This window comes from Molothrus ater, chromosome 5, assembly GCF_012460135.2.
Source record: "Molothrus ater isolate BHLD 08-10-18 breed brown headed cowbird chromosome 5, BPBGC_Mater_1.1, whole genome shotgun sequence".
Classification (NCBI taxonomy): domain Eukaryota; kingdom Metazoa; phylum Chordata; class Aves; order Passeriformes; family Icteridae; genus Molothrus; species Molothrus ater.
Window position 1 is genome coordinate 57,003,346 of NC_050482.2, and position 256,542 is coordinate 57,259,887.

The 256,542-nt window shown below is 47.3% G+C and overlaps 8 protein-coding genes across 19 annotated transcripts; 7 read left to right on the top strand and 1 right to left on the bottom strand.

The window, feature by feature from the left end:
- The first annotated feature begins 20,875 nt into the window (after positions 1–20,875).
- Positions 20,876–22,079, top strand: LOC118700446 (lactosylceramide 4-alpha-galactosyltransferase-like). Its single transcript, XM_036404914.2, has one exon. The coding sequence runs from the start codon at positions 20,912–20,914 to the stop codon at positions 22,001–22,003; it is 1,092 nt and encodes a 363-aa protein (XP_036260807.2). The 5' UTR covers positions 20,876–20,911; the 3' UTR covers positions 22,004–22,079.
- A 4,813-nt stretch (positions 22,080–26,892) lies between these two features.
- Positions 26,893–32,174, top strand: LOC118700461 (lactosylceramide 4-alpha-galactosyltransferase-like). The gene is made up of 2 exons (XM_036404934.2): positions 26,893–26,912; positions 28,599–32,174. The coding sequence occupies exon 2, from the start codon at positions 28,602–28,604 to the stop codon at positions 29,733–29,735; it is 1,134 nt and encodes a 377-aa protein (XP_036260827.1). The 5' UTR covers positions 26,893–26,912; positions 28,599–28,601; the 3' UTR covers positions 29,736–32,174.
- Positions 32,175–34,570: 2,396 nt separating this feature from the next.
- Positions 34,571–39,912, top strand: LOC118700460 (lactosylceramide 4-alpha-galactosyltransferase-like). The gene is made up of 2 exons (XM_036404933.2): positions 34,571–34,659; positions 36,346–39,912. Exon 2 carries the CDS (start codon positions 36,349–36,351, stop codon positions 37,480–37,482), a length of 1,134 nt encoding a protein of 377 aa, XP_036260826.1. The 5' UTR covers positions 34,571–34,659; positions 36,346–36,348; the 3' UTR covers positions 37,483–39,912.
- Positions 39,908–49,131, top strand: LOC118700487 (lactosylceramide 4-alpha-galactosyltransferase-like). The gene is made up of 3 exons (XM_036404994.2): positions 39,908–41,134; positions 42,298–42,408; positions 44,346–49,131. Exon 3 carries the CDS (start codon positions 44,349–44,351, stop codon positions 45,480–45,482), a length of 1,134 nt encoding a protein of 377 aa, XP_036260887.1. The 5' UTR covers positions 39,908–41,134; positions 42,298–42,408; positions 44,346–44,348; the 3' UTR covers positions 45,483–49,131.
- Positions 49,132–49,351: 220 nt separating this feature from the next.
- On the bottom strand, positions 49,352–55,646 carry LOC118700447 (poly(U)-specific endoribonuclease-A-like). The gene is given in 8 exon segments (XM_036404915.2): positions 49,352–49,754; positions 50,180–50,333; positions 50,748–50,828; positions 50,830–50,852; positions 50,936–51,057; positions 52,670–52,781; positions 54,351–54,450; positions 55,633–55,646. Coding segments are annotated over 8 exon segments (864 nt in total). The 3' UTR covers positions 49,352–49,496.
- A 7,694-nt stretch (positions 55,647–63,340) lies between these two features.
- LOC118700462 (NADH-cytochrome b5 reductase 3-like) lies at positions 63,341–79,734 on the top strand. Its single transcript, XM_036404935.2, has 9 exons — positions 63,341–63,400; positions 66,712–66,843; positions 69,856–69,928; positions 72,135–72,241; positions 73,027–73,156; positions 74,009–74,092; positions 74,217–74,302; positions 76,593–76,692; positions 77,716–79,734. Exons 1-9 carry the CDS (start codon positions 63,380–63,382, stop codon positions 77,886–77,888), a joined length of 906 nt encoding a protein of 301 aa, XP_036260828.1. The 5' UTR covers positions 63,341–63,379; the 3' UTR covers positions 77,889–79,734.
- Positions 79,735–99,992: 20,258 nt separating this feature from the next.
- PPFIBP1 (PPFIA binding protein 1) lies at positions 99,993–210,721 on the top strand. Of its 12 annotated transcripts, none has more exons than XM_036404945.2 (30): positions 99,993–100,010; positions 129,067–129,142; positions 163,281–163,441; positions 165,301–165,506; positions 176,237–176,323; positions 177,521–177,634; positions 178,178–178,309; positions 182,778–182,870; positions 183,355–183,447; positions 185,229–185,343; positions 186,533–186,565; positions 187,870–187,931; positions 188,654–188,738; positions 189,857–190,011; positions 190,945–191,075; positions 192,372–192,425; positions 193,045–193,105; positions 194,174–194,203; positions 195,955–196,129; positions 199,792–199,933; positions 200,211–200,339; positions 200,914–201,064; positions 202,308–202,419; positions 202,562–202,650; positions 204,414–204,536; positions 205,329–205,454; positions 206,246–206,434; positions 206,964–207,143; positions 207,766–207,831; positions 208,379–210,721. In XM_036404945.2, the coding sequence occupies exons 3-30, from the start codon at positions 163,378–163,380 to the stop codon at positions 208,463–208,465; spliced, it is 3,084 nt and encodes a 1,027-aa protein (XP_036260838.1). In that variant the 5' UTR covers positions 99,993–100,010; positions 129,067–129,142; positions 163,281–163,377; the 3' UTR covers positions 208,466–210,721. The 12 variants fall into 12 exon arrangements, with proteins under 12 accessions (XP_036260838.1, XP_036260839.1, XP_036260835.1 ...); XM_036404942.2 differs by lacking the exons at positions 99,993–100,010; positions 129,067–129,142 and adding exons at positions 159,206–159,456; positions 161,818–161,944; XM_036404947.2 differs by lacking the exons at positions 99,993–100,010; positions 129,067–129,142 and adding exons at positions 159,207–159,456; positions 161,818–161,944 and having other exon boundaries at positions 195,958–196,129.
- Positions 210,722–210,822: 101 nt separating this feature from the next.
- On the top strand, positions 210,823–213,311 carry REP15 (RAB15 effector protein). Its single transcript, XM_036404956.1, has one exon. It carries the CDS (start codon positions 211,490–211,492, stop codon positions 212,228–212,230), a length of 741 nt encoding a protein of 246 aa, XP_036260849.1. The 5' UTR covers positions 210,823–211,489; the 3' UTR covers positions 212,231–213,311.
- The last annotated feature ends 43,231 nt before the right edge of the window (positions 213,312–256,542 follow it).

Genomic DNA, 256,542 nt, shown 5'->3' on the forward strand with positions numbered 1-256,542 from the left:
ACCCTGCTGCTGTAGGCAAAGGTGTTTTCCCTCCTCCTGTGGGTTTAAGGCAGCCCTGCCTGCTGGCAGGTGAACACAGCAGTGCCTTACACGCTGGCCAGGGCCGAGAGCCCCACCGTGTTTACCGACTCCATGGCTACTACGGAAAACCTCTCTGGTTTCCCTGCCTGCTCCTCCTTCCTTATCAGTCCAGGGGTGGCTAAGGATGAATGATTAGAGGTAACGGCAAATATTACACCCGTGCTACCAATTCTGCTTTTCAAATGGAAATCAAACAACACTTAACCTGACACAATGCCCGGGAAGGACGTTAGGGCTGTTGAAAGACCATTAAGCTTTAAGGAGAGGATGAGCTGCAGAAAATGTTCCGTAACTAAAAGTCAGCCACCCACAGCCTGGTGGAAACCCGGAAAACCTCAGTAAACATCGGCAGTTCTGAGTGTGAACAAAAGGACTCTATTTCACCAGTTAAATACTCACTCTAAACTCGGTAAGTGCTGTGTGCTGGCATTGGTTGTCTCAGGGGGAGTGAAAATCTTCCGTGGACCTGTTTTTCCCTGGTGTTTTGGTGGATTTGTTGATCCTGCTCTCATGCCCCATCCCAGAGCAGAATAAATTTCCCTGGGGATGAGTAGTTTCTGCTTTGCATAAGTGTTGTGGGATTTTTGGCTCATAAAGCACCTCTAACACCTGGCAAGGTCAGTGCTTAAGCATCTGCTAATCCTTGAGATTTGGGCTCTGGCCTCTGGCCCCGCAGTCTGGAGCTCTGCCCAGCCAGATCAGTGCGGACCTAAGCAGGACTAAGGAGGGATGCCACCAGCAGGAAAACCAGACAGGTCTGGAATTCAGGCAAACACGAAACCTCTTGCAACACACAAAGTAAGAAAAAACCTCTGTTAAATGATTGCTGTGATGCGGCTGACGAGCACGCAATGTACCCAGGCCTATTCCTCTACCTGAGGATTTTTGCCTGTTTCACAAGCTCGTTTTGGTGGCTCAGAAATCTCAGACAGCCACACTGTCTTGGTTTGAAAAGATAGGTGAATGCTAGGGAAGGCAGGAGCCTCCCCTGAACTGGAAAATGCAAACCCCTCCCTCTGAATTGTTATAAATTTGAAATTAAGGGGGCTCTCAGGTAAAGATATGGGAGCAGGGATAACAGTTCTTTATTAGCGAAGAAAATAAAAATAAAATAAATAATGCAGCAATACAAAACAACACTGACAGAGTCAGAATAAAACCTGACACCCTGCTGGTCAGGGTGGTGATAGCAGTCCCAATAAATGGTGACTGCAGTCCTCCTGCAGTGACAGGTGTGGTTCTGTTGGAACAGGGTTCCTGTAGAAGGGTGTTATTTTCCTCTGAAGATCCAGTGGTGGTGTAAATGGGCCTGGTTTTCCTCTGAGAATCCAGTAGAAAAGGCTGTCCTGATGTCCCAAAATCTCAGGTTATATCCCGTTAGGAATGCTTGGCTCTTCTCTTTGGGCAGAGCATCTCCCAATGGGATGGTGTAATTTTATCAGTCATGCAGTTACACTCAATGGCCCAATAGCAGAAGATATCTCCTGGAGGGAGGATCGGTTTGTGGAAGAGGTAAAGAAAACTGCCCAGTTAACAGAAGATAACTGCCACATCTCTAACAGATTGCAATAGAATACACACATTGCCTTGCAATCTCAGACACACACACTGCTTTCAGACTGGTACAGGTTTCATATCAAAATAACTCACCTCCTTCAAGAGGAAACTTTTAAACATAAAATGTCCAACTCCACAAAGCTCCAGCACTCAGACTAGACCATGTTCTTTCTTGCATTAGCACCTTGGAAGAGCAACCCTGCATCAATAATGAGTCAGGCATGTTTTCTGAAAATGGACTTTCACATCTGTTTATAGTCCTAAATGTATTTTACTTCCAAATGGCCTCTGACTAAAGAGTGATTCACATTCGAAGAGTCATGAAGTACTGTAATATAGCAAATATCCTTAAGGACCAAGGGAGGCAAAAAAAGACTTAAAATGACCTTTATTTACATAGAATACAGTGTCCAGTTGGGTTTAGGGTGTCCTTGCTGCATTATTTACCTCCACACCCCACGGCAGGTTAAGCGTGAAGCACAGAGGATTTTTTTTTCTCATGCTGCACCAGATCTGGGAAATACTGCAGTTTCTTCCCTTCCTTCAGGAAAACTTCACTTTATAGCCGTGAATGGTAACATCAGGCTGACAAGAAACAAATGTTTACGAGTGAATATAAGCAGAGGGGTGGGGGCAGTCAAACGCTGGGCGTTTGTAACTTGATCTCAGTACCCGAATCAGAACCACCTGATTGATGGGAACTGGCAGCTCTGGCTGACCACAGCCTTACAGGGCTGGGTTCTTATTAATAGCTATGAAATTTGTCCATTGCTCTAACTGGTGGAGTTACTTTGGGATTTTTTCCAGTGATTCAGGGCTTTCTGGTATTTCTTTCAAACTGGGCTTCTGGCAGGAAGAAGTGACTTTTAATGAGTATTGAAACTAAAAGGAAATATGGTGAGGTGAATTAAAAATACACAAAAATTTTACAAAATTGACATTTTCTATGCAAACATTTTCCCTCCAACTCAAAGCAAATACTAATTTTGAAATGGCATTTGAATTCTGAATATGGCTAAATCTATTTAAATGTGATAGAAATTAAAATTATTTTGTACAATCAGCATGACACATTACAATATGATCCAACCAATTTGGCAGTGATGATTAATTCAGTACTCTCTAACTTTGGGCTTGGGCCAGGGAAAGCTTTTGCAATCTTAGGTTCCTACAGAAAGGGACAAACAAGTACTTCATTTCCATGTACTCAAATGTTTCCAGGTCTCCCTGCTGCCGGCTGTAGTTACAGGGGAGCTGCCCTTAGGGATTCTTGGAATGGGGAGAAAGCTGAAGCAGAGACCTGGTAGGCCATTATTGTGCAGAGCAGGGGCTGCTGGCCTTTTGTCTGTGGTAGAACACCTCACTTTGGGTCTAAATTATGTAACAGCCATCCTGCCTTCTCTCTGAAGGTACCACGCCATTCCAATTTCCCTCAGTGCTCCAATGTCTCTCACATCCCATCTCCATTATTAATCCACTTGCTGGACACGATGTTTATTATCACTCTTGACTCAACTGGCAAAATGTGTCAGAGTGCATAAACCAGGGTTGGTGCACACTGATCAATAAATGTTATAAGGTCCTAATGCCTCTAAAAGGATTTCTCTGTTTCTGCCAGCTTCATTTTTTTTTAAAAAGCTCTTATTTGAGGCTCAAGAACTTCATTCCAAGGTGTGAGTGTCTGTAAGCAAAGCCACTCACTCACTGGTTTTATTCTTCTTTCCTCTCACAGAAACTTGATCAAAAAAACTGGGAATGGGAACACACTCCAGTGTCAATCCCATTGAGGCTGATTGGGAATACCATGGCACAAAAAATGCAGGTGCTTTAAGGGTCTCAGTCTGCAATCTGGCTCCTGGCCAGACACTTCAGCCCAGCCACAGTCACCACCTGCAGCACCCCAGGATGAGCTGCTCCCTGACACGACCTGTAAGGAGCTGCTGGATGGAAAAGCAGGAGCAGTGTTGCACCAGACCCGCTGTGCCTGCAGGAGACTCCCCTCAGACAGGAACAAACAGCCCCAAGGACAAGATCGTGCCCTTGGTTATACCCATTTACCACACTGGTAATGTGCAGCTCTGTGACCCTCTGGGCTGAACCCGTTCTCCAAGGAAATGGTATGTAAAACATCTGGGAGACCCTGCTGGCTGCCTGCCTGCCTTCCATCCCCTGGGCTGTGTGCAGGCAGCCCTTGGCATGTCCCCCCTGCCTTGCCCTGCCCTGCCGTGTCCCCCTCTCTCCTGTAGCAGGATCGCTGGGTGCCAGCCAGGCCGCGCCCTTCTCCCTTCCCACGTCCCCCGAGCCCTCACTGGTGCCGGGCTGGGAGAGCCGTGCCGTGACTTCGCTGCTTTCACAGGAGTGAATCCTGTGGGAGCTCTTTCCAGCCGCAGGGCTCAGCCCTGGCCAGCAGTTCGCTGGCTGATTTGAGGCAGGGAGGAGGACGAGCCGCCTGTATTGTCACAGCAACCCCTCCCCAGCGGCTGACAGATGACATAGGAAATCGCTCATCAAACCAAAACCGGACCAAAAGCTTGGCAACTATTTCATGCAGGCGATTTGCAGCCGTCGAGCTAGCTCAGAGGTGATGATGCTACTGCTCTGCCGGGTGCTTTGGGAGGGTGATTTACACCTTGTTATGCTCTCCACGGGGACTTGGGGTAGATTATTTGCTTCCCACACCCCGACTTGGTTCCCTGAGACCCCGAATACCCCAGCCCAGACCCGTGAGTGGTGTGGATGGCATCCTTGGAGTACTGCCCCACTTCAAACTTCAGGAACTGATGGTGGAACAGCCCTGAGGCTCACGGGTGGTCTGAATTCTGCTGGTTGGATACATCTCCATGTCCAGAAACTTTTATCATCCCTGCTCTAGTAGCCTTGGGGGACATAAATGCTGGCTCAGGAACTCTTATGGAGAGAGGTCTAGCCTCCAGACCCTCCTTCCCTACTTTGTCACCTTCCCATGGGGTGTCTGTGTGTGGCAGTGCTGCAGATACTGTACTTGCCCTACGAGCCCCCACGATCCACCTGCCGGGTCCTGAATGCCCCATGGGCTTCACAAACCCCATCCTGCCTCCCTCTGCATCCGAGGGCTGCTCCCACCCAGGGATCAGGCAAGGAATGGCATCCAAGCAGGATGCTCCAAGGAGGATGAGCACTCACACCTTTAGGAGCAGCAACTCTCTCATTAATTTAAATTCTGCTCAGCCGCACAGACAAAAATATCTTGAAATCTCTTTTAACTTAAATTTTGATTAAGACCTGTTCTGATAAAAGAAATAACACATTATTGGTGGGGAGATGCAATTTCAGATTACTTATTTGTGGGGAAAGCGTTTTTGTTTGCAACAATGTTATTATTTCTGTGGTGGAAAGGTTTGTCAGAGGTACAACATTTGCAACACCTTAGTAACACATAAATATCGTGGGAATCAAAACACGGGGCTGGAAGGCATCTCTAAAGAACTGGTGTTCAACTCTTGCTCCAGGTAGGAATTATCTCTGTCTAAACCATTCTTGATTATATCACCTAACCTGCTTCGCAAAATCTCTGGTGACCTTCCAATGCAATTTAGTCCACCCTACAGCAGCCTAGCACTCAACAGTACTCTTCTAAATGAAAACCCAAATTTCCATTCTTTGTTCATGCTCATTAAGAACTTGTTAAGTAATCATTGCCAGGAATTTAATAGAAAAGTTCCTCCTGCTTGAGGGTACGTTAGAAACTTGCTTAGCAACAGGTCAGCAGCTCAGGTACGGGCTGCTTTTTTTTTTTTTTTTTTTTAACTACAATTTTCAGTTTCCCATCTTTAGTGACTCGCGTCCTCTTTGTATATGATCTCCTTCGGCGTCCACAGGTGTGGGAAGTTTCTGCCTTCCCCTGCTCCTCCTCCAGTCCGTAATTAGCAGCTTCTGATGTCGGGATGTCTCTGGCCAGGGTGGGTCACCCTGCCACGCATCGCCACTCGGGCGAGACAGCGCAGGTACAACTGCGCTGGGACGGCTCGGGTTACCTGCCTGCGGGGTAGAGCACAAACTCCTGCAAGTGAGAAAGAGAGACCGAGGTGGGGGGAAAAACTCCTTAGGACAATTTTAAGCGGTACACTGGGAATTAAAAGTCCCAGAGCGCCCGGCCGAAAGCGGCAGCGCCGGGGGTGGAGCCCTTCCGCGGGGCGCCGCCGCCGTTCCGGGGCTCGGGGAGGGGACGGGTCCCTCCGGAGGGGTCTCCCCGAGCCGACCTGAGCTGACCTGAGGGGCGGCCCCGGGAGGGACATCTCGGTCCCGTCCGGTGGGGGCGGCGCTGGCGGCGGGGCTGCGGGACGGAGCCGCGCTCTCGGCGAGGTGAGCCCGGGGCTGCGGGGCTCGGCTGGACCGGGCTGGGCAGCTCGGCCCTCGTGTCCCGCTCGGGAAAGGGGCGGTTTTGCTCGGGGGGAGGCGCGGATCAGAGCGGCAGCGGGACCCCGGCAGCGCCGGGCCGGCTCCGTGCGGCCGCCGGGGCTCTCGGGGCAGCCCCCAGCGCTCCCTCCGGAGCGGCGGCGGCGTTTCGGGCCTGGGCTGTGCAGGGCAGCCCCTCTCGGGTTCCCCACGCCGCTGTGAGGTTCGTGTGGCGGGGGCAGTGGCGAAGGGGCGAGCGAGGGCGGCAGCTCGCACGCCGTGCCCGCCTGTGCCGCAGGCTGCAAGGGCTCCGTCCCGCCCCAGCAGCACTGGTGGGACACTGGAAGGTCTGGGAGGATGAAGAGGAAGGGGTCAGCTGGGAGGAAGAAAAGCGGAATTCCGCTCTGCCAGCGGTGACTAAGAGGTCTGGCTTGGCTGAGAGGGTGGAAAGACATCAAACCTGGTGAGCGGGGAGGGTGCAGCTGGCTGCCGTGCTCCCGGGCAGACGTGCTCTGGAAAACGTCGGAGTCTGGACAGGGGTAAGGTCTGAGGAAGAAAGCCGGAGATTCACAATAGTACTGTAGGAGGGGGAGAACAGAGCACCTCCACCTTTTTATGCACTAAAGAGGCATAAAAAAAAATACAGAACTTTTGTAACTGTAGTAACCTAAAACTATTAATGATGCTGAAAGAAGACGAGTTTAGAAGCTTTGGCTAAAAATGAACCATCCTGGCAAAGTGAACACGTTGCCTTCTAATGCGTGAGAGGTTTCTCAGAATAGACTGGATGTTTCTTAACTCTGAAGAAACTGGTGGTTTTGCACGGTTATCCATGGGATTTGTTGCAATGGAAGCCAGAGAAGGAAATCTCAAGAAACTCTAATACCCCTGCATTTGGGTTTTGTAGCTATCCCAGCAGCATCTCGAGACAGTGGCTCTGTAGGAGGAAACACTGGCTGGTGAGGCACATGTGAATGCCCTTCTCCTGTTCATGTGCCCTGTTTGGCAACACACAAATGGCCATTACCCTTGAAGGCAGGAGTGTGTGGAGTTGAGTGAGAAGCAGTCTGCCTGCCAGATTTAGCTTTGGGTGTGCAGTTCAGGGAGCAGCTCTCCCTGTGACTCAAGGTTTCCTTCCTATGGGATTTCTACTGACTCCCAAGGCATTTGCTCTCTCTATCCAAGCTCTATGGTTCTAACTAAGTTTTTTGTTTGGTTTTTTTTTTTTTTTTAATGTGCCTCTAATGAAGTTTTTCCTGTTCAGAGGCATCATTGTGCCAAGTTACCATGCACTGAAGTTCAGTGACACCAGAAGGATGCAGCCTCCTGGATGCCTGCCATAGAATCTTTTTGTACCAATATTTGTGTCTGTGCCACAAGGAGGAACATTCAAACCTTCAGCAGCAGCAGCCTTTTGCTGCTTTAGCTTTAGCAAGACTGGTCACAGCAGATTCAGAGGAGCACCGAGGAAGAGCCTGAGGGGCCACTTCCTTTTGCAGCCATCAGCCCTCACCTTGGCTTTGTCATCAGCAGATATTTTGGCACAAGGTGCTTATGAGTAATTCTTCTATCTTGCTTTCATTTCATTTGGTCTCTGGTATGAAGAGAAGCCTTTGTGCCAGTCACAGTCCCCATGAGAAGCCAGGCAGGCGTGCCTGTTCCCTGTGTAGAGGTGAGACCAGAGGAGCAGGGCACCCATATGCTGGATGTGCCTTGCTGTCAGTGCCCCAGTGGTTTGGCCCAAGTTAGAGTATGTGATGGCAGGAGAGACCGGGTCACCCCTCTTGTATCCACTGGCAGCCCCTCAGTCAGTCACTGTAGCTGTGCTATTATTCAGCTTCCTAAGGATTGTGCTTTCCAGGTTTGTCAAAAACTTGGACCGTGTCTTCTGGATTTGTGGTTCCTTTCTCTGCTTTCATCAGGGGGGTGTGTTTTACTCCTGATCAAATTAACACTAAAACACCTCAAATTGCTGGGTTGTTCAGGTTCCAGAACAGACTCACAGATCTTCTTTCGGGTGGTGTTTTTACTGGGAAACAGGTGATAATGCTACCAACTCACTTTTTGTAATTCATTTTTTCCTGTCTTCACTGACTTTAATTATTAATCTTAAACTAGGGCTGAGAACACCACCCAACAGTTTAAATGAGGTCTAGTGGAACTTGAGATTATGGCATTGTGAACCAACCACTCCCCTGTCAGTGAAGGATTAAGTCATGTTGATTTAGATTTTTCTCATAGAAAGGAAAATGTTCACTCTTTTTTGTACAATTGCGTAACACCTCCTGTCTATACAATGTTAATTGTCTCCCAGTAGTTAATAAGTTCAACCTTGCAGTTGCGCTGTCACATAAGAAAGTACTTCCTCAATACTCATAGGAGGAAAGTTGTGAGACAAAAAAACAACCCCTGAGATCCTTGAGGGAATGTAGACATTGACTTCAGTATAATTTCAATTCAGAGGTGATACTTCCTGCTTCAGTTCTAAGTGACCTGCTCCTTGGTCTGTAAGAAACCTGTTCCAGAGCACCAAAATAAACAGAGGTCCCCTAAATCTATGTGTACTCTGCTGTTAGACCATCTTTCCTTGTAGTTAACAGTGTTTCTGTGAATTAACAGAATTTTCTCACTTCCTGATCAGGTGGAGTTCCGACTTCTGTGCTCTTATGGTCTCCTCAGACGTGCCACCAAAGGGCAGCTCCTTTTCCAGCCATGAAACCATGTGCCAGTATTCTCTTGAGCTGTGAGGGTTAAGACAGTATTTAGCCTTAAATTTTATACCCCAGCACACAAGAGCCTGCATGACTTCCTACAGAAGCACAGTAACACGAAACTACTGTTTGGTAGCTGTTGGTGGCATGGAGCTATATCAGTTTCTCAGCTCACCCACTGCTCACATCTGTCCTTTTGTCTCCTTGCCCTTTCCAGCAGCTTTACACAGCCAAATTCTGCCATCCCTTTCATTTTAAGTATTGATGAGGGGTTTATGTAGCTGCTTTCTGAAAACTAAAAGCTGTGAGGTACAAAGCTGCTCCTTTCAGTTAAAGAAGACCCAAAAAATGGTCTACAAAAAACAGTGTTGGGAAACTTTTCTTGACAGGGTGCTGAGAATTATTGTCCTGTGTTCTTTGGGTGGAAATCGAGATACCAGAGCTTCCTCTCCTGTTGTGCAATTCCATTTTCTGTCCTGCGTCCCAGCTCAGGGTTTGTGGGTTGGTGGTCACCTCTGATTCCTGAAGCCATCCCACAACAGCTGCTGTTCCCCAGTGTCCTGTGCTGGGCTCAAGGGCTCTGGCAGTGTGGGGGGAAGGTGTTGAGCAGAACAGTGTTGGGGAATTATGCAACTGCCATGAGGAAGTGAGGGGGCCACAGCCCATCCTGAAGGGGGCAGATGAAGGTACAGAAAAAAGAAAATGAAGGGGTGGGCTTCAGGTTGCTGCAGGCCTTTTTGAGCTGGGAGGCAGGTTACATCTCCCACATCACTGGCATGCTGTGTTCTGCAGCAGGGAGGCCCGGCCGGCTGTGCCTGCTGCTGGGGCTTTGCTGCTCTGCTGTTGTGTCTATCTGGTACAAGTAAATCTTACCTCTCCACTCATGAAATAGGCACAGAAGTCTGAGGAAGACATCAAGCCATGGTGTTTTGATTGTGTTTATGAGCCTTCATTTAAGAAACAATCAAGATCATATGAGATCCTTGCAAGGACCTGCAGAATCTTGCATTTCAACAAGTGGTCTTAAGACTAGCAATAACATTTTGTAAAGTTAAGAAAAATAATCGTCCTGAGGCTTTTTGGGTAATCCCAAGTATCCCTGAATAGTGAGGAGCAGATGTCACCAGAGGATCCTGCTGCCCCACACCTTGGTGGCCTGGCCCCAGAGGGGGCAGCTTATACCTGCACAGCTCCCTGGAGGGCTTTGGGAAAGCTGCAGGGCAGAAATGACACTTCCCTGCCAGCCCTCTGTTTGAGTAGAATTACAGAATAAGCTGAGTTGAAAGGAACACACAAGGATCGAGTCCAACCCCTGGGCCTGGACAGCACACCCCAACAATCCCACCCTGGGCTGAGATCGTTGTCCAAATGCTCCTTGAACTCTCTCAGGCTTGTGCTGTGACCAAATTCCTAAGCAGACTGTTCAGTGCACCAGCACCCTCTGGGTGAAGAACTTTTTCCCAAAATCCACTCTAACCCTGCCCTGGTACAGCTCCAGCTGTTCCCTCCAGTAGTTTAGCCCTGTGTTCATTTGAGCAGGCATTCACAATTTCCATGTTAGAAATGCCTGTTCTTGATCAGCAGGTGAATTCTCTGTGTAAGTGCCACATGAAGCATGAACAGTATGGAATTTTAAAAGGATGCATTCAGGGAGGTCACCAGTGATCCTGATATGCCCTGTTTGAGCTAAGTGCAAATGGGATATTCTTATGGAGTGTGGGGAAGTGAACAGAACCAATTTCATTAGCCCTTGATGTTCCTTATACTAGCATCAAGCTATCAATATTGGTATTCCATGTTCCATGTGTTTGGGTATTCCTCAATGAGCAGGAAACTGTAACTTAGGTACAGGCTGTGTAAAAATCAAGGCATTGCAAATGTGGCAAGGACAGTGTGTGGTGCAGCCTTGGGAAAGGCCCGGTGATTCCCCCTTAGGCTGTGATTGTGGCAATGGTTTCACACAGACTGACTTGCAGCCTCTCCCAGGTGGTCTGTAGCACCAGGACAGGAGCAGAAAAGCACAGATCCAAACACGAGTCCTGAGCCATCTCTCTGCTGTCTCATTCCAAGTATTCCTAGAGAACAGCCTGGACCACAGCTCTCCACAGCCTGGGGTAGCAATTCAGAGTTTCTGCTCATGGCAAACATGCTGGACTGGAAAGAGCAAAGGGGTAGAAGCAGAAGGTGCAGTGCAAGGCACTTTTGTCTGTGGTCTTTGGAAGGAAAGAACCCAGATGCTTTGCTTTGACAATCTGTGCAGTCTGTAGTTCTAGGAGGGTTTTTTCTAATTTGTTCTTGGTGAAAGCTTTGCAGTCTTGAATTTTCCATTGTGCTCGAAAGGAAGAAAATGCCTGTCTCTAGCTGCTCTGAAACACGGTAACTGGGAGCTGATTTATGTAAACTTTCAGCAGCCTTTTTTTTTTTTTAAATTTCGCTTAAGGGTGCCTTAACACCAAATGTATTTGTTGGGGATTACACCCACTGGTTATTTCTAAATTGCCTTAGCTCTACGTCCAAGATTAGTATGTTTAATTTTGGTGTACCAAACATTATTTAAAATTCTGCCTTGACAATTGTGCTTTGATTCTAGTTTGAGCTTTTAAGATTTTGTTTATTTTCTTGTGATTTAATGTTTTCATTGGCTTTTAAAGGAAAAGCTTAAAAAAGAAAAAATCTTGGCCTTCTGGGAAAAACAAAAGCAAGGGCGAAACCTCTTGGCAGGTAGGAATGGAATCATGGATTTGACATTCTCCATGAAGCAGCAGCAAAAAGACTCTGGATCTTTTCTAATGTTAATCTGGGAAAATACCCTGGACTCAATATAAGGACCATATTTAACAAAGCATTTAAACCCAGTGTTACACCTGACCTGTGTGGGAATGCTCTAAACTTGTCTTATATCACCTGGAGTGGGTTGCAGCCCTGTCTGCCTCTGGAAACTCTGGGATGGATGTTCTGTGCCTTGCTGAGCCAACAGCACATTGCTGCAGCTGTGGGTAACCAACCACTGGGGCTGGAGCGGGATGGGGCTCTGGCAGTGTGAGAGATGCTTTGTGCCTGTTGCGATTGCTGCTGGCATGTGGCACGCGGTCCTGCACAGCAAGTGCCACACGAAAGGGACTGTAAAAAACCAAACAGGTTTATTCCTTGCTCTGTGTGCCACAGGGAAAGCACTCAACAGGTCAGTCCCTGGCCCCATGGGAAGCACAGCCTGGTTTCAGTGAGGGAGGACCTGGCTCTTGTCTCTGGCTGCTGTGATACCTCTTTGTTCCCAAGTCCTCTCTGTGTTGTCCCAGCTAAGTTGTCCTAAAGCGCCTCTTTCTGACAGGACCAGGAAATTTATTAATGTTTGCTTTACTTTTTAGGCAGTCACAAAGCACTGCTAAGGTAAAAACAGGAGTGAATTTCAGGCAAACACAGCTGTGTGTTTGCATTGGTGTGGCAGTCATTCATGGCCTTGTGATCTTTCCTCTTGCTTTATTTCCTCCACTGAAACTGCTGGATGGAACCTCAGGGGTGCATCACCATCAGCTGTTTAGCTTCTGATGAGACTTCATCAGACATGGTGGGAAGAAATGGAGCTTTTCCTCTGGCTTCAGGGGTGTTTGCAGTGCCCCAGAGGACCCTGTGGTTTCCCTGCTGCTTTCACGGCTGTTGCTGAAACAGCTGTTGGAATCTGCTGCACCTCTTTACTGCCTGAGATACTTCTATCTTTCTTTCCTGTTAAGCTGTGGAGAGTCTTTTAAAAAAACCAAACCAGATCATTGCTATTTCCTTGCTGTTTGTGAGGGAGAAGTGCTGAAGGAGAGGTAGTGCTCTTAACTTCTCCCTCTCACAGCTGTGCTTCAGTCAAGCTGTTCTGTGGAAACAAATGCTCAGGAAAACTTCGTATTTATTCTGTAGGCAAAGTTTTTTGCCTCAGATTACTGAGGTAATCTCCTCTTCATTGGCAACTTCTCCTTAAGCTGGTTTAGTTGCGACACAAAGCTTTGCTTTCTGGGAAGTCTTCACAGGTGTGTGGCAGTGCTGGGATGTGTCTGTCTTCCTGTTTAACTGGTAGAGAGCCCTTTGGTACATGCTTAAGAGCTGCTTGGAATAAGCTCTTGACAGGTTTAAGCAAATAATAAAATATGGGATGGGAAGCCATCAATAAATTGTTGGCAAGTCCTTTGCATTCAAGTTGGTAAATGATGACGTGGCACTTGGGATCATTCATCTTCCTTCTTTAAAGAATTTCTCAAGAACTGGACAGGTAATTTTTGGAAATCGATGTTACCACAAAGGGAAGGGAAATAAATATATGAATAGTTCAGGAAGTCAGTAACCCTCACAATCTAATTTCTTTTTTAACCAGTTTTGTTTGCCCTAGGTAGTGAAGAGCAGCTCACCAGCTGGTAATCCAACATTCAAATCCAAGTTTCATCCTTACAAGAAGAAAAAAACCCTAGGGACTTCTCTGTATTTGAGCACTGCAAAGTACTCTGTATGAGGCAGAACTGGCAGGGTTTGGGGAGCCAGGGGCTGCAGGGCTCACCTGTGTGGAATGGGGCTGTGATTCCAGCTGGTTCCAACAAGCTCCAAACTAGACAAACACAGCCCATTGCACACCAAAACCACAGCTGGTCAGAGCAGCACACTGCCTCTGCTTGAATGTCTTTAAGAAAGGGTGGAAGCTGTTAGGGACAGGATGGTGAGGTCTTGCTGTTTCTTGCAGCTATATGGATAAAAAGTGTGTGTTACCCTTTCAGAGTCCCAAGGAAAGCAGAGGGTCTGGAGGGAAGGGCAGCTGGGAGGTGGCTGCTCCCTGGGCTGCTGGCCAGGTGATGTGTCAGGTAGTGTAGAAACATTCCAAAGTGGCCAGTCTGAGAGGCTGAAGGTGTCTTGGGAAATTCATAGAACAATAAGGCTTTTGTTCAATAGAGGGGGAAAGAAAATGAGAGAGAAAAAAAATTCAGCAGAGAGTTTTTGTCTTGTTTTCAACTGAAGAGCGATTAATCTGAAATGGAAAATTCTGTTATCAAGCTGACCCATAGCTTTCTTTAGGAGGCATAATATAGTTCTCCATTACATTATGCACATTTCTCGTTTGACAGAACTTCTGTTTTTACTGTTGAATTGTATTGATTTTATTTCTTTTAAATTATGCAAACTTTTACCAAAAGACAGATAGAGATTAAAGCAGAGGAGACACTAAAATGTTCTGCATCTTTCAGACAACTTTTTTCTTTCTTTCTTCAAAGAATATATTCCTTGTGAAATATTTCTGGGTTTTTAACTTAAGAGCCAGGCACCTCTGAGTAAAGCATTGCGACACTTGAAACACAAACACACACTTCAAAGAAACTGTGTTTATACAGCTTATTTCATGCCATGACTGCTGTCCTTGGGCTCATGGAGGTTAGCTGGGACATGGGTGCTCTACCTCAAGGGGGAAGCCAGGGGTGGGGCTGGAGATGCAGAACTGGCCAGTGTAGCAGATGAGGAGCATAGAAGGATCAGGAAGGTATTTCTGGATCCGGTTTCCTGGGCAGTGACTGAAGGATGATTATTTTCTCTGCTGCCTGAGAGCTCTCCTGTGCCAGGAGTTCTTGTGTTGGGGGCATCCAGGACACACAGTAAGGAGTAATGCTCCGTAGGGCTCTTTTCCCCTCTTTTTATTCTACTCTTTGTTTTATCTCCCTCCTCCCAAAATGTGCAGTCTTGGAAGGCCATAGTGCAAAGTAGATTCTTGTAAGAAAGTGCCGTTACCTGTCTTAATGTGATACATGCTGGGGACTGAGCTCTGCCTACTGGTGTGTCCTCAGCAGGAGAGAAGAGGGGAAGCAAAGCTCTCCCCATGCTCTGTTTGGATATGCCATTTATGAACATCACCCCGTTATTCTTTCATAGATACTTCACGGTTATCTCTCTCAAGTGATTATAACCATTCCCTTGTTCACTTGGCTCGTGGTCTCTGGTTTTTGCTGTATAACCATTCCTGGAAATCAAATGAACAGGCAGAGTCCAGAAGAGAGAACTGCAGAAGGAAGTCAGTCAGCTGCACCCTGCCATTACAGCCCAAGCTGAGATCTTGACATTTAAATTTGTGTATAATGATGAAGCCAAACAGCATCCTGTAATATGCTGGCAGAGGTACGAGAAGTATAAAGCACTCTTCAAAATGGCACCTATCACCAGAGGGAAAATGAAGTAGGCACATGAAGTCTGGCAAGTTAAATATGGCAACACCATGAGACTATAGGAAACACTGTTTGAAAACAAATTCCAAAAGATAGTAAAGCTACCAATATTATTAATCCTTTTATTTTCAAGTTGCAGAAGGAACATGAAGCCTGCTAGAGGGGCAGAAGGGTTGGTAGGGAAGGAGATTGGAAGGGAGTTCAGAGATCCCTTTGAAACAGCCCAGAATTAACTTCTGCATCTGGCTACAGGTAAGAGGAACTTGGGCATGCTGGGCCCTGCTGTTTGTGAACAGAGAAGGGCTGGTGGGAGATGTGGTGGTTGGAGTCTGTCTTGGGCATAGTTGTCTTGAAATGAGAGTTTTCAATTCTAGAAAAAGTATGGAATGGACTCACAAAACTTCTACCTTGGATTTCCAGACTTTGGCCTGCTCAGGGTTGAGGCAATCCCTTGGGAGGCAATCCCTTGGGACACTGGACATTCTCCAAGAACAACATCTGAAAGGCACAGGAACAGGCCAGCCCAATGTGCCATAAGACAAACCAGCAGGGAAGAAAACTGGCCTGGATGAACAGGCAGCTTTTGATTGAACTCAAGGGGAAAAAATACATTTACCAGCTTGGAAGAAGGGACAAGTGATTCAGGAAGATTAAAAGGGTGTCATTAGGTTATGCAGGGAGAAAGTCAGAAAGGCCAAAGGCCCAGATAGAATTTAATTTGGCATATGCCACAAGGGATAGCACTTTTTTTTTTTTTTTCCAAATACATTAATAACAGAGGGCCAAGGAGACTCTCCATCCTTTATTACATGTGAGGGGATTACATGTGACTCTCCATCCTTTATTACATTGCCACCAAGGATGAGGAAAAGGCTGAGGTACTTGATGCTTTCTTTGCTTCAGTCTTTAACTGAAAGACCAGTTATTATCAGGGTGTCAGGCCCCCTGAGCTGGGAGATAGGGACAGGATATCACCCCTGTAATCCAGGAGGAAACAGTGACCTGCTGTTCCAGTTAAAATTGCACAATCTGTGGGGCCAGGTGGGATCCACTCAAGGGAACTGAGGGAGCTGGTGGACAAGCTGATGGAGCTGCTCTCCATCATTTACTGGCAGCCCTGGTCAACTGGGGAAGTCCCAGAAGACTGATGGCTAGCCAGTGTGACACCCATCTACAAGAAGGCTGAAAGGAGGATCTGGAGAGCCACAAGCCCATGAGCCTGACCTTGATGCCAAGGAAGGCTGTGGAACAGATCAAACTGAGCGTGACCAGCCAGGGGGCCAGGCCCAGCCAGCACACGTCCATCAGAGGCAGATCCTGCTTAACAAACCTGATCCTGCAAATTTCTGACTGTCTAAACGTACTGACCATTTTCCTTTCATCTTGGGCTACTGCTTCTTGTATTCAGGGAGGCTGATTGAAAAGTAATGATGTTGCCGTGTCTGGCTATCTGATTTTCTGTTTGTGGCCTTTGCCTAGGTACATCATTGATACTCTCTGTTGCCAATAACAGACCCTGTAGATACTTTTTCTGGACAGCTTCAGTGAGATGCCATCATATCTGTGGCTGTTTTGTGTACAGTGATCTGGGAACCAGCAGCTATCAAAACTGCCATATCATTTCTTCCCACAATCTGGTTGTTTGGGGTTTTTTTTGGTAGAAAGTTGCTAATCTCATTCTCTGACTCTTTGTTCTGGCTTGCTTTTAATGCATCTTATCCCACAGAGTGTCTATCCAGCATTTCATTACAGCTATACAAGAGGGTGTGTAAACTTCTTTCTTTTACTTCAGGAGAAAACATAGTTCTAAACCCACCTTAAGAGAACTGGATATTGCAGGATGCATTCTGAAAAGGTGAAGTCATGATAAATACAGAAGATGCAGTTAAGAGACAGGTGCCTTAAATGTCCTCTGCCTTCAGCTGCAGTATTTTATTGGTCTAATATACTACATTTACAATATTTGCTCTCCTCCTACCTCAAATATTCACACGTGCTTGGTCTGCCATCCTCTCTGGGTTCATGAGGAGGAACTCTAAAGCTGTTGGTAAAATGCTAAATCTAATTCCCCTAAATACTAGGGGAATTTGCTGGTGGATGCATCCCTATTGGGCATCACTCTGTGTTTCCATGCCTAGCAGCTTGATTAGTTACCTACTGAATGCTGTTATTGTCAAATCTCACCTCTTCTACACTCATTAGTAATGTAAATCTGGAGAAAATTGAGATCTTCAGCTGTTTTCTGGTGGGTCCCCAAAATACTTCTATCAGGCTCCTTGTGATGGATGATATGTATTGTTCCAGACTCTTAGCAGCTATCTAGGTATGCAAAGGTTTGCTCGACCTTTTTCCCTCCTCTCTGTTTTTTCCAAGGCTAACGAAGCTGTGTTGCTCTGTGTGTGCTGGATGTACATTTAAATATAGCTTTTATAGTTTAATCTCATAAAGTAGTTGAAGTCTTGACAAAAATACACAAGAACAAGCAGTAATAAAACAAAGAAAGAAGTGAAGCTATACCACAGTGTACTTCCATTTAGCCCATGAAGACTGGCTGTTCATGACAAATTCTGGCTGATCTCTACCAGATCCTCCAACCAGCCCCAGGCTGGACTCCTCCAGTGCTGGGTCCCTTGCTGCAAGAGCTGCCACTCTCTGCTTTGCTACCCCAGCAGTACTTTGCCTAGGTCCAGAAGGATATTTTTAGTGCCCAGAACTGCAGGAATGACAGTTGACATGGCTACAAGAGGGCCCAGCTATTGCTTGAAAATGTTGGGATCAACCAAAGCATCTTGCCCAAGATGCAAAACCATCTCTAACCAGTTTCTCTGCACGTTCTGAGGTACAACAAAGAATTACACTGCAAATCCATTTTAGTTAATAGTATATTATGTAACTATAGATACGCATATATTTGCTACTAGTTAGATCATATCTTTACACCCTCTTTCCTTTAATTTTCTGTTAATTTGCAGGCCTATCCAGCTTCATAGGCTAAATCTCCTAATTATCTAGGTATAAGCTGTATTAATTAAATCCTAGATGAGAAACAATAGCAAAGTCCTTATTAGGATCCTGCATTTATACTCTGTTTTTGAAACAACACTTGCACTTCTGCAATATGGACAACTGTAGTTTTCCTGTAATCAGCTGATCACCTCTGGCTAAAACACTTGGTTTTACTTGGTATAGTAAGATTGAGGCCTGGAAGTTTTGAGAACTTCTGCAGAACTCATACTCTGAGAATTACACAGTTCTAATGTAATCGTGTAAAAACAATCCTAATTGCTTTCAGTGCAAAGTGAGAATGTAACATTTTGTTCTCTGACATCACAAATGCATGCCCTTAAACAATTTTCACAGTTCATTTCTTCCATTTGTTATGGAAGAATTTGTCTACTTCAACTGTCATGTAGATCATATGATGTTTTATAAGACTATCACTCAGTAATGAAGTTTTTATCTTATTAGGAATGATTTGCCAGGATTCAGGGACTTCTGAATATCTGCTGTTATGATTTTAAAAGTTGAGGATTACAGGAATGCAGGATGTTTTTTGGCTTCATGTAAGTTGGCTTCATGCACAATGCATGTTGTACCTTCAGTCAATCATTCAATTATCATCTAGTTTGGGTTGTTTTCCTTTTTTTGCTTACTGTGATTTTGCTGCCAAGGAAATATCAGTGAAGCACTGTTAGTCATATAGGGCAGGAAATCACTTTCCTCAGGGCAGGGTGGACTAAAAGTAGGCATGAGCATGTGCAGATCCATCACCAGCAGATTGGTGGCAGTCTTTGCATGGTGAAGTTACAAGAAAATCTGTGGTGGCAGCCCTGTGTCTGGTTCCTTTGTTCTATCCCTTTTGTGCTTGGAACAAGGGATCCTTGATGATTTTCTTATATCAGAGTTTACATTGTGCATTGAGATTTCTCTTGGCATTTTGAAATTTTTCTTTGGACACATTTTTGTTTGCATATTTCAAAACCGGTATTGGTTAACTTGGCTTTTAAATTTAATAAGCAAGGCAATGAAATTTATAGACAGCATTTTGATGGAAAGCACCTGGGCAGAAAAGGGTCTGGTCGTCCCCTGGACCACCAAGCTGACCAGAAGACAGAGGATGTCCTCACAGCCTGTGGAGCATGGCCTGCAAGGTCATGGGGAGTGATCCTTGCCCATCACTCAGCACTGGTGGGACACACCTGGAGGGCTGGTTCAGGAATCCCACCATGAGAGAGGCCCGTCCGTACTAGAGCAAATCCAGCAAAGGGCCACCAAGGGGAGAAGGGGACTGGAGCACACGGCGCATGAGGAGAGGCTGGGAGAGATCTGCTGACTTGTCTTGGACTAAAGCAGGCTGGGCTGTGTGTTCAGGGTGTGAAACACCTGGCTGAAGGTGGGTGGGGGGGGTGGGTGAAGGACACAAGTGAGACTCTCCTGTGTTCAATGCAGAGATGGCAGGAGACACAATGGGCACACCTTGAAGTGTGGCGAGTTAGAAATGAAAGGAAGGGTGGTGAAACACTGGATCAGGTAGCCCAGAGTGGTTGTGGAATCCCTGTGCTGGGACGAGAGTTGTCATGAGTCCATGGTGCTGCCATGCATGGAAGGATCTGGGGAGAGGAGAGAGGTCTGGGACACTACAGAGCAATATTTGTTTCAGGCAGCTGAGGAAGAACTGCAGCAGACCCTGAATTTAGTGGCTGTACTGATAAAGGAGGGATTTGATGAATGTGCCAGCAAGTCTCATGGAAGGGAAGGTGAGCCTCCCTTGATCACAGGGTCAAGGGGGAACTGCCACAGAATGAGGGACACCTGAATTTGGCAAAGTCCTTCGCTGAGGTCCCTGGCATATGAGGGAGCACTCCCTAATGAAGGAGTAAAGTATTTGGTGAAAAGAGTGTGTTTGCAAGGGGGCATCCTGTACTTAGGGCTTGGGGTGGGAGCAGGCAGCTCTGTGGAAGGCTCAGCTCAGCTATTGTGGCAGCTCCAGCAGCAGCGTGAGGGCTGGGAATTCTTAGCAAAGGAGGAGAAAACAAATCAAGCCATTTTCCCACCAGTCTAAAGCTCAAAGTGTTGCAACAGTGAGATTTCAATTTCACTCTTTTTCTTTAATTACTTTTTAACTAACTTGTTTGTTTATGGTGCATCTTTGTGACCTTTGTATCAGCTACTCATTACGGATGAATGATGTCACATCCTCCTCTTTTTTTCTCCATGTACTCACCATTCGTTTTCATAAAAAGGAAGTGACTATAGAGCAGTAGTCATACTTACAGACTTTAATTTTTTAAACATCCTTTCACCTGAGCAGGGAATTCTGTGGTATCTTGAAAGCAGGTACAGGTGAGTTTTGTGCCTTCTCTACAGCACCAGCTCTGTCCCACCAAGTTGGTGCCTTTTGTCTTCGACTGTTCAAAAAATTATTTACAGGGTTAACCCAGCTGTGGTGTGGAGGGTGGGGAATGTAGAGGGGTCTGTATAAGGCAGGGTGGGCTGGTTTTTGCTGCCTGTAGCACTGGCAGCACATGCTGGTATTTCTCTGCGGGAGGAGAAAACTTTCTGGGGATCCAGAGCTGATCATTTGTGTATTGGCTGCCTCTCCTCTGTCCCCCAAGTCCCAGTGCCTTACCTTAGGATAACAACCAGTGCGTCTAAGAAGCCATTTTCTGGGCACATGAGATGTTCCATGTGTGACCGAGGCCCAGAGATCAAGGGAGAAATGAGAAACGCAACTCTGCAACCTGAGTTCTCTGTCCTCTTTGCAGCTTGTTTGGTTTCTTCCGCCCAGAATTTTTTGCATACGTGTCTCATATTCAAAATGACTGGACGATCTAAACCGTGACAGATGAGTTTTCTTATAGTGTTCCCAGAGTTTGTTGTGCATTGCTATGAAGGTGGGACACACACATTTGTGAAGGAAGGCTCATACTCTGCTGCCTCGTCTGTCAGGTTGTTTTCTTTCCTTCCCTTCAGGCTGTCTCTGGAGAGCAGGCTCTGGCTGGAGAGAGAATGCTCAGGACGCCCAGCTGCCTCCTAAAGCTGACCAGGGTGGTGCTGAGCCACAAGCCCTGTGCCCTGTTTATCCTCATCTTTGTGTTCGTATCCTTTGCCTACCACAAGTTGTACTGGGGCATCGGGGAGGACCCAAAGAGCAGCGTCCCCACCTACGGCTTGTCTGCTGAGATCAGCTGTGCTCACTATGTGCCTTCTCCCCTCGACATTGCTGGTGGGCCCTCTCCTTCCACAGGAAATGTGTTTTTTGTGGAGACCTCGGAGCAAACTGCCCCAAGTTACCTGTTCTCCTGCTCCGTGGAGTCAGCGGCCAGGACACACCCTACATCAAGAGTCGTGGTGCTCATGAAAGGCTTGGCCAAAGGGAACGCCTCCTTGCCCAAGCACTGGGCTTTCTCCTTGCTCAGCTGCTTCCCCAACGTGGAAATCCGGCACCTGGACATCCAAGAGCTCTTTTCTGGAACACCCCTGAAAAGGTGGTACTTATGGCCTCTACGGCACTGGGAGCCTCATTTTTTACCCAACCTCTCTGACGCCTGCAGAATTGTCCTCATGTGGAAATTTGGTGGCATCTACCTGGATACAGACTTCATTGTGCTTAAGAACTTACAGAACCTCACCAATGCCCTCGGCATTCAGGGTGACAGTGTACTGAATGGAGCCTTTCTGTCCTTTGAGGCCAAGCACAAATTCATCGAGCTTTGCATGCAGGACTTTGTGGAGGATTACAATGGCTGGGTCTGGGGGCACCAGGGCCCAGAGCTCCTAACTCGTGTCTTCAAGAAGTGGTGCTCCCTCAGGACTATCACGAGCATGAGCTGCAAAGGTGTGAGTGCTCTTGCCCGAGAAGTTGTTTATCCTATTCCCTGGCAGGACTGGAAGAAGTTGTTTGAGGCAGTCAGTGCCTTGGAGCTTCAGAAACTCCTTAAGAACACCTATGCAGTGCACATATGGAACAAACTGAGCCACGGGACCAAGTTAGAGATCCCCTCCCAGGCTCTGCTGGCTCAGCTCTATTCCCAGTTCTGCCCTGCCACCTATGCAAAGATGAAGCAGGACTCTGAAGAGTTGTCAAGGCGTGCAGTGTGACCTGGGAGCCCTTGGCTGCAGGGACATTCCCCAGCCAGAAGCAAACTGGGTGCCTGTGACCTTCCCCAGAGTTGGATTCTACACCCCAGAGCAGCTGTGTCACAGCTCTGTGATTCTGTACCTGACATTCCTGATATCTGCCTTTGATCCCCTGTGTTTCATATTTATAGAAGAACCTGACTGCAGCGTCTCTTGCTGTGCTTCACGAGACCTGTTGCTGTCGGAAAGGTTGAACTCCTTCATCAGCATGTCTCAGCTGGTCCATTCTTGGTGTTCTCCAATGGCTCCTCCTGTGAATCCCAGCCTGAGCAGCCCCTTGTGATGTTTCAACAGCTGTAGGGAACCTTGGTGTCCTCTCTGTAGCATTTATGACTTTCTGAATCACTGCTGATAAGTAACAGAGGTCAAAGGTTGCTGGGACTCAGATGAGAATTCCCTGGTTGGCAAAGATCCTTAACATGTGGGGAAATAAATGAAGAGTATATGAAATTTGCTTTAAGAAGCTGAAAACTGTTTAGATCCTTGTGTCGCTCACTGTGAAGTTGTTCTAAACTTCTGAAGTGAGGGAAGTTCAAATAATGCTTCCGACAGTTTCTAAATCCACAGCAGTGAGATGATTTGTCTGGAACTCCTCAGGAAACAGAAGAGACAAAAGCAGTTCTTTGAGGAGCAGAAATTATGAATATCCTTGCTCTGCTGAAATAGTTCTTGTGGATACCAACATCTAAGCAGCCATTGTCACACTCTGAAGGGGCTCAGCATTTCCTCTTTCTGCAGTGCTGTGAGGAGGATTGCATCCCTTTCATTGGAATATTGAGCCCAATGTGGAAGTCCAGGGGACGACATGTCCCCATCAACAGAAGGACCAAGTGCAGGGCTCTGAGCAGTGTCCCCAGGGACAAAAATAAAAACTCAGAAGCACATGAAGGATGGAAAAGACCTCCAAGATCAGGGAGTCCAACCTTCAATTCACTATCACCATACCCACAAGCCTGTACCCCAAATGCCATGTGTTCTCATTTTTTGGAGCACTTCCAGGGATGCTGACTCCACCACTTCCCTGGGGAGCCTGTGGCACACAGGGCTTAAGCACTCTGAAATTTTTCCTCATAGCCAAGCTGAACCTACTGTGGTGCACAGAGTGCTGCATCCAGCCCTGGGCCCAGCACAGGAAGGACAGGGAGCTGCTCGAGCCAGTGCAGAGCAGGGACACCAAGGGGATCAGAGGGAGGGAACAGCTCTGCTGGGAGGAAAAGCTGAGGGAAGTGGGAATGTTCTGCCTGGACAAGAGAAGGCTTTGGGGTGACCTAATCATGGCCCTCCACTGCCTGAAGGGAGCTTAAAGGAAAGATGCAGACAGACTCTTTGCAAAGGCCTGCAGTGAGAGGACAAGGGGGAATGGCTTCACAGTGACAGAGAGAAGGTTTAGGTTGGATATGAGGGAGAAATTCTTCCCTGTGAGGGTGCTGAGGCCCTGGCACAGGTTGCCCAGAGCAGCTGTGGCTGCCCCTGGATCCCTGGAAGTGTCCAAGTCCAGGCTGAATGGGGCTCTGAGCAACCTGGGATAGTGGGAGGTGTCCCTGTCCGTGGCAGGAGGGGTGGAACAAGATGATCTTTAGCATCCCTTCCATTCCAGACCATTCTATTCATTTCCCCTCATCCTGTCCCTTGTTCCCAGGGAGCAGAGCCTGACCCCCAGCTGGCTGCACCCTCCTGTCAGGAAGGTGTGGAGAGCAGTAGAGCTCCCCTGAGCCTCCTTTTAAACACCCAGGTTAAACACCCCCAGCTCCCTCAGCCGCTCCTCATCAGACTTGTGCTCCAGCCCCTTGCCCAGCTCCATTCCCCCCTCTGGACACGCTCTGGCCCCTCAGTGTCCATCTTGCAGTGCCAGGCCCAGAACTGGACACAGCCCTTGGGGTGAGGCCTCCCCAGTGCCCACAGCAGGGGGACAGTCACTGCCCTGCTCCTGCTGGCCACACCATTGCTGGCCCAGCCCAGCAGCCATTGGCCTTCTCGCCCACCTGGGCATGCACTGTGGGCCAGCAGGCCCAGGCCCCTCCTTCCTTGCTGGGCTCTTCCCAGCCACTCTTCCCAGCCTGGAGCTGCTGGGGCTTCCTGTGACCCAGGGGCAGTACCTGGCCCTTCAGATCTTGTTCAGCCTCAAGGATATGAAAGCGGACTGGCTCTGACAGTGCGCCCTGGGACACAGCACAAGTGACCCACTGCCAGCTGGATAATTCCACCACCACCCTCTGGGCCCAGCCATCCAGGCACTTTATTCCCCGCCAACAGGGAACCTGTTAAATCCATGGGCTGCAAGGACAATGCTCTCCAGGAAAGCGCTGTCGGAGCAGTGGTCCAAGAAGGCCCAGGTACACAACATCCACAGCCTTTCCCCATCCATTGGCTGTTCATAGAAGGAGGTTGGGTCAGTCAAGCAGGACCTGCCTGAACTTGTGCTGGCTGGGCCTGATGCCACAGTGGTGCAGCACACATGGTGCCATTGCACTCCAGGTAATCTGGTCCATACCCTTCCCAGGCACCGAGGTCAGGCTGACAGGCCTCTGGTTCCCCCAGGTGTCCTTCCAAGCTTTCCCCTAGAGGGGTGTCACATTGGCCAACCTCCAGTCACCCAGGAGCTCTCCAGTTCACCGGGACTGCTGATAAACGATGGAGACTGGAGCTTTGTGGGCTGCTTCACCAGCTCCCAGCAGAAGGATGGCATCTGCCTAGACTTGTGCATGTCTGGGCAGCACAGCAGCTCCCTGACGACTTCCTCCTGCAGAGTGGGGACCTTGTTCTGCTCCCTGTTTCTGTCTTCTGGCTCAGGGGGCTGGATATGCGGAGGCTAACTGGGCTTTGGGTTAAAGGCTGAGGTCAAGAATGCATTGAGTGCCTCAGGCTTTTCCTCATCCCTGGAGGTCATGTTCCCACCCCAGCGTGCAATAAAGGATGGAGACTCTCCTTGGCCTCTTTTTGGTATTAATGCATTTGGAAAAGCATTTCTTCCTTAGCTTTTATGCTGGTGGCCAGATTGACTTCTAGCTGGACTTTTACCTTTCTAGTTTTCTCTCTGATTAACTTCCTGACATCTTTGTAGTCTTCCTGAGTTGCCTGACCCTTCTTCCAGAGCTGCCAAACTCTCTGTTCTTCCCTGAGTCCCAGTGGAAGCTTGCTGTTCATCCAAGCCAGCCTTCCCTGAACCAGCTTCCAGCACATTGCAATTGGCTCCTTCTCCACCTCTATGGAGGTTCCTTCCTGAGGAACCTCCACCTTCCTGGGCTCCCTGGCCCCTCAGGACTGCCTCCCAAGGGATTCTCTCAACCCATGGCCCAAACAGACCAAAGCCTGTCCTCCACAAATCCAAGGCAGTAGTTTTGCTGACCCCCTTCCTCTTTCTTCCCTCCCTTCACCGAGAACTGAAATCAAATCGTGTCACGGTCACTGTACCCAAGATGGCCTCAGGCAACCTCACCTCCCCCCAGTGCTCCTCTGTTTGCAAACAGCAGATCCCCTGGGACACCTCCCCTGGGGGCTCGCCTGCCACCTGTGTCAGCAAGTTCTCTTCCATGTGCTCCAGGAACCTCCTGGAGTGTCTGCTGGGTGGGATTCCAGCAGATGCCTGGTAAGTTGAAGATGGCTCTGAGGTTGTAGGCAGTCAACAATGTGGGGTCATCCATCTACCCCTAATGCAAATCCTTGCCCACCACTCGGCACTGGTGGGACACACCTGGAGGGCTGGTTCAGGAATCCCACCATGAGAGAGGCCCGTCCGTACTAGAGCAAATCCAGCAAAGGGCCACCAAGGGGAGAAGGGGACTGGAGCACACGGCGCATGAGGAGAGGCTGGGAGAGATCTGCTGACTTGTCTTGGACTAGAGCAGGCTGGGCTGTGTGTTCAGGGTGTGAAACACCTGGCTGAAGGTGGGTGGCTGGGTGAAGGACACAAGTGAGACTCTCCTGTGTTCAATGCAGAGATGGCAGGAGACACAATGGACACACCTTGAAGTGTGGCGAGTTAGAAATGAAAGGAAGGGTGGTGAAACACTGGATCAGGTAGCCCAGAGTGGCTGTGGAGTCCCTGTGCTGGGACGAGAGTTGTCATGAGTCCATCCATGGTGCTGCCGTGTATGGAAGGATCTGGGGAGAGGAGAGACGTCTGGGACACTACAGAGCAATATTTGTTTCAGGCAGCTGAGGAAGAACTGCAGCAGACCCTGAATTTAGTGGCTGTACTGATAAAGGAGGGATTTGATGAATGTGCCAGCAAGTCTCATGGAAGGGAAGGTGAGCCTCCCTTGATCACAGGGTCAAGGGGGAACTGCCACAGAATGAGGGACACCTGAATTTGGCAAAGTCCTTCGCTGAGGTCCCTGGCATATGAGGGAGCACTCCCTAATGAAGGAGTAAAGTATTTGGTGAAAAGAGTGTGTTTGCAAGGGGGCATCCTGTACTTAGGGCTTGGGGTGGGAGCTGGCAGCTCTGTGGATGGCTCAGCTCAGTTACTGTGGCAGCCCCAGCAGCAGCGTGAGGGCTGGGAATTCTTAGCAAAGGACGAGCAAACAAATCAAGCCATTTTCCCACCAGTCGAAAGCTCAAATGTTGCAACAGTGGGGTTGCAGTTTCCTCCTTTTTTTTTTTTTTTTTTTTTTTTTAATTCTTTTTAACTATCTGGTTTGTTCAAGTGATTCTGTATGAACTTAGCATCTGTTCCTGGTCACATAAATCGTGTTGCACCCTTCCCGGTTTCTTTCCCCTTATGTTTGGACTCCAAATGTCATCATTCCTTTTCCGAAGGAGAGGGAGCTGTCAGTCCATAGAGTTGTAGTCATCCTCTCAGTTTTTAATTTCATTAATATCTTTTCCAGCTGAAGAGGGATTTCTGTGGCATCCCTGAAAGCAGAGACAGGTGAGTTTTGTGCCTTTTCAACATCACAGGTTCTGTTCTAACCTAGTCTGTGCCTCTTTACTTTCTACAGCTTAAAAAATTATTTACAGGGCTATCCCAGCTGTGGTGTGTGGAGGGTGGGGAATGTAGAGGGATCTGTATAAGGCAGGGTGGGCTGGCTATGGCTGCCTGTAGCACTGGCAGCATATGGTGGCGTTTCTGTGCGGGAGGAGAAAACTTTCTGGGGATCCAGAGCTGATCATTTGTGTGTTGGCTGCCTCTCCTCTGTCCCCATGTGCCTGGTGAAGAGAGGTGGCTCCATGCTCTGACATTTGGATGCCTCCCAGTGTGGCTGACAAGTCCTTTCTGGCCACAGGGGAAGCTCCGTACGTGAGCCAGGCACAGTGATCAAGGAGCAATGACAAATGGGTCTGTGCCACCTGGGTGCTCTGTCGTGTTCCCTGCCACTTTGGTTACAGCTGCTGGATTAAAGCTTTTCCCGTTTCCTGAACCTTTCTGTCCTGGAGGGTAGGGCTTTGGAGATGGAGCTCAGGGAGGCAGGAGAAATGATGGAATCCTTTAGGATGGAAGAGATCTCTGAGTGCCTGCGTCCAACCCCAAAACCCGCTCTGCCAAGTCCACCACTAAACCCAGTCCCTAAGTGCCACACCAACATGTCTGTTAAATACCTCCAGAGACAGTGGCTCCACTGCTTTCTTGGGCAGCCTGTGCCAATGCCTGGTAACTCTTCCAGGGAGTAGAATTCTGAGTAATGTCCACTCTAACCTCCCTTGGCACCACTTGAGACCATTTCCAATGGTCCTAAAAGGCACAGCCTTCCTCACAGCTTCTTCATGTGCTCTTGCCCATTGACCTTTGGGGCCCAGTGGTGGGCACAGGAGGTGCTGCTTCTGCTGCCCCTCGATTTAAGGTGAGGCAAGGGCAGCAGTGATGATGCTAATGCTGAGGATGGAGCTAGACTGACTTATCTGTTTGTTGCTGCCTTCTTAAAAATCTCTTCCACTCCAAGCCTCCCTTTTGCTAGAAGGAGCAAGGACGGTAAGGGCAGGAGAGTAGAGGGAATGCCTGTCCACCAGCAGGATCCACTGGGACAACTGAGCAGGGCAGAGCCAGTGTGACCTGTGCAGGGTTGGGAAGCAGCCTTGGAACTCCCTTTACAAAGGCAGCTCTTGACCTTATTGTCTGCATCTGCCTCCTGAGCTGCCCTGCATCCATTCCTTTCCCACTCTCCATCCGTCCTGCCAGGCTACGCTGCCATGGACAATGGGCCAGGCTTTCTGCAGGGGCAGGTGATTGGCTTGGAAAGGCAGCAAGTGCCAGCTCAACAACTGGAAGGCTGAGGCTTGTGTTTGGTTTGGGGGAAGGACACGTCGTGTATCAGGAGAAAACAACTCCCCTCATGATAACCACCTGTCAGTGGGCAGCAGTTCCACACAGTGTCTGTTGACAGAGCTCCAGGAATGGTCACAAGGAACATTGCTATTTCCTCCTGCCAGGACTTTGCGTACGTGTCTCATGTCTCGTGTTGACAGTGACCTGAAGTTCTAGAGGGTGACAGATGAGTTCTCTAATGGTGTTCCCAGAGTTTGTTGTGCACTGCTATGAAGGTGGGACACACCTGTCAAGGAAGGCTCATACTCTGCTGCCTCGTCTGTCAGGTTGTTTCTCTTTTTTCCTTCCCTCCAGATCATGACGGCTATCTCGGGAGAGCAGGCTCTGGCTGGAGAGAGAATGCTCAGGACGCCCAGCTGCCCCCTAAAGCTGACCAGGGTGGTGCTGAGCCACAAGCCCTGTGCCCTGTTTATCCTCATCTTTGTGTTCGTATACCTTGCCTACCACAAGTTGTACTGGGGCATCGGGGAGGACCCAAAGAGCAGCGTCCCCTCCTACGGCTTGTCTGCTGAGATCAGCTGTGCTCACTATGTGCCTTCTCCCCTCGACATTGCTGGTGGGCCCTCTCCTTCCACAGGAAATGTGTTTTTTGTGGAGACCTCGGAGCAAACTGCCCCAAATTACCTGTTCTCCTGCTCCGTGGAGTCAGCGGCCAGGACACACCCCACATCAAGAGTCGTGGTGCTCATGAAAGGCTTGGCCAAAGGGAACGCCTCCTTGCCCAAGCACTGGGCTTTCTCCTTGCTCAGCTGCTTCCCCAACGTGGAAATCCGGCGCCTGGACGTCCAAGAGCTCTTTTCTGGAACACCTCTGGCACAGTGGTTCCTGCAGCCTCAGCGGCAACAGGAGCCTCATTTTTTACCCAACCTCTCTGACGCCTGCAGAATTGTCCTCATGTGGAAATTTGGTGGCATCTACCTGGATACAGACTTCATTGTGCTTAAGAACTTACAGAACCTCACCAATGCCCTCGGCATTCAGGGTGACAGTGTACTGAATGGAGCCTTTCTGTCCTTTGAGGCCAAGCACAAATTCATCGAGCTTTGCATGCAGGACTTTGTGGAGGATTACAATGGCTGGGTCTGGGGGCACCAGGGCCCAGAGCTCCTAACTCGTGTCTTCAAGAAGTGGTGCTCCCTCAGGACTATCACGAGCATGAGCTGCAAAGGTGTGAGTGCTCTTGCCCGAGAAGTTGTTTATCCTATTCCCTGGCAGGACTGGAAGAAGTTGTTTGAGGCAGTCAGTGCCTTGGAGCTTCAGAAACTCCTTAAGAACACCTATGCAGTGCACATATGGAACAAACTGAGCCACGGGACCAAGTTAGAGATCCCCTCCCAGGCTCTGCTGGCTCAGCTCTATTCCCAGTTCTGCCCTGCCACCTATGCAAAGATGAAGCAGGACTCTGAAGAGTTGTCAAGGCGTGCAGTGTGACCTGGGAGCCCTTGGCTGCAGGGACATTCCCCAGCCAGAAGCAAACCGGGTGCCTGTGACCTTCCCCAGAGTTGGATTCTACACCCCAGAGCAGCTGTGTCACAGCTCTGTGGTTCTGTGTCACAGCTCTGTGGTTCTGTACCTGACATTCCTGATATCTGCCTCTGATCCCCTGTGTTTCAAATTTACAGCAGAACTCACTGCAGCGTCTCTTGCTGTGCTTCACGAGACCTGTTGCTGTCGGAAAGGTTGAACTCCTTCATCAGCATGTCTCAGCTGGTCCATTCTTGGTGTTCTCCAATGGCTCCTCCTGTGAATCCCAGCCTGAGCAGCCCCTTGTGATGTTTCAACAGCTGTAGGGAACCTTGGTGTCCTCTCTGTAGCATTTATGACTTTCTGAATCACTGCTGATAAGTAACAGAGGTCAAAGGTTGCTGGGACTCAGATGAGAATTCCCTGGTTGGCAAAGATCCTTAACATGTGGGGAAATAAATGAAGAGTATATGAAATTTGCTTTAAGAAGCTGAAAACTGTTTAGATCCTTGTGTCGCTCACTGTGAAGTTGTTCTAAACTTCTGAAGTGAGGGAAGTTCAAATAATGCTTCCGACAGTTTCTAAATCCACAGCAGTGAGATGATTTGTCTGGAACTCCTCAGGAAACAGAAGAGACAAAAGCAGTTCTTTGAGGAGCAGAAATTATGAATATCCTTGCTCTGCTGAAATCCACAAGAACTATCTTGTGGATACCAACATCTAAGCAGCCATTGTCACACTCTGAAGGGGCTCAGCATTTCCTCTTTCTGCAGTGCTGTGAGGAGGATTGCATCCCTTTCATTGGAATATTGAGCCCAATGTGGAAGTCCAGGGGACGACATGTCCCCATCAACAGAAGGACCAAGTGCAGGGCTCTGAGCAGTGTCCCCAGGGACAAAAATAAAAACTCAGAAGCACATGAAGGATGGAAAAGACCTCCAAGATCAGGGAGTCCAACCTTCAATTCACTATCACCATACCCACAAGCCTGTACCCCAAATGCCATGTGTTCTCATTTTTTGGAGCACTTCCAGGGATGCTGACTCCACCACTTCCCTGGGGAGCCTGTGGCACACAGTGCTTAAGCACTCTGAAATTTTTCCTCATAGCCAAGCTGAACCTACTGTGGTGCACAGAGTGCTGCATCCAGCCCTGGGCCCAGCACAGGAAGGACAGGGAGCTGCTCGAGCCAGTGCAGAGCAGGGACACCAAGGGGATCAGAGGGAGGGAACAGCTCTGCTGGGAGGAAAAGCTGAGGGAAGTGGGAATGTTCTGCCTGGACAAGAGAAGGCTTTGGGGTGACCTAATCATGGCCCTCCACTGCCTGAAGGGAGCTTAAAGGAAAGATGCAGACAGACTCTTTGCAAAGGCCTGCAGTGAGAGGACAAGGGGGAATGGCTTCACAGTGACAGAGAGAAGGTTTAGGTTGGATATGAGGGAGAAATTCTTCCCTGTGAGGGTGCTGAGGCCCTGGCACAGGTTGCCCAGAGCAGCTGTGGCTGCCCCTGGATCCCTGGAAGTGTCCAAGTCCAGGCTGAATGGGGCTCTGAGCAACCTGGGATAGTGGGAGGTGTCCCTGTCCGTGGCAGGAGGGGTGGAACAAGATGATCTTTAGCATCCCTTCCATTCCAGACCATTCTATTCATTTCCCCTCATCCTGTCCCTTGTTCCCAGGGAGCAGAGCCTGACCCCCAGCTGGCTGCACCCTCCTGTCAGGAAGGTGTGGAGAGCAGTAGAGCTCCCCTGAGCCTCCTTTTAAACACCCAGGTTAAACACCCCCAGCTCCCTCAGCCGCTCCTCATCAGACTTGTGCTCCAGCCCCTTGCCCAGCTCCATTCCCCCCTCTGGACACGCTCTGGCCCCTCAGTGTCCATCTTGCAGTGCCAGGCCCAGAACTGGACACAGCCCTTGGGGTGAGGCCTCCCCAGTGCCCACAGCAGGGGGACAGTCACTGCCCTGCTCCTGCTGGCCACACCATTGCTGGCCCAGCCCAGCAGCCATTGGCCTTCTCGCCCACCTGGGCATGCACTGTGGGCCAGCAGGCCCAGGCCCCTCCTTCCTTGCTGGGCTCTTCCCAGCCACTCTTCCCAGCCTGGAGCTGCTGGGGCTTCCTGTGACCCAGGGGCAGTACCTGGCCCTTCAGATCTTGTTCAGCCTCAAGGATATGAAAGCGGACTGGCTCTGACAGTGCGCCCTGGGACACAGCACAAGTGACCCACTGCCAGCTGGATAATTCCACCACCACCCTCTGGGCCCAGCCATCCAGGCACTTTATTCCCCGCCAACAGGGAACCTGTTAAATCCATGGGCTGCAAGGACAATGCTCTCCAGGAGAGCGCTGTCGGAGCAGTGGTCAAAGGCTTTAGACGGCCCAGGTACACAACATCCACAGCCTTTCCCCATCCATTGGCTGTTCATAGAAGGAGCTTGGGTCAGTCAAGCAGGACCTGCCTGAACTTGTGCTGGCTGGGCCTGATGCCACAGTGGTGCAGCACACATGGTGCCATTGCACTCCAGGTAATCTGGTCCATACCCTTCCCAGGCACCGAGGTCAGGCTGACAGGCCTCTGGTTCCCCCAGGTGTCCTTCCAAGCTTTCCCCTAGAGGGGTGTCACATTGGCCAACCTCCAGTCACCCAGGAGCTCTCCAGTTCACCGGGACTGCTGATAAACGATGGAGACTGGAGCTTTGTGGGCTGCTTCACCAGCTCCCAGCAGAAGGATGGCATCTGCCTAGACTTGTGCATGTCTGGGCAGCACAGCAGCTCCCTGACGACTTCCTCCTGCAGAGTGGGGACCTTGTTCTGCTCCCTGTTTCTGTCTTCTGGCTCAGGGGGCTGGATATGCGGAGGCTAACTGGGCTTTGGGTTAAAGGCTGAGGTCAAGAATGCATTGAGTGCCTCAGGCTTTTCCTCATCCCTGGAGGTCATGTTCCCACCCCAGCGTGCAATAAAGGATGGAGACTCTCCTTGGCCTCTTTTTGGTATTAATGCATTTGGAAAAGCATTTCTTCCTTAGCTTTTATGCTGGTGGCCAGATTGACTTCTAGCTGGACTTTTACCTTTCTAGTTTTCTCTCTGATTAACTTCCTGACATCTTTGTAGTCTTCCTGAGTTGCCTGACCCTTCTTCCAGAGCTGCCAAACTCTCTGTTCTTCCCTGAGTCCCAGTGGAAGCTTGCTGTTCATCCAAGCCAGCCTTCCCTGAACCAGCTTCCAGCACATTGCAATTGGCTCCTTCTCCACCTCTATGGAGGTTCCTTCCTGAGGAACCTCCACCTTCCTGGGCTCCCTGGCCCCTCAGGACTGCCTCCCAAGGGATTCTCTCAACCCATGGCCCAAACAGACCAAAGCCTGTCCTCCACAAATCCAAGGCAGTAGTTTTGCTGACCCCCTTCCTCTTTCTTCCCTCCCTTCACCGAGAACTGAAATCAAATCGTGTCACGGTCACTGTACCCAAGATGGCCTCAGGCAACCTCACCTCCCCCCAGTGCTCCTCTGTTTGCAAACAGCAGATCCCCTGGGACACCTCCCCTGGGGGCTCGCCTGCCACCTGTGTCAGCAAGTTCTCTTCCATGTGCTCCAGGAACCTCCTGGAGTGTCTGCTGGGTGGGATTCCAGCAGATGCCTGGTAAGTTGAAGATGGCTCTGAGGTTGTAGGCAGTCAACAATGTGGGGTCATCCATCTACCCCTAATGCAAATCCTTGCCCACCACTCGGCACTGGTGGGACACACCTGGAGGGCTGGTTCAGGAATCCCACCATGAGAGAGGCCCGTCCGTACTAGAGCAAATCCAGCAAAGGGCCACCAAGGGGAGAAGGGGACTGGAGCACACGGCGCATGAGGAGAGGCTGGGAGAGATCTGCTGACTTGTCTTGGACTAGAGCAGGCTGGGCTGTGTGTTCAGGGTGTGAAACACCTGGCTGAAGGTGGGTGGCTGGGTGAAGGACACAAGTGAGACTCTCCTGTGTTCAATGCAGAGATGGCAGGAGACACAATGGGCACACCTTGAAGTGTGGCGAGTTAGAAATGAAAGGAAGGGTGGTGAAACACTGGATCAGGTAGCCCAGAGTGGCTGTGGAGTCCCTGTGCTGGGACGAGAGTTGTCATGAGTCCATCCATGGTGCTGCCATGCATGGAAGGATCTGGGGAGAGGAGAGAGGTCTGGGACACTACAGAGCAATATTTGTTTCAGGCAGCTGAGGAAGAACTGCAGCAGACCCTGAATTTAGTGGCTGTACTGATAAAGGAGGGATTTGATGAATGTGCCAGCAAGTCTCATGGAAGGGAAGGTGAGCCTCCCTTGATCACAGGGTCAAGGGGGAACTGCCACAGAATGAGGGACACCTGAATTTGGCAAAGTCCTTCGCTGAGGTCCCTGGCATATGAGGGAGCACTCCCTAATGAAGGAGTAAAGTATTTGGTGAAAAGAGTGTGTTTGCAAGGGGGCATCCTGTACTTAGGGCTTGGGGTGGGAGCTGGCAGCTCTGTGGATGGCTCAGCTCAGTTACTGTGGCAGCCCCAGCAGCAGCGTGAGGGCTGGGAATTCTTAGCAAAGGAGGAGAAAACAAATCAAGCCATTTTCCCAGCAGTCTAATGCTAAAAGTGTAGCAACAGTGAGTTTTCAATTTCTTCCTTTTTCTTTAATTACTTTTTAACTAACTCTTTGTTCACAGTGCATCTGTGTGACCTTTGCTTCTATTCCTGATCACATAAATCGTGTTGCACCCTTCCCGGTTTCTTTCCCCTTATGTTTGGACTCCATATGTCATCGTTCCTTTTCAGAAGAAGGAGGTGGCAGACCATAGAGTTGTCATCTCTCAGATTTTAATTTCATAAATAACTTTTCCTGCTGAAGAGGGATTTCTGTGGCATCCCTGAAAGCAGAGACAGGTGAGTTTTGTGCTTTCTCTACAGCACAGGTTCTGTTCTAACCTAGTCTGTGCCTCTTTACTTTCTACAGCTTAAAAAATTATTTACAGGGCTATCCCAGCTGTGGTGTGTGGAGGGTGGGGAATGTAGAGGGATCTGTATAAGGCAGGGTGGGCTGGCTATGGCTGCCTGTAGCACTGGCAGCATATGGTGGCGTTTCTGTGTGGGAGGAGAAAACTTTCTGGGGATCCAGAGCTGATCATTTGTGTGTTGGCTGCCTCTCCTCTGTCCCCATGTGCCTGGTGAAGAGTGGTGGCTCCATGCTCTGACATTTGGATGCCTCCCAGTGTGGCTGACAAGTCCTTTCTGGCCACAGGGGAAGCTCCGTACGTGAGCCAGGCACAGTGATCAAGGAGCAATGACAAATGGGTCTGTGCCACCTGGGTGCTCTGTCGTGTTCCCTGCCGCTTTGGTTACAGCTGCTGGATTAAAGCTTTTCCCGTTTCCTGAACCTTTCTGTCCTGGAGGGTAGGGCTTTGGAGATGGAGCTCAGGGAGGCAGGAGAAATGATGGAATCCTTTAGGATGGAAGAGATCTCTGAGTGCCTGCGTCCAACCCCAAAACCCGCTCTGCCAAGTCCACCACTAAATCCAGTCCCTAAGTGCCACACCAACATGTCTGTTAAATACCTCCAGAGACAGTGGCTCCACTGCGTTCTTGGGCAGCCTGTGCCAATGCCTGGTAACTCTTCCAGGGAGTAGAATTCTGAGTAATGTCCACTCTAACCTCCCTTGGCACCACTTGAGACCATTTCCAATGGTCCTAAAAGGCACAGCCTTCCTCACAGCTTCTTCATGTGCTCTTGCCCATTGACCTTTGGGGCCCAGTGGTGGGCACAGGAGGTGCTGCTTCTGCTGCCCCTCGATTTAAGGTGAGGCAAGGGCAGCAGTGATGATGCTAATGCTGAGGATGGAGCTAGACTGACTTATCTGTTTGTTGCTGCCTTCTTAAAAATCTCTTCCACTCCAAGCCTCCCTTTTGCTAGAAGGAGCAAGGACGGTAAGGGCAGGAGAGTAGAGGGAATGCCTGTCCACCAGCAGGATCCACTGGGACAACTGAGCAGGGCAGAGCCAGTGTGACCTGTGCAGGGTTGGGAAGCAGCCTTGGAACTCCCTTTACAAAGGCAGCTCTTGACCTTATTGTCTGCATCTGCCTCCTGAGCTGCCCTGCATCCATTCCTTTCCCACTCTCCATCCATCCTGCCAGGCTACGCTGCCATGGACAATGGGCCAGGCTCTCTGCAGGGGCAGGTGATTGGCTTGGAAAGGCAGCAAGTGCCAGCTCAACAACTGGAAGGCTGAGGCTTGTGTTTGGTTTGGGGGAAGGACACGTCGTGTATCAGGAGAAAACAACTCCCCTCATGATAACCACCTGTCAGTGGGCAGCAGTTCCACACAGTGTCTGTTGACAGAGCTCCAGGAATGGTCACAAGGAACATTGCTATTTCCTCCTGCCAGGACTTTGCGTACGTGTCTCATGTCTCGTGTTGACAGTGACCTGAAGTTCTAGAGGGAGACAGATGAGTTCTCTAATGGTGTTCCCAGAGTTTGTTGTGCACTGCTATGAAGGTGGGACACACCTGTCAAGGAAGGCTCATACTCTGCTGCCTCGTCTGTCAGGTTGTTTCTCTTTTTTCCTTCCCTCCAGATCATGACGGCTATCTCGGGAGAGCAGGCTCTGGCTGGAGAGAGAATGCTCAGGACGCCCAGCTGCCCCCTAAAGCTGACCAGGGTGGTGCTGAGCCACAAGCCCTGTGCCCTGTTTATCCTCATCTTTGTGTTCGTATCCTTTGCCTACCACAAGTTGTACTGGGGCATCGGGGAGGACCCAAAGAGCAGCGTCCCCACCTACGGCTTGTCTGCTGAGATCAGCTGTGCTCACTATGTGCCTTCTCCCCTCGACATTGCTGGTGGGCCCTCTCCTTCCACAGGAAATGTGTTTTTTGTGGAGACCTCGGAGCAAACTGCCCCAAATTACCTGTTCTCCTGCTCCGTGGAGTCAGCGGCCAGGACACACCCCACATCAAGAGTCGTGGTGCTCATGAAAGGCTTGGCCAAAGGGAACGCCTCCTTGCCCAAGCACTGGGCTTTCTCCTTGCTCAGCTGCTTCCCCAACGTGGAAATCCGGCGCCTGGACCTCCAAGAGCTCTTTTCTGGAACACCTCTGGCACAGTGGTTCCTGCAGCCTCAGCGGCAACAGGAGCCTCATTATTTACCCAACCTCTCTGACGCCTGCAGAATTGTCCTCATGTGGAAATTTGGTGGCATCTACCTGGATACAGACTTCATTGTGCTTAAGAACTTACAGAACCTCACCAATGCCCTCGGCATTCAGGATGACCATGAACTGAATGGAGCCTTTCTGTCCTTTGAGGCCAAGCACAAATTCATCGAGCTTTGCATGCAGGACTTTGTGGAGGATTACAATGGCTGGGTCTGGGGGCACCAGGGCCCAGAGCTCCTAACTCGTGTCTTCAAGAAGTGGTGCTCCCTCAGTACTATCATGAGCATGAGCTGCAAAGGTGTGAGTGCTCTTGCCCGAGAAGTTGTTTATCCTATTCCCTGGCAGGACTGGAAGAAGTTGTTTGAGGCAGTCAGTGCCTTGGAGCTTCAGAAACTCCTTAAGAACACCTATGCAGTGCACATATGGAACAAACTGAGCCACGGGACCAAGTTAGAGATCCCCTCCCAGGCTCTGCTGGCTCAGCTCTATTCCCAGTTCTGCCCTGCCACCTATGCAAAGATGAAGCAGGACTCTGAAGAGTTGTCAAGGCGTGCAGTGTGACCTGGGGGCCCTTGGCTGCAGGGACATTCCCCAGCCAGAAGCAAACCGAGTGCCTGTGACCTTCCCCAGAGTTGGATTCTACACCCCAGAGCAGCTGTGTCACAGCTCTGTGGTTCTGTGTCACAGTTCTGTGGTTCTGTACCTGACATTCCTGATATCTGCCTCTGATCCCCTGTGTTTCAAATTTACAGCAGAACTCACTGCAGCGTCTCTTGCTGTGCTTCACGAGACCTGTTGCTGTTGGAAAGGTTGAACTCCTTCATCAGCATGTCTCAGCTGGTCCATTCTTGGTGTTCTCCAATGGCTCCTCCTGTGAATCCCAGCCTGAGCAGCCCCTTGTGATGTTTCAACAGCTGTAGGGAACCTTGGTGTCCTCTCTGTAGCATTTATGACTTTCTGAATCACTGCTGATAAGTAACAGAGGTCAAAGGTTGCTGGGACTCAGATGAGAATTCCCTGGTTGGCAAAGATCCTTAACATGTGGGGAAATAAATGAAGAGTATATGAAATTTGCTTTAAGAAGCTGAAAACTGTTTAGATCCTTGTGTCGCTCACTGTGAAGTTGTTCTAAACTTCTGAAGTGAGGGAAGTTCAAATAATGCTTCCGACAGTTTCTAAATCCACAGCAGTGAGATGATTTGTCTGGAACTCCTCAGGAAACAGAAGAGACAAAAGCAGTTCTTTGAGGAGCAGAAATTATGAATATCCTTGCTCTGCTGAAATAGTTCTTGTGGATACCAACATCTAAGCAGCCATTGTCACACTCTGAAGGGGCTCAGCATTTCCTCTTTCTGCAGTGCTGTGAGGAGGATTGCATCCCTTTCATTGGAATATTGAGCCCAATGTGGAAGTCCAGGGGACGACATGTCCCCATCAACAGAAGGACCAAGTGCAGGGCTCCGAGCAGTGTCCCCAGGGACAAAAATAAAAACTCAGAAGCACATGAAGGATGGAAAAGACCTCCAAGATCAGGGAGTCCAACCTTCAATTCACTATCACCATACCCACAAGCCTGTACCCCAAATGCCATGTGTTCTCATTTTTTGGAGCACTTCCAGGGATGCTGACTCCACCACTTCCCTGGGGAGCCTGTGGCACACAGTGCTTAAGCACTCTGAAATTTTTCCTCATAGCCAAGCTGAACCTACTGTGGTGCACAGAGTGCTGCATCCAGCCCTGGGCCCAGCACAGGAAGGACAGGGAGCTGCTCGAGCCAGTGCAGAGCAGGGACACCAAGGGGATCAGAGGGAGGGAACAGCTCTGCTGGGAGGAAAAGCTGAGGGAAGTGGGAATGTTCTGCCTGGACAAGAGAAGGCTTTGGGGTGACCTAATCATGGCCCTCCACTGCCTGAAGGGAGCTTAAAGGAAAGATGCAGACAGACTCTTTGCAAAGGCCTGCAGTGAGAGGACAAGGGGGAATGGCTTCACAGTGACAGAGAGAAGGTTTAGGTTGGATATGAGGGAGAAATTCTTCCCTGTGAGGGTGCTGAGGCCCTGGCACAGGTTGCCCAGAGCAGCTGTGGCTGCCCCTGGATCCCTGGAAGTGTCCAAGTCCAGGCTGAATGGGGCTCTGAGCAACCTGGGATAGTGGGAGGTGTCCCTGTCCGTGGCAGGAGGGGTGGAACAAGATGATCTTTAGCATCCCTTCCATTCCAGACCATTCTATTCATTTCCCCTCATCCTGTCCCTTGTTCCCAGGGAGCAGAGCCTGACCCCCAGCTGGCTGCACCCTCCTGTCAGGAAGGTGTGGAGAGCAGTAGAGCTCCCCTGAGCCTCCTTTTAAACACCCAGGTTAAACACCCCCAGCTCCCTCAGCCGCTCCTCATCAGACTTGTGCTCCAGCCCCTTGCCCAGCTCCATTCCCCCCTCTGGACACGCTCTGGCCCCTCAGTGTCCATCTTGCAGTGCCAGGCCCAGAACTGGACACAGCCCTTGGGGTGAGGCCTCCCCAGTGCCCACAGCAGGGGGACAGTCACTGCCCTGCTCCTGCTGGCCACACCATTGCTGGCCCAGCCCAGCAGCCATTGGCCTTCTCGCCCACCTGGGCATGCACTGTGGGCCAGCAGGCCCAGGCCCTTCCTTCCTTGCTGGGCTCTTCCCAGCCACTCTTCCCAGCCTGGAGCTGCTGGGGCTTCCTGTGACCCAGGGGAAGTACCTGGCCCTTCAGATCTTGTTCAGCCTCAAGGATATGAAAGCGGACTGGCTCTGACAGTGCGCCCTGGGACACAGCACAAGTGACCCACTGCCAGCTGGATAATTCCACCACCACCCTCTGGGCCCAGCCATCCAGGCACTTTATTCCCCGCCAACAGGGAACCTGTTAAATCCATGGGCTGCAAGGACAATGCTCTCCAGGAGAGCGCTGTCGGAGCAGTGGTCAAAGGCTTTAGACGGCCCAGGTACACAACATCCACAGCCTTTCCCCATCCATTGGCTGTTCATAGAAGGAGCTTGGGTCAGTCAAGCAGGACCTGCCTGAACTTGTGCTGGCTGGGCCTGATGCCACAGTGGTGCAGCACACATGGTGCCATTGCACTCCAGGTAATCTGGTCCATACCCTTCCCAGGCACCGAGGTCAGGCTGACAGGCCTCTGGTTCCCCCAGGTGTCCTTCCAAGCTTTCCCCTAGAGGGGTGTCACATTGGCCAACCTCCAGTCACCCAGGAGCTCTCCAGTTCACCGGGACTGCTGATAAACGATGGAGACTGGAGCTTTGTGGGCTGCTTCACCAGCTCCCAGCAGAAGGATGGCATCTGCCTAGACTTGTGCATGTCTGGGCAGCACAGCAGCTCCCTGACGACTTCCTCCTGCAGAGTGGGGACCTTGTTCTGCTCCCTGTTTCTGTCTTCTGGCTCAGGGGGCTGGATATGCGGAGGCTAACTGGGCTTTGGGTTAAAGGCTGAGGTCAAGAATGCATTGAGTGCCTCAGCCTTTTCCTCATCCCTGGAGGTCATGTTCCCACCCCAGCGTGCAATAAAGGATGGAGAATCTCCTTGGCCTCTTTTTGGTATTAACGCATTTGGAAAAGCATTTCTTCCTTAGCTTTTATGCTGGTGGCCAGATTGACTTCTAGCTGGACTTTTACCTTTCTAGTTTTCTCTCTGATTAACTTCCTGACATCTTTGTAGTCTTCCTGAGTTGCCTGACCCTTCTTCCAGAGCTGCCAAACTCTCTGTTCTTCCCTGAGTCCCAGTGGAAGCTTGCTGTTCATCCAAGCCAGCCTTCCCTGAACCAGCTTCCAGCACATTGCAATTGGCTCCTTCTCCACCTCTATGGAGGTTCCTTCCTGAGGAACCTCCACCTTCCTGGGCTCCCTGGCCCCTCAGGACTGCCTCCCAAGGGATTCTCTCAACCCATGGTCCAAACAGACCAAAGCCTGTCCTCCACAAATCCAAGGCAGTAGTTTTGCTGACCCCCTTCCTCTTTCTTCCCTCCCTTCACCGAGAACTGAAATCAAATCGTGTCACGGTCACTGTACCCAAGATGGCCTCAGGCAACCTCACCTCCCCCCAGTGCTCCTCTGTTTGCAAACAGCAGATCCCCTGGGACACCTCCCCTGGGGGCTCGCCTGCCACCTGTGTCAGCAAGTTCTCTTCCATGTGCTCCAGGAACCTCCTGGAGTGTCTGCTGGGTGGGATTCCAGCAGATGCCTGGTAAGTTGAAGATGGCTCTGAGGTTGTAGGCAGTCAACAATGTGGGGTCATCCATCTACCCCTAATGCAAATCCTTGCCCACCACTCGGCACTGGTGGGACACACCTGGAGGGCTGGTTCAGGAATCCCACCATGAGAGAGGCCCGTCCGTACTAGAGCAAATCCAGCAAAGGGCCACCAAGGGGAGAAGGGGACTGGAGCACACGGCGCATGAGGAGAGGCTGGGAGAGATCTGCTGACTTGTCTTGGACTAGAGCAGGCTGGGCTGTGTGTTCAGGGTGTGAAACACCTGGCTGAAGGTGGGTGGCTGGGTGAAGGACACAAGTGAGACTCTCCTGTGTTCAATGCAGAGATGGCAGGAGACACAATGGGCACACCTTGAAGTGTGGCGAGTTAGAAATGAAAGGAAGGGTGGTGAAACACTGGATCAGGTAGCCCAGAGTGGCTGTGGAGTCCCTGTGCTGGGACGAGAGTTGTCATGAGTCCATCCATGGTGCTGCCATGCATGGAAGGATCTGGGGAGAGGAGAGAGGTCTGGGACACTACAGAGCAATATTTGTTTCAGGCAGCTGAGGAAGAACTGCAGCAGACCCTGAATTTAGTGGCTGTACTGATAAAGGAGGGATTTGATGAATGTGCCAGCAAGTCTCATGGAAGGGAAGGTGAGCCTCCCTTGATCACAGGGTCAAGGGGGAACTGCCACAGAATGAGGGACACCTGAATTTGGCAAAGTCCTTCGCTGAGGTCCCTGGCATATGAGGGAGCACTCCCTAATGAAGGAGTAAAGTATTTGGTGAAAAGAGTGTGTTTGCAAGGGGGCATCCTGTACTTAGGGCTTGGGGTGGGAGCTGGCAGCTCTGTGGATGGCTCAGCTCAGTTACTGTGGCAGCCCCAGCAGCAGCGTGAGGGCTGGGAATTCTTAGCAAAGGAGGAGAAAACAAAAAAAACCCAAATGTTTTCCTGACACAGTCTAAAGTTTAAAGTGTAGTGACAATGAGGTCTGAATTTCCTATTTGTTTTTATGATTACTTTATAACTAGATGGCTCCTTTGCCGTGCTACATACAGCTTTTTTTTGAGCTACTCACTGTTGTGATGTCACATCCTTCATCTACATTGTTTTTCCACGTATTCAGGCTTTTTCCTTTTGCCACTTTTTTTCAGAAGGCGGAAGTGCCAGAACACAGAGTTTTAGATGCCCTCACAGACGCCAATCACTTAAAACTCTTCTCCAGCTAAGCAGTGAATTCTGTGGTGTCTTGAAGGCAGGGACAGGTGAGTAGAGTTTGCAATTTCTTTGGAAAAGCACATGTGTTTTCAGAGGAAGAGTCAGAGCCAGGCTTCCTGTATTTCTTTTGTAAATGAATTGAACTGGCTATTGCAGCGTTGAAATTGTTGCCCTGTCTGCTCCAAAAGCAGAAATGTATTTCTAACTTTATAGAGATGTGACGGGAGTAAAGTTTGGTCCTTTTCTCAAAATGTGCCGATAAGCTCAAAACTTACTTGTGGTTAGATGAATGTGGCACTTTCCTGCCCCTTTACAGCACAGGAACTTCTCCCCAGGCCTGTACCGCTCTCTCCTCCTATGCTTGCAAAGCAAAAAAATTATTTACAGGGCTATCCCAGCTGTGGTGTGTGGAGGGTGGGGAATGTAGAGGGATCTGTATAAGGCAGGGTGGGCTGGCTATGGCTGCCTGTAGCACTGGCAGCATATGGTGGCGTTTCTGTGCGGGAGGAGAAAACTTTCTGGGGATCCAGAGCTGATCATTTGTGTGTTGGCTGCCTCTCCTCTGTCCCCATGTGCCTGGTGAAGAGAGGTGGCTCCATGCTCTGACATTTGGATGCCTCCCAGTGTGGCTGACAAGTCCTTTCTGGCCACAGGGGAAGCTCCGTACGTGAGCCAGGCACAGTGATCAAGGAGCAATGACAAATGGGTCTGTGCCACCTGGGTGCTCTGTCGTGTTCCCTGCCACTTTGGTTACAGCTGCTGGATTAAAGCTTTTCCCGTTTCCTGAACCTTTCTGTCCTGGAGGGTAGGGCTTTGGAGATGGAGCTCAGGGAGGCAGGAGAAATGATGGAATCCTTTAGGATGGAAGAGATCTCTGAGTGCCGGCGTCCAACCCCAAAACCCGCTCTGCCAAGTCCACCACTAAACCCAGTCCCTAAGTGCCACATCTATGTGTCTGTTAAATACCTCCAGGGACAGTGGCTCCACTGCTTTCTTGGGCAGCCTGTGCCAATGCCTGGTAACTCTTCCAGGGAGTAGAATTCTGAGTAATGTCCACTCTAACCTCCCTTGGCACCACTTGAGACCATTTCCAATGGTCCTAAAAGGCACAGCCTTCCTCACAGCTTCTTCATGTGCTCTTGCCCATTGACCTTTGGGGCCCAGTGGTGGGCACAGGAGGTGCTGCTTCTGCTGCCCCTCGATTTAAGGTGAGGCAAGGGCAGCAGTGATGATGCTAATGCTGAGGATGGAGCTAGACTGACTTATCTGTTTGTTGCTGCCTTCTTAAAAATCTCTTCCACTCCAAGCCTCCCTTTTGCTAGAAGGAGCAAGGACGGTAAGGGCAGGAGAGTAGAGGGAATGCCTGTCCACCAGCAGGATCCACTGGGACAACTGAGCAGGGCAGAGCCAGTGTGACCTGTACAGGGCTGGGAAGCAGCCTTGGAACTCCCTTTACAAAGGCAGCTCTTGACCTTATTGTCTGCATCTGCCTCCTGAGCTGCCCTGCATCCATTCCTTTCCCACTCTCCATCCATCCTGCCAGGCTACGCTGCCATGGACAATGGGCCAGGCTCTCTGCAGGGGCAGGTGATTGGCTTGGAAAGGCAGCAAGTGCCAGCTCAACAACTGGAAGGCTGAGGCTTGTGTTTGGTTTGGGGGAAGGACACGTCGTGTATCAGGAGAAAACAACTCCCCTCATGATAACCACCTGTCAGTGGGCAGCAGTTCCACACAGTGTCTGTTGACAGAGCTCCAGGAATGGTCACAAGGAACATTGCTATTTCCTCCTGCCAGGACTTTGCGTACGTGTCTCATGTCTCGTGTTGACAGTGACTTGAAGTTCTAGAGGGTGACAGATGAGTTCTCTAATGGTGTTCCCAGAGTTTGTTGTGCACTGCTATGAAGGTGGGACACACCTGTCAAGGAAGGCTCATACTCTGCTGCCTCGTCTGTCAGGTTGTTTCTCTTTTTTCCTTCCCTCCAGATCATGACGGCTATCTCGGGAGAGCAGGCTCTGGCTGGAGAGAGAATGCTCAGGATGCCCAGCTGCCCCCTAAAGCTGACCAGGGTGGTGCTGAGCCACAAGCCCTGTGCCCTGTTTATCCTCATCTTTGTGTTCGTATCCTTTGCCTACCACAAGTTGTACTGGGGCATCGGGGAGGACCCAAAGAGCAGCGTCCCCACCTACGGCTTGTCTGCTGAGATCAGCTGTGCTCACTATGTGCCTTCTCCCCTCGACATTGCTGGTGGGCCCTCTCCTTCCACAGGAAATGTGTTTTTTGTGGAGACCTCGGAGCAAACTGCCCCAAGTTACCTGTTCTCCTGCTCCGTGGAGTCAGCGGCCAGGACACACCCCACATCAAGAGTCGTGGTGCTCATGAAAGGCTTGGCCAAAGGGAACGCCTCCTTGCCCAAGCACTGGGCTTTCTCCTTGCTCAGCTGCTTCCCCAACGTGGAAATCCGGCGCCTGGACCTCCAAGAGCTCTTTTCTGGAACACCTCTGGCACAGTGGTTCCTGCAGCCTCAGCGGCAACAGGAGCCTCATTTTTTACATGTCCTCTCTGACGCCTGCAGAATTGTCCTCATGTGGAAATTTGGTGGCATCTACCTGGATACAGACTTCATTGTGCTTAAGAACTTACAGAACCTCACCAATGCCCTTGGCATTCAGGGTGACAGTGTACTGAATGGAGCCTTTCTGTCCTTTGAGGCCAAGCACAAATTCATCGAGCTTTGCATGCAGGACTTTGTGGTGGATTACAATGGCTGGGTCTGGGGGCACCAGGGCCCAGAGCTCCTAACTCGTGTCTTCAAGAAGTGGTGCTCCCTCAGTACTATCATGAGCATGAGCTGCAAAGGTGTGAGTGCTCTTGCCCGAGAAGTTGTTTATCCTATTCCCTGGCAGGACTGGAAGAAGTTGTTTGAGGCAGTCAGTGCCTTGGAGCTTCAGAAACTCCTTAAGAACACCTATGCAGTGCACATATGGAACAAACTGAGCCACGGGACCAAGTTAGAGATCCCCTCCCAGGCTCTGCTGGCTCAGCTCTATTCCCAGTTCTGCCCTGCCACCTATGCAAAGATGAAGCAGGACTCTGAAGAGTTGTCAAGGCGTGCAGTGTGACCTGGGGGCCCTTGGCTGCAGGGACATTCCCCAGCCAGAAGCAAACCGAGTGCCTGTGACCTTCCCCAGAGTTGGATTCTACACCCCAGAGCAGCTGTGTCACAGCTCTGTGGTTCTGTGTCACAGTTCTGTGGTTCTGTACCTGACATTCCTGATATCTGCCTCTGATCCCCTGTGTTTCAAATTTACAGCAGAACCTGACTGCAGCCTCTCTTCTATCCTGTATGAGACCTGTTGCTGTAGGGAAGGTTGAACTCCTTCATCAGCATGTCTCAGCTGGTCCATTCTTGGTGTTCTCCAATGGCTCCTCCTGTGAATCCCAGCCTGAGCAGCCCCTTGTGATTTTTCAACAGCTATAGGAACCCCTTGCTCTCTGTTCATTTGAAATTTTCACAGAATATTCTGTGTTGGAAGGGACCCACAGCCATCTTGGGTCCAACCCCTGGCCACTCCAATAATCATGCCCTGCGCATGACAGCGTCATTCTTGGGGCCGTGACCATCCCTGGGGAGCCTGTTCAGTGCCCCAGCACCCTCTGGGGGAAGAACTTTTCCCTGATACCCACCCTAACTCTCCCCTGACACAGCTCCAGCCGTTCCCCAGGTCCCTGGTCACACAGAGCAGAGATTAGGGCCTGCCCCTCTTCTTCCCCTCGTGAGGAAGCTGCAAAACTGCTGTGAGCTCTGACCTCAGTTTGCTCTTCTCCAGCTGAGCAGCCCTCAGCTGCTCCTTGTGTGTTTTTCTCTTCAGGCCCTTCACCATCTCCAAAACCCTACTTTAGACACTCTCAAACAGCTTTAGATCTTTCTTATATTGTGGCACCCAAAAACACACACAATATTCAAGGTCAGGCTGCCCCAGCCCAGAGCAGAGCGGGACAATCCCCTCCCTGGCCTGGCTGGCCATGCTGGGCCCAGTGCCCCAGGACAGGGCTGTCCCTCCTGGCTGTCAGGGCACTGCTGGCCCATGTCCGACTGGCCATCAACCCCTGTTGTATTGCACTAGTTTATTTAGTTGTTGTTTTGCACTGGGTTGGTATTTTGCACTGAATAGTATGTTTGTATCCTCATGGGATTCCCCTCTTATATCACATGATCTTTCCCCCCTCAAGCCCTGGTGGAGGTCTCTCCCCAGGTTACCCCTCTCCCTCTGCCCCTCCCATCACTTGTATCCCATTGGCTGTGTTCCCTCTTCTCCACCCTCTCCCCTTGCCCCTCCCATCACTTGTATCCCATTGGCTGTGTTCCCTCTTCTCCACCCTCTCCCCTTGCCCCTCCCATCAATTGTATCCCATTGGCTGTGTTCCCTCTTTTCCACCCTCTCCCCTTGCCCCTCCCATCACTTGTATCCCATTGGCTGTGTTCCCTCTTCTCCGCCCCCTTCCCCTGGATTTAAAATCCCCGGTATCACACAATCGGTCTCTTTTTCCTCTGGTCCTCTTGGCCTCCCTTGGACCCCCTGGAGTAATTCCACAATAAAACTATGTGATTTTTGGTCCCAAGGAGAAGAGCACCTCAAGTCTCACTTTTGTCCTGTAAGGCTGTGAGGGGCCAGGGTCCAAAGCTAGCGAGATGGGACCCGAAAGGCCCTGAGAGATGAGCTTTACAAACCCCCAGGTCCCTTTCCACAACACTGCTCTCCAGCCTCTCATTCCCAGTCTGTCTGTACATCCAGGTTTGTCCCACCCAAGGTGCAGAATCCAGCCCTTGCTTTTGTTAACTTCACACAACTGGTGACCAGGGCTCTCAGCAGAGCCTCTTCACCCTTGAGGGAGTCAGCAGCTCCTCCCAGTTTTGTATTATCTGCGAGCTTACTTAGTATCCCTTTCTGTCCTGCATTTCTGCTTTTTATGAGGATTTTTAAGAGAACGGGGCCTTAGATGGTGCCCTGTAGAACCCCACAAGTGACAGGCTGCCAGTCTGCTGTCACCCAGGTACTGTGATTCTTTGTGCTCGACCCAGGAGCAAGTTGCTCAGCCATCACATGATGTGTTTATCCAGCTGTGGGCTGCACACTGAGATCAATTATATCCAAAGCTTTACTGAAATCCAAAAAGATTACATCTACTGATGTTTTTGGATCAACTGTGTGGGTTACCTTAGCATAAAAGGAATTTAGTTTTGAAAAGCAGGACTTTCCTCTCACGATGTGCTGGCTGTGACCAATGGCTGTGTTGTCCTTCAGGTGTTTTTCAATACCTCCCAGAATAATGGTCATCATCTCCATAATTTTACCAAGCACTGGAGTGAGACTCACAGGCCTGTAGCTTCCAGGGGCATCCTTCATGCTCTCTTTGAAAACTAGGACCTCTCCAGATTCTCAAGACTGTTCAAAAATTATCAAGAGATGCCTCATGATGATATCAGCCAGCTCTTTATGTATTCTCACATTAATCCTGTGATACCCCCATAGACCTATAGGGATCCAGCTGGGGCAGCAGATCCCTAACACCTTCAGGGTTAACTCAGAGTTTACCATTCTCATAGTCACAGTCCTTCAGCTCAGGGTGCTGGGACCTCCTTAGTCCATCTTCATTGTTGAAGACAATGAAGAGGGAAAGAAAGCCTTAAACATCTCTACCTTGTCCATGGCCCTGTTTGTGAGGTGACCATCCTCATCCTGTAATGGGCTGATGTCCTTTCAGCACTGCCTTTTGCCATTAATGTATTTTAAACCTTCTTTTTATTATCCCCCACATTTCTGGTGGCTTCAACTGCAGTGGAACTTTGGCCACACAAGTTCTCCCACTACAGTGGTAAGCAGCATCTCCGTACTCCTTCCATATCACCTGACCTTGCTTCCACTGGGCATACCCCTTCCTTTTTTACCTTATCTCCAAAAGAAGATTCCTCTTCAGCCAAGGTGGCCTTCTGCCTCATCTGCTTGATTTCCACTTTTTAGGAATTGCCTGTTCCTGTGCCCTCAGGAGCTGGTGCTTAAAAAGTGACCACAGCACTGATGGATCCCAGGACCTTCAAAAGCATTTTCCCAGGTGTGTTGGTTCTCAAATCACTTCACAAATCTCAAAATCTCAAATTTTGAGGAAAAAAAACCCTCAATTTTTTTTCTCAAAATCTCAAATTCAAGATTTCAAAAATCTCAAATTGATGAACCAAAACCACTACACCAGGGGACTTTACTTACTGGTTCCCTGAGCAGCCTGAAGTCGCTTCTTCCCATGTCCAGGGTTGAAGTTTTGTCGGCACTTTTCCTCCTGTCGCCAGATATTTTAAACTCTATGGCTTCATGGCCACTGTGGCCAAGACAGCCACCAATCTCCACTCAAGGGGATCACAAAATCCTCTCTGTTGACAAGCAACAAATCAAGGAGGGAGGGCATCTTTCTGAGTCCGCCTTCTTAGGACCTGTAGCATGAAGCTGTCATCCAGGTGTTTCAGGAATACATAGGGAGTATATGAAAATTGTGTTAAAGAAACAAAATATTTTAAGGCCTGCTGTGGACCTGATGACCATCTCCTCACCTAAGTGTGTTCCCTGTGTGTCCAGGTCATTGTATTGTAATAATGCATTTGAAATTAACCTCTTATGGAATGAGAAGAGATTAAAACATCCTGGAGTTCTGCCTGTGCCAAATCAAAGCTTCTGTCTGGAAGGTAAAGTGTAAGCAATGTGTGGTTATTGCTTTTTTAGATATGCAGTGACTAAAAACCAAGAGAAATATGTATATCAATTTTAATAGAACCTTTTCCTAAATGCCATTATTTGCTGAAAAGTACAGTGCTATCATGCAGAAGGGAAGACTGATGTAATTTAGATGTAAATATAATGTGAGCAGGAGTATGTTTCATGGTTTCTCAGAAAATGTCACAGCATACTACTGATTAAACATTCCATTGCAGACCAAAAGAGAGTCATCAATTTTTACTTGAAATGAGTTGTATAAAACAACATATTAACTTTGCTGTCTGGTCCTGTCCACCCCCCATCCATTCCTCCTCTCTCCACACTCCTCCTTTCCCTCAATTTAAAAAAAGAAGTTTCCTGCTCGCTCCACTAATCTTCACTAGTGGTGCTGAGCAGTACTGGATATGCTGTTCCAATGTGCTACCCATGGCGCCAGACAACTATCTGTAGCTCGTAGTCATCTATCTTCACTGTTTCACATGTGACTCTTTCTTCAGACAGCAGGAAAATGACTGTGTAAAGGGCAAATTCAAACTCCGGGCTGACACCGATAAAGGTGCTTCCGACTGGCTTGACCGAGCCCTTCCAGCTGAACTGGATGCTCAAAACTTGGTCATCTTTATCAGGCTGAAAGCATAAATGAAACAACAGAATAATCTCCAACACAGCTGTGACTGGACAGATAGAATTTTTGATTCTAGATTTTTGAAAGCTTTGTAAGATTTAGTCATCCTTGGTGTGCCTGGGTGCTATAGCTGGGCACAATCTTTTTCCTGACCTCTGGAGCATACATGATCATTTATCCCAACTAAGCCTCAGCAGTGTTGCAATTCTGTAAACACCAGCACTACTTTTTAAAATAGTTCTTGCAAAAAAAGAAGCTGGAAGACATGTAATTGTTCATTCTTCTTATACACAGTTACATACTGTATATACTTATTGCAGTTCAAAACACTGAGCCTATGACTACATTATTACACTTGTTTCATTACAACTTTTATCTCTGGATCCATTTGTCTTACTTGCAAAGGCCCCCAAAGGCTTGTTCTTACCCTGGTTTTTTTCTTCCGAGCTATGTATCCCTTGTAATCAATCTGGTTGCGCTTTTCCTGAAGGTAAAACTGCACCCAGTTGTGCAAACCTAAGATCTCTTTACCATGCCTTGTTTCTCCAACAAAAACATGTTCAAAACCACAAGAATCAGGTCTGTAATGAAGAAGAAAACAATAATATATAGGTATTTTATATGTTTCATAGAGCCATAGAATGGTTTGATTTGGAAGGGATGTTAAAGCCCATCTCATTCCAACCCCCTGCCATGGGCAGGGACACCTCCCACTAGTCCAGGTTGCTCTGAGCCCCATCCAGCCTGGCCTTGGACATGTCCAGGGATGGGGCAGCCACAGCTTCTCTGGGCAACCCGTGCCAGGGCCTCACCAGGAATTCTTCCTCACAGGGAAGAATTTCTTCCCCATATCCAATCTAAACCCACTCTCTGTCATGCTGAAGCTATTCTGAAGCTGTCTTCCAGTTCTATGGGTAGCAGATGGCACTCGGGCTTACATTTACCTAAATCAGAATAGCACAGAGATTATCAGTGCCCACACCCATAAAACATACCTGTCTCCTCCTCTCCTGGCATAGAGCTGGAACCAGATGTCATAAAGCTGATGTTTGAAATCTGCAAGGTTTGGCCTAGGTTTTTAGCAGATAGTCATGAGCTAGCTGAAGGGTAGAAAAGCAAGATACATATACAGTTTACTTTTTAATCAGTGTTTTCAGTGACAAAAAAGATCTGTGTTACTCACTCTCATGACTTCTGTTGCTAAGATAGCATCAAGGAAACAGTTGTTTTCAACTATTTCTTCTGGAGTCACTACTTCTGCTACACCAGTTGATGTCTCATAGTTGTCCAATAAGGAAATAAAGGCTGCAGAAAAAGAGAAACTTTCAGTCTGCTCATATGCCTGATCCAGACATTAGAGTACCATCATAAAAAGTCACCATAGAATATGTCTTGACAGCCCTTAGAGAAAGCCATTCCTTTATATGTCAGATTCTACTCTCAGGTATACTGTTAAGTGTAGACCTCAAGGTGACTCAAGGCCAGATCACTGCTGTACTTTTTATAGCTCTTTTTAAAGAGAAACAGCTACTGAGCTTCCTTATGGAGCCAAGGACTGAAATAATAATGACCTACCAAAACAAATCACTTCTGCCCACCACAATTATAGACACAAGCTTAGGACCTTGAGCTATGCTGGCACTAGGTTTTGTGGGCATTATTTCAGTAGAGGAATAATAGAGCATAAACCAATATCAGATGTCTTGAGCTTGATAAAAATTAGGGAAGGAAACATACATTCATAGCCATGGCTGAAGTGTAGTCCCCAACAGAAATGCAAGACCTAGCTGTGGGTCTGGTACTATCTGAAAGGGCTTGGAAGTTGTGAGTAAGGGAGCAAAGTTGAATTTGGTGTCTTTTTCAATGCATAGACTCATAGAATGGTTTGGATGGAAGAGACCTTAAAGCCCATCCAGTTCCAACCCCCATGCCTGCCATGGTCAGGAACACCTTCCACTTTCCCAGGTTGCTCAGAGCCCTGTCCAGCCTGGCCTTGGACACTGCCAGGGCTGGGGCAGCCACAGCTGCTCTGGACAAACTGTTCACCATTATGTCCCGACTGCCCTCATAGGAAAGAATTTCTTTTTAAATTCTAATCTAAACCTCCTCTCTGTTAATGTGAAGCCATTGCCCCTTGTCCTGTCACTCCAGGCCCTTGTTAAGAGTCTCTCTCGATCTTTCTTGTGGGCTCCCTTCAGGCACTGCAAGGCCACAGTGAGGTCACCCCAAAGCCTTCTCTTCTCCAGGCTGAACAATCCCACTTCCCTCAGCCTTTCCTCCCAGCAGAGCTGCTCCATCCCTCTGATCCCCTTGGTGTCCCTGCTCTGGCCTGGCTCCAGCAGCTCCCTGTGCTTCTGGGCTGGGCCCAGGGCTGGATGCAGCCCTGCAGGGGGGGCTCAGCAGAGAGGGGCAAAGGGGCAGAATCCCCCTGCCCTGCTGCCCTGGGGCTCTGGGTGCAGCCCAGCACAGGGGGGCTCTGGGTTGGGGCAGGGTCAGCTCTCACCCACAGCAGCCCCAAGTCCTTCTGCCAGGGCTGTTCCCTCTGCTCATCCCCTGCCTGGATTGATCCCAGGGGCTGCCTTGACCCAGGTGCAGCACCAACACTTGGTCTTGTTGAACCCTGTGAGATTCCTTTGGGCCACTTCTGGAGCTGGTAAGCGTCTCATTCCTTTTACTTTGTAGTGAAAAGAGACAGAGAATTCAGATTTTGCCTGGGGCACAAAAGGATCCTTCTCCCGAGGCTCAGGTACAGGTAATCTCCAAGCAACTGTTACAAAAACTCCCTTCAAATGACCTGCAGTCTGATGATCTTCACCACCGTCCAAATTATATACAATGTTATATTTTAGGCAAACATGTCAAATACAGCACAGATTTTTTATATCACATCCACCATTAACAAAAGAACAGGTCTCACTTGCAAAAGTTTTTATGCTCCTCAGGTGTTCTTCGTTTACATTGTGAAACAGATATCTGGCTGCGTTGTCCTGGACAGCCCTGTCCCCTTGCTGTGCTGGACCTGCTTTTCCCTAGCAAAAATGGAGGAAAACAAGGAGTAAGATGTCCTTAGAGGAAACAGTGCCTGCCTTTGTGATAATCAAACCAAACCCCATAATGCCATCAGGATTCTTTGCTAGGAATTGTCTTCCTGTGAAATGAGAGACAATATTACAGAACTGCCAGCATAAAGAAAAAAGACAATCTCTGACATCTGTAAGAGCCTGAAATTTCTGTTTCCTCAGATATTATTGTAATGGCCCATGTGATAGTTCAGTTCTGCTCAGTAACCAGCTGTGCTATTATACTATATAAATCACAAATGGTAAACAGAAGTAATGTAGAGCAAGTAATGTGGTCCCTCCCACCACAAATAAATAATAAGGAGAGTTGGGTGCCTTCTGTCTCTGCAATTTTAAAGAGGCTTTCCTGATCATTTTCAAATTTCTATTTCATAAAGGGCTTTCTGAAGGAAAGAAGATAGTAGATGAGTAGCAGCTTGTTAACACAGGCAAGAGGTACTAGAGCCTTGTTCTGACAAATGGAGAAACCATATGGCAGAAGTTTTCCCCACACACAATTTGGCTTGAGGTAGGTACCACTATTTCAAGTTTATCACCAACAGGAAATTATCTGTTATAATATGAAGCAACATTGGAATAAAGTGCTTGAGTAACATCAGAATAACGTGTTTGAGTAACATCAGAATAAAGTGAGTTCTTGTGTGAGTACAAAATTGGACTGTGAATATTCTCGCCTATTGCAATTTGTGGCCAAAACACATGGTCATGTTTGCACTGCACTGAGCCAGCAAGGAGTGAAATGGCTGCTTATGAAATCTCTCACTCCTCTCTCACATTTCCCTGGGACTGGAAGCAACAGTCCTGAAATCTTCACCCACCCCTCTCTGCTACTCCCTGGTCTCCCAGAGAAACCCAGGAATTTCTCAAATTCCTCCCTTATTCCCCTAAGAATGACTTGGGACCTATCTCCCTTTCTCCCTCACTGCAAGTCACCCACACCCCACACACAAGCTGTCACTCACACACTGAAACACACAGGGTGGAGCAGAACATCTCTAGTGCTGCTCAAAGTGTGGTTAACGCTGAATTCAGACTATTTCTCAGGGTGTCATCTTTTTGGGTCTTGAAAGCCTCCAAAGATGGGGATTTCACAGCTTCTCTGAGCATCCTGTTCCTTTGTTTTTGTTAAATTTCATGGTGTTCCTTCCCTAGCATATTCCTCCAGCCTGCCTATGTCCAGTGGAAGAGAAGCCCTGCATCTGAGCATACCAACTTCATCACTAGCGTTTGCTGTCATCTGCAAAACTGGAAGGGCTGCACGCTAGTTGTTCCTCCTCCAGCTCACAGATAGGGAGATGAAATATTACAGGAACCAAGACAGACACCTGAAAGACTCCACTTGTAACCAAGGTCCAGGTAAGTGTGAACCATTTGTGTTCTCTGTATTGTTCTCTCTCTTAAGGGATGCTTTCCCCACCGGACATGACAAAGCACAACTTTTTCAGCAAAAGGCACTTTTCCAGGCACCTTTTCCTGCAGCACCACACTGCCCTTAATCCTGACTTGGCAATTGGTTACCTGCACATCAATTGTGTAGTCTTTCCCAGGCCTAAGGTGGTGAACATCTGCATCCCACATCTCATTGAAAAGCTTAGAAAGTTCATGATTTAAGGCCTTCCTGCCAAGAAATACAGAGGAATGCATGTAAGGCAGAAAAAAAAGCACATGCTGTTATTTCTGCAAGTCACTTGTAGAGTCTTCTAATGCCTCTCCATGTTCTGGATATCATCCTGGCATCAAGTTTCTCTTTCTCCCCACATCTTCCTGTCAGTGCCACTGCAAAACCCGCAATACTCATGGTCCACGTTCCTTTTTAAAGAATGCAGGTAACCTGTAAGGAAACCTGAGTCTTCCCTAAGACTGTCAGACAACAAAGTTCTTGTTGGTAAGTTCCTGTGGTTTTCCATGCAATGAAACAAAAAGGAAGATGGTGGTGTTTCATTCCTGAGGATTCTGTGCACAAACCAGAGGCAAGCAGGAGATTGTTCCCAGCATGCAGCAACACTGCCAACAGAACAGGAAGCAAAAAATTCTCCCTATGATGCTTTTCTCACAGCAATCTTATAAACTCTTCCCTTCTTCCTTCAAGCAAGATTCCACACAAAATGTTTTCTTTTGCCATGGGATTATCCCAGCATAAAGGTAATGGTGACAAAGGGTAAGTAAGGCTCTAAACACCATGTCTGCATACAATAAAAATCCCTCATGCACTGATCTCTGATGCACATACCTACCCCAGCTTCTCCTTCCCTAATTTTTAATGGAGTCTTGTCCAGCATAATAGTGTACAGTTTTCAGAAGTCTGTCCATTCATCTATCAAAAAAATTTAGGTAGGGTTGTGTGTTGGTTTTGCATGGCCTGGTTTTTGGTAGCAGGGGAGGGGACAGAGGTGGCAGCTGTGAGAAGCTGCTGGGAGCTTCCACTGTGTCCAGCAGAGCCAATCCCTGGTGCCTCTGAAGTGGACATGCTGCTGGCCAAGGCTGGGCCACTTAGAGGTGATGGTAAGGCCTCTGTCATAACAGATTCAAGAAGAAAATCAGCACAAATTGGGCACAGCTCAATTCCTAGCCAGAGAAGAGGAGGAAGTGAGAATATGTGCGGGAAACAAGATGGTGACCCAAGGTCAGTGCAGAAGCAAGGTAGGAGGTGCTCCAGGCGCCAGAGCCGAGGTTCCTCTGCAGGCCATGGTGAGACCATGGTGAAGCAGCTGTGCCCCTGCAGCCCATGGGGATCCATGGGGAATGCAGAGATCCACCCACAGCCTGTGGAGAAGGTGCCCATGCTGGAGCAGGTGGATACCTGGAGGAGGCCATGATCCAGTGGAAGACCCACTGGAGAGAGGGGCCCCTTGATCCTAAGCTGGAACAGCCTGTCCTTGGAGGACTGCACCCCGTGGAGAGAGAGACCCACATTGCAGCAGTTTTGGGAGGACTGTCTGCCGTGGGATTTGGACCCACACTGGAGAAGTTCACTGAGAACTGTCTCCTGTGGGAAGGAACCCCACAGTCTCACAGGGGAAGGACTCCTCTTCCTGAGCAGCAGAAGAAGATCTTGGGTGATAAGCTAACCAAAAACCCCCATGGCCTGTCTCCCTGCACTGTTGGTGGGAAGGAGGGAGGGGCTTGGGGGGAAAATGTGTTTTAATGGCTTATTTTGCTTCCCATTATCTTCTTCTGACTCTGTTAGTAATAAATTCACTTTGTACTTCTAAGGTGAGCCTGATTTGGCCTTGGAGTGTTTTCTTATGGTCCTTAACTCATGAACCCTTTGTTCATTTTTTTCTCTCCTCTACCTAGCTGTGGTAGGAGAGGGTGAGGGAATGATTCTTGTGGGTGCCTGGTATTTGGCCAATGTCAAACCATGACAGGTTGTTACTGTGATGAAGCGCCCAGAGGTAGCTCCAGTTTCAAGTACGTTATGTTCACACTAAGAGGGGATCAGGACAACAGAGTGGAGAAAAAGAGAGGTGGCTTAATCTTTAATTAACTGAGAGTGGAATCAATCAGTTACAAACCAACACATGCACCAAAGCCCAGAGAAGAGCCACTTGATAATTTTGAATTCTCCTCCAAAAGAGATGTTTTCCAGAAAAGAAGAAAAGTACAGAAATCTGTCAACAATTGGTATTTCTTTCAAAAAGCTCTTGGAGCAACCTGCCATGATTTTAACAACTGGTTTTCCCAGACTGAACCAAGGCATGTTCAAGCCCAGCTCTGAACCTCTGATTAGTGTTATGTCTTCTCCTTCTGTTCTGCTCAGGATAGAGATAACTTCCTGCATCCTCCTGCCAGTGGCAAATTCCATGCTCTCTAGCAGGAAGAGCAAACAAAGATTGTGGCAAAGGCACAAGGGCAGGGCAGATAACCATAATTATAGCAGCTGCCACACCTCAGCCTGCCTGCAGCTGTGTATCTGAGCCGCTGTGTCCCTGAGCGATGCTGGAGGCACGGTCCATTTTCCCTTGGGTTCTCTGGTACTTTGGGATAGCTGTGGATGGGAAATCTAAAAGATCACTTGAATTTTTAACTGGGCTTGAACACATGTCAATACCTGAAGAAAGGAAAAAGATTAAAAAATCTAGTGTTTGGTAGCCAAAGGACATGTTTGTTGCCCGGGTTAAACAGGAATGTGAACGAAGAGTTGTGCTGGGTACAGGTACTTGCATGGATCTCACAGTGGAGAAGAAGGAAGCTGTCACAGAGGAGCTTCATTTAGCCTTTGCCCAAAACTCAGGCTCTGCTTGTGCAGTCAGTGGGGCATTGTCAGCACTGGCTGGGCAGCCCAAAGGAGGCCCTTGCTCAGTGTCACAGGGAGCTGCCTCAGCAGCCACCAACAGCAGCAGTTTTACTTATTTCCTGCCATGCTTCCATATTCTTTCTGGAGTCTTATGAAGAGCAAGCCCTTCTTGAAAGAGTCTACAAACCAACACCAAACAGAAAACTGCTCACTTCAGCAGCTCAGCTGAAGGCCCAGGGACAGGACTGGTGAGCTCACAGAACAGTACTGGAGATGTTTTTCAAACTTCAAGCCTTTACCTTGGACTGCCCTAATTTTATTGGATCACTTTTGTGCTGTATTCTGGACCCTCCTGCTGTCTGCTCCTCTGTACCAGTTTATCCTGTTTGAGAACCATCATATTATGTTTAATAGAGTTTTTACTTTGGAAGGAATTACTGCTTGTGAAGAGGAGTCTGCTGCCTGCTGAACACCCAGGTATGTGGAACATTAGGGAGGGTGTCACTCAGGTTTTATTATAATATTTTGTTTCTCAGATACAGTATTTTATATACATATCTTTTAGTATATTTTGGTAACAGTCACCTATCTAGAAGAGATCTATCATCTCTTTAATACCCACTTGCTCTCAGTCTGCTCTTAGCAGATTTGTCCTGTGTTTATAAAGCAGGTTGACCTTCCTCCTTTAGAAATATTATGAAATATCACATGAGCTCAAGGTGTCTATTCAGGGTTACAATAAGAGTGTACCTACAGATTTCAATCCTTATTTTTGTCCTATAAATATACTTCTCCTACTAGTATTTCTCCATTCAGGAAACTTGTCCCAAAATTGAAATCACTAAATTTTACAATGTAAAAGCCTCTACTGTCCTTTATCTCTGCTAGGTGCTACCACAATATCATCATGGATTTTTCCTCTCCTTTCTGTTGTCCAAACAGAGAGAGCACCTGTTTATGCTGTAACTGAAGACTGAAAAAATATAATTGCCAAAGCAAAAAACTTGTCTAGCAACTTATACAGTCACCTTGTAAAACTCTTTCTGGATGGTATCTCTTTAAAAGGGGCCATAAACTTAGCTTACACATGCAAGGTGAGACAACTTAAATGAGAAGATGCCCAACACCTTCATGCAAATCCGTGACACACCAGCATATAGGTAAGGTTGTTCGGAAAATGGTATTGCATATTTTCTCCCTGGTTTTCAACACAATGGCATGGGTGACTCAAACCAGAGATTTTTATCATCAGTTCTCAATCTTTTCCCTGTGTGAAAGCTCTGAGTTGTTAGATTTATGCTTGCACATAGAGTTAATTATTTCTGTGCGAGAAGTCTGGCCAACTGGATTTTGTCCAGTTGGAGCCTTGCTTGGATGTGCTCACGTGAGCAAAGCACCACCTCAGTAACAACACTCAGTCTGCACTTTTAAGAGCTGAGAAAACCTGGGGGAGGCTCTTTGCAATAGCAATTGATGCACCAGCAGTGTGTTTAGAACCAAAGAATCTAACATCTCCATTTTCTTCTTCATTCTACCCAAAACAATGTTCCAAGAAGAAGACGTTATTGCTATAAATCAGAAATTATTCAAGACATGAAAAGAATTAAAGGTCAGTGGCTAATAATGTGAGAAAGTCAACAGTGTTAGAGCAAGAAGAACAGGTATTGCAAATGGGTCACATGAAGCCCTGCAAATAAGGTCTGATTGAGCACCTTCTCCAAAGTAAATTTACTTTCAGAGATCCTTTCAACAATATGAAATTTTATACAGCCTTTAACTTTTATATAGAGAAGAAAGGGATTTGGAACACCTGATGAGCAGCCATGTACAAGAAGTTTCCAATAATTTAAAAAACTTAGTTCAAATGTTGTGAAATACATGGAACAGCTTTTATTACTAACAGAAGATAGAAACAATTCTCTAGATTTTCATCTTATGCCAGTGTCTACATCTTCTATTTGAGTCCAGTGATTTTTTTTTCATGTAAAGCTGGTGTTTAAAATACCAAAAATACATAAGGCAGGTTTTGTATGTGGAAAGGAAAAGGCAATGTCAAGGGGCAAACATGAGAGTGGAACAATCTGCCAAGGTCCTGGGCAGGCAACTGATGTCTGAAGAACTGATTCTGAGTTATCAGCTATATTTAAGCACAATCTGATTTTACCATCACCTTTATTTTAAGCTAGTGGTTCAGTAGCCTCAACAATGTTGTACACTGCAGTGAGTCAGTAAAACAGAATAGAAAGAGGAAGAGGGTTCTTGCTGTGCTGCATGTCATGTAATATTCACCCTTATACAGAAAAATATATCCCATCCCCCCTACGCTGCCTGTTAGAGGAGAATTTGTATGATTGTCTCTTACCCACTTGCCATGCTGGGAAGAAGTTTTTCTCTTGGGAAATACTCTGAGCAGAGAGAAGGCAGCCAGAAGCTCAGCAATCCTCCCGCAGTCCAAGGCATGAGCTGTGCTCCCCTCCCACTCCTCTTGCCCTCTGAGGACTGGCACTCAGCCTGGCAGGAAGGCACAGGAGAGGCAGGAGGTGCCAGCTCCCACAAGAGTCTGAGGATGGCACCAGAACTCACACTGCTCTCGGTGCAGGAACACTCACACCAGGAAGTCAGAGGCACCTGTAGCAGGCTCCTGCCTCACCTTCTCTTGCATCATGGATTATTTGCCAAATGGATTTTATGTCTCTGGAGGAAGTTTTAGCCCAGAAAGAAGCACTGCAAGTCTGAAGGCCTTGAAATGGATGGGACATTCTAGTCCTGTTATTCTGTATCCAGTTATTATTTGACAGTAGAAGGGAAGATGATAATTAATCTGAGATCAAAAAAAAATCAAAGGTGGTGAAGGACAAAACCCCAACAAATGCATCCCTATTTACAGCTGAAACTGCTATGTGTGATCTTATTAATATTAGGAGGTGATATAAGCAAGAAATGTTTTAGAAACAGAATTTTGCATGTGCCACTGGAAGCAAGTAGTGGCAGGTGCTGGTGCCTGTCCTGGGAAGCTTGCATTTATTATGTGCCTAAATCAACCTTCAGATGGTTTAAAGCTTATTGTTGTTTGGTTGGTTCTTGTGACATCTTCTTCTTCATCATAATAAATTTCTGAAAAGCATAGCTTTAGGTCTAAACTAGATATATGTATATAGAGAAGCAAGAATGGCTTGATGCTAGCTACCAGTCATACAAGTGGTTCTGCACCTCTGGTCCATGAACCCCTTCAAAGAATCAATTTAGGGCTAAATAAAGCCCCTGGTGGTGAAGACACACAAAATTGCATAGGGAACAAGACATGCAGCCCACTTAAAACACTTAAAAGTGAAGCTTCCTTCTGACACTGGTAGGGGAAATTAAAGTATCTCAAAACTGAATGTCTTTAATTTTAACAGAAAATTTTTTACCATCTTTGGTTAGTATTTATTGCAGTTCAGGGTAAACAAGGTAAATGACAAAAATCCAGTGTCCTGGATTTATCAACTGCACCAGTTTATCAACTGAATGCAGGAAATCTTCTTCTGTGTTTTCATTTAAAATACAAAAGCCAGTGGGCATATGCTGTCTATAAAAAATGCAACTTCTTTACTCACATTAGGAGAAAGAGCCCAGATGGGAGCCCAGGGAATTTTCACTTACAAGCAGCATCATCACTGGACTCAATGGTTTTAAGTTAATTTTTAATAAAATTACAGCTCAGAAGCATCACCAGCAATTTCACAACAAACTCTGCACTTGTATGTCTTTTAAAATTTCTGTCTTTTGATTTGGACACTGATATAAGAAAAATGCAGAGATCCTGAGGAGAGTGAAAGAGTGTGTTTGCCAACAGAAACTAAACACTGATCAACGGCAAATTAGATCAGCACAGAATCTGGGTCGTTCCGGGGTCTTATACAGAAAAAGAGAGTGTGCAGAGAGCAGCCTTGGTATCCCCACGGGTGTTATTATAGATATCGGCTTCCTCTGCAGCACAGCCCAGCCAGTGCTTTGTCAAACGCATTGCACAGAGCAGCGGATGTGGGTTTTGTGCAAGAGTTGAGGCCAGGCTGCCTCTGTGCTCTGTTCCTCTTTTTCTGTCCCAAGGGAATGGGGGAAGTGTTTGGTGCTGTCTCACTCACACGTAGCCAGCATTTCCAAAGGAGGGCAGAGAACTTCTAGAAGTTCTGCCTGACAAAACCATCATCTCAAGCATCAGCTGCTGACCTTTGCCAATGTAAAGGATCAAGGAGATCCTGGGAATGAAACATGTTTCTAAAGCATGTAGGCATCTCTGGGCATTTCCGGCCTAAATATTTTACTCTTCCGGTCACAGTGGCCAACAAATAAGTGTTGGTTTGTCACTTCTAGTCTGGTTCTTACACTTCCCTGAGGGGAGAAAGAGTTATTTAAACTTCTTTGGTTAATCTAGAGAGGTGTGAGTGAGAACACTGAGTTTTACAGGCTTCCAGACCAAAGCAGGCAGGGCTCACACCAGCACAAAGGGCACGTTAGGGCTGGACAGGCTCACTCAGGGAGACTGAGTAAAAGCTGCCAGCTGGAACAAGCACCCTGCAGAGCTCCAGCACACTCAGCCCTTTGCCAGGAAAAAACAGAGCAGGGCTTTGGGTCACATTTTGCATGGAAAGAGGAAAGTTTATGAGGCACTGAGGATGCTGGATATTCCCATGGGAGCTTTGGCTATTGCTGCCAAGACCCACAAGCTGACCCACACTGAAAAGCAGTGGAGACACAGCCTGGGCTGGTCACTTGGAAGCCAGCCAGGTCAGAGCACAGTGAAAGCCAGGCATGGGTACACTGAGGTCCCCACCCTTCCTTAAATATTAATATTCAAGTTGGAGCCTCTCCTGCCAGATTTTTTCACAGTAAATTCCAGGATCCCTGTGCCTGTCTCAGTTATCTCCCTTTTCCTAAGCCTCAGCCTCTGGGTCCTGGAGTCCTTCTCTGTAGCCAGTGGTGTTACAATCCCTGCACTTACTGGGGAGTTTCTGGTGGAGGAGCTGTGATCCTGAAAGAGAAAACGATGAGGATTACAGAGCCAGGCATGCTCTTGTCATAGAAAAAACAGGAATAAATAACTCCATCCTTGCAGCTAAATGTGCATACATGGACTGAGGCACAACCTTCTTAGCATTAGGTTGGTCTGTTAATATTCTTTCACTTCTCAGAGCTAATTCCCAAGTTTAATAAGTTAATCATGATGGACTTATGTTCTCACAGCCAGATGAGCCAGCTGCACACTCGGCAAACCACGAGGATGAAGGAAAATATCTGCTTGGGCACACAGGGGCTCAGCACCTCTGTGTGAGCCTAGGGGATAAGGGAGGACATTTTTCTTATTATTTTGTTTTTAGGACTGCCAAGTGTACGCCTTTCTTGATTTTGTAAGGAGAAACTGTCTAGGAATCATTGAAGGCATGTTGTGAGGACATAACATGTGAAGACATAATTAAAGAGATTTAAAGTGTTTCATGTTTAGCACAGACACAAAGACACATGTGGTTATTAGTCACTAATTTTCACACATTGGTGTAAACCAATATTTAAGGGAGCCTGGCTGAAACTGTATCTTACTGCACAGGTCAGTTCCAGTGCTTTTTGGATAAACGTTGTCATTAATTAATCCTTAAAGCTAAGAGAACTGGGATTATTCAACCTGGAGAAGTTTTGGGGCGACCTCACTGTGGCCTTGCAGTGCCTGAAGGGGGAGCCAGAGGAAAGATGGAGAGAGACTCTTGACAAGGGTGGACAGGACAAGGGGGAATGGCTTCACTGACAGAAAGCAGGACAAGGGGGAATGGCTTCACTGACAGAAAGCAGGTTTAGATTGGATATTGGGCAGAAATTGTTCCCTGTGAGGGTGGTGAGGCCCTGGCACAGGGTGCCCAGAGAAGATGTGGCTGCCCCTCGATCCCTGGAAGTGTCCAAGTCCAGGCTGAATGGGGCTCTGAGCAACCTGGGATAGTGGCAGGTGTCCCTGCCCATGGCAGGAGGGGCTGGAACTAGATTATCTGGACAATCCCTCCAACCCACGGCAGTCTGTGATTACTCAGGCAGTTAACAAAGCGCAGAAGGGCGCTGGGAGCGCGCTGCCCCCACACGGCTCCGCGACAGCCCCGCGGCCATGGCGGGGTAGGGCCGGACGTGACGTCACAGGCGGGACGGGGCGAGACATGAGCAGTTAATCGCGGTTCGTGATGTCACGAGAGGGGCGTGGCCCCGCACTGTGTATGTCGTCACGGGGCGGGGCGGGCCCGGCGCGGTTCATTGCGGAGTGGGGCGGTGCCCGTAGTGTGTCGGGGCAGCGATGGGGGCACAGCTCAGCGTGGTGAGTGCAGGGGGGCGGCCGGGAGCGGGGTCCCTTCCTGCGCAGCCCCGGCCCCGCCCGCAGCCCTCGGGGCGGGGCGGTGTCCCCGGGTGTCCCCGCTGTCCGGGGGCCGCGCGGTGCCGGGAGCCCCGCGGCGCTGCGGAGGCTCCGGGGCCGTCCCGCGGCTGCCGCGCCCAGGCGATGTTGGTGCCTGTGCCGGCTGCCTGGCCAGGGCGTTTTGCCCTCCCAGCCCCGCGGGTATCTGTTCTCGTTATTGTTCCTTTTGTTATTGTTGGGGGCTCTGAACGCTTGCGGTGTTTTCCCCGTCGGGATAATTTCAGACTGTAGGTCTCGAGTGGCTGTGAGGAAGCAATTCTTCCCTGTGAGCGTGGCGAGGCCCTGGCACCGATTACCCGGAGTTGTGGCTGCCCCATCCCTGGCAGTGTCCAAGGCCAGCTTGGATGGGGCTCAGAGCAGCTCGGGATGGTGGAAGCTGTCCCTGCCTACGCTGTGGGCACGAGAGGATCTTTAAGGTCGCTTCCAACACAAACTATCCCCGATGCTGTCTATGGCCGTGCTTGCTGGGCAGCGGGTTTGCAGCGCTGTCAGCTCCGCACGCATCGCTTCCCTCTTTGCTCAGCTGCCCCTTACGGTTCTTTGCTCTGGTGCTCACTCTTTTCTTCGGGTTTGTGAGAGGGCTGGGTGGAGCTGGATTCAGCATATGCTCGTTTGGGTGCAGCTGCTCGTAAGGTGCATTGAACAGGGGAGATGAAGCTAAAGCTGCACAAGTGAAGAAATCCCGTTATCCTCTCGTTGGTTTGTGAAACAGGTGAGAGGAATCTGTTAGCTGCCATTCCTTCAGAACCAGTGTGTGTGAAGCCGAGGGTACAGCGTGTCTCATGCCCAAGCAGGGTTTGGTTTGTGTGTTTGTAGGGCAGGGCAGTGCTGGAGTGTCGGGCTGTGAGCCTGTGTGCTGGACTGTGCTGTGCTCACCACGCCCGGCACTGCAGTCTCCATGGCTTTTCTCTTTGTTATCGCACAGAGCCCTTTTTCCATTAATAAAAATTCCTGCTCTGTTACTAATTCTGCCTTGTCTGTTTGCAAAGATTAGTGCAGCTGGAAATGATGAGTCACGAGGTCCCCATTTAGTGATTCCCAGGCCTTGTGGTCAGCCTGTTGCTCTCTGCTGCTGGAGACCTGATGCTGTGCAGTTCTCTTCATTTACATCTTGGTCTGCCCTGTGGTGAGAGTATATAGGCCACTTTTAACCCAGAGGATGTTTTTCTTAGCAAGCATGGCTTTTTGTAAGCATTCAGCCTTCAGTTCTTCCCCTTTTTTCTGCCCACCTGGTGATACATCTGAGTAAGGGACTAAAATAGCTTTCTGAATTAGGGGGTGTGCTCTGTCTTTACAGGCCAAATCCCATGAGACTTTTGCACTAATTGACCATGAATAACAAATTGCTTTCCACGAGGTTAGTGCTGTGTTAAAATTATTTCTCATTGCCTGATAACAGCAGCTCTATTTTTTGGTTCATTTGAGATAGCCACATTTGGAAATAAAACTGTTTTAACTTATTAATGTCTCATTTGAAACACCTGCTGCAAAGTCAGCTTGCTGTTGCCTCCAGACCTCACTCACCTGTTAATTTCTCATTAAGAAGTTTACTTGCTGCTCTGTCACCTTGAACAGCTTCCCTCCCTCTGCCCTTTTTTGTGACTCAATACCAAAATTTCTTCCCAGGGCTGCAGTAATCTGATGAATCTATGAGAGTTAAGGAATAATTTTCCTGTAAACTTCAGCTTCTTCAGAAACAACCTTTATGGAGCTATTTCAGTATTCCCAAATAAAAGTGAAAAGTGCAGCGTGTGTATGGCATGGTGTCCCCTCAGGCTGTACACAGTGATGATACATTTTAAACCTGCACAGCAGCACTTTAGGACGAGAGAATTTATGCTGTTACACAGTTTTATTATTAATAATGTAGGAAGTTTTTATAGCCTCCTGAGGGACTGCCACAGTTGCACAAATGCTATTCTAAAATATTGTTCAGGTCCCTTTAAAATAAAATGAAAGTGAAAGCTAAGCAGGCAGAACTTTGAGCTCATTTTTTCTATTTTTGCTATAGTCATGCTTTTCCCCTCTCCTCTGTTGAAGTATTTAATAATAAATCACTGAGTCAGAGAGGATTTTTTAAGTAGTTGTGCAGCTTATTCTCCTGCCCCAATGTGAAGAGGGTTGAGGGGAGTCAGGGCATAATCTGTTCCTGTTTTATAGGGCTTCAGAGGTGGGGGAAATGATGGTAAAGGCACAAGAAGGGCTGTCCCTTGGCTGTGTCCTGCAGCTTAGCTGCTTTCCCAGGGAAGGGCTGCTGCTCTGCATGCACGGCTCTGTGGTGTTGGAAATGCCAGTGCCTGCACCCAAACTCTGAGCTGGAGGGTGTGTGCATGGTGCCAGCATCCAGCAGCAGCATGGCATGGCTGGCAAAGCCCCCCTGCTCAGCTGCCAGAGAGAGAATGGGGTCTGTGCTCACGTGTGAGACCCCAAATTATGGGGTGTCTGCAGCACGTGGAGTGGCCTGTGACGGGGTCTGTGCAACAGTGGCCCCTGTGTCCAGATGGCAGCAGCTGGAGAGTGGGCACACTCTGCCAGGGCAAAGCCAGCTGCTGGGGGATCCACATCGTACAGGTGTGTGTGTATGGAATTCCCAATCGCTGGGGGTAGGAACAGGATGAGCCTGTCGGGGCTGTCTCTGGGTGTCTGGCTGTGTTGATCAGTGTGGTCTGCCACAGGTTTAGGCTGGATATTAGGAAAAGGTTCTTCCCCCAAAGAGTGGTTGGGCACTGGAGCTCCCCAGGGAATCGTCACGGCCCCAAGCCTGGCAGAACGCAAGGAACATTTGGACAGCGTTCTCAGGGATTGTTGGGGTGTCCTGTGTGGAATTGGACTGGATGATCCTGATGGGCCCCTCTCAACTCAGGGTGTTCTGTGTGTATTTGGATACGTGTGATACATGTGTCTATGTGCCTGCTGGAGATGGGGATTCAGCCTCCCTGTCAGGGCACCTGGGGATATGGAGCTGTGACAGCCTCAGTTTGTGTCCAGCTCCCAGCCCTGTGCTGGTGTGCAAGTGCCTCAACACAGGAGTGATGCTAGGTCTTCATAAAGCAAATCTGTGGGTTTGGGATTTTTTTTTTTTTTAAATAATGCTTCCTCTTCCTGCTCAAATAAACTTTTTGGTGGTTAGAGTGCCATGGCATAGCACCCTATTCCCTGTCACCCAAATTACTCATTCTGCACACACGTCTGAGACTGTTTCTGTGCTGCTGCAGTTGCGTCAGGCTGTGACATACCCAATATGGCTGATCTACACCACCTTCATGAGGCTCTTCAGGAATCCCCAGCCTGCAATTACCCTCAAGGACCCAGAAGTGAAGTATGCACTGAGGCTGATTGATAAGGAGGTAGGTGCATGTGCAGTGCTGAGCATGACCTCTCCATGGGCCCTCTGAAATGCTTACGGCTTCTGAAGCCTTGGGTGATGTCCCAACAGGGTGGACAGTTTCGTCTTGGGGAAACGACTTCTTTATAAAAGCTCTTTGTGTGGTGTCACTTGCAGTTCTGCAAGCAGCTTGTTTCCAAACAGCTTAGAGTGGAGAATGCTGCTTGTAAATGATCAAACTCTCAGTGGCGTGTGTCAGCAGAAATTCCCAAACTGTGCACCACTGACTGGGCTAAGGGACACAAGTCCTGCTGTTGGGCAGGGCAGGCAGCTTTTTCATGGTCAGTGGCATTCAACAGCAGCTGCCAGAACTATGCTGATGCTGGTTCCTGTTACTGGATTGATATACTGTAGTGTTTTCCAGGAAGAAAGGTGTTTAAGTCATGCAGTCCTGACAGTACCCAAGCTGTCTCAGCTTCTCTACTCTCTGTTAAAAGTAAAGGTACAAAATTAAATGCTTGCTCAAGTGGGATACTAGAGGAAGGTCATGATGCTTTCAGGGGTGGATCTTGCCATCAGAAATTGGTAACTAAGCTTGTGGGAAGTGAGCCAAAGCCCCCACAGTTGAAAAGTCTAGGTTTCTATTGGATAAACCCACTATCAAAAGCATGAGAGAGATATCTTGGCTTCTCAGGTGTAAAGTCACACCTGAGGATATTTTTAGTGTTGACTTTTTAAGCCTATGAGCTATTCAGAAATTTATCAGAAGACTTTGGACTGGAACAGAGCTTTGTTTGAGGTTTAGAGGGTGCACTGGTAGGTTGGCTTTGACTTTGTCAAAGGAAACAAAAAACAAATACTGTCATTTTGAGTCCTGGGTTTGTGGGAACTGAGAGATTCCCTGTGGCTTGGGCTGGGCTGCATTGCTGAATTTGTTTCCCAGGTGTGCTGCAACCACACTGTTATTATAGGCTCCCTACTTCTCATGAGGTCAGGAAAGGCTGAGGGAATTGGGATTGTTCAGCCTGGAGAAGAGAAGGCTTTGGGGTGACCTCACTGTGGCCTTGCAGTGTCTGAAGGGAGCCCACAGGAAAGATGGAGAGAGACTCTTGACAAGGGCCTGGAGTGACAGGACAAGGGGCAATGGCTTCACATTGACAGAGAGCGGGTTTAGATTGGATATGAGGGAGAAATTCCTCCCTGTGAGGGTGGTGAGGCCCTAGGTGAGGTGCCTAGAGAAGCTGTGGCTGCCCCTGGATCCCTGGTCCAAGACCAGGCTGGACGGGGCTCTGAGCAAGCTGGGATAGTGGGAGGTGTCCATGCTCATGGCAGGGGGGATAAACTCGGTGATCTTTAATGTCCCTTCCACCCAAATCCTTCTATGATTGTGTGATGTTTCCAAATTGAGTCTGCCACACCTGTCTCTCAAACAGAGAAATAGGAGTCTTGAGGCTGCTTCCTAGTGCATAGCATAGGAGAAATCTTTTATAATGTAGTTAGGTGTGCTGATTTAGTTCATCCCTTAAAAAAGCCAACAACTTCAGTTTGGCTGGTTGGTTTTATAATGGTGTGCATAATTAATTTGTTGCCTTTCAGTGGCTTCTGCAAAGCACCAGCCTGCAAAAACTGTTCTTCAACTTTGAATTTGGCAAGGGTGGAAAACTCCTGGGCACTGCAGCTTGAGACAGAAGTGTGTGGCCAAGGGGTTCCAAGTGCTCAGGGCAGTGCCAAAGGGGAGGGACCTCATGCTGGAAGTGGATCCTGATCCAAGGCTGTCTGTAATCCAGCCTTGATGACACCTTGCAGGGTGACAGGCTCAGTATCCTGGTTGTGTGACAGAGAGAGGCACAGGCGTGCTGATCTTGGTGTTGGGGATTCCCTGAGCCTCCTAGTTTCTCACAATTGCCTCATGATGCACCAAAATACCTGTGTTATTCACCTTCAGCTAAACTCTCTCGACTTTAAGTGGTGAGGTGATTCAGTGGGAATTCAGAGCTTTGTTCTTTCTGCATACCGTTAAAGACAGCATAATAAAAATGCAGCATTATTGGCAAAAGCCAGTGATTTCCATACAGTGCTGAAATTTCTGTACAGAAACCGCAGCAGTGTTAAGTCTACATTAGCTGTCTTTCTAAAGGAATTTTCAGTGGCAGTTACTGCTCCTGATTAGACATAAGTACAGAGAAACCCTTCTGAGACTGCCAATCAATTCCTTTCTTCCTTCATGATTTGCCTTAAAATGAGGTACTGTGAGGAAAATTTCATCAGTCTGACCATAGCAAGGGAGGATGAGACAAACTGTGAAGAACAAATTTGTCTCTATTTGTTACATTAAAAACAGGCAAACAAAATAAGGGTTACAAACCCCTTAAAAACAGAAAGTCACTGGATGAGGCATTAAGCTGTATGATGTTTCTTTCTTTCTTTTTCATTTTTTGCTGTGTTTTCCATTCCTGTGAATATGACCTGATTTTTGAAACCTAAAATTTACATAATATATGAAATAGTGTTCAGATACTTATTGCCAAAATTTTATTAAAGGTGTGACTTTCCTAGTAAAAATTAGAATAATTATCCCAGCAGGACTGGATATATTGTCATAATTTTGTTCATATCTAAACACAGTGCTCTTTTCAATTTTATTTACAGATTAAGTCAATTTTTAAAGGGAAAATACTTCAAGGACCTTACCATAGCAAAAGGAACCAGGTTGCTACTTCCATTGAAATGATTAATTCATCTGAATTTGAGAGATGAGAATCAGAGTACTTTGGCCTTGAACTCCTGCATATTTAAACTTGAAATGAGAATTGAAGAGCTAATTAATTTATATCTTGTGGCCTTCTCACAGAAGGCAGTGTAAATGTCCATAATATTTGGAAAGTTATCATTTAGTCTTAATCTGCACACAGGTATCATTAAGTGTCATTAATTCTTAATCCTGCAGGATGCCAGACTTGTCTTGTTTTAGAAGTGAAATCACAAACATTAAATCCCAACAGCACAGCTGACTGTTCTGATTTTCCTTTTTCAGGAAGTTAGTCATGACACAAGGAGATTTCGATTTGCTCTCCCTTCCATGGAGCACGTTCTGGGTCTCCCTCTAGGTATGTTCCCTATGATTAATCCAAGTGTTGCTTGCATTAATTACATTATAAGAGATTTTGTGGGGTTTTTTCCTATGTTTTGTATTTGGAATACTGCTCATGTGTCTGTTACTGAGAGCTCTGCAAGATTATCCTTGTGCCGTGAGTAATCTGCAGGCTCTGAAGTGCAGTGTGTGTGAGTGAGCATGCAGCTTGTTTCTGTGGAGAGTGGAGGAACAAACACAGGTCTTCACTTGTACTTTTCCAATCTCAGCTTTCCAGCATGTGTTATTCCTGTGGGGCTGAATCCCTGCAGTCCCCTTCCATGCCCTGGGGCACCACTCTCATCCACTTCTCCTCTAACACATGCGGTTTACCAGATGATCTACTCACTTCTGAATTTCGTGGAGGTTTTGAATCACCCAGGGGTAGCTGTTTCCAAAGGCCCTGCCACGTGGTGTGGTGCCTTCCATAACAGCTTAGTGCCATTGTTTCCTCCTGCTTGTATAAAGAGCATAATTGTGACTTGTGTTTAATAGGACTTCTGCTTTAACAAGCTGCTGCAGTGATCCATGGCTCCTGTGCTTTGTGGTTGTTGTCAGCACCTTTTCCAGGTGTTAAGTTCCATCTTCTTTGGGGTGTCAAAAATCTCTTGATCTTTTTAATAGCCATGAAAGCAAAGCTCCTTTCCCTGGCTTGCCCAAAATGATCATTGAGGAGTGGTTTGCAGGGTGAGACTTGGGAAGCAGAGAGAGCTGAAAGCTGCAGAAGATGGAAAAGCAGCTGGCAGCAGCAGAGCTGCACTTGGGTGGCAGATGCTGTTTAGTCCAGCACCAGCTTTTGCCTTTTATCACCAAAACCACTGAAAGCTTCGTTCTGAGCTTTCTGAGGGAGAGGGTTGTATGTGGCCCTGTGCAGAGGCTACCAACTTAGGTCCTGTCAGGGTGGGGTAAAGCTCTAACAGGTGAGGGCATAAGGCACATTTTCTCTCTGGGAGGGACACCTTTTCTGCTTTGTAGCAGTTCTTGTGAGGTGTCCCCCAGCAGCAGCCCCACTGTCCAGGCTGACAGTCTGCAGGGGTCACCAGGGCTCTGTGGTCTGTGTCTGCAGCCACTTCTGCCCTAGAGAAGGAACAGGAGCTCCCTGCTGCAGCTCCCTCCAGGTGTGCCCTAGCAGGATGTCTGTAGGCTCTGCTGGGAGGGTTAGTGGAATATGATGTCCATGTACAGCTTCAGGTGAGTTATGGTTGCTCATTCCCCAAGTCACCAGGTAGCACATCTTCCCTCACCTAGCACTTTGTAATCCTTCTGAAGTAAGGAATTAAGCATGCCTGAAGGGTCAGCTGTTTCTGGAGCTAGTGTAATATGGTCGTTATGAGCATTTGCAAACCAGTTCCTGGTAAAAATTCCCTTTGTTGTGTTCCCATAACAGGCAGAGGAGCTGTGCCATCATTGGAGATGCTTTGTTCTGTTGACCTAATAGTGAAAAAAACCCCAAAATTCAAAACCTCTCCTTCCCCTCCTGGGTAATCTTCACTTGGGTATCTTCAGAATAGCGGAAATTTTATAGGAAAACCTTCCATAGAAGTTAGTTATTTTCTTGCTTTTTTCAGGAAAAAATATGTAGACATTGAGAAGAGAAACTGCTGTAGAGAGCTCAGAGGATGTGTGACAGATGGAAATGTGATTGCTGCGTTCGCATGTTAAGCTGAAGGAGTAGCAGGGTTAGAAAAGTGCTTTGTGTCTAGGCAGCCTCAGCAAAGGCAGCTGGAGAGCTCCTGGAGGATGTGAGGGATCTGTGGTCAAAGCAAGAACAGTTACAAACTCAGTTTTAACTAAACTGTGGCAGTTTACAGCTAATACATTAATAAAGATGTGTGAACAGCATTTGACAGTTCTCTCCTCCTGTGTCCCTTTTATTTGCCTGTACAGGAGAGACAAATCGCATCTTTTGAAAGATCTGGGGTACAGTTCAGGCTTTGGTAAATGTAAATGCATGAAGTTATGATTGACACACAGAATTAGCAGTGGAGTTGCCTGTCCTTCCAGGTAGATCTGTGCATGGCTAACAACTCTGGCAAGGTGTGGCAGTGTCAGGAAAATAAGAAAGGAAGACGTGATGCCCCAAAATAAGGTAGTTAGAGCTTTGGGGCTGCATTTCAGCACATCCACTGAAAGAAGAATCTTTTGAAAGAAAATTAGTTTTTGGGTTTTTTTCCCTGCAATAGGGCAGCACATCTACCTGTCTGCACGGATTGATGGAGCTCTGGTTGTCAGACCTTACACTCCAGTTTCCAGTGATGATGACAAGGGCTTTGTGGATCTTGTTGTCAAGGTGAGATGTCATGCTCTGTTCCCAGGCTGAGCAACTTCTGAACCACCTTTGCAGTGCCTTTATGTGAAGTTTGGTGTGCTGGCTTCTCTTCAGGAATGTGCCAGTACCTAAAAGTCCACATGGCATTCTGCAGGCACTTCTTTAAGTGAGGGTGTCTCATGAGATGCTGCATCATTTGCACCCTCTGTGTAGACCTGCAGATGTTCATATGCTTTTTAATCCTTCTGGAATAAGGAGTTAACCTTGCCTGAATGGGCAGCTGCTTCTGAAGCTAATGGAATTTGGTCATTATGATCACTGAGAGTGATGATCATTATCATTACTGTTCCAGGCAGTGGGAATGATTGATTTAATTGGTAAGAATGTGATTTTAACTCTTGTGATAATGCACTTTTGTTTTTCCTCTTGGTAGCTTGACTGCCTATCATTTAAAGCTGTTAGGAATTTAAAATATTAATATCTGCACTGGATTTTCTCTTAGAGTTTTGGTCTTTGGAATCACAGTGTTTTGGGTTTTTTCTTTATTTTTTTAGCCCCTTTTAAACTTGGGTGTAAATTGTGTTGATTTTTATCAATATTTTCTGTGTTGCAGACCTACAGTGGAGAAATCACTGTCTCTGTCCAAAAATTGGGGCAGGAGTGGCATTTTGATCTTTTGTCCATCAGACATTGCATTTCTTTGTAATTGTGTTCTTTGCATGAAGAGTATTTGTACATAAAAAATTGAAGGGCAAGTACTCTTCTCTGAGCTGTGAGACTGAATTGCTTTTTACTGTTTTTGACAGGTCTACTTCAAAGGTGTCCATCCCAAGTTTCCTGATGGGGGGAAGATGTCTCAATACTTGGACAGCCTGAAAATAGGGGACACCATTGACTTCAGAGGACCAAGTGGCCTCCTTGTGTACAAAGGAAAAGGCAAGGCTGGTTTGGAATATAGAATTTACCCAGAGTAAACAGTACAGGAAAAATGTCTTATTACTATAGAAGTGCTTTTTATTGATGCTGTTCTCAAGTAAGGGATGGGTTTTTTCCATGCTTATATAGGCACAGTTTATACACTGACAAAAACACTGTGTATTTGCACTGTCCACTGCTAACTTCCCAAGTAAAAATGAACTTTGAGTAGGCATTGCTTTTATGTCAATGTAAAATATCTTCTGTTAGTATAATGCAGTCACTAATGTGTCACAAAAACCTTCTAGTAGTTTTGTGTGAAGCAGAACTCTGACACGTGGTTTTCCAGAGCTTTGTATGTAGCATTCGTGTCATTCTGGATGAAGAGAGCTGTGAATACAGCCCAACACTTTGGGAAGTTTCAGACTCTCTGTGTTTGGCTCAAAAATTTAAAAAAAAACAAAAAAACAAAGCTATGGTACATGTTTTATGTTTTTCTTTAAAATAATCTGCTCAGGGAAAATAAACTCTCTGAGCAGATGAATTCCTTTGTGTAGAGCTCTTTCCAGAATCTGGGCTTGTGAATGTCACTGGGGGGGTGTGGGATGTGAGCAAATTGAAATACAGGTGGTGTGTATGTAGGCTATGATCAGGGATAAGTTGTAATCCCTGTCAGTGTCTGATGGTACCACCTCATGTCTTAAAACCACCTTTCAGGATTGCTCTAATTCAGGACATCTTCACCTTTTCCCTTCTCTGGGAAGGAAGGGTGGCAGGGCTGAAATGAAGTCAATTTAGCAGGATGTGCTGGAAAGGGGTAACAGGAGGTGTTTCCTGCTTGCCTCAGTGTTTTCCATCTCTTTCTCTCTTCAGGCAAGTTTGCTATTCGGCCAGAAAAGAAAGCTGAACCAGTTACCAAGACGGTGAAGTATGTGGGGATGATTGCAGGGGGCACTGGTAGGTATCTGTAAGGATTCATCTGTGGTTTCTGACAGCTGCTAGATGCATTTGCTTACATTTTCCCACTTGTCCCTTCTTTTACTCCCCATCCTCACATCACTGACCTGCCTCTGTCCCCCAGGGATAACACCTATGCTGCAGATCATTCGAGCAATCATAAAGGACAAAGATGACCCCACCATTTGCCAGCTGCTGTTTGCTAATCAGGTAATTCTGTCCTTTTTTTCTGTTTGTAGTGTTTTATTTACCTGGCAGGACTCCACTCAGCAAATGAAATCACAGAGGTACAAACCCTGAGGGGAGAAGTGAACTGAAGTGTTGGAAGCCTCCCATACAAAAGTACATTGATAAATTGAGGGTTTAGCATTACTACAGAAAGGATTGCTAATGTTTGCCTTCCTGTGACTCATTGCTCTGTTTCTAATCCAGTTTATGAATGTTAAAGCCCTGCATTCCTTTGTGCAAGTTGTTAATGTTTTGGGCAGACTTTCAGAACTGTCTCTCTTAGTGGAAACGTGAAAGGGGTGGATATTTGTCTCCTCCAGCAATTTCAACTCCTCAGCTTTGCAGCAATGTTTGTCTGTGGAATCTTTCTGTCAGAGGACATCTTGGGTGAGGCTAAAACTAACTGTGGTCTCCAGCAGCTCCCTCAGTTACAGAGTTATGATTCTTCTTGGCTGTCTGCTTTTATTTCCAGCCCTTCTGTCAGTTTTTCACTGCTTCTCCTGCTTTTTGAGGTGTGGCATCCTGCATGCTGGCCAGAGCGAAACTCTCATCCATGGAATCCTTACAAGAGAGATTTCTTGGAAAAGCCAAGTGTTGATGTGCTGCTGGGCAGTACCCCGTCTTGGCCTGATGTTCTTTTGCTGTGACTCTTTCTGCTTTTTAATTTCTCCTTCTAATTAATATTTGTGTTTGCATTGAGTCATTATTTGTGGTGAGCTTCACTTCATGCTTGTGGGTTTTAGCTTCTTTAGGATCTCCTCTATTTTTCTTCTCATATTCAGTGTGTGCTTATACATTTGTGCCATTTTTATGCCTACAGGAAAGATGGAGAGGGACTCTTGATAAGGGCCTGGAGTGACAGGACAAGGGGGAATGGCTTCACACTGACAGAGAGCAGGTTTAGATTGGATATGAGGCAGAAATTGTTCCCTGTGAGGCTCTGGCATAGGTTGCTCAGAGAAAAGCTGTCTGTGGCTGCCCCTGGATCCCTGGAAGTGTCCAAGGCCAGGCTGGATGGGGCTCTGAGCAAGCTGGAGAGTGGAACTGGATGGGCTTTAAGGTCCCTTCCAGCCCAGGCAGTTCTGTGATAGCCGAGTTATAGCCTGAGGTGGTTCTGCCCAGGAGCTACGATCCAAGTGCTGAGATTCCCTGTTCTGAGGAGCCCTGCCAGGGCTCTCTGCTGCTGGCTGGAGCCCTTGGATTTGGCATAAAGTGCAGTGGTATCAGGGCAGGAGGGCCAGGATTTGCTGGGAGTGATTCAGAATGGCTATCACAGGGCTGGAGCTGCTTTAGTTGCATGGGAAGCCCACTGCAGCTGGGAGGGAGAGCCTGGGGAACAGTTCCCTGCCTGTTACCTATGGAAACATCAGTCCCCGGCTTTAAAGAGTCCTTGCACCCAGTAATTCCACAAATAGGAAGCAGTTTTTAAAAATATTTTAAAGTGTTTAAAACAAGGTACATGGGCTCCTACTGTGCTTCTGGCTGGCACACTTTGAGTTGGCCAGAGCCTGTAGGAGTTTTTCTGGAGCACTCACAGCTGCAGATCCAGGAATAGCACCTTCTCTGGAATAGCTGCTGCACATTCCTCCTTATCCCCACAGTATGGACTTAGTGGTGACCTCTGTGCCAAATACTATAGCTGCAGGGGATGGCAGCACTTTCAGTCCCTGCCCTTTTCCTTCCTGCCCAGACTGCAGCTGCTCTGAGGGAAATAAGGCTTTCCTTTGGCCTTCAGTGATGCTGCATCAGGGAGGAGCCAAACTTGATACCCTGAGTAATGTTTATTGTTCCAACCAGAACTTGATACCCTTTTGGTTGTTCATTCCACATGCTTTTTAAAAGCCAAGCAGTTTCCATATGGCAATGCTGAATATACTTGAATTGATGAAGGTGAAAAAACTGGCATTTCCATGTCTGGATGGCAGAGTATGAAGGGGTAGGGAGATATTTCTGTGCAGTCATGATTAGTTTTATGATGTGATAGCGCTAAAAGGGGCTTTATTTTTCTGATTCCCTGATTAAGTGATGGTTCTGCTTTGTTTTATTTTTAGAGGGAAGGCATTGCATGGTCAGGGTTTGGAAAGTTATGAGCCTTCTATTAGTTCTGCCATAGGCTAGGCATGGGAATAACTTGGGTTTGGCCTCTTCAGCCTTTGAAATGGAGTTGAACCATCTCTTCCACCTCTCAGGGCTGTGCAGTAGCTGCTGCTGTGTGGCCATGTGAGGGCTGCACTCACATGCAGGGTGTGATCACTGTTTTCCTGTCCTGCAGACTGAGAAGGATATCCTGTTACGTTCCGAGCTCGATGAGATCCAGGCGCAGAATCCCGCTCGCTTCAAGTGCTGGTACACGCTGGACACGGCGCCTGAAAGTAAGACCTGGAGTGCCACTGCTTGTGAGACTCAGGAGCATCAGTGTGCTTTACAGGAGACATGCTGTGTCATGGGTGTATTTCTGAGCTCCATGATTCATTTCTTAGTGCATTCATTGCTTAGTGAATGTCTGAGCAGCCTCATTCTCCACACAGGGATGCACACAGGCTCTGGTGTGAGCAGAGAAGGGTTTCCAAAGCTGACCTCAGGCCAGTGGTAGTGCAGTGTTCCTCCCATGGCTACACCTGCAGATTTACCACTGTCCTCTGTGGAGGGTGACCTTTTCTCCTTCCCCACAGACATAAATACAATGTGTTATCCTTGTGTTTGGAGCCTGCTCTGAGGCAGCTGCAGTGCCAGTGGCACTGTGGAGCTCATGGGCACAGATCCCTGCCTAAGCTTGGTGAACAAGCTTGAGGAAGAGAAGGCTAAAGAATGCTGTTCCTTGTGGCTTTCCTTCCTTACCATTCCTTGTTATGCCCACCCACATCAAATTCACACTCATATTCAGTGGGAGTTTGGGGCAGAGAAGGAAAAGCCATATGTACTTCCTCTTCCTTGTGACCAAGAATACACCTCTGGTATCTTGAGGGAAGGCTCTGTTTCTGTTGTGTCATCCACTGCAATCAGTGTTCTCTTGGAATTTCTGATTGCCATTCCTTCTTTGGGGAAATTGTGAACTGATCTTACCAGCTGGGATAAGAGTTCCTCCTTGGACCTCCTCAAGACTGTTCTGCAGACTTTCACTGTCATAAGTGAAGCCTGACCAAAACTGGGATAAAAAAATGTGTCAGTTTTATGGTACCCAAAAGTTTGGGTCAGCAGCAGCACAGGTTTGTTCTGTATCCTGGGCTGGGGATGCGATGGTTAACCTGGATCCCAGTAAAACTGACTCTCACTGTAAGTGTTCCAACTGGGAACAACTTCATCAGCAGGATTTCTCCTTTCTAAAGTGACTTGTATCTCTCTTTTCCTCCTTTTTACCTCATTCCCCTTCCCCTACTTTCATTTTCTTTTAACAGATTGGGATTACAGCCAAGGATTTGTGAACCAAGAGATGATCAGAGACCACCTGCCCCCACCTCAGAATGATGTTCTGATCCTCATGTGTGGACCTCCTCCAATGATCCAGTATGCTTGCATTCCCAACCTGGACAAACTGGGCTATGCCAAGGACATGAGGTTCTCCTTCTAAACATGACTGTCATTCAGGGATCTTGTGTAGAAGGGAAGGGAAAAGAAAAAAAACTTAATGGGGAACAGGACAAAGTTACAGAGGTGGCTGATGCACAGTGCTGGGAAAATACATTTATATTAAAAATGCTTCATATTTTGAAGTGCTTCATATTTTGAAATGCTTACTCTCTGGCAAGTAAGACACGTAACTGTGCTAAACCTGTGTGTGGAGAGGTGATGATGCCTCGTGCTCTGTGTTGTGTGCTCCATGTCCAGGGAGGACAGTGCAGCTGCTCAGGGCAGCACACACTCACTTATTCTTAGTGCTTTTTCTTAGTGCTGTAATAAAGTGGCAGTAATATCCTACTTCCTAACACTGTGCATACCCAGGATTTTATTCAGTATGAACTATGAAAACAATGACAAGTGTTGGATTATTCACCTTGCTTATGCCAAATTGTAATCCTTACAGAGCTCTGAGGGCCGGGAGTGTTTGCCTTGTACTCATAACCTTTACAACATCAGTTTAAAGATGCTTGTTGAGTTGAAGGATGCCAATGAACATTTATGGCTGAAGGTGTTGCAGCTGCCTCGTAATCAAAACAGAGAGGTAGGCAGTGATAAAAAATTGGTTTCCTTTGTATTTTGGAATAGACTCTCTTAAGTGCAAACACTTTTACATCTGGTCACAGTTCTCATCCCTGGGCAATGAAAAAAACTACAGAAGGTGGCTTTGGGTACTGTTCCACAAGTACCTTGAATTTTTTGCTTGATGATGTGTGGGATACTGAAAAAAAAATTATTAATTTGGTATTTACTCCTAAGTACTGGGCGATGGCATAGGAGTACAAAAGCAGTTCTTCTGCATGCCCTGTGCAGTGAAAGAAAATGCTGGGTGAAAACTGGATGAGATTTTCTGGTTAATTGTTTCCCAGAGGTGGATTTGGGCTGAAGAGAGCCCAGGTTTCATTGTCAGGGTGTTTTGGCAGGCAGCCCTGCTCTGGATGCAGTAGCACCCGATCGCCTCCGTGTCTCAATCAAGCAAAGCTCCCCAGCGCTTGCTTGGGAAGGATGCATGGGAACAGCCTTAAATCACCAAACTGACAGCAAATTCAAGTGTCTCACTGAGTCTAAAACTGTTTCCTTGAAGCTGTTTACTACAGCTTCAATTCTTATTTTTTAATGTCCTTTTTTTACAGCAGCCTTTTACCTAGTTTTTAGGACACTGCAGGCATCTTGTCTGCCCAACCTTCTGCTTCTGACCAGCAGAGATGCTGCTGAGGTTAGAGGTGTCCTGCAAGGAGTCTAGGGAACTAAAAACCTTGTTCTGGTGATGACATCAGAGTGACTGGAAGGGTATTTAGTCATGTGTGAAGTACTGTGGGTGCTGAGGTAGCTACAGGTGGCAATGTACAATAGCAATTTTTTAAAGACTGGGTAGGGGTTCAAGGTTATAGCTCACTGTGTTTTCTTTTGGGCCACTACAACAGGTGGGTACTGTGTATTTAAAACGTTAATTTTTCAGCAAGAATTAAAAAGCAAAGATACTACAGTTAATTTAAGGAACCTCAACTAGATAATACTGTTATTAATTTTATTAATTTGACATTTGCCTCAAGTCTTGAATTTTTTGATGTGTGTTTCTGAAACTTGTTCTTTAATACTATGCTCCAAAGTTGAAATACTACTCAATTTTTCAAGTTTTAGTCCTTTTCTTGGAAGGCAAAAAGCAGAAATATGAGAGAAGTGGTCTTGCTTGATGGTCTGTATCACTGTGGGATATGCATAGATTTTTTTTTTCTTTATTGTATTTGCCAAGGTCATTCTCATCCTTTTTTATCCTGAATAAAGTTTTGAAAAGCTGAGTTTCATGAGAACTGGTTCATATTTTGATTATTCTTAACTTAGAGTTTCCCTTGACACCGAAATCAGTGGGTAAATCTAACATCTCCTTGAAGGGCCATAAGATCCAAGACAGCCAATCACCAGTTCCCTCAGGATCTGTTCATTTAAAAATTTCAGGTTTAATTTGCCAAACTTAAGGTTTTGGCTATTTCATGATCAAAACAACAAGAAATCTGAAACTTAACTGAAGCTGGCTAAAAGTGGTCCCTGCCGATGACTAATTGATACAACTCATTAAAAAGGAGGTAGGATAATAAAGTAATTCCTGGCTTTCCACACTAAGAATGCAGTACAGAGGATTCTGTTATCCCAAGGGTTTGGGGATATTTGGCACAAATTTATGGTGACCCAGGTTGGACTAAGTTTTTAACACTCCTTGGATTCACAGGATTGGGCATTCCAACGTGCACTGCACAGGTTTTTGCAGGGAAATCCCTTGATCCCCAAATCCATGGGAGTTGAAAGCAAAAACCTTCCTGGGAGCTGAAGGCAAGAGGATGTTTCTTGGGCCTTTTGAAGTATTTGGTGTGTCCTAAATGTTAGGTTTGAATTAATGCAAATTTTCCAGGATTGTGTTTGGAGTTGCTGGTTTAGGGATGGCAAGGTCTGGATTTGGATTTGTGGGCACTCCCACCCAGCACTCCTTGTGTCAGCTTTAGGTCTGGACTGGTGGGAATTGTTGGAGGAAGGAAAAGGGAATTGAAATGCACAGATCCATTCCTGGAGAAATTATCAGGATGGGAGAAAAGAGGGTGTGGAACTGCTGGGAGCTCCTGGAGAGAGGAAAGGATCCAAGGATTGGAAACAAAAGCTGTGGGACAAAGCCTGAAAGTGGGCAGGGGAAGGAGGGAAAGAATCCCTGCTCCAGGAATCCAGCAGGGGCCAGGAGAGGATCATTTTGCATCCACCAGCTCCTGGTGAAAGCCTAGTAATGAAGGTCAAAGGAAATTATTTGTTTGCTATTAGGTTTGGAATGAAAGGTGCTATTCCAGAGGGGAATATTCACCTGTTAAGATTCTGTTGGATAAAGAAAAAGAAGGAGGAAGCAGCTGGGGAATGAACAGATGGCTTTTTGGTGGATTCAGGGGAAGATGTGGCAAGGGGCTCTTAGGTAAAATACACCTCATGGCTGCCACCAGGAAGAGCCCCAACTGCCCTTCTTTCCAAGCTCTGACATTGCAGAGGGGTGACCAGTGGTTAGCACATCCCTTTCTATATTGCTTGGATGCCTAGTGCCTTGTTGGGAAGAGATAATATTTGGAACTGAACAAATCCAGGGATGTAACTCCTGATAGTAAAGCCCTGGTGGCCCAGGTTTTGATATTCTTCCCAAACCCAACAGAGGGAATCCTGGAGGAGGTGGAAAACACTGTCACTCTGTTGGTGGAATTCCTGGGAAGTGGAAAGCAGCAGAAGCAGGAAGAACAGAGCTGGAACCAGACTCCAGCTGGGTAAGGCAGACACAAAATCCTTTGAATTAGAACTAGTCAGGGGTGAGAAGAATTAATTGCTAAATTTGTACCACATGGATTCCTGAGCAGGATCCCAGCAGGGAAACTCCATGGGAAGATCCAGACTGAGGACTGTTCCCAGATGGGAACAGTGAGCCTTGGAATTGTCTGAAGGGAAGAAAGAGGGATCCTTTCAGCACAAGGATCAGCTGTCAAACATGGAGATGTTACTAGAAAATTACTCGGAAGTGTTTAGCTCCCAAGCCAAGTCAATCTCCTGCCTCACAAGGCTCGAAAATCTGGGAAGACCTCTACTAAAGCTGGCTAAAAGTGATCCTTGCTGATGACTATTAAAACAACTTGTTTAAAAGGAGGCAGGATTGGTTCAATACTCACAAACCCATCTTGCCAAGATCAGAGTTCTCTGCCCACCGAGGACCCAGCAACCAGCAGGGACATTTCTCCCACTCTCCAGCAGAGACCTCCTCCCTCCACATCCAGGGAGCTGCAGCAATGCAGGGAACACCAACTTAGTCCTGGACTGGGAACAAGAGAGGGACAAGGAATATTTTAAAGTCATTCCAACCTCAGCGGTGTCCAGATCTGGGAGAAAGCACTTCCCACACCACTTTTGGGATTTTCTTCCCTGTCCCTTCCAGCTTTGGAAGATTTCTGTGGGAGCCTGACTCTACTTGTGCAGTTCAGAAACATCCCTAAAGTATTCCCTTGGGAACATGAAGCTTTCCTTGCTCGCTTCATTTCTTTATCTCAAATATTTTCCCTGATTATCCACAATCTAGAAAGAAAAAATTCTCCTACTTTTCCACCACCAATTCTCTCATTTTTACCTCAAACTATTTATTTAATGCAGCTTTTCTCAAGATCTGCCCCCACATCTTTCCCTACATGCCCACTACTCATCACCTCATCTTTCCCTGGAAGTGTTAATTCTCTACTCTTGGAGTCAAGTTTTGCCTCCAAAATTTTCCCTGCCTGTCCACTACAGAGTTCCTCATTTTTCCCCAAAAATATTCATCCTGTCCCCTACAGATAGATGCACAGCTCCATTCCCTTGGGTCTTGCCACTGGTCACCAGAGAGAAAAGATCAGTGTCTGCTCCTTCTCTTCCCTTGAGCTTTATACACATTTGATTTGCCAGGTCTTCAAGAATTTTAAGAATACTTTTTTTTTTTTAATCTGCAAATGCAGTTCCAGTATCAGATACAGCTTTCAGTATCATTGAAGAGATGATAAATCCCTTATCAAACAAAAAGCCAGGTGAGCTCAGTGCTGTTCCAGCAAGGTACAATCAGCTTCTAAAGGTTTCCTCTGAGCAGCTCTGGGCTGCCCACACTTCATTCTCCGTGGAATTTGTGTTCCAGCCCCTCTGGTGTTCAGGATGCCCATTCTGCTGGGGGCAGTAATGGACACAGGCTGACTCCTAAGAAAAGTGTTGCAGGAGGAGCTGCAACAATTCTCCTCTTTTGGGCTCCTATGGTTCAATTTGCAGATTTCTGTTTGATTTGTGGATTGCTGCTTGTAGAGCTAGAGGAGCCAGCAGAGAGTTGTTTCTTGTCTTCTGTCTCTCTGTTACTCATGATCACTTAGGTCTTTATGACAGTGCTCCTTTATGAACCCCCAGCTTTAGAACTTTTTAAATCACAATAGTTGTCAGGGCTGCCTTGCTTGTGGTTTATTACAGTAATTTACTGCCTGCTCCTAGATTGTCTTTAAAAAAAAAAACAAAACAATGTATTAATCTCCTGTGGCAATTTTTCTGTATTTTGTATCCAAGTTCTGCAAGGAATGTCAAGTTTCCAGTATAAAGACACGTGTTGTGTATGTTGGAGATCAAAGGTCGTTATTACAGGATTCTTACAGTTGCTTTGGTAAATAGCCATGGGAAACACTCCCATGATGTGGGAGCCTGCAGATAAACAGAAAGATCAAATGGAATGCAACTCCAGAGGCAGCTGCAAGAAACATAAGTTTTTCACCAAAAACAAAGTGGGGGGGGGGGTGGGTGGCAGAAAGTCGGGACAACTACTTACATAAATAATCTAAAATACAATTCTATTTCATGCTGCAAGCAAGATACTTGTATGAGTGTGTGGAGAGCTGCTCCCTCAGCTCTTTTGGGATAAAGCAAAAGGGGGATGGATTGTTTGCTCTTATCTCTCTCTGTCCCTCTCTGTCCATCTTTGCTGCATTTAAACCAAGTATTTACTCATTCTGGTAAACTTTCTCATCATGGGCACTTCTCTGGTGTTCCAGATTTGGTGATAAGGGTTGGTAACTTTTTAAATGGTGAAAAGGATTCCTGACAGTAGCTGGAGGGGAAGATATTTCCAAAAGGATTATTTTCCTACTTAGTCTATTACAGAACTGCTGTGACTGTCCCATTCCTGGCAGTGTCCAAGGCCAGGCTGGCTGGGGCTCTGAGCAGCCTGGGGTAGTGGAAGCTGTCCCTCCCCATGGCAGGGGATTGGAGCTGGATGAGCTTTAAGGTCCTGTCCAACTCCAGCCATTCTCTGATTCTCATAGGGAGTGAGTCTTTAAAAGTTCAGAGTTCAGACATTTCAGTCTCATGGCAGGATGCTTTTCATTAGATAGAACTAACCTGTCCCTAAAGCATCCATCAGGTGTCTCTGGATGTGGCACTTACACACGTGGTGGACTTGGCAGAGTTAGGTTTACAGCTGGACTGAACAATCTTGAAGGTCTTTTCTAACCTAAATTATTCTATAATTCTAAGAATAGGTTACAGATGTGGGTGTGGGATGGCCAGATTGTCTTTTCCCCTCAAGTGATCAGGCCTTCATAGGTAATTTCATTTGGTCACTGATGGGCAAAGAATTTTATGGCACTGTCATCTGCAATTCTGTGAAATGCCCAGTTTAATCTTGTGTACAACAATGAATGATTACACATTTCCTTGTCATTAAAAAACCTGGGAAGCATCTTCCAACCCTTCAAATTCAAATGGAGGATGAGCTTTTGTTTCTTCTGAAAGTCGAGTTTCACTGAGAATGCAGACCAGAATTTACAAAAGTTTCAGTATGTCCCAGGTGAACTTTCACGTTGTAATTAATTTATACTAACAAAAACTGAGTGTAAACTTGACCCCACTGCACTCAGGGAGAGTCTTTGCCTTCAGCATGGCCAAGATCAGTACTACGAATAATTGCAAGGTAGCTGTTGAAACTGAAGTTCAAGGTAGAAAAATGGGCTGGGTGTAAATCCTCTCTGAGGACAGGCTGTATTTTTTCCCTTGTTCTTCCACTGCAGTTATCATTGCACAGATTTTTGAGCATTTAGACATATAAATCAATATATGTTTATAATATATATTTAATTCACTCAGGCTGCAGATGAGATTATTGTAACTTGCTTTGTCACTTATAGGCAGAGTAATGCATCTCTTAATAATCCAAACTTTCTAAATGTTGAACTTCTTAGGAACTGAGAGGTTAAAGTCATGTACAGCTGTTAATAATGAAGAAGCAAAAAAAAAATTGCAGCAATGCTCACATACTGCACTCAAGGTCAGTGCCACAGGTAATGGCTCAGAGAACAAGTCAGACTCAAAAACAGCATTTGGACAAGAAGTTTGTGTCAAAGCAATGAAATTGGTTCACGTTTCACATGGTTTATTTCGTAGAGCTGGAAATGCTATAACCAATATTTTTTTATAAACAAGCACCTTAAAAATTACCTACTGTGAATGGAAGGATGTTGTTTATTTTTTAAATGATGGAGCATTTTCTTGCAGAAAAGATCCCTGCTTTCCTGATGCCACTAATGATGTGATAATGCCTTGCAGCACTGTCTTGAGAAAGGCCAGGCTCTTTGTGTCTGGCACAGTACAGGACCATCAGCACACCGGTGAATCCCAGGAATAATCCAGTTACAGGAGCAAAGCCCACCAGACGAGCCTAACTGGCTTCTCTCCCACCATCTACCTCCAGATCCAGCTTGGGATTCTCCACACAGCACTCTCAGGATGGTGTAAACATTGCCTAGAAGCTTAATCTGGCAGATATTTCAACGTAAGTAGCTTTTATTCTGGACTAGCTCTGTTAGAGTTATCCCCACGTTTAAATAAATATTTATACTTGGAGTGTACATGGTAAAATTAAACTCCACAATTAAATTGTTGCATTAGTTGGTGGTTAAGTGGAGACTCGTGGCAGCACAGTAATTCTGCACTAGAAGTTAAAAAAAGAGACAAAATAAGAAAAACAAGTGGAGCCACAGGCAAAAAAAAAATAAATTAGCAAATGTTTACAGTGTCTTAACTATATTGAGATATTTGTAAAATTATAGAAAAATTAACTGTCAGTGATCAACTTCAAACCTACTTTGATTTTTAACACAACAATTTTAGTTGAAATATTTCTCCAAGAAGCACACAGGATCATTAACATTAGGAAAATATTAGTAACATTTTCTTAAGAATGTGTAAACACTAATGAATTGCTGAGTTCTTTCTGCATCAGAGACAGCACTTAGGAGTTCAAGGGCCTTTTGCTGAAATTCCAGGACAAATATTAATGGTGAACTGAGCAGAGCCGCTCCTATGGAAATAGGAAACTTGGCTGCAGAGCAAAGCCAGGATAAACATGTGGATTCAGCCATCGTTTAGCTTAAGCAAAGCCACACAAAAATAGCTGCAAACTTTACTGAGCAAATGTGCCTCCCCTTATGTCAACTTGAGATACCGCTTCCAGATTTTTAACTTTGCCTGTTGGTTCTCATTGTTACAGCCATTCTTATCCTTGCTGGGCATTTTTAGTGATGAATTTACTTTCCCAAAGCCCACAAACTGAAAAAAAAGTCTTCTAGTCTTGCCTGTTGAAAGTATCATGGTGTGTAGGAATGAAGGAAAGATTCCTGGGGCTAGAAGGAGACTGAGGAAGGCAGCACACTCCTGTTCACAAAGAGGAATGAGGTTCTCCACAGAATGGAAACTGATCACTGGCTGCTGAAGTTGGTGGATTTTCCAAATTGGTGACATCTCTATGTACATGTGAATTGTGAGGAAAATTCTGACTAATATATCTGCTCTCCAACCACTTGCACATACCTGTGTTATTCCACATGCAGCAAGTCTTGGTGTAACGATGAGTCCAAATTAAAACAGACACAAACTCAACAAGACTGACACTTTAGTGTTGAGTATTGTCCTGCCCCCAGCCTCACTGAGTGGTGTAGCAGTGGTAACTCAGTGTCTCACCTCATCTGCCTTCTGGAACAAGGAGGATTCCAATGGGTTTCTGCTTAGTCTTTATAATGAGAAACCTGGACTTAATCTGTAAAATCTCATTATCTGGCTTTTCTTTTGGGGTGATTTGACAGTGCTGTGGCAGAATTACATCACTTAAATGGATGTAATGCTGAGAACACGAATTAGGCCATCAAATCTGAAACCCTGCTAAGATAGCATGCGTGTCACTGCTATTTGGAGCTCACTGAATCCCAGTGATGTGGGGTTCACCTAGAGTTTGGGAAAGGGAGGTCTTTGCTTCTTAATCTGTTACTAATGCTGAAATAATATATTAAATAATAGATTATGTATTAAATATATAGGTATTCATATATATATATATAATATGTATTCATATATTCATATATAACATAATATATGAAATAGTAATAAATATTAATGCTGGTTTGGATCCTCACTTATGTAGCAGGTTGGTAGTCAATGGGTGCTGTGCAGAGGAGTAATTTGTAATTCTTGGTTCTGAGACTCTCCAGGTGAAGGGTAATCCTTTCCACTGGTGCTTCTGAGAGCAGGCAGGAAAGAAAAATGCTGAGCTGAGACAAAACAAGGTAGGAAAACTCAGATTTTTGTTTGAAAACCAGGACCCTGAAGCTAACATCAAGAACCTATTTGCTATTTTCATTGGCACAATAAGGCTGAAACCACCAACCATGCAAAGCTCTGTTTCTTATAAAGTCCCATGATTTTGGGTATTTTGGCGTGAGTGAACTGTTCTGACTGCAGTAGCTTTGCTTCTTGGCAGTGGCTGGGGAGATGGATGAACTTCAGTGCTTTGACATCAGTGTCTACATCATCATTTGTCTCACAATGGCTGCTGAGAGCTGTTCCTCGGCCTCACGAGGAGCTGGAGCAGGCTCCATGGGCACACTTTGCATTCAAGGATGGGTGTTGGTGCAGATGCTGTTGTAAACCCATGAAAGAAAAGGAAAATAGGAGGGAGCTCTTTCCACTGCTATTTTTATTCTGCCTTGCATCACATATACAGGGATACTGAGTTCAGCCATTGTGCATTTTAAACAATGAGCCTGGTGTTGGGATCTCTGTGTTTAGTCCTTCAGCTTTGCATCCTGGGTGACCTTTGGACTTCATACATTGTCTCTGTTTCCCACCTGTGAAAACACAACTTAAAGCACTCCACACTTCAAAGGCCTTTCCTTAAGAAGAATCGATTCACTGTTACAGTAAGAGCAATCATAAAATGCTCAAAGCTGAGGGAAGGCTTCTCCTACCTGGGAAGGCTGCACAGATGGAGAGTTAATAATTGCCAGATGTAATTACTGTCAAGCTGAGACTGCCTTTCTGAGCAATGTACAGGGAGGGCAGACAGCTAGTTAATGCCATAAGGAAATCAGCATCACAGCTTGTACTGTAGCTCAGGTATGGGATGGAAAGTTCTTGCCACTTTGTTAATGAATTGGTGCACCATTAGGATAAAACAATAATGAGGAGCATCACAGAACAGTGGAGTGGCTGGACTTCAAGGCCTGTAGAAGTCAGTTGTTTCCTGCTGCTGGCTCTCCTTGCCTGACAAGGAATGCTGCTGCAGCCTCATAGTGATGATTTTGTTGATGGCTCTTCCTGAAAAGCAAAATAAGCACAATGAACCAAACGTGAGTCTGAGAAGCTGAACTTGCAAGCAGCGCACCCTTTTTCAGCTTGATTAATTAAAATTTAATCACTAGCTGGGACACAGCTGCTGACTAGAAAACCAGCATATGGAACTGATCTGTGATCGTCTGAAGAAAATAAGAAGTTGTGCACACATTGGCCCTGCGCTGCTGGTACATCAATCGCTGTTTATATTTAAAACTCATCAGATCGATGGAGAGTCTGAATTCTTACTGTGACTTGACTTTTGAAGGTTTTTGGAGAAAATGGCATGTGGAGATGAGCTTTGTGCTATCTATAGGATTTCCTGTCTCACAATAGCTCACCCAGCTGTCTTCTCTATAGCTGAATATTCATCCCCGAGTAATGATGCACAGAAGATGTAATTCTGCAATGCAGCAGAGTGCCAATGGCAGCTGTAGATTTGCTGTCCCTCCATGTTAGTACAGAACACAGAGGCTTCAGTGTCCCACTACAAAGAATTGTGTGGTCAAACCACCCTTCTTGCAAGTGTACCTGGGTCATTGCTGAGCTTATACTTGTAATTGTTCCCTCAAGTGATTTTAGCACATTCCCTGTGGTGTGCAAAGTGCAAATTGATGTAACAATCAATTCAAGCCTCTCTCAGGCTGCGAGAGGCTTGAAATCTCTTGGAGAAGGTCGTATATAGAAATACCTGATTCTGCACATTTCTCTCAGGTGGATGGAGCTAACCTCTGTTTTGCTCCTGGCCTTGATCACAGAACAGATGGAGCTGGAAGGGACCTCTGGAGGTCACCCAGTCCAAGCCCCCTGCTCGAGCAGGTTCACTTGGAGCAGGTTGCACAGGATCACATCCAGATGAGTTTTGAATGTCTCTAGAGAAAGAGATTCCTCCACTCTCTGGGCAGCCTTTTCCAGTGCTCTGTCAACTGCAGAGTAAAAAATTTTTCCTCGCGTTCAAATGGAACTTTCTGTGTTCCAGTTTGTACCCATTGCCCTTTGTCTTACCACTGGGCACCACTGAAAAGAGCCTGCTCCCCTCTTTTTAGACACACACCCTCAAAATATGTGGACATATTGGTAATATCCCGTCTCGGTTGTCTCTTCTCCATTCTTCCTCATCAGCTATTACTGTCCAGACAGCTACTGTGAGATATATCTCAGATCAGGGATTCTTTTAAAAATCCCAGCCTTTACTAAAGGAGATTCCTGAACTGGAACTGGAACTGGACTGGCTGTAAACAAGGACTTCCAGTGCCTTGTTTACAGCCAGTCACTGGGCTGAGCAGTGCTGCCCTTGAAAGAGCCTTCCAGAACATATCCACCAGGCAGAGCTCAGATTAGACCAGATGGTGGTCCTGATTACCAGAAAGTAAATGGGAACAGAAGATGTGTGTAGCATCTACGGTGTGTGTAGCAAAAACTGGGAATATGCAAGGAACCCAAATGTCTCAGAGGGAGATCCTCCCCCTCCTCTGCTCCCCAGGTCACAGAGCCAGAGAAATCACAGCAGTGGCATTGTCTTCCTCAGCATCTGGGTTGGCATTATCACCCAGGGAAACCTCTTGTTTAACTGACAGGCAGGGATGGCCACAGAGACAGGTGAATCCCCAGCCAGGGCACTGGTGCACACACAGGGAAATGTTATTCCAGAGTTTGTCCTAGCTCCAGTTCAGAAACATCCCCTGCAGATCTGCCTGCTCTGCTGGGTAATGCTTCTCTTTAAATATCATTCTGTGCTAGCTTGACATTTCCCCCTCCTGCCAGCTACAGAGCTGGTCTAGAAAGCTGGAGGGGCTTATTTTTTTTTTTTGTGAAGTGGAAGCATTCAAGCAGAGAGGCAGATCTGCTGCAGGGCACCAACAAATAAATGATACCAGTCCTCACCAAACAGAGTGCAGATGGAAATTTCAGCTGTCACAGAGATGTTTTTGTTCCTCCTGCACCAGCACAGTGTTTACCTCACCAAGACAGAGGCACTCTGCTCTCCTGCAGCTGTAGGATTGTGCCTTCAGAAGCTGCTTGTGGAGGTTTCAAATCTAAGACAAGTACCTACAACAGGTTACAACAAGCGATGGAGGGGAAAGACAAGCATAATATGACTGGAGGTTGCCATTTTGTCTCTTGGCATCTCTTCTTGCTGTGATTTGCTTCTGGGTTTTGTTCAAAGATACATTATCTTTGTGTGCTCAACGCCCTCCTTATCCTGCCCTGCTGAAGGAGCTGCTGCCCAGGCCTTGTGGGGGACATCAGAACATGTAAGCCACCTTTTCCCACAGTCTTGGAGTCCCTGAAAAGGGTGTGTGTCCATCTGAGGTGCACGTGAGCACAACCCCTCCCAGCCTGGAAGTGTGTTGTGCTTGTCCCCCCTGCTGGCTTCCTTCCAAGCGCCTTCCTCTCATTCTCATCCTCCCCACAGCAACAGCCCATGGAGTCTCATTCAGCCATTTCACAATAGCACTGTATTGATGCTGGAAGTTCAGATCATAATTTACAGAGATTGCTTCCCCCGTGACACTCCAAAAGTTGCTGGCAGGCCTGCACAGCACTTGTGCCAGCTGCTTTCCCAAGGAAAGCAAATTCCAGGTTGATCAGTCTTGAGACCTGGGGCAGAGAAGGGGATGTGAGCTCTGAGCAGAGCAAGATCTCACTTCTGCCACCCCTTTTTGGCAATGCCATGGCTGCTTTTGGGTTGGATGAGACAAATGTTTTGAAACTGCCTGTAATCCGTGTTGAAGTCACTTGGGGCCCGTGTCGGTCTCCCAGCTCTCCTTTGATGTGTGTCCCAGCTTGTTAATGCAGGAGCAATCAGCTGCATCATTTTCATGGGAAGCAGGAGGGCAGCTTGCCTTAATGTCTTCCTACATGCCAAATATGACATGTTAAATTTAAAAATGCCCCCACACATTTAATGCAGCTTTGGTAGCTCACTGTGGAGGCCCACACTGATTGCTGCAGCCCATGGGGATTCTGTGGGCTGAGTGACAGTGGGGGACAGGAAAGACCTATGATTTTGAAGTCCTTTTCCCATCATACTTTATCATAAGAAATGCAACATAGTTTGTCCTGTGTTACTGGAACATTCCCATGATCTGCTGTGTTTGCAGGACAGAGGGAGTTCAGTTTGTCCGCTGCAGGGACATGCCCCTCTATCAATGTTTATTTATTAATTAACCTGACTAACCTGGCAGACCATTAGAGGCCTGCTGTCCACAGAAGAACCCATGCAAAGCTCATCACTGTATCTTTTTCATAAAACATAGCTGGTTTAGACAGATCATTTACAGGTGGTGAATCAAAGTGCTTGCTGCTGGTTAGTACCCCTCAAAAACTAACCCTGAGGAGACGTGGCACTTCCATTCCCTGCTTTTATTCACCATTCAGCCAGGAACATAAGATTTTCGTGGGTAGTCCCCAGTTAGTTTCTCAGCTTTGAATTTACTACTATTTCTGTTTCAGGTTATTCAGCTTGTTCAGCTCCAATATCCTTTCTGCACATGTAGAAAAATCCCTTTTATCAAAAACTGGTTCACTTCAGCCAATTCTTCTTCCAGATGTTCAGATGGTAATTCCATCAGCTGGGCTGATTTTATGTTCTTTGAAACTTTAGTAGCAAATGTTCATTATTTTCACCTTGAATTTCATTTAATTTTTATATATATATATATTAAACTTATCTTTTAATATTCGATGTAAAAATTTCACACTTTAAATAGGCTTATATGTTAAGTATGCTATTGAATTTTTAGTGAATCCAGCTTAAGTGTTTACCGCTGTATATATTAAAATATAGATACATGCTTTAAAAGAAGGCAAGATTTTAAAAAAATCATCCAGTCTAAACCCCTGATTCCCAAACATTAAAGCGGACTTTTGTGTTTGAAAAACACTTGCCAGAAGATAATGATTGCTTCTGACTTGTTTCATCTTAAAAGGGAAAATATCATTCCTCAGATGCCTGAGATGGACTGAAACATCTTTTAATGTCCCCTGCACGTGATTTGTGTATAAATTAAAGGCCTCATATTGTCAATTCCCGCTTTTTTCTTTCTTTAATTTTCAGGGCTTTGTGTACAAATATAGGAGTGCTGTATGAAAGTACATAACAATTAATCTGAGTAAGGGGAAGTGGAGACTTAATTATTTGGAAATGCTGAAATAATTCTTTCCAGAACCCAGGATTAGAAAAAAATACCCGCAGCACTGACTTTGATTGCTTACATTTGAAACGTCTTTAAAGAACTTTTGTAAGAGAAAACTATTCTTTTAGGAATCAAAGCTGCTTTTCTAGAAGATGGACACAGCTGTTCTCTGAAACTGAAGCAGACCTGCTCTCGGAGGCCTTGGTGAAACCTGCTTGGTGCACTCTTACCACTGTCTCTTTAAAGAGTTCTCAGGAGCCTTTGGCACAAAGACAGAACATGACAGGACTGCTCATGCAGGATCCCTCGTGCCCGTGCATTAGCAAATTGGGCATTAATGAGCTGATAGGGCTTGTAAAGTTCAGCAGGAGGCATTTAGCCAAGCAGACCTGACCGCCGCAGGTATTGCCGTGAAGCCGAGCTGCCAGAGGAGGTGTGGCTCCCATCCTCAGCAAGGTCAGGCTTGGGATGGCATTAATCTCATCTGAGATGCACATTTGCATTAATCTCATCTGAGATGCATGTTTGCTTATCTGCCCTTACGTTGTGCTCACCTGCTTTCTGTGCCTTCCTTTTCCTGCTGCGCGTGTTTGACCTTTCATCACTCACAACGTGTGTTGCATCCAGGCTGTTCTTCTTGTCCCTGTGTGGGAGCTGCAGTGGCAGCAGGACACATTAAATGGATGCAGAAGGTACAGCTGAATGAGACAGAAGGACCCTGCAGCCTGGCAGAACTCCTGTGCTCTTTGTCCTAGCCTTCACCTCCTCACTTGGTCTCCAACACCTTTTCCAGGCTAATCCATGGATGAACATGGATTCCCATGAAATAGCTTGATGTTTACATTGTGATTTTCATATTATTTTGCTTAGCTGCTGTTCTTGGAATATTTGCTTTCATGAAAATGCTAAATATCGATCTCTTCATTCCAAATGCATTGCTCTTGTTTCTCTCAAAATGTTAAAATCAACTCTTTGTCAGGGGTGGTGTCACAATAGGACATGAAATAAAATGACACGCTGGAACTTCCAAGGTAAAAAGAAGGAAAGTTTATTTCTCGACTTCGTTATATATAGAATTTGAAAAGTGGCTTTGGATTGAAGGATGAAATTGCCACTTCTCCAATGACACTGGTCAAATCAACAGTTTATCAAATTTCTCTTCCTCCAGAAAAAAATGGAAAACCAATTATTATTTACATAAAAGTGCGTGAGAACTCCATTACACAAGTGTAATGGAGAACTACATTACAAAAATGTAAACGTTAGAAGGTTAGAAGAACTTAGAAGAACAGGGCAACAGGGTGGAAGTTAGAATGTTTGACCAGCTTTAACAGGGACATTGTTGAATAAGTGCTATCTGAAAAAACAGAAGAAATTCTTCACTGTGAGGGTGGTGAGGCCCTGGCACAGGTTTCCTGGAGAAGTTGTGGATGCTCCATACCTGGAAGTGTGTCAGACTAAGCTGGATGGGGCTCTGAGCAACCTGGGATAGTGGAAGGTGTTCCTGCCCATGGCAGGGGGCTGAAACTGGATGGGCTTTAAGGTCCCTTCCAACCCAAACCATTCTGTGATTTGGTGACATCCAGATTTCAATTGTGTAATGACTTCAGTGAGATATTCAGGCATTTTTTGCAATGGGAAGAGGCAACTATTTCTCCAATTCACAGGCAGACAACTGAAATTCAGTCCATCCTGCACACCTTCTGGCAGGAATGCTGAAGGGTGATTTTAGTTTTTACCCCATTGTTTGTCTCATGGATGGTCCTCAAATAGTTTGTTTTAGGTATATAATGTAAATATTTTCACTTTATAGGCTTAGTGAAGTTCTAGTTATAAACTATTCCTATCAGCCATACTCAATCAGACATTACTTACTCCCCACTTAAACAAAATCCCTTTGTTTCTTCTTCTACTTAGCCTTAACACAAAAAGACAGGGCTCACAAGTGAAGCGGAGAATAAAGATCATTTTGATGTCTTTTCTAACCTAAAAAATAGGTATCTTCCAATAATGAAAGCTTTATTCTCCACATCTGTGGAGAGGGAGAGAGAGAGAGAGACAGGGAGATCAAAACCAATAGTACCTAAATCAATTATCACCATTTCTTTGTGCTCCCTTGGAGCTGTATTTTCCATGTTTCTCTCTTCTTTCAGGACAAAATAATCTCTATTTTCTGGCTGTCTGTCACTTTGCTTGGAGCATGCCAAGCACCCTCCTGACTGATACAGTGAGACAGCTCAGTGATTACTCCAGTCAGCCCCTAAGACTTTCCTTATCACTTCTTGTCTCTCCAGAGCAGAAGATTCCAGTAATCTCAAGTGATTAAGTTGCTTGGGTCCTGCCACCTGATTGACTCAGCCGGGAAGCCTGGTTTGGCTTCCCACCTCAGTGAGTCACCAGCAAAAGGCATTTCCAGAGAGGTCAGTCCAGGAACAAACGATGTGAACGCATCTCTTGGAGATGGGAAGCAAACGCAGTTCCTGCTCCCGTCTGGGCAGGATGCTGTCGCCTTCCTCGGCGGCCTCTCAGCCCGAATATTTCAGGAATGTCTGAAGCTCGTTGTTTTCCCCTCCCCAAGGCCACTGAACGCCTGAGCCCAGGACCCGGCTGGCCGAGCCGGCTCTGACACTGCCTCATTGTACGAGCTGCGCAGGGTGGCTGCGGCTGTGGCAGCGTGCCGGGCAGCTACATCCGCGCTCAGCACGGCTGCTCCTGCACGGAATGCTCGGGGGGACGAACCCTTCGGCTGCTCTGCAGCATCACAGCCCCGCCGTGGTGTTTGAGATTCTCCTCAGAAAGGTGCTTCATGCTGTCCCGGTGCTGCAGCGATTTGGGGAGTGCCTGTCAGCCTGGCTCTGTCAGGACTGTGGAATGACTGCCTTGAGCAGCACTTCAGGCGGTTCTTCATTACCTGCTCGAAGTTGATGCCAAGAACCAACCAGGAGATGTGCTTGGGTATCTGAGAAACTTCAGGAAGATATTCACACAATTCCCCAGGCAATGGGGATGTAGAAAGACATTTTGAAAGGAATGAAAGCAATATGTGCTCAGAATTAGTGGGAAGTGAAAAGTGAGAGTTATGCTGGTGGCTGGAGAGCAAAGCTTAGGTGTAGGATGTCATCAGCAGCCAGGCATGGATGAAGGGTGGCAGTGAGGTCAGCCGTGATTAACAGTGTGCGTTGTGCAAGGGATGAGTTTGGCTGTGGCTGGAAGGAAGGTCTCCTCCAAATTAGGCAGATGCTACAAAGGGAGTTTCTGTTATGTCCTGCTGCATCCAGCATGCCTGCTTTGCTCTGATAACACTTTGCTGTGCTTCACAGACTCGGGTATGTGCCTTGCTGTGCCAGCCACATGTGTGCGTTTCAGTGGAGAGTGCTTATCTGGGACATTCCAGTGTGGGAGCTACCAGGAAAAGTTATTGCTGGCACCTCTGTGCCAGTTCCTGACTCCTCTGCTGAACATTTTGTCCTGTGTTTGAAGTTAAACACTTTGAGTACCCAAAGGGCTTCTCTTTAGCTCCATCAAGCACTGACTATACCAGAAATCCTCTCCTGAGTGTAAGCAACAATTATGTGCTGATACTGAAATTGAGAGAATGCTGTAACACGTACAGGTATGTGAACCAATGAGGTTTTCAGCCCAGTTAAAGTGCACTTATACCTAAATTAGTGAGTGGGAGACCTCCAGGGAAAGGAAAATAATGTTTGGTAGGCCTGCAGAAATTTAAGAATTTAAAACTTTCTCAAAGCGTAACCTTTCCTGTCCTGCTTTTGAGGACAGCAATGATTCAGAGTAATGGGAAGACAATGGTCTGGAACACCCAATCTTTTCAAGCAGTTGTGCTATTGCCATGGTATGGATTCCTCCAGCTGAGCCTGATGTGATTCCTGCTCATGTCAGGAGGTTTTCTTTTGCTCACGTAACACTGCTCTTTGTGATTTCCAGATCCACACTGACACATCTCTGAGGTTCATGCTGGAGAGGTTTCTGCAGCTGATTACATTTTCACCCTCATGGGTATGTGAAATTTTATGGAAAGTTTCCTTGTCCACTGGAAAAAAAAACTGGGGTTTGCTTTTTCTTGATTTTCAGGGGTTAATTACACAAGGTTCCAGATCAAATACACAAAACTGATCCTCTGAAGCTGGGCACCCAAAACGGCCCCAAGCAATGGGGCAGATTGGTCACTTCTTAAACAACCTTCTGCTTTTTGGGGGTTGGAACCAGAAGCTTCAGGACAGAGAAACTTTAGACCAGAAACTGCAGCAGAGCCAAGGACAGCACCTCTTCCATCAGTTCAGCAGCAGGCTCAGTGTGCAGGGCTTTTCCTCGTGTTTTCAAACACTGTGGGAAGAGCCAGGGATGGGACAGCCGAGGTCAGAAGTTTGACTGTTTTGGGGGTACAGTTTGGGAGCATTTTGTACTTCAGCTGCTCTGGATTATGAATCCTTTGGGCACTGAATCTCTCCTGTCCTTTTTAGGAAGGGATTGGAGGGGAATTTAAACATGAGGAGAAAGGTTCAGTTATGGATTTGACAGCTAGAAATTGTTTGTGCAGTGCTTTGTCCCGGGACTGAACATGGTGTCACACCAAAGCTCAGGGCCAAACCAGTTTGCTCTGCTGGGCATTTAACAATCAGGATACTTCAGGCAGGTGAAAACCAGGACAGCTTTGACAGCCCAGCTACAATAGCTGTTCAGAAGAGCAAATATTTTCAAGGTAATGGCTTCTAACAGTATAACTGTGCTGCTGCTGCTGAGAGAGTGAATTCCAGCTCCCTCATGTGAAAGAAGCTCACAGGACAAAAGCACCATTTTCTCTGCTTATACCTCCATCTGCGCAAGGTGCTTTTGCTGGCACAGCTCTGCCTTCAGAGGATCTTATCACAGCCCTGACTGACACAACTGTGCCAGGAGAGTCAGTGGTGGAGCCCTGACCTGAAAACACCCTGGCTCAGCTGCAGGGTTAATACTTGGCTGGAAAGAAAGAGAGGGAGTCACTGAGTTCACTTTCTGAGCTGTTCTGAAGTGAAAGCCATGCACAGCCTGGGTGGGAAACCATTGTTCTTTGGGAAGGAGATCCCTCAGCTCTTTCAGCTATTGTATTTTGGGGACCAGGTTTGATCTTAAGGAAAACCTTTGGGGCCCAACAAAGTGATGACTTTATTTACAAGAAGTTCTTAAGAATTGGCTGTGATGTACATGGCTTGTTATTGTGTTTCAGTGCCTTCCTCATGAGCTAGCACTGATAGAATCACAGAACTATAGCATGGGTTGGATTGGGGGGGACCTCAAGGATCATCCAGTTCCCACCCCCTGCCATGGGCAAGAACACCTTCCACTATCCCAAGTTGCTCAGAGCCCTGTCCAGCCTGGCCTCAGACGCTTCCAGGGATGGGGTAGCCACAGCTTCTCTGGGCACCCTGTGCCAGGGCCTCACCTGGCCCTGAATAGGGAAGAATTTTTTCTTAAAATCACCTGCTTTGTGATAGGGATTTTGGAGCTCATCTGCTCACTCCACTGATCCTGAAAATTAACTGCACTAGGACACTACTCCTGGCTGTACCACCCCGTGAGTGTGTGGGAGGTGGGATGTACTGTCCAAAGAAAATCCTGTTAGAAAGTGCACACTGCTCCTTCAAAATGCCTCTGACAGCTCTTGAAATACTGGGCTTAATGCCATTTATTGATTTGTAACCAGGGAGACAGTGCGTGCTCCCAGTGCAAAGTGATGGAAAAACTCTTTTCCTTCACCTCCTCATGGAATGAACAATGCTGGAAAATGCTCTTACTCCTTGTAGCCTCCCCAAGCCTTCACAGGAGGGACCAGCAAGTTGTTTGCCTTCTCAGAGGTTGCTGCATTTTCACAAAGGTGGAGAAAATCAACCATTCCTTGCAAACCAGCCTGGAGCAAAAAGGGCTACGCTCTTCTGGGAGATGAGAGATCAGCACACCAGAAAGCCTTATCAGAGATTTGTCTTAACTTGCAAAGGTATTTTCTTTGATGAAAGAATTCAAACAGTTGTTTGAAATGTTCTGTCTGCTGAGATTTGTTTTCAGAGAGATCTCTCTCATGCCTTCCTGACAAATGAAGCCCTTCTGCATTAGGTTTTTTAATAAAGATCTTCACTTTCTGAATTAAAAATTCAAAGCGCAAAAAACACAATCAAGAGAAAATTCCGTTCAAAAATAAAGGCTGAAGAATAGCAGATCCATATTTGTTCTGAGTGCTTGTTCTTGGGCAAGTCCAAGCCCAGCCATTTCAGGAAGGATGGAGTGCTGGAGTGGGATCCCTGTGATTCACCCTGGTGTGACCTGGAGCGTGATCAGCACTCACCCATCAGCTGACTGCAAACTGGTAACATTTGCTGGAGAACTGATGAAAATTTGAGGAATATGGGCAAAAAGACCAACTGCAGAGCATCAAAACCATAGGTAGGCATCAAAGTTTTGAAACAGAGGTACTAGAAATAGAAGATAGCAAAGAAACCCAGGTATTTTAAAATTGCCTTTCTTTTCTCATAGTCTGAAACTTAGTCCTGCTGTTTAACCTGAAACACACTGGAGGTGTGTGGACAACGTGACAGGCTGGTAACTTGCCAGAAAAAAAAAGTTGTTTGGATCAACTTGTCCTCTTTGCAAACTGCTTAAAAAGCAAACGATACCTTCCCACTTTTGCCAGGAATTCAAAATGTTTGCTTTCAACATGTCACCAATACTTTTCCCATTTTGAATGTAAACTTCCACTTTGCATGTTATGGTCAGAAACAGAGCACAATCAAATTGTCTTTTCCATGAACAAAACATGAAAAGTTTTCTCTAACCCAGCTCTTGGAGAAGGGATGGGAAGAAGAGCTTTGAGTCAAATCCAAACAAAACTGAGAGTTAGTTGGCTGAACCCCTTGGTCTGATACTTGTAAGGCTCCCCTGCTGAAAGAGCAGCATCTCTGGCCTTTCTGCCATGGAGCTGGTAAAGCCAAGGCTGGTTTTTGGCGTGGCTGCGAGGCTGTTGATGGAGTGCACTGAGTTCCTTACACTGTATAAATGAGAGTGTAACGCTCGTGCAAATGTAGCAAGGATCGGTGCATTAAAACCTGCACCAATGCTCAGCACTGAGGCAAAGCGCTGGCATGGGTGCACTGCAGATTTAACTAGGGTGTCACTCGGTGCCGCCTCCTGCCAGCTGCAGCACCGGGCTCGCTGCTCGGGGGCCGCGGCCAGACCCCTTCCCTTGCCGAGGAGCGATTCGGGGGATCTCGGGCCGCTTCAGCACAGCAGACACTTGGGGACATTCGTCGGGATCCCGAGGTGGGCAGGGAAGACCGGGTCCCGGGCAGAGCACCCTGGGCTGCTCCCTGGGAGGTAGCGGAGTCGCGGTTCCTGGGGCTGTTCTAAGCCTGGACGTGTCGCTTGGTACCAGGGTGAGGTTCGCGCCGCGCTGTTCGGTCACGGGCTGCGCTCCGTGATCCCTGAGATCCCTTCCAGCCTCAGCGATGCTGGGATTGCCCGTGAGGGGCACTGGGAACTCGGCCGCTCGCACCACCCCACGCCGGCTCCCTCATGGCCGGCCCCAGCAGCGGCGGCGGGCGGTGCCTCGGCCGGGCGGGGCAGAGCGGCGGCTCGGGGCCGGTCCCGGGGCCGCGGGCGGAGCGGGGCGGAGCGGGGCGGGCACCGAGCGGAGCGGCGCGGGCGGGACGGCGGTGGGGGCTGCCCGGAGCCGGCAGAGGCGCGGCCGCCCCGGAGGGCTCTGCGCGGTTCGGCCGCAGGTAAGGGAAGTTCGCGGGACCCGCTCCGAGACCGCTCGGAGCCGACTGCGGCAACTTGGTGTCCCGGCGAGATGAGCCCCGCCGTGCCCTGCCCCGGCGGCTCCTCCTCTGCCGCCGCCAAGGCCCGGGGCCCCGGCAGCGGGGCCGGAGCCGGCCCGGGCCCGGGGACGGGAGCGCCGCGTGTGCCCGGAGCGGGGGACAGCGAGGGGGCAGCGCCGCCACATCCCGCCAGCCTCTGTCCCCGCTTCGTGTCCCTGTCCCCGCGCCCCGCCACATCCCGCCAGCCTCTGTCCCCGCTTCGTGTCCCTGTCCCCGCGCCCCGCCACATCCCGCCAGTCTCTGTCCCCGCTTCGTGTCCCTGTCCCCGCGCCCCGCCACATCCCGCCAGCCTCTGTCCCCGTGCCGTGTCCCTGTACCCGCTTCGTGTCCCTGTCCCCGTGCCGTGTCCCAGCCCCCTGTTCCCCCTGCGTGTCCGTGGTCCCCCCTGCATGTCCCTGTCCCCCCGCCGCCTCCCAGTGCTCTCAGCGCTCCCGACCTTCTGTGCCTTGTTTCTGTGCCGGACCTGAGGGAACTTTTCGGGAAGTTCTGGGGAGAGGTTGGCGTTCTCCGGTTTAATCTTTCAGGCTCTAGTAGGACGCTTCAGGCACTGGCGCTGTGAAAGTGCAGTTATGAGTTTTATCTAGAGCTAACAAATGTGGTTTGATTTAAGGCCTGGGGTTCTTACATCCTGTAATTATTTTTTCGAGGTCTGTTTCTGTTCGAGCCGTGACTTCTCCCGGCTGAAATCGCTGTGCTCGCTCGCAGCGTGGCTGGGTGCAGCTGGAGCTGTAAAAAGCTGCTTTGCACCTCCGTGGCTGTTCCTGGGGGGGAGGGAGGCTTTGCTGTTGGACGCTCGGCTGTGCTGTAACACGTGTGTGCTCCCTCGTGTGAGTGAGGAGCGCAAGGAAGAGTTCCAGGCTGGGCTTGGCTGTGCCGAGCCTTCAGAGGCTCTCCTCTCCTCTCCTCTCCTCTCCTCTCCTCTCCTCTCCTCTCCTCTCCTCTCCTCTCCTCTCCTCTCCTCTCCTCTCCTCTCCTCTCCTCTCCTCTCCTCTCCGCTCCCCTCCCCTCCCCTCCCCTCCCCGCGGCCCGGGCACGGCCACTGCCAGCAGCACCGCGGGTCGGCTCTGTGCGACTGCACCGGCAGCGCGTTGAGCAATACAGGAGTCGCTGCATTCCGAAAAGTAAACAGCAGAAATGGGTCACGGAGTGGGAATATTCTCCATGCTTACACCGTGGAGCTTTGGGAGGGAGATGTCCCAGAGTTTCAGCTCGGCATTTATTGCCTCTGTTAAAGGGAGCAGCTGTATCTGGAGGATTTACATTTGTGAAGGATGTAAGTAGAGGTTTCAGTAGAACTGGTGCTCTCAGCATGGCAGGTTGGTTTGGGAGGTGTACTGGAAAGTAGGAAAGCAGAAATCTGCTTCAACTCTCTGTTCCAAGTGCAGCAAAGATTTTGGCCTCTGAACTTCTTCAGATCACTAAGAAATGAAGAGCCAGACCACTCCCTACTTTAGCTTATTACCCATCCCAGTGGAGTTTTGGATTTAGCACAGCTTCTTGAAAAGCTGTATGAGAGATCAGCTGCTGGCAGTGACAGTGACTGTCAGTGCTGTGCTGTGGTGCTCACACATGAGGATTGATGTTCCCATGGCAGGAGGGCAAAGTTGGTGTTTGCCTGGCTGTGAAGGGGGCCCTGAGGAGCAGGTTCCCTCTTTGGCAGCCCATCTCCTGCCCTGAGCCCTGGGATTCCATCCCTTTGCTGCATCTGGGTGTAAGAGTTGTGCTGAGGAATGGTGAAGTTGCTTTGTCCTGTGCACTTGTGTCTGCAGCAGATCCAGGCTCTTCTTGTCCCTGACACTCAGGGTGGAGCACCTTGAAGCCAGGACTGTCCCGTGGGGCAGGAACCGTGGTGAATTTCACCTTTTTTCCTCCTTCGATGCGAGTCCTGTTTCCTTTCTGGGTTGTGCTGCCAGGGCAGTGTGACACACACCGCAGGAAGGAGAGGGGAGCCGCTGGAAATGTCTGTGCAGGTGCAGGGGAGGCTTTGCCTGTGACCCGTGGCCACAGGAGGGTAATTGTTAATATTCCTGAAATGACAGCCATTCCCAGGAGACTGAGGTTGCCAGGTGGTGCTGCTGGCCTGGCTGGTCCCGTTGGTCCCTGGATGAGCAGGACAAAGTCTGGTCACTGCTCACTGGCCAGCTCAGGGTGGCCTGAGGACAGGCAGAGCTGTGAGTGAGGAGGTGCTCGTGCAGTGTCCTTTAGGAGGTTTAGTCTCCTGAATCCATCCAAGTGGGGCTTCTCTGATGTTTCTTTCCCCACCTAAAGGAACACTTTCAGGGAAGTGGAAATCCTTCCCCTGAAGAGCTTTGAAACCAGCGAAGGTTTGGTCACTTTCTTCTTGCTGCGATTGCATCAAACCGGGCCTTTGGCTTGCTGAGCACCAGGGAGTTGCTGTGAACTCCTTGGAGGAACTGACTGAGTTTCTTTGTTGTGCTTTGTGTGTTTTTTTCTGGGAAGGTGGAGGGAACATGGAGAGGGGCCCGGATCCCAAATCTGGGACAGATGTTCCAAAAACACATCCCTGACTCCTGAGGTGGTTCAAAAGGAGTGCAAAACCCCCAAATGCCTCTGACTGGGGAGTCTGCTGTTTTGCAGTAGTTTTTTAACAGAGAAAGTAGGAGCCAAATATTAGGCAGGATTTAGGTGGGTGATAAAACATCCTGTGGTTTTAGGGGTGGTCAGTAAAGCCCCTGTCCCACTGCTGAATTTGCATGCCCTTCCTCAAGGAGATGCTGGTAACTTTTGCCTCAGCTGCTAAATGGTGATGTGCAAGTTAGGTTGGTGTATCTGAGACAGCTTCTTCTTGCACTTACCTTGGTGATTGTCAGGGCTTCAAAGCAAAACTGAAGTTATGTGGCTGCTTTCAAGTGTGCAATTATGAACTGACCCATTTCTGCCTGGCCAAACCACATCTCTAAACTTACAGAAGCAAGGAACAGGTTTATTGGAAGGTTCAGGCAAGTTTTGTTGTGTTCACTCCTCTTGAGTGGAATGTGTGCATGCAGCTGTGCATTAAGGATACAGAAAAACACTTAATACCTTCAGAAGTAAAACTACTTAATACCTTCCTGTACTTAGGCTGAACAGTGAACCCCTTCCCCCATCAGGAATTGTGAGATCCCGTTAGTCATCCCATTAGTGACTTTGCTTTTGAATCCAGCCCAGGAGAGGTGAACTACCGTTTCCTTGCCTCGTGCTTACTGCTGGTGTTTATGCCCACATATTTATTTAACATTTACTATAAATTCCCAGCCTGCCTGAGTGAAGACAGGCTGATTATTTAATGACAGCTTCAGAAATCACAGATAGCCCCTTGTAGATGTCTGGCTTGCAAGCATTAACCTTTGCATCACACAGAAAAAGCTCTGTGCTATTCCCCAGAGATTACATTTCTTTCTCTGTGTTTGGAAAAGTCAACATCTAATCCAGAATGAAAACTTGGTCCTCTTTGAGGTCAGTGTTGCTCTTGCCATGTGTTTGTTATCTGCACTTGTTGTGTGTTTCCAGTTTGAAGTGACTTCAGCAGAGATCACGGTAAGTCCTGACATCTCTCAGTAGGTCTCTGGTGGGATCTTTGCTTTGGATCTTTCTCTCCCTAGGGAGGGTGCTTAGCTGGGAACATACCTTGAGATGTAGGGAATGATGCATTTTTATATTCTCTCCCTTTTATTTCCCCTCCTCTCTCTCACAAATTGACCTGTGTATTGACTCAGCTCATACTGAAGACAGTGGCTGTTTGTTACTTTTCTAGTAGTGCTTGCTGCCAAAACACAGTACTTTATTTGTGCTTAAAGGATGGAATTTTCAATTAATAATCCAAGCATCACACTGGATTCACAGTGTGATGGATTCACAATTTGCTCAGGCTGTGTATTGCTCTTGCTATAGGCACATACAATTTCCTGGTGTCCTTTAGCTTCCAGAGCACTTTGTTCCTCTGTGACTCTTGCAGTACATGAGGAAAGTGTGCTGGGTTAAAGCTTTCTCCTTTTTCCATTGGCTGGCCTCCTGTTTCTGTTAAAAGGCTAAGATAAACCAATTGTGTAAAAAACTGATTTCTTTCCTCAGTGGAACTATATTTAGATACAAGTCTTGCAGCCCATTGTAGCCGAAGCCTTTCTGTTTGCTGCCCCTGCCGGGTCATCTTCATCATTAATCACAGAATCACAGCATTTGTTAGGTTGGGAAAGACCTCCGAGGTCAATGAACCCAACTTTGACCAATCCCTACCTTGTCACCCAGCCCAGAGTACTGAGTGCCATGTCCAGTCCTTGCTTGGACACCTCCATGGATGGGACTCCAAACCTCCCTGGGCAGCCCCTTCCATGCCTGACCACCCTTTCCACAAAGAAATTCCTGCTGATGTCCAACCTGACCCTTCCCTGCACAGCTTGAGGCCGTTCCTCTTGTCCTGTCCCTTGTTCCCTGGGAGCAGAGCCTGACTTCCCCTGGCTGCCCCCTCCTGTCAGGGAGTTGTAGAGAGCCAGAAGATCCCCCCAAGCTTCCTTTTCTCCAGGCTGAGCCCCTTTCCCAAGTCCCTTGGCTTCCCTTCATCAGACTTGTGCTCCAGTCCCTTGCCCAGCTCCGTTCCCCCCTCTGGACACGCTCCAGCCCCTCAGTGTCCATCTTGCAGTGCCAGGCCCAGAACTGGACACAGCCCTTGGGGTGAGGCCTCCCCAGTGCCCACAGCAGGGGGACAGTCACTGCCCTGCTCCTGCTGGCCACACCATTGCTGGCCCAGCCCAGCAGCCATTGGCCTTCTCGCCCACCTGGGCAGGTGCTGGATGAGGTTCAGCTGCTATTGACCAGCACCTCCAGGTCCTTTCTGCTGGGCACTTTGCAGCCACTGCCCCAGCCTGGAGCGATGCAACGAGGGAGGCAGGTGGAGAACTTGGGAAATGTTGGGCTGTGTAATCCAGCCTTGCCAAACCAATATATCTGCTGGCTGTGAGTGCTGTGAGCTCCTGCTGTGGAGTGCTTGGTCCCTTCGTGCTGACAGAGCTGATATTTCTGGAGAGAGCTCCTCCCCAGAGCTGCTGGCTGGGGGAATTGTTTGTGGTAAGGTGAGGATGCTCCTGTTCCCTTCTGTGCCTCTGCCTCATTAAGCAGTGCAAGTTGTGTCAAGGAACAGCACCAGAGGCCACTTCAGCAGTCTCCGGCTTGTGCTGTTTGAGAGGAGATAAAAATAACAAACCCAGTGACTTTAGCAGCCCTTGGCTTACATTTTGATGGTAATCCCTGTTCCAGCAGGCACAGGGTTGTAATTCTTGCAGGAATAAAATCCCCTTGCCAAATGGTACCTGTACACAAAAGTCTCTGAGGTCAGGTGTGCTGATGCAAAAGTTAGTTTGCACTTGCATGTCTCTTTATGGGCTTTTCCCCTAAATATTTATTAGTGGAGAACTGAAGGCTGAGACTGGAGCCAGCTGCTGCAGCATCTGGACTCCCAAGTGGAGAACCCTGTGCTGCCAGCCAGCTGTCAAATTGTGTCACAGATGGGAAAAATCTGATAACCACTAGTGTGAATCAGCATCTTTGAAATCCAACAGTTCTCATGGCTCCAAATGTGATGGATTTGGGAGGAGAACTTTGCTTTCTTGCTTTGTTACAGACACATCAAAATAAGAGGAAAGTATAATGGTCTGGTCTTCCCTGCCTTGTCTCAGACTGATCAGTTCTGAAGCAAAAGCATGGGGGAAAACAGGGCATATTTTATATGTCAGTGTAGAACTAACCCCACATAGTTCATGGGCACTGCTGTGGTTGTGAAGGGAGATACAACACACACAGTTCATAGTTGGTAACAGAAAAATAACTGCAAAATAACTGTAAAAGCAAACAAACTGCCAACCAACCATTCCCCCAACCTCCTCATTCTCAAATCTTTCCCTTGTTGTGCTCTGTTATGGAGGAGAGAAACAAGAACACACATGCATTTACTCAATCAGCACCAGGATCTGTTCTGGGGACAAGGGAGGGCAGTTCCTTTCCTTGGTGCTGTGGCAGCTGTGCACACAGCTGTCCATCTGCTCTGTCAGCAGGCGTGGCCATGGGGGTCTGGTTCTCTCCCAGCTTTGTGTTTCGTGGGCTGAGTCTGTCCAAAGAGTCAAGAATAATCCAGAGAGGCTGTTTTGCTGAATCTTGGCTTCACATTTTCTCTCTAGAGTGTGTGTACTCATTAGCTACAGCCAGGTAAGAAGTTTTGACAGAACTACAGCCTTTGTGAAACATGGGAAAGGTGTGAGCACTGTTGAAGGAAATTAGCTATTTAGACTAGCCCGGGTCATGTAGAGTATATGGCATGGGGAGAAGGACCTGCATCCTGTTTGGAGGCTGGTCTCCATGTTTTTGGGTGTCATGAGGTTGGCATGTGAAGATGTCTGTAGGATCAAATTAAGGTTCTGCAGAGTGTAGTGCTGCTAATTAATGTCTGTCTTGAAGAGCAGGTGAGAAGAGTACCTTTTTGTGAGAACACCCTGAGCTGTGGATGTGTTTCCAAAAATAGTTATATTTTTTATAGTTATATATACAACCAGATCTCACCTGATTGTAGCCCTTGTGGTCTCGGGTTCTGTGCAGCTCTGCCATGTCCTTACACAGCTTCCATGCTTTGGTAAAAAACCCTCTGGCCATATGGAGACTGTCAGAGTCTGTTCTCAGGCTTGGTTCAGGTGGGCTGCTCCTATGGTAGAAGTGCTGTGGAGACAGGGGAAGGGAGCAAATGCTTGGGATCTTCTCAGTGCGAGGGTGAGTGTTGTAGCCGACGCCGCTTCAGGTGAGCAGGTATTCATAGATGTCAGCTGTGTGGTTGTGTTTTGCATGATTTTGGAACATTTCTCAGGTCTTGAAGCATCCATCTCCTCTGTTCTCCTGGTTTAGGTTTTAGACCTGTGCTAAAAGTAGGATGGATTCATCTTTGTCCATCCCCAGCCTCAGGGAGAGTGTGCTGTCTCTGAGAGCTGCTGTGTGCAGGATGCTGGGGCAGGCAAGGGTTGGGGTGTGGGTGAGGTTGTGGCTGTGTGGGAGCAAGGAACATTCCTGGTGCTGGAACCTGCATTCCAAGCTGGAAAACATGTGGGAGGTGGTGGTTTGATGGCCTTGATGCTCAACCTTTTTGCTCTCCCTCGTGCACTGGAAGCATCTCTGGTAGATTTTGTTCAGGGGTGGGGGAGGGATGGTACACAGAGCTTCCTTTGGAAGAACCAGACAGAAATTTTATCCTCCCAGGAAAAGCAAGGTGCTCCATCCCATAGCTGACAAATCCATTGTGTGATCTACACCCTGGGGACCTCTGTGTTGCGAGGGGGAACCCCCACATTGCAGCTGGAGGCTGAGGCAGCCATCCTTAGTGACTTCCCTCAAGAACCAAGTTCAAATGTCTGTTCTCCTGGACCTGGATGTTCATCATAGGCAGTGTCATGGCATTAGTGGCCTACAGTGAGGGAGGGAGGAGGTTGGAGCAGCCAGGGCACACTGAGTGTTCCCCACTGCTGCCCACAGCTGTTGGTACGGTGGAGCAAGGGTCTTGCTGAGGAAGAGGGGGGGTGTGTTGAGCAGCTGATCTCCAGGAAAGGCTTGTGGCAGCTGACTAGCTCCTGGTGGATTCAGGTTCTGGCTTTGTTGTAGTATCCTCTGTCCTGCTTCCAAACCAGGATTAAGCCAAGGAAAATATTTCTTTACTCTTAATTTAAATCCCTGGGGAGTTGATTTTGCATCAGAGCAGACTTGAAAAGGCTTGTCAGTTGTATCTTAGAGCCATCAGCATTTTTTCCCCTCCACTTAACCAAAGCTGGTTTAATTTGTGACAGCACTTTTAATTTGTTATGTTTGTAAAAAGAAACATCACAGGGGAAAGTTCAGAAATGCATATTTATATTTCTTGCCTGAGCTTAAATTGGTTCTAAAAATTTGATTTGTATTTTTATAAAGAAAGGCTGGATTTTTTTTTTATATCACACAATTTTTGTTTGGTTTATTGTTTGTTTTCTTCTCCAGAAGGAGCATATACTGGCTTACCTTGGTGTCCATCTTCTCTTGGATGTGAAACATGTAACCAACAGGTCATAACCAAAAGCATCTTCTCAGAGGTTTCCACACTCATGGTGGAGCTGGTGTTGGACCTCCTATGCTGTGCAGGGCCACTGCAATCTCTGATGGTGCTGGATAGAACTGGATTTTCTGGACTATCTTTAGGATGTGCAGTGGGACTTTGGATGCTGTGGGGGAGTTGCACCACTCCCTGCCCTCTCCTTGGGAGGACTGGAGCCTGTGCTAGTGGAAGATCCTAGGGAGGTGTGTGCCCTGCCCTGGGTGAGTGGGAGGCCTGTGGCTGGGTTTGGGGTGCAGATGTGCCTCCCTCCCTCCCCAGTGCCCTGGTGGGGGCATGCAGCCATCCAGCAGCAGTGGCTGAGGCTGGGACTGTGCCCCATGGTGTGGGGACACTGCAGTCTCATGGCTTGCTGCTGGTGGCTGGTGTGACCAGATTTGTGGTACTGCTCTAATGCTGGGATGCTGCTGGCAGTGTTGGGGTGGTGGAAACATCTGGGAGCAGCTGGCTGTGAGATGGGGTGAGTCCTGGGGCTTCCCTGTGGCATTGCCTGTCCTCAGCTAGCTTCTTGGGGAGTTTAGAGGATGGTTAGTTCTTCCTCCCTTTCAGGCCTTCACAAGAGTCAAAAAAGCAGCATTGAAGATGTGGCTGCATTTCTGGATGGCCATTAGGTGGACAGGGCAGTCATGGGTTTGTTCTGCAGCAGCAGCATCTTGGTCTCTTTCCATTTGCAGAAGAGCTTGAGTGTCTTTTGGTGAGCAGTCATGAGGCTGTAAACAGCGTGGAGATGAGATTTATTTTCAGGGTGGTGCTGGTAAACTTCCTGCAGCTTGTGGTAGAGATAATTCTACAGGTTCTGGCTCCATTTTTGTGGCTGGGTCTAAGGTGAATTTAAGAAAAATGTTTTGGTTGAATAGGCTTTCCTTTCTGCTTCATCCAAAGGGAAGTATCTGTTCAGAGCCTGATCTGTTGTTCTCATTACTGAGGGTGTTTCTGAGCAAGACCTAAATCCATGATTATTTGCATGTCTTTATCTGTGTGACACAGGGTTTTCCAGGTCAAGTATCTCATATTTCAGACTTCTCTGTGTCTCCTCTTCTCATGGTGTGCAGTCTTCAATCTCCATATGCAGGAATGATTTCTCTTAAAGGGTTAGTAAGGTGAAAGGTATTTCTCTTGGCATCATTTTGGACACAATCAGCTGCTGAGCTCACAGCATTGGGCTGTTGTTGGAAGGAGAGTGAAATGCAGACCTGTCCATCACAAAGCTGTAATGCCTGCTGGGGGTGGAGATGGGGCACTGATTACCTGCAAGGGGTGTCAGGGATGAGATTTCCATGTAACCTGCTCAGAGGGAGAGGGAAACATCTTGTAGCCCAGCATCACTATGAGGATGGAGGCCCTCCATGCCTCCAGAGAGATTTGTGGGTGAGCAAAACCACAGCCTGGCCTTGGGGAGGGCCTCCTTTTCTGCGGGGTGATGGCAGTGGTAGCTGGAAATGTTTTTCCTTTTGGAGTTTGTTGGAAGACAATCCCTGTGACATGTGTGTATGTTTACCTCCTTTTTTGCAGAAGTACCAAAGCAGGACCAGGTTCAAGGCTATCTTTTGCGAGGAGCCTCTGGGCTGATGTCTCCATCTGAAATCTGTTCTGAAATTTTCTTCAGCTTGTTGCTCTCAGACCTCACAGTGCTTGAAACTCCTCCTCCCTTCCCCACTCTTCCAAGGAATTTTGCAAAGAAATCAATAGCTGTCTAGTTATGACAGCAAAATGAAAAAGGCTGTAACGTCTCCATAGCTACCTAAAAAGTACTTGTAAATTGCTAGTGGAAGAGAGTGCCCTGGAATTATCCCATGCATTCCTTGCACGCAGACTGAAAATCGTTTGCATTAGTTAAGTAATTGCTGCAAGCTTGTCCGGTGAGCAATGTTTGCTTACTGCAATAAATTTTTGCTCCTTAAACCCTGTGAAGCTAAAAAAATGAATTTGTTTAACATAGAAAATGAACTGACCTGAACTCTCTGTAGATGAACTGATTGTAAATGGACCAGCTTAATCCAGCTTGGTTTTTTCCTCGTGTTTCATGTAGCATCTGAAAAGAGACAGCTTGTGGCAAATTAGCTAGGGTGAGACTACAAAAAGATTGAATTATTCCTGTTTGAACAGTTCCCAGCATGCGAGCACTTGCTGCTTGGCTTGCACATCATCTGGCTTGCCAGGGCTGATGTGATGGAGGTGAAAGTAAATAACCTCCAACTGGAAATCTTGCTTTTGCTGTAAATGATGATTTATTCATTCACCAGTGAAAATACCACAGAGATATGATGAACAAAAACTGCAGTTGCTGTGTGTTTGGCTTTCTTGCAACAGATATCTCTCCCTGTTGTGTTTCTGTGCAGAGAAGCTGTTTGACACTCTTTCCTGTGCTGTCCTAGGTAGTAATTTTGCTCGTGGTGGGACCTGGTGCTGTGTGGAAATGCAGTTGTCAGAACAGAGGTGTTTGCTTGGCATGTGTGTGTGTGCCTCACTCTGGGCCATGGCAGCAGAAAAACAGGTGGCAGAGTTGTGCCTGCCCTGTTCAGGCAGGGCTGAGCTGACTGGAGCACCTGGACGTGCAGGAGGAGTTGGAACAAGGGGATGTTTCTGTAGGGGCTTGCCTTGATATGCTGGTGTTTATCCATGCCTCTTTTGGAGGGGAAGGACTCTGCAGTTTTGAGAGTCACGATATAAGAAGGATTTGAAGCTCTCAGACAATGTCCAAATGAAAGTTTTAGAGATGGTGAAGGGCTTGGAAGAGAAGCCCCATGAGAAGCAGCTGAGGGCGCTTGGTCTGTTCAGCTGGAGAAGAGCAGGCTGAGGTCAGAGCTCACAGCAGTTCTGCAGCTTCCTCACAAGGGGAAGAGGAGGGGCAGGCCCTGATCTGTGACCAGGGACAGGACCTGGGGAATGGCTGGAGCTGTGTCAGGGGAGAGTTAGAGTGGATCTCAGGAAAAAGTTCTTCCCCCAGAGGGTGGTGGGACACTGAACAGGCTTTCCAGGGAATGGAGAGTCCCAAGTCTGCCAGAGCTCCAGGAACATTTGGACAGCAATCTCAGGTGCAGGGGGGCATTCTTGGGGCTGTCCTGTGCAGGCCAGGAATTGGACTTTGATGATCCTTGTGAGTCACTCCCTACTCAGCTCATTCTATAACTAAAAAGGGTAGGGAAGCTACAGCACACGTGGTAGTTTGGGATCAGCCACCCATTTGTTTAGGACAGTGTATCCAGATGGACTGCTGATGCTAAATTGGAATTTGGCTGTGATATTGCAGTTAATTTCTGTTCTTACTAAAAATGTTCTATATAATTTTCCTATGGCTGTGGTAATTAGGCCTGGCTTTGCTGTTGCACATGGTGAGGGGACAACTTTTCCATTCCTCAGATCCAACTATGTTCATGTAGCTCCTGCAGAGTGTGCATTTAGGAGCAAAACAGGGAGTCTGTCTCTGTTTGTCTGTTAAAAGGGAGGAATGAGGTCCTACCACCTTCCCTCTGAGCCTTACTTTGTGGTCTCTTTGCCCTAGGATGTGGATGCATTTGTTAGTGAGGTTACTTGCTGTAAGCAGAGTGAGAAATAGGAGTGCTTTCCATTAAAAACCTCCTAGAGCCAATGAAAGTACCATTTCTGCTTCTAGTCAGAGTTCCACCTTGCATTGTTTGACTTGCCACGTGTTTTTGGAAGAGAGAAGTGGTTGGGGATGGAGACCCAGTGATGGTCTAAATAGAGATGCCCGTCCTGTTGTCCCTTTTGTCTGGGCAAGCTGTTGGGGGTATGGCTGGGGAAGGGAGGAATTCACCCTGGTACCAAAGGGATGGTGGGGTTTCTGCTGCTCAGGTCCTTGGGCATGGAAGTGAGGGGCAGGGAAGCAGGGCCCCCAGAGAATGTAGGGGGACTGGACTGGGCTTGTTGGGTGGTGAGAGCCCCACTTGAGCTGCTGCAGAGCAGGACACCCTGCTGGCCTTTGAAGCTGGCAGTGCCGCCTGCCATGGGGTCCATCTTCTCAGTGCATGTCCCTGCCCTCCCACAGGCACACAGGGAAATTCAGAGTGCTGTTAATTTGTGGTGTCCTTCCTTCAGTCCTGCCTGTCTTGCCTGTGCTGCAGAGTTTTGAGACAGATGTTTTCCTCTGGTATCAGGCCCTCATGCCTGGATTTTGTTGGTGTTTATACAGAAGTGTGAGGGCAGCCAGAGGTTCTGCCGGGTCTGATAAAAGCCATACGTGAAATTAATCCAAATTAAACTGTTAGTTGTTCCCTGATAAACAGGAAGTTACAGCACAGACTCAACATGTGGCATAGCTTTGAGACTATGAAAAATGAAGCATGAATCCTCCTCTGAAAGTTGGCTGTCCCTGCTTGAGGCCTGATGAGATTTTGAGACAAGCCAGTACGCCAAGCTCGCTGTGTAGGCGTTTGTGGGAAATGAGGCAGATTTTTGGGAGGGGACTATGGGTACAGGGAGGCAGAGGAGTGCTGGAGATGAACTAAAGTAACTAAAAATCTGTGGGGCTGCTCAAGGTGAATCTGTGGACCTGCAAGGTGAATCTGTGGACCTGCAAACTCCTCCCTGTGGAGGAGGGAGAAGTCAGGCTGTGTGTCCTGCTAGTGTGGGCCAAGCTGGAGCTGCTTTGCCTGCATGATGGGATTTTGTGTGCCAGTCTTTATACCAGCATCGTCCTGGTGCTCTGCAGCCATGGAGCATGTGGCAGCCGGGATGTGGAAGGCAGGGGAGAGCAGTCTGGTCAGGGCAGCTTTCCAGTGAGTGGGTGACAGCCCTGTTCTTGTTGCTGAGCCTCTGGTGGGGCTCAGGAAATGCTGGAGATTGATTCATGGCCAGACTCCCAATGGGAAGCTTGGCATTCCCCAGGACAGTGTGAAAAACGTGTTGCTGGGACTGTCTCTGGCCCTAGCCCCCTTTTCCAAGCTCTGGGGTGAGGGTGTTTTGGACATCCCAGCTGTAGTGGCATTAAGGAGCCATTGTAGGCTGGAATGATTTTCCCTGGATGGAGCCAGAGACAGCTCCCAGAGTCCTGGGGCTTTGCTGGCTTGTGTCTTTGGAGTGGACAGATTTCTCCCAATGAGGATTTTAGGCCTCTCAAAGAACAAAGAGTGTACAAAGATGTGCCTGGTCAGGAAGGTGTGCTGGGAGCAGTGGAGGCAAGAGATGGGCCAGTGTAATTTTGCAGGTGAGTTTGTTCTGGCCTTGAACTGTGCTTCTCTGGAGGGTTTGCAGTGCCTCCTGGCACTTGGCACCTGCTTGGCACTTGGACCATATTAACTACTTGTGTTTGGAATTCCAGAGAGGAGGCTTCCCCTCTAGACTTCCTCTTGCAATTCACATCTGTGGAGCCAAATGCAGATGCTGCTGGCCAGGCTGTGGGGATTCCTGTCCAGCTGTGTATGTACAGGAGGGGAGAGATGTTGTTTCTGCAAAGGCAGCTTACTAAAAATAGGCTAAAGCCCATGAACCCAGGAGTGAAAGTAGTTGTCCCATAAGTCTCACTTGATGCATCTTTGTTTTACTTCTGCCCTGAGGAATATTTGTTTGGAGTATGCTTCATGTTTCAGAGTTTGCTGAAAAGCCACTTGTGCTCATGCTGGAGCTGCTGCTGTGTGGATGGGGCCAGACTGGGCTCTTAACTCCACCACTCATTGCCTTTGAGGCTGGGAGAGGTTTCCTTCCTTATTTTCACTGCTTTCCAGCTATCGGGGCTTTTTTCTGGCTTCTTGAAGCCTTTGTGCTGGATGAGGGCAGACAGAAGTCATGTCTGAGCAGAAGCAACACTTTTTGGGGAGGCACTGCCAGTCAAGTGGCATGTGAAGAGGTCAGTGTGTCACAGCAAGACCTTTCCTGTGGTTTGGGCTGCTGGCCCTGGCCATGTTCTATGGGTTTGGTAGGGGCATTTCCTCACACACTCGTAGCAGCCTTTCCCCCTGGGCTACTTTGTGGTTTCAAGTCCTTTCCATACCTTGATGCTGTCTTTCCCTGCATCTCTTCCTCTCGTGTGTGCATCCTGTGAGCTGACCTGTGCTGAGGAGTCCCTGCCAAGACCTCGTGCAGGTTTTGGGAGTGGAACCGCCAGGCTCCCTCCTACACAAGGCTGGGGCCTCCGGCAGTGCAGAGCTGGCTTCGTTTTCAGGAAAACAGAATAAAGCAGGTCAGTGTTAACTTGTCTTGACAGAGCTGGTCCTGGCTGCAGCTTAGCTGGGTCATAGCTGGTAGAGAGACAGACTTCCAGATTTTAATGTCGTGAAGAGAGAGCCTGTGCTTGGCTGTGTCTTCATAACTGTTTTCTGTCACTGCACGCCTGCAATAGTAGGAGGTAGTGTTACATTTCTGGACAAGGCTTTGAACAAGATCTGCTGTCAAAACAGCTTGATAAACTGCTTACTGTAATGCAGAATGCTGGTCTGTCATTTTACAAATTGAATTGCTGGAAAGCTCTTATGATTATTAAAAGATACTTTGTGTTAATTTAATTTCCTGTAAAAGACACAAGCTGCTTGATTTAAAGAAACAAAGCAAATACTTCATCAAGGTAAAAGCAAAATCTTCATATCTGTGCATATGCAGTGCTTAATTATTTCATACTTCTAATGACATCCTGTGCAGGGACAAAGTAAAAAATTACACATAAAATCCCTGTACTTTAAAATTTGTCAGTTTTGAAGAAAGCTGGAAAATGAGTAATGAAACCCAGGCAAAGCAGGAATGAAGAAAACATTGCTTTAATATCTTCTCTGAGTGATGAGAAGCAGGAATTTTTCCCCTCATTGTATTTTAAATGAGTTTAAAACTGTGTTCCAGACAGCTTGTGAACAATCAGAATTCAGGGGTGGTTTTGTGAGCCGAAGGGCTATTATTTGGGCTTTCTGGCTGGGTTCCAGCTCAAGGGGTCTCAGTTGGGGTGAAATGCCTCCTTGCTATAGGCAAGCACAACTGTTGCCTCCCCCTGCTGTTCCTCGGGGACCGGCAGCCTCTCCTCCCATTTTTATCATGCTGATGTCCTTCAGAACTGAGTTAAGCTCTAGTGATCTCACCATATATATTGAACTTGACTCCTGCTGGCAGTGAAGGGCTTGTGTGCCCAAAATGCTGAATGATTGTCTGGCCACTCTTCCCATGGTGAGCAGCTGAGGTGTTCTCAGCTGTGTGTTCCAGTGGAGCTGATCCCTCTCAAATGAGTCAAACATGAACCATCTTGGGCATCCTTAGAAGGAAGAATGCTGCTCTGGATAGCAGTAGGTGTGCTTTTAAGGATGCCAAGGGGTCTGAAAGCTCTGTTGTAATTATATACCGCGCTAAACTTTTAAAACAAACATATAAAAATATGTATATAAATGTTGCATTGCTTTCTGAGTTTGTCCACAGGTTATGATGGAATTGTGTTAAAAATATTGGGGGAATACTTGGAGAGTTTTGGGGCCCCTGAGTGTTGGTTGCCTGCAGTGATGCTTAGGCACTGCTTAAATGTGCTTAATCAAACATTTGCCTGTGTCTCCTGCCAATTGAAGTTAAGCGTTGTGCTCAAATTCAAGATGTAGATGGGAGGGCAAGTCAGGGAGAGTGCTAGAGTTAGTTCTTCAATGTAGACAAACTCTCTGGTAATCAGTCTGTTTATCTAAGTCCTGCAGCAGTTTAGCATTCCTGTTCTGTCGTTCCCTTTGCCTGGACTCTCCCCTCCTGCTGCACCGCTGTTCAAAGTCTGGCTCACCTCAGAAGTGGCTCTGCCTGTCCATAATACATCAAGTGATGTTCCTGGGGCTGTGCTTTATAAAGTGTATTGTGTGGATAGCTGCTTGTATCATCTTCAAATGCTTTTTCCTTGCAAGAAGCCTGCTAATGCAGCGTGGTTCATCATGAACTGAATTATCATGTAGTGCTATTTCTCTTACAAATGCCCAACCCTGAGAGCGAGGTTGGTGTTTTATTTACTGGGTGTTGTTAAAGAGCTTTGCTGTCTCTTGCTGCTGCCTACTCTGCTCTAGAGGAATCACAGAATGGCCTGGGTTAGAAGGGATCTTAACACCCAGTTTCAACCCTCCTGCCAAGTGGACACCTTCCACTATCCCAGGTTGCTCAGAGCCCCATCCAACCTGGCCTTGGACACTGCCAGGGATCCAGGGGCAGCCACAGCTTCTCTGGGCAACCTGTGCCAGGGCCTCACCACCCTCACAGGGAAGAATTTCTTCCTAATTTCTAATGTAACTCCATATTCTTTCAGATTAAAACCATTTCCCCTTGCCCTGGCAGTGCATGTCCTTGTCAAAAGTCGCTCTCTTGTAGCCCCAGAAGGTCCTTTAAGGTCTCCCTGGAGCTGCCTTTTCTAAGGGCTGAACAGCCCCAGCTGTGAGTCCTGAGGGAATCCTGCTACCACGTGTGACTTGGGCAGGTCCCCTTTGCAGGACAGCTGGGAAGCTGCATGGTTCCCTGCCCCTGCAGCCCAGGATGTCCCAGTTGGTGTGAGGGGCTCCTGTGCTGAGCTCTCTGTGTGTGCAGCGTGGCTGTACTGAGCTGTCCCCAGGCTGTGACCCTCCCAGTGTTCCCAAATTGAGCGCTGCAGGTCACAGGAAGTACAGCTGCATCGCTTGGAGTCTCCTCAATTCTTTAAAAGGATTTCCTGGGAACAAAGGCTCTTAGTGCTCTTGTTCTTCAATTTGGTTTGTTGGTTTTTTTTTTCTTCTTCTGCCTGCTAATAATCTTGGCTTCTTGTTCACTGTTCTCTCCCTTTTTAAGGAGGCTGGGGAAATAATGATTTCCTTGTTTTTTTAATTCTGAACTAAGTTTGCCGTGGTATCCATAAGGCAAATTAATCTCCTTTTTGCTGCTTCTTGGCTTAAGAATACCCTTAATTTAAGAGAAACTATAGATCTAAAACAAAAAATACAGTTTGACCTTTATTAGTTAGAAAAATAGTGATGTAATGAAATGGCTACTGAGAAGGATCAGTGGCAACAATCACATGGCCCTTTACTTGTCATTTTCCTGACTCCACTTTCCAGAAAGCCCTGTGCTTTGCCAAAATTCGTTCTTAGCCAGTGCAACTATAGTGCCACATGAGGCTTAAAGTCTGCTTTGATATCTGCCCTCACCCAAATGATCAGTTCCATCAAATTTAGATTGAGCAAAGGCAGAGGGGATGACTGGTGAGGGGTTGCAGCAGAGTTCCCTGCTGTCCCATCTATCCCAGAGCAATCTCACCCCACTGGAGCTGCCTGCCAGACATGCTTGCCTGCAGCACAGCCCTTTTCCCCCCCTGGCCAGGCAGTCTGGAGCAGGAGGGCAAAGGGCCATAGGGATAACCTCTCCTTGCAGCCCAGGTTAACGGCAGCATCCTCAGGGAGGGCTCTCAGGTGGCCATACAGCCACCTTCCTTCCTTTTCCCACCTCACCCTGCCCCTTGACATCATCTTGGGGATAACTGCAGCTGTTCAGGGGAGCAGAGAGCTCCAGCTGCTGAATCAGTGGGCACATGCATTTCTGGATCATTCTCCCTTGGGGTTTGGGACTAGACTGCATCTCCACAACACTGACTGTAAAGGATCTGTGACTGACATAAAAGGACTTGGAAAACATTAAAAATTGGTTTAGCCCTGTCCTGGCACCTTCTCCCTCTGCTTTCATGACATGCAAGTGTAAACATCAGAGCTTGGCTTTCTGGGACTAATCCAGCCTTGGCTGAAGGAAATTGATATTTAGGTGGTGCTCCATTAAGTCAGTGCTATGACTTTTTACAAAGTGCCCTTTGAATCAAACCTGGTTCCTTATGCTCGCACAGAGTGGCCTGGGTTAGCAGACTCCCCTGCCTATCTTTGTTCAATGCTGTCTTTGACTTTACAGTGCTGTTGGGTCATACCTCACTTGGCTCCTGTGGTTTGCATGGCTGCCATGTGGGAAATCAGCTGCAATCCTCAATCTGCTGCAAATCTGATGGAAAACTCTGTTGTTTGGCTTGAACAAGGAGTTGAGGAGACTTGTAGTGGCTCATTGACCCTTTGAAAACACACTGAGGATGGATTGGGTAAAGCTGAGTTTTCAAAACCATCTCCCATGCTCTGGTGCATTTGTTTGCTTTTGTCTGTACTAAGAAACCTTATTTTGAATTCTGTATCAGCATCCTATGGAGGCTCCAGTATTACCTCTGGATTTATTACAGCCAACTTCACAGTGTTGGATTTGCATAAGCTTAACAAGGTTACAATGTACAAGTTTATTTAAAAGCAGTAGAACCTTTGGATAGGTAGTCAAAATCTCTATTATTAATACAGTACAGTTAAGTTTCTCAGTACCTAGCTAGTAATTACACAAAATTCATTGCAGTATGGAAAGACTGTTTGGAAACAGAAGCATAGACGTGTGTAGAAGGAGGGTTTTGCAAATACCAGCTTCCTGAATTGTTCTACTTTTAAAAAACATTTTCTCCCTTTTGTCTTAGATAGTACTATTTTTGTTGTTTGGAGTTTGTAACTACAGCCTATTCCTTTGCTTGGCGTGGGTGGTTCTAAACAGCTAAAGCTTTGAGGTTTGTGTGTCATGAGGTGCTGCAATCCAGTCATTCATTTTCTCTTCCTTGGTGAGCGTTTAGGGAAATTTTGAGGGCTCAGTGAGGACTTGGATTCATCCAGAAGCAAAATAATCTGTCGTGAACACTCTTGGATTACAGGGAAGGCTGGATACAAATCTGTATTCCCTGTTTTCAGCTAACTTGTAGGGAGTGGTAGTCAGTGCAAGATAGTGCACTATTTCAGAAGTATTTCAGCAGTGACCTTTTCAGCATCCAGCATATTTATTGTCCAAGAACTGCTGGAAAAGCTATAGTGAGATGGGTCTTTAAAGTCTGGATTGCATGTACAGGACTGGAGTCTGACACAGCATAGCAGCTCTGGGTTTAGGATGTCTTTTGTTGCTTTCCCTGAGGGAAGCCTGGAACAATGAGGTGAAGAGATGTGCTGGAGCCCTCGAGTGGGTTGGCAGCAGAGCCCTGAACATGAAGCCAGAAGCCAGAGCGTGCTGTAGTGTGATCACCAGGCAGTCATTCTGCAGCCACAGCTCTGGGCAGACACACAAGTGCTTTGCTCTCCTGTGGCATGTCGTGCTGGTGTCTGTCCTGCTGTCCTATCCTCTGCTCATTCTGAGCATCAGGCAAACTCCATTTATCCTGCTCTGCCTGGAGAGTTCAATTCTTCAGTGCTGCAGTGCTGTTTTGGTTTTTTTTTAAGGATTTCTTTTATGGATTTCTTTTGGCAAGCAACTCAAAGTAAACTCAGAGATGTAAAGCTTCCTAAATTACTCATCTTTTCCACACAAAACTGGGTAAAAATGTAGGGCTTGTCTCAGACATTTTCTAATGATCAAATGTGTCTTGCTTCAGACTGAACATCTGAAAGAAACTTCTGGGAAGGAGAGCCATGGAATAAACAGCAAATGAAATCACTTTACAGCCCTCTTTTGTATTACCAGAGGAGGAGGAGAGTGATTACTTCTTAGCAAATTAGACTACATAAAAGAACTCTATATAAAGATTATAAGTGCCCTAATGAGTAATAATCAGTGATGAAAGCAGAAAAGGGAAATGCATTATCACCAGCTTTACTGCTGCCATGTCTCTGAGGATTACTGGGGTTTAATGAGGACCTGTGGGAAGCTCTTTCCGTAATTCCATCTTGCAGGAGGTGATCTCAGCCTACAGGTCCCCAGCTTGCATGAAGAGCAGGGGGGGAAATCCTGAATTAAAAAGCAATGTGGTGTTGCATGTTGGGAGCCCTGTGCTTGAGGTGCCTTCTCTGCAGAAGAAAGGCGGCAGGCATCTCCATGAGGCAAGTTGTGCACTGCTCATAGAGATCTTCCCAGTTTGTCCTTCTCTTCCCTGCACTTCATTTCTTGTGTTGTCTTGGTTCATCTAGACCTGTTTCATCTGTAGACCACTGCGTTGATGTAGTCCTCTCTTAACGCTCGTCTTGACCTGCAGAGCCCCACATTTAGAAGAGGGTGCCAGTTCAGTGTCTCCTAGACCTTGTCTTTGCTGGGCTAGAGAGATGCTAGGTACCTAAGGATGGTAAACAAGGAATGTGTGGGAAGTGAAGGTTGTGTTGCAGCTCAGCAGCTAAGGGGTTTCATAGAAATCAAAGTTGTTGCAGTGTTTTTGCGAGTGATGACTTGCCCTGTAGATAAAGCAGGAGCTGGATTTTACTATTTAGTCAGATATGAAAGGCTGTTTTCTCCCCTCATAAGTCTATAGGATTCTTAGAGGAAATTTCAGGATAAAAGGAACTGAGACAGAAGCCCAATCATTGACTCAGTCTCTCATGTTGTGTGTGAAGGGGTCTCTAATGAGACTAAATGACTGTGTACAGTAATGAGGGTGGGTTTGGATTGCAGGAGGTGAAAGATATGGTGGTGACTTGCCCTGAAAAGACCTCTTGGAAAGACCTTGTCCTTCTTCATTGCTTCCACCATCCCCTCCATGGGACAACAGCACATGCTCCTGGGTATGGCTCAAAGGGACAGACCCTGCAGCCTTCCAGTGAGAGGCTTGGGTTTCACCCAGCTCTTCTGCACAGGGAATGATCTCCCTGTGCTCCACTGCCTCTCCTGACGATGGTCCCTTCCCCAGTTTCTTTGTCGGAAAATAATCAGTTTAAGTTATACTGAAGTCTTTTTTGCTGTCTCCCAAATTTTACACAGCAGTTAAAAATCTGTTTGGGTGAATTGTTGGATTCCAGGAACATCTGTTTGTAGGATGTTAATAGAAGCATCCTCATGTGGGATGTATCCTGCTTCTAATATTAGCTCTTCCCTGTGGGAAAGATGGTTATTAGGTGATTTCTAAATGAAGATATAACACAACAAATACTTAATGGTGCAGCATCTTCTAAGTAGTTCTTTCACATCTGACCTTTCATTTTGGAGTCTAAACAAAGTTCACCTCTTTCCTTAAAGAAACAAACAACTGCTGTTCCACAAAACCAACCAAACAGTTAAGTATGAAATACTTATTTATTCACATTTCATGTGAAATATGAAAGTGGCTCTCACTGAGCTGGTTTCTGCTTGGCTGCTATGGTGGCTAGGGCTTGTTCTTCCATGAGAGTGAAAAACTGGGTGGGTGAAGTAGGAGAGTTTATTGGACTAAGCTGAGTGGAAAGCTCTTAGGTGAGGATGCTGCTTTCTGAGGTCAGATATACTATGATTTGTATGGGTATGGGTTTGGGTTTGAGGAGGCCTCAAAGATCATCCAGTTCCAGCCCCCTACTGTGGGCAGGGACACCTCTCACTATCCCAGGTTGCTCAGAGCCCCATCTAGCCTGGCCTTGATATCCCCATCTGACTATTTCAGGTTGTGGTACAATGAATTTAGTTAGTTGAAATTCATTGTGATTTAAGGCTTATTGTTTTTGTGGGGTAACTTTACTTTTGTGCCCAGACTCTGTCTTGTTCCCAGGCCCAGTGTTTGGAAGCTCTTTTCCATAAATCTCACCACCTTGCTCCTGACACACTGCAGTGCTTGGCTCAGAGCCCTGGGCTTTGGATGCCAGCACCTGCTATTAATAAGTGGAGCCAGACTATCCCAACTGGAGAGAGATCCTCTCATCACAGGACACATCTGTGCTCCTGGCAGGACCAGCATTTTCTCCATGCTGCTGTCAGGACGTGTGTTGCTGTTGACCTGGGGTGTTTGCCGGAGCAGTGGAGCTGTTGTGGCTGTCTTCCTGTCTGGAGGCTGGCTGAAGTGCTCTCTGACAAGTGGGGGATGTGGTTTTGCATATTATGACCCTGGAAAGCTTGGGGGGAAGCTGCTGCTGGTGACTTTTTAACTTGCTGTGTAATTGGTATGCACTTGGAGTGGTGGTCTAGAAGTGGAAAATGACTTTGCATCTTGTTTAGCCCCTGAGTCTTGTACTCTGCCTGCATCTTTCTTTTCTGTCTCATGAACTGCCTCCTTGCTATTTTGTCGAGCAAAAAGCTGCTTTTTCTGTTGTTGCAAGACACTGACCACTTTAAAAAAGGGCAGACTGAAAGCTAATGAAGTGTTTCCTCTGAGAATAATGCTCTCTAATTGTTAGTGAAATAGTTTTTTACATTGGTGGCAACATCCTTGTTTGTTCCTTAACTAAAGTGCTCTAATAGGTTAGTTATAAAGCAGATTCCTGAATAAAATTAGTAAGTGGGACTAAGTATATTTGCCACTGGTGGCCCTGGTACTTGCCCTGAGGTTGCTGATGGAGCGAGCAGCTGCTGGGCCAGACAAAAGAGGGAATTGCTGAGTTCCTGCAGCAAAATCTGATCCTGTGAGAGGCTGATTTGGATGTGTCTTCTCTACCTGCACAATAATTTCCCCTGAACGTGTAGGAATGTGACATCTGTTTGGATCTCTTTGCTTTCTGCCAAATGTGGTCAAAACTGACAAGCAAGTTGAAAATTTAATAGGGTGAGGACTGACAAACAACACTACCACATAAGCTTAATTTCCTTAAGATTCCAGGCCAGAAATATGTGCTGAGAGTTTTATTCTGCAGTCATGTGCTTTAAAACTGTGTGGAACAACGTGATTAGTAGAAATGTTATTTTCAGGATCATTTGCAGTGCATGTGAAAGCACAACAGCTGAATCCTGTTGTGTGCATGTGTATTAGCATGTAACCAACTTAAAAGGGCTGAAACAACCCAAGTGTCTGCATTGAAAGAAGGCAAAATACAGGTACAAAACTTATTTGTGAAGCTGGCAAAACATCTAGTTAAGTTGATCCTAATTTCTAGGGTTTTTAACTCTAATCCTTTGGCTGCCTCCTCTTGACAGCAGCAAAAGGATGTTATTTTGTTCTTTTTCTTGGTAAGTGCTTTTGTGTTTTGCTTCTTGCAACGCTTCCTCCTCACTTCCCAGCTCTGGAAACACAGAGTTGGGCTGTGTGTGCTTCAATAGCAGGGTTCTGTAAGCTTGTGGTGATTGGAGCTGTGTAAGTTCCTTTGAGGAATGTCAAAATATTGCTGCGAATGTGAAGGATGCCCAGAACAATTAGGGGCAATTGAAGGGCAGGCATGTTCCTGGAAAGTGGTATGGGGAACCTTATGTGAGAGCCTGATGCCTTTTTGTCAAGGAATATCTTGTGCTTATTTTGAGCAGAGTTGGGAAGGAAGACAGAAAGCAGAGTATGGTAACACCAGTGAGGTTTAGGAGATGAACACCACTGATATGGCAGTGCCTTTTGCATTTGATGGAGTGTGCCAGGGTTGAAGGGATCAGGGACATGGAGGCTTTTCCTGGCTCTTTTGCATATGTAGTAGAATAAAACCAAATTGGTGCCTGAGAGAGAAAACACTTCAATAATCTTTCTGTGTTCATTTAGTGATAGCAGTGCTTCACTGTGGTATCTTGCCCTAAAGAAAAATCAGTCTCCTCTAACAGAGCTCTTGCAGCCTCTGCTGCTTTGGGCTGCTGTCTGATTAACAGTCCTTAGTCACCTCACTGTCAGCAAACGTGACACAACTATGAGGGGAGAACTCTGACAGCACCAGCACTTGGTGCTATCAGATCTGTCATTCTCTCATATCTGATTCCACAGACTTAACATCACCCTGCTTCAATAGCATGGGTTTTGGGGCATGAGATCTTCAGTTAAATGAATGAAGTAATCTTCCGTGTTTTTCAGATAGTTCTGCATCTTCCATCAACTAACATCTGCACTTTCACAGCTGACAGAAACTGCATGCAGTGGCACTCCAGTTCATAGATGGACACAGTAATTAATATAAAATTAGTCATAGATTAGTCATATTTTTTCTTTGTGTAAATCACGTCTAGTTTCACTTAATATCTGATAAGTCAGTGATTTGAAAGCTTTTATTTAAACCTTCTGCAGTTTGTTCTTGCTGCTGGTCTTACAAGTACTTCACTGAATGGTCTATCTTGTGTTACTCATCTCTGAGTCATGAGATTATTCAGACTATTTTATTATGCTTCCAGAAAGTGTTTCTTTGCTGTGGTGGCTATGTTGTCTGTATCCCTCCAGTGCTGCTGTGTGGATTCAGTGACTTCTGTGCATGTACATTGTTCAAATGTGCTGTTTTGTGGTAGGAAATGTTGTGTGAGCTATCAGCTGGTTGGGTCACTGGAGTTAATGATGTGGTTAGTTTTGTTCAGTTGTGCCAGACCCCCTGGGTTTGGATCAAAACTTGTTTTTTAAGCTCAGGGCTGGCACTTGTAAATGCACAAGTTTTGGGTTTCAGCTGTGGGTGCAGTAAGACCCCAAACCAGACTGCCTTGTTACCGTGGATGCTGTGTGATTTTTGTCTGTGTCAAAATGTCTGCGGCCTTCCAGAAACCAAAAATAAAGATAAGGGCTCAAACATCTGTGTTTCCTGTTCTTGTCTAATTTGTCTGAGTGCAGCTACCCTGTCCCATCATAAATAAAGTATCTGCTACATGGTCTGCAGGGACTGAAAAATGCATCCTGGGACAGGGTGACTTAAAGGTGAAGGAGGCTGTGTTGGTGGGTGATATTTGGCATGGATGGATGGTGTATACAGATGTGAGGAAATCATTCAAGCTGCAGTCCTGATTGCGTCCATTCAGATTCAAACCAGCCTTTGCCCAAAGGCCTTTTACAAAAAATCGTGCCATTAGTGTAAGACACGAATCAATGGCTTTTTCCACGGAAAACCATTAACTCTTCAGATCATTCAGACTGTTAGTATTTCTTGCTTCCTTTGCTTCTTTGGCTTTAAATCCTCTTCCCACCTTTCCAAGGCAAGATAGCTGGACACAAATCAGCTTGCATCAGTGACCTCCTTCGAATTGTATATGTTAATAATTTTTCCTTAGTAATTTTGAATCCTGTTGCTTGTGGAAATTTCTTTTTAAAACGTAGGAAGAATGTCACAGTAGCTTTTTAATTGAAACACAAACAGACAGACACGAGGCAAGTGTGTGGGAAGGAGCAGTAATTGGAATTGTGCTGTGACTAGCCGGGTCCTATGTTAGAGTAATTTTTTAGCTTTTAGTAAAGAGCAGGAGCTCTTTCAGATCTTGTATCTCAAAGTGTTGCTTTTCTTGATCAGAAATGATCAGGCAAAACAGATCTTTATTTTTATCTTGTAAAGAACAGACATGAGTCAGACTATTTGCATGCAGTGCTCTTGCATTCTTCTGGAAATATTTCTGAAACAAAGCTCCTAGGAGTCACAAAGCAGAGAAATAGTGCTGCACCTTTCTTGTTAAGCTGTGCCCCTGAACAGAGTGCAACATGTGATTTTTTTCAGGTCTTTGAGCACAGGGCTGTGTTCTGGTCAAATTCACACAGTGTGTAATTAATTGCATGCAACTGTGCATCTTGGATTCGAAAAAGAAATGGGTGGCTATTGCAGAAAACATTTGATTGGCAAGGCAAAGTATTACTGCTGAACATGTAAAATTGTGGGATTAGGATTTGCATTTTCTTCCTGGTTAAGAAATTAGAGTCTGGAAAAGAAAAAGAAAACCATATCATGCACCTTTCTTTCCTGGGAATGCTGGTAGGTTCCCCCAGGGTGTTTATACTTTGTGATGTTCTCTCTATGAAAGCAAAATCCCAATTAACTCTCCCCTGATTTGCCTAGTCCTGCTCTTGTTAAATGATCATTCCTAACAACTGGCTCTTGGTTATGAGTGTGGTTTTCTGGGAGGTTGTTTTCTTCATGCTGGAAGTGAACTTGGATTGAACTCCGTGGCGGGCTTTGCTCTTGCTGTCAAGGCTGGAGAGCCCCCGGCCACCAGTGTGCCCTCAGGTCAGGCTGTGTGTGACATGGGAACAGCTATTCGCTCAGCTCCTGTTCTTGGATGATAATTGACCCTTCCAGTTAAACCAGAAAAGCCCCACCCTTTCCCAAAAGTCCCAACAAGTCCCAGGTTTCACTCTTTGTTCTGAACTCCAGACTTTCCCTAGGGGCTATCAGCCTTCCTGGCATCCCAATGCAGGGCACGGGGTGAAGCCCCCTGGATCTCTGTGTCCTGTGCCCTCTTCAGGCTGGAGAAGTGCTGGGATGAACATCACAGCCAGTCCTATAGGAAATACTTCTGTAAACACTCTTCAGAGGTGAGGGTATGCAAGAGGGATTTCTTTAGCTTAGGGTTAGAGGGTGTCTGCTAGAGTAGTGTTGGGGTTTAACCAAAACCAGCAACTAAACCCCAAAAAGCCACTTATTCACTCTTTTCCTGGTGAGATCAGGGGGAGAATTGGAAGGGTAGAAGTGACAAAGCTTATGGGTTGGGATAAACAGAGCAAAAGCTGTGCACACAAGCAAAGCAAGGAATTCATTGTCCACTTTCCATGGGCAGGCAGGAGTTCAGCCATCCCCAGAAGAGCAGGGCCCCATCACAGGTAGCAGTGACTTGAAAAGGCAAATGCCAGCACTCTGAACACCATCCCTGAGCTTTATATACTGATCATGATGCCATAAGGTCTGGAGTGTCCCTTTGGTCAGTTGGGGTCAGCTGTCCTGGCTGTGTCCCCTCCCAACTCCCTGTGCACCCCCAGCCCCTCACTGGGATGGGCTGAGAGGCAGAAAAGGCCTTGGCGCTGTTCAAGCCCTTCTCAGCAATGACTAAGCCATCTCTGTGTTATCCCCACTGTTTGCAGCACAAATCCAAAATTTAGCCCATGCTACTTGCCGTGAAGAAAATTAACTCTATCCCAGCCAGAACCAGCCCCGGAAGTTCATTAGTCAAAATTAAATTGAGTTTGAGGAAGGAAGGACATGGGAGAGTGGGAAATGAAGCCCACTTCCCTAGCAGCCTTGGGAACAAACTGAATCCTTGTGTTGCCAGGATCTGAGGCAGTTTGTTCCCTTTTGAGGAATGCAGGGACACGTTCCCTTCCTCATCAGCCAGCCAGTGGCCGTACAGCTTGCCCGAGGTGTGGGCTGAGTGTGTAGCTCTGACTGTGTCGAGAAGGAAATGACTAAACTTGCTGTCAAGGCACGGTAACAAAGAACATCTTTGATTTACCAAAATAGTGGTGGTGCAGAGGCTTGGGAATAGCTGCGGTGCTGCCACCCGTGCTGGGAGTAGCAAGTCAGTCTGGAGAACAGCCCTTGTGGGGAGTGTGAGTCTCCTGCAGTGTGGTGGGAGACAGACCTGGCTGGGAGCTTGGTTCTGAACAGCTGCTGGGGCTTCCCTGTGCTGCACAGGACTCTGAGGGTGTTGGGGCAGCACGGGTGGCTGCAGCAGGAGGGCCAGGCCAGCTGTGACAGGCAGAGGTGGCTTCCCCCTGCCCAACTGCTGCCTGCGTGTCCTGGCAGCCCAGGCAACACCAATCCCAAAGGTCCTGTCAATCTGGGAGCCTCAGCTCCAGTCAGATATTTGTAATGAAGGGGAGAAGCTCCATCTAATTATAGGTTTTCCATTTCGGCCCTTCATATTACTTTAGGCAGGCTTAAAATAACACCGTTAACTAACTTCTTTTCCCTGGCTTTGCAGTTTCATACATGACATTCTGCAGTGCCCTTTATAGAAACCTCAAATATTTTTTTTGCCCCGCCTACCACATTTTGTGTCTTTTTCCATCTGGCAGATGTTTTTTCCCTGTGTTGCACAGGGCTCAGTACATAATTAGTCTGTTGCAATAGCCTGGAGCCCCAGTCCTGTGACGAAGTCTGCTTGCACAGGCTTCTATGTCCTGCTCAGTTCTTTGTCATTTTTTTTCCCCTGGTGGTTTTGTTCAATGTACTCTAAAAACTGTTCTGAGAAGTAACAAGCACCCAATAATTTGTGTGCCTTGAGATCATCTATTGTAGCTTTTTACTGTACCTGAAAATATTAGGGGATTTTTCCTCCCAGTCATACAAGGGCTGAATTCTCTCTCTTCCAGTTTATAACCTCTGGATATTTGCAGTTTGTTGCCACAAGTCGACAACTAGTTAGTCAGTGTGCCTTTGCTTTATTCCTACATTTTTGAGCTGATTCTTTGCTTTCCAGTCATGTTACTTGCTTGTCTTAAACTCCTGCTCTTGCTCTTGTCATGATTTTTGTTTGGAGTGCAGTGTCTCAGTGTGCCATTGAAGTGTCTCAGGTGGGGGTACACTGGTTGTTTCTATCCTTCTACTAACCATATTTCACTGAGCATTTGTATTTGAGTCACTTATTCTTATGCCTCTTCTAATGGGAGCTCATGTAACTGCATAGGTTTGGAAGTTTTTAGTTATTAGCCTGAAGTTTTATTCCCCAAACTTCCCTTTTGCATTTCAGATTCAAAGCCTACCCAGAACCTTCTCTTGTAACAGTTCTGTCAGATTTCCCATACCAAATAGCTCCTCTTCTGTGCACAGTCTGTAGATGGGAGTATCCGAGATTAAAACTTCCTGTCAAACCACAGGAACAGACAACATCTTTGATTTACCAAAATAGTCACAGTAAAGAGACTCAGGAATAGTTGTTGGGAGTGAATTGTGGGGTTGGTTCAGTGCTATGGACTGCTCTGACTTCCATTGGCTTTACTTCACACCCTGATTTTCAAATGTTCAGCAACATTGGGTGCTTGTTTGGGTTGCAGTAGTGAGAAGGAAGCCTTGCCAGGTATTATTCACCTTTGTTTTGTGCTATATGCATGTGATCAGCTGGGGAGGTCAAGGGCAGGCACAGGCCAACTGTGTAATGTAGAGATACTGAGAAATAATGTTGTGGGAATTATCTGGAATTAACAAGCTCATTTCCTTTTTGTACATCAGTTGTCATCCTTTAATCTCTTGGTATTAGCTTTTTTTAAATGCTGTTATGTACATCATCCACAGTGCTTCATGTATCCTGTGTCACTTGATAATAAACTTTTACAAGATATTGCTGTTAAGTCATCTCAGGCTTTGAGTGATTAATCAAAATCTCTATTTTTCTTTTTCTCAGGGTTGGTGTTTATATGGATCAGTGGTACTTGCTCAAGAGTGACAGTGGAGATCAACTCTTAAGTCTATTCCTCTGAGTGAGTAATCTAAACCCACTGCATTGCTGTTGTGTATTATCTACTATCTGCTGCTTTTTTTTTGCTTTTTAATATCTTACACAACAGCTCCTTTGGGCTTTCATTTCAAATATCATTAAAATGATGCTGTATATGATTTCCCGTAAGAGTTGTAGAAGAATGTCAGTCTCCTTCTGCAGATATCCATTGGTTTTGCATCTTTTAAAGGATGGTCCTTACTTAACACAGTCTAAGCTGTTGTTTAATATCAGAGACATGTGGAAACTGTGTTTAATGACAGTAGATTTAGGGTATTGTGTGGACTGTGGCAGAGTAATGAAGTATGTTTGGATTATCCAAGAAGCAAAACTGAAATGAGCTGTTCTGTGGCATGTGGAGTGTTCAAGCAGTGTCAGTGCACCCCAGTTTGGAGGGTTCAGCTCCAGCACAAGATCCCCCTGGACATGCTGTGACTGAGTGATGCAGCTGTGCATGTGCAGTGAGTCTGACTCAGCAGGTCTATGGCAATGTGCAGACAAACTGCCAAGGGCTTTCAGATTACTGGGGCAAGTTTATGAGAAAATGCATTCAGCAAAACAGAGTATGTGTTGTGAGATCCTTTGGAAATGTCCCAGTTCCGTTGGCTTCAAGGAGCAGCATTTTGCATTTGGTCTAGACTGATTTGATCCAAGCAGCCTAGTGCATGTCAGAGTTGGCAATCTTGTTTTGGGAATGGTTTTCCCTCATCTACTTTGTTTGGGATATGATTGGTATGATTTAGCTTCCTAAATTCCAGCTGGAGAGCTGGGTCAGATTGCTGAGCGAGCACTTGATCTGTGCACCTCTTGGCTGGGATGTGCTCATCCCATAACTCCACAGCTGGGCTCCCAATCCTACAGGATGTGAGAACTGGTGTCTCATTTAAAATACCATTTCTCTTATTTTACTCCCTTACCCTCTTCCATAGCCCTTGGAGTGCTTCTTTGTGGCTCTCCAACCCTTCCCACACTAAATCACTGTGCATGAGCTCTCTCTGGGATTCACAGCTGCCCAAGGTCTTGCACCAGACTTGGAAAGAAGTGGGTGTTGTTGCTCCTTGTTTGTCAGAAGCCCTGAACTCCACTGCCAAAAGCTTTTATTCCCTAGTTTTTAATCAGAGGTCTGCTGGCACTGGAAGTGGTTGTCACCTGTTGTCTCCCATCCTGGTCACATTTGTTCAGTTTTATCACCCCTTATCAGGCTCGGTGGGATTACACTCCAGCTGGATTTGCATCCATCATGGCTGTAAAAACATGGTTAAAAGTCTGATGCTGGCTAGCAGCCACCTTCTGCTTGTGTGTTTGGAGACTTTCAATCTGCTGGCATCATCGTGCAAATGTCTTGCCTTTGCTGGAAGTCTCTCCCTCCTTGCTCCCCTTATGCTGTGCTGATTCCCCCTGCCTGGGACATAAATCTGCCTGGTTTTCCCTGTCACTGGTGCTGCTGCTCCCGGGGAGGGAATGTGTGTGTCCATCTCCATCCAGGACTGAAGTAGCAGGTGCTCAGTCTTCCCTTCTCCGTTCCTGTGGCTCCAGGACTGGCAGGTTTCTGGCATTTGGAGTCAGACCTGTTGCCCTCAGCAATCAGTCTGAAAAGCCTGACTTCTCCAGCTGCTGCTTGCTTTCCCCAATAAACAGATACATAAGAGCCTCTCCTAACGAGGTGGCAGGAAATTCCCGTGCCTGACTCAGCACTGACAGGGCAGGGGACTGTGTTTGGGGCTGCTGGCTGCTTCTCCCAGATGGAGAGGAACATGGGCTTCTTTGCTGGGTTACCACAAGTTCAGCACACATGTCTGACCTCCAGTCTCACCCCACAGAATACACCAAAGTGTTCAGAGTGGAGTTTCAGTGCCTCTGCCCATGGCCTCTATTTATCCATGAAAGCATGGATTTTCATCTTCCCTCCTTGGCTAGCTCCATGTTAAACATACTGCTGCCAGTTCAGCCTTACCCCACAGTAAGGCCACATGTATAAATAATCCAGAAAAGCTAAATAAGGCTTTTAAAACAAGCCTTAGCAGAAAACAGCTGCTTCAGTGTGGTGACATGAAGACACAGAAACCTGGCTAAGTCTGTGTAGCCAGAGTCAGTCGTACTCCCTGCAGCTCCTGCTCTTTCCTAGCAAAGCCCTGCAGATTTGCAGGTGTGTCTTCACCCTCCACCACCAACTCTGAGTTAGGTCTGTGCTCAGTGGCAGCAGGTTTTTGGTGTGTCTAAAGCTGAGACAGAGCACCACTGCAGCACTGAAATGACATCCAGTCCACCCTCTTACAGTGCCTGTGTGCAAGAGGCAATAATCAGTATTTGCTGGGTTTTCCGCCCTCAATGTCACATTGAATACAGGAGGGAAAGAAGCACAAGGCTACTTCTATGTGTTCCATTTATTGGCACTTGATGGCTTGTCCTGCAGGGCCCAGCCCACACACAGCTTTTCTTGGGCTTTTAATAGTTGTGCTAAACTAAATTGTACTCAAAATAATAATAATTTCAAACATTTCCCCAGAGCCTGTGGCTGCTCTGCATGTTCATGGGAGGTGCAGCACTGCCTATGGTTGGGGCAGGGGAGGGTCCCCAGGCAGGCTGGGATGGGATTTTTCTGGTGTCTTTTTCCTCCCCTTCTTTTGAGAGGAAATACTACTGCTTGCAGAAAATAAGTATTTTTTTGTGCTTTTGCTCCTCACACTTTATGTGATGTGGTTTGAACTTAAAGTGGTTGAACACTTCTGGTCACCCACAGTTCTGATGGTGGTTCTGTAATACACATGAATCTCTGCAGAGAGGGGGGATGTATCTGTCTGTAAGCACTGAGCAGCCTGCCCTGTTTGTCCAGCATGTGACCCCTCTGCTGCACACAGCGTTTTCCTGCCTCCCACCCACCTGGTTCTTCTTATTTTATTGGCTTTCCCAGTCCTAGAAATTGCTTTGTATTCAAAAAACATAAATTCATCCCTCACAAAGCTTGCAAACCTGATTTCAGTTCTTCCCTTATTCTTTGAGAAACTCTTTTTGCTCTAAGACCGAAAATGTACATTTTCCCTGTTTATTTAGACAAGCTTATTTTGTTCTGCAGAAATGTTGTCAAAAGCTAAGTTTCTTTGCTTGCATTTATAATCCTCTGAGGTTTATGTATTGGGAATAATCTTTGTGAGCTGGAAAAAGATTGTCCAATCTGTTTCAAGATGCCCCACTTTCTGAGTATTGCATCTCATTAGGAATACAGTTGGCTGTTGGCATGGCTTTTTTCTTCCTCTGTATAGCTTGGGGGAGAAAATACATCATTTCTTCATCTAGTAATAATGCTTGGCACTTTGCATCTTCAAAGAACTCTGTGGCTACAAATTGAATAATTCCTATAACACTGTGTAGTAGCTTCTCATTATCATTTCCTGTGTTCTACAGATGGGCAAAGTGAATAAGAAGTCAAGTGAGCTTAGGCCATGGAAAGAGAAACGAGGTCAATTTGAGTTCCCACCTTCCTGACTTCTAATAGAGCAAAAGAAAGTTTGATTCAGGTTGACACAAAGGAAATGTAATGATCTTTCCTAGTTTTCTTCACTACTTAAAGTGCATTTTCTGGTGGTGTTTTTTGATGGTTTATTATTGTATCCCTAAATAAGTTTTCTCACTGACTGATGTGGTTGGAGGAGTGTGAGGAATTGACTGAAGTTTTATAAAGGTGAAGTAGCATGTTAATGGGATTAGGTTTGTGGGGTGTCACTCACTGCTGTCTGGGGGGAACTCTCTGCTTCTTCCGTCCTCTTTCCTCTCAAAGCAGAGGCAGAGGAGACTGTTTCTGTATTATTTGGGAATATTTTTTCCCCATCTTGTTTTCCATCTCAGACTAAGATGGGAAAAGTGAGCCTCAAAATGAGAACTGTGTCAATACACAGAAGCTGATCTTTGTTGTTTCATCCACCACATGCCATGCTAAGATTTTTTTTCCCTCCCAGGGACTGTAGTGGAAGTTGTTGGCTCAGAATGGTGTCTGGAATGATGTCATTTGCAGAAAGAATTTCATACAACTGCACTAGGCTATAGACCTTGATTTAAAGCTGCTTAATTCCCAAATGCATTGCATGGCATATAGAAAATGTGAGTGCTGTAGGCAGTAAACCATGGAATTATGCACTCTTTTACAGAGGAAGTCATGGTAACAATTTTGTTGCCTACTTGGTAGAAGTTAGTTAAAACTTTTTTTCAGGAATTCTGTCTTTTTACAAAGTTGCTTTGGAGCACTGGAGAGTGTTCGGGCAGTTTAGTCCTCTTGGGGAGAATGGATAATCTGCTAGGTGCAGAGGAGCATGGAAATCACATGAAGAATTCCTTCATCTTCTTAGGAAAATCTCGTGGCTGCTTCTCTGCAGGCTCTCAGAGGTTCCCTCGCCACCTTCTGACTGGCTTCAGATGCCTTGCTTGATAAACTTCCAGGCAAAAAGCCTTGCTTGGCTTAACACAGCTTTATTCTGGGCATGCCATGCTAGTGAAGGCGGTGGAGAAAGCAGCTGTCTCCGGCCATGTGCCCTTTTTGGGGATGCAGAACTTTGCAGAGACTTTTTTAGGGGCTCAAGATTTAGTTCCAAGATTATATTTAGTTTTCTGTTTCTGATGGGTGGGACAGATATCCTGATGCCTTAGATGAGACCTTCAGTGATGGGCAGCAGCACCAAGGTATCACAGCCGGTATTTTTATTTTCATTTTTCTTTGACTTTCTTATATAGGGAATGAATACCTCATTTGTGCATGCTCCTTCCCAGTGCTGGGTAGAGCTGTCCTGAACCACTCTGTGCTCCCAGGGCTCTGGTTTCATCCTCTGCTTCTCATGACACCCAAATTGCTGATTACTTGTCTGCTGACTTTTTAAGGATCTGAATGTGGCTTTTCATGAATCTGGATGTTTTTCCTTTATTGGGCTTGGGAAGCTCTCAGGGCTGAGTTGGGACCTGGAATTCGCAGCAGTGTTGCAGAGCAACTGGTGAAGGCTTCCATGCCTTGCTTGCAGGATATGAGTACTTGTGGTGAGGTCTTGGTGTCTCTCCTTTGTAATCTGGTAGCTTCTTTCACTAGATTTTGATTTCAGCTGCTTAGGAAAAATGTCAGCAACTCAGCATGTAAGGAGCTGCATGTGCATCTGGGGTTGTTCTGTTACGTTCGTTTTAATTTTGTGTTCTGTAATTTTTTTGAGGTATTGCATCCAAAAGTGGTGAGTGCCTCCAAGAATGTGCCCAGGGCAAATTGCCTGAATCATACTGATACCCGAGGAATTTTATTGAGATCTTTTAGGACCTCTGGGTGTTCCTTAGGTATTTGAAATTAAGAGGAAGGGACCCACTGGCTGGAAGGTGATTGCACAGGGAGGGTTGGATGGGGCTGCTTTTTTTTTTTTTCCCCCTGGGGCATCAAACCGCTGTCAGAAAGCACTAAGGTCTTCAGTGGAAAACCAGCTGTTGTCATTTTTCAGCTCTCCTCACTGCAAATTGGCGAGCTCCCCATTTCTCCTGTGTTTGAGAGGCTGAGGTGGTGCGGCCCAAGTCTGACAAGTGATAACCAGGGAGCCTGGCCGTGTTCTCTGGGGGGATTCCAGCTGTAAGCTGGCCTTCTAAAATGAGCAAGGAAGGGGCTTCCAGGCTGAGCTATCTGGAAAATATCAAGCGGTAGGTGACAAGGTGTGAAAGGCAAGGGCCACTCCGAGCAGTGAGACGCTCCAGAAACCTGGCAGTGACAGCAGTGGGAGAGGTACTGGATGCAGCTGGAGATGGGCTGGAGCAGGAACTCTGTGTCCAGTCTTTCCCCTCTTTCTAAGGGAGGCTCAGACCCACTCTGCATTAAATTGGTGTTTGTCTCAGCCTGCTTATCCGCTGGCCATCCCACACACTCACTCCAGATGTTCTTATCTCAAAACTGGAGATGCACCTGAAATTGTCCTTCCAGGATTTGGAAGCTTTTTTGTTAAAGCTGTCTGTCTGCCAGTGTTTCCAAGGACACATCACACTTTGAAATCGTGGTATTAAAATGATTGCTTTTGAAATGGAGGGAGGGTCATGTGCTCTACATCAGAAATTCCTCTTAGTGCTTATTAATCCGGTATATAAATGTCATGGCTTACATCCACAGGGTGTTTATATTGAATTTTTAGCTGCATCAGTATCTCTTGCTCCTCAGAATAAATGCCATATAATCTGGTAATGAGCAATATTCTTAATTTAGAAACCAAAAATAGGACATAGACAAATCTGAGTTACTGGAAGAAAGTAGGAAATAGCCTTACCTCATGAGGGGAGAGGAAGTTCAGTTGAATCATCTAGTATTTAGTGTAATTGTAAGGCCAGAGAATTCTGTCTGTTTCCCTAGGATGGCACAACAATTGCCATATTCCAAAGGCCTGATCCTCCTGTGGTACACCTCTTCTGAGGTGTGTAATGGGGTAGTTGGGAAACACCCTTCTTTCCACACCCTCAGGAGGTCAGTGCCCACCAATTGGAGGTACATTAAGCAGTAGGGATTTTGGCTGATGCCCTCTAACACCCTCTTTGAAGGAGATAAAGTTGTTCCTCTGAAACCTACAGTGAGCAGCACTGGCTGGGACAAGATGAGAATTTGGGAGTGGAATCATCCTTGCTGTGGCAGGTGGGCATCATCCAAGATCTCTAATGTCTGGAGCACCTTCCAAGCTGACAGTCCTACACCTGAAGGAGGTGCAGTGGAACCAATAGTCATATAAGCATCAGTGGCTAATAAAGTCAGTCCCTGATACACTAAGGGTGGTAATACTGCAGGATGTCCCCATGGAGTGATGACTCAGTGGCCAGTGCTTGTTTTCTCTACACCATGAGGCTGTTAATTTTAGCTCAGGTGCTGTCTGAGTGCTGGGCAGATGGGTGAACTTAGTTCAGTGGAGGCTTTCTGTGACTCATTGCCTTTCCCAGACACAGCCTGCTCTCCTACCCTGTGAACTCCCTCAGTGCAACAGAGCAGCACTTGTTTGCCCTGATTCACTGAGTGATTTTTGGTTTGTGTTCTGTATGCAGTAACAGTGGCTCTGTGTAACCCTAAGTAAAATGTGCCGTGAAATATCTTGGTAAAGAAGTTACCTTTCTATGTGATGGTGGTGTCACACTGAACCAAAGTGATGTGGAGCAAGATCCAATAGGAAGTGAACATGTCTTTGTTGCAGACTTGGTGTGAGTTTTGGAACTTCAGTGTTTCCTGTGGTCCCAAACATACACACACCCCCACACCCAGAGCTGTGCTCTGGTGGTGCCTCTAAGTGGAGAAGGAAGGCAGATTGTCGCAACAATGATCAGGATCTTTGTGAAGATTTGCTCATGTTGTGTTTGTGGCAGAGGCCATGTCTGGCAGGTGGTCTGAAGTCCGTCAAGGTGAGGAGAGAGCTGCTATTTATTACTGATAGCACCCACAGATTGCACAAAGCTGCTAGGATCTGTATTTTGAGGTCCTCTTTTGATCACTTGGTCAAACAGGAATCCAGTGTTAAGCATGTTCTCAGCAGCATTGACTTCAGTGGCATTAGAAACATGCTTGACATCAATGTGGGCTTGTGCAACTTGCTGATCTCAGGCTGGGTGGGTCTTGCTGAAAAGCTCCTGTGCCGACAGAGAGACTGTCGCTATTTCAGGCTGTGGTTCTGCTCAGCTGTCAATCCAATTTAAGGGGACCAGATTATAAACACTGTGAAGTGCTGAGCTGGTGCAAAGCTGCTTTGCTGATAAGGAGCTGTTCAAAATATTTGGAAAGTTCAACTCTGCTGCGGGACTGGGCAACCATTCCTGGCTCCACTCCCAGGGCTCAGTGCCGGGGGTGTTTTGGCTGGTTTGCCTGCTTGGCTGGATGCCGAGTGGCCGAGGCTTGATGTGCCCTCGGTGTCACTGTGCCTGAGGGACACTGGGGGATGGCAGCAGTAAAGCAGCCATCCTGGTTCTGCCATCTGGGCAGTGAACAGCTGTCTGTTCCTGTGAGGACAGAAAATAGTGTGGTGCATCCCATCAGGTGCTGCAGCATTGCCAAGAATACCAAAACTGAGCTTACGGCAGCTCGGTGTCCTTGTATCTGTTCCCAGCTCCCAACAGGAGATGAAGCTCTGATAGGTGGGAATGCTGCATCCCTGTCTGAGGAAGAGCTTTGTTGACTGTCAGTGTTTCAGCCCCAGAACAGTCTGGCAACAGAGCAAATTGGCAGCTTGCAAGTGCTTGCAGGAGTCTCTTTGTGGATTTGGTTGTATTTTGCTCCAAGACCTCAGCAGAGATTTCCACAGTTCCTCCCTTGCCCTTGTCCTGACTGTTGCCCTTTCTCACCCTGTCCTTCACAGTGCAACAATGTGCTAGTGTTTTATTGTTTCCCTTTAAGATTTTGGGCACTAATAGAATTTATAGAATCATAGAATGGTTTGGGTTCGAAAGGACATCAAAGCCCATCCAGTTCCAACCCCCTGCCATGGGCAGGGCCATCTTCCACTATCCCAGGTTGCTCAGAGCCCCATCCAGCCTGGTTGTGGGCACTTCCAGGGATCCAGGGGCAGTCACAGCTTCTCTGGGCAACTTGTGCCAGGGCCTCACCACCCTCACAGGGAAGAATTTTTTATTAATACCTAATCTAAACCTCTTCTCTCAGTGTGAAGCCATTCCCCCTTTTCTGTCACTTCAGTTCCTAATGAAGACTCCCTCTCCAGCTTCCTTCTAGGCCCCCTTCAAATACTGGAAGGCTGCTATGAGATCTGTATAAAACCTTCTCTTCTCAAATTTTTTTGATCAAGGAGTGTGTCGTGTATAAACTTAACACCTTTGCATTCTGTGAGTATCTAGAGTAGCTGCACTTGAATGTTCCCACTCCTCTGTAGCCTATCTCATAATTTCCCTTAGGAGCCTTCTTTGCAGCTGTGCTGCCATCCACAGAATCTCTGCCAGCTGTGCTGCAGTGCTCTGGGCAGGGAATTGTGAGTGATGTGCACAGTCCAGCACAAATGTGGTATTGTGTCCTCCAGATAGTTCCTGCAAGCGCTCACCTGGATCAGATGCCTGATGCCAAAGGGTTTCCTGGTGCCTGGGTGCAATGTTAAGGTGTATTTTCCTGTTAGCAGGACATTGTCAGCCACTGATTATCCCCCTGTCGCTAAAGGTAGGGGCAGCACTGCTTTGAGCAACTGAAATAGCTGCCTGTTGAGAGGATGGGAAAGGGAAGCCCAACAACATTGCTACATCAGGAGAAACTACGAGTGCAGTCAGTTCTGACAGCGAGAAACTGTGTAGGTACACAACAAACAGCAGTAATGGGCTGCGTCTGTCTCCTCTAATGCTTCCCCTATCTGATCAGTTGTCAACATGTGTTAATCTCTGCTGCCACAGAACATGGAGACAGCTCTGAGGTTTGTGCTGTTAAGGGTGTGTGCTGTGTATAATTCACAGAGTGTTGTGACAGCCTTAGCAAATGTCATGATCCACGCCAGGGAGCCCTGGGATCCGGCTGCGTTATCTCCTGTGTTACCCAGGAGGAGTTTGGAGCCTTGCTGGTGTTACAGCAGGAGAAGCAACGTGTGTGGTCATGTTACCCTCAGTAGACATTTGCATGTGGCTCTTTGGAGCACCAGGTTGCTGGCCCACAGCCACACCGGCATCTTGGGATCTTGTCAGATCTTGCAAGCAAAGGAGCACCAGGCTGGGTCACAGTGCTTGGACGAGAAGTTTCCAGGGAACAAGCTGCTGATGCAGAGTTACCACTGACGTCCTGGTGGTGCCCTGTGCGTTCTGACATGCATGCTGGGTGTGTTCCTCTTTTTCTGTTGTTACTTGGTATTTTCTGACTTCACAAGAACACTACTACAATTCTAGTGTCAGTGAGAAATCAGTTGACTCTTCTCTCCCCCGTACCATCGCCAGTTGTAAAGGATTTGAAATGAGTGTTTTGAAATCTGCAGAGGGGTATAGCATTGATTGTTTATGAGATAAAAATTGCTCAGGCACAAGTTGAATATCTACTTGCACTGAGCTTGGCTTTAGCAGCAGTGTGAAGCCATGCTTCAGATTCCTGGATGCTGTTGCTACATGGAGTGCTGTCTTTTTTTCCTCACTGGTGCAAAGTTCCCAGAAGTGAGAAGTTCCCACTGATAAGAATTTTGCACTGTTGAATGTGTGCTCTACCTGGGTAGGCTCACCCCTTAAAATAGCCATGAAGACCAGAGTAACAGGAGCCCCAGCTCAGGTGAGCAACTTTTAACCTAAGCCCTTCAGGGTGACTGGTTTAGCTAAGCTGTTTGTTTTGATTTAATGCCCAGTTTACTTCACCTTCATGTCTGTCTTCAGTTAGGTTAGCTCTCTTGAGTTTGGCAGCTGGAATTGGGAAAATAATGGCTGTTTTACAGCATATTATTGGCACACTGCTGTGTACAAGTTAAAAATTGTTGACTAAGATGGAAGTTTTCTGCCTTGCCCCACAGGGCTGCAGTACCAGGGGAGCCTCTTGGGCGGCAGGGTTACCACAGGTTAAGGTATTGTGTCAGTACAGAGCAGGTGGTCTCAGCTGCCAGAGCCACTGCTGAGTACAGCTGAGCTCCCATGCCACAGACACTGAGGAGTGCCTGTGGCATGGGAACTCGCCAGCAACCCTGTGGAATTGTTTCCTCTGGCGGGAAGGAGGATTGCAGCTGTCTGGCCATGGTTTGGCATCTCAGTACTGGTTTCAGGCCTGAAGAAGTCCTCTGTCCCATAATAAAGCCTCTTATTTGGCCTTATCATAATGCAGAGCACTAGGGCTCAGGAGCTCAGTCCCTGGGTAGGGACCGGGTGCCCGAAGCTCGCTCGCTCATGCCAAGACCGCAGGGCTACCATCTAGCAAGCATGGTGATTATCAGCTCTATAGTGATTGCAAGCTCTCAGGATTTCAGCTCTGCTTGCTAGGTAGTGGTGCCCTGGGCTTGAGGCTGCAGCAGACGGAGAGAGAGGAGAAGGAGAAGGCGCAGGCTGTTCCACGAAGATGGCTTTATTTGGGGAGGTCCGTGAAGGGTCTCTGCTCTTCTTCTTTCTCAACTAATGGGGTACAGTATGCTTCTTTTATAGGGTTGGAAAGGATCCAAGCTTGACCAATGGGTAAGGGGTTAACATGACATTGCCTTATAGGGTTACAGAGGTAGGTTAAGGGGTGGAGGACAAGAAAACAGGAATTTTCTTTTGCTGTTTCAGCATTCCTATTGTTCATATCCTCCATGGTGCTTTTCCTAAATCTATGGGGTTTACTACAACTCCACTTTCTGTTTTTACAAAAAAGGCATTCGCTATAGTTCTTTTGAAACAGTGAACAAGGCACGAGAACATAGCTAACACAATAACAACTACAAGGAGAATCAACAACATTCCCTTAATCAAGGATGCAGCCCATCCTGTTAATCCCCATTGCCCAAAAAGTTCATTGACCCAGTCTGGGATTCTTTCTACTTTCAAGTCCTTCACGAGATCTTTCAGTTTCTGGATGTTCGCATGGATGGATTCCGAGCGTGAAGAGAGGTTGAAGCAGCACATCCCTTCGAAGTCTTCACAGCCGTGCCCATGGGCAAGCAGCAGGAAGTCGATTGCTGCTCGATTTTGGAGCGAAGCCTGTCTTGTGGTTTCTTCTTCCTTTAAGAGATCACTCAAGGCTGCAGATGTAGCGTTAGCTTGTTTACTGAGCCAGCACCCAAGGTGATTGATTTCACCAAGGGCTTTAGCTGCAGCTACCCAGGGTAAGAACAGGGAGACAGCAATCTTTTTTGGTTTGATCCAATCGTATAATTTAGGATCACAATTTTCATCAAATTCAGTATAGGACCTTTTTTGTCGTTTTGATTCGCTTTCTTTTTTCCAATTATGTAACAGGGTGATGTTTGGTGTAAGGGTAGAAAGTTTTCCAAGGGTACAGGGACCTCCCTGGAGTCGGGAGGGGATCCCAGCCCATACTCTGTCACCACAGATGAGAAACATTCCCTTGGGTAATACTTTGGGATGGAGAGAGGACACAGAAATCACACGAGCCGTGTAATTGCACCAATCGTGAGAGTTATAGGCTTTGTTAATTGGTGATATCTCTTTTCGATATGTGTTTTTGTTCTGGTCAGTTTCTGGCCAATTGTTTTTTGGACGTCTAAAGTAAAATTTGACGCAGTATGTGGCCTTGGAGGACCCCAACAGATCTAATTCTTGGGGTTCCTCTCGAGCATCTGGCAGAATTTTTGTCCACTCGTCCCAAGTATCAACCACATTGGGTCTCTTACCTGTGGTGCGGAGAATCTCTGAGTTATAGACAGGCCAGTCATCTGCTACAAAGGGAATTCCTACTAGACATGTGGAAAGTGGGTTATCAATGCTTCCCATGGACAAGCACATGTTGTCCTGTTTTAATGTTTTTGCTAAGGTTACCCAAACATTATGGCTAGGCTGTGGGCTAATCCAGCCGAAGGCACACGGTACGGTGAAGAACATCCAGGCAGCAATGAGGACAGCAGCAACGGAGATATTTTTCATCTTTGGGCAGGAATAGGGCTTCTGATAGGGAATATAAGCAGAATTTGTTATCTTTATGATGAGAGGGTTTTCTGCCTTGTTCTTTTCTTGTTCCCCTCCTCCCCCCCTTTTTCTTTTAATTTCTAAGCTACACTATGGGAGGAGGTTAAGGGGTTAAGGGGTTTTAAAAGATTAGGGATGGGGAATAACGGTGTTTCTTTTTTTTTTTTTTCTTTTTTCTTTCTTTAAATACAAAAAAAACCCAGTGTAACAACATATAGTTCAGAGAACACTTTTGTGTTAAGGCTATCTATGGTCTGATGCAGCAGACTGTTGTTTAGCTTTTCAGTTTTGTCTGCTGTCTTGTAATGGGGTGGTCTGTTCTTGTGTTTGTGGGTATTCGGCGACGTCTTCGTCTCCAGGCAGAGCTGGTTTGGTTTTGAGGTGGTCTTGTGTTTGCCTCAGGAGCGTTCTTGTCCCCGTTTGCAGGAGTAGTGTTTGCAGTGCCTAGGTATGGCTTTATGTTTTTTCCGGGGTACCACCTCGGACCGGATGGTAGTAGCACGCACGCATATCCTCTACCCCAGGTAATCAACTGGTGAGGCCCAGAAATTTGGTGTGTTTCAGGGTCCTTCACGAGCACAGGTGGTTTCTCAGTGAGCTTTGCTTGGGTGGTATTTGCAAAGTGGCGAAGTATTGGTGGGTCAGGCTCTGATGCTGTACAGTTCAGGAAGTTGATGACGTAGAGAGCCTTGCAAAGTCTTTCCACTGGAGATGTGATTCTCATGTCTCTGTTTTGTTGATCAAGGACTCTTTTGAGGGTTTGATGTGTCCTTTCCACGATGGATTGTCCTGTGGGGTTTACAGGTATGCCGGTCTTGTGTGCTATTCCCCATTCACTGAAGAACTCCTTTAACTTGCAGGAAGTGTAGGCTGGTCCATTATCTGTTTTAATCTCTTTTGGTACACCCAGGGCGGCAAAAGCGAGGAGAAAGTGTTTTATTGTGTGCATGGTATTTTCTCCTGCATGTGATGATGCAAATACTGCTCCTGAAAACGTGTCGACCGATACATGCACGTATTTTGATCTTCCAAAAGGTGCGAAGTGAGTTACATCTGTCTGCCACAGCTGGCAGCTATTCAGACCTCGGAGATTGACTCCCATCCCCATGGATGGTATCTGATAGTTCTGACAGTTCGGACACGTAGCCACGATAGCCTTTGCCTGATCCTTTGAGAGCTTAAACATTCTCATAAGGGCAGGTATATTTTGATGAAAAAACGCGTGTGACAACTTTGCCTGGGCAAAGATGTTAGGAACATTAGCAGTTTCTGCTGCCATTGCTAATGCATCCGCTTTTCTGTTGCCTTCTGCGACAAAACCTGGGAGGTCTGTGTGTGACCTCACATGCATTATATGGTAAGGTTGCTTTCTGTGGGAGATTAGGTATATTAATTTAGAGAGCAGTTGGTACAACTTTGGATTAGAGACCTCTTTGAGAAGAGCATGTTCTGCTCTCATCGCTATCCCAGCGACATAAGCTGAATCTGTAACCAGATTGAAAGGCTCGTTTTCAAACTTTTCAAAGGCTCTGACAACGGCTGCTAATTCTGCGATCTGTGGAGATCCCTCCACTATCTGTATGTCAGAGTGCCAATCTTGTGTTTGGGGGTCTCTCCATGTAACCACCGACTTGTGGGAAGACCCTGAGCCATCTGTAAAGAGTGTTAGAGCCTTGAGAGGTTTTCTACTTTGGATTTGTTTTGGAATCAAATGGAAGGTTACATCAGGGTTAAAAAGTTTGTGTTTTGGGATCTTAACTGAAATTTGGCCCGTGTAGCTATCCAGGGCAAACTGGAGGCTTTCATTGGTCTGGATCAAATCCTCAAAGTCTGTAAGAGTTATTGGTAAGTATATGCATTCGAACTCACAACCTGAAAGAGATCGAAGGCGAGTCCTTGCCTTTTTTATTAAATGTGCTATGACCTCCTGGTAGGTGGTAAGTGTCTTTGTGGGCTGGCTATTTGTAAAGATCCATTCCAGTATCAACAAAGGGTCTCGAAGCTGTGAGTCCCATTGGAATATCAGTCCATGGAATCGAGGTGCTTTTCCCAGGATGATGAACTTGAAAGGCAGACTGGGCTCGAAGCGATGGGCTTTGCATGAAGACAGGGCTTCCTGGACTTTAGTGATGGCACCTCTGGCTTCTTCTGTGAGAGTGCAGGGAGAGTCCAGGTCCTTAGGTCCGCAAAGAAGGTTGAACAAGGGAGCAAGGTCCTCTGTTGTAATTCCTAGCAGTGGACGTACCCAGTTGATGGATCCGCACAGGCTGTGTAAGTCCCTGAGGGTTTTTGGGTCGTCATTTATGGTGAGCTGCTGAGGTACGATGGTCCTTTCCCAGATCTGGACTCCAAGGTAAGTCCATGGCTTGGTGTACTGGATTTTATCCTCGCGAATCTCCATTCCTGCCTTTTCTATGGTTTCAATAGTCTTTTTAACTGTATTGTCCAAGTAAGCTTTGTCTGAAGCACACACCAGGACGTCATCCATGTAGTGATGGATGATAGCATTGGGGAATGATTTCCGAATGGGAGACAGGATGTGAGCCACGTACCGCTGGCAAATAGTGGGGCTGTTTTTTAGTCCTTGAGGAAGATAACGCCAATGATATCTTTTGAGCGGGGCCTCCTTGTTAAGAGAGGGAACGGAAAAAGCAAACCGTGGAGCATCCTCAGGGTGCAGAGGAATGCTGAAGAAACAGTCCTTAATGTCTATGATAGCAAGTGTCCAGTCTCTAGGCAGCATCGATGGGTAGGGCAGGCCAGGCTGGAGGGGGCCCATGTCCTCGATGACCTCGTTGATTCTGCGAAGGTCGTGGAGAAGCCTCCACCTGTTTGTCCCAGGCTTTGGTAGAACGAAGACTGGAGAGTTCCAAGGGCTGTTGGACTCCACTATGTGGCCTTTTGCGAGCTGTTCTTCCACGAGGGTGTTTAGGGCGCGCAATTTGGCTTTATTAAGGGGCCACTGTTCAATCCAGAGTGGCTTGTGACTTTTCCAGGTGAGACGAGGTGTTTCTGGCAGCGCGCTTACTTCAGTGACCCCAATTAGAAATCCTGAGTGGGAATATGTAGGGAAGCTCCCCACTGGGATAGAACATCTCTGCCCCAAAGGGTGATGGGGGCCCTTACCACAAATGGACGAATGGTTGCCAGCTTGCCTTCAGGCCCTTCCACAAGGATGTTGTTCTTGCTTCTCATGGACACTGTGGCTCCACCAATCCCTGAAATCATGCCTGCAACAGGTTGTAGATCCCAGTGTGCTGGCCATTCTGAGCGGGCGATGATGGTCACATCAGCACCGGTGTCCAGCATCCCTGGCAGGTGGGTCTTCTCGCCTTTGCAGGTGAGGCCGCACTCGATGGTAGGCTTGGATGGTCCCACAACATGAGCCCACATAGCTGTAGGGTTGAGAGGAATCTGTTCCCTGTGATCCTTTGGGAGTAAAAAGGCTTGTGCTATTGGAGTTCCCTTTGAAAGAAAAAATGGTGAGTCTATGCAGCATACCTGGACGAGAATCTCTTGTCCTGGCTGCACTGTCAGCACTTCTGGAACAACGAAGATCTCCTTTGGGCTATTAAGAGAGTCACCTATAATTAAAATATGCGAAGGACCACCTTTTGGCCCATATTTGCCTGTGGGAACACGGTGAACATTCTCATTATTAAAGTCAATGGACAAAGCAGTTACCAGTTGACGGCGGGTTCCCATCTGGGTTGCCCCGTGGGTTGGATCCTCTTCTTGTGGTCCGGAACATCCTGGGCTGGTGCGGGGTTGGGTCTGGGTGGCCTTTGATTTGTTGTCAGCGCCCGGGGCTCGACCGGGCGGCGCAAGAAGTTTCCCGAATGCTGCTGGTAGCGCTGCTGATTCTGGGGTCTTTGGTAATTGTTACGGTGGTATCGGGGGTGTGATCTCTCTGGGCAGTCCTTTATATAATGTCCAAGATCTCCACAGTGATAGCATTTAGCTTGGTCTTTAGAAGCTATTACTGCATATGCACCAGAAACTCCTTCAGCAATACCTTTAGCAACTGCTTGGGCCACTGTATCGTCCGTGGACGTGTGACGTGTACAGCATTCCAGCATTTGCTCTATGGTGGGGTCTGTATCCATGGGTAGAGACCTCAAAATGGCTTTGCATTTTTCATTAGAGTTACACAAGGCAAGTTTACATAAGAGTTCCTTCTTTGCCTCTGTGCTCTCGATCTGTTTCTCCATAGCATCTCTAAGTCTGTCCACAAATTTGATAAAACTTTCATCAGTCCCTTGTTTAATAGCAGAAAAATGCATTGTTGGCATTGACTCATCAGGCACAAGAAGTAAAGAGGTTTTTGCTGCAAGAGCGATGTCCTGCAGTGCCTCTTTATTCAAGGTTTCCAATTGGTCTGCTGGTTTCTGTAAGTCACCTTCACCAGCTAGTTGGGCTACTGTAAAATTCGTCTTATTAGCATCCGCAGAATATGAATCTGATAATGTTTTTAAATGTCTTTTCCAATGCCTGTCCCATAACAAATATTCTGCTGGGGACAGGAGGCAGTGTGAAATATTTTTTACATCGTGGGGAAGTAAGACATGTGCTGAGAACATGGCTTCTAAGAAATTTCTAAAAATATGTGAGCTTCGCCCATGTTCTTTGGCTATATTTCTTAATTGCACTAGTTCCTTATTGGAGTTAGCTTTCCACGTCTTTATAGCGGACTCGCCACCATTCCGTCCTTGCTTATATTCTACTGGGAAAGCATTAATCTTCTGTGCCAGCTCCCAGTCTCCAGCCTTTGTCGCTTCTACTTTAATAAGAGCCCATGGATCCGTGTGGATCGTATCAGAATCAGATTCACTGCAAGAGCTCTGGTCCTCTGAGGAGGACTGAGGGAGGGTTGCTATCCGTGACTTGCGCTTTTTTCGTTTAGAAGCGTTTTTCAAAGGTTTCAATGGCTGGGGGGGGAGACATGGCATGACCTGGCTGGGGGGAGGTGCCACTGGAGCTGGGATAGCAGCACAGCACGCACAGGACTGGGTGGGGGGGACAGCACCGTGGGAAGTGTCTGGGATTCCGTTCGGGGGGCCTTGAGGGTGGGCGGGGATGGACACGGGCTCGGGAGCGGCGGGGGTGAGGCTCGGGGAGCCCGCGGGAGGGGCCGGGCCGGTCGGAGCCGGGGCGGGGGGAGCGGGGGCGGCAGGGCGCGGCGGCGGGAGGGACGGTGGGGGACATCAGCGCGGGGGTGGGGGATACGCAGCAGAGGGGGGAAGAGCCGACGCAGGGGTGGAGGGGGCAGCAGAGGCAGGAAAAGGGACCCCCGGGACCGGAAGCAAGGAGGAAGCCGAGCCAGGGGTAGGGGGGATGTGTGGAGTTACAGATAAGAGAGGATTCGCGGAGTTGGGCAGCGCAGGTCCCGCAAGGGTGGAGGATGTGGGGGGGGGAACTGTGGTGGGCAGCGTAACCTCTGCTTTAGGAGTAACGGAGGCGAGAGGGACTTTAGGACCGAAGGGGTGGTGTGAGATATGCAAGTGACATTCCTCTGAGTCCTTATCGATCTTGTTACTATTTGAAGAGGAAGTATCTGTTAAGCCCTGCAAGATTTTTTCTCTGTTAAATCTTTCAACGGTTTTAGTTATTATATGGAATAAAGGCAAATAGTTAGTTGCAGAGAAATCCTGGTTTGTTTGGGAGATATATAGTGTTCCCGATCATATCCCAAAACGAATTTTCAATGACTGCTTTCTTATCAGTATCAGGGTATTGCGAAATAATCCAAGTTACAAATTTTTTAAGATTAGTTTTTGAGAGCTTGCCTTTAGAAAAGGAGAAGTTGTTAGCAGATAAGATTTCTAAAATAGTTGAATATATCTCTCTCTCGGTTTTACTTAGTTTTAAAGTACTAAAAATTTTACCCATGTTAATGGTTAGCCCTTCCAGCAGAAAAAACGTGAAAAAAAAAAGAGAAAAGAAAACGAAAAAAAGTTTTAGAGCCCCAAAGTTATGCGCGCAATATTAGCTAATACTTACAATTCCTGGGGTCCAAGATCTGTGGAAGGGGTCTGCTGCGTCAGTTCTCCTCGGAACTTTCTGTCGTTCAGATGTAAGTTTTGAGTGTCGAACTGACCCTCCTGGGGAAAGGATTTTCTAAAACGAAAAGTCCCTTCACAGAAGGAGCGGCTTCCCAAACAGGCAATCACAGAAAACCCCAGGGGGGCTTCGTTGCTCAACCAACGGATATCGCCTCTGGGGGGGTCCAAATCCGAAGTAGTTGGGCTGCCACTTTAATAAAGCCTCTTATTTGGCCTTATCATAATGCAGAGCACTAGGGCTCAGGAGCTCAGTCCCTGGGTAGGGACCGGGTGCCCGAAGCTCGCTCGCTCATGCCAAGACCGCAGGGCTACCATCTAGCAAGCATGGTGATTATCAGCTCTGTAGTGATTGCAAGCTCTCAGGATTTCAGCTCTGCTTGCTAGGTAGTGGTGCCCTGGGCTTGAGGCTGCAGCAGACGGAGAGAGAGGAGAAGGAGAAGGCGCAGGCTGTTCCACGAAGATGGCTTTATTTGGGGAGGTCCGTGAAGGGTCTCTGCTCTTCTTCTTTCTCAACTAATGGGGTACAGTATGCTTCTTTTATAGGGTTGGAAAGGATCCAAGCTTGACCAATGGGTAAGGGGTTAACATGACATTGCCTTATAGGGTTACAGAGGTAGGTTAAGGGGTGGAGGACAAGAAAACAGGAATTTTCTTTTGCTGTTTCAGCATTCCTATTGTTCATATCCTCCATGGTGCTTTTCCTAAATCTATGGGGTTTACTACAGTCCCATGATCTGTTGGTTTTCCTCCTTGTCCCTGCAAGCTCCCTGGGCAGCCCAGGAAGCCAGAGCGCTGCCCCCTGGTCACAAGTCACTGGTCACTCACTGTCAGGCTGGTGGTAAATGTCTCCTCCTCAAGCCCTCAGGTGCATGGTCAGGTCAGGTTGGCTTCATTACCTGTGTACTCAATGTTTGAAGACATCACAGGTCCCTTACTCACACCTCTTTCTTCCCTGCCAAGTGCACGCTTGTGCTAAATCTCTTCCTTCCACTCTTCATCAATGGTTACGAGTGTGACTGAACATCAGCTCTTGTTTCATCTACACTGAGACTTAGTTTAGAAAAAACAGGATGCTATGGAAGTAATTGTCTTGTTCATGTTGCTTTCCCATGTCTTGGTTTTTTTAGACAAAATACTGCAACAGGGAATTAAACCCCTACTTTTTGGAAGGTTTTTAATTAGCTGAAAATATGGATTAAGATCTTGCAATCTGTAAAATACTGCACATCATGCTGCTACATCTTGGGCAACACTCCATTTTCTTTTTAAGGACAATTTAAATAGAATATTATGGGAGAGGAAAAAAAAATCCACCGCAAACCAGAGCACAGAAATGGCAATTTAGAATTCTTGACATTTCTCAGAAAGCTGCTTATGATTATCTCCTTAAAATGGCAGATTTTGCCTGCAAGTCAAGTAGAGGAGCAGGAACTGATATTCCATAAAATACTAGGAGAGGCCTAAATGCATTTATGATCATTGAGACTTTTGCAGGAAACAGAAACTTAGAACTGCCAAAAGTTTTAATAAAGGGCAAAAAGCAAATCCCAAAATCCAACAGCATGACTTAGATACTTCCTCTGCCAGAGATATCTCCTTGTTACCATGCTGAGATACCTGTTCTGACATTTTTTCCCCTTCTTTTTCTGTGTGTACTTGTAAAAGCCCCAGTCTAAACTTCCTGACACAGGTCTGTACTACTCCCTCAGGTCCTGTCCCTGCTCACCAGAGAGAAGAGATCGTTGTCTGAAACACACTAAATAACATTTCAGTAGTGCAGGATTTTCAAGGTATTTCAGTACTTCCAAAGCTGTAGTGTACCTGTAGGGAGCACACTGGTGTTAAGGGATGCATCCTGGGCTGCACCCAGGGCAGCAGGGGTGCCCCTCTGCCCTGCTCTGCTGAGCCCCCCCTGCAGGGCTGCATCCAGCCCTGGGCCCAGCACAGGAAGCACAGGGAGCTGCTGGAGCCAGGCCAGAGCAGGGACACCAAGGGGATCAGAGGGATGGAGCAGCTCTGCTGGGAGGAAAGGCTGAGGGAATTGGGATTGTTCAGCCTGGAGAAGAGAAGGCTTAGGGTGACCTCCCTGTGGCCTTGCAGTGTCTGAAGGGAGCCCACAGGAAAGATGGAGAGAGACTCTGGACAAGGGCCTGGAGTGACAGGACAAGGGGCAATGGCTTCACACTGGCAGAGAGAGGTTTAGATTGGATATTGCGAAAAAGCTCTTCCCTGAGAGGGTGGTGATGCCCTGGCACAGGGTGCCCAGAGCAGCTGTGGCTGCCCCAACCCTGGCAGTGTCCAGGGCCACATTGGATGGGGTTCTGCGCAACCTGGGATAATTAAAGGTGTCCCTGCCCATGGCAGGGGGTTGGAACAAGATGATCTTTAACATCCCTTCCAACCCAAACTATTCTCTGATTCTATGATAGGAATTTAATTACAAAAATAACAGAGTTTATCAACAAGACCTGAACCTCTCTGAGGTAAACCACCATGGTGTGTGGTTTTGCTGTGTTTTACCAGCAAAATCTTGAAGTGGATGAATCCATGTAGGTAAGTGGCAGTTTTGTACTGTAAGGAGGGTGGTAACTGAAGGGGGTTTGTAGCACTGCTGGAGCAGTGGGTGCAGGAATGGATTTTTGTATGAGCAGTTCAATGTGCTTGTGATTTGGAGCTGTCCCCATTTCTGTCCAGTGACTGAAGCGGCAGCCATGCAGAGCTGCCAAAATGCCCCTGCTGCAGGGTGTTTCCATGGAGTGGTAAATCAACGTTGAGCTGTCCCTGAGAGGAGCTGTACTGACACAAGCCCTGTGTGAAGATGTGTGACAATTCCACCCTGAAATAAGTGATGTTTCTTTTCCTAAATAGGGATGAAACTGTAGTTCTGTTGTATATGTAAAGCAAACAATTGTGCCAGTTTTGGATTTACTTTTCCCATTTCAAGCAGCAGGACAATCATGGCTGAGGCCTTGGCATCACTAGTGTCTTCTGCAAGCCCAGACTAGACTTGTTTCAGTGCTTTTTTTGTGTTCAGCAGAGTAAGATCCTCCTCTAAGGAAGTTACCTTCCTAACTTTAGCCAGGGAAAAAAAGGTCTTTAGTCCTTCAGAGCTAAATATAACCTCCCTGAAACTGTCCCTCCAGTGATGGCTCAGTAAACACATGGAAAAATGCTCAGGACGCAATAGTTTTAAACGGTTATTTGTATAGATCTGTTATATATGAAGCAAGAACTAACATTTTAAAACTCATTTAGTGCTTGAGAACATGCAGGATTATCTCCAGGTAGTTCCAGTGTCTCCTCATATACCACAAAGGATTTGGCCACAGATGTTGGTGTGGTTGCTGAGGAAGCTGCTATTCATGATGAGAAAATGTAATGATTTGTGTACTTCTGTTCTTTGGGGTGGGGTTTTGCATTCCTCTGGTTGGTTTGTTTCCTGTGGGGTTTTTTGGCATGGTAGTAGAGGACAGTTCTAGGATCATTCTTTAATTCCAATGGTTCCAAAAGGTCTTCGATGGAAGCACAAAACCTGGTGCATGTTGCCAATCACCCCCTATCAGTTTCCATGGCAACTTTCACTGTGTTTGGGAGTTGAGTTTTTCCCTTTGCCTTCTTATGAAAACCATTGAAGATGATCAGCTCACCCTAGTTAAACCATATAAGGGCTTTGCCAATGCTGGCGTACCTTGGTTTTGTTCCAGCCTCCTCCCTCCTGTTGCCTTCCTGCACTGGGCACTTCTATTAATCACAAATTCCCACTTGATGGCAGCAAGTCAGTTTGAGTCCTACAGGTTAAACTTGCGTTGTTCTTTGGGACCAGGATCTTCAGCCACAGGTGGGGGCTGGAGTGTACCCTGGTTCTGTTAGACCTTTGATACATGAGGAACTCCTCCTTGGCCAGCTGGTGTAGTGAAAATCAGCCTATGGTTAATATAGACCTTTCTTTCTATGAGACTGAGTCTTGCCCCAGCCCCCCCAAAAGTTGGGAAAGTGTGAAACACTTCTAGTGTCTGCTTCTTTTAGCATCAGATGTCTAATTTAATTTGTATGTAAGTAGGAAAACTTTGAAGTGTGGTCAAAATACAAAGGGAAAAGGACTTCAAAGAAATGCAACATTATAAGTGTATCTGATCCCTCAAGGTTTTTGAAGCTTTATCTTGAGATTATGTATTCAGAGGAAGATTTGTATGGAAATACTGAGGGTCATTAATACATCCAGGCCTTTATGAATGTTGGCCTTGAACTATTCAGTGCTAGTTTTGCTTTCACATGGTGGCAGGCAAGTTGTCCTTCACCCATCTGTCTGCACTGCCAGTGTCCCTGACACAACAAAAGTTAATATGGTTTTTGAGGGGGAAACCAAAGTAAAACTGTTATGAGTGAGACTTGTTCAGCACTGTTATCCCATGATCAGCAGAGATCTCTGGTATGGCTGAACAAAACCACGGTGTGTAAACTCTCCAAACTTCTGATTTGCACTGGTTGCTCTACTGGAGTCCAAGGTGGTCTGTGGTGCTGGATTACAGATTTCTAATACATACCTTGAACTTTGGGAGAGTTCAGATCTTGGAGCCGAGCTTTGTTTTAGGGTTGGGCATCCACTCCTGTACAAACATGCCCAGCTGTGCTGAAGGAGAGTGGTTGTTGTTTTTCCTTTTGGCAGACAAGGATTCTGGCATTGAAGGTTTTAATTGCAGGAATTATATTAGCAGTTCCCAGTGCTCAAGAGGGGGTATCTGTGTATGTGTGCAGGAGGAGCTAATTAAATTTGTATAAATAATGGGCTTGGGAGCTTTTAATCCTAGATGTATTTTTCCATCCTTGCTATCATTTCTTACACTGAAACTGTTGAAAGTTAGAAAAATATGAAGTTGCACAAGAGCCACTTTCTCACAATACAACTTTGAAACAACAGTGAAGTTGCTTTTGGTCTTTCTATGTCGTAAAAACATTTTTTGAATTTATTCAGTGTTTTAATAAAAACATCTTAAAATATTATTAATTTTTTAATATTTTTTGAAGGTTTATTTTAATTAAATCTGTAGGTCAAGGGAATGGAAAGAGTTAAACAGTCAGGATTTTTTTTTCTCTATTACAGACTGTTAAAAAGTCAAGTGATCTTGCTTCCCCATGCCTTCCTTCCCTTCTATGCCTTACTATATTTCATGTCAAATAAGAGCCTTTCCATGTTCAAACTTTCAGGATATTCATAGATCACAAAGCTTCCTTCAGCAACCATGTGCCTCAATAATGCTGTTCTTTCTTTATGAAAACTAATATCCTGCTGGAATGACTCCTCTGGAAGACCTTGAGTTTTGAGAGAGTTTGAGGGTTTACCCTCAAACTGGCTTTCCAGAAGAGTCTGTAAACCTGACTGGCTTAAACATGTGGCAGATATTTAATAATGGAGAGGGGCAGTTCAGGTCTTGCATGTGATGGTATTTCTACATTATTGTTGTCGTGGGATTTAGCCACACCTAAGTTTGCTTCAGACTTGTTGACTTGGATCGTGGCCCCACTTGTGCTGTGTGCTAACCCATCCACTGCTGATCCTGTGCCTACAAGGAGGGTTTTGTAGCCCCTTGCTTCAATTAGACTGCTCTGGATACCAGGTGATTTATAGGTGTATTCACACTGAACTGCTGCAATTGGGCTGTAAATTTTCTTGTAAGCTGCTCTTGCAAGTTATCTTCTTCTCCATTTTAATGTGTTACAGCCCTGTCTGCTAAAGACAGCCCACTATTCGTAAGGTCAGTAATAAACCACAGTTTATTGCTGTATCTAAAGAAACAGGCATTTTTCATAGTTCTTATAATTAAAAAAATTGTTTGACGCTTAGAATGCCTGTAGTAAATAACTCTAGTCTCAGTACCTTGTTATCCCAGAGAAGTCCATGTAGGTTTGCAGCAGCTGCAGTTCTGCCCCAGCTGGGTATCACACATCTCTTGATGCAAGCATGTCTTAATTTTCTGAGTGCTAGGATTTATCTTCATCCCATGGACTGCATCTTCCTCAGGTGCAAAGCCAGCACTTTCTGCTCATCTTGCTGATGGGGTGAGGGGTGGGATATTCCCCCCTCCTACATATGCCCAGAGGCCTGGCCATGGGATGGAGAGTGGTTGCTCCCTTCCATCCCCAGACCTTTCTCTCTTACAGGGGAAGCAGCAGAAAGAAGACACTTTCTTCTCTTCCACCCTTCCCCTCCCCCCAGTTTCTCTCCTCTTCTGCTGCAGGAGAAAGAGGAGAGCATAGGGCTGGGCCCAGTAGTGTTTAAAGCTCTGTTCCTGCAGAGGCCACAGCTCTGGCTTGCTGCTGATCTGCTGCCCCCATCTGCCTTGCTGGTGAAGGCCTCCTACCCTTCAGTATCAACCATGAATGTATTATCCTCACCCATGTAGCCCTCCAGCCCACCCCACCATTCCTCTAGCACTGATGTCTTTGTCTTGTGAACTCTGAGCCCCAAGCACAGCTCAGCCCCTGCTTCACTGAGATTTTTTGCCTTGGGGGATGCTGGAAGCTGCAGGGCACCAAGACTGAAACCATCTTTCTGCAAGAGATGGTGAGGAGGTGTCAGTTGTGCAAGAGGAGGATGGAGAGGACAGCATCTCTACCCCTAAGAGCCATCTGTAGGCTTTCAGGAGAAAGGAATGAGCAGCAGAAGAGCTGTTTCCTGTGTCCTGGGTGCTAAATTGCTTCTGTGCTGAGGAGCAAAGCTGGCACAAGGGTAGGCAGGACACAGGGCTCCCCAGCCAAGCAATGGTGTGGGCAGCATATGGTTCCTTAAAGCTGCACTGTAGTGGTCGTGGGGGTTTGGGGATTTGTTTGCTTGCTACTCACCAGTGCAGCATTCAGAAGAGGAAGGCCCCCTCTTGGAGCTGAGAGCACACAGCTTTTGTCCTTCATCTCTTGGCACTGGGACTTTGGTGTTGAAAAAGCAAGACAAAATCAACAGTGCTCTGCTCCCTGGCTGAAAATAAAAAGGAATAAAAAACTTTGCTTACTCCAGCGTTACTGAAATCCCTGGAGCTGTGCTTTCCCTAGGTATTGGAGAAGGGATGTGGGGAAGAGAAGTAGCTAAGAGAAAGTGTGGGAAGGACAGCGCTGGGAAAATGCCGTGTCTGTGTGTGCCTCTTCTTCACCCTAACATCTAGTGACTCTGGAGCTGGGCAGTCAGCACAGGCTGTGCCCCAGAGCAAGGAGAGGATGGTCCTGAGGGGATGAGGGAGTGCATCCCCACAGAGCCACACTGCCTGAGCAAGAGGCATCGCATTGTTGTGCAGCCAGGAGTGCCTTGCTCTGCAGGGTCTGTGGCACCTCTGGCTGGCAGTGGGATAGCACAGTCTGCAGTTACCAAACATCAGAGGTCACTGTCTGAGGAGAACAAACACACTTTTCTGAGTGTTTTGCTCGTGAACCACTTGTCCCTTTTTGAAGCTGAGAACTAATGCAAAATTTGAAGTCTGTGTTTTGAACCCACTTTGAGTATTTCAGGAATGTCAAAGGTAGAATGTCCATTTTTAATAGTGATTAAAGTCCATGCACTGCCTAAAGCAGCTTTTCTGAATGTGGACTCTCTCAGATTCCAATTGTGCTACCTAAACAAAGGCTGTTGGCAAAGCTCCAGTGTGAGTTATTGGCAAAGGGCTCCAGTTTAGGAGAAGATGAAGAGGTCCATAAGTTTTTGAGGAGAAAAAGAGAAAATCCAAGGGAAAGCTAGCCTACACTTTATTGTTTTTCACTTTTCCCCCATTTTTTACTCATTAAAATTCAGTCCCATTCTATTACAATTCTATTTAAAAAAATGATGCCTTAATCAAGTTGAATTTTACCCTGCATCATTCTTAAAATGCCAGGAGAGTTGAGATGGTAAATTGTGTGGTGGCAGTGGTGGGACTGGCAGCCTCAAGTTCTCAGAGATCATGAATCTTTGAAAAACAAAAGTATTCTCACACACAAACATGCGCTTCAGATATCACACTCTTGTTTTGCATATCATTCCTGAAAGGTAGATTTTAACACAGCATAATCAGAGGCAGATAGAAGGGGAAAGATGCAATACATACACAGATTTTCCATTTGTAACAGTTGATGCTGCAAAATTAAAAGGCATTGGATTTTTTGTTGTTTTCTGCAGACACTTATTAAAACACTGTTCGGGCTAATTGTATTTTATTTATCTATGGACTTTTTATGGGTGGTGCCCTCTACCTCTACTTTGTGGGGTGTCAGCTCTGAAAGTGTGCATCTGGAAACTCTTGGACATGAAGGTCCAAAATCTAGAGCCAAATCCTTTCAAATCTGGAGGCTTGTGAATTTTACCTTTGGATGCAGCTCATTGAAAGAAAGTGGCACAAGCAATGAAATGGGATCTAAATGTGGGTCAGTGCTCAGGACTAGGTGGGTTTTAAGGTATTTATGAGAGCTACCTTTTGGCCTGTCACCCAACAGTGCCTCTTTTGTTTAGTAGCCTGTGTGGCCACAGTGTGTCAGTAACATATTGCTGGGGAATGTGAGGCATTTCCTTGCTTGAATTAGCAATCTTGGAGTCAGGGATGAAAATCTCATTTGTTTTTCTAATCAGTGGACCCAAGCAAAACAGGTGAGAAAATAATGTACTGGTTCTCAGGCTTTCTGAGGTGAGAAGTTGAAGACTATTAAACAGTTAACCAGTAAAACAGGAACAGCTTGAAGTGGTCTGTGAGGGGTGGTTTTTGTTTTGTTTCGGTTTGTTTTTTAACCAGGCTTCAGTTGACCTTGGATTGCTTGAGTGAAAAGAGTGAAAGTGAGTCTGAAGGGGGTGTGCAGACAGGTATTAGCATCACACAGCTGCTGTGCAGGTAAGGAGCTGCCTCCCTGTCACAGCGCTCAGAGCCCACAAAACAACATCACCTGCCAGTGTAAAACCCAGGCTTCTAAATTTCCTTTCAATTGCAACAACAGCAACAAAAGAGCTGCTGGAGTAGGGTAGCAGAGATAAGCAATGGGAGTGATTTCAGTGCTGCAGACCCAAATAAAGGGTTTGTTTTGTAAGTGGATATGAATCTAAGCCATAAACCTTGACTCAGAGACTTTGGGTGTTTACATAAGCTGTTTGCTGTGTATGCATCTCTGTCAAAGGATCTCAAGGATGCTTATCTTGTCGAGGATGAGCTTCTGATTTACGACCAGAGTGTTTAACAAATGTTAAGGCAAAGTGCAGAATGCAACTCAGCTGGTTTGTAGTAAAAGTTGTGTGATTTGAGGTATGTTTTTCCCAGGTATTAACATTTATATTTTGGAAAGACTTCTGTGTTTTGTGCTCTTAAAGTACATTAAAGTAATTTCTACAACTTGAAACCTTTTATCTTGACATGTTTCTTGCGTACTTATGGGATGGGCTTTTGTCACCAGTGTGCTTCCATTCATTTTTATCAGTTAAAGGAAATAAATAGCCTTTGTTGTATAATAAAGAAATAATGAAATTCAGGGAACAAAGAAAGGATCTAGACTTAAGGAACAAAGGGACATTTGTTGCTTTGTTTGTAGTCCTGCATAATAGGAGAGCAGTATTGCTTTGATGTCATTGACTACAGCTCAGCAAATTCAAAAATAATTTTAGTTATAAAAATAAATAGACATAATCAGTTTAAAGTAAGCCTTTGCCAACATTTGGATTGTTTTTATCCATAATAATGTTATGGATACACCTGGCTCCACATGATGACCTTGGGTAAGGGGGACAATGTCTGAATTACTTGGCTAAAAGCATATCTGGGACCTTACTAGATTCCTATCCCTGCCTCAAACAAAGGTATTTCTCTGTATTATTCCTATTGAGGTATTTCTAGCATTTCCTCACTTGACTTTTAAAATTCAGTTTGTTCTTTTCTTTCAAAACACCAGAGCAATGTATTCAGCTAGCATCCATTTTCTTTTTTAGTTTCTTCTACCAGGCCTGGAAGGAATGAAATGGAGTCATCATTTACATTAGAAGAAATGTTAATGACTCGTAGTGTAAATTACCCAAATACATTCATTAGTAAACTGCTACTGACTGGTGGCACTGTAGTTGAGCATCTTCAAAACATCCCATGAGAAACTGTGCCAGGGATTTGGATTGAATTCATTTGAAACTGTTTGCAATTGTGATTGAAATGTATTTTGTAAATAAGTCTCCATGTGTTTGTGTTTCTCTTCTGGCCTGCCAGAAAAAGCAGAAATAGATGTGTCTAAAATGGCATTTGTCTTCATGAAATAGAGCTTTATTTTGTAAAAGTTAATTGCTAAGGATGTGTTGTTTTAGTGTCATGAGGCAAGAGAGATGAATTCAAAAGTTGCTTTAGACCTCTCATGCAGTCATCTGGTCCATGTAGCACTGAGAAGGCAGGACGTGGATTTTGACAGCATTTAGGGTCTTACTTTTGCTGTGGAACAGGTTCTTTCCCTCCACTCTCCCCAGAAAAGATGACTGCAGCTTCTTAGCTTTTTTATTTTACTTTCATGGTAGGCTGCTCTGGGGTGACAGCCAGTTCTTGGGGGTCCTCTTTTACTCTCAACAGCCCTCAGAAACAGGCCCTAATCAAGGGTTTTGATTTCTATGTATCAAAATTTCCTGGCTTAAGGAGTGTTATATGTGAATGGGAGAGCTGGGGAACTTAAGTCATCCATCTTACTGCATCATGTCTTAAAAATAATCTGTAGCTGATGCTTTATTTCCCAACGCTGAGCATTTGCAGCCCATATGCACAAAGAGGAAGGCAAGTGGGACAAAAGGCCAGCCTTCCCTTCCTCAGGGTGGTGACATCCAGGGCACGGTGTGTCCTCTGGGTGACATCCAGGGCACGATGTGTCCTCTGGGTCTTCCGACCTGCCAGCAGGCAGCTGATTCCCTTTAACTCTGAGAACCTCTGGGCTTTAAAGTGTGGTGTGTTTTGCAGGTGGAGATCCAGGATGAGACCACCCCCAAAATAACAAACAAATGGGCTCCAAAATGTTGGCCCTCGATGCCTCTCTGTGTGCCGTTTGATCTAGGAAAGAGGCAGCCTCTGGGTGGGAAAACTACCATTTCCTACATATGTAAAATGCTTAAGCACTTTTTTTTCCTTCTTTTTGAAGTCTGCCATCTTAATTAAATATCAGATTTTGAAATCCATATCCAGGCAGCTTTCCAGTTTGCATCCAGCAGACTGCAGTTCCATTCACAGAGCCTCTTGTTGGTTTTTTCTTTCCTCCAGCTTTCCTTGTGTTTATTTGCAGGGCAGCGTTTTGTTTTCTCTGTAAGCCGTTTGGAATACGTCTTCACCAGCGCTGTAGCCACAGGGTTTGTATGTCATTCAAAAATAAAAATAAAAAAATCTCCACCTACTGAAAAGTGAACAGCACAGCCCTAGCAACCGGCTGGTGCGTTTGAACCAGAGGAAGGGACATTAAACAAGTAAGACCACATTATGTCTTCTCTGTTACAGCCAGGGATGAGGTAGAAATGTCAGCTAGTAATAAGATTAATCATAAATGATAGTGGAGAGAGCTGCATTTGTATTTTATTTTTGGTTTTTTTAATGGTGGCTTGTAAATACAGGCTTGATGAAGCGATGCTTGTTCTTGTCGGCATGAGCAGGGTGTTCAGCTGGGAGCTCTAAAAGGGGGATCTGCCTCTGTACAAACAGCCCCCCACACCCCACCTGGCACTGGTTGTGCACACAGGAAGGTAAGTGTTGTCATTTTCTTGGAAAGCAAGAGAAAACTTATTTTAAATTGTCTTGTCAGTCAGGGCACTGTCAGTACTTTCCTCTCAGGTGTGTTGTCAGTGACGTTATACCAGGGGTGGATCTCATGCATCTGCCTCTCTGTCTCCTGTGTGCACCTTGATATCTCATTTATCTGCCATGCCATAGATCAATCTGTGTTAAAATTATGCTTTTTCCCCTTCCTGCTTTTATGGATAATGGGAAGTTAAACTGCTTGTCATCATTAGCTATGCATTATTTTCCTAAGGAGCTCCACTGCACTCCTCCAGGATGGATTTTTTTTCATGTTACCTGTGTAGTTTTCCTTAATCCCTGCCACGAAAAAAGCCCCAAAGCCTTGAGTTTTCCGTTAGGTTTTATTTGTATTAGACGAAAGCCATAAAGAGGAAAGAGTGGAACATACATATTGGAAAAGCTCTGCTGCCTCAGTGGCCAGCTGAGGCTTTTCTCAAAGTTTGTGAAGTCAGAGGATGCCCTTCAGGAGGCACAGGGATTAATCTGCTGGTGTTTTATTGTTGTTCCCTTTCCTGTAGCCCACAGAGGGCTGTTGATTGCTGATTTGTGTATCTTTGGCTCCCTCTGCATCTCCTCTTTCCACCCCTTCCTCCTGGGGTTTGTTGTCTTTTCTGGTTCCATGCAGTTTGGTCCTTTGCTCCCCTGGTGTATGGGGCCCTCTTTGCCCTCTGCCCACCCCCTCCCTGCATGCTGGTGATAGCTGTGCGAAGACCAAAAATAATTCTATGCCTTTGCTAGGGAAGGATACTTCCAATATTATTTTTCTATCACAGTAATTTTCTTCCTGACTGCTGGATGTGCTGCAGTGTGCTGGGAAGATGGCCAGAGCATGATGTGCTGTTCCAGGCTAGTTTTCAATGGCCACTTTTAGGACCAAATAACCAGGGAAATGGGATTTTGTTGCATCATCCCCAGCTGTTCGGCTTGGGGGCTTTTTGTTCTTTTTGATTTCACCTCTCCAAGTTTCTCAGCTGTGGGCTTGGTCAGGCTGCTAACAGATTCTCTGTGAGTGGTGGAAGAGTTTTTGGAGGTCTGTGTATTTGCAGGGTCTTGCTTCAGTAAGTTTTATCTTAAAATTTCTCCCTGCTGCTCTCAGCAGTGCAGCTCCTTCGGGAGCAGCAGTGGAGGAAGCTCTGTGCAAACCAATGTGTCTTTCCTTGGAGGCAAAAGTCTCTTGGGTGCTGTTGGTACCACTGTCTGCTCCCATTAGTAGGGCTGCCTTAGGGATTTCTGAGAACCATGGACAAACCCCTTATTTAGGAAAGCAAGGAGTGCTTTTGGCAAACATCAGGGAATGTTGTACCTGGATGAAGTGCAAGGTTAGTGATTTTTCTGTGCCTACAAGCCATAGCTATATTCTGCAAGTACAAATTAGCCGTTGTAGTTGTACAAATTATGAGAACTTGTCCCCAGTTCATGCATTTCCTAGCCAGAAGATGAGAATCAAGGGGTGCACTGTGAACAAATATGGTTAGACTCTGTTCCTTTGTGTGTTTTTAGCCTACATAGGCTTTTCCTTCCAGCCTCCAGGACTGTGTTTAATGCTTGATCATGAGCTGCACTGAGCTCACTGATGCTGAGGTGGGAAGGCACCACTGGAGATCTCCAGCTCAGCCCCTGCCCAAAGCAGAGATGCCCAGGACAGGCTGTGCCATGTAGGGTCCAGCTGGGCTGTGAGTAGCTCCAAGGTTGGACCCCCCAAAAGGGCAACTTCTTCTATTACTTGCTATCCTCATAGTAAAAATGCTTTTTAAAATGGTTTCTTTTTATTTAGGCTTTTTTTTTTCCTCTCCCCTTTTTAATTATAAGGTGAACTTCCCTGTGTTTTGACATGTGCCTATTGCCTCTTGCCATGTCACTGGCACCTCTGAGAAGAGCCTGGCTCTGTATTCTTCACTCACCCCATGAGGTGTTTATGCACTTTGAAAAGCTCATGTGCACTTCTGATTGCCAAACATTGATCGGCTTCTGTGGGTTTGTGGTTGCTTTGTGCTGTTGGTCTTTTCCCCACTTAGAGCTGTGAGGAATCAGTGTTTTGCCTGGGGCTGTAGAAGCCCCGGGCTTTCTCTGTGTTCTTTGCCCTTGGAGGGAAATCCAGAGCAGATTGTTCACACTCTGCCTTCATAGACTCCCATATTTGAGCAGGACCTGGTATCAGAGCCAGGAAATCTTAAGCAGATTAAAAAAGAGACTGTCTTCAGTGTTGTCCAAGTGAATGTGTGTGCAAAAGCTGCATTTTCTGCTCATTTTTATCAGATGTGGAGGCACCGAACCAGTTGTCTTATAGGATCTGAATATTTTGGCAGGTCTTATACTGATTGAAGCTGAATGTTTACGTTGTGTTTAAAACTGGGGACTTCCTCCTTGAAGGCTGAAAGTCTTCAGTTACAGTGCTACTGCAGTTTTTAAGATTTGCAACATCTTCACTTCCAGGTATTTGACTGTTTAAAGTTCTCTTGGTTTTTCTGACTCTGACAACCACGTAATAAAACCAGGCATTTGCCAAAAGCACAGCAGTCTTTGTGCTGTTGTTCAAAGGTTACCTTAGGGTTTGGACCTACTTCATGTAATAAAAATGTTGTTGTGGAAGATGAAATGTTTGTTGGCATTTTAAGGATAATGTTTCAGCAAAGCTGGCTGGCAGCCTCCAATAAGAGCCACCTCCCAGCTGGGTCAGACCAATAAGGTAACTCCTAGGAGGGAAAAATCAGTTTATAACGAGGATTTTTGTTTAGATTTGTTTTTTAGTTGACTCTTTTCCAGAACTTATGCCAGAGATACCGTGAATGACTTTCTTAATTGCTCATGTTGGGGCAAATGTCAACAGTGGTGTGGCCTAATACAAAAACCAAATGGCAGGGCATGCAAAGGTTAAAGCGAGTTTTCCTTCCTGGTGTTCGTTTAGCTTTGTTCCCTTGCTGTATTTATAGCAGAAGCAGTCTCATGTGTATCAGATTAAAGCCAAGGCAATCTGGGCCATGTTGCTGGTTTGTGTGTCTGTTGTGGTGGGCTGGAGGGACTGGGAATGCCTCTGACCCCTGCGGCTCCACTTCAGCCAAGTTCCTAAGCACCTGCTTAAATTAACTTGTAGCCCATCAGGATTTCTGGTTTACTAGCTCACCTACAGGCAGCATGTTAGGCAGGCTTGCTTTTCCAGCCTGCTGGAAATACTCCTTTGGGGACCACTTCTGGCTTGTAGAAGTTTGAGAGTGAGATCAGGTTGCATTGTTGCAATGTGAATCTGCTAAACTCAGAGCAGGGATAGTCCATGCACGCACGCTACATCCAGTGAGTGAGCTGTGGGCACCTGAGAGGTCCTGCCTGTAGGCAGACAGTTCCATGCCAGGAACTTCTGGATTGTCAGACATCCAGAAAACTCAGACAAGTGGTCAGACTTCTCTTTTTCTATTTCTTGTGGAGAAAATTACAGCAGACACACATATGGTTTGTTGCTGAGTTGCAGCTCCCTTTTAGTGATAGAAGGCCTGTGTCTTCTCTGTGAGCTTCCTGGAAGTGCCATGTGGGATTTCTGAGGTGTTCTGTGGGATGCCCTGTGAGTGGCGTGGACGTGTGGGCTGAGTAGGCCGTGGGCCACTAGAAACTGGGTCATCAGGTTGGTGCTTCGATTCCTCGATCTCAGTCCATGACTCGTGGTGAATACCTCTGGGTTTTGTTGTGGCCAGCAAATGATCCCAGTCTTCTTTCTGATCTGATAACAGTGATGCCTGAATTCAGAGAACACACAGTGAAATTAAATTCTCTTTTGCAGATTAAATTACAGACTTGAGGCTCTGGACCAGCTCACAGCATCGACGTTTTAGTGCTCCTAATGGTGTAGCTGGTGATTGTTCCTGAGAAGAGAGAAGATGATGAGTGATGCAAGTGACATGCTCGCTGCAGCCCTGGAGCAGATGGATGGCATTATAGCAGGTGAACACCTGGGGCAGGTGTTTATTTTGCTTTTTGGGTCCTCCTTTCTCCCACTGGAGGACAGAGTTCCAGACAGAGAAGGGAGTATGCTGGGAATTGCTTTTGGTGCCTTCCATTTTAGCTTAGAGTTAACAAATAACCAGAGTGGAGGGATTGCACAAGCTCTCACAGGCTCCATGGATTGGGTTTTCTCCTACCCTCTCTCAAAGGGCTGCTGGAAATGGCTGAGTGATGCAGTTCAGCTCCTGCATGGAGCACCAGGAGAGTCAAGGACAATAGTGGCTACTCTGAACTTCCCTCAACTCAGAAGAGTTAAAACATTAATTGCATTTTCTTTTTTTTTTTCTTTTTCTTTTCAAAATTGGAATGCTTTGGGTCCAAACTTTGGAACTGCCTTGAACATTAGAAATTTTTATAAGTACCTGTAAATTGTAAGTTGCCCAGGGAGAGGCATTACAAAGAATACAACCTCTGCTTTTAAGTTGAGTCTAGTGAGTTTGAAAATAATATTAATACCCAACACATAGGAGGGAAAGATCAAGAAGTCAACAGTCAAAAATGCCCTTGCAAGTGTAGCAGCACAGTTATAAAATTTTTAGTAGTTCCACTTAAGCAATTTTCCTTAGGAAAAAAATAATTATACAATGTGTGCTGTGTTTGAACAATGACTCTTCTCTGTCTAAAGATATTAAGGACACATAGCAGGAACAAATGCAAAGGGGATTCAGTTTGATCATGATGATCTCTAAAAATACATGTAAGCTGTGACTTCAGTAATTTCCATAAGTAGACACTGGTATTTGGATCCAATCATGTATTTGTTTTTCCAAGAGCCCAAGTTGGTTATGGCAGGATGAGATTTAATATAAAAACAAAATGTGATGTTGGAAGATTTAAGTCACCACAGACTTCATTTACCCCTGTCTGTGAATAGGTCTATAAAGGAATATTATAACAAGGTGATATCAGCTCATGTGCTGTTGAGGTTATTTTTCTCTTTATTGTTTTCAGTGGGAATTTAGCAGAATACTTGGATTTTTGTGGCTTGTCAGATGGGGTGAATGAAAGTTCATGGAAGTGCATATATGGCATATCCTTGTAGTTTCTGAAAGTTGACAGCACAAATGAAGGTCTGTCATGAACATGTCTCATTGTGCCGAGGTATTACAGAATTAAGGTCACAAATCAGTGTCCTGGAATTACAGTTGGAATTAGCTAGGTTGACTTACATCAACCTTAATCCTAAATTCATAGTTTCCTTTCTTACTTAATATATAGCAATTTCTAAAGTAGGTCAAATATGCATCCTGTGAGTTTATGCAAATGAGAGATTTCTCTCTTTATTAACATGCAAATGTCAGTGCTACTGTGTCAAATTGCTGGTTTTAAAATTTATTCCTGTGCAGAAGTGATTTGGTCTTTTAATTTATCTTCATCTTTTTTATTATTTTGAAAAATTTCCAGTGCCTTGGAGCAGCCTAATGTATTCCTGCATGGAAAATGCAGGGCATGGTTTCCTCTGGACACCATCAGTGGAATGTGACTTGGATCATTCAGTGCCTGCAGGGTGACTCAGGGCATTGGCAGAGGATGTTCCATCCTTGGCAGCACCTTCTGCCTTGGGAATTCATCTCGGGGAGCAGGAGCCCAGCCCATGCCTCAGCCCCATGGGCAGGTGTGGCATTCCCATTCCCTGAGGACCAGCTCATTTTGTTCCTGCTGGAGCTTCCCTCCCCAGGAACCAGTGCTGAGTTTGCTTGGGAGAAACCCTGCCAGGAACACCCCCCGCCCTTCCCCAGCCTCGGGGTGTACCCAACCCTCATCCCGTGCCTGACCCTGTGCGATTTTGCTCCCTGCAGGTTCCAAGGCTCTGGAATACTCCAATGGCATTTTTGACTGCCAGTCCCCCACCTCCCCTTTCATGGGGGGCCTGCGGGCGCTGCACCTCGTGGAGGACTTGCGGGGCTTGCTGGAGGTGATGGAGGCGGACGAGAGGGAGGGGCTGCGCTGCCAGGTCCCAGACTCCACGGCAGAGGCTCTCATCGAATGGCTCCAAAGTCAAATGGTACAGTCTCACCTTGTTCTACCTCTACCAGGCTCATTTTGGGTGTTGGATAGACTGGCTCTGTTTCACACAGCTGTTTATAAAGCTTAGAGTGGGTATCAGGGAAGAGATTTTGTTTTGGAGATACTCCTGTGGAGTCTTGGAAAAGCTGTTGGTCAAATGCCTCGTGCAGTGGGTTGGCCTTTGCTGTCTTTGATGTACCACTGTACCCCAATCTAGGGAGCAAACAATACTTGGTAACTGCAGTTTCATCTCAGAGGACTGGGGAAAGACTTTTTTTTAAGAATCAGATGCTTAGGTGGGAGAAAAGAAGCTGTTTTGAATACTTTTCAGTAAAAAGCATTTTTGGCAGTGTTTTTTTTTTTTTTCATGGGGATCAATGTTATTACTGAGCTTCCTCACCTGATTTATAACATAAGGGAATGGTGTAAGCTCTGCATCCCTTCAATCTGGATACCAAACCAAACTTCTATTTTCTGGTTTTGTGAATCAGCCAGTTTTTGTCACCTTACTTTAAAAATACACAGAAATATAATTGAGAAGGCAGTTCTTTCCCCAAGACTTAGTTTTCCCAAAAAAATCAACAATTGTAGGTTACCCAAAGACTGCCCTGGGAAATAAAATGTTGTACTTAGCAAAAGGTGAGTTAAAACAGCATCATTTTTGAAGAAACTGCTGGGTTTGCCTCCAGATGCCCTCTGACTGGTGACTTCCAAGCAGGGCCAAGGAAGAGTCCTTGTGCTCGTGGTGTGTGGCAGGGTTTGTGTTGCAGAGGTCCAGGTGTGTGCAGGTTTTGGAGAAGCTCCAGCAGTGGAAGTCAGGAGTTGCTCCCAGAGGCCACGCCTTGGTTTTTCAGCCAGGCTCACCGCAGCTGTCACAGTGGCAGCTGTGGGTGGGCACTGCCACACATCCTGTCAAATCCATCCTGCAGCTGTGGCCAGGTCCTGCTGTGTCACATGTTGGGTGTTGGCCAAGGTGACACTGTGCTGCTGAAATGGGGGTGCCAGCCCTGGTGGAGGCTGGGGCTGCTGCAGGACTGTGCTGGCTCTGTGTTCCTTGTGCCGCTGCTGTGGGGACAGACGGCCACCATCGCCTGCTCCCTTGCCAGGATGGGCACTGCACCCCCTGGGAAGGACTCAATCTCCCTGGAGTCATGGCTGATCTTGCAGAAAGCATTTTTATCTCAACAAATGGATTGATCTGAGCACTCAGTTGCAGCCCAGAGGACTGCCGGGTGCAGGGCTGTGTTTGCTGCGGCTGGCACTGGGCAACCCTTTGTGCCATCTGCTGTCATGGGGGCTGAGCACAGCAATGCAGGGACAGATGGGCACCTTGGTCTTGCTTCTGTAGCCCTTGCAGAAAGATCTGAAGGAAGAGCCTTCTTTTTTCTTTTTTAAATCTTTGCTTTGAACTACGCATTTGGAAATGCTTGAAACTTAATGAAGCAAGTGGGAGCTCTCCCACTGTCTCCAGTGGGATTTGGATCTCGCCCCCACTGTCAAAGTGTGGCAGCCAACGCTGAGATCAGGAGGAGGAAACAGGAGTGACATTGAAGTCAGATCTTTAGAACAGGCAGAGTTCCTGCTAACATCAGCATTCCCTGCCTGTGTGACGTACAGCCCTGAACATCGCTGTAACTGCTCGCTGCTCTCAGTGGGCATCACAGGTTTCATGCAACTATGGCCTTGATAAACAAAAAATATGCCAAATAAACAGTCTTGGAAACTGCACTCTCCCATGGTGTTCACAGTCATCTCTAGGCCATGTTTAGTGGTGCTGATTCCCTGCAGGTTATTCTGGAGTAAAGGGGCCCGGCAGCATGGCTGAGGCTGCAGTGCCTGCTGAGATTAATGAGGTGGAGACCAATCATTGTCCCTTGTGATGGCAGATGTGTGATTTAGGGGTGCCTGGCTGGTGGGGTCTGGAATGGGGCCCTTCAGACCTGCAAATTGGGGATCACCTCATGGCAGTGAGACAGCAGTGGGTTTTTACTGCACCCATGGGCTCAGTGGGAGACGAAGGGCTCTGTTGTACCGTTCAGTTTAGTGCCTCCCAACCACTGGAAAAGATGTGCAGGAGTTCTGAGTACCTAAGATTGCAGAAAATTGCTATTCCATCTATGCCTCAATTATTCCTTATTCTGCCTCAAATTAGTACCCTGTATTCTCTGTCATCCTTAAAGCCCCTTGTAGGAAAAACTTAACATTGCACTTACAGTGTGCTACAGCTGCAGGATTTTCAGGTGTCACCAGTCCCTGTCTGAGCAGGGAGGTGTCAGATGAAGTGCCTGGATGATTTGCAGGAAGGTTTTTTGCAGCTATGCCCCTCCTTAGAGAGGAAGGGCAGACACCTTCTTTGTTTGAAACTAGTTTAATCCTCCATGCATGAAGTTGCATCCCCTAGGACGCTGGAACTGGTGTGTGACATCCCATGTGGGGCTGTAAGCAAGCCTCTTGTGTCTAAGAGGAAAACAAAAATAGTGTTTGCTGCTGCCAGACAGTGTGTCACAGGAGAAAAATCCTCCCCTGGCTCCTGCAGCCAAACCACTGGTGCTCACATTGGCAAAAGGGCATGACAGCAGTTACCCAAAGTTTCTGTAAAATAGGGCAGAGCATTCAGTCCTTCCAGAATGGGTTGCCATGTGTCCTTGATCCTCTTCCTTTCTGCTCCTCTCAGTGTGTGTGCGTGTGCAAAGACTCAGAAAAGGGCCAGTGGGTTAAAACACCTCGTGCTGCTTTTTGTTTTTTAACGGGCGCATGCCAGATGGCCACGTGACACCAGAGCACACATACAGTGCCCGGACATCTGGCACAGCTCTTCCAACAGAATCCATCATGTGGCCCCCAAGGGGAGCTGGGAAAAGCTGTACATGCAGCTTTCTGCTGCACAGAGAAGTCAGTTTCACTGTAACATGTCATTGCAGCTCAAACTGATCTCTGCTGCTGAAACCCTGCTCACGTCTCCATGTGCAAATGGTGAATGTCATGGGTGAAAGTACAAACCAGGCCATTTGTTCCAAGTCTGGAAAGGGACTGAGACCTTTCTGAGCTCAAACATGTTTGGGCTCCTTGCTTTCACTAGGAACCAGGCCTGAAATCCATGGCCAGATCATAACAATTCCAAAGTTCTGGAGTTTTTTCAGGATACTCTTGATCAGCAGAAATATTTGGTGTATTTCAATGTGCGCCTTAATAAGGCATGTGCTGTAGTCTGTGAAAATGGAGCTTCTGGCTTCAGTACAGGCAGTGTGTGAGTAATCTCTAACATCAGCACCAGTAGCAAAACCATTTTAAACAAAACTCCGCATTTTCCAAGACCAAGGCAACCTTGTTGTGTCCAGCTGGAAGCTGATAGATCCATCTCTTGAAGAGTAATTCTCGCAAACCTTGCTCCCAACCATGAGCATTGCTCCAGTTTTTCTTCGGTTGAAACAAACAAGAGACAGTTTTCCTTCTGGTTATTACTTTTCTGGAAAGTGGTTGGGAGATTTTTTGCATTTTTTTAAAAATACGTCTTATGCAACTACTTTCCCAGAAAGCGGAAACCAACTGTGTCTTGTTAAAAAGAAGAGTGAAGGGTAGGAGTGGGTGGACAGTGCCTTCCCACACCTCAGAGCCATTTTCCCCATGCTTCTGATCTGAACTTGTGTATGTGGGTCCTGGTGTGTGCCTTCTCTCTTTAAAGGATGTGCCCCTGAAGTGAAAGAGCCAGGATAACATAATATTTTTTCTTTAAAACCCACAGTAAGTGCAGCTTTGGAAGTGACTTTCTGAATTTAAAGATATATATTATACAGCATATTTTAGTAATTATTTTCACTCCATAGGTGAATTTCTAAAATTGACTTTAGGGTCAAGCAAAACTTTATGGCCTCCAAAGGTTTCTTGAATCATATAGAATTATTAAGGTTGGAAAAGACCTTTAAGATCATCATCAAGTCCAGCCACAGAACATTTTCAGCTCATCTGAGGATGATGGTTGAGCTGAGGTATCCATTGTGGCTCATTCAATCCAATGTGTTGCTGCTGCCTCACAGACCAGCTTCAGATTTTGACATTTTTCCTTTAAGTTGGTTCTTCCAGAGAGTAGCTGGGAGTAATGAGAGTTAATATGAGGGGATATTAGCTTTCAGAGAGGAATTTACCTTGCTGGATAGATGTAGCTTTGTAATCTTACAGAGGTATACTGACCTATTTGGACAAGAGTAATTCCCAAGTGGAAGAAGCAGTTTGGTTAGCCAGAAATCATCTCTTATTCATGGGGAAAAAAATAAATCTTGTCTTCAAACACAGATTTGTTGTTTGATTATCCTGGTGTGGGTGTGCAGTGCAGTCATTTGATTCAGCTTCTGCTTATGTTGAGTTTGTGTATCAAAGGGTCCTATGCTAATGTGTGGCACCAGGGTGTTACCACCAAACAGTTTGGGATCTCTCCTCAGGTTGCAGTATGAAAGGAGTCTTGTGATACCATGTCAGCCTGTCATCATCCACTCCCTGCTGGCAATGCATTTTGTCCCTGAGAGATTCACCTCCCAAGGTTCTGGAAACACAGGACTCTGCTTCTTGCTAAAGGTGATCATCCAGATTGGTGTGTTTTTAACCCTGGAAGATAATATGGGCTCATTTATGCTATGCCTTGCTGTCACATCTTCATGCATCAGGGATGAGTTCTTTGGCAGTTAGAACAACCCATCAAAAATCACCATTTCCCATCCCAAATGAATCAGTTTGGCTTAAAAAGCACAGCTTCTGCTTGTCCTTTGCGCTCCTGGTATCTCCTGAGTTTTCAGCATTTATGGTTTTGAGATTTTTCTCTATCAATGGCAGTTGCAGACGTTTCATTATAATAATAAAACAGGTTTTTGAGATAATCACAGGACTCTCAGAGCTGGGCTCTGTGGTCAAAAATACTAAGAATTTGTCACGCTGCTGCTGGTAGTGGGTCAATTGAAACCTGAACCCGAGGACAGAGGTTGGTTGTTATTGTTGCTTCTTACATCACTCTGAAGTATGACATAAACTTGGGACAAGCCGCTTGTGAGACCTGGCACAGCTGAGTCAACTTCTTCCATTTTTCTTGGCGTCTATATGTGAATTAATTGCATGTGTTCCTGTAGCTTTTACAATTACTAGGAAAGCCCCTCCTGCTGTTTACTTTGTGCTCAGGTGAAGGGGTGGGAATTGCTCTTTTCTCCTGTGCTCTTGGGTCGGATGCTTTCCGGGAGGGTCCGGAGGAGGGAGCTGCGCTGGTAACAAGAGCCAGGGTGGAGGTGGCTGGGTGCCACCTGCGTGCGGCTGTCCTTGCTGCCGGTCGGGTTTGTGCTGCTCTGCACCTCCCTGCCTGCATCCCCCTCCCTTGTGTGCCGGGCTGGAGGAGTTTCGTGCCGGGCTTTGATGTGTTAATTCCCCAGAGCCGCTCGCTCCGCTCCGCCTGAGGAGCGCTGCTGCTGCTGCTGCTTCCCACGTCTCCCACTCCGCTCGCCTCCATCCTCGGCTGGGCAAGGGGACCCGCTGTCACTTAACCTCGGCTCCGAGGAGCCCCGAGCCCTCGGCCTCGGCTTCTGGCGTCCGTGAATGCATGAAAGCAGTCATGACCAGCATGGAGTATAGCTGGGACATTCACGGCCACTGCGTCTGGCTAAATAAGGTAAGGAGATCTCTGCCTGTGCTGGCTCCTGCGTTTCTCCCAGTGACAAGCCATAGCTGGGCAACGCTGGGAATGAGCCTCTCATCCTTCTCCTGCACCAGGCACCAGCTGGGCTGCTCTTGAGGAGACGGAATATTGTGGAAAGGTTGCAGCTTCCCTGCTCAGCAGTGTGTTATTTATGCTTACAAAATGTTTCAGGTAAATGCCTCAGAGTGAAGGGCTGTGTTCAGCTGCTTTTCTTTCAGAATTCACTTTTATTTTTTAAAATATCATGTGGGGGGTTTTGAGTGGGTGTGTGGTTGTTTTTATTTTTCCCCTTCTTATTCTCTGGGGAGGAAGTAACCTGCAAACTTTAGGAAAAGCTTTGCAGTAGCTCTGCTGCTGGAGTATGTGGAAAAGGCTGCAAATATTCTGAGCAGGGAAGCGGGAAATGCAGGAGAGGCTGGTTTGGGAGGGCAGAGGTGGGCTCCCACATGAACTGGTTACACACCAGCTCAGACAGTATGACCAGTATGAATTTGGGATGGGATTGATGCTGACAGAGAGGAAAGCTGTCATGGGTCTGTATCACCGGTAGTGGGTACTTGGCTTGGGAAACCAGGAGGCTCTGCCCAAGGCACACCAAATGATGCTGAGGTAGCTGAGGCTGGAGGAGCCCTCTTGCAAGGGGCTCCAAAGCTGAGGGAACAAGCAGAACAGCAGCAGCTTTGTTTAACTGAGCATAGGTAATGTGTATTGTAATGATCTGAAGCACGTAAGCATGTTGATGAGCTCTAATTTTACTCCAGATGGTCAGGAAAGAGGTGTTGGGAAAGGCTCACTTGCCCAACTGTTGACTTGACTGTGGTGGTCAAAACAGTCAGTGCAATCTGCTGTGCAGGGAAATGATGCTGTGGAGTTGCAGCTCCTTCTATACAAACCAAACTGCACATACAGCAAGAGCAGTGTGATTTGTGCTGCTTATTTCATCTCCAAAGCAGAAGAGAAAATTAAGGAAAATGAGGGTATCAGCTGTGGTAAGCTAAAAATGAGGTTTATTTTTGAAAGGAGAATTCAGCAACTGAGAGGAAATGGATTTTTTAATTTATTTTTTTATTATTAGGTTTAGACCAGCAGCCACTAGAAACGTTCCTGTGGTTTGGAATTCTAACTCAGCTCCAGGGAAAAGGGATTAAAGACTGAAGCCAGGCAAGCTGTGAAAGTTTGGTGATGCTTCTACTTGCTACAGGAATAATTCCCTCCAAAGCAGCATGGATTTTTTTACACTTAGATGATTACAGACAAAGCTTTACACACGTGTTTAACAGATTAGCAGTGGATTGATCTTTTAGAGTTTATAAGTGTACTGGGTCTGATCTTACAAGGCATTTTAAGTAAATGCTTGACCTCAAACTTCTGTGAAGCCTCAGTGGCATTGTGACAACTCTTCTTTTGTTTTTAGGATTAAAATCAGTATTGGTAAATCTGCATTCTCTTCCCTTATAGTGTTTTGCAATTAATCACTAACATTGAAAACACAAGCAAAATCCTAACTGAAGATAGATTTTAAGTTACTGATGAAAAGAGCCTTCTTTGGGAAATGGAAAGCCTTTCTTACACAGCTAGTAAAGTATGTTAATCCTTTATAGACTTAAATGATACCAATTTGACCCAGAACTACCAAGTGCCCTAAATATGCTTGCAGTTGCTGTTCAATCAAATATTTGCTTTTCTTTTTTGCTTCTCTTACTGTTTTATTTCTTTTCTTCCCCACCCCAGCCCCCCAAAGAGGAGCTGTTGCTCTTCAGGGTGAGTGCTGGGCTCACTTGTAGGGGAGGATGCAGATTCCCTGGTGCAGAAATGCTCCTGAGAGACACACTTGAGTGTTGCTCACCCAGGTTTTGCACACACCAGGTCTCCTGGCATTTTTCAGACCTCTCTGCAGCCCATTCCTTCCCACTGGGCCTCCCTCTACCCCATCTCCTCATGTACTGCTTTCCTAAATCCAGTGTTTGAGCATATTCCTGCTCAATTTCTCTTCAGTCCTGCTCACTACCATTATTGCTCTGTTCTTCTCATATGTTTTATCTCCCCTCTTCCTTCCTTGTCTCTCTGGGAAAAAATATCATGTCAGGAATCTGCTTTTTGCCTGTGAAGACAGTCCAGAGCGAAGATCTGTGAAGGTGTCGTGTGTCCAGTGCCTGCAGGTCCTGGGTCTGTGCACCACTCTAAGCAGTGCTCAGGCTGCTGCTCTTGGAAATAGCTGCCATGGTCTTTCTCTATCATCCATTCTCCAACTGTCATTGTTTTCTCCACTGAAACCAAAGTCAGAGGCTTTCTTGCCTTTTCATACCTCAACTTAAGAGTCAGTCACAGGTATTATATAGAAGTTACAACACTTCAGGCAAAAAGCAAATAATTCTTGTGTTGTACACAGAATTTTCTGGGTTTGGTGTGCTACAGGAGGTCTGGTTTTATGCAGATTTTAGAAAATATTACTGGCAATACCCAGAAAAGAGATCTTTGCACCCAGTACACACAGCTTGCAAAACCAAGACATCTCTGCAACGTTTCTCCCAAAGAATAGATGAACTGCCCTAAGTGTTTGATGGGATGAGAGGAAATGGCCTCAAGTTGTGCCAGGGTGGGATTAGGTCAGATATTATGAAAAGTTTCTTTCCTGAAGGAGTTATTAAAAATTAGAACAGACTGTCCAGGGATGTGGCGGAGTTACCCTCCCTGGAAGGGTTTAAAAAAATGTGTGGATATGGCATTTGAGAACAAGGTTTAGTGGTGAACATGGTGGTGGTGCTGGGTTGATGGCTGGGATGATGATTCTAGAGGTTTCCAGCCTTAAGGAGTCTGTGATTCTATTAGCACTAATTTTTGTTTTGTGGGAGAAGAGCCTTTTCACTTGTCCTCTTTGGGATTCCCATCACCTCTCTCTAATGGCAGGGTGCAGCTGCTGCCTGAACCCTCCCTCTCCCAACACTCCCGCTTTAAAGCCAAAGCTGGTGTGCTGAGCCAAACAGATTTTTCCTGAGAAATGTGAGCGGAGTTTAACAACAAAGGTGTCTTGGCAAGATGCTGTGCACAATGACTAACGTTCTGCTTTCACACCTCGTTGGTTTTCACAGACATTTTAATCGTGCTGTGAAACCAAGACCTCCCTCCCCACATTTTCTTCCTGCAGTCTTTGGTTTTAGTTCATGTCTGGTCATGCTGACTGGAGCTATCAGGAGGGTCAGCGGTTCAGGTGTTGATGTGGTGGTTGAGAGGCAGGGAGTCAAGTCTGTGCTTTGGCAAGGAATTCCACATTAGCCCCAGCAGCATGGAAAAGTGTCTTTGCAGCTCTGCTGCCTGTAGAGAGGGATGGATACCACTTTCCCACATCAGACACATGCACTGGACTGATAAATGTGTTGTGTATTACAAAATACAGATTCTGTTCTTATACAGGCTGAGTAAGTGCTTGAGATGGACTGGAGCTCTTAAAGGACAATGGAGCTGCAGAGCAGCAGTAGTAGATAAAACCCTCAGTTCTGTTTTCACAAACAACTCAGGTCACAAAATCTGAAGCATAATCTACTGGTTGAACAGCTGAAAGGTTTATTTCATTTTGAATTCTTTCACTTAAATTGAAGTGTTACAAAATGGAAGATCTCACTGATCTTGAATGGCATGAGCTAAATTCTGGTAGAGGTCAGGGGGAAGATATGGCAAACTCAGAAGTTTAGAGGAATTTTGCTCTGGGGTTTAGTGTCTGCATGGTCAGGTGGCTTAGTATTGTGCTGCTAAAAAATTCGGATACAGGGTCATAAGTTAGATCATTGTGATGAGGTACTGGTACAAAGTACTAAAGAGCATACTTTCTTAGTCTGCTGGAGCAAATTTTGGGGGAGATATTATGGTCACCAAGTGAAATTCCATGCTTGTGAGACGCTTTTGGTACTATTCAGCAGTACTACCAGGACACAGCCTGATTTCTTGAGAACACTGAGGTGAGGTGAGACACTTTTACCTTCTCCTGTTTGCTTTATGTCAGATCTTTAAGTGATGCTGGAGGGAGTTCCATTGTTTCAGGCTCAAACAAGGCAGTTTCTACCACCCCCCAAGGCCAGACATGTAATTTAGAAAAGGAGTTTTAGCCAGGAGGTTTCCTGAGGTATCTTCTGTAATCAGGAGAGATTCAAAGCAGGAGCTGGAGGCTTGGAGCTCCTGAGTGGTGGTGGCCTCTCAAGGCAGGGTTGTGCTGCAGGCTCACGGGAGCACAAGGATCAGTCACACAATTTCTTTTCATCACACATTCAGGCGGAAATCAGAGCCCCTCAGCGTTGTTGGGTGTCTCTGCTGAGCGCCCTGGATTTCAGAGCAGCTTCTCAGCCTCCTCTAAGCGATTTGTGCCATGATGGGAACAAGACTTCCTTTTCTGAGCCAAGATCCGATTGTGGCCTGGATCATGAAGTGCTTTGAGACAGCTTTGAATATGGATAGAACAAAATCCTTCCCGCTGCTCAAGAGCATTGAAGTTATTATGAAGAAAGTTGCTGATTCCTCTGAACTCTCTGATAGCATTAACATGTATTTTTGTTTCTCTCTAGCCTCAGGCAGCTTTACAAAGAGATGTGTTTAGAGTGCAGACGTTCACCCATACCCAGTAGAATGTGCCTGATGTAAAAGGATGTCTCTGACTGTGTGTATGACTTGCAAGAAGCATAATACACATTTTGTAGATTGTATGTTTGGCTTTTTTCACTTGCTGAATGTCTCAGGGTATTTATCTCTTTGCAAGTATGGCTTAGCATTGTGTAGCAATGAGTCCAAGTTTTGTTAGCAAAATGCTGAATGCACAGTAAGTGAATTTTGTAGAACTGGGTCACCAGAAGGTTCTTCCTTTCTCATCTTTAAGCCCCCGAAGAATTCTCTCCTGAATCGTGGTCATGTGTCCTTTGTGGACAGTTTATTTGAGAATAATATTTCTGGAGAATATTTCAAACATGTTCTTAAACTGTGCAGACTAAAAATGCTCTCATTAAGTGTTTTGATAATGTTGGATGATACTGTGGCACAATAGCTGACTATACAATATTTGTTGTCTTTTCCAGACTAATGGACACATATCCGGGAATGGAGATGTTTATCAAGAAAGGCTGGCTCGTCTGGAAAATGATAAGGAATCTCTTGTTCTGCAAGTGAGTTGTCACCCAAATGATTTTTTTCTGCTCTTGCATTCACAAGACTGTCTGAAAGTATGTGATAAAACCTCTGAGAATTTATTTGGAGTTGTGATGTCTGAGACAGTGTTCAGAAGACTTGCTGGTATGTGAGAATTAACCCAGATTAGAGAAAGGTGTGAATTTAGATTGCAGGAAAAATCTAAAGGTCTTTCTGTCTGTGTATCTGTTCTCTTTGAATTTGGTTAGCAGAGCAGGTCTGCAGAGCAGCCACCTACTTACATCCATGTGTATCCTTAAGATCACCATTTCCCAGGGCCATTCACATGGTGTCTGCATCCGGAGACAGTTGTCCTGTCCTTAGGAAAGGTAACAAAAGCTGCAGGACTGGCCAGCCAGCAGAAGGAGACAAGCAGCTCCTTGGTGGTCCTGCTCACCTGCTGCTGGGCTGGATGGGGTCAGCCCTGGCTGCTCTGACTGCTGGCTTCCTCCTGCTGTTGGAGCCAGGAGTACCTGACACCCCTTGGACTGCACAGGCATCCCCTGATATGGACCCAGCCTAGGGGCTGTGACAGCACTGAGCTCACCCTCCTTCCCAGCAGTACTGCAGGAAGAGCCTGTTGAAAATGAAAAAATTCATTCAGAAAAGGCAAAATGAGACTCTGTCTGCTGTCTTAAAAATGTTGTCTTGGTCTTATCCAGCCTCTGGCTGTGTGTTTTAACCTTCTCTGCTTTTATTGTTCTGAAAAGGGGAAAGTGCTTGTTATGGTACACTGTGTGCAATCACTTGGGAAGGAGAATAAACTATAAGCAGTGAGGTTTATGTGGTGGTTAAGGCAGGAGCTAATGGGTTGAGTTAATGTATTGTCACAGCAAAGGCATAATTATTGGCAGTAAAATGCAGCAGCCACCCCTTGTGAAAACCTCCAGTGAGGAGTGGAGTTGCAGAATTGCAATGTGTCTGCCAGAACTTTGGCTGAAATTCTAGTAAGTGTGAGGGGAGAGCCTTCCCTCCTCTCCTTTTTTTGCCAAATGGTTTTCTTTGCCAAATGGTGTGTCCACTGCAGAGCTCTGCTCCTCCTCCTCTTTCTCCCTGCATGGTCCCAGTTAATCTTTGGCCCAACCAGCAGTGTTGCTCACCTGCAGTTCTTCAGCTGACATATATGGCCCAGGTGCAAGGTGTTAAACATGCATCCCTTTTTTCCTGCTCTCCAGGTAAGTGTGCTTACAGACCAGGTGGAGGCCCAAGGAGAGAAGATCCGGGATCTGGAGTTCTGCCTGGAGGAGCACAGGGAGAAGCTGAATGCCACAGAGGAGATGCTGCAGCAGGTGTGTCACAGCTCCATGTCTGTCCTGCTGTCTTGTCTTCCTTGTTTTAACAAGCTTTGGTGAGAGCAGTTCCCTTCAAGGTGTTGCAGCCCTTGATGTCTCTTATCTAAGGGATCCTTTTCTGCCATACTGGCTTTAAAGTCTTTGCACTTAGTAATGTCAGTGCTGCTTTATGCTGCAGGAATCCAGTTCTGCCCTCCTTTGAGTCCTTCCCACTGAATTTCCAAGAGCCTTAGATTAAAGCCTCTGGCAGGATGGGTGGATTCCCCTTACAACTCCTTGCTGCCCAGAGCAACTGTGATGACAGACAGGCTTTTTTCTTGTGCTGGCAGCCAGCCCATGATAGTGTCCTGTGATCCCAGATGCATCCTAGGTGCCTGGAATCTGTCAGATGGATAATAGCTGTGTCTCAGGGCTTCACATAGTGCAAGGATGAGGGTGATGCTATTCCCCATGAAAGAGACCTTTAGCTGTCAAAATAAATTACTGATTTCTTCCCCTTGGGTAAAGAATTCCATTCTCTTCCTCTTTATCTTGAATCAGGAGCTTTTAAGCAGAACAACACTTGAAACTCAGAAGCTGGATCTTATGGCAGAGATTTCCACTCTGAAATTAAAGCTTACATCTGTAGAGAAGGATAGATTGGACTATGAGGACAGATTCAGAGACACAGAGGTGAGTAAACCCCAACAGGATAAACTGTGAAAGCTGTGTGTGTCTTCACCTTACCTGAACGTTTCCTGGGATTTTTTTTTTTTTGTCAGGCAAGAAGGGGAACTCATCTTAAAGGTTAGAACATGTTCCTTTTAAAATATAAAGTGTCCTTTTTGTTAAATTCTGGTTTTACAAAGAAAGACTTGCGAAGGCAATTTTTGATTCTGGCTGTCAGGTCTCAGGAGGGGTGGATTTAGGTTAGATTTTAATAAAATCATGAACATACTGCACTCTCCTGACCCACATAAAATTGTCACCTTCTGAGTAAGGCATGTCTGAGGCAAGTACAAAAAGCACCCATGTGCAGGGACACTGCACAGGAGCAGAACTTTTGGGGTTGCCAACAGAGCTGACTCACTGTGAGGCTCTTGGGAAGCCTGGCTTCAGACCCCAGCCTTATGGGAGCCCAGGACCAGAGGCTGGGGGAACAGAGCCAGGTGGAGCTGCCATCCCTGGCAGCACTCTCCTGAGGCATTTCACTCTGTGCTGCAGGTCTGTGTAGCTGAACCTTGCTCATGTTACAAGCCAGAAAGGCTCAAAGCAGGTGGGCAAACCCAGGAAACTCCAAGTATCAGCTAAGCTGTCCTGACAGGATGATAGAGCCCATATCAGAAATACCTCAGAGCCTGCCTGTGAAGCAGAACAAAATTTCCAGTTCTGGATTTATAAATGAGCTGAAATGTTAGGTGTTTGTTATGATTGTGGATGTTCCAGGTGTCATTTGTTTCTAGAAGGAAAGAGCCATATTGTCATGACAGGACACAAAATTGCCTTTTGCACTTCTGCCAGTGGTTTCCCAATTGCTCAGTTTCCAGTAAAGCACCATTCCTCATTGTATTGCAAGCACAAAAACAGAAGTCAGTCTTGCTTTTGGATTGCTCTTTGTGCCTGTCTGAAGTAATCTGCAGACCCAAAGAAAGCCACAGGTTGAAAACTAATGACTTGTATCACTTTCAGGTTTGGAAGTGATTCTTTAGGTAGTGACAGTATTGTTCATTCCTGCAGTGCAGCACATCTCCTTGGGCACTGCCAAGCTCTGGGATGGATTCCTGTTGCTTCCTGTTACCTTTGCCTCTAGTTGGTAACAGGTGTTATGTGACAGGATCACAGCACTGCCTTCAAAGCAGCTGATTTTGTAGAGCAGACAAGCTCTGTGCATGAGAAATTGGCAGGGGAAAGGGTGGAGGGAATCACTGAAGGTCTCCTGCACCCGTGGGAGGTGTGTGTAAGAGCTGGCTGCTCTCACAGCTCTCCTGGGACTCTGCCCACACAGAGCTCAGCTCTTTCATGAATCACAGCACACAGCAAATAACTCTCTGTGGGCTGACACTTACTCTAAGCAGCCAAATGAGGGATAAACGAGCTGGCACCAGCAGTAAATGGCTGTGGGGAGGCAAGGTTTGGTCCAGATGACCACAGGGAGCAGGTCCTTTCTGGCCTGGGTTCTGTGCTATCTTCATTTGCAAACACCCCGTGGTTTCTTCTGCTTTCCAGAACTGCTAACAAACGTGACTGGGCTTTGAGTGATTTGCTTCCTCTATTTCTACCCTTATTTTTACCGAATATTGTAGAGTTCTCCCGGACTCTCTCTTTCTTTGTTTCCCCCCTGAGCGGCAGTCTGTCCATAACTTCCTAGCACAGCTCAGCATACCAAGAGGGTGGACATGGAGCTACAGGTTCCCAGAAAAATGGTTCCAGTGTGGGGAGTGCACCACAAACTGCAAATCTGTAATCTCTGTGCAAGAGAAATCTGTAATCTCTGTGCATATCTTCTATGAAGACCTTTCTCTTTGAAATACTTTGAAATACACTAAATGCCTTTGATAAAAATAACCTAAATTTTATTAAGTAGTTACTGTAATTAGGGACTATATGGATTTATATCAAGCATATTTATGCCAGAACTAATGAACTATTACTAAAATGTTTCTCCCTCTATTTGAAATCCAGAATGATATCATTTAGTGTGATATATGTTATTATATTGTTTCTTCTTTATTTCAACACTTTATAGCTGTAAAAACACTTAGGCTTAAATGCTGGAAGGGATATTATGTCTTAATTTCCATTTGGTTCAGTGAAAATATGAATGTCTAATTAGTTGGAGGGTCTCCACCCTTAAAAAATCTCTTAAGAGATATTTTGGAGGCAGTACTTATTCAGAAGTATGCAGTATTTTATTCAGTGTTGATCCAATTATATTGCTGTTTATCAATTATTTTAGAAGAGCTGAGTATTTAAATGAATATTTAAAACATTTGACCCTAAAACACATTATGGCATTTATGTGGAGTGATTGAAATGGAAAAAGATTCATACCCAGACTAGGAAAGCAAAACTGTGAATATTGCTTCTGGTTTTATTTAGGGAAAAGAGAAAATTTGATGTCTGACAACTTGTGCAGCTACTGTCTCCTACAGAATTACCATTCTGATTAAATCCTTCATATTATCCATTTGTTACTTATGTCTGTCATTGCAACTTCCCATTCCAGCTTGGTTGGTTACTCATATTCCCCATTCTTTGTCTAAACAGATGCCTCGCTAGATCTTTGTGCTCTAGGATTTGCTGTCTAGATGTTCACAAACACCCAGCTTTTTCAAAGCTAATTGTGTACTTAATAGAGATTCATAATTGTTCTGTTCTTTGAATTATTCCAGTATTTCCACCTTCTCAGCAGACACCAGCATTATTTTCCTTGAGGAACACGGGTGGTCTGAGTTGGGCTGAGTTTATGTAAGAAAATACCCTGCGAGGGAGTTTATTTGGGAAGGAGTCCATAGCCAGACTAGGCCTTTGAAGCAGCAGCCAGAGGCTAAAACTGGCTCACTCACAGGGAATTCTTTGTGATTTATCCACCATCACCTCCAATCTGGTTGCAAGATTGTTCTGTTTTCTGTGTCACACTGAGTATTTTAAAGTCATGTAGTTCAAGTGACAAATATGTGGAGAACAGCCTCAGCAGTGAGTTCCACACAACATATTTAGACATTGGATCATGCTGCAGGAGAGAAAAGCCCCAAACAAATCAATTGTTGAGGAATTTCAGGTGTACCTGAAGTAGAAAGTCATAGATTAAAAGCAGTAATTACTAAAAGCATTAAAATGTTCACTATTTTCACTTTCCTTGTAGTTCTGAGAACTGAACTTGGATCTTTCTGGAGAAATATAGATGCTGCTCTCTTAGCATCAGGTTCATTAAGCACAAAATAATAACCAGAGGCTTGTAAGCTTAGGAAGTGTGGTGTGGGGCTGAAAGGCAGGTGTTATCAGGGACCCATGAATACCCTCTAAATGTCAGCTGCTGGCTTGTTAATTTATAAATGTAAATCTCTGTTAATTATAGTATTAGCTCTGAGAAATTGTGCTTAGAGCTGTTAGCTCAATGTACAGCATTGCTTCTCATGTATAGGATTTGCCTCAGATGTAGGAAGGAAAGCAAACATAATGACCAGAAAAATTCCTTATTTGAGGGTGCTGAGGTCCTGGCACAAGTTCTTCAGAGAAGTTGTGGCTGCCTCATCTCTGGCAGTGTCCAAGGCCACGTTGGACAGGGCTCTGAGCAACCTGGGATAGTGGAAGGTGTCCCTGCCCATGGCAGGGAGTGGAACTGGATGGGCTTTAAGGTCCCTCTCAACCCAAACCATTCTCTGACCTAGAGGATGAGGAGGCTTGGTGGAGCAGTCACACTCGGGGTTTGTTTGACCAAGGGGGCTGGGGGCACTCAGGTCTGACCCCCAAACCTGGCAGGATCCATCAGGATGGCCAGAAGGTCAAGCTGGTCTCCTAAAGAGCTCAGATGTGAGTTTGTGATGGCTCCGAGTTTCTTCCAAGCCAGGCTGAATTTGGAAAGCCCAGATGTAGTGGTGCCATTGATGCTTAAATACAGGTGCCTTTGCTTGTAGAAACCTGTGATGGCCCCTCTGTTCAGCCTTCAGTGAGAGGGCTCTTTTAAATGGTGGAAACACAGATTTTTTACAGTGTGATCACTTCATATTTTGAAAAAGCAGGTGATGGCTGGTGAGCCTGGGGCGGGAGGGACTGCAGCGGGGAGGAGGTGACTGCTGCATGTTGAAGGATGTCTGCCACTGTTTTCCATTGACCATCCTTAGTACTGGGCTCCAGGCAGCTGAACAGAGAAGCAGGAGGCCTTTCCTGGCCCTCAGCACAGGGAACACAACTTCAATTTATGTCTCCCTTTGTCCTCTGCCCTCTTACATTCGGTGCAGTAACACAGAAACTGAGAAACTCGGTCCCTGGATAGTTAGGGAGCTCTGAGCTGCTTGATTTAGTGCTGGATTTGGGTAGTGTGGTTTTGTACTGAGTTCCTTTTATGTCTGCTTTTCTTGTTGTTACAGTCATAGCTATTCTTCTGTTTTGTTTACTGAAGTTCTTTGTTGTTTCTGGTTGTCTTTTTCCCTCCACTCAGGATTTGATCCAGGAAATAAACGAATTGCGGTTGAGGGTGGGAGAAATGGACAATGAAAGACTCCAGTATGAGAAAAAGCTGAAAACAACCAAAGTAAGTGAGGCTGAGGGGAGGAGGCAGAGAGAGGTGTAAATTAGGCTTTAGGAATTCACTCTTTTCCCTGATCCATGCCTGCACCCTGCAAAATCCTGAGCACTCTCAGGTCCTGGTGTTTTATGGCTCTCACTTAGCAGCAGTGGCTATTCCTAAATGTCATGCTATGGTTTTCAGTTTGAGCATTGTTTTTTATGAAGGGTAACATACCATGCTGTTAACAATAAATTTATTACCTGTTTAGACCTTTGTTTTGCATGTGTGTCAAGAAATACCAGTTGCAGTATGTAAGGTGTATGCCACAGGTTAAAAACAGCATTTATTTTCTTCTAAATGTACTAAAAACAAACCACTTCTGAAGCAGAAGCATTCACCTAAGTGCTTCTAGCAGCCTGTTTCTCTAAGTGTCTAACTTCTCTTTGCCATTTAGCCTTGTCTCTTTTCTACCTTTAGTTTCCTCTCACTCCTCTGTCTCTGTTACCAGTCTTTAATGGCCAAACTTTCTAGCATGAAAATCAAAGTGGGTCAGATGCAGTATGAAAAGCAGCGGATGGAGCAAAAAAGCCAGATGCTAAAGGTGTGGTAGTTTCTGGGTAATGCTGGGCCTGTTTTGAATCCTTCATGTTCCACCCTTTACTGGTCTGTCCTGCATTGTGCTGTCATGCTCTGTTCTTCATTAATTGCTGTGTGTTGATATGCAGTGTGCCCTACCTCCTTAGATGTGGAAAGCTCTTTATGTAGGTATTCCTTGTAAACAGCTTTTATATTGCAGAGGAGAGGATTTTCCTGCTCTGAACCTTGCATAGGTTACACATAATGGCATTAGAGTTGGGTTAAAATCACTCCCCATCCAAGGAAAGATTGCCTCATCTGTAGCTTACATCCATTATTCAAACAGAACTTTTTATCACCCTTTTAGAGAAAATATATTCATGAAAACTATCTGGGAAATAGTGATTCTTTTATACTGTCCCCTCTCCCACATGTAAATTTGCATATCATACTTCTAATTCAGGAAAAGAAATGCACATTGACAACCACATGCAGCTCTAGTTGCGTGTAGATATAACAGCAGCTTCTCAAGTGACCAAGAAATGATCTTGTTTTGGAGCAGCATGGAGCCTGCACTAGCAGAAATCCCATCATAATCAGTGCCAACTTGGAGCACTGGAGAATTGTAGTTATTCCCCAGCCACTGTTGTGGAAAAAGCTTTGATTTCTTGACAGTTTTAAGATTGATCTATTTTTTTTAAATTATGTTTTAGAGTAAACAGGAACCAATTTCAGGAAATTCTGTAGCTGGGCCATAGTTTGGGTTGCACACATCACTATGTATTTGCAACAGATCATCTGATGGTAGCTCAGGAAAATACTTAAGCCACAGTATTCTAGTTTGGTTTATTCCATTAAGGATTTGAAATGTCATTTAGAAGCTGTAAGTGCCAAAATGATGAGTCTTGCCTTGTTTTGCTTTGTTTACAAACTGAACAAATTAAATTTTCAGTGTTGGGTACAGTTGCAGTAAGGGTCGTGTCTTGATGATGCTGTTGCACAAGATATCCTCGGACATCAAAGAAACATGTTACTAAACTGGGTAGGATTTGACTCAAATTTTAAAAAGTTAAATGCATGGATCTGTGCCAGTCACTTGCTAGTGCGGATGGTTAGATCTAAGTTAAAACTTGACAGCGTTTTTCTAATACACCCCAACTCCCCCAAACACCATCTGTCTTATTCCTAAGAATCTCAGCTCCAAGCTTTCTTTCCTCATGCTTGATCAGCAAACCCAAACTGTGGCAGAGGTACCATGTTTTTGTCTGAACTGCTTTCCAGTACATGTCCATGAGCTTGCTGGTGTTGTGATTGATTTTTCTTCCATAGAATCAATGGTGATTTCTGAAACTGTCCTCAGCCTGGTATAAGCACAGTTTCGGAATAGCTCAGCTTTGAACATGCAACATGCCCTATAAATACAAAAAAAAATGTATGGAAATGTTAGCATTCAGCCTTTTTACCTGCATTTTTTCTATCTGCAAGGTTTAACAAATAAGAAAACTGTTTGTTTTTTTCCCCCTTTTGCTCTTTCATCTTTAAATTTTGATGTGAAGTTTCTTTCCAATTATACACGAGACCAACAATTTCAGACCACAGACCCCCTGATTTGCTTTGTTGTGGGCTCAGAAGTCTGTTGGGATGTTCAGAGTCACTTTGGTGCACCCTCAGGCAGTGTTATATGTCAGGGGCCCTCAGTCACTTCCATCAGCTGAGGACCTGTCCACTGTGCTTCCTAGGAGGGGATTGTGGAAACATCTCAGCTGCCTGTGGAAGCTGTCACTGAGTGGCTCTGTGTCCTTACAGGATGAGCTGTCAACTCTGAAAGACAAACTGGAGCAGAAGGAAGCTGAGGTGAAAAGGTTGCACGAAAAATTGGTTTCCAAGCTGAAAGGAGAAGGGATTGAAATACTGGACAGAGGTAAGAAAAAGGGAGACTGTCACCTTGTCCTCCTCAGTCACTTCATCTTGTGCAGGAAATAAGTGATAAAAGCCTGAATTTTCCTGAACTTTGTCTTGATGTTTACCTCTTGAAACATACTTAGAGGGTGTTGATGATGCAAGTGCTAAACTTTCTGTCACAGCAAGGTCTTGGTCAAATTTAAACAAGACCAAAAAAAATCCCTAATAAGCTCCTTACATGGCTTGCATGGGGCCTCAAAATATACAGTTTCTACTGGCTGAGAAATTTTAAAACTAATTCCTACAAATGCTCCAAAAGCATTGTGTTGAAAAGGAAACTCCTTGGTAAGGAAGGGGAAAAGCCATACTGCAGACCAAAGTATGATGTGGACCTAGCTGTAAGTAGGTGAAATCAAGGATTGATTCTGGATTTGTGTGCTCATTAAGTCTAAACGTTAATTAGGCTTGAATAAGCACAAAAAATTTACATGCTAGATAATTCTTTTATTGGCTTGTAAACAAGAAACTATTAGTATTTATTTGTGGAAATCTTAGATTGAGGATTTAAAACCAGAAACTTTTAATTAACACACCACAGAAATTTTCCACACACTTTTTTGACCTGATGCAGTTTCAATTCTAAATATATCTTACTGATAGTTGTTGCTGATTTTAAAATTGTGCTTTTAAAGTATGTTTTATAGAAAAAGAAATGCACAAGAGATTAGTCTCCTCTCCTGACCTGAGGAGGAATATGCTGTGTGTAGATTGTCACATTTTATTTCATGAAATGGTGTTTTCAAAACCACTGCCTAAGATCACTAAAAGTGATCACAATGAACTGTGATTCCATTTTTTTTAGAAGAACATTTAAATGTGAACAGGGTCTGACTTCATTGCATTCATGACTACTTATATAGGGCTTTTTTCCCCTGGGGAACTACTTGAACTCTCATTACCCTCTGGTCCTCAGCTTTATGGTTTTCAGTGTAGCTCAGCAGAAGATCTTTTGCTGTGATGAAACATGTTTTATCTGCCTTGGACTGATATTAAGAAATGCTGTTTCCAGATAACAAATTATCTGCCTCATTAGCTGAATGAAGTGAGGAAGAGTTGACTCGTAAAGTATCAGTAATGTCTTGAAACTTATTTCATGTCATAATTAACCTTCATGCTAATTTCCAATCCAATGGGTTTTCCCCACACAGATGAAAATTGTAAAAAGAAGCTCAAAGATAAAAGTAAGGTTGCTAGTGTCTTTTCATGAGCATTTGCATTCCAGAAGTGCTTTCCAGCTTTCTGCATGTGTTTGCAAAACTGCTTTAACAAACATTGTTAGGTTGCATCATCTATAACCCTTAGTTACACTTACAGTAAAACTGGAGAACAAGGGTGAGTGCATCACACTTGAAACACAACGTTTTCTGAAGAAAAGCTTACAGATAAAGGAAGATTGGGTCTCAGGAAGGTTCACAAGGCAATTGCCTCTCATGAAATGCAGTTGCAATCCAGCAGAGCAGATTTTCAGCCAGCATAACTGAGGGAAAATCACTGGAACTGGATCAGGTGCTGGTTTAGCCCGATGTGTCTAAATGTCTTTCATCTAGAAAGCCAGCCAGGCTGCCTCTTTTCTTCTTGTATTTCATTAAGGAGGAGAATGTTTTTCCTGCTCTGTTTGCTCTCCATGAATTTTTAGGAAGTTGAAACAGGGCTTTTTTGCCTGTGAGTTTGGCTACCTGACTACATTTGTAGTGAAATTTGACTTATACCTCATTCATGCAAGGTAAATCTTGAGGAAAACATGGAGATTATTTCCATTCTTTTTGAATTCCTAGCCCAGAACACCTCCAGAACATGTTCCCATGTATTTATACTTCTTGGTAAATAAGGATTATAGATGAAGCACTGTTGTCTGTGTTAGGAACCTTTCCCAGGCCTGAACTGCCATGTAATATTCCAGCATGACTGCTCATCACAGCAAACACTTGTGTCATTCCACTGTGCCCTCCTCATTGCTCCATCCATGCTGGATGAGGGCTGAGCATCACTGCACGATGCTTCCTTCATCACATCCATTCATCACCTGCCTTTGTTGAGTGGATTCGAGAGATGCTGGTTGGGGTGGTCATTGACTGTTGTACTGAGGATGTGTTTTATTGCATTCCAAATGTAGTATCTTGTTTATTTTGAACTTCTTGTTTTGAAGGTATTTGGTTATTTTAAAGATTGACACAGTAAAAGTCAAGCAGTAGTTTTACTCTTGAGTTTTCCATTCTTGTAAGGCTTGGAGAGGGGTGGGGGGAGGAAGGAAATTTCCTGGATTTCATAATTTCCTTGATAAAAATATCAGAGCAGAGGTTTTGAAGAAAACTACTTTCCTTCTTTGTGTTTGCATCTAAAAAAGAATTTAAGTGGCTTATGTTTTGTCTGTAACTATGTCAGTCTACTTTCAGATATTACTGAGCTGCTTCTAGATTTTTTGTTTTTCTTACTTCCTTACACTGTCTTATTTAAATTGACTTGGAGAACTGTATTGTGTTTTTAGATATAGAGGTACAGAAAATGAAGAAGGCGGTAGAATCTCTAATGGCAGCAAATGAAGAGAAGGTAGCAAAGTCATTATTTTTTCAGTAATCATTCATCAGGTTGATTTAAATCTCTAAGAAAACCTACACATGTGAGCTTTTCACTATTCAACTAAAAAACAGATTTGTAAGAATCAATGATTTTCTGCAGTCAGAAAAATCAGATTTGTACAAAAGTCGATGATTTTCTGCAGTCAGAAGCACTGCCGTGCCTTTCAAGGGCTATGAGCATTTATGAGCTCTGTGCCTGTGCACAGGATCTGTTCAGAGTCCTTACACTGTTGAGTTCAGTGTGGTTAATTTGCACTGTGTTCTGCAAATGTAAGGATCTCCATACAAGTGCCAGATCACAGGCTGCATTTCCAAAACGGCTTTTCTGTGAAGTATGAATTATTTTCATGCATGGTTTTTATGCTTTCATATGCATGTGCATTTTGTAGGATATTTTCTTTTGATCACCAAAGCTCTAAATCCTTTGTACATGGCAAATTTATTATGCTCTACCTTTGGCTTAATAAGGGAGCTGAAATCCACTTTCAAGGCTGGGACAGTTCTGGTGATCAACCAGATGATAGCTTTTGCTAAACACACCTTTTGATATTTCAAAGCCTCTCAGCATTCTGAGTCCTGTCCCATCCACACTTCCCATTTCTTTTAGTCTCACAGCCAGTTAAACTAAAGGATCTAGTATTTGTACTTCTTATTTCTGGGGAGGAAGCACAGTCACAATTCCTTTTATTTTAGGATCGGAAGATAGAAGAGCTTCGGCAATCTCTGAATAGGTACAAGAAAGTCCAAGATATGGTGATACTGGCTCAAGGTAAAAAAGGTATTGTACAACCAAAAAAATGCCAACAAAAAAATGCAACTCTGCTGTCATTTAAACTCCAGGTGTGTTGTGGTGGTGAGCCTAACTGTGTGACTGAAGCAGAAGCTATATCTGTATTACAATATGTAATGGCCCATTCCATATATTCTAAGACTGGTGGAGTTTCCAGACCCCTTCAGAGGGTGAAAATTGTCAACAGCCCAACAAGAGTGAGGAAGCAAAATATGTGGTTTTGTTGTGTTGGGTTCACACCATGCTGAGTGTTGGAGGGAGAGCAATTTTTAAATAAGTATTGCCCTTTCTTGAAGTGCTGTGCCTTCAGGTACAGGAGGGTGTTAGAACAGACCTTGATTCTCTGGGAACTCTGCTCCATGGTCACTTCATGGAGCATGGAAAGAGATTTCAGGCAGTGGCAAATGGGCAAGAGAGGTTTTTGCTGTGAACAGACTTTGGTTTGTGCTTGCCTCAGGTCTTTGGCAACAACCACTGGATTTCTGCTCACCTTTTAGTAAGTATTGGTTGTCTTTCACAACCAGTCCAAGCCTTTTGGTAGCACTGAGGCAGTTCAGGAGCATCCAGGGTGGAAAGAGCAGAGGATGCCAACACTAATGTGGGCTTCAGCACTGCCTAAATGAGACATACTCAGTTTGTGGCAGGCTGCAGACCTGATGTGGTCACTTCCAGGCTGGTGATAGACTCTGAGCAGTGGGCTGCATTTTTCCTCAGGGTACCTTGAAGATACCACAGAGACATCTTAAGTGTCAGGGAGGCTGGACCTTCTTACTTTTCCTTAGTAAATAAGGGAAACAAAGTATTTAGAACAAAATTCCAGAACAGACAGGAATGAAGTACTCCAGTTTATTCAGCTTGTTGAAACTGATGCCACTAAATGCCCTGAGGGTGTTTGCTGGGCTTTTTGACCTCCCTCTGTTCCAACCCTGCTGTGTTGTGATGGTTGCACTGGGAAGTGACACTTGGCTGTGGCTCCCTTTCTAAAACCTAAAAAACCCCAGCAATGAAATCCTTCAAGTTTTGGCCCATAACTGAGCATGCTGGCTGCAGCTTGTGTGGGAGCAAGGGTTGGAAAACCAACAAGTTTCCATGTTCTCTCCCTTCAGGCAAGGAAACTGAAAGTGAAGACTTGAATTCAGGGACTGTATCCGTGGGTTTATTGGACACACCAAGTCTGACTGACCCAGAGAAAAGCCCATCCCCAACCCCAGTAACAGCATCTCCAATCCAGGATGAGTTCAATGTGAACATTCATGAAGAGGTAGGTTGGTTTTGGGTTTTTTTGCTTTATTTAATACCATCATTCCTTGAAAACACTGCTTGTGCTGGATTCATCTTGCAGATGACAAAACTCAAATTTCTGAAAAGATTTATTTCTGGGTTTCACAGTTTTTTTGTTATGTCTCATATCCTTTTGGGGAAAGTACTTTTCTTGTGAAAGCTGCTGAGGAATTTCAATTAAACTTATTTTTCTTAATTCTCAAATGGGATCAGGAGACAGAAATAGCTGTATTTATCATGAGAACAGATCTAAATTACTTTTTCTATTAGTCATAGAAATTATTTTTCTTATCAAACATAGCTGTTTTAGGAGCTACATTTACTTTGGCACAAACCTGAAGTATCTATGTTGGGACTTACTAAATATATCTTGTCATATTTAAGAGGATGTGATCATAATTGCATCCATTCAGTTAAATTACATGTAGGTTGTGGTTCAATCTCTGATTTTTACAATCAGATTTTCCAGTACAAAAACTATAGCTCTCTTCTCTAAACTCTGAGTCAGAGCATGGTCTTCACTTAAGCAGCAAGAACACACTATGAAGAAAATGAAATTAAATTAAATGTTTAGCAGCTTTTTTGTATTCTCTGAGTGTCTGAGGACAGGATTAAATCTGAAAAGTGGACTACCCTTCATAGTGTCTGTGGCAGAGACAGATTTAGCAGGCAGCCTTGGGAGACTTGTGAGATTTTTGTCTATGCTGTAGCTTAGCCGTGCAATGATTCATGTTCTGTCTGCAGTGCCATCTTTCAAGGAGTAAATCATTCTATTAGAATAAGGGAAAAAAAATCATTTTTGAAACCTTATTTCAGATCCTTTTCTTCATGGTTTATCTGTTACTCTTTTTTCATTTATGATTGCTTAATTTCAGCTCAGAAGATTGTAACACATATTCTTCCTTCTTTTCAGAATTCCTTACAGATCCACACCAGCATTTTACAGATTTCGATCCCTTCCTTTTCATCTGCATCCAAGAGCTCAGAAACTGTTGCAGAGAGACTGAAAACACACCCTAGGCCAGATCCTGCAAGTGAATTGAGGTATTATGGGTTCCATGTATTTTTCAATTGTAAATCCAATATTCTGTGACATTTAAGGAGAACAATAATGTGTCAGTCACTGAATTATCAAGTCATTTGCCAAGTAAACAAGGCTAGGAGTCCCTCGGCTAGCTGCAGCAAACCAGGCTAATGTTCCTGAAGTGCATTGATTAAATCCCGAGTAAGCAAGGGCTGGTTTGGTTGCTGTTGTAGCAGCACTCATGGTCTGTACCAGCTGCTTCACAAGGAATGAACAGAAGGAGAGGGAAGCTGATCTAATGTATGAAGGCCACAGAATCATTATTTTTGTCTATGTTTGCATCATGGAAGTCTGGCTGGCTCTGCCAACCCTAGTGATTTGTGCTCAGACATTTTACACAGCTGCTAAAGATGTTGTAAGGAACTACCAGAACAAAAGGGCTTCCAGCTCTAACCTGAGGAGGGGAGGAAACCCAAGGGATGTGTGGCTGCAGCCTGGGGCTGTGGCTGAGCTGTGGCACCCAGGGGTCCTCGAGCTTGGAACCTGTGGCAGCTGCTGGGTGAAGAGTGGCTGTGTCACTTTTCATCAGCATTTCTAATCCTGCACCCTCCTTGTCCTGGGAGGAAACCCAATCCCTGCAGACCTGCACTGGCACTGCAGGGGTACAGAAAAGCACTCACAGCTCAACAAAGACTGTGCTTGGGTTTTTTCTTCTGGGTCCAAATCCCTGGCTTTATCTTAAGAAGTATCACAAACACTAAGAATGCAGAGGCAAGGAGACGTTGTTGACTTGAAACAATCATCAATGTGAAGCATCAGTGCAAGCTCAATTTGATGTGTGATTTTTCCAGTTCCAGTTGAGGAAAGGATCCTCTCCAGAAGCCCAGCTTTGCTCAGTTTGTGCTGTGCATGTTCCTCATGCAGCTCGAGCCATCACCAGCAGGGATTTCACCTGTGTCTCCTCTTGGCAAAATCCAAAGCAAGCACTAAACTGCAGCAAAGTGCCCCCTGCTGTGGGTGGTGACCAGGAGATGGTGACCTCCACTCCTTGTGCTGCTGCAGACCCTGCTGGAACCTCTGTGTTTATTGAAGCTGAATAGTTCAGTATTGTCGTCATCTTACAGTGAGAGTCGTCTTACCTGGGGCTCTTGAGCTTACTTACCTTTGTCCTTTATCTTTTACAGGACTTGAGGCCATAGCAGGGAAAATTTGCTGTGTGTTAGTACCATGAGAGCTGAAGTGAAAACAGAATTAGAGCAGGCTGAGATCGTAGGATTTCTGTCTCAGCCTTTTTTCATATCTTTTTTGCTTTACAGTGAAGGAAGATCAACAGGCTCCTCCCCTGAAACTCATCTGTGTGATAGTCCAGTGTAAGTGCCATAATCAAATCTGTTCAGGGGACATATTTAAATGTGATGGTCTTAAACTCCCACAAAGCACCCCCTTATTTTACATACATATGTAAATAGGTCAGTTAATTTTAGCCAAGATGATATTTGGTGATGGTAGATTTCTGCTTATGTCCCATGCTTTCATGATCATTATTTTCCCATGTTTTATCTGGGCACATGGTACTTCTGTTACACTGTGAAGCATCTCTAATTTGGTGGTAGACTGTCAATATACTTTGAAGTTTATAGTTTTCCATAGTGCATGCACACAAGATTTGTTTTTTTTCTTTTGGTAGTGGGGGGAAGGTGATCAGCTGACTACAATGAGAAAATAATTTTCATTTCTGCCACATATCCATATTCCCTAAAGCAGTAGTTATTCCAGTGTGGAAGTTCTTACAGGATCTCATTAAATTGCATGGGCTCTGATTACTGAATTTACTGCACTGATTACTGCATCTTAATTCAAAATATCATTTGGTTTAGTATATCTCATCATGTATTATAATACTGTCTTTAAAGCTGATTTCTTTGAGTGTCTTTATCTTAGCAAGTTTAATTCTAATAACTGAGCTTGGTTTTTATGTTATTGTTTCAGAATTTCCACACTGCAGAAGTCTAGCAGTCTGAGCAGTTTGAGGAAAGAGGCATCTGATGTGGTAGGTTTGGTCTCTTACTTCCTCCCATCTCCTTGCACATAGGTGTGACATCTCTGTTGTGACCCTCTGGGTGTTGTGTTGCCTTATGAGAAATTTTGAGTCAGGGCTCCTTGTGGCATATGTTGGCAGTGCTCGCACACATGTGACATCTTCCATATTCTATTAAAGAAGAAAAGCTGTCCTTGAAAACACAGATGCTTTTTTTTTTCCCTCTTTGTATGAGGCTTTTACCTGAGACTCTTCTGCTGTGTTTTTGCCCAGAGAATGAGGTGGGATTTTTTTACTGGATATGCCTTTCTGATTTAAGACAAGAAAAAAATAACTCCCACCACCACTTCATACCTGTGTTTAAGGTGAATAATTTTGGCAGGCCATGTAGTTAATGCACTGTAAAATACAATCTGGATTGACTGTATGTTTTAGGTAGGCAAAAACAAAATACTGAGCTGTTGGATATCTGGGGAGAGCTTCAGTTTAAGTTTCTGTGGAAGTTACCAAAAGCAGCTAATCTCTAGCAATGCCATCAAATCAGTGCAATTCAGGTACTCTTTTGTGACAGCCTGAACTCCAGGAGGCTCCTGAATTCCCTGATACCTCCTGTGCCTTGCAGTGTAGGGGGGAGGCTGACAGGACTGAAAATGTCCCCAGAATCTGATAAGAGCTGGAGTTCATGGGTTGGGGCTCTTTGGTTTTTGTTTGTTTGGACAGACAGGAGTAGAGGCTGTGGATGTTTTATCTACTTGGCTTCTACCCTGTCTGGTTCCTGCTCTGGGTCGCCTCAGGCAGCTCTGCCCATGAGTGCCTTAATATTCTGTGTGTCACTAATCATGTGCACAGCTAATCCTTCACAAAGTGAACCAAAGCAACTCTATTTCTATGTCAACTCACTGACCTCAAAGCAAGCAAGGCTTAATCTGTGTGAAATACAGCTCTGAAGAGATTTATTTTGGGGAAAAGGAACAGTCAGGGAAGGGTATTTCTGTCAGAACTTAACTGGGGGTAATCATAGTGAATTGACTACCAGCTATAAACCATGACTTTTTAAATGCCCTCATCTTTCCCAAACAGGACAGAGACTGTGCACAGAAGCCAGCAGAGGTAATGTGTGTGTGTGTGGTGATGCGTTTCCTTGGAGGAGGTGCTGGCAGGCTGGGAGGTGTGGAATTGCCACACACAGTTCCAGAGGGGGAATGGAAGTCCTGCAGACAGGACAGGGAGGAGTCTCTGGTGGCTGTCACCATCAGTGGCACTGCTCAGTGCTCAGCACCTCCTTGCCTCCTCACACATGGATTGTCTTCCAGTCTGATTGTGCATAAGGTTACCAGCTAAGCTAATGTTTTTCCCCCGCTAGATAATTAGCAAAGCTAACCATTAAGCATTTTACTGACTCTGTAATTATCTTTGATTAGTGTATCTTTAAAAACCTTTGGGTTTCTCAGTTGTTTTTTTGTGAGTAGCAAGTGTGTTTCTGAAAAGCGTGTCTTTGCAGAACAGTCACCCTGTGGTACCTTAAGGCCACATCTTGCAGTTCTTACCTCTAGGAACACCTGAGCAGAGGTGACAGACTTCAGACACCACTCATAGGATGAATGCTGTATTGATTCAGCAAAAGCCTAAGGATTGTATCTGGGCTGTGGATGCTTTTGCTTCCTTCTTTCAAAGAGACAGTGAAACAGCTGGCAAGGTTAACATACTGCTTTAAATTGGCTGACTGGAGTGTCTGATATCTCTCTTGGCATTTATACTCCTTGCTTGATCTGAAATTTCCTCTTTGCTTTGGCAGTGGACACGGTCAATTAATCCATTAATTAAGAAATTGCAGAGCAGTGACAGAAAGAGCTCTCTGACACTTGGCAGAGAACCAAAGTACTGTGTCTCTCTGCTTCCCACTTACTGCCCTACAGCTGCCACTGGGGAGACAGAGACCCTGGAAAGCTGGAGAAGTTCAAAGCCTTGCAGGACTCTATTTTTACCTTTTCCACACTTTTAAGTCAGCCTTACAAAAATTGAGGAACATCTTCAAGAACACAATTTATTCTTAGCAGGTAGTGATAATAATCCTGAACAAATGTCAGGGTTTAATCCCAGCTGACAGCAAAGTACCCTACAGCTGGTCCCCCTCCCTGCCCCAGAGGGATGGGGAGGAGAATCAACAAAAAAAAGATATAACTTAGGGGTTGAGATACAAACAGTTTAATAATTGAAACAAGGTAAAATCATCATAATAATATTATTATTGTTATAATAATAAAACTAATAATAAAAGGGAGAGGAAGAGAGAGAGAAAATCCAAAGAAGACAAGTGATGCACCACAGTACTGTTGCTCATCCCCCACTGGCCAATATCCAGCCCATCTCCAAAATTTGATTGGCTCCCCTTCCCAGTACCCCCCCCCCCACCCCAGTTTATATACTGGGCATGGAATTCTGTGGTGTGGAATATTCCTTTGGTGGTTCAGGTCAGCTATCCTGAACATGCTGCATCCCAGCTTCTTGTGCACTTCCTTGCTGACAGAGCATGGGAAAATGGAAAGTCCTTGACTCAGGGCTCAGCCACAACCCTAACACCCCAGTGTTATTCACATTACTCCCTACTAAATCCAAAACACAGCACTGAACCCATACACAGCATTGAACTAAGAAAAAGTTAACTCCATCCCAGCCCAAACCAGGACAACACATTCAAAGGAAGATCTTGTTTATGTTTTTCATTATGGTTTTTAGATTCTGTATTCTTGTAGTGACAGATGAGAAGGACCTCCCAGATTACCTGCCAGCAGTCACTTTGCAGGCTCTCAAAAGGCCTTCTGCAATTCCCTTATATTGACTCTTTATTTCCCTAATTCAAGCAGGTTAAACCTCCTGTGGAAGGCAATAATTTTGCAACCCTCCCTCCCAAGTCTCCTTCTCACGGTGGCACAGGTGACGAGGACAGTTTTGGCACCCGCAAAGCCAGATCTTCCTTTGGCCGGGGCTTTTTCAAGATAAAAAATAACAAGAGGACTGCAAGTGCCCCCAATCTGGGTAGGTACCCTGCCTCTGCATTCAGATTCTGTGCATTTTGAAGCATCTTAACAACAGCTGTAACTGCCTTAAGAAGCAGGAAAGCCAGCCTTAGTCTCACTGTGACTTAGTGGCACTTCTGATAGTAGAATGTTTGAAAATATCAAACAGCAAAAAAAGAAAATCACTGATATCAAGAAATATTTGATGTGGTTCAGACTCTGCTTGTGGTATGTCCCCTGGGACCTTGTAGGGGCTTGCTGCTGTATGAAATGCTGTTTGGCAGTAGTTCACATGGGATTTGTGGGCTTTTTTTCCCCTGGATCCATCCTTGGTTTATCTTTCACAAGATTTTCAGATATACAGAAATAGGACAGCAGCACTCAGTGTTTCTCTTTTTTGTTGTTTTGTACTAAGCACCCTTGCAAAAGAGGTGGTGACAACAGGAACAGGATTGGCAAGTCATTCAAGCTCACGTTGATTTTTTACCTGTAGTGTTGGTGGGGGCGTTATTTTGGTATTGACATTTGGTGACATTTGCATATGACGAAGAAATAAACAAAATGTTCTGCTTAATGCAGAAGTCGCTGTTGCCAGTAGTTAGAATTCTACTTACATTTACTGCTCTGCTCTAGCAGTCTTTCCAGTGATCCTGTTCAAGCATCCAGTGAATCCCTGTGTCAGATCTACTGCCAGACATCTGAGGTTTTTGTTTTTCTCTTGCACGAGATTCAGGAATTTAGCTCTCTATTTCAGAAGCCTGAAGGGGGATAGCTTCTGCTTTGTTACTTACTCCAAGAGAATTTTAAATTTTTGTTCAAAACAAGTAACATACCTACACATTGTTGATGTGCTGCCCATATTTGCCTGTGACATACAGCCTGGGAAGTTGCTAGCTTACTTGGAATAGATGTACAGTCTATTCTGAGGGTTAGAGTCTTCGCTTTGGTTTATTTCATCTTTGCTTTTGTGTAATCTCGTGTTGTCCTGAAATTGATTTGTCTAACAAAGCGCAGTACTTGTGGCTGTCATAGAGGAGTGAAGATGGGCCAAGTAAATCAGGGTGCTGTGACTCTGAGTAAGTTATTTACGTTATCCAGATTTCAATGCCCCCATCTGTAAAGCTGCTGTCCAGGAATTTGCCACTTCACAGGAGCAGTGGGTCCTGGAGCAGATGACCTCCTTGCACCGAAGTGACTGCAGTGCCATTTTTCCCTCCCCACCACAGAGCTCTTCTCCACTCCTTTGCTGGGAAAGGGAGTTTCCCAGTGACTTGGTGCTCCTAATCCCATGTGAATTCAGCACTTGTGTGGCGCTTGTGTCTCCCGTCCCTCCCTCCTTTTGTCCGTACTGTGTCACTGTGAGTTTTGAATTGTGTTTGACCTTGTGCCTCTGCGTGTTCTCTCCCGTTGTGCTGCGTGTGGGTTTGTGCCTTGTGTGGAAATCTGAAGATCGCAGTCGAAGTGCCAGTGCACCTACCTTAGGTACAGTAATCCTGCATGTCTGCCAAGCCAGCCCTGTGCCCTGACTGCTGCTAACAGCTTCCTGTGGCCACACGCTTCCCAAACCAGGCACCAGAGCTCTGCATCGGAGCTTCTGCCCATCACTAAAAGGAGTTTTCACATAACATCTGCCCTCTGCTAAAAGTCAGCTGTGCTGTTCCTGAGTAGCTGCTACTAATGAGAGATTGCGGGTCAATTTGCAGAGACTTTGCTGTACCTTTGAGCACAAAGGTACCATAGATTGATGTACCCAGGTGAGAACTGGTCATGCTTAGTAGTTACCTTTGTGCTGCCACCTGTCCTGGATCCACTGGAAGAGTTTAAAGGGTGGTGAAGTAGGGAATGAGCTGTATTTCCCAGGTATTCATGTAAGGGAGTTCTGAGGGAAAGCATGTGTAATTCATCTTCTAGATGTAGTTGTGTTTATGGTATAGTAAAACAAATGAGAAATAATTGGGGTAGATGGGGAAGGAGCCATTCACACCGTAAATAAGAACCTGTCTTGTGATGTGAGGATTCCCTGGGTGGTTCTGGCAAGGACAGGTGAGACCTGCCTTAGGAAGCAGAGCTGTGTCAGTGGGGTGGTGGTACAGCCACATGGGGTGGCAAAGAGACCAAGCGCTCTGGACCCTCTCCTTTTCTCACATGGCCCCCTAAACGTTACCTGTTCCACAGAGTTGTGTCAGTGCATGAGAAGGAGCCAGGTCTGAGGAGCAAACAGCACAATTCCCGCAAATCTCTGCTATAATGCACCCAACCTTGTCCTGATTTCCATGGTTTTGGATTTTTTCGCTTTACCTTCTACAAGTAAAGCAAAACCCACGAATGCCACAGCCTTGTTGGATGTTAGTGCTGTCTCTGTCAGTGGCAGGATCCCTGTGTGGGTTAGTGGCCGAACCAAAGTGCCTGGAAATGATCTTTTGTGTGACCTTGTTGTTTCACTGCAAGGTTTGACAAGATGGAAAATGGGACATGTTCATAAGTGTTCTGGCTGAACCATTGTAAGTTTGGCCAGCAGAAGGATACAATGGCAAAGCCTACGGTTTGCTGCTGGTCATGGCCTTTTTGTGGCCATCTCAGCATCAACTCTGTGGCCTGAGACCACATGTCTCAGCAATATGAGCTCTGCCTTGATACATTGTTTACTTTTCTCCTGGAAGTCTGAAAGTCCATTTCAAACACAAGTGATGGGAATTTAATTACAGAGCTATATTAAAAGATGCTGCAAGTCATTCCAGGCCTGACTGCCTTGCCACAGCTGCTTCAGCTGAACAAGCTCATGCTCTCACTCTTCCCCAGCAAGCAACTGGCATAAACTCCACATGGTAGTTTTATTCAGCTATCTAGCACTTGCTAGCACATCTCTGCTTATGTAGTCTAGTAGATACTGCAATTCTATTAGTTTTCTTTTTAAATGATGTTTAAATTGTCTTTTCCTTTAATAGTTTAGCTTTTGTGGCAACTTCCCCTTTGGGAACAAGAGCCCTCAGGTTTGTTGTCATGGAAAAGAGCTACAGATCAAGGATTAAATGCTTTTAGAGTGGGTGGTAATGTTGAGGGTCTCTGATCAGAGATGTTTTGTTCACCCAGAAGATACGGTTCAGACAGAGCCTAAACTCCATGGTGTTCCTCTGAGAATGAACAAAATATTCCTCAGTTTGAACAAGTGGGGGGGAGACAGCCCTCCTTCTGGGGCAGAAGTTTTGTTGCTGGAATTTCCTGGCCAGGGAATGAAATACTACAGGTTATTGGGAAGGATATCTGCAGGGAAGTTACTTGGCTTTCTGTGCCTTGGGGACTCCTGGTTTAGTTCCCTGCCACTGCACTGAATTGTTCCTGGGCACCCATGTGCCTTGGCTCTGTCTGTGAAAGCACTGTAGGAGCACTCCCTGAGGAAGAGTAAATTTGGGATTTAATTCCCTGCTTGATTCACGAGGTGGATTTTCCCACCTTGGGTGCAAAAGGCACTTAACTGAAGCAGAGCATTGCCTTGGAGCATTACCAGCCAGACCCAGGAAGGAGGAACATGTGGCATTTCTCATGGATCTTCCCATCCCTCTTTGCCCCATTTTCTTGACATGGTGGCTGTCAGTAATTTAGCAGGAGTCATTCCCAAGGTCATGAGCATGTCTGTACAGTCCTGCACAAGAGGGTCTTGACAAAACTTTTGTTTTCTAACAGCTGAAACGGAGAAGGGATCTGCAGACCACTTGGATCTGGCTGGCTTGCCCCCTCGCCCCAAAGAAGCAGATAGTTTGCTGATGACACCACCTTCTCCAGATTCCAGGAAAAAGGCCAGGGGAATCAAGAAGTTGTTTGGAAGGTAAGTAAAAGATGAGAGATGGCCATTCTCCAGAGCTGGAGCTCGGGCAGGGGTTTGCTGGGGACACACCTTCCTTTCTCCCCTGCCAGCGCATGGCTCCATAGTTTAACATCCCAAGCGCAGGAGTCCGTGTGGTATTTGGGAGGCATAACAGTGTGCTGGGGGCATGTAGAAGAGGGGCTGCCAGCCCTGGGGGAGATCTTGCCTGTGTTGGTTGCAGTGGCAGCAGTGACGTGCCTTTTCCCTAGCCAGATGTGAATGTGCTTGCTTCCTTTAGGCTTAAAAGGAGTCAGTCCACCACGTTCAACCCAGACGACATGTCCGAGACAGAGTTCAAGAGAGGAGGGACAAGAGCAACCGCGGGGCCCCGGCTGGGCTGGTCTCGGGACCTGGGCCAGTCCCACAGGTGACACCAGCGCAGCCACTGTCAGTGCCTGGATCCCGGCGAGCACGGGGCCAGAGCCGGAGGGCAGTGCCAAAATGAAACATCCCCTCTCCTGACTGGCCAAAACCAGGCAGATCCAGGCTGCCTCCTCCTCTGAGAGAGGGTCCCTGCAGGGCTGAGGTGGGCTGGGTGCTGGGGTCCTGCTGCTGAGCTCTCTCCTTCACAGGATGGGGCCGAGAGGCAGCGTGTGAGCCCTCATGGGCAGTGACTGATACTCCTTCTGTGCCTTTCCTGCTGCACTTCCAGGGATTAAAGGAGAAAGTGAAACATCCCAGTCTCACTCCTGAGTTGTAGCCATGCTAGGCAGCAGGGGTGGCTCTTTTCAGAAGCATTATAGGAGGCTGTGTTTATTGTGGCAGTGGCAACAGATCAGCAGCACCCAGCACTTCATCATGCTGATGGTTCCCCCTCAGAGCTTGTCCCAGATCCCACAAGATGTGAATTAGGCTTAGCTTTTGGCTTTCTCATTATTTATGAGAACAGGAGATTGGAAGCACAGGATTTATCAGTCTTTTTTGGGTCACATCTCCCGCAGTGAGCTGGACATGCCATTTGCAAAGTGGACCAAGGAGCAGGTTTGCAACTGGCTCCAGGACCAAGGGCTTGGCTCTTACATCAGTAATGGCAGGCACTGGATATTGTCTGGGCAAACACTTCTGCAGGCTTCTCAGCAGGATCTGGAAAAGGTGAGGAATACCAGAAATAAATAAAGGTACAAAAAAAAAAAAAAAAGGTACAAATAAAGGTACAAAAAAATTACCATTTCTGTGCATGTAAATCAGGTCTGTAAAGTGCACCTGGTAAAAAAAAGTAAACTAGATGAGTTTTCAAAATACTGTCACCTGCAATGATGCCAAATCCATTTCTTTTTAGCTGACGTTTTGTAGAAATTTAATGCTCTGTAATGAAGCTAATAATTACAAATACATGATTTAACTTCATTAAGCGTGGACACATCAATTGACTATAGCACCCTCTAAAAATATGCATGTGAGACTGCCTCATTATCATATGGGTTTGTAGCCCTGCTTCATTAGCACCCATATATGCTTCAGTTATTTTATGCCTACGTGAGAAGGGTGTTAAAAGGTGCTGTTTTGTTCTGATTGTGTTTTCTGTCTATTTTATACAAAGAGGAATGAGGATTTGTTACACACAGGTTGATCAGTCTCTGTCTTTAATTGTTGCAGAATTGCTTGTCTATTTTTAAAAATGAGAAACACAGGAGAAATTGATTCAATTTACATGTTTAATCCATAGTATTTGATAAAGTTTGAATTTTCAGCTTTTAAAAAATCACTCTCTTCACCAAATAGTAAGCCTGTTTTCTCAGTTGGGTAGTTACGCTACAACTGGAATAAGAGAAGTGTATTATGAACATAATGGCTTGTAATAGTGTTGTCAGAGGTAACATTAACCAGCAGGCACTCCTGAAAGTGAAATGATATTAAAGAGATCCTGGAATAGCTGCACTTGCAACTAAACTGGGGAATAATGTTACACATTTGAAAGCATTAATGAATTTCAGTAATTTCTGGAACATTCCTATGCTATTAACTAAATAATTATTTTAACTTTACCTGCCTAAGTGGGAGAGGATGAATTACTCCCAGCAAGTATTTTTTGAACGCTAACATTTTTATTATATTGTGGGATTTTTTTTAACCTGGTATGAGAATATTGTGGCCAACATTTTAATGCAGTTTAGAATCCACCACTCCTTGAAATTAATCTGCCACACTGTAAGTGGGCCTTTCCCTAGTGCTGAATGTCTGCTAAAACAGCACTGAAATTCAGCAAAAAGAAAATGCACCTGCCATGTCCCCAGCAATGCTGTGAAAGGGTGACTCTCAGAAACCCTTTGTCACTTGCAGAGGGAGGAATAAAACAGTATTGTCTCTAGATTTACTGCTTTGCTTCCTTTCACAGGAGCTTGGGATAAAGCACCCTTTGCATAGGAAGAAGCTCCAGCTTGCTCTGCAGGCACTGGGATCTGAAGAGGAGAACAACCATGGAAAACTGGATTACCACTGGGTTACCAGTAAGATTTTACTGCATGCTGAAGCAGTGGCTTTGGATAGGGCTCCTTAACCGTGGCTGATTTGGGGTGCTGAGGATAGGAGCAGTGAGTGCTGCTGGGTGATGTGGCTGCCACTCTGACAGGAGTGTCTGTCCTGCCCTAGGGTGGCTGGATGACATTGGCCTGCCCCAGTATAAGACCCAGTTTGATGAGGGGAAGGTGGATGGCCGCATGCTCCATTACATGACTGTGGTGAGTAAACGGTTTCTGCCTTTCCTGACATCCTTTCCATGTTCTTGGCTTCTCAGTGTTCAAAGGACCCCTTTAAACTCTAGTGAATGTCCTGTGTTCATGCCAATAGCTGTAACCTGTAGAAATCAGATAGTACTGCTCACCTGCAAGCATTTCCTAAGTTCTTTTCATCTCCAGACCTACTAGATTCAGGTGGAAGAGCAAATACAGCAGGCAAGAATTTGGACTCATGCATGAGAAATGGGCAATCCTGAGCTCAACAGCTGTGTGTGACACCGGTGTGCTGAGGCAGGGCTTTTGTACACAAAGATGTGCAAATTCTGTGCTTGCCATTCATGCTTTTGCTGTTCATATTGTTGTTAATTAATAGAAGCAGACGGAATCTTTTTCTTCAGTGAGTAAGCATTCTATCAGCTTGCTTACTTACTTGGATGCTTAGGTGAAGAAAACCCAAGCAATTTCCTTTGAAGAAAATTGCAGTTCTGAGAGCCAGCTTGTTTGAAAGCAGGCTACACTTAACAGCTTTTGCATTTCAAAGTGCTTAGCACAGGCATCACCTCCCTACTTCACTGCCAGTCAGGTTTCCTTTGTGTAAGGGCTCAGGTAAGATAAGACCTTCCTTCTCTGGGGACACAAATGCAAATTGAACATCCCTAATATTAATTCTTTCTGCACAACAAAAAAGAAATCAATCACAGCCCTGCTCTCTCATGAGTTACCTTTTCATGCCTCACTGGCATGTGTTTTGCATAGGTTTTATGTCATGGTTTGCAATTTTATTTATTATAAGATTGTTTTTTCTCCTTCTTAACCCTGGGAGGTGTGATGCCAGCAGCCTCCATGAAGTTTGATGTTGTGTTGGGAGACTTTACTACCATTGTCACTGCCCTTTAACTGCCCTAGATCACTGGGGATATTTTTAGAGCAAGTTTAATCATCAAATTATGACAACAGATTGTCGGTAAACAACCAACAAAATAAGCAAAGTATTAAACTAATACTTGTTATGATCTTTTGAAGTTACTCCAACTCAAAATAATTAATAAGGAACATTTATTATTTTATAATAAATGAAATAGCAAACCATGACATAATAACCTACTGTCAGATTCATCACAAACTGAGCTGAACGCAGTGGGATGTTTGGGTAAGCAAAGAATCTTGTCTTAAATATCTGACAAAATAAATTCCAGTACTCATAACATATAAGTAAAACTGAAAGATTAAGCTAGGCTAACCCTGGAGCAAGGGTGCATAAATTTATTTAAGTTAGCCAAACTGCACTTGGACTTTGAGACACTTTCTTCTTCCCTCTTTTTTATTCTAACCATAGAGAATGTCCCAATTTTCAGAGTAATTTATTTTTTCAGTTAAACTTCTAGCTGTACATTTGAGGTAACTTCTGGCAGGATTAAATGCCCGGTGAGTCTAGTGTAGTGTGTTGGTGCTGCCTTGGCTCTTATCCTGTCACTGAGGATGTGTCATCTCACTCTTTTTCCTTCCTTGTTACCCCATGTTTCTTGTACTAAGCTCTGTACCCTGTGTGAAAAACATCCCCCAAGAGCTAGTACAGTGCAACACAGAAAGTTTTTATTTTGGCACAATGGTTTGATATGAACCACCTGTCTGACATATTAAAATCTTCCCCTAGATGTGTCAAACGTGCCTTTTTAAGCCAGGGCTAAAGCAGTCCTCTCCAGGAGGATGCTGCTCCCATGAATAAGCATGTCTGTGTTTGTTAACTCCCTCTTGCTCTTTGACAGGATGATCTGCTCTCCTTGAAGGTCATCAGTGTCCTTCACCACCTCAGCATCAAAAGAGCCATTCAGGTTTTGAGAATAAACAACTTTGAGCCCAACTGCCTGCGCCGGAGGCCATCTGATGAGGTACTGCTTTACAAGGAAGCTGTGAAGAGGAATCCTCTAGGGCTTTATCCCTGGTGTTTGATTATTCCTGCTCTGCTCTCTCCTCCTGTCTCCTCATTCTCCTTCATTTTTAGTTTCCTGTTCCTCATGTTGTTCTTTTAACCTCAAGCTCTGACATCACTTAATTTCCTCTACCTGCCATGACCCCAAACTCATGTCCCCCTTTCCAAGTCTCCTGCTTCTCCTCCAAGCCAACAGCTGGCTGTTTTGGCCCAGTCTCTGATGTGCTGTCTGGAAAACAAATCATCTTGAATTCAGTGCACTGTTGCCACAAGTCTTGTGCAACTCTCTGGAAAACTGATGGCTGTGTCAAAATTTTCTGTGTAAAAGGAGCTTGGCCCCATTACCAGGCAGGAGACTGCCATCATTGTGTTTTGGAAGCAGCAAATGCTGGACAGGGCAATGGATGACAAAACAACCCAGACTCTTGGATTTAGAACCACAGTGTGTATCTGCAAGAACAGCACAGCAGCTCATGGAACAGCTGAATTTTCAGCTCTACTGGTAGAAATGGCAAATAACCCTAGAGCACAGCACAATAATCAAATGACCTGACACAGCCCTGCCCCCTGCCCAGACCCATCCCCACGTTGCTCTTGCGACAAGGTAGCAACCCAGAAAGAGATTCTTCTCTCAAGTGCAAAGTAGGATTGTATTCCTTAAGGGCAGGAGAAGTATGTTTCAGTAAAGACTGGGGCTGGGATTCACCTGCTTTGGGACGTCTCCTTACCTGCCTGTCCCTCCTGTTGGCAGAATAATGTGACACCTTCTGAGGTCACCCAGTGGACCAACCACCGCGTAATGGAGTGGCTGCGCTCCGTGGATCTGGCAGAGTACGCGCCCAACCTGCGGGGCAGCGGAGTGCACGGGGGGCTGATGGTGAGCTTTCGGGGTGCCTTCTTCCATTTTAGGAAAGAAAAGATGTCTGGCAACCTCTAGGTCAATGTTCTGACATTGTCTTTGCTGCACACACCTATTCTGCTTAATAAGAAGTTTCTTACCTTATGGTTTAAAGGATATGAATGTCTTGAGGGGAAGTTGTGTGGTTTAATACTCTGTATTCCCCTCACAATTCTGTTTTGGTATAGCATTCTCCACCTCCTGCCCTACAGTGCTGCCATGCTGTTGAACAGCCACTTTCTGCCTTCCTGACCTGGATATGGTTTTCTTTTGTGGGGGAAGCTTGTTACCTTTACAAAATTTGGGATTACACTGTCAAACCAGGATTGTTTTTAATAGCATCACATACTCCAGACAAGAGACTTATATCTGCAGAGGTTTGTTGTGATGATTAGGAGTTATATCCCTGCTCCAGAGGTTTTGTGTCTGTTTATTTTCCATGATTCCTCTGGCTACCTTTTCCAGAATTGGAAGATGATACTGGGTAAACATTTTGTGGCAGCTTCACACAGTACTTCAGTTAAGGATGGATTTATCTGTTCATTTCTTCTTACCTGCCAATTTGTTCCTATTTATAATTCCAGAAGGAAAGCCTGGGAATCCTTTAATTAGCTAACTCTCTTTCCTCCTTCTTTGTTGTATATTTCCTCTAAAATACAAACAAAAATCCCAAAGCAGCCGTAGGGAGTGACCAAGATAGGCCTGGATGTCCTTGACATCTCATCAGACAGTACTGGCTTCAGCTGGGTTCTCTGTGATTGGATTCCCAGGTTTTGGAGCCCCGTTTCAATGTAGAAACCATGGCCCAGCTGCTGAACATCCCCCCCAACAAGACGCTGCTGAGGCGGCACTTGGCCACACATTTCAACCTCCTGGTGGGGCAGGAGGCCCAGCAGCAGAAGCGTGAGGCCATGGAGTCCCCAGACTACGTCCTTCTGACAGCAACTGCCAAAGTCAAGGTAGGCCACTTGTTCTGGGAGGGGTGGGAGGTTCCAGGGAAGCTTTTGGATCTCTGGTTTTATCCATGCTGGGAGGGTGCAGCATCAGTAAGGTCTGAGAAAAGGGGTTGGTTTCTAAGGAAAGAAGCATGAGAGCAGGACCTCACAGATCTGGGGCTGACACTTGTGTCTACCATGAACAGGCCACTTCTCAGCCTCTCTGACATGCAGAGACAAGAGGTAGCACTCGTGTTGTCCTTCTGTCTGTACTGGGAGATGTTTGGGAGGGAGACTGTCCCTTACTGTTAACAGACTCATGGTTTAATGTGGAATTTTCACCTCATTTGGGATCTGTTAAATGGTGGTGTCTTAACAGTGGTAGAATGAGAGTACACATTGTCCTTTCAGTTGCCACTGTCATGAAATTCAGAAGATCTGTGTAGGAGAGCACTGGGGTTTTGACCTTTGTCATGGAAGCACAAGAGGGCACGAGTAGGCCTGTTCTTTGCTGATTCTCTAACTCCTAGACAAATTTCTCTTCGCTTTTAAGCCAAAGAAACTTACCTTCAGCAATTTTGGGAACCTGAGGAAGAAGAAGCAGGATGATGTGGAGGAGTATGTGTGTCCTATGGAGCTGGGGAGGGCATCTGGGAGCGCATCGAAGAAGGGCTTTAAGCCTGGCCTGGATATGCGAGTATATGATGATGATGATTTGGACAGGCTGGAGCAGGTAAGCCAGTTCTAACTATTCTGAGTCTTTGAGCTGTCAGGTTTGGTGGGAAAACCTTCCATTTCAAGGGAAGTCTTCCTTTTGCTTTGGCCCATGAAGGCCCTGAGTTCTTACTGTCACAGCATTAGTGACAAAAGGCTCTGCTCCCAAGGAGGCTGAAGCTGTGAATGCAGCACCTTTAGGGCCTGCTCTGGAGTAACTCTCTTCTCCTGGCAGGCCATGCTTCCCCCTTGGTCTGAACATCTCAGGTGTAGTCAGTAAATTGTGTGCTGCACTTCAATGTCACTCTGTCCTAGCAGGACAAGGGGGAATGGCTTCACACTGACAGAGAGTGGGTTTAGATCTCAGGAGGTTTAGAAAAATGTTCTTCCCTGTGAGGGTGCTGAAGCCCTGGCACAGGTTGCCCAGAGAAGCTGTGGCTGCCCCTGCATCCCTGGCAGTGCCTAAGGCCAAGTTGGACAGAGCTTGGAGCAACGTGGGATAGTGGAAGGTGTCCCTTCCCATGGCAGGGGATTGGACTGAGATGATTTTTAAGGTCTCTTCCAATCCAATGCATTCTGTGATTCCACTCTATGATACAAATAAGTTGTTATTAATTCATGATTCATTCTGGTTTTTATAGATGGAAGATTCAGAAGGGACGGTGAGGCAAATAGGAGCATTCTCTGAAGGCATCAACAACCTGACAGTGAGTCTGTGAACAGGGTCTGTGCAGTAAGGTCTCTGTTTCTGTGGGATGGGTGTGAGGCCCTTGGCAGTCACTCATGTTAAACAGTGTCAGTTGAGGTCCTTTGGGTCTCCTGCAGGGACAGAGGGCACAAAAACCCAAGTGGTTCAGGAAGGTACCCACCCATCCTGGTGGGGAGCTTTGGTGGCCTGTGCTGGCTCCCCACACACCAGGGAGGGCAGGGGACACAGCCCCCATTGCCCATGGTCGATGGGTCTCCAGCTGGGAGTCAGGATGCATTTTCTGGGTAGAAGCCCTGAGGCACTGGGGCCAGCAGACAGCAGTGAGCTGACAGAGTGGTTTTGGGGCAGGGTGAGTGCAAACCTCCCTCAGCAGAACAAAGCAGTGGCTGGCAGAGAGCAGTGAGATGGTTTTGGGGCAGGGTGGGTGCAAACCTCCCTCAGCAGAACAAAACAGTGGCTGGCAGACAGTGTTTGCTGCCCAGCACAGGACAGGTGACTGACTCCAGTTGTGAGAAACCTTGACTCTTCCCTCCTTTCCTTTGCAGCACATGCTGAAGGAAGATGAAATGTTCAAAGACTTTGCCACTCGCTCTCCTAGCACCAGTATAACAGATGAGGACTCCAACGTGTGACAGTCACCACCAGGCACTGACAAAGGCTCATTCTCCTGCATGCAAGGACATCCCTGTTCCACATGACAGATCATGTACTTTACATTGCTCTTGCTTCTGTTTGTTAGAAGTGACACTGAGGGGTGGAGAATTTTAAATAGAAAAGGAGAAAAAACAAGGTGCCTACTTAAGTTGCCATAAAAACCACCCAGACACTGGTGAATGGTAATGGTTTTAACTCTATTTAATGTACAAACTGGTGATATGTTTCAGAGTGTTGCGTTGAAATTGATGTGGTATGCTAGTGCTCCTTTTGCTTATTCCTGGCCTCAGATAATGCTCTCTGCTGTTTGAAAAGAACAGAAGGTGTTAGGTGAAAGTGTTGCGTCTGTAGATAGCGTGCATCAGCTCTCTCTGAGCTCCCAGCTGAAAAATAGAAGTTCCTGCTCTTCTCTAAGTGCTTTTCTTTGGCACAAACACCAGTTCAGCCCTATCCAATGTAGGATTTTAGTCATCTGTGCCCTGTGTAAGCTCCCCAGTAGCTCTTGACTGTTGCTCCTATTTTTATACTGTTTTATAAAAAAAAAAGAAAAAAAAAGAAAAAAATAAGTATATGAAGTACATATAAAAGCAAAAATTTAAATTTTGTGAGATAGAGTGATGGAAAGTTGAAGGTGTGTGAGGGAAGGGGAGAAGGTTGTAAAAAAATTATGCCAGTTTGCAGACCAGCTGGTTACTGGGAAAGGCAGGCTGACCTTTGGAACTGTTTGCTTTTGTTGCTTTTTACTGAGTGCACAGTTTAATGATCTTCCATTTGAGATGAAACTATTCTAAAGCATGTTTCTCCTAGCAGTGACTCATCCAGAAACTGCACATTTTAAAATGTCTTCTTTATTGTCCCCAGCAGCAGTAGTTAGTGCATTCAACAAGGTTATTAACACTTCCATGACTGAAAAAATTTCTTTAAAGTTGAGAGTACTCCCTGCATATGGAAGGGATGTTTCTGTGCTGTAACTAACATGAAGATGTTGTAGTTGCAAAAAAAATAAAGTTTTATAGAGAAATGTATAGGAAATATATTATTTCATATTATTAAGCCTAAGGTGGGACTTTTCCTCCAAAATTCAGATATCAAATGTGTTGCTCATCATTTTACCTTCTTAAAGCACAGCTCCTCTGCTCTTGAGGATCATCAGGTTTTAAAATTCCTGACTAGCCAGTGGGAATCTTGTGTCAGACTTCCAGTTTTGTGAGGTGTCCTAGCCAAAAGCAAGCAAACAAACAAATAAAAGTAACTTTTTATTCCAGTGGTCATTTGTATGGTGTTGAACGTTGCATGTATTTTAGCACAATGGCATGAAGCTGCTTTGCTCTGTAAAAGGCAAACAAAAGTCCAGCTGGAATTGTTCCTTGTGGTGGTGTTGCTTTGCCAAGCGTTTGTCACTCGTTTTGTTGCTCTCCTTGCTGGAAGTGAGATCATTCCTGGTGTTGTGCAGGGGATTTGGGGTTTGTGCTGACTTTGGGGTTGTTTCTGAAACACTGTTAAAAAAGCTAGGAAAGGAAGAAAGGTTCTTCCCAGGTTTTTCAGGGAGCTCCCCTCAGATCAGAGGCATATTCCAGCATTAGAGTTATGTGAGCTGGTAACCTGGACCTTTGAAGGATGTGCAGTGTAGGTGATTATTGATGTACCAAGATGCAAAATTTAACGTGGGAAGGTTTAGGGTGCAGATGCTTGGGATGTGGATTCAGGCTTCCCTTTCTGTGAATACTCTGCAATATTGTTGTTATTTACATGGAAGTTGATCATAAAACCCTGTGGAAGCATTGGGAAATGTGGTACAGGCTTCCAAACAAAAGTGTTCCTCTGGATGGCTCTCACTAGTCACTGGCCACTGGACAGAACTGGGGGGAAAAGGGGAGGGGGAAAAGGGAGCTAGTGACACAATACTGTGTGCTGAAATAGCCACAAACAGTCTCCAGTGTCTCTGGAGTGTTATCAGTGAGGGCAGTGATGGTTTACTGAAGTGCAGTGTGAGCAGCATTCTGCTCCAAACAGCCCTTTCCTGGCAGCCAGGCCATCCCCTCGAGCTGCCATCTGAGCCCTGTTTCTCTTACAGGGCAGGGGCACGAGAGAGGCGATGGAGTCAGGAGGTTTTAGGTGCGTGTGTGCACACTGTCCATACTGTCAGAGTGTTTAATTGGTGCCTCTTTGGAGAGGGCAACGTAACTGCTGTGTATTGCCATGTGAAATCCAATAAAGTCTGTGGAAAATGCCAAGTGTTTCTGGAAGCTGGTTCCCTTTTTCACGTCCTCTTTTTTTTTTTTTCCTTTTAATTTTCCATGGAAGCTTGTTCTGTTCTGTTCAGAAAACAAAGAAGGGAAAAGGGGCAAAATCACACATTTTTTGTTGACTCATTCATCAATTTGTCAGTGGTGCCTGCAGCAGGGCTCAACTAACAGCTAAAAAATCAACTGTATCAAGACTTTTTAGTTATTTCTGGGATCCAGATTTTAACCATCTTGGGTTGTTTGGTGTGGTGAGAAGTGACATGATCATTGCTCAGTGTGTGCTCTCCAGAGGAAGCCTTCCCAGGGTGCACTGTCCCTCTCTCTGGTCCCAAGTGTTAATCTCCCTTCTCTGGGAGATTAAAAAGTTGGTTTCATCTCCAGGCAACACCCTGTACCAAAAAATTGGTTTCTGTGCAATAGTCCTAGAAAGGAGATCCAAGGAGATAAGATCAGACTGGAATGAGATAACATCAGCCAGAGAAATGGTGCCGGAATTAACAATAAGGAAAACAAGCAGAGATGAATTCATTAAGTGTGAAAGCTACAGGGCCTGCTGGGCTGGTCCCTGCTCAGTCAGCTGCGGAGAAACACACCCAGAGAAAGCCCAGCTGCCCTGTGGGCACGCAGAGCTCAGTTCTGCCATCACCTTCACCGGGAAGGCTGCAGGTGTCCATGTGCAGCTGAATAGGTCTGGCTGAGCCCAGCACCTGCACAGCCTTTGCTGGACAATAAAGGTTTGTCCCTGAGGCAGTCTGCATGTGGAAACAACCTCCTCCAGCAGAGAAAATGGGCCAGAAGGTCTCCCAGGAGGACAACCATGAGAACAAGGCTGAAACGCTGGTCATGTGTGAAGTCTTCAGCCAGGGTGTGCTCCATGCATCGCAAAGGCTGAAGGACTACCTGGGTTTTGTGGATCCTCAAAGCAAATTCCAGCCAGCCACGAACACGCTGAGCGAGATCTTCCTGGTCAACTTCATCGGCTTCTGCGTGGGAAAGGGCATGGAGGAGCAGATCATGACCAGCAAAATGACCAAGCAGCAATCCTCCCTGTTCGGAGTGGACTGGATCTGGACTCTGTGTGGGTCTGACAAGCAGATCAAGCTGCAGATTGCCGTGCAGGCTCTGCAGCCGGCCGAGCTCTTCCACGGCGAGGGGGCTGCCGAGGATTGCTGCCGGGAGGCCGCGCTGGCCGACGAGTGCTTCCAGAACATGAGCAGGTTTGAGAAGCTGGCCCAGTTCTGCCGCCTGGTGGGACGGGACTGCCTGGGCTTGTTCGTGGTGTTCGGCGTGCCAGGGAAGCCCAAGGACATCCGAGGAGTCCTGCTGGACAGCGTTGCCAAGGAGGAGCAAAAATGCCGCCTGACAGGCAGGAATGCGCTGTGGCAATTTGTCACCAGCACTGACAGCTCCCTGCCCACAAAAGACATGCTGGAAAATTGCCTGGGCACCAAAAACAGGCTGAAGGATGTGGACAATGTGTACATAAACTTTGTGTGAGCAGCTGGGCAGAAGCAGCGGCTCCATGCAGCACCGGGGGCCGTGCGGGGCTCACTCTGCGCCCCTTTCTCTCTCCTCCCCACACTCCATTCCCTCCACCTTCCCCTGGACCCACCGTGTTCTCTTAGCTCCTGCAGAAGCCAGGCTGAGTCAGCCTCTCCAGATTTTAAAACAACAGGACGGATCTGCCAGAAAAAAGTGTTTATAGAAGGCACGACGTTTTTCCAGAACATTTTGTTCGCCAGACATTAAGTCTTGGCTGGAGCTGCTGAGAGCTTTATCAGCCAGAGCTCTGGGGAGGTCCCGGTGGATTTGACTCAGAGTCTTTGTTTGCAGTGTGGCAGATTTTTTTTCTGTCCTAGGAGGGTGAGTCTGTAATAATGGAAATGTGCTGGTGCTGGTCAGAAGAGTTGCAGTGAGTGTGAAGGACAATACCAGGCCTTAAAATGACTGATTTGAAGGAGTGAGCTGGTTTCAGTTAAGAGGAAAATCCCTTCCCAGTGCCAGAAATGGGCTCTGAGAGAGACTTATTAATTATCTGCTCCCTAATTGGTGCCAGGCTCCACAGGGCCTTGGAGCTGTGAACAAAAGGCAGGGCTGGAGCCAACTTCAAAGCTTTTCTCACTGAGTGGCTGTGTCAGGGCAAGGTGTGGCAAAAGTTTGGGGCAGGTGTTCAAGAACACTTGGGAAAAATTGAGCAATGGCAACAAAAAACAGGCCTGATGTAGGTGGGACCTTTTCATAGCAACAGAGGCAGCCCCTGACCATTCACAGCAGAGAGCAAATCTGGAGGATGCAAGGTTATGTCACTTGGAATTTTTTTTCAGTAGCTTAGCAGCTGATGGTATTTATGGGCTTGATTTATTCTATTTCCCTCAGCTTTTACTGGACTAAGGCTTTTGGGTTATACATTTATAATTACTTGCTTTAACCAGTGAAGGATGACCTGATCCATATTTAAACTGGTAAACTCACTTTGGTTATAGCTGTCTGAATAGTCTTGTCAGTGCAAAATTCATCTCCCTCTAATTTTCATATAAATTCAGTCATTTAACAGAATAAAAATAATATTGAAAACACATTAATCTTTCACTATTTACTATTCAAGTTGTAAGATGGGGGAAGCAGTGAGAGCTGAGAGCTGTTACTAAAACAGCCATTAAAAAGAGCCTAAAGAGGCTGAGGCATCAGTGCCACGAGTGTTTGAAGCATTCCATGGCAGAAGCAGGGAGTCTGAAAGGGGAACTGAAATAAAAACAAACACAGAGAACTATGTTTCTACCATTTTTGCTGAGTCACAAACGTAGCTGGGTTTGGAGGAGGGTGACATTTCAGTCCTGAAACAGTTCATTGAGATAGAATTGATTTTAAAGAGCTGCTGTCACTGTGTTCTGTGTATGTGGCTGGGTTTGGTGGGACAGAGGAGACAGTTCTGTTGTGTTGCATTGAGAACCTGCATACCTGCATATCTGTGGGGGATAGGGGTTTTTTGCCTATTTAAACTAACAGAAGAATCAACACTGCAGCAGGATTGATACTGGTTTCTAAAAGACCCGCAGAAAGCTTTAATTTTGCATTAAATTGATATAGTATAACTAGTGTGACTTCACCTATCCAGTTCTTTAGAAAGGCTGGCTCACATGAAAACTGGGCTTTTTTTCCTTTGCATACTTTCACAATAATAGAAAGGGAAGGGAAAAATCAAAATGTCTTGACTTGTATAGAGTTTGAACCATGAGAGTTACACACTGGGGCAGTTGTTGATTTGATTTGTGTCCCTCAGAGGGCTCTGGTACCCCAGAGATGTCACAGAGGCTTGGTACATTATTTTGGGAGCTGGGTTACGTTGCCCAGACTGCACCACACTCTGGCCCTTTCCCTTGTGGGCTTTAGCTCAGGCCCCTGGGCCCTCAGCCAGGGTGGGAATTGGCCAAGGCTCTGGATTCTGGCTAACAGTGAACAGTGTTTAACCATGTAACTCTGATTATGTTCATCCACTCATCCGAGCTGGAGCCTCAGCTCAGGTGACTCAGAGCCATCCCCAGGCCTCTGTGACTGCACGTGCTGATGGACCAGGTGAGGTGCAGCCCCCAGCCGCTGAAACCCCAGGCAGTTTGTGTAGTAACAGTGCTGGTCCTGGCTTCTGAAGAACCTGGAATCCACACCTTTGTCCCTTGGCAGTGTTTTCTGTTCTAATTTCCCTCTGAACACTCACTGCTGGGATACACTGGGAAAAGCCCTGTCCCTGCATGGGATGGAAACTCCTCCATGTCTCACCAAGAGCTTCAAAGCCCGTTTGGTTTTCTGGAAGCAGTTGATGAACTCAGCCTTGCTCAGTATTGCTTGGAGGGTCAGCGTTCCTTCTGCCAGGAGGGAGGGCAGAGAAGGACACCTTGGTGAGTGCATCCCTTTGCAGAAGGCACAGCAAAAATGGGTGTTGAGACCAGGACTACTGAAAATGAGGGGCTCAGGGAAAGGCAAACTGCCTCTGTGTGCCGGAGGCTCCATGCTCTGCCAGAGGTGCCCCTGGAGAGCGGCGCCTCCCGAGCTGCTGGACCTGGATCCATGGCTGTGCCATGGCATCGATCCAGCCCTGCTGGGCCGGGAGCCGAGGTATCCCCCCTGCCTTCATCCATGCCCCCCTGTGCTCCCTGTTGGTTCTGGCTGCTGCACTGCCCCTGCTGGTGCTTTCTTCTGGCTCTGCCTCTCTTTCTTCCTTTGGCTGAGGTGTGGGAATGCCTCTGCTGCCTTCTGGAGCCGGGTGAGGAGCACTGGGATGTCATCTGGGGTGCAGTTCGGGATTTGCTATGAGAACAGAAGCCCAAGGGACTGAGGTGAAAGCCGAGGCTGGGCATGGCTGGGAGCCCAAATCCCAGGGCCTGCTACATTTTCCAGGAGGATGCACAGGAGTGGGCAATCCAGGCATGAAACAGAGCTGGATGCATCCCTCTGCAAGCACAGAGCTGCTGGGCCTGGCTGTGGGCTGTCCTTACCAAGGGGACAGGTGACCCTTGCTCAGGGATGGCTGGAAATAACCCAGGTGGAATGGGGAGGAGCAGAGCTGGGATAAGCAGAGCTGCCTCAGGTCAGAGGACATTAGCACTGACCCGGTGATGGAGATTTGCTTTTGGCCAACTTATCTTTGTGCACAACGGGTATCACTTGAAAAAATGACCAGAGGATGCATTAAATGCCTGCTCAGGGAGGAGCCCCTTGCTCCCTGCCTCTCACGCCCTCTGCTCCTGCCTGCGGACTGTGCAGTGTCCTGGTTCCCACTGTTTCCTTTGCCATCTCCTGTGCTAACATGGCTCCAGACTCCTTGTGCTCGCCAGAGCCGGAGCTTCGTCATTCAGGGTCTACAAGCAAGGGACAGAAAAGTACATTTGCTCTCAGAGGTGGGAAATGGGCTCCCCCAAAGGCAGGGATCCATGGGATGGTAACTCCCAGCTTGGGTGTTTGTTCTGGGTTGTGAGGGCAGCTCAGGACACCCCAAGGAGCAGGAGGTGACTGGAGTTGCTGATTAAATCCTGCAGGGGCACAGCACCCGCCTGCCAGCCCCGTGTCCATCCCCTGCCTGCTCTCAGCTGCAGACAGGGCTGAACCAGAGGAGCAGCCAGCAGAGTCCTGCCAGCCCCAGCTCCCGCTGCTCCGGGTCCCCCAACTCCTGGGCCTTTGATGGATCTACATGGAGGAGCTGAAGAACCAGAGGTCAAGTGGGATTAGATGAACTCTGCTGCCCCTGCAAACCTCCAGCTCTCCGTGGGAGCCTTCCATCTCCCAGAGGTTCCAGTTTAACCGAATGGTAGTGGAGAGGGAAGAAGATGGGTGTTTAGGCAGCCCTGAGCACAAATCAGCATTTTTGTACAGAAGTGTGAAATCCTCCAAGCATTTGCAGTAGGTGCTAAATCCCCAATCATCCTTCCAAAAAACCCAACCCCAAGGCACCTCCCGGCTTCCAGCAGCCAAACACCCAGTGTTGGGGGGATATTCCAGCAGGAGCAATCGTTTGGTGCAAAGCAAAGGGTGTCAGCTCAGGGCAGGGCCTCAGAAAGGGCTGGCACAGCCTCAGGGATCTGCTGAGGGGGAGAGCAGCTTTGGAAAAGGACCATGACAAGTCCAGGGCTGTGAGGGACATGGAACAAAGGGCTGGAATTGGGCACCATGAGGGGACCCCAGGCAGGGGAAAAGCCACATCCATGGACACAGAGGGGACCTCCATCCAGAGCAGCTCCTGGCCGTGGCTGAAAGGTCAGTGAGTGGAAGACAGGAGTAGATGGACTCACAGATCAGCTGGAAAATGTTTTCCACAAGTCCTGGGGGCTGATCTGCCGGGTGTTCCCTTTGGAAAGCTCTGGTGCTGCTCCTCTCCCATCTCTGCCACTCTCTCCCTACAGCTCTCGTGTCACTGTCCCTCAGCACGAGGTGATTTCCCTCTCTTGCTGCTGGAAGGGACTGGGAGCTTCCCAAGCAGCTGGGGACAGGACTGGCTGGATCCTGTCAGCTCTTTCTGAAGGGAATTGCATCTAATCCTGCTGGCTTCTCCCACAGCAGGGACTGCTCCCATGTTCCCTGTCACCAGGGAATGTTTGGCAGCCAAGCGAAGGAGAGGAAGGGAAATGATTGCAGCAGGCACAGGTGTGTCTGTGCTGGCCATGTCCAGGGTGTCCTTGGAATCGTGGAATCCTTCAGGATGGAGAAGCCCTCTGAGACCATGGTGCCCAACCCTTCCCCCATGCTGCTGAGGCCACCACTGTCCCATGTCCCCAGGTGCCACATCCACACAGCTTTAAATCCCTCCAGGGATGGGGCCTCCACCACTGCCCTGAGCAGCTGTGCCATGGCTGGACAGACTTTCCACTGTGAGACTTCCCAATATCCAGCCTAAACCTCCCCTGGGATCACGTCAGGCCATTTCCTCTTATCCATTTCAAATTATTCCAATCATTCCCTTCTCTTTTCATCAGGTTGCATTTTTTCCCTCTGTGAGTTTTTCTTCCAGTCTTTTGGCAAAGCTCCTGGCTAACTCCAGGAGCTCCAAGGTTCATCCCTTTCCCCCCCCTGATTTTGCAGGAATGGCCTCTGGCAGCGACATCCTGGACAAGGTGGCTTTACCAGCCACCGCCAGGCGCAGCTGCTGGATCAGGCTGGAGACTGAGAATTCCATTTCTGCCCTGAATGCCCAGCCCGTGTCCCTGGGAGGCTCCTTTCCCGCTGGCACCTCGGGATACTCCCCGGGACAGGGGCGCAGGGAGCTGTGGCTGTCAGCCTGGGAGCGCAGCCGGAGCTGTGGGAAGGGATCTCCCTCTGGGCTGCAGGCACGGGGCAGCCCCGGGAGCTTCCTGGGCAGCGTTCCCATGGGAATTCCCCACGGGTCTCCCCGGATCCCGCCCTGGACACGGTGCAGAGAATCTCGGTGAGTTGGAAGCAAAGTTGAAGGGTTTGTCCACCGAGAGAAATGGTGATTTATAGAGCAAAGCAGAGTGGTATTCCACACGGGGAATTTGGGATTTGGGATGGTCCCAATCCGTAATCTTTCCGTTCATTTTCTTTTGGATGCTGCAGCCTGCTGTCCTGAGGGAGCTGCTCCTTTCCATTTCCATTTAATTTTCTGTATTTCATTAATTCTCTGTGGAAATCTGCTTTTAATGAAAAGGCCCAGGAGGACATTGATGACATCCCACAGGTGTGTGCTCAGACCAAGGATTGTTCTGGCTGGCAGAAGCTGCACCAATCTCCCAGGAATCTCAGTCTGGATTTGTCTTTTCTTCCAGTTCTTCTTGGTTTGGGGGTGCAGTGCAGCCCTGCCCTGTGTATCTCCTAGAAGAGTTTTGAGGTTAAAAATGGGGGTTTTCTGTATTTTGCAGTACTTCTCTAGAACTCAATTAAAAAGAGTAAAGCCATATCAACGTGGCTTGGGCTGGTTCATTTGCATCAGTTAATTAAAGCAAATCATTGAGAAGGGGGTTGAGCAGCCCTTGGTTGGAGCTGGCAGCTCTTCCTCATTGTCTCTTCATTCTCTTCATTCTCTGAATTTCTCTGAATTATTTCTTAAGCAGTTACTGCAATCAAGATACACAGTGAGGAGAAACAGCACTGCTGCCCTGCTGGATTGGGAAATCCAAGTCCGGTTCCTCAGAGGGATCGAGGGGATGAGGAGCTGAGCCTCAGGCTGGGATTTGGCAGTGGGAATTCAGTGAGGAGAGGAGAGAGGAGATCCCCCAAAACTGGTTAAAGCAAATTCTGCTGGGTTTGGATGCCCCCGCCCCCAAAAATTATCCTGGTTAAAGGCAACTTGAGGAAGCAGCAGGATGTGCTGGGGGGGTTGTGCTGGGACCCCCAAACCCTGGGCAGGGATGGTGAGCAGTGCCAGAGACACAGGAACACTATGGAAGGGGGGGCTGTCACCTCCAAATTCCAGCCAGGAATGCTGGGCACTGCCAGCTCTTTGGGACACTGCCTGATCCAGAGAGTTTTCTCTTTTCTGTCGTGCTCAGTACCTGGCACTTCATTAGAGTCCCACAGGCCAAAAATCCCATGGGAGCAGCTGGAATCACAGCCGATCACACAGAAGCCGGGCCAGGATTGGAAATGAGCTGTTCCACAGATTTATTTTTCCCAGTGGGTTTTTAATTTAAAGCAGAACACTGCCCGTGCCCCGACCCCATACCCCTTATTTTTGGGCTTTCTCCATGAGAATGATCTGCCTAGGCTGGATAAAAAATTCAAAACAAATTCCCCCGGCTCTGCGGGGCCCGGCGGGATCTGGGGTGTCCCGGGGCCGCAGCCGGAGCAGGAGCGGCAGCGCCGGGCTCGGCCCCAGGGACCGTCCCGGAGCGGCTCCTCCCGCCCGCGGCGAGCCCGGTGCCCATCCCAGCGCCAATCCCGCCCCGCTCCTCCGGCCCCGGGACCCCAGCGGACACGGGCAGGACCTGGGCCTGAACCCGAGGCCTCGGTCCCAGGGCCGGTCCGACCCCGGTGTGAGGCGCGGGGCCCTGTCCCGGGCAGGGCGGGGCTCCGTAAGGCGGGCCCGGGCCCGGGCCTGGCTACAGCCACCCGCGGCAAGGGCGGAGAGGGAAATAGCGCTGCAGCGCCCTCCCCGCGGTTTAAATCCGCTCGGCCCCGTCCTGCGCAGGCGCTCTAGCGCCCCTGACACCTGTGCCGCGAAGCAGCCGCTTCTTCGTCTCCGGGAGACGGAGGGAGCTGCAGATTCCGAAAGGTGAAGACGGAAGCTGCACGAAAGCAGGATTGTGTGCACAGCGTTCAAACAGGGAAAGGACAGTACCTAACCCTTCTCCTGTTTTTTCCATTCATATTAACTTTGGAATGGAAGGAGTTGTGGACAACTATCTTACGCTTTTTGCTAATTACTATACAGCCTTCCGTGGAAAATCTAGGGCAAGATAAGGAAGTCTCTTCTGTCCTGGCAAAGTTTCTTCTGGCGGGACATAGTGGAAAACCTGTTTGCTAAGATGTGGGCGACAGGAGACGCTAAAGACGGAGATACGGAGCTCTCGGAAGCTAAGCGCCGGTCCCGGGCGTCTTTCGGCAGAAGCCGCACTGCGGAGCACACCGCCCCCGTACAGTGCTCTGTGCGCGAAGAAGCCGCTTTTGGCCTCCGAGAGAAAGGGAGAGCTGCAGCTTGCGAGAGGCGAAGAACGAAACCGCGCAAAATCGGAATTGTGTGCGCAGCTCTCAAACCGAGAGAGGACAGTACCAATCCACGCTCCTGTTTTTCCCATTTAAAGGAACATTCGAATGGAAGGAGTTGTGGACAACTTTCTTTTGCTTCTTGCTAAACACTAGGCAGCCATCTGTGGAAATTCTCGGGCTAGTTAAGGAGATGTTGTCTGTACTGACACAGTTCCTCTCGCGGGACATAGTGGAAAACCTGTTTGCTAACATGGAGGCGACAAGGGACGCTAAAGACTGAGATACGGAGCTCTCCGAAGCTAAGCACCGGTCCCGGGCGTCTTTCAGCACAAGACGCACTCCGGAGTGCACGGCAACCGCTACAGACCTCTGTGCACAAAGAAGCCGCTTCTTCGCCTCCGGGAGAAGGAGAGAGCTGCAGCTTCCGAAAGGCGAAGAACGAAGCCACGCAACATTGGGATTGTGTGCGCAGCTTTAAAAGCTGCGAGAGATCACTTCCTACCCATTCTCCTGTTTTTTCATTCACATTAACTTTGGAATGGAAGGAGTTTTGGACAACTCTCTTATGCTTTTTGGTAATTACTATGCAGCCTTCGGTGGACATTCTAGAGTTACTTAAGGAGATATTGTCTGTACTGACACAGTTCCTCCTTTGGAGACAAAGTAGAAAAAGCGGTTTGCTATGATGTAGGCGACAAGAGACCCTAAAGACCTATTTGTTCGCCTGTTTTTTCCATTCATATTAACTTTGGAATGGAAGGAGTTGTGGACAACTATCTTATGCTTTTTGGTAAACACTATACAGCCCTCCGTGGAAAATCTCGCGTGAGATCAGCAAGTCTCTTCTGTACTGGCAAAGTTTCTTCTGTCGGGACAGAGTGGAAAACCTCTTTGCTAAATGTAGGCGAGAGGAGACGCTAAAGACGGAGATACGGAGCTCTCGGAAGCTAAGCGCCGCTCCTGGGCGTCTCTCAACAGAAGCCATGCTCCGCGGCGCACTGCGAACAGTACAATGCTGTGTGCCCGAAGAATCCGCTTCCTTACTTCCAGGAGACAGAGAGCGCCCCAACTGCCGAAAGGCGACGAACGACGCCGCACAAACGCCCCATTGTGTGCGCTGCTTTCAAACCGAGAGAGGACAGTACCAAGCCTCTATCCTGGTTTTTTACCATTTAAAGCATCATTCGAATGGAAGGAGTTTTGGACAACTTTCCTTTGCTTCTTGCTGAACACTATGCAGCTATCTGTGGAAATGCTAGTGTTAGTTAAGATGTTGTCTGTACTGACACAGTTGCTCCTTTTGAGACATAGTGGAAAAACCTTTTTGCTAAGATGTAGCTGACAAGAGACGCTCAAGAGGGAAATACGCATCTCTCCGAAGGTAAGCGCCGCTCCTGGGCGCCTCTCAATAGAAGCCACGCTCCGCAGCGCACTGCGAACGGTACAATGCTGTGTGCCCGAAGAATCCGCTTCCTTACTTCCAGGAGACAGAGAGCGCCCCAGCTTCCGAAAGGCGACGAACGACGCCGCACAAAAGCCCGAGTGTGTGCGCGGCTTTCAAACGGAAAGAAGACAGTACCTTAGCAATCTCCTGCTTTTTCTATTCAACAGCAACACTCGAAGCGAAGGAGATTCTAACAGATTTCTTATGCTTCTTGCTGAACACTAGCCAGCCCTCTCTGGAATCTTCTAGAGCTTGAACGGCGGATTTTGTCTCTAGTGACACTGTTCCTCCTTGCGAGACATAGTGGAAAACCTTTTTGCTAAGATCAAGGAGACAAGAGACGCTAAAGACGGCGATCCTCAGCTCACTGTAGGTAAGCACTGGTCCCGGGCGTCTTTCGGCAGAAGCCGCACTGCGGAGCGCACTGCGACCGGCACAGTGCTCTGTGTGCGAAGAAGCCACTTCTTTACCTCCGGGAGACGGAGGGAGCTGAAGCTTCCGAGGGGTGAAGAAGGAAGCCGCACAACAGCGGGATTGTTTTAGCAGCTTTCAAACTGAGACATGATGGTACCTTACCTCTCTCCTGCTTTTTCCATTCAACATTTAAATGGGAATGGAAGGAGTTTTGGACGATTTTCTATAGCTTCGTGCTAAACACCATGCCTCTCAGCGTGGAAATTTGTCGCAGACATCTTTCATGAAAAATCCTTTCTTAGGATTTTTCCTTGTGACGAGCTGCAGTTCAGCAACCAAAGTAAACAATGGTTATCTGCTGCTGTGGAATGCAACAGGTGATTGGTCTCCTGTGGGTGTTTGGATTTCTTGACCACTCATGGCAGAGCTGGCTCTTGCTCTGTCTGAGACACAGATCTTTGTTATTCATTCTTTTCTATTCTTAGCTTAGCTAGCTGCTGAAGAAACTTTTCCTTTCTATTGCTTTTTAGTATAGTCTTAATGTAACATATATCATAAAATAATAAATCAAGCCTTCTGATCATGGAGTCAACATTCTCGTCTCTTCTTCATCCTGAAAACCCTTGTGACCACAGTCACAATTGGTGACCCCCGACTGAGGAGGACAATCATCACTTGGTGAGACCACCAGAGGAGCATTGCTGCACTGGGTAAACCCTGAATGTGTGGCATTGATGGTTGCTTCACAAGTGACCACAGAAGTGGATTCTAGCCAGGAGCTGAAGAACTGAAGATCCGAATTTGGACAGAGTTCACAGCAAGGCTGACCACAAAGGGAACCTTCTGAAAAGCCTCCAGGAAGATGTTCGGAAAGCTCAGCAGAACCATGCAGATAGCCAGAGAGTCCTGGACACTGTCACAAGGTACTGTTGGTTTTTCCCCTCCTAAAGATGAGGTCATTCGCAGTTTGTGGCTGCTCATCTGGAGGACTCCTCCCCTAGAGGATGAGGTTCCATTCTCCCCTTCAGAGGAGAAACTTATTGCCCTCTGGCAAAAATGGGGTGAAGAGGACAGAATTCTCCTGTTGGAGGCAGATCTCTATGAGTTTTTTCGATGGGCGAAGCTCTTTGGGTTTTTTACGAATGTGCTATATGCCCTCGATATGTTTGTCTGGGAGTGTATGGGCTCCATTTTCCAATTCTTTTTATACCGGGGGTTCGGATGCCCCTTGATTTATCCAACCTTTTTGAAGCTCTTTCTAGTCTTGAAACGGAGAGCAGCTGTTTTTCCCTGGATTGCTAACTGCAAGGGCAAAGCCCCGTTCCCCCCAATTCCGGGGGAAGACCCTTTGGAGGGGGACGCTCTGCTGCTTTCCAGCCCCCCTGAACCACAGTGGGGGGGCGAAGTTTCGCCCGCAGCCGAAGGTTTTTTTACTGCGTCTTCGGAGCATGCTCAGACGGAGCCGTTTGTTCCCCCCTCCCGTTGCTCTCAGGGGGGATGGGAGTGGGCGGCGCCACCCCGGCCAGCGCCACGGGCACCGCCCCGGCCAGCGCCACGGGCACCGCCCCAACCCGCCCCGCGGGTGCGGGCGGTTCCCCCCGCGGCCCGTCCCGCGGCCGCCCCTCCGGGAGAGCCTGTGGGCGCTCCAGCCGCGGTTCCACCGGCTTCCCTGCCTGCATCTATCTCAGAGACACCGCTTCCCGCGGCTGCGCCGATGTTGCTGGGCAACAGCGATCCACCGCTCCCCCCGGCCGTCCCGCCGCCTTCTGCGACTGCGGTTCCGCGGCCGATGTCAGAGTCCGGCGCAGAAGAAGCTGCCAACCCCGTGCCGCCCCCGCCGCCCCCGCCGCCTCCCCAGGCGGCCCCGCTGCCCGCCCCTGCGGGGACTCCGTTCTCCATGTCTGCGTCAGAGGCTGCCTTGGAGCCGGCGGCAGCAGCAGAGGCGCCTCCTGCATCCAGCGTGACTTCCTCCCCGAGTTTTTCGGGTTGTCCCGGGGCTGCCCCTACGGGGGGAGCTGGGACAGGGGAAGAGGGCGTCAGCCTGTCCTTCCGTGGAGGAGGCATGGCCCGACAGCTGGCTGTGGGCGCAGCGTGGCTGCCTGTTTTCAAGATCAGCATTTTTGGCGGGTTGGGGGGTGTTTGGTCCGGGGTTTCTCCCTGGGGGATGCGAATCTCTCTGCCGCCCCTCGCACGCCCCAGCGGCGAGGGGGAGGTGGGTCCTGGAAGTTCTGCCTCTGGTCCCCAGCCCAGAGGGGGTGGAGGTGGTGCCGTGAGGCAGATGAGAGGAACACCTGTTGCATTTGCATTGCAGAGGCAGAGGGCACAGCAGGAAGCGAGCATCGCTTGTCTGCTGTGGGGAAAGGACATCCCCAGACCCGAGACGAAGTTTCTCGGGACAGCTTCTGTCTTCCCATTGCCGGCATGCCTCGGTGATTTTGGGGAAAGGAAGCGTTTGGTCACCCCTTCTGCCATTGTACTGGCAAAAGGGTGCGGGTCTGTGCCAATGCAGAGCCTGCCTCGGGGGCTGGGCCTGGGCTGTCTGGCTTGGTTGCTTGGGCCAGGGCCACCTCCCAGCCTCCTGTTGAGTTTGGGGGCTTTGCTTCCCCCTTCTGGTCCTGGGCCACCTTTCTGTGGGCCAGGTCTGGGGTTCCTGATCCTTCCACATGGGCCAGGGCCCCCAAGGGCCTCTCTCTGGCTCCCCTGCTGCTGCTGCTGCTCTTTCCGACAAGACAAAAAAAAAAAAAAAAAAAAAAAAAAAAAAAAAAAAAAAAAAAAAAATTAAATTGAATAAAAAAGGGTGAAAGAGCTGGCAGCAGCTCAGAGGCATTGAGGAGCCAGGGATTGGCTTCAGCCCAAGTTGTTCAATGAAGGGCTGTGGCAAGACATTTCAGAAATTTTCTAATTTTCTCAAAATTGTTTGAAGACTGTCAATGGACTTTTGATAAATATTGATGGACCTTTTTCTGTAGCAAGCCTGTTTCAGGACCAAAAGAAACTTTCAGATATGGCAAAGAGGAACATCTTCAAGCCATGGACTTTTCCTGAAACTCAGCTGCTTGGACTTGAATTTTCTTTGCATTGTTTTTGCATTTTCTTATATTATAGAATTGTTTTAGTAATATGATAGAATTTTATGTTCTACAGGTGAAGAAATTCCCAGTGCATTCCACAGGAGCACTTGAGTGGAGTTTGATTGGCAACAGATAACCTGTCAAGTGTTTGTCTTTTTCTTCGGCATGAGTACAGCAGAGAAAATTACAAACACTTTTTCCTTTTAATTTAACTAAATAAAAAAAGGTGATATGTCGCAGACATCTTTCATGAAAAATCCTTTCTTAGGATTTTTCCTTGTGACGAGCTGCAGTTCAGCAACCAAAGTAAACAATGGTTATCTGCTGCTGTGGAATGCAACAGGTGATTGGTCTCCTGTGGGTGTTTGGATTTCTTGACCACTCATGGCAGAGCTGGCTCTTGCTCTGTCTGAGACACAGATCTTTGTTATTCATTCTTTTCTATTCTTAGCTTAGCTAGCTGCTGAAGAAACTTTTCCTTTCTATTGCTTTTTAGTATAGTCTTAATGTAACATATATCATAAAATAATAAATCAAGCCTTCTGATCATGGAGTCAACATTCTCGTCTCTTCTTCATCCTGAAAACCCTTGTGACCACAGTCACAGAAATTCTAGAGCAAGATTGAGGGATGTTGTTTATACTGGCAAAGTTTCTCCTTGCGAGACATAGTGGAGAACCTTTTTGCTAAGATCAAGGAGACAAGAGACGCTAAAGACGGCGATCCTCAGCTCTCTGTAGGTAAGCACTGGTCCCGGGCGTCTTTGGGCAGAAGCCGCACTGCGGAGCGCGCTGCGACCGGCACAGTGCTCTGTGTGCGAAGAAGCCGCTCCTTTACCTCCAGGAGACGGAGGGAGCTGCAGATTCCGAAAGGTGGAGACGGAAGCTGCACGAAAGCAGGATTGTGTGCACAGCGTTCAAAGAGAGAAAGGACAGTACCTAACCCTTCTCCTGTTTTTTCCATTCATATTAACTTTGGAATGGAAGGAGTTGTGGACAACTATCTTATGCTTTTTGCTAATTACTATACAGCCTTCCGTGGAAAATCTAGGGCAAGATAAGGAAGTCTCTTCTGTCCTGGCAAAGTTTCTTCTGGCGGGACATAGTGGAAAACCTGTTTGCTAAGATGTGGGCGACAGGAGACGCTAAAGACGGAGATACGGAGCTCTCGGAAGCTAAGCGCCGGTCCCGGGCGTCTTTCGGCAGAAGCCGCACTGCGGAGCGCACCGCCCCCGTACAGTGCTCTGTGCGCGAAGAAGCCGCTTTTGGCCTCCGAGAGAAAGGGAGAGCTGCAGCTTGCGAGAGGCGAAGAACGAAACCGCGCAAAATCGGAATTGTGTGCGCAGCTCTCAAACCGAGAGAGGACAGTACCAATCCACGCTCCTGTTTTTCCCATTTAAAGGAACATTCGAATGGAAGGAGTTGTGGACAACTTTCTTTTGCTTCTTGCTAAACACTAGGCAGCCATCTGTGGAAATTCTCGGGCTAGTTAAGGAGATGTTGTCTGTACTGACACAGTTCCTCTCGCGGGACATAGTGGAAAACCTGTTTGCTAAGATGTGGGCGACAGGAGACGCTAAAGACGGAGATACGGAGCTCTCGGAAGCTAAGCGCCGGTCCTGGGCGTCTTTCGGCAGAAGCCGCACTGCGGAGCACACCGCCCCCGTACAGTGCTCTGTGCGCGAAGAAGCCGCTTTTGGCTTCCGAGAGAAAGGGAGAGCTGCAGCTTGCGAGAGGCGAAGAACGAAACCGCACAAAATCGGAATTGTGTGCGCAGCTCTCAAACCGAGAGAGGACAGTACCAATCCACGCTCCTGTTTTTCCCATTTAAAGGAACATTCGAATGGAAGGAGTTGTGGACAACTTTCTTTTGCTTCTTGCTAAACACTAGGCAGCCATCTGTGGAAATTCTCGGGCTAGTTAAGGAGATGTTGTCTGTACTGACACAGTTCCTCTCGCGGGACATAGTGGAAAACCTGTTTGCTAAGATGGAGGCGAAAAGAGATGCTGACGACGGAGATACAGAGCTGAGCCGCTTCTTCGCCTCGGGTAGACGGAGAGAGCGACAGCTTCGGACAAGGCGAAGAACGAAGCAGCACAAAAGCGGGATTGTGTGCGCAGCTCTCAAACCGAGAGAGGACAGTACCAATCCACGCTCCTGTTTTTCCCATTTAAAGGAACATTCGAATGGAAGGAGTTGTGGACAACTTTCTTTTGCTTCTTGCTAAACACTAGGCAGCCATCTGTGGAAATTCTCGGGCTAGTTAAGGAGATGTTGTCTGTACTGACACAGTTCCTCTCGCGGGACATAGTGGAAAACCTGTTTGCTAAGATGGAGGCGAAAAGAGATGCTGACGACGGAGATACAGAGCTGAGCCGCTTCTTCGCCTCGGGTAGACGGAGAGAGCGACAGCTTCGGACAAGGCGAAGAACGAAGCAGCACAAAAGCGGGATTGTGTGCGCAGCTCTCAAACCGAGCGAGGACAGTACCAATCCACGGTCCTGTTTTTCCCATTTAAAGGAACATTCGAATGGAAGGAGTTGTGGACAACTTTCTTTTGCTTCTTGCTAAACACTATGCATCTGTGGAAATTCTCTGGCTAGTTAAGGAGATGTTGTTTGTACTGACACAGTTCCTCTCGCGGGACATAGTGGAAAACCTGTTTGCTAACATGGAGGCGACAAGAGACGCTAAAGACTGAGATACGGAGCTCTCCGAAGCTAAGCGCCGGTCCCGGGCGTCTTTCAGCACAAGACGCACTCCGGAGCGCACCGCGACCGCTACAGTCCTCTGTGCGCAAAGAAGCCGCTTCTTCGCCTCCGGGAGAAGGAGAGAGCTGCAGGTTCCGAAAGGCGAAGAACGAAGCCACGCAACATTGGGATTGTGTGCGCAGCTTTAAAAGCTGCGAGAGATCACTTCCTACCCATTCTCCTGTTTTTTCATTCACATTAACTTTGGAATGGAAGGAGTTTTGGACGACTATCTTCTGCTTTCTGGTAATTACTATGCAGCCTTCCGTGGAAATTCTAGAGTTACTTAAGGAGATGTTGTCTGGACTGACACAGTTCCTCCTTTGGAGACAAAGTAGAAAAAGCAGTTTGCTATGATGTAGGCGACAAGAGACGCTAAAGACCTATTCGTTCGCCTGTTTTTTCCATTCATATTAACTTTGGAATGGAATGAGTCGTGGACAACTATCTTTATGCTTTTTGGTAAACACTATACAGCCCTCCGTGGAAAATCTCGCGTGAGATCAGCCAATCTTTTCTGTACTGGCAAAGTTTCTTCTGTCGGGACAGAGTGGAAAACCTCTTTGCTAAATGTAGGCGAGAGGAGACGCTAAAGACGGAGATACGGAGCTCTCGGAAGCTAAGCGCCGCTCCTGGGCGTCTCTCAACAGAAGCCATGCTCCGCGGCGCACTGCGAACAGTACAATGCTGTGTGCCCGAAGAATCCGCTTCCTTACTTCCAGGAGACAGAGAGCGCCCCAACTGCCGAAAGACGACGAACGACGCCGCACAAACGCCCCATTGTGTGCGCTGCTTTCAAACCGAGAGAGGACAGTACCAAGCCTCTATCCTGGTTTTTTACCATTTAAAGCATCATTCGAATGGAAGGAGTTTTGGACAACTTTCCTTTGCTTCTTGCTGAACACTATGCAGCTATCTGTGGAAATGCTAGTGTTAGTTAAGAAGATGTTGTCTGTACTGACACAGTTGCTCCTTTTGAGACATAGTGGAAAAACCTTTTTGCTAAGATGTAGCTGACAAGAGACGCTCAAGAGGGAAATACGCATCTCTCCGAAGGTAAGCGCCTCTCCTGGGCGCCTCTCAATAGAAGCCACGCTCCGCAGCGCACTGCGAACGGTACAATGCTCTGTGCCCGAAGAATCCGCTTCCTTACTTCCAGGAGACAGAGAGCGCCCCAGCTTCCGAAAGGCGACGAACGACGCCGCACAAAAGCCCGAGTGTGTGCGCGGCTTTCAAACGGAAAGAAGACAGTACCTTAGCAATCTCCTGCTTTTTCTATTCAACAGCAACACTCGAAGCGAAGGAGATTCTAACAGATTTCTTATGCTTCTTGCTGAACACTAGCCAGCCCTCTCTGGAATCTTCTAGAGCTTGAACGGCGGATTTTGTCTCTAGTGACACTGTTCCTCCTTGCGAGACATAGTGGAAAACCTTTTTGCTAAGATCAAGGAGACAAGAGACGCTAAAGACGGCGATCCTCAGCTCACTGTAGGTAAGCACTGGTCCCGGGCGTCTTTCGGCAGAAGCCGCTCTTAGGTGCTCACCGCGACCGGCCCAATGCTCTGTGCGCGAAGAAGCCGCTTCTTTACCTCCGGGAGAATCGGCGAGCAGCAGCTTCCCAAAGGCGAAGATGCAAGCCGCACCAGGCAGGCACAGTGTGGGCAGCATTCAGACTTAGAGAAACCAGTACTTTACCACTCTCCTGCCTTTTCCATTGTTATTATATTGGAAAAGAACGAGTTTTGGACAACTACCTTTCATTCTTGCCAAACTCTTTGCAGACCTCCGTGCAAGCTTTAGAACAAGATTTTGGATGTTTTCTTTCCTGGCAGAGTTTCTCTTTGCAAGATATGCTGGAAAAGCTTTTTGCTGAGTGTTGAGCGGCAAGACACGCAGAAGACGCAGATACGCAGCTCTCCGAAGCTAAGTGCCGGTCCACGGCTTCTTTCGGCAGAAGCCGCTCTCAGGAGCTCCCTGCGCTCGGCACATTGTTGTGCGCAAAGAAGCCGCTTCTTCGCCTCGGGGAGAATCGGCGAGCGGCAGCTTCGCAATGGCGAAGATGCAAGCCGCACCACGCAGGCATAGTGTGGGCAGCATTCAGACTTAGAGAAACCAGTACTTTACCACTCTCCTGCCTTTTCCATTGCTATTTTATTGGAAAAGAACGAGTTTTGGACAACTACCTTTCATTCTTGCAAAACTCTTTGCAGACCTCCGTGCAAGCTTTAGAACAAGATTTTGGATGTTTTCTTTCCTGGCAGAGTTTCTCTTTGCAAGAAATGCTGGAAAAGCTTTTTGCTGAGTGTTGAGCGGCAAGACACGCAGAAGACGCAGATACGCAGCTCTCCGAAGCTAAGTGCCGGTCCACGGCTTCTTTCGGCAGAAGCCGCTCTTAGGTGCTCACCGCGACCGGCCCAAAGCTCTGTGTGCGAAGAAGCCGCTTCTTCGCCTCCGGGAGAATCGGCGAGGAGCAGCTTCGCAAAGGCGAAGATGCCAGCCACACCACGCAGGCACAGTGTGGGCAGCATTCAGACTTAGAGAAACCAGTACTTTACCACTCTCCTGCCTTTTTCATGGTTATTCTATTGGAAAAGAACGAGTTTTGGACAACTACCTTTCATTCTTGCCAAACTCTTTGCAGACCTCTGTGCAAGCTTTAGAGCAAGATTTTGGATGTTTTCTTTCCTGGCAGAGTTTCTCTTTGCAAGATATGGTGGAAAAGCTTTTTGCTGAGTGTTGAGCGGCAAGACACGCAGAAGACGCAGATACGCAGCTCTCCGAAGCTAAGTGCTGGACCCGGGTTTCGTTTGGCAGAAGCCGCTCTTAGGTGCTCACCGCGACCGGCCCAATGCTCTGTGCGCGAAGAAGCCGCTTCTTCGCCTCCGGGAGAATCGGAGAGCGGCAGCTTCCCAAAGGCGAATATGAAAGCCGCACCAGGCAGGCACAGTGTGGGCAGCATTCAGACTTAGAGAAACCAGTACTTTACCACTCTCCTGCCTTTTCATTGCTATTATATTGGAAAAGAACGAGTTTTGGACAACTACCTTTCATTCTTGCCAAACTCTTTGCAGACCTCCGTGCAAGCTTTAGAACAAGATTTTGGATGTTTTCTTTCCTGGCAGAGTTTCTCTTTGCAAGAAATGCTGGAAAAGCTTTTTGCTGAGTGTTGAGCGGAAAGACACGCAGAAGACGCAGATACGCAGCTCTCCGAAGCTAAGTGCCGGTCCACGGCTTCTTTCGGCAGAAGCCGCTCTTAGGTGCTCACCGCGACCGGCCCAATGCTCTGTGTGCGAAGAAGCCGCTTCTTCGCCTCCGGGAGAATAGGAGAGCGGCAGCTTCGCAAAGGCGAAGATGCAAGCCGCACCACGCAGGCATAGTGTGGGCAGCATTCAGACTTAGAGAAACCAGTACTTTACCACTCTCCTGCCTTTTCCATTGCTATTATATTGGAAAAGAACGAGTTTTGGAGAACTACCTTTCATTCTTGCAAAACTCTTTGCAGACCTCCGTGCAAGCTTTAGAACAAGATTTTGGATGTTTTCTTTCCTGGCAGAGTTTCTCTTGCAAGATATGGTGGAAAAGCTTTTTGCTGAGTGTTGAGCGGCAAGACACGCAGAAGACGCAGATACGCAGCTCTCCGAAGCTAAGTGCCGGTCCACGGCTTCTTTCGGCAGAAGCCGCTCTTAGGTGCTCACCGCGACCGGCCCAATGCTCTGTGGGCGAAGAAGCCGCTTCTTCGCCTCCGGGAGAATCGGAGAGCGGCAGCTTCGCAAAGGCGAAGATGCAAGCCGCACCAGGCAGGCACAGTGTGGGCAGCATTCAGACTTAGAGAAAACAGTACTTTACCACTCTCCTGCCTTTTCCATTGCTATTATATTGGAAAAGAACGAGTTTTGGACAACTACCTTTCATTCTTGCCAAACTCTTTGCAGACCTCCGTGCAAGCTTTAGAACAAGATTTTGGATGTTTTCTTTCCTGGCAGAGTTTCTCTTTGCAAGATATGCTGGAAAAGCTTTTTGCTGAGTGTTGGGCGGCAAGACACGCAGAAGACGCAGATACGCAGCTCTCCGAAGCTAAGTGCCGGTCCCGGGCTTCGTTCGGCAGAAGCCGCTCTTAGGTGCTCACCGCGACCGGCCCAATGCTCTGTGCGCGAAGAAGCCGCTTCTTCGCCTCCGGGAGAATCGGCGAGCAGCAGCTTCGCAAAGGCGAAGATGCAAGCCGCACCAGGCAGGCACAGTGTGGGCAGCATTCAGACTTAGAGAAAACAGTACTTTACCACTCTCCTGCCTTTTCCATTGCTATTATATTGGAAAAGAACGAGTTTTGGACAACTACCTTTCATTCTTGCAAAACTCTTTGCAGACCTCCGTGCAAGCTTTAGAACAAGATTTTGGATGTTTTCTTTCCTGGCAGAGTTTCTCTTTGCAAGATATGGTGGAAAAGCTTTTTGCTGAGTGTAGAGCGGCAAGACACGCAGAAGACGCAGATACGCAGCTCTCCGAAGCTAAGTGCCGGTCCCGGGCTTCTTTCGGCACAAACCGCTCTCAGGAGCTCCCTGCGCTCGCCACAATGCTCTGTGTGCGAAGAAGCCGCTTCTTCGCCTGCGGGAGAATCGGCGAGCGGCAGCTTCCCAAAGGCGAAGATGCAAGCTGCAGCACAGCAGGCACAGTGTGGGCAGCCTTCAGACTTAGAGAAAACAGTACTTTACCACTCTCCTGCCTTTTCATTGCTATTATATTGGAAAAGAACGAGTTTTGGACAACTACCTTTCATTCTTGCCAAACTCTTTGCAGACCTCCGTGCAAGCTTTAGAACAAGATTTTGGATGTTTTCTTTCCTGGCAGAGTTTCTCTTGCAAGAAATGCTGGAAAAGCTTTTTGCTGAGTGTTGAGCGGAAAGACACGCAGAAGACGCAGATACGCAGCTCTCCGAAGCTAAGTGCCGGTCCACGGCTTCTTTCGGCAGAAGCCGCTCTTAGGTGCTCACCGCGACCGGCCCAATGCTCTGTGTGCGAAGAAGCCGCTTCTTCGCCTCCGGGAGAATAGGAGAGCGGCAGCTTCGCAAAGGCGAAGATGCAAGCCGCACCACGCAGGCACAGTGTGGGCAGCATTCAGACTTAGAGAAACCAGTACTTTACCACTCTCCTGCCTTTTCCATTGCTATTATATTGGAAAAGAACGAGTTTTGGAGAACTACCTTTCATTCTTGCCAAACTCTTTGCAGACCTCCGTGCAAGCTTTAGAACAAGATTTTGGATGTTTTCTTTCCTGGCAGAGTTTCTCTTTGCAAGATATGGTGGAAAAGCTTTTTGCTGAGTGTTGAGCGGCAAGACACGCAGAAGACGCAGATACGCAGCTCTCCGAAGCTAAGTGCCGGTCCACGGCTTCTTTCGGCAGAAGCCGCTCTTAGGTGCTCACCGCGACCGGCCCAATGCTCTGTGGGCGAAGAAGCCGCTTCTTCGCCTCCGGGAGAATCGGAGAGCGGCAGCTTCGCAAAGGCGAAGATGCAAGCCGCACCAGGCAGGCACAGTGTGGGCAGCATTCAGACTTAGAGAAAACAGTACTTTACCACTCTCCTGCCTTTTCCATTGCTATTATATTGGAAAAGAACGAGTTTTGGACAACTACCTTTCATTCTTGCCAAACTCTTTGCAGACCTCCGTGCAAGCTTTAGAACAAGATTTTGGATGTTTTCTTTCCTGGCAGAGTTTCTCTTTGCAAGATATGCTGGAAAAGCTTTTTGCTGAGTGTTGGGCGGCAAGACACGCAGAAGACGCAGATACGCAGCTCTCCGAAGCTAAGTGCCGGTCCCGGGCTTCGTTCGGCAGAAGCCGCTCTTAGGTGCTCACCGCGACCGGCCCAATGCTCTGTGCGCGAAGAAGCCGCTTCTTCGCCTCCGGGAGAATCGGCGAGCAGGCAGCTTCGCAAAGGCGAAGATGCAAGCCGCACCAGGCAGGCACAGCGTGTGCGGCATTCAGACTTAGAGAAAACAGTACTTTACCACTCTCCTGCCTTTTCCATTGTTATTATATTGGAAAAGAACAAGTTTTGGACAACTACCTTTCATTCTTGCCAAACTCTTTGCAGACCTCCGTGCAAGCTTTAGAACAAGATTTTGGATGTTTTCTTTCCTGGCAGAGTTTCTCTTTGCAAGATATGCTGGAAAAGCTTTTTGCTGAGTGTTGAGCGGCAAGACACGCAGAAGACGCAGATACGCAGCTCTCCGAAGCTAAGTGCCGGTCCCGGGCTTCGTTCGGCAGAAGCCGCTCTTAGGTGCTCACCTGCGACCGCCCAATGCTCTGTGTGCGAAGAAGCCGCTTCTTCGCCTCCGGGAGAATCGGCGAGCAGGCAGCTTCGCAAAGGCGAAGATGCAAGCCGCAGCACGCAGGCACAGTGTGGGCAGCCTTCAGACTTAGAGAAACCAGTACTTTACCACTCTCCTGCCTTTTCCATTGCTATTATATTGGAAAAGAACGAGTTTTGGAGAACTACCTTTCATTCTTGCAAAACTCTTTGCAGACCTCCGTGCAAGCTTTAGAACAAGATTTTGGATGTTTTCTTTCCTGGCAGAGTTTCTCCTTGCAAGATATGGTGGAAAAGCTTTTTGCTGAGTGTAGAGCGGCAAGACACGCAGAAGACGCAGATACGCAGCTCTCCGAAGCTAAGTGCCGGTCCACGGCTTCTTTCGGCAGAAGCCGCTCTTAGGTGCTCACCGCGACCGCCACAATGCTCTGTGTGCGAAGAAGCCGCTTCTTCGCCTCCGGGAGAATCGGCGAGCGGCAGCTTCCCAAAGGCGAAGATGCAAGCTGCAGCACAGCAGGCACAGTGTGGGCAGCATTCAGACTTAGAGAAAACAGTACTTTACCACTCTCCTGCCTTTTCCATGGTTATTCTATTGGAAAAGAACGAGTTTTGGACAACTACCTTTCATTCTTGCCAAACTCTTTGCAGACCCCCGTGCAAGCTTTAGAACAAGATTTTGGATGTTTTCTTTCCTGGCAGAGTTTCTCCTTGCAAGATATGCTGGAAAAGCTTTTTGCTGAGTGTAGAGCGGCAAGACACGCAGAAGACGCAGATACGCAGCTCTCCGAAGCTAAGTGCCGGTCCCGGGCTTCTTTCGGCAGAAGCCGCTCTCAGGAGCTCCCTGCGACCGCCACAATGCTCTGTGTGCGAAGAAGCCGCTTCTTCGCCTGCGGGAGAATCGGCGAGCGGCAGCTTCCCAAAGGCGAAGATGCAAGCTGCAGCACGCAGGCACAGTGTGGGCAGCATTCAGACTTAGAGAAAACAGTACTTTACCACTCTCCTGCCTTTTCCATGGTTATTCTATTGGAAAAGAACGAGTTTTGGACAACTACCTTTCATTCTTGCCAAACTCTTTGCAGACCCCCGTGCAAGCTTTAGAACAAGATTTTGGATGTTTTCTTTCCTGGCAGAGTTTCTCCTTGCAAGATATGGTGGAAAAGCTTTTTGCTGAGTGTAGAGCGGCAAGACACGCAGAAGACGCAGATACGCAGCTCTCCGAAGCTAAGTGCCGGTCCACGGCTTCTTTCGGCAGAAGCCGCTCTTAGGTGCTCACCGCGACCGGCCCAATGCTCTGTGCGCGAAGAAGCCGCTTCTTCGCCTCCGGGAGAATCGGAGAGCGGCAGCTTCCCAAAGGCGAAGATGCAAGCCGCACCAGGCAGGCACAGTGTGGGCAGCATTCAGACTTAGAGAAAACAGTACTTTACCACTCTCCTGCCTTTTCCATGGTTATTCTATTGGAAAAGAACGAGTTTTGGACAACTACCTTTCATTCTTGCCAAACTCTTTGCAGACCTCCGTGCAAGCTTTAGAACAAGATTTTGGATGTTTTCTTTCCTGGCAGAGTTTCTCTTTGCAAGATATGCTGGAAAAGCTTTTTGCTGAGTGTTGAGCGGCAAGACACGCAGAAGACGCAGATACGCAGCTCTCCGAAGCTAAGTGCCGGTCCCGGGCTTCTTTCGGCAGAAGCCGCTCTTAGGTGCTCACCGCGACCGGCCCAATGCTCTGTGCGCGAAGAAGCCGCTTCTTCGCCTCCGGGAGAATAGGCGAGCGGCAGCTTCGCAAAGGCGAAGATGCAAGCCGCACCACGCAGGCACAGTGTGGGCAGCATTCAGACTTAGAGAAAACAGTACTTTACCACTCTCCTGCCTTTTCCATTGCTATTATATTGGAAAAGAACGAGTTTTGGACAACTACCTTTCATTCTTGCCAAACTCTTTGCAGACCTCCGTGCAAGCTTTAGAACAAGATTTTGGATGTTTTCTTTCCTGGCAGAGTTTCTCTTTGCAAGATATGGTGGAAAAGCTTTTTGCTGAGTGTAGAGCGGCAAGACACGCAGAAGACGCAGATACGCAGCTCTCCGAAGCTAAGTGCCGGTCCCGGGCTTCTTTCGGCACAAACCGCTCTCAGGAGCTCCCTGCGCTCGCCACAATGCTCTGTGTGCGAAGAAGCCGCTTCTTCGCCTCCGGGAGAATCGGCGAGCGGCAGCTTCCCAAAGGCGAAGATGCAAGCTGCAGCACACAGGCACAGTGTGGGCAGCCTTCAGACTTAGAGAAAACAGTACTTTACCACTCTCCTGCCTTTTCCATGGTTATTCTATTGGAAAAGAACGAGTTTTGGACAACTACCTTTCATTCTTGCCAAACTCTTTGCAGACCCCCGTGCAAGCTTTAGAACAAGATTTTGGATGTTTTCTTTCCTGGCAGAGTTTCTCCTTGCAAGATATGCTGGAAAAGCTTTTTGCTGAGTGTAGAGCGGCAAGACACGCAGAAGACGCAGATACGCAGCTCTCCGAAGCTAAGTGCCGGTCCCGGGCTTCTTTCGGCACAAACCGCTCTCAGGAGCTCCCTGCGCTCGCCACAATGCTCTGTGTGCGAAGAAGCCGCTTCTTCGCCTCCGGGAGAATCGGCGAGCGGCAGCTTCCCAAAGGCGAAGATGCAAGCTGCAGCACACAGGCACAGTGTGGGCAGCATTCAGACTTAGAGAAAACAGTACTTTACCACTCTCCTGCCTTTTCCATGGTTATTCTATTGGAAAAGAACGAGTTTTGGACAACTACCTTTCATTCTTGCCAAACTCTTTGCAGACCCCCGTGCAAGCTTTAGAACAAGATTTTGGATGTTTTCTTTCCTGGCAGAGTTTCTCCTTGCAAGATATGCTGGAAAAGCTTTTTGCTGAGTGTAGAGCGGCAAGACACGCAGAAGACGCAGATACGCAGCTCTCCGAAGCTAAGTGCCGGTCCCGGGCTTCTTTCGGCACAAACCGCTCTCAGGAGCTCCCTGCGCTCGCCACAATGCTCTGTGTGCGAAGAAGCCGCTTCTTCGCCTCCGGGAGAATCGGCGAGCGGCAGCTTCCCAAAGGCGAAGATGCAAGCTGCAGCACACAGGCACAGTGTGGGCAGCCTTCAGACTTAGAGAAAACAGTACTTTACCACTCTCCTGCCTTTTCCATGGTTATTCTATTGGAAAAGAACGAGTTTTGGACAACTACCTTTCATTCTTGCCAAACTCTTTGCAGACCCCCGTGCAAGCTTTAGAACAAGATTTTGGATGTTTTCTTTCCTGGCAGAGTTTCTCCTTGCAAGATATGCTGGAAAAGCTTTTTGCTGAGTGTAGAGCGGCAAGACACGCAGAAGACGCAGATACGCAGCTCTCCGAAGCTAAGTGCCGGTCCACGGCTTCTTTCGGCAGAAGCCGCTCTTAGGTGCTCACCGCGACGGCCCAATGCTCTGTGTGCGAAGAAGCCGCTTCTTCGCCTCCGGGAGAATCGGCGAGCGGCAGCTTCCCAAAGGCGAAGATGCAAGCCGCACCAGGCAGGCACAGTGTGGGCAGCATTCAGACTTAGAGAAAACAGTACTTTACCACTCTCCTGCCTTTTCCATTGCTATTATATTGGAAAAGAACGAGTTTTGGACAACTACCTTTCATTCTTGCCAAACTCTTTGCAGACCTCCGTGCAAGCTTTAGAACAAGATTTTGGATGTTTTCTTTCCTGGCAGAGTTTCTCTTTGCAAGATATGCTGGAAAAGCTTTTTGCTGAGTGTAGAGCGGCAAGACACGCAGAAGACGCAGATACGCAGCTCTCCGAAGCTAAGTGCCGGTCCACGGCTTCTTTCGGCAGAAGCCGCTCTTAGGTGCTCACCGCGACCGGCCCAATGCTCTGTGCGCGAAGAAGCCGCTTCTTCGCCTCCGGGAGAATCGGCGAGCGGCAGCTTCCCAAAGGCGAAGATGCAAGCCGCACCACGCAGGCACAGTGTGGGCAGCATTCAGACTTAGAGAAAACAGTACTTTACCACTCTCCTGCCTTTTCCATTGCTATTATATTGGAAAAGAACGAGTTTTGGACAACTACCTTTCATTCTTGCCAAACTCTTTGCAGACCTCCGTGCAAGCTTTAGAACAAGATTTTGGATGTTTTCTTTCCTGGCAGAGTTTCTCTTGCAAGATATGGTGGAAAAGCTTTTTGCTGAGTGTTGAGCGGCAAGACACGCAGAAGACGCAGATACGCAGCTCTCCGAAGCTAAGTGCCGGTCCACGGCTTCTTTCGGCAGAAGCCGCTCTTAGGTGCTCACCGCGACCGGCCCAATGCTCTGTGTGCGAAGAAGCCGCTTCTTCGCCTCCGGGAGAATCGGCGAGCGGCAGCTTCCCAAAGGCGAAGATGCAAGCAGCACCACGCAGGCACAGTGTGGGCAGCATTCAGACTTAGAGAAAACAGTACTTTACCACTCTCCTGCCTTTTCCATGGTTATTCTATTGGAAAAGAACGAGTTTTGGACAACTACCTTTCATTCTTGCCAAACTCTTTGCAGACCTCCGTGCAAGCTTTAGAACAAGATTTTGGATGTTTTCTTTCCTGGCAGAGTTTCTCCTTGCAAGATATGCTGGAAAAGCTTTTTGCTGAGTGTAGAGCGGCAAGACACGCAGAAGACGCAGATACGCAGCTCTCCGAAGCTAAGTGCCGGTCCCGGGCTTCTTTCGGCAGAAGCCGCTCTCAGGTGCTCACCTGCGACTCGCCCAATGCTCTGTGTGCGAAGAAGCCGCTTCTTCGCCTCCGGGAGAATCGGCGAGCAGCAGCTTCGCAAAGGCGAAGATGCAAGCCGCAGCCAGCAGGCACAGTGTGTGCAGCATTCAGACTTAGAGAAAACAGTACTTTACCACTCTCCTGCCTTTTCCATTGTTATTATATTGGAAAAGAACGAGTTTTGGACAACTACCTTTCATTCTTGCCAAACTCTTTGCAGACCTCCGTGCAAGCTTTAGAACAAGATTTTGGATGTTTTCTTTCCTGGCAGAGTTTCTCTTGCAAGATATGCTGGAAAAGCTTTTTGCTGAGTGTAGAGCGGCAAGACACGCAGAAGACGCAGATACGCAGCTCTCCGAAGCTAAGTGCCGGTCCCGGGCTTCTTTCGGCACAAACCGCTCTCAGGAGCTCCCTGCGCTCGCCACAATGCTCTGTGTGCGAAGAAGCCGCTTCTTCGCCTCCGGGAGAATCGGCGAGCGGCAGCTTCCCAAAGGCGAAGATGCAAGCTGCAGCACAGCAGGCACAGTGTGGGCAGCATTCAGACTTAGAGAAAACAGTACTTTACCACTCTCCTGCCTTTTCCATGGTTATTCTATTGGAAAAGAACGAGTTTTGGACAACTACCTTTCATTCTTGCCAAACTCTTTGCAGACCCCCGTGCAAGCTTTAGAACAAGATTTTGGATGTTTTCTTTCCTGGCAGAGTTTCTCCTTGCAAGATATGCTGGAAAAGCTTTTTGCTGAGTGTAGAGCGGCAAGACACGCAGAAGACGCAGATACGCAGCTCTCCGAAGCTAAGTGCCGGTCCACGGCTTCTTTCGGCAGAAGCCGCTCTCAGGTGCTCCCTGCGCTCGCCACAATGCTCTGTGTGCGAAGAAGCCGCTTCTTCGCCTCCGGGAGAATCGGCGAGCGGCAGCTTCCCAAAGGCGAAGATGCAAGCTGCAGCACAGCAGGCACAGTGTGGGCAGCATTCAGACTTAGAGAAAACAGTACTTTACCACTCTCCTGCCTTTTCCATTGCTATTATATTGGAAAAGAACGAGTTTTGGACAACTACCTTTCATTCTTGCCAAACTCTTTGCAGACCTCCGTGCAAGCTTTAGAACAAGATTTTGGATGTTTTCTTTCCTGGCAGAGTTTCTCCTTGCAAGATATGCTGGAAAAGCTTTTTGCTGAGTGTAGAGCGGCAAGACACGCAGAAGACGCAGATACGCAGCTCTCCGAAGCTAAGTGCCGGTCCCGGGCTTCTTTCGGCACAAACCGCTCTCAGGAGCTCCCTGCGCTCGCCACAATGCTCTGTGTGCGAAGAAGCCGCTTCTTCGCCTCCGGGAGAATCGGCGAGCGGCAGCTTCCCAAAGGCGAAGATGCAAGCTGCAGCACGCAGGCACAGTGTGGGCAGCATTCAGACTTAGAGAAAACAGTACTTTACCACTCTCCTGCCTTTTCCATGGTTATTCTATTGGAAAAGAACGAGTTTTGGACAACTACCTTTCATTCTTGCCAAACGCTTTGCAGACCCCCGTGCAAGCTTTAGAACAAGATTTTGGATGTTTTCTTTCCTGGCAGAGTTTCTCCTTGCAAGATATGCTGGAAAAGCTTTTTGCTGAGTGTAGAGCGGCAAGACACGCAGAAGACGCAGATACGCAGCTCTCCGAAGCTAAGTGCCGGTCCCGGGCTTCTTTCGGCACAAACCGCTCTCAGGAGCTCCCTGCGCTCGCCACAATGCTCTGTGTGCGAAGAAGCCGCTTCTTCGCCTCCGGGAGAATCGGCGAGCGGCAGCTTCCCAAAGGCGAAGATGCAAGCTGCAGCACGCAGGCACAGTGTGGGCAGCATTCAGACTTAGAGAAAACAGTACTTTACCACTCTCCTGCCTTTTCCATGGTTATTCTATTGGAAAAGAACGAGTTTTGGACAACTACCTTTCATTCTTGCCAAACGCTTTGCAGACCCCCGTGCAAGCTTTAGAACAAGATTTTGGATGTTTTCTTTCCTGGCAGAGTTTCTCCTTGCAAGATATGGTGGAAAAGCTTTTTGCTGAGTGTAGAGCGGCAAGACACGCAGAAGACGCAGATACGCAGCTCTCCGAAGCTAAGTGCCGGTCCCGGGCTTCTTTCGGCACAAACCGCTCTCAGGAGCTCCCTGCGCTCGCCACAATGCTCTGTGTGCGAAGAAGCCGCTTCTTCGCCTCCGGGAGAATCGGCGAGCGGCAGCTTCCCAAAGGCGAAGATGCAAGCTGCAGCACACAGGCACAGTGTGGGCAGCATTCAGACTTAGAGAAAACAGTACTTTACCACTCTCCTGCCTTTTCCATGGTTATTCTATTGGAAAAGAACGAGTTTTGGACAACTACCTTTCATTCTTGCCAAACGCTTTGCAGACCCCCGTGCAAGCTTTAGAACAAGATTTTGGATGTTTTCTTTCCTGGCAGAGTTTCTCCTTGCAAGATATGGTGGAAAAGCTTTTTGCTGAGTGTAGAGCGGCAAGACACGCAGAAGACGCAGATACGCAGCTCTCCGAAGCTAAGTGCCGGTCCCGGGCTTCTTTCGGCACAAACCGCTCTCAGGAGCTCCCTGCGCTCGCCACAATGCTCTGTGTGCGAAGAAGCCGCTTCTTCGCCTCCGGGAGAATCGGCGAGCGGCAGCTTCCCAAAGGCGAAGATGCAAGCTGCAGCACACAGGCACAGTGTGGGCAGCATTCAGACTTAGAGAAAACAGTACTTTACCACTCTCCTGCCTTTTCCATGGTTATTCTATTGGAAAAGAACGAGTTTTGGACAACTACCTTTCATTCTTGCCAAACGCTTTGCAGACCCCCGTGCAAGCTTTAGAACAAGATTTTGGATGTTTTCTTTCCTGGCAGAGTTTCTCCTTGCAAGATATGGTGGAAAAGCTTTTTGCTGAGTGTAGAGCGGCAAGACACGCAGAAGACGCAGATACGCAGCTCTCCGAAGCTAAGTGCCGGTCCCGGGCTTCTTTCGGCACAAACCGCTCTCAGGAGCTCCCTGCGCTCGCCACAATGCTCTGTGTGCGAAGAAGCCGCTTCTTCGCCTCCGGGAGAATCGGCGAGCGGCAGCTTCCCAAAGGCGAAGATGCAAGCTGCAGCACGCAGGCACAGTGTGGGCAGCATTCAGACTTAGAGAAAACAGTACTTTACCACTCTCCTGCCTTTTCCATGGTTATTCTATTGGAAAAGAACGAGTTTTGGACAACTACCTTTCATTCTTGCCAAACGCTTTGCAGACCCCCGTGCAAGCTTTAGAACAAGATTTTGGATGTTTTCTTTCCTGGCAGAGTTTCTCCTTGCAAGATATGGTGGAAAAGCTTTTTGCTGAGTGTAGAGCGGCAAGACACGCAGAAGACGCAGATACGCAGCTCTCCGAAGCTAAGTGCCGGTCCCGGGCTTCTTTCGGCACAAACCGCTCTCAGGAGCTCCCTGCGCTCGCCACAATGCTCTGTGTGCGAAGAAGCCGCTTCTTCGCCTCCGGGAGAATCGGCGAGCGGCAGCTTCCCAAAGGCGAAGATGCAAGCTGCAGCACGCAGGCACAGTGTGGGCAGCATTCAGACTTAGAGAAAACAGTACTTTACCACTCTCCTGCCTTTTCCATGGTTATTCTATTGGAAAAGAACGAGTTTTGGACAACTACCTTTCATTCTTGCCAAACGCTTTGCAGACCCCCGTGCAAGCTTTAGAACAAGATTTTGGATGTTTTCTTTCCTGGCAGAGTTTCTCCTTGCAAGATATGGTGGAAAAGCTTTTTGCTGAGTGTAGAGCGGCAAGACACGCAGAAGACGCAGATACGCAGCTCTCCGAAGCTAAGTGCCGGTCCCGGGCTTCTTTCGGCACAAACCGCTCTCAGGAGCTCCCTGCGCTCGCCACAATGCTCTGTGTGCGAAGAAGCCGCTTCTTCGCCTCCGGGAGAATCGGCGAGCGGCAGCTTCCCAAAGGCGAAGATGCAAGCTGCAGCACGCAGGCACAGTGTGGGCAGCATTCAGACTTAGAGAAAACAGTACTTTACCACTCTCCTGCCTTTTCCATGGTTATTCTATTGGAAAAGAACGAGTTTTGGACAACTACCTTTCATTCTTGCCAAACGCTTTGCAGACCCCCGTGCAAGCTTTAGAACAAGATTTTGGATGTTTTCTTTCCTGGCAGAGTTTCTCCTTGCAAGATATGGTGGAAAAGCTTTTTGCTGAGTGTAGAGCGGCAAGACACGCAGAAGACGCAGATACGCAGCTCTCCGAAGCTAAGTGCCGGTCCCGGGCTTCTTTCGGCACAAACCGCTCTCAGGAGCTCCCTGCGCTCGCCACAATGCTCTGTGTGCGAAGAAGCCGCTTCTTCGCCTCCGGGAGAATCGGCGAGCGGCAGCTTCCCAAAGGCGAAGATGCAAGCTGCAGCACGCAGGCACAGTGTGGGCAGCATTCAGACTTAGAGAAAACAGTACTTTACCACTCTCCTGCCTTTTCCATGGTTATTCTATTGGAAAAGAACGAGTTTTGGACAACTACCTTTCATTCTTGCCAAACGCTTTGCAGACCCCCGTGCAAGCTTTAGAACAAGATTTTGGATGTTTTCTTTCCTGGCAGAGTTTCTCCTTGCAAGATATGGTGGAAAAGCTTTTTGCTGAGTGTAGAGCGGCAAGACACGCAGAAGACGCAGATACGCAGCTCTCCGAAGCTAAGTGCCGGTCCCGGGCTTCTTTCGGCACAAACCGCTCTCAGGAGCTCCCTGCGCTCGCCACAATGCTCTGTGTGCGAAGAAGCCGCTTCTTCGCCTCCGGGAGAATCGGCGAGCGGCAGCTTCCCAAAGGCGAAGATGCAAGCTGCAGCACGCAGGCACAGTGTGGGCAGCATTCAGACTTAGAGAAAACAGTACTTTACCACTCTCCTGCCTTTTCCATGGTTATTCTATTGGAAAAGAACGAGTTTTGGACAACTACCTTTCATTCTTGCCAAACGCTTTGCAGACCCCCGTGCAAGCTTTAGAACAAGATTTTGGATGTTTTCTTTCCTGGCAGAGTTTCTCCTTGCAAGATATGGTGGAAAAGCTTTTTGCTGAGTGTAGAGCGGCAAGACACGCAGAAGACGCAGATACGCAGCTCTCCGAAGCTAAGTGCCGGTCCCGGGCTTCTTTCGGCACAAACCGCTCTCAGGAGCTCCCTGCGCTCGCCACAATGCTCTGTGTGCGAAGAAGCCGCTTCTTCGCCTCCGGGAGAATCGGCGAGCGGCAGCTTCCCAAAGGCGAAGATGCAAGCTGCAGCACACAGGCACAGTGTGGGCAGCCTTCAGACTTAGAGAAAACAGTACTTTACCACTCTCCTGCCTTTTCCATGGTTATTCTATTGGAAAAGAACGAGTTTTGGACAACTACCTTTCATTCTTGCCAAACGCTTTGCAGACCCCCGTGCAAGCTTTAGAACAAGATTTTGGATGTTTTCTTTCCTGGCAGAGTTTCTCCTTGCAAGATATGGTGGAAAAGCTTTTTGCTGAGTGTAGAGCGGCAAGACACGCAGAAGACGCAGATACGCAGCTCTCCGAAGCTAAGTGCCGGTCCCGGGCTTCTTTCGGCACAAACCGCTCTCAGGAGCTCCCTGCGCTCGCCACAATGCTCTGTGTGCGAAGAAGCCGCTTCTTCGCCTCCGGGAGAATCGGCGAGCGGCAGCTTCCCAAAGGCGAAGATGCAAGCTGCAGCACACAGGCACAGTGTGGGCAGCCTTCAGACTTAGAGAAAACAGTACTTTACCACTCTCCTGCCTTTTCCATGGTTATTCTATTGGAAAAGAACGAGTTTTGGACAACTACCTTTCATTCTTGCCAAACGCTTTGCAGACCCCCGTGCAAGCTTTAGAACAAGATTTTGGATGTTTTCTTTCCTGGCAGAGTTTCTCCTTGCAAGATATGGTGGAAAAGCTTTTTGCTGAGTGTAGAGCGGCAAGACACGCAGAAGACGCAGATACGCAGCTCTCCGAAGCTAAGTGCCGGTCCCGGGCTTCTTTCGGCACAAACCGCTCTCAGGAGCTCCCTGCGCTCGCCACAATGCTCTGTGTGCGAAGAAGCCGCTTCTTCGCCTCCGGGAGAATCGGCGAGCGGCAGCTTCCCAAAGGCGAAGATGCAAGCTGCAGCACACAGGCACAGTGTGGGCAGCCTTCAGACTTAGAGAAAACAGTACTTTACCACTCTCCTGCCTTTTCCATGGTTATTCTATTGGAAAAGAACGAGTTTTGGACAACTACCTTTCATTCTTGCCAAACGCTTTGCAGACCCCCGTGCAAGCTTTAGAACAAGATTTTGGATGTTTTCTTTCCTGGCAGAGTTTCTCCTTGCAAGATATGGTGGAAAAGCTTTTTGCTGAGTGTAGAGCGGCAAGACACGCAGAAGACGCAGATACGCAGCTCTCCGAAGCTAAGTGCCGGTCCCGGGCTTCTTTCGGCACAAACCGCTCTCAGGAGCTCCCTGCGCTCGCCACAATGCTCTGTGTGCGAAGAAGCCGCTTCTTCGCCTCCGGGAGAATCGGCGAGCGGCAGCTTCCCAAAGGCGAAGATGCAAGCTGCAGCACACAGGCACAGTGTGGGCAGCCTTCAGACTTAGAGAAAACAGTACTTTACCACTCTCCTGCCTTTTCCATGGTTATTCTATTGGAAAAGAACGAGTTTTGGACAACTACCTTTCATTCTTGCCAAACGCTTTGCAGACCCCCGTGCAAGCTTTAGAACAAGATTTTGGATGTTTTCTTTCCTGGCAGAGTTTCTCCTTGCAAGATATGGTGGAAAAGCTTTTTGCTGAGTGTAGAGCGGCAAGACACGCAGAAGACGCAGATACGCAGCTCTCCGAAGCTAAGTGCCGGTCCCGGGCTTCTTTCGGCACAAACCGCTCTCAGGAGCTCCCTGCGCTCGCCACAATGCTCTGTGTGCGAAGAAGCCGCTTCTTCGCCTCCGGGAGAATCGGCGAGCGGCAGCTTCCCAAAGGCGAAGATGCAAGCTGCAGCACACAGGCACAGTGTGGGCAGCCTTCAGACTTAGAGAAAACAGTACTTTACCACTCTCCTGCCTTTTCCATGGTTATTCTATTGGAAAAGAACGAGTTTTGGACAACTACCTTTCATTCTTGCCAAACGCTTTGCAGACCCCCGTGCAAGCTTTAGAACAAGATTTTGGATGTTTTCTTTCCTGGCAGAGTTTCTTTCTCCTTGCAAGATATGGTGGAAAAGCTTTTTGCTGAGTGTAGAGCGGCAAGACACGCAGAAGACGCAGATACGCAGCTCTCCGAAGCTAAGTGCCGGTCCCGGGCTTCTTTCGGCACAAACCGCTCTCAGGAGCTCCCTGCGCTCGCCACAATGCTCTGTGTGCGAAGAAGCCGCTTCTTCGCCTCCGGGAGAATCGGCGAGCGGCAGCTTCCCAAAGGCGAAGATGCAAGCTGCAGCACACAGGCACAGTGTGGGCAGCCTTCAGACTTAGAGAAAACAGTACTTTACCACTCTCTCTCCTGCCTTTTCCATGGTTATTCTATTGGAAAAGAACGAGTTTTGGACAACTACCTTTCATTCTTGCCAAACGCTTTGCAGACCCCCGTGCAAGCTTTAGAACAAGATTTTGGATGTTTTCTTTCCTGGCAGAGTTTCTCCTTGCAAGATATGGTGGAAAAGCTTTTTGCTGAGTGTAGAGCGGCAAGACACGCAGAAGACGCAGATACGCAGCTCTCCGAAGCTAAGTGCCGGTCCCGGGCTTCTTTCGGCACAAACCGCTCTCAGGAGCTCCCTGCGCTCGCCACAATGCTCTGTGTGCGAAGAAGCCGCTTCTTCGCCTCCGGGAGAATCGGCGAGCGGCAGCTTCCCAAAGGCGAAGATGCAAGCTGCAGCACACAGGCACAGTGTGGGCAGCCTTCAGACTTAGAGAAAACAGTACTTTACCACTCTCCTGCCTTTTCCATGGTTATTCTATTGGAAAAGAACGAGTTTTGGACAACTACCTTTCATTCTTGCCAAACGCTTTGCAGACCCCCGTGCAAGCTTTAGAACAAGATTTTGGATGTTTTCTTTCCTGGCAGAGTTTCTCCTTGCAAGATATGGTGGAAAAGCTTTTTGCTGAGTGTAGAGCGGCAAGACACGCAGAAGACGCAGATACGCAGCTCTCCGAAGCTAAGTGCCGGTCCCGGGCTTCTTTCGGCACAAACCGCTCTCAGGAGCTCCCTGCGCTCGCCACAATGCTCTGTGTGCGAAGAAGCCGCTTCTTCGCCTCCGGGAGAATCGGCGAGCGGCAGCTTCCCAAAGGCGAAGATGCAAGCTGCAGCACACAGGCACAGTGTGGGCAGCCTTCAGACTTAGAGAAAACAGTACTTTACCACTCTCCTGCCTTTTCCATGGTTATTCTATTGGAAAAGAACGAGTTTTGGACAACTACCTTTCATTCTTGCCAAACGCTTTGCAGACCCCCGTGCAAGCTTTAGAACAAGATTTTGGATGTTTTCTTTCCTGGCAGAGTTTCTCCTTGCAAGATATGGTGGAAAAGCTTTTTGCTGAGTGTAGAGCGGCAAGACACGCAGAAGACGCAGATACGCAGCTCTCCGAAGCTAAGTGCCGGTCCCGGGCTTCTTTCGGCACAAACCGCTCTCAGGAGCTCCCTGCGCTCGCCACAATGCTCTGTGTGCGAAGAAGCCGCTTCTTCGCCTCCGGGAGAATCGGCGAGCGGCAGCTTCCCAAAGGCGAAGATGCAAGCTGCAGCACACAGGCACAGTGTGGGCAGCCTTCAGACTTAGAGAAAACAGTACTTTACCACTCTCCTGCCTTTTCCATGGTTATTCTATTGGAAAAGAACGAGTTTTGGACAACTACCTTTCATTCTTGCCAAACGCTTTGCAGACCCCCGTGCAAGCTTTAGAACAAGATTTTGGATGTTTTCTTTCCTGGCAGAGTTTCTCCTTGCAAGATATGGTGGAAAAGCTTTTTGCTGAGTGTAGAGCGGCAAGACACGCAGAAGACGCAGATACGCAGCTCTCCGAAGCTAAGTGCCGGTCCCGGGCTTCTTTCGGCACAAACCGCTCTCAGGAGCTCCCTGCGCTCGCCACAATGCTCTGTGTGCGAAGAAGCCGCTTCTTCGCCTCCGGGAGAATCGGCGAGCGGCAGCTTCCCAAAGGCGAAGATGCAAGCTGCAGCACACAGGCACAGTGTGGGCAGCCTTCAGACTTAGAGAAAACAGTACTTTACCACTCTCCTGCCTTTTCCATGGTTATTCTATTGGAAAAGAACGAGTTTTGGACAACTACCTTTCATTCTTGCCAAACGCTTTGCAGACCCCCGTGCAAGCTTTAGAACAAGATTTTGGATGTTTTCTTTCCTGGCAGAGTTTCTCCTTGCAAGATATGGTGGAAAAGCTTTTTGCTGAGTGTAGAGCGGCAAGACACGCAGAAGACGCAGATACGCAGCTCTCCGAAGCTAAGTGCCGGTCCCGGGCTTCTTTCGGCACAAACCGCTCTCAGGAGCTCCCTGCGCTCGCCACAATGCTCTGTGTGCGAAGAAGCCGCTTCTTCGCCTCCGGGAGAATCGGCGAGCGGCAGCTTCCCAAAGGCGAAGATGCAAGCTGCAGCACACAGGCACAGTGTGGGCAGCCTTCAGACTTAGAGAAAACAGTACTTTACCACTCTCCTGCCTTTTCCATGGTTATTCTATTGGAAAAGAACGAGTTTTGGACAACTACCTTTCATTCTTGCCAAACGCTTTGCAGACCCCCGTGCAAGCTTTAGAACAAGATTTTGGATGTTTTCTTTCCTGGCAGAGTTTCTCCTTGCAAGATATGGTGGAAAAGCTTTTTGCTGAGTGTAGAGCGGCAAGACACGCAGAAGACGCAGATACGCAGCTCTCCGAAGCTAAGTGCCGGTCCCGGGCTTCTTTCGGCACAAACCGCTCTCAGGAGCTCCCTGCGCTCGCCACAATGCTCTGTGTGCGAAGAAGCCGCTTCTTCGCCTCCGGGAGAATCGGCGAGCGGCAGCTTCCCAAAGGCGAAGATGCAAGCTGCAGCACACAGGCACAGTGTGGGCAGCCTTCAGACTTAGAGAAAACAGTACTTTACCACTCTCCTGCCTTTTCCATGGTTATTCTATTGGAAAAGAACGAGTTTTGGACAACTACCTTTCATTCTTGCCAAACGCTTTGCAGACCCCCGTGCAAGCTTTAGAACAAGATTTTGGATGTTTTCTTTCCTGGCAGAGTTTCTCCTTGCAAGATATGGTGGAAAAGCTTTTTGCTGAGTGTAGAGCGGCAAGACACGCAGAAGACGCAGATACGCAGCTCTCCGAAGCTAAGTGCCGGTCCCGGGCTTCTTTCGGCACAAACCGCTCTCAGGAGCTCCCTGCGCTCGCCACAATGCTCTGTGTGCGAAGAAGCCGCTTCTTCGCCTCCGGGAGAATCGGCGAGCGGCAGCTTCCCAAAGGCGAAGATGCAAGCTGCAGCACACAGGCACAGTGTGGGCAGCCTTCAGACTTAGAGAAAACAGTACTTTACCACTCTCCTGCCTTTTCCATGGTTATTCTATTGGAAAAGAACGAGTTTTGGACAACTACCTTTCATTCTTGCCAAACGCTTTGCAGACCCCCGTGCAAGCTTTAGAACAAGATTTTGGATGTTTTCTTTCCTGGCAGAGTTTCTCCTTGCAAGATATGGTGGAAAAGCTTTTTGCTGAGTGTAGAGCGGCAAGACACGCAGAAGACGCAGATACGCAGCTCTCCGAAGCTAAGTGCCGGTCCCGGGCTTCTTTCGGCACAAACCGCTCTCAGGAGCTCCCTGCGCTCGCCACAATGCTCTGTGTGCGAAGAAGCCGCTTCTTCGCCTCCGGGAGAATCGGCGAGCGGCAGCTTCCCAAAGGCGAAGATGCAAGCTGCAGCACACAGGCACAGTGTGGGCAGCCTTCAGACTTAGAGAAAACAGTACTTTACCACTCTCCTGCCTTTTCCATGGTTATTCTATTGGAAAAGAACGAGTTTTGGACAACTACCTTTCATTCTTGCCAAACGCTTTGCAGACCCCCGTGCAAGCTTTAGAACAAGATTTTGGATGTTTTCTTTCCTGGCAGAGTTTCTCCTTGCAAGATATGGTGGAAAAGCTTTTTGCTGAGTGTAGAGCGGCAAGACACGCAGAAGACGCAGATACGCAGCTCTCCGAAGCTAAGTGCCGGTCCCGGGCTTCTTTCGGCACAAACCGCTCTCAGGAGCTCCCTGCGCTCGCCACAATGCTCTGTGTGCGAAGAAGCCGCTTCTTCGCCTCCGGGAGAATCGGCGAGCGGCAGCTTCCCAAAGGCGAAGATGCAAGCTGCAGCACACAGGCACAGTGTGGGCAGCCTTCAGACTTAGAGAAAACAGTACTTTACCACTCTCCTGCCTTTTCCATGGTTATTCTATTGGAAAAGAACGAGTTTTGGACAACTACCTTTCATTCTTGCCAAACGCTTTGCAGACCCCCGTGCAAGCTTTAGAACAAGATTTTGGATGTTTTCTTTCCTGGCAGAGTTTCTCCTTGCAAGATATGGTGGAAAAGCTTTTTGCTGAGTGTAGAGCGGCAAGACACGCAGAAGACGCAGATACGCAGCTCTCCGAAGCTAAGTGCCGGTCCCGGGCTTCTTTCGGCACAAACCGCTCTCAGGAGCTCCCTGCGCTCGCCACAATGCTCTGTGTGCGAAGAAGCCGCTTCTTCGCCTCCGGGAGAATCGGCGAGCGGCAGCTTCCCAAAGGCGAAGATGCAAGCTGCAGCACACAGGCACAGTGTGGGCAGCCTTCAGACTTAGAGAAAACAGTACTTTACCACTCTCCTGCCTTTTCCATGGTTATTCTATTGGAAAAGAACGAGTTTTGGACAACTACCTTTCATTCTTGCCAAACGCTTTGCAGACCCCCGTGCAAGCTTTAGAACAAGATTTTGGATGTTTTCTTTCCTGGCAGAGTTTCTCCTTGCAAGATATGGTGGAAAAGCTTTTTGCTGAGTGTAGAGCGGCAAGACACGCAGAAGACGCAGATACGCAGCTCTCCGAAGCTAAGTGCCGGTCCCGGGCTTCTTTCGGCACAAACCGCTCTCAGGAGCTCCCTGCGCTCGCCACAATGCTCTGTGTGCGAAGAAGCCGCTTCTTCGCCTCCGGGAGAATCGGCGAGCGGCAGCTTCCCAAAGGCGAAGATGCAAGCTGCAGCACACAGGCACAGTGTGGGCAGCCTTCAGACTTAGAGAAAACAGTACTTTACCACTCTCCTGCCTTTTCCATGGTTATTCTATTGGAAAAGAACGAGTTTTGGACAACTACCTTTCATTCTTGCCAAACGCTTTGCAGACCCCCGTGCAAGCTTTAGAACAAGATTTTGGATGTTTTCTTTCCTGGCAGAGTTTCTCCTTGCAAGATATGGTGGAAAAGCTTTTTGCTGAGTGTAGAGCGGCAAGACACGCAGAAGACGCAGATACGCAGCTCTCCGAAGCTAAGTGCCGGTCCCGGGCTTCTTTCGGCACAAACCGCTCTCAGGAGCTCCCTGCGCTCGCCACAATGCTCTGTGTGCGAAGAAGCCGCTTCTTCGCCTCCGGGAGAATCGGCGAGCGGCAGCTTCCCAAAGGCGAAGATGCAAGCTGCAGCACACAGGCACAGTGTGGGCAGCCTTCAGACTTAGAGAAAACAGTACTTTACCACTCTCCTGCCTTTTCCATGGTTATTCTATTGGAAAAGAACGAGTTTTGGACAACTACCTTTCATTCTTGCCAAACGCTTTGCAGACCCCCGTGCAAGCTTTAGAACAAGATTTTGGATGTTTTCTTTCCTGGCAGAGTTTCTCTCCTTGCAAGATATGGTGGAAAAGCTTTTTGCTGAGTGTAGAGCGGCAAGACACGCAGAAGACGCAGATACGCAGCTCTCCGAAGCTAAGTGCCGGTCCCGGGCTTCTTTCGGCACAAACCGCTCTCAGGAGCTCCCTGCGCTCGCCACAATGCTCTGTGTGCGAAGAAGCCGCTTCTTCGCCTCCGGGAGAATCGGCGAGCGGCAGCTTCCCAAAGGCGAAGATGCAAGCTGCAGCACACAGGCACAGTGTGGGCAGCCTTCAGACTTAGAGAAAACAGTACTTTACCACTCTCCTGCCTTTTCCATGGTTATTCTATTGGAAAAGAACGAGTTTTGGACAACTACCTTTCATTCTTGCCAAACGCTTTGCAGACCCCCGTGCAAGCTTTAGAACAAGATTTTGGATGTTTTCTTTCCTGGCAGAGTTTCTCCTTGCAAGATATGGTGGAAAAGCTTTTTGCTGAGTGTAGAGCGGCAAGACACGCAGAAGACGCAGATACGCAGCTCTCCGAAGCTAAGTGCCGGTCCCGGGCTTCTTTCGGCACAAACCGCTCTCAGGAGCTCCCTGCGCTCGCCACAATGCTCTGTGTGCGAAGAAGCCGCTTCTTCGCCTCCGGGAGAATCGGCGAGCGGCAGCTTCCCAAAGGCGAAGATGCAAGCTGCAGCACACAGGCACAGTGTGGGCAGCCTTCAGACTTAGAGAAAACAGTACTTTACCACTCTCTCTGCCTTTTCCATGGTTATTCTATTGGAAAAGAACGAGTTTTGGACAACTACCTTTCATTCTTGCCAAACGCTTTGCAGACCCCCGTGCAAGCTTTAGAACAAGATTTTGGATGTTTTCTTTCCTGGCAGAGTTTCTCCTTGCAAGATATGGTGGAAAAGCTTTTTGCTGAGTGTAGAGCGGCAAGACACGCAGAAGACGCAGATACGCAGCTCTCCGAAGCTAAGTGCCGGTCCCGGGCTTCTTTCGGCACAAACCGCTCTCAGGAGCTCCCTGCGCTCGCCACAATGCTCTGTGTGCGAAGAAGCCGCTTCTTCGCCTCCGGGAGAATCGGCGAGCGGCAGCTTCCCAAAGGCGAAGATGCAAGCTGCAGCACACAGGCACAGTGTGGGCAGCCTTCAGACTTAGAGAAAACAGTACTTTACCACTCTCCTGCCTTTTCCATGGTTATTCTATTGGAAAAGAACGAGTTTTGGACAACTACCTTTCATTCTTGCCAAACGCTTTGCAGACCCCCGTGCAAGCTTTAGAACAAGATTTTGGATGTTTTCTTTCCTGGCAGAGTTTCTCCTTGCAAGATATGGTGGAAAAGCTTTTTGCTGAGTGTAGAGCGGCAAGACACGCAGAAGACGCAGATACGCAGCTCTCCGAAGCTAAGTGCCGGTCCCGGGCTTCTTTCGGCACAAACCGCTCTCAGGAGCTCCCTGCGCTCGCCACAATGCTCTGTGTGCGAAGAAGCCGCTTCTTCGCCTCCGGGAGAATCGGCGAGCGGCAGCTTCCCAAAGGCGAAGATGCAAGCTGCAGCACACAGGCACAGTGTGGGCAGCCTTCAGACTTAGAGAAAACAGTACTTTACCACTCTCCTGCCTTTTCCATGGTTATTCTATTGGAAAAGAACGAGTTTTGGACAACTACCTTTCATTCTTGCCAAACGCTTTGCAGACCCCCGTGCAAGCTTTAGAACAAGATTTTGGATGTTTTCTTTCCTGGCAGAGTTTCTCCTTGCAAGATATGGTGGAAAAGCTTTTTGCTGAGTGTAGAGCGGCAAGACACGCAGAAGACGCAGATACGCAGCTCTCCGAAGCTAAGTGCCGGTCCCGGGCTTCTTTCGGCACAAACCGCTCTCAGGAGCTCCCTGCGCTCGCCACAATGCTCTGTGTGCGAAGAAGCCGCTTCTTCGCCTCCGGGAGAATCGGCGAGCGGCAGCTTCCCAAAGGCGAAGATGCAAGCTGCAGCACACAGGCACAGTGTGGGCAGCCTTCAGACTTAGAGAAAACAGTACTTTACCACTCTCCTGCCTTTTCCATGGTTATTCTATTGGAAAAGAACGAGTTTTGGACAACTACCTTTCATTCTTGCCAAACGCTTTGCAGACCCCCGTGCAAGCTTTAGAACAAGATTTTGGATGTTTTCTTTCCTGGCAGAGTTTCTCCTTGCAAGATATGGTGGAAAAGCTTTTTGCTGAGTGTAGAGCGGCAAGACACGCAGAAGACGCAGATACGCAGCTCTCCGAAGCTAAGTGCCGGTCCCGGGCTTCTTTCGGCACAAACCGCTCTCAGGAGCTCCCTGCGCTCGCCACAATGCTCTGTGTGCGAAGAAGCCGCTTCTTCGCCTCCGGGAGAATCGGCGAGCGGCAGCTTCCCAAAGGCGAAGATGCAAGCTGCAGCACACAGGCACAGTGTGGGCAGCCTTCAGACTTAGAGAAAACAGTACTTTACCACTCTCCTGCCTTTTCCATGGTTATTCTATTGGAAAAGAACGAGTTTTGGACAACTACCTTTCATTCTTGCCAAACGCTTTGCAGACCCCCGTGCAAGCTTTAGAACAAGATTTTGGATGTTTTCTTTCCTGGCAGAGTTTCTCCTTGCAAGATATGGTGGAAAAGCTTTTTGCTGAGTGTAGAGCGGCAAGACACGCAGAAGACGCAGATACGCAGCTCTCCGAAGCTAAGTGCCGGTCCCGGGCTTCTTTCGGCACAAACCGCTCTCAGGAGCTCCCTGCGCTCGCCACAATGCTCTGTGTGCGAAGAAGCCGCTTCTTCGCCTCCGGGAGAATCGGCGAGCGGCAGCTTCCCAAAGGCGAAGATGCAAGCTGCAGCACACAGGCACAGTGTGGGCAGCCTTCAGACTTAGAGAAAACAGTACTTTACCACTCTCCTGCCTTTTCCATGGTTATTCTATTGGAAAAGAACGAGTTTTGGACAACTACCTTTCATTCTTGCCAAACGCTTTGCAGACCCCCGTGCAAGCTTTAGAACAAGATTTTGGATGTTTTCTTTCCTGGCAGAGTTTCTCCTTGCAAGATATGGTGGAAAAGCTTTTTGCTGAGTGTAGAGCGGCAAGACACGCAGAAGACGCAGATACGCAGCTCTCCGAAGCTAAGTGCCGGTCCCGGGCTTCTTTCGGCACAAACCGCTCTCAGGAGCTCCCTGCGCTCGCCACAATGCTCTGTGTGCGAAGAAGCCGCTTCTTCGCCTCCGGGAGAATCGGCGAGCGGCAGCTTCCCAAAGGCGAAGATGCAAGCTGCAGCACACAGGCACAGTGTGGGCAGCCTTCAGACTTAGAGAAAACAGTACTTTACCACTCTCCTGCCTTTTCCATGGTTATTCTATTGGAAAAGAACGAGTTTTGGACAACTACCTTTCATTCTTGCCAAACGCTTTGAGACCCCCGTGCAAGCTTTAGAACAAGATTTTGGATGTTTTCTTTCCTGGCAGAGTTTCTCCTTGCAAGATATGGTGGAAAAGCTTTTTGCTGAGTGTAGAGCGGCAAGACACGCAGAAGACGCAGATACGCAGCTCTCCGAAGCTAAGTGCCGGTCCCGGGCTTCTTTCGGCACAAACCGCTCTCAGGAGCTCCCTGCGCTCGCCACAATGCTCTGTGTGCGAAGAAGCCGCTTCTTCGCCTCCGGGAGAATCGGCGAGCGGCAGCTTCCCAAAGGCGAAGATGCAAGCTGCAGCACACAGGCACAGTGTGGGCAGCCTTCAGACTTAGAGAAAACAGTACTTTACCACTCTCCTGCCTTTTCCATGGTTATTCTATTGGAAAAGAACGAGTTTTGGACAACTACCTTTCATTCTTGCCAAACGCTTTGCAGACCCCCGTGCAAGCTTTAGAACAAGATTTTGGATGTTTTCTTTCCTGGCAGAGTTTCTCCTTGCAAGATATGGTGGAAAAGCTTTTTGCTGAGTGTAGAGCGGCAAGACACGCAGAAGACGCAGATACGCAGCTCTCCGAAGCTAAGTGCCGGTCCCGGGCTTCTTTCGGCACAAACCGCTCTCAGGAGCTCCCTGCGCTCGCCACAATGCTCTGTGTGCGAAGAAGCCGCTTCTTCGCCTCCGGGAGAATCGGCGAGCGGCAGCTTCCCAAAGGCGAAGATGCAAGCTGCAGCACACAGGCACAGTGTGGGCAGCCTTCAGACTTAGAGAAAACAGTACTTTACCACTCTCCTGCCTTTTCCATGGTTATTCTATTGGAAAAGAACGAGTTTTGGACAACTACCTTTCATTCTTGCCAAACGCTTTGCAGACCCCCGTGCAAGCTTTAGAACAAGATTTTGGATGTTTTCTTTCCTGGCAGAGTTTCTCCTTGCAAGATATGGTGGAAAAGCTTTTTGCTGAGTGTAGAGCGGCAAGACACGCAGAAGACGCAGATACGCAGCTCTCCGAAGCTAAGTGCCGGTCCCGGGCTTCTTTCGGCACAAACCGCTCTCAGGAGCTCCCTGCGCTCGCCACAATGCTCTGTGTGCGAAGAAGCCGCTTCTTCGCCTCCGGGAGAATCGGCGAGCGGCAGCTTCCCAAAGGCGAAGATGCAAGCTGCAGCACACAGGCACAGTGTGGGCAGCCTTCAGACTTAGAGAAAACAGTACTTTACCACTCTCCTGCCTTTTCCATGGTTATTCTATTGGAAAAGAACGAGTTTTGGACAACTACCTTTCATTCTTGCCAAACGCTTTGCAGACCCCCGTGCAAGCTTTAGAACAAGATTTTGGATGTTTTCTTTCCTGGCAGAGTTTCTCCTTGCAAGATATGGTGGAAAAGCTTTTTGCTGAGTGTAGAGCGGCAAGACACGCAGAAGACGCAGATACGCAGCTCTCCGAAGCTAAGTGCCGGTCCCGGGCTTCTTTCGGCACAAACCGCTCTCAGGAGCTCCCTGCGCTCGCCACCACAATGCTCTGTGTGCGAAGAAGCCGCTTCTTCGCCTCCGGGAGAATCGGCGAGCGGCAGCTTCCCAAAGGCGAAGATGCAAGCTGCAGCACACAGGCACAGTGTGGGCAGCCTTCAGACTTAGAGAAAACAGTACTTTACCACTCTCCTGCCTTTTCCATGGTTATTCTATTGGAAAAGAACGAGTTTTGGACAACTACCTTTCATTCTTGCCAAACGCTTTGCAGACCCCCGTGCAAGCTTTAGAACAAGATTTTGGATGTTT

Coding starts and splice junctions, on each gene's coding strand:
- LOC118700460 (XM_036404933.2), top strand. CDS start 36,349: ATGACGGCTATCTCGGGAGAGCAGGCTCTGGCTGGAGAGAGAATGCTC.
- PPFIBP1 (XM_036404945.2), top strand. CDS start 163,378: ATGATGAGTGATGCAAGTGACATGCTCGCTGCAGCCCTGGAGCAGATG. Junction 191,076..192,371: donor GATCCTGCAAGTGAATTGAG/GTATTATGGGTT, acceptor TTTGCTTTACAG/TGAAGGAAGATCAACAGGCT. Junction 193,106..194,173: donor GGAAAGAGGCATCTGATGTG/GTAGGTTTGGTC, acceptor TTTCCCAAACAG/GACAGAGACTGTGCACAGAA.
- LOC118700487 (XM_036404994.2), top strand. CDS start 44,349: ATGACGGCTATCTCGGGAGAGCAGGCTCTGGCTGGAGAGAGAATGCTC.
- REP15 (XM_036404956.1), top strand. CDS start 211,490: ATGTGGAAACAACCTCCTCCAGCAGAGAAAATGGGCCAGAAGGTCTCC.
- LOC118700462 (XM_036404935.2), top strand. CDS start 63,380: ATGGGGGCACAGCTCAGCGTG. Junction 73,157..74,008: donor CCTTGTGTACAAAGGAAAAG/GCAAGGCTGGTT, acceptor TTCTCTCTTCAG/GCAAGTTTGCTATTCGGCCA. Junction 76,693..77,715: donor GCTGGACACGGCGCCTGAAA/GTAAGACCTGGA, acceptor TTCTTTTAACAG/ATTGGGATTACAGCCAAGGA.
- LOC118700461 (XM_036404934.2), top strand. CDS start 28,602: ATGACGGCTATCTCGGGAGAGCAGGCTCTGGCTGGAGAGAGAATGCTC.
- LOC118700446 (XM_036404914.2), top strand. CDS start 20,912: ATGCTCAGGACGCCCAGCTGCCTCCTAAAGCTGACCAGGGTGGTGCTG.